Raw genomic sequence first — 288358 nt, forward strand, 5'->3', positions numbered from 1 at the left:
ACATGAAAAAAATGCTCAATAACCAGCCTGGACTATGATTGTTAATTTAGCAAAGACATTTTGAATAGGAATTTTAATCGCTTTAGTTTTAAGTAGTAGATGAGATGCTTGCCCTTACTAAGCCAGGATTTAAAGATTTGAGAAGTGGTAATGATTGGTTAAAACCTGGCTACTGGTGCAGAATATGAAGGAAATAAGCTCCAAATGTGAGGGACTAAGAACATAGAGAAAAACTGAGGATGCCATAAATCTATAACAAAGGCAGTATGCAAGGTTAAATAAAGCAAAAAAGCAGAATTGCTTTGGGAAATGAACAAATTTTCTTGGATTTTAAGGAAAAAGTACCACAGATGTTTAAATATTTTAATAAACAGAAAGACAGAAAATAATCAGTACTGATGACGGTATTTTATCCATCTCAGTGATTGAAATGAAATGCCCACACCATTTGAAGGTGCATTTTTTTGTGCAATGGTACAATTATAGCTCATTGTAACTCTGACCTCCTGGACTCCAGCCATCCTCCTGCCTCAGCCTCTTGATTAGTTGGGACTACAGGTCTGAGCAAGTACATCCCACCTAAGTGAGTTTTTATAAAGAGCCAGTATTATTAGCAGCAGCCTTTGAAAATGTCAGAAGTCTTCTTTGTAAATTTGATTTGATTTTTTAATTTTTAGTTTCTGTGGGTGCATAGTAGGTATACATATTTATGGGGTACATGAGATATTTTGATACAGGCATACAATGCATAATAATCACATCAGGGTAAATAGGGGATTCACAACATCAAGCACTTATTCTTTCTTTGTGTTACAAACAATCCAATTATACTCTTTTAGTTATTTTAAAATAGACAATAAATTATCGTTGACTGTAGTCACCTTTCTGTGCTATCAAATACTAGATCTTATCCATTCTATCTAGCTTTGTTTCAAGTTTCAAAAACCATATACTTTATTTTTTCATTTTCTATTTAAAATTTCTTTAAACTTCAGTTTCAAAGAAAATGAAAACTATATTTTATTTAGTTGTATTTTCACTTTATTTAATTACTAACACTGCAATATTTAAGCAATGTACTTTTTACCCTTAAAATTTATCATATTAGGTTTTGACCAATAGTTGTCACAAGATAAACTATTAACCATTTCTGCTGCTTCATTATTTTATTGAAAGTAAACATTTGAATAACCACATTATGGTTACATGTTTTCATATGAAACTACAAAGCCATTTTCAAAACTTTATCATGTTTATGTTCTCACTCATATGTGAGAGACTTAAAAGTTTATCTCATAGAGGTAGAGATTAGAATGCTGGATACCAGAGGCAAAGAAGAGAGGGGGTAGAAGGTGAAGAGAGGTTCATTAAGGGGTACAAACATATAGTTAGATAGAAGGAATAAATTCTAGTGTTTTATTGCCCACTAGGGTGACTCTACTTATCAATAATTTGCTGGACATTTCAAAATAGCTAGAAAAGAAGATTTGAAATATTCTCAACACAAATAAATGATCAATGTTTGAAGTGATGGATATCCCAATTGCTCTGATTTGATCATTACATATCAAAATCACCTGTAACCTATAAATATGTACAATTATTACCATAAATAAAAATAAACAAAAAGATTATCAAATGTTAATGTGAAAATATTTTGCAGTCTTAGGAAATGACTTGCAAATAAGAGCATGATCTTCCATAGGCTGAATTTTCTTTGCAATGCAGTGGCAAGTAGATTGTCAGTAACAAGATATTTTGGCATTTAGAAATACATAAAGTGACTTGAGGGCAAATTGACTAATTTTGTCATAAATTTGCTTTTTATTTCTGAATTAAAAGATTTAAAATATATCTTAAAAATACAAATATGAAAAAATTGGTAAAAAGCTAATTTTATAATGATGAAAAATTTAATATAAAAGTAGCTTATAACATATATTAGGGTGTCCATTTATTTTAGAATTAGCATAGGATAGGATAGCTTGCTATTTGTTTGAATATGAGACATTTATTATAAATACTACTTCATAGAAAGTATATTTGATAATATTTATTTATTTATTTATTTTGAGATGGGAGTCTCGCTCTGTCACCCAGGCTGGAGTGCACTAGTGTGATCTCGGCTCACTGCAACCTCTGCCTCCTGGGTTCAAGCGATTCTTCTGCCTTAGCCTCCCGAGTAGCTGGGATTACAGGCTCATATCACCATGCTCAGCTAATTTTTTTTTTTTTTGTATTTTTAGTAGAGACAGGGTTTCACCATATTGGCCAGGCTGGTCTCGAACTCCTGATCCTCTTGATCCGCCTGCCTTGGCCTCCCAAAGCACTGGCATTATAGGCGTGAGCCATCGTTCCCAGTCGATAATTTCTATTTAGACATAAAAATGATTAATAAAATGATAAAACAATCCTCTTTGTGAGATAAATTCAAATTTTTTTTTTTTTGTAAAGTAGTAATATATAACTTAATATCTACTTGGGGCTCTAAGTATGAATCAGGTGAAAACTAAACACTATTTGTTAGTGAGTCCTTAAATATAAAAGATATATTAGTGGGTAAGTTTAAATTAAGACCCATGTTGAAAAATAAAATAAGGTTAGAACCAAAGAAACTTTCAAACAACATTAATTTTCAGAAGTCATGATATTTGAATAACAATAATTTATTTATATACCAAGAAATCACATAAACACAAGGAAAATGTAAATATACAATTTTCAGTACGAAAGAAGTAATGATAGGACAGAACTGCAAAACTAATATGAGAACTGTAGGAAAAACATTAATTTTGAAATTATTTGCAGAGGAGTAAGAGTTTGTTCTGTGGCAAGGGACTAAGAGTTAACCAGGCAGAAGGGAGTGTGATGGGGCTATTCATTTTAAATATTTATATATTGTGATCAAAGATGCAGAGGAAGAAGTAGACATGTTTCATTGATTAAGGAAATATTTATACTATCAAAATGTTCATTGTCTAGTGGGTTAGAATATATAACAATTATAAGTCTGAATAATTCGTATATTGCATGTGTATAATAAGAAAACAAATCCAACAGAAGCAGATTCACCTATTCAATGCACATTTATTTATGTACTAGTTACTGTATTAGACCCTGTGGACACATCTGTCAGCCAAAAAGGCAGGGCTGCAGTCCTTGAAGAATGTATATCTATTCTTCAGTGTTTGCTTTTACCAATTTTATGACAAAAATATGGAATCTGTGACACGTCAAGCTGCTTTGTTGGAATCAGACAATAGTAGTTAAGAACAGTAAAAGTTCTGCACAGCAAAAGAAACTACCATCAGAGTGAACAGGCAATCTACAAAATGGGAGAAAATTTTCGCAACCTACTCATCTGACAAAGGGCTAACATCCAGAATCTACAATGAACTCAAACAAATTTACAAGAAAAAAACAAACAACCCCATCAAAAAGTGGGCGAAGGATATGAACAGACACTTCTCAAAAGAAGACATTTATGCAGCCAAAAGACACATGAAAAAATGCTCATCATCACTGGCCATCAGAGAAATGCAAATCAAAACCACAATGAGATACCATCTCACACCAGTTAAAATGGCGATCATTAAAAAGTCAGGAAACAACAGGTGCTGGAGAGGATGCGGAGAAATAGGAACACTTTTACACTGTTGGTGGGACTGTAAACTAGTTCAACCATTGTGGAAATCAGTGTGGCGATTTCTCAGGGATCTAGAACTAGAAATACCATTTGACCCAGCCATCCCATTACTGGGTATATACCCAAAGGACTATAAATCATGCTGCTATAAAGACACATGCACATGTATGTTTATTGCGGCACTATTCACGATAGCAAAGACTTGGAACCAACCCAAATGTCCAACAATGATAGACTGGATTAAGAAAATGTGGCACATATACACCATGGAATACTATGCAGCCATAAAAAATGATGAGTTCATGTCCTTTGTAGGGACATGGATGAAATTGGAAATCATCATTCTCAGTAAACTATCACAAGGACAAAAAACCAAACACCACATGTTCTCACTCATAGATGGGAATTGAACAATGAGAACACATGGACACAGGAAGGGGAACATCACACTCTGGGGACTGTTGTGGGGTGGGGGGAGGGGGGTGGGATAGCATTAGGAGATATACCTAATGCTAAATGGCAAGTTAATGGGTGCAGCACACCAGCATGGCACATGTATACATATGTAACTAACCTGCACATTGTCCACATGTAACCTAAAACTTAAAGTATAATAAAAAAGAAAAAGAACAGTAATTAAGATTTGGTGCACATCAGAAAAATGCAAAGCAACATCGCAATGAGCTATTACTTCACACCTGTTAGGATGGCTGTTGTCAAAAACAAAACACGTGTTGGAAAGGTTGGAGAAAAATTGGAATCTTTTACGCTTTTGGTAGAAGTAATTGTAAAATGGCACATGTAATACGGAAAACATGGAGAGTCTTCAAAAAATGGAAAATAGAACCAACATGTGATTCAGCAACCCTACTCCTGGTCATATATTAAAAAGATCTGATGTCAGGATCTCAGAGAGATATCTACACTCCTATGTTTATTGCAGCATTATTAACAATAGCCAAGATATGGAAATAACCCAAATGTCCAATGACAGATGAATGGGTAAAGAAAAGCGAAAATGTGAAATATACGTGCAATGGAATAAAATTCAGCCTGAAAAAAAGAAATCATAACATTTGTGACAACATACATGAGTCTGGATGACATTTTGTTAAGTGAAATGTCAGTGACAGAAGGACAAATGCTGAATGACTTCCTTTATATGGGATATCTAAAATGGCCAAGGTACAGAAAGGAAAAATAGCATGGTGACTACCAGGAGGTAGGAGGAGGACGCAATGGTTATTGTTGTTCAGTGGGTATAAAGTTACAGTTATACAAAATAAGTAAGTTCTTGATATGTGGTATACAGCATAATGTCTATAATTCAAAGTACATTTTGTGCACTTAAAAATTTGTTAAGAGGATAGAGCTCATGTTAAGTGTTCTTACAAAAAAAAAAAAAAAAAAAGGACACGGAAAAACCTTTGGAAGTGACGGATATGTTTACTGCCTTAACTGAGGTGATGGTATCATGGATGTACACTTATATCCAAACTCATCAAATTTTATATATTAAATATGTGTGGTTTTAAGATATATCACTTTTACATTCATAAATCTGTAAAATAATATGGTGTAAATTTTTTCTCTGCTCTTTAATTCTGAAGAATATATTACTATATGTAAAAGAATTCACAGAGAAGAATGAAAGGTTATATTTCTCATATGATGATTCCAGCTTAAATAAATAATAAGCCAATAGTGACTCTCCCATTCAGCAGTTCTAAAACTTTTTATAAATTATTTGGCCGCTTTGTGTTTCTTCATATGAAAACAAAAATAATATAGTTGTAAAGATTATAAAGTAAACATGTAAGCTTTTACAGCTATGCTTGGCACATAGATGTGTTGGTTATTATAGTATAAATAATTTGATAATAATTTCATTGTGGCTTACTTTGCATTTTCCTGATAAACAATGAGACTGAGCCTCTCTTCATATGTTTATTAGTCATTTGTTTATCTTATTTGAAATGCCCATTTATTTCTAGTTCATTTTGTTATTACATTTATCGCTTTTATATACTGAAATTTTTAATATATTTGATGTGTGAATCCATTGATCAGTATAAGTATTTCAACTATATTCTTTATGTCTGTGGTTTGCCTTTTCAATTTTTTAAAGTTTTTGATTAATAGAAGTTCACAATTATACTGTTTTCCAACTTTCAAATTTTATGGTTGTTTTTGCTTTTGTTTTCTTGTATTCATTTTAGAAAATCTTCGCATGCCTTCAGTTCATGATTACATGAATTGGCTTGTCTATGTTTGAGCCAGTACCATACTGTCCTAATTCCTGTGGGCCTAAAAGTCTTGGTATCAAGTAGGGCACTTCTCAGTTTCATTCTTCAGATGTTTTAGTTCCTGTTGGCCTCTTATTTACTTGTCCATATAAAATTAGAATTATTTTGTCAGTACACACACACATACACACACACATTCTCTCTCTCTCTCTTCTAATATTTTGTTTGGGATTTCCTTGAATGTGTAAACTAATTTGCAGAAAACTGACATTCTTACACTATTGAGTCTTCCAAACCACAAACATCAAATGCAATTTATATCTCTCTTTATTTAGGCCTGTTATGATTTTGCTCAGTTAAATTTAGTATTGTTTTATTCTTGCATAACTCTTCCTAGATTTATTCTAGATGCTTGACTGTTTATAATAATAATCTTTTAAATGATATATTCTGTTCGTTGGATGCTTTTATATGAAAATTGATATTTGACATTTGTGTGTCTGATAACCTTGCTAAAAGTTCTTATAGATTTCTATAATTTATAGTTTTTCTTGGGTTATTCATATAGACCATACTGTTGTATATGGATCAAGACGGACTTATTTCTTTCTCTCCAACGTCCTTTAATTTTTCTTTCTTACTTTATTACTAAGAGCTCCAGGCCAGTTATAAACAGAAATTATAATTCGTGGTCTCAGGGAAAGCATGCAGTAAGATCTTTTTTTTTTTTTTTTTCTTGAGACGGAATCTCGCTCTGTCGCCCAGGCTGGAGTGCAGTGGGACGATCTCGGCTCACTGCAAGCTCCGCCTCCTGGGTTCTCGGCATTCTCCCGCCTCAGCCTCCCGAGTAGCTGGGACTACAGGCGCCCGCAACCACGCCCGGCTGTTTTTTTTTTGTTTTTTTTTTTTGTATTTTTTAGTAGAGACGGGGTTTCACCATGTTAGCCAGGATGGTCTCGATCTCCTGACGTCGTGATCTGCCCCCCCTCGGCCTCCCAAAGTGCTGCTATTACAGGCGTGAGTAAGATCTATTGTTAATGACTACAGCACATATAGTGATGTCCCTTTTTCACCTCTGATATCGGTGTATCTTTCCGTTTAATTTTGGTGGAAATTTTTTACAATTATACATTTTCAAATAAGAAACATAAGAGTTTAGAAGATTTTGTACAATTTTAAATTTGATTTCAATATTTCAGTATGTTCTCAGTCTCATTTATGCTCTTGTATTTTATGCCTTTCTATTTTTAACACCTTGAGCTGGATAATTAGACTGTGTCAACCGTTCAATCTTTCAATTGCAAGAACTACAATTACATATTTTCCTCTACATAAGCTTTAGCTGCATAGCATAATTTACAAGATGTTGTATTTTTATCATCTTTAAGTAAGAACACTGACTAAATTTCAAACAGTTTGAGAATTTTCTAAGTTAATTATTGGTATTTAGCTGAATCTCCCTATGACATGGTAACACCTTCTGAAGGTTTATTCTTGAGGTTTCTTGAGACTTGTTTCTCATATTTTAAAATAAATTTTATGGCATGTTTTAAGACTCTATTTAACAAGCTCATAAGCCTATAGAGCATCTTTTTGAGTCTCATATTGCCTGGCAATCATTGATTCATTTTATATAATTTTGCTAGTCTCAAACCAGCCGTGGTTTAGTGTAGAATTTCTTTCTTTCATCTTGTACATTCTGTCTTCCAGTGTAAACTTTCTTCAACATCTGCCACTGACTGTATAATAAGAAATAACAATTTCTGGTAAGATAATTTTAAGATTAGTAGGTTACAAATAAAAGAGTTTATCTTATTCTTGACCATTTCCTTTTCACAACATATCCCTTTCCTTAGAAATGCAGCATTTTAGATCTAGACAAAGTATTTGACAAACTATAATTTATCTGTTTAAATGTGAAAGCATTTAAAAGTTTTAAATGAAAGTTACATAGAATCTTAGTACTTGATATGGAAAAACGTAAGTGCAGCCACTGTATGTGAAGTGAAGAGAGAGGGTCCAATATTCTGGATGCTGAACCTTCATATTGACCATCCTGAGGTGCCTTTAGAAGCACCTTCCAATAATCTCATTGGAAATCTAAGAAGCAGAGCTGAAAGCGCCCTCATACAGTTCATCTTCCTTTAGCAGAGGATGCAGCCCAGAGAAACTGTTTCCATTGTCTTCTACAGAGTTGGTTTGTGGACCACTTTCATCTAAACTTTATTCTCCTAAATAAGTTTATCAAATGTTCCACCATTGTCTAACTGTTTGCAAAGAAATAAGAACATATCATTGAAGAAGGAAAATAAGTAAATAAATATTGTAATCTGTTTTGTTAGAATGGCTTGCTGATCTGGATATAAAATTATCTCTCTTCTACCCCAAATTTCCTTTTCTGAAAAAGGTGACATTAGAGAAAAATGTACCTTTTGGAATAAGAAGGTTAAGCTATTTCTAGTAACACTTATGCGTTATGGCAAGGTAAATTGAAATTTTGTTAATTATACCATGTTTTTCCACTCTCTCTTTCTTTACCCAAATCTATTTTGTATTTCAAAGCAGTCAAGTGATGAGAGTGATGAGTAAAGACAAAGTCAGGCCAACTTCTAAGGCTGTACTACAATTAATCTAATATTAACTGAATACACAATGCAAATCTTATGCTTCCTGAAAATAAGTAATAGAATTTCATATATAGAAAATTACAGTCAATATAGTGACGCTAAATTATTAGCCAAAGCTTAATTAATTGAGTTCATTTGTAAACTCTTGTCGTTCATAATGGATTTTTCAAGTTTTGAAAGTAGTTGAAATGAAACACTGTGCATAGTTGTCACTTTGAATGTAATCTATTTATGCTTCTTCCATTTATTTACCATTATTGAATGTCAAAAAGAAAAGTGATAGCGCTTTGCTCAGCCAATTTTCGTGACAAATATAAGTGATTTGTCAGTAAGTTGTACTAAATTGCCTAATTATGCTTGCATTGACTCTGTTTTCCTGGGAGGGGAACAGAAGTGAAAAAAGGTTTAAAGTGTTCAATAGCCAAATCTGTTGGTATTTGGAAAATATTGAAGCTTTTTTTTCATATAAAGAGGCAGAAAAGGTAAGATAAAGTAAAAGTAAAGAAAAAAAGAGAAAGAATGAAGAGCATGAAAATAAAAAAGAAAGGAACAGATATTTTACTTAAAAATTAAATGATATCTAAGGGTATTTTTTATTTGTAGTAAAGCACAGAAGATAAATTAAATGTATGAATTATGCTACATTTATATACTAATTTATCTGTGATTTATTGAATAATTACTATGTTCCCAGCACTCTGCAGGTTGATAAGAATGAAAATAGCGCCAACGAGGAGTGCACCGTCTTTTGAGACACTGGCAAGTCGATTGGCAAACATGATATTGTGTAGTGAGGGTTTTAATAAAGGTAAAAGAGAGTACATAAGAGAGATATTCTTAGAGTTCTATAGGTTAGAAGTACTGTGTGGGTCGTAAAGGGATCTGCAGGGCTCTGTTTCTTTCTGGAAGCTCCTAGAAGAAAATCCATGTCTTTCCTCAACTGTATTATTGCCAGAATTCAATTCCTTGCAGCTATTGAACTAAGGTCTCTATGTTTCTCTGGTTGTAAATTGTGGACTATTCCCAACTTTTAGAGGCTGCCACATTCCTTGGCTCCTAGCCTACTTCCTTTCCCCCGAAACCAGCAAAGGTGGGTGCAGCCCTTCTCACACCAAATCTCTCTGACTCACTTTTCCAGCTTCCTCTTTAGCTTTTAAAGGCTCACATGATGCGATTGGCCCCACACAGGTAATATAAAATAATATTCCTAAATCGATGTCCTTTGCCTTAATTATATTTTCAATTCTTTTTGCAATTTTACATTACATATTTTCAGAGCTAGAGTTTGGGAAATCAGCATCTTTGAGTATGAGGGCGTTATTCTGCCTATCACAGATACTTAACAAAAAGTAGTGAGAGATGGGCAGACAAGGAAGCAGTGGATAGGTATCTATACATTAAAGAATAAATTGGTCCCAAGGAAAGAAAAAAAATGAGTTTAGCAAGAACATTTTTAAAAAGTGGTTTGTAATTCAGAGAAAAGGAAATGACAACTTTGGAAAAGTGTCTTTCCAAGTGATATCGATGTCATGAAAAGCTGAAGAGATTATTATCAGCTGGAATGAAGTGTCTCCTACGCCATGGTTGGGTATTTCAGTTTTATTTTAAATGTAGCAGAAAACCAGGGAAACATTTTAAAAGATAAAATGCCATTATATACTCATTGTCTAAAAATCACTGACAGCAGCGTGGGAAGGAATGGCAGGGGACGGTCAAAGCTGGAGAAATAAAGAAAAGTTAAGAGGATAATACTATAAATGAGAGGAGAAACAGCCCATCATGGGCAGTGACAGTAATGGCCTTGCAGAGGGGAAGGATTCTAACAATATTCAGGAAATATAAGTGAGAGAACCTGGCAGAAAATTGGATGTGGAGGAGAAAGTTAACAGGGAAGAACAATAATTTCAAGAATTCTAGCTTTGAAAGCTGCAGATGAGAAATCAGAGTGTCAACTCATGTGCTTTTTAATGTGTGCCTGAAGAATTGTCATAATTAACCCTGAAAAGACTGATGTATTCTGTGATGAACTGGGATTGGTTGTTCCTCAAGGAAACTTCCATTGAAGCTGCGAGTTCACATGCAGTAAAAAGATGTGGCTCAGTCCTTATAAAATCTAAACCATTGTTGTTCCCAATTAATATCATAACATCTATAAATCGAACTGACATAGACCTTCACTGTGCTGAGTCGAAAATCTGGAAGTTTAAAAGGTACAGAGGAGGTACTATCAATAAATGAGAACATCTTTGGCATCCATAACCCCTCACGTTGAAAGAAAGCTATAACTAGGGTAATAATGAAAAAATTAATTGGAAATCATGACTTACACAATACATATTTTTCTAACTCTATTATTCCTAATCATAACTTTATACTATACCTGTGCTTTTTTCCATGAAAAATTCTCGTGAAGGCCCATACAAAACAATCTAGATATTATTTTGTTTGTATTACTAATGTCTACTAAAAGTAACTAGGGCTACTTGAAGCACATTTGATTATCTGTCATGGGACAGGAAAAATAAAGGCTTGGGTCTGGAAACTCTTAAAACAGTTCAAATTTTAGGATAGTTTTGAGGTTTTCATAGGTATTAAAGCCATCTTAAAGGGACTATTACTCGGCAAGTGGTAATAATTAACTAGATAATGCAGTATTAAAATTATCAATATTTGGCCAAATATTAATGGCCATTTGAATCAGCTTACAATGATAAAAATCTACCTGTTCAAGAGTATAAAGTGCAAGACAATCTATGTACTTATAAAAGGAGAAAAAAAGATGACAATGTTAGAATAATTATATTTTTGAATTTCTTCATACAAAGTGACATTCTATACATATGCACTTGATTATGGAACATGTAATATATGTATATATATGTGTATATATATGCACACATATACAAAGGAAAAACATATAAGTACAACATATAAAGTAAAAGCATATAAGTACAAACACTAAAATTGACAGAAAAAACATCATCAAAAGCTGAAGAAATCCTGCAAGAAAACGGTTTACAGTGAGTGCAACTGTTGACTTTCACTGGTGGTCACACCAAAAGATCAGTTAATAAAATGGTCAAAAAGTCACTATTCCAAAAACATAAATGTCAAATGTGTCAAAGAATAGACTTGTGACTTGTGTCACACATCCCCTTACTCTAGAATTGAGAAAACTTCAAAATCACTTTATAAGTTTTTTTAAAAAACTGATGTTCCATAATAAATTTCCAATAATACTGAGAAACCATGTTAATATATCATTAAAACATGGCCTTATGCTAGCTCCTGGTCATGGCAAATGTAATTAATACATCATTTTAAGAAAAGATACCAAATTTCAAAATCTACCATTTATATCAAAGACAGAGACATAAAACCCATGATATAAAAACTAAAGCTTCATTGCATTAAGGAAAAAAGCTCAGGCTCTATTGAATGCTATAACTTGCAACAATCTCATTGGACTAAACATCTCTATCTTGGCTTCTATTTAAGGATCTTCCCTCTAGAAATCAAAATTTTATTATTTTGATATGGTATTATTTTATTGTGTCTTGAAAGACAACTAATGATAAATGTAAACATAACATACAGTAGAATAACTGAAACCCTAGGAATATGTAGAAATGGCAAATAAAAAAAGCTGTAAATATATGATACAATCAGGTTTATGTCGTAAGCACTTTATAACTTTGAGCTCCATCTCTGCCTCCTCAGTTCAGTAAGGCCATGATCTGCTCAGAATCCGCTTCTCTGCACTGCCATTTGGAAAGGGCCTTCAGGCACTGCCTGCATTTCAACATCCAAACTGTAGCGGTTGGCTAAGTCTAGTCTTAGTTATTTTATCACGTCCAATAGCAGGTGTTTTCTCCAAAACAATTTTGCCAAATTATCTAACAGTTCTAGTGCATAAGCTATACTCTTTAAAAGTGGGCCTTTTACTTGTCTGTCTGGATGACACTCTATTCTAGTTTTGTTACAAAGTTTGTAGCAAATAGGTCTTAAGGAGAATTTCATCCATGTGTGAGGCAAGGGCACAGATAATATTATTCATTAAAAAAAATACATTGGCAAGCTCCTTTTTTGTTTATCTACACATTGAGGGTGCAGGTTTTCTTTTTCTCTGCATTTACATACTGGGAGAGAATTCTCCATGTGTACCTTCCCTTTCTTTTTTTTTTTCTTTTTCTTTTCTTTTCTTTTTTTTTTTTTTTTTGAGATGGAGTATCACTGTGTCACCCAGGCTGGAGTGCAGTGGTGCAATCTCGGCTCACTGCAAGCTATGCCTCCCGGGTTCATGCCATTCTGCTGCCTCAGCCTCCCCAGTAGCTGGAACTACGGGCGCCCACCACCACACCTGGCTAATATTTTTGTATTTTTAGTAGAGACAGGGTTTCACTGTGTTAGCCAGGATGGTCTCAATCTCCTGACCTCGTGATCTGCCCACCTTGGCCTCCTAAAGTGCTGGGATGTGTACCCTCCCTTTCTACACATCTGCTAACCAGAGACACTGATTGCTTTTGTTTCAGACTACTTTGCTGTCTGCATAGCAAACAATCTTGGAAGATAGAGATAGTGTTTCCCTCCAGAGCAAGCAACAGGCATGATTCCCTGATTCCCATCCTGTAGAAGATGTGCATTTCCTAAGAAAAGAGTTTCTCCTTTGTAATTCAACCCATTGTGTGTAATTCTCTCTCTGCATCACACTGTAGAAATTTGAGCTTATGGAACAGAAGGCAAGAAGAACCTGCTCTTCTGACTACTGCTATCAGAGTGACCAACTAATTTACTTGCTTTCATCCAAGAGGGTCATGTCTTCTGACAGCATTCATGAAATTGTGAGGCTAATATTTCAGTTTGAAAATAGGGTAACATCTCAAACCATTCACATTTCTTGACAGTTTTGTCTATGAGATGGGGACACTGGCAGAAATATAGCTTTTGAGGAAAGGAAGAATGAGACCTTGTAGGCCAATTAAGAGAGTCTGAGAAAAGTCCCTGTGAATCTGTATTGTGAAGATAGAATAAATCTTGTGGTTATCCACATAATAAATGGTCCTTCACTTTGATGCCTGTTAATGAGGGGGAATTAAAAAGAGTAACGACGGGCTGAGTACTGGAAAGCAGATTCAAAGGCAGCTCCTTGAATGGTACCCTGGTTGTTGCTAACCTTCCTCTAAGTAACAAGGCTTTGTCGCAAATGTAGCAGTCAGCCCTATGGCTGCCTGGGTGGGCAGAAGTTTCTGATCCATTTTAGATAACAATTACAGAGAATACACCAACACTAACAATCAAAAGAGGAAATTTGCAACCATTATGTGTAAACCCAAGTCACTCAACAACTCCAAGGTCCAATAGGCATGGAGAAAGGAATGATACTTACAGATATTGAAATAGAGAGATGCATAGATATCATATTTATGCTATTAAAATATATTTTCAGGTCTTCCCTTAAAGTCTTTCTCACAAAGAAAAAAACTATAGTGTGGCTCCTCAAACTGTTGCAAGCTCCCAAGTTTTAACTGGCCACTCTTTTATTAACTGCCATTCTCTTTTATATGGATTTAGCCATAATTAAATCACCATTTTCCTTAATGTGAAACCGAAGTCTACCAGAAATCTCAGCAAATGTTCCCAGGTTCTGCTCCTCTCAGACAAATCAACTGTCTACACCTCAATATGTATGTCTATTTCTCTTTCATTTTCCATGGCTCATGGCTCCTGAATGGCATAGATCTTACTTGGGGTGCCCCATCAATTGTGAAGAAAATGTTTTATTCAGGGAGGTCATATTGGCTATACTCTTCTTGTATCCCTGACTGATGTAGGTTTCCTTTGAGACCCTGACAGTTGTAATATTTCAGTTGGAAAATCCAAAAATGTGGGAGTCATCAATGTCTCCTCTTTTACCTCACCAAAATAATCCAAGTTCTAGTAATTTAACCTTATTTACGACCTTAGCCCCTCATTTTATCAAAGCTGATGTAGTGTAGTGTCCACCATAGAATTGCCCTTCATGCTTCCAGACTTGTTGCCTAAAGTCTATCCTCCATCATATTAGTCTTTTCTCACAATGTTATAAAGAACCGCCCGAGAACGGGCAATCTATAAAGAAAGGAGGTCGAATTGACTTATAGTTCCACGTGGCTGGGGAGGCCTCAGGAAATTTACAATCACAGTGGAAGGGCAAGCAGCCACGTCTTAGATTGGGGCAGGCCAGAGAGAGAGTGTGTAAAGGAGAAACTGTGAAACGCTTATAATACTATCGGATTTCATGAGAACTCACTCACTATCACAAGAATAGCATGAGAGAAACTGCCCCCATGTTCCAATCACCTCCCACCAGGTCCCTCTTTTGACACGTGGGGTTATTGGGATTATAATTTGGGATGAGATTTGAATGGGGACAGAGAGCCAAACCATATCATCCATTCTCTACAAACAAAGCAAAATAAAACAAAAAATCCAAAATATAATGAAGCAAAGAAACAGATTTTCCTAACATAAAAATTATTTCTCAGCCTGATGCTTATTAAGAGCCCCAAACATCATAGGATATAAAGATCAAAATCTCTAGTGTGGTCAACAGCATCTCCCATGACCTGGTATTGATCTTCTTATCCAAGATTCCACTTATTACTCCCAACACCTTCTTTATAAATTCAAGCGCAGGCATATCATGCACTTTGCACTCACTCTTGTGGTTCCCTTGCTTTCTGTCTAGTTGTTCTCTCTGCCCAAAATTTTGTTTATTGAATAATCCATAATCTATCTTGCTTTATGGTGTTTATATTCTCTATGTCTCATTTGGGGTATGATTTCTGCTTGAACTCCTTCCTAGGAATTTGGTTGGTTGCTCACTGATGTGTTTCCATGATACACTATAAGTGCTTTTAACATGGTTGCTATCACTCTATATGGCATTATTCTATTTATTTGTTATACCTCTTAATGTGTGACAAGATCCATGCCGTCTGAATTTACCTTTGGAAAGCACCAACCAACACATTTCAAACTCAATGTAAATACTCAAAAAATGTTAATGACTTAATTAACAAACTATTGTATCTCACATTACTATTTCAATTATGTAGAATTATATGTTTATATGGTCAATTAAAAATAAATATAGTAAATAAATTGTCAGTTTTTGGTGAAGATCATTGAGTTTTGTATTTTATTTTATACTGCTCTTGCTTCAACATTACTTATGCAAAAATTACCTGTAAAAGCTTGACGCTAACCTTTTATGAGCATACGAATAATGAATACTTCTTTTACACACAGTTAGCAATTACATTTTTAGATTAGTTGGCTGTCATGTTGAAAAGAGCACAGATCTCAGATGATGGGATGCTAAGCAGATAAGAAGAAAGGTTGGGCAGATCTTCACAAAACATTACAGATCCAGTGGGTTGTACTGGAAACCTAACAGGAAGCAAAGAGAGAAAGAGAAAGGAAAAAAATAGGAGATTAAAAAATGGGTGACGGGAAACATTGTTTACTCTTCTATATCATCTAATTTTGCTCTGTGCTGTGGTGCTTCGGAGAAGACAATTGAAAAGTAATGGGGTGTGGAAGAGCTGCAGTACCCACTAACTGAAGGAGAAAGTCATAGCCTAAGGAAGTAGATGGCTTGGCAAAGAGATTGTTAGAAGAGGGTGAAAATGGAACAATTTTAAAAGCATTTTTAATTAGAAACTAAAGTTACAACATGTATGGATAAAGAGAAAATTCTGAAAATAAATTTAAAAATGTAACTCCATGCAACATTTGCTTTTAATGACTTAATTTTAAGTAATGAATTCACATGCCATTAAAATAGAACAGAGTAGTAATTTTAATGGATGATCCTAGGAAAAAAATAAAAGTGAGTATATCTCTCTGCAAGCAAATGTTAAAATTTCCCCTGAAAATGACAAAGAGAATAGAAAATATTCCCATTTGACCATTTTACATGTTTCTGATTCATTCCTTTGTTATGCTCTATTTTTACATTTACCCAATATGTTTTCTTTCTTTCACACTCTAACAATAAGATTAATGTTAAGGCTTTAGTTTATGCTGCAGTAGATTTTATACAAGTAACAATGAACACAACATATTTGAAGGATTTCCCAAACATTGTTTTCCATAATAATTTTCATCTAAGAACTATAATGTTAAAATTATGCTAAGAAATATAATCACTTTTAAAAACATTGTAAACTCACTCTTATTCTTTATTCACTGCTTTAGGCTGTTACTATGAATGTCTATAAATTATAAAATTTACCTTTTTAATTTGAAATTATAAGATTATTACATTAATAATCTCCCTTTTTCACATGTATCCTGATCATTATCTACTAGAACTGCAAGAGAAAGTTTGTCTATTTTTACTGTACTGCTTTTATTTTTAGTCATTGTATAATGTCAACCATTCTGAAATAGCTAATCTCCCTTCTAAATTTAAATATATTTTTTCTCTTTTATTTACTGATGACAGAATATGCATCTATGTCCTTCTCTCAATATTATCTAGATTTTTCAGTCTATCTCCCTCCAAATCTTCCACTTGGGCATTTTGTTATGAGCAACAGATTTAACTCGAGGACATTGACTAATACATGAGAGATGTGGATTTATTTAGTTGATATCCACTGACACCCCACACCCAAACTAAAACAACAACAAAAACAAAAATCAATAGATTGGGAGCACACAACAACGTGAGTTTATTGTATGATATAGATAAATTAATAATTGTCATTTATTGATTCATTCAACAAATATTTATCCAAAGTTTAGAATGGCTTTAAGGAGAATGGCATTACATAGAATAAATAAAATGGCATTATTCAGTTTATTAGTTATACCTCCAAAGACACGATAAGTTCCATGCAGTCTGAAGTTACCTTTGCAAAGCATCAGCCAATACATTTCAAACTCAATGTAAATACTCAGAAAAATGCTTAATGAATTAACTAACAAATTGTTGGATCTCACATTACTATTCAAATTATATATATTTGTATCTTTATATGGTCAATTATAAATAAATTAAAAATAGAAATAGTAAAAAACAAAGTTGATTGTACTTTTGTGTGGCATCCTTATGGGGCCAACACTGTTGCTAGGTGCAGAGCTAGCAACTGTGTTGTGCCTATGAGGATGTCAGTCAAAAGTAAAATGAACATTAGGATAGAGGAGGTGGGTAATACAAGGACCGTCCATAGAAGGGCCAGTATGCCTAGTTGTTGGATCGGAAAAAATTGAAAAGTCCTAGATTATGAGCAGTTGATGGATAGGTCAAATAGGGCGAGAAGAAAGAGAAATATTTTAACCAGAAAGAACACGATTGAAAGTGTAAAAATCAGAAAAAAGAAGTCACCCAGACCATATTTGTATGGTTGGCTTAGAAACAGTATGAGAGTAGTGAGTCTAGGTAGGCTAGTATTACATAATAACAATTTATAGGACTCATTAAACATTAAAGCTTCATCCTAAATTTCACAAGGGGCCAGTGAAGGAGGGCTGACAATTTATGTTTTGAAAAAATTCACCCAGGGTGCTCTCAGGTAAATGATTGCAGACTGTCACTCATGGAAATGAGACATAACAGTTGGCTGCACTATACCTGTGGGAACAAGGATGGTAGGAAGTGGAGGATCTGAGAATCTTTAAATGGTGGAGTCAAACTGACTCTAGTGATATTCTATTGTTTCAGAATGAGAGATGAATAGCTATGCCTTGATTTTGACATTAGCAGTTAGATTTACGGTGTTGCCAATTACTGTGAAAGGAAACTTAAGTGAGGAGTGAAATTTGCTAAGTAAGGCACTGCATTGAATTTATACAAGAAAGTAGTTTATTGGTATTTAAACTTTTCAAATTGCATTAACATTTTTGCTAATAAATGCCTGTCTAAAACATGTGATGTGACTTTCTCTGATGTCTTCATGACACTTGAGCATTAGAAGACAAAAGCTCTAAAAGTCACCATGGAAATGTAACAGCTTCTGGTTGGGGGGCGGGGACGGGAGGAGCGGCGAGACCCCTGGCGCCTGGGCTTTAGGCCCGGGCATGGCGGGGCCCCGGCGGCCTGGGGGTCTCCTGGGGCCCCCCCTCCATGGAGCCCGCCACCCCGGAGCTCCGTCCCAGATGACTGAACTGGGCACCAAGCGCTCCTGCTGTCCCTGGCAGTGGACTGACGCAGCAGGGGCGAGCTAGCCGGCTCCGAGCCTCTCCGCGGGATCCAGACGCCTCCTGGGGCTGCCGGCGGAGGGTCTGACGCGGCGTGGCCATGGCTCACCTCCGGGGACTTGCCAACGAGCACTCTCGCGTGGACCCTGAAGAGCTCTTCACCAAGCTCGACCGCACGGGCAAGGGCTCGTTTGGGGAAGTCTACAAGGGCATCGATAACCACACGAAGGAGGTGGTGGCCCTCAAGATCATCGACCTGGAGGAGGCCGAGGAGGAGACCGAGGACATCCAGCAGGAGATCACCGTCCTCAGCCAGTGCGACAGCCCCTACGTTACCCGCTACTTTGGCTCCTACCTAAAGAGCACCAAGCTATGGATCATCATGGAGTACCTGGGCGGCGGCTCAGCACTGGACTTGCTTAAACCAGGTCCCCTGGAGGAGACGTACATTGCCACGATCCTGCGGGAGATTCTGAAGGGCCTGGATTATCTGCATTCCCAACGCAAGATCCACCCAGACATCAAAGCTGCCAACGTGCCACTCTCGGAGCAGGGGGACGTGAAGCTGGCGGACTTTGGGGTAGCAGGGCAGCTCACAGACACGCAGATTAAGAGGAACACATTCGTGGGCACCCCCTTCTGGATGGCGCCTGAGGTCATCAAGCAGTCGGCCTACGACTTTAAGGCTGACATCTGGTCCCTGGGGATCACGGCCATCGAGCTGGCCAAGGGGGAGCCTCCATCTCTGACCTCCACCCCATGTGCGTCCTGTTCCTGATTCCCAAGAACAGCCCACCCACGCTGGAGGGCCAGCACAGCAAGCCCTTCAAGGAGTTCATGGGGGCCTCCCTCAACAAGGACGCCCGATTCCGGCCCACCGCCAAGGAGCTCCTGAAGCAAATTCATCACACGCTACATCACGAAGACCTCCTTCCTCACCGAGCTCATTGAGCGCTATAAGCGCTGGAAGTCAGAGGGGCATGGTGAGGAGTCCAGCTCTGAGGACTCTGACATTGATGGCGAGGGGGAGGACCGGGAGCAGGGCCCCATCTGGACGTTCCCCCCCCACCATCCGGCGGAGTCCACACAGCAAGCTTCACAAGTGGACAGCCCTGCATGGCTCACAGAAGCCTGTGGAGCCCGTCAAGAGGCAGCCAAGGTCCCAGTGCCTGTCCACGCTGGTCCGGCCCGTCTTCGGAGAGCTCAAAGAGAAGCACGAGCAGAGCGGCGGGAGCGTGGGTGCGCTGGAGGAGCTGGAGAACGCCTTCAGACAGGCGGAGGAGTCCTGCCCCGGCATCTCAGACAAGCTGATGGTGCACCTGGTGGAGCGAGTGCAGAGGTTTTCACACAACAGAAACCACCTGACATCCACCCGCTGAAGCGCGCTGCTGTTCAGATAGGAGACAGAAGGTCCTTTGTTTTTGCTCTGAGCTCCATAAGAACTGTGCTGACTTGGAAGGTGCCCTGTGCTGTGTCGTGACTGCAGGGACACGTCAGATCCTGTGGGCCTCACATGCCAGGTCACCGTCTCCTTCCACCCCTGCAGTGTGCTGTTCTGCAGGTCAGGGACATTCCCTATGCCCACTGCCCTCCTCCCTCTCCCGGCCCAGCAGTAGAGATCACGGAGGCTCCAGGAGCCGGTGTGGCCCTCATGAGCTACGCCTGGGTCTTCTGCAGACTCACGCAGCCCAATGGCCGCTCAGACCAAGGCGCAGAGCAACTATCAGGGCAGCTCTGTCTCATCCTCCATGAGGTGGGGAGAGGCAACAGGGCAGCCCCCAGAGGAGTGCCCTGGCCGCTGTCCTCCCGGGGCCCATGATGGCCATAGATTTGCCTTGTGGTGTTAGGATCAGGTACTGTGTCTGCTCATAAGTACTTGTGTATTCCAGAATGTTTTGTTTTTTAAGAAAATTGAATTTACTTGTTTCCTTAAATATTCTGAGGTTAATATGTTAGTTTTCATAGGACATTGAGAGGCCCCTGCCACTTTCAATAAAGACCTGACTTGGAAAAAAAAAAAAAAAAGAGTGTCTGGTTAATAAGACTTAAGGGGGATAGATTGGCCTACTTGGCAAATGACACAAAAATAATTTTATTCATCACATGGTGTGGCCTATAAAAAAAGTCAAACAATAAGTCCAAAATCTCCAAGAGTAAATATTTAAGTCAGATATAATTTCCAGAGTCAAGAACTAAAAGGCCTATCTCTGTTAACCCTAAATACATATATAGTAGTACATGGACACAACTTTAATCTTTAGATCTTTGGACAAAATATAGAGAAAATTAAAATCAGTAAATGAATTGCCTTTGCCCCATTCCAAAAATGGAATAACATTCTTGATGCAGGATTTTTCTCAGCCACTTTGCCAGCCAGGGACCTCCCCAGCTGTTGACAACCCTGCCCAGGCCTTGCTTGGCCCTGGGTTCACCACAGGAAGTGCACCTCCCACTCAGCCCACCAGGCCATGCTTGGCTTGTGCTCTGCATGGGTACCATGACCACCGTGATGGTGCACTCAGCCCCTGGTGGAGGGTGTGTCTGGATGAGTGAGTGCCAGGTCCGGCTGACCACTCCAAGTGCTGGCACAGGTGAACACTCCATGCAGGGCTTGTGACTGAACCAGATGTGCCACAAGTGACTCCTCCAGGGGACTGTGACATCCATACGAGGGTAAGATGATGGCACCCAAATGGGGAAGCTTGTGACCTCGAAGCCCCAGAGGAGGTGTTACAGCATACTAACAGCTCTTTTAGTGCCACCACAGCCTGCAGAATGGGGACGTGTTAACAGCCCTTTCAGTCCTGTTGCCACACTGTGCCCCACAGCTCCAGAGCTGGCCCAACCTCATCACTGCTTCCTATTGCATGGGGTGGCCACCAGGTGCCAACATGGGTCAGAGGGCTAAATAAAGTGTTACTGCCTTTTTTGTACCTGCATTTGGCAGCATCCCAAGTTCTTGTCCCACATCCAAGAAGAATGAGCTTATGCTGACAATTGAAGTTTGAAAGGCACAGAAGAGTTTTATTAAGCAATGGAACAGCTCTCAGGAGAGAGATGTGAGGGTGGTCTCTCTCTCAGCATGACTGGGTCTGGGAGTTTTATGGCCTCAGAATGGGGGAGTGCATGCTGATTACTTTGTGAGTATGCAAAAAAAAAAAAGGCTAAATCAAAGTCACCACTCAAAGGTGTGCGTGGCAGTTTAAAAAAAAAACAACAATTAGGGAAGGGTAGGTATATGTAAAATAGGTGAAGTGTGGGGACCAATCAGAGGAAAGCATGTCAAACAGGAAGACAGGTTCTCAATCCTGTTTATAGATTTTTTTGAGACTTGTAGCTTGGGTTTTAAACTGTCTTTGACTTGAAAGTGGGGTTTTACTGGGGACCCTCCCCTATTTGCCTAGGAATGTTTTTGCCTCCTGCGGCTATCATTCTAACAGTGTTATACATTCTGTTGAAAGAATGTTAACAGGTTATATAATAGAATTGTTTTCATTGGGAACAATACACTCATATTATTAATGTTTGTTCTGTATATACTAAACATGCTTCTGAACCACAAACATGTTTGATTACTCAGTAAGATTTTAAGAAGAAGTAACTACAGTGTCCTTTATTATCAGCAGAAAGCATTGGAAAATCTATATACTTCAATATAGACAAATGCCATTATCTCAAGAGTACAAAATTAGAAATTAACTTGTGACAAGTATAAACATATTTCCAAAGAGTTCCAGTGCAAAATACATTGGCACTATTTAAGTTTACCTTGGAGCTACTTCAAGGAGATTAAATATTTTATATTTAGATTCTAACTATTTAGTGAAAAGCTCCTAAATATTGTAAATAAATCAGCATATACACAAATGTTAGTGTTTACTGAAGCATACCTGTTGCTTAATCTTCATAACAGTTAAAAATATCTTATGAATATATGCCAAGACTTCCTTTAAAATACCTATTGCTTATTAAACTCTGGGGTCATTTATTTCAAGAACCAAAGTATGACACACATTTTAAATTTAGACAGACAAACTTCTAACAGACTGTATTTCATAAGAACAACTTCTGTCTCTCTCTGGATCTCTAGTCTACCCATCAGTGGTAAACTGAATAAAGAAAATGTGGTACATATATACCTGGAATACTATGCAGCTATGTAAAAAAATGAGATCATGTCCTTTGCAGGGTTATGGATGGAGCTGGAGGCCATTATTCTCAGCAAATTTTGTTTATAAGTGAGAACAAAATGCAGTATTTTGGGAGCTAAATGATGAGAACGCATGGTCACAGCAAGGGGAACAGCACACACTGGGGCCTATTGGAGGATGAAGGGTTGGGGGAGAGAGAGCATCAGAGAAAAGAGTTAATGAGTACTAGGCTTAATACCTGGGTGATGAAATAATCCGTACAACAAACTGCCATGACACACATTTACCTAGGTAACAAACCTGCACATGTACCCCTAAACCTAAAATAAAAGAATTAAAAAACTATTAAAAAAGTCTTAATGTTTTTCTACAGATGGATTAAAAAATAAATGCTGTTATAGATAGTGAGTCCTGTTTTTGGCTCTTTGATTAGAATACTTAACTAAAAATTTTCAAAAAACCTACATTTATTACAGTAGTATTTCCATGTAAATTTAAGTGTCAAGGAAACTTTCTCAGTTTCAAAAAGATACATTTTTTAAAAAGTAAGTCTTATTTAAAAAGACAAATAAGTCAGAAATGAAAGTGGAAACATAAAAGAGATACCTCAAAATAAAAAAGGATTATAGGGAATAATAATGAGCAAATATCTGCCAATAAATTAGATAACTTAGAAAAAATAAATTCCTAGAAAACCTTAAACCCACTAAGATTGAATCAGGAAGAAAGATGAAGCCTGAAAAGACCAATAACAAATAAAGAGATTGAAGTAGTAATTAAAAGCCTAAAGTATAATAATAATAATAATAATAAAAGAAAAAAAAATAAAAAAAAAAAAAAAAGCCTCTAAGCAAAGAAAACATCTGATAACTTCATTGCTGAAGTCTACCAAACGTTCAAGGAAGAATTAACATCAATCCTTCTTTTTTTTTCTTTTTTTTTTTTCTGAGGCCGTGTTTTGCTCTTGTCACCCATGCTGCAGTGCAATGGAGTGAACTCACCTCACTGCAACCTCCGCCTCCTGGGTTTAAGCTATTCTCCTGCCTCAGCCTCCCAAGTAGCCTGGATTACAGGTGCCCATCACCATGCCCAGCTAATTTTTGTAGTTTTAGTAGAGATGAGGTTTCACCATGTTGGCTGGGCTGGTCTTGAACTCCTGACCTCAGATGATCCACCCACCTCAGCCTCTCAAAGTAGCAAGACAACACACGTAAGCCACTGAGCCAGGCCAACACCAATCCTTCTTAAGCTCTTTCAAAAATAGAGGTAGAGGGAATACTTCCAAACCCATTTTATGAGGCCAATGTCACCCTGATAGCAAAGCCAGACAAAGACACCACAAGAAAGGAAAATTACAGGCTGATATCTCTGATGAACATAGATGCAGAAATGTTTAATAAATTATTAACAATACAAATTGAACAGCACATAAATAAGATTACATATCATGACCCAGTGGGATTTATCCCTGACATGCAAGGCTGAACTAACATACAAAAATAAATCAAAGCAATCCATCCTATTAACAGAATGAAGAATAAACCACAAATGATTTATGGCAGTTGATGCAGAAAAGCCATTTGACAAAATTTAACATTCTTTCATGATAATACTCAACAAATTAGATAAAGAAGGACATTTTCTCAGTGTAATAAAGGTCATTTATGAAAATCCCACAGCTAACACCATAATCAATGGAGAAGAACTAAAAACATTTCCTCTAAATTCCAATACTAGGCAAGGATATTCTCCCTGCCTACATTTAGTCAGTATAGTATTGGAAGTACTAGCAACAGCAATCAGACAAGAAAAAGAAATAAAAGGCACACAAAAGGAAAAAGAACAAGTAAAATTATCCTTCTTTGCAGACAATTACACAATCCTATATGTAGAAAAAACTAAAGAATAGACAAAATAATCTGTTAGTATTAATAAATGAATTCAACAAAGTTGCAGATATAAAATCAATATACAAAAATTAATTTTATTTCTGTACAACAATAACTGTCTATATGACACAGCAGTCCCTTTTCTGAGTATATACCTAAAGGAAATGAAATTACCACATTATAGAGATATCTGCACTTTCCTTTTCTTTTCTTTTTTTTTAATTATACTTTAAGTTCTAGGGTACATGTGCACTTTTTATGGCTGTATAATATCCATTATTTTTTCATCCATTCATCCACTGATAGTCATTTAGGTTGTTTCCATATCTTGGCTATTGTGAATAACTTATTTGTGGTATCTATAAAGTTTACACTCTAGAAGCAGAGAGTGGAAAGGTGGTTGCCAGGGGCTGGAAAGGGATAAGGAAAATGGAAAGACTGGTCAAAGGATACACATTTTCTGTTATAAAATTAATAAGTTCTGGAGATCTAATATAAATTGTGAATACAGTTAATAATACTGTATTGTGTACTTGAAGTTTGCTCTTTGATGATTTTATATACATACGTAATGTAATGTTACCAAAATCAAATTAATAGACCCTTCACTACACAGTTACTCTGTGTGTGTGTGTGTGTGTGTGTGTGTGTGTGGTGAGGACATTTAAGAGTTGCCCATTGTACTCCTTATATATGTACACTTTTGTATAAAAGACAGGGTCTCACTCTGTTGCCCAGGTTGGAGTGCAGTGACATGAGCATAGCTCACTTCAGCCTTGAACTCCTGGGCTCAAGTGATCCCTGCACCTCAGGGTCCAGAGTAGCTGGGATTACAGAAATGAGCTACTATGCTCAGCTAATTTTAAAAAAATAGAGATGGGGATCTCACTATGTTGCCCAGGCTGTTCTCAATCTCCTGGCCTCATGTGATCCTCTCGCTTCAACCTCTCAAGTGGTTATGATTACAGGTGTGAACTACCAATTACAACTCTATACAATTTTTATTTGTCAATTGTACTTCAATAAAGCTGGGAAAAAATAAAGGTAAAAAAAGTAAATGGGAATGTATAATATGTACATAATATGTAAACCACAGCTAGAGAAACAGACCACAAAATGCAGTAGTAGAAATGGCAACTATTCTTTCTTTGGCACACTAAAAGTTTCCACACTCAGTCTTGGCAGTTTCAGAGATGGGGTAGCAAATGAGAGATACCAAGTTGATTATTTAAAGGAATTTTTATAGCTTTTGAAATTAGTGCCCTACTTTTATGTGACAAGTAAAATTTTAGCCCAATGAAAGCAAAGATGAAATTCAAGTGTCCCAAAGAGGGGCATGAGAAACTATTTAAAAGAAAACCAGGTTGGCATCAGACTGCTCATTACTACCACTTGATTTTAGGACAAAAAAAATTGATAAAAACTTCAAACTGTTGTGGGAAAATATCATTAATCTAGAATTATTATTTCCAATAAAACTCTGTTAGGAGTGAGAGGAAGACTACAGATTTTTTTTTAATTCAGATTCCAAAATTCTTTGAATTCTTTGATTGAATATATTATCCTCCACTCCCTATAAAAACAGAAAATGTGTATATGTATATACATACACACACATACACATGGGTCTATTAATTTGATTTTGGTAATGTTACATTACATATGTATACACATACGTGTGTGTATGTATATATATGGTTTAGGAAAAAAATGAAGTTACAATGCACTGAGAGAAACATACTTAATAAGGTAATTAATTCCCTAAAATAAACTGTGTGATTATGAAATTGGTTTATTAATGCAAATGATAATATTTATTATATTTTATTTTTTCCTGGCCTAAACAGTATTATTCACTAAAATAAATTTTAGAACATGGTAATTCTAACGACAGGGCCCAGTAACAGCTGTCTTATGGCCTTTATTTGCTATCAAATATAATACCCAAACAATGTTTAAACACCATCTTCACTGTCTTAGATTTTCTGCTTGAGTCTAGACCCATTAGTAATGTGAATTGTTTGAGTCCTGATGAACATGATCTGTTCTTGAGAGCTAAGCCAGGCTCTGCTGACTCAACCAAATATTACCTATTCACAAAGAAAGATACATCTTGACTCTTAAAATTTGTTTAAGGAGTCTGAAAATGTGTCAAATGGGATATCCACTTAAACAACTTGTCCACCTATAATTCAAAGGGATCTGTTTATCTTCCATTCATTCATGGAGACCTAGACGTGGAGACATATAAAGAACACAAGATTCCCAAAAAATGCAAGTGTCATTTCAAATTAAGAGATGTTTGCCAATTTCCCTCGGTTTATTTATTTTTTTACATTTAAAATAATTTTTGATACCTTATATTTGCACATATTTATGGGGTAAGTGTGAAATTTTGTTACATGCATAGAATGTGCAATGATCCAGTCAGGATATTTAGGATTTCCATCATCTGAGTATGTATCACTTGTATGTGTTGGGTACATTTCAAGTCCTTTTTTCTGACTATTTTAAAAAATCCATATGTTTATTGCAGCACTATTCACAATAGCAAAGACTTGGAACCAACCCAAATGTCCATCAATGATAGACTGGATTAAGAAAATGTGGCACATATACACCATGGAATACTATGCAGCCATAAAAAAGGAAAAGTTCATGTCCTTTGTAGGGACATGGATCAAGCTGGAAACCATCACTCTAAGCAAACTATCGCAAGGACAAAAAACCAAACACTGCATGTTCTCACTCATAGGTGGGAATTGAACAATGAGAACACTTGGACACAGGGTGGGGAACATCACACACCAGGGGCTGCCATGGGGTGGGGGGAGGGCGGAGGGATAGCATTAGGAGATATACCTAATGTAAATGACAAGTTAATGGGTGCAGCACACCAACATGGCACATGTATACACATGTAACAAACCTGCACGTTGTGCACATGTACCCTAGAACTTAAAGTATTAAATATGTGTGCATATATATATATACATATATATATGTATATATATATATATATATATATAAAATAAGTCATGAGGGACAGAAAATACTCTTAAGTTACTTGGACTAACCCATGAAGTAGGATAGTATAATTTGAAAAAGGACTTGGATTAGTTGTAAATGTATAATGTAATATCCAGCACAGCCACTAAAAATGATTTTGAAAAAAGCAGTATAATCAATATACTAACAGAAGAAAAAGCAGAATCAGGCCAGACATGGTGACTCATGTCTGTAATCCCAGCACTTTGGGAGGCTGAGACAGGAAGATCACTTGAGCCCTGGAGTTCAAGTCTAGCCTGGCAACGAATAAGAGCCCATCTCTACCCCCAAAAAAAAGAAAAAGAAAAAGAAAGAAGAAAAAGCAGAATCTTTTTTTTTTTAGACAGAGTTTTCATCTTGTTGCCTGGGCTGGAGTGCAATGGCACGATTTCAGCTCACCACAAACTCCACCTCCCAGGTTCAAGCAATTCTCCTGCCTCAGCCTCCCGAGTAGCTGGGATTACAGGTGTGCGCCACCACGCCCGGCTAATTTTTTGTATGAAAAAGCAGAATCTTATACAATGCTCAATTAAAATCAGGGAGAGGAGAAAAAGAGTAGAAGACCAAAAAACTAACAAATTACAAGGTTGACAATTACTGAATATATTAATCTAAGTATATCAATAATCACTTTAGACATCGCTTAAAAGACAGAGATTGTCAATGGATTAAGAACAAGACCCAAATATACGTTGTCTATGAGAAATGTACTTTAAATAGCTGGGCATGGTGGTGTGCACCTGTAGTCCTTAGGAGGCCAAGGCGGAGTGTCACCTGAGCAGAGGATTTTGGGACTACAGTGAGCTATGATCATGCCACTGCACTCTAGCCTGGTTGACAGAATGAGACCTCATCTCTATAGAAAAAAGTAAGTAAATCTACTTTATAAAGGCACAAATATATTCACAGTAAAGGAATGGAGAAAGATATCACATGCTAACATTAATCAAAATAAAGTGAAATAGCCGTATTAATTTCAGACACAACCGACTTTAGAACAAGAAATATTATCAGAGATCAAAAGGGGCATTCCTTAATGATAAAGGGATCAGTTTTCTAAGAAGACATAACAATCCTTAATGTGTACGCACTGAACAACAGAGCATCAAAGTACATGAAGCTAAATCTGATAGAACTGCAAAGAGAAATAGATAAATTCACTCCTACAGTCGGAGGCATTGGCATCCCTCTATCAGAAATGCACAGGTTCAACAAGCAGAAAATCAGTAAGGGCATAACATGATCAATCATGATCAAAAACTTGATTCAACCAACTATATGTAACTGACATCTATGGACCACTTTACCCAACAACAGCAGATGACACATTTTCTCACACACACATGAAACATTCAGCAGAATAGACCACATTCTGGGCTAGAAAATGCACCTCAACAAATTTAAAAGAATAGAAATCATACGAAGTATGTTCTTAGACTACAATGGAATGAAAGTAAAAAAAATCACTAAAAAAAAAGATAGCTGAAAAACATGAAAATACTTGGAGGTTAAACAACAGACTCCGAAGTAACTGAAGGTGACAGAAATCTCAAGATAAATTTTTAAAATATTTCAAACTAAATGGAATTGAAAGCACAACTTATCAAAAATTTAGGAACACAACAAAGGCAGTGCCTACTGGGAAATTTATACCACTGAATGTACATTAAAAAGAACAAAGATCTAAATAAATAATCCTTCCCATTCGGAAGCTGGGGGAAAATTCAAATTAAATTCAAAGTAAGCAAGTAAAAGAAATAATAAAATACGAATACAATTCTGAGTGGCCTGATATCTGATTTCCGGAAGCTGAGTTTTATGCGGCTTTAGAAGTTTCATGTTATAAGTGTGAATTGGCAAGTGACCATGGCGATTGTTTCTGATATGGCCACCTCAATTACATAGAGAACGGATGATAAGTGGCATCATCCCAGTTCTGCATGACACCACGCCAGTGATTCTCTAAAGTCAAGAGACCTGTATATGTTGTCCTTCTTGTGTTTGGTGAATCTGTGGTCTATAGACTACATAATGGGCTATTTCTGGGGTACTGACCATTTTGCTCCATTATGCATGAGCCATATAACTACGGGAAATAATGTTTTCCTTTTTGACACCTGGCCTAGTCCTCTCTTCTTAGATAAGAGCAAAGGAAGAGCACCATTTGGCCTGCTGCACCCAGGGCAATTTATAGCATCCAGGTATCCAGCACTGAATATGTAGCAACTGTGATCCACCATAGAACATTCGTCTATCTCTGATAAGCATGCTAATATCTACGATTCTGCCTTTGTGGGGAGATGACTCCACAGATTAACCCCCTGGCTTGGGTCAATATTGAGATGTTATATTGTCTTCAACAGGGAAGATGACATAAAAATTATGTTCAATAGGATTATGTGGAGACTTAACATAAGTGACTAAACTGAGACAAGAAGTTAGAAATCCTTGTTTCTTTTAGATGAATAATTTTGGAGCTTGAGAAAACGACACCGTTGTGGCGAACTTGCTTTGCCAAACCCTGTGTATGCATTTCTGGGTAAACAACACATTTTCATCCTTTAAGCATTGTTTCCATTATTTATAATTCCTAATAGTATGAGACGTTTGGGACTCATTCCTTGGTTCTTCTTCTCTCATTGTATCTTTCATTGTATCTTTCGGTGCTGCAATTTCAGAATTGCAAATTCATCAATGAATTAATGAACAGAGTGACTGCCTTCGTCACACATACATTCGAAATAGACCACTGGGCTAGTGATGATTCACTCTTAAGGCTATTATGTTTACTCATTTAAAAAATCTGAATCTCAGTATGAATTTTCTTCTCAGTGAGTGACTGACCTATCTGATATGATGCTATGACAAAATCTTTACTTTTTACCTGAATTTGATGGGATTGAAAGTTGAGAACATTTTAATTTATTTTCTGTTTCACTTGATTAATAGTGCCCAATCTAACATGCAATGTTCACTTGGGTACATATATACGACTACATCAAATTTTTTCTTATATTACCTTAAAAATTTTAAGATATTGTAATGGTATGGCCAGTTTACTCACTGGTAAACTTTTCATAACAGAAATATCATGCCAGTGGATACAAATATGTAACATCAGTAATTTGCTTTGCCCATGAAACAGAGAACTGAATAAGTTGATGGGTAAACTAGTATCTGAATTATAAACTCCAAATATCAAGTGACTTCATCATTTTCAGTATAATGAAAATACAGGCTGTGAATGCTTCCAATTGGTCCTGAAGGGCCTTTGAGGTGAGTAGGTTCACCAAAGCGGCGACATATGTGTCCCAGTGTGCATTCTACTCCTCAGTAAGTGACTTGACATTCTTTATGGCTTCCTCATGATTAAAACAAGTCTTTTTATTGAAATTTTACTGAAATAATGATGAGACAATGTAATATTCTTTTCATCTACATATAAGAGTAGACACAGATTCACCTCCACATTTTTTTTTTTTTTGAGACGTAGTCTCGCTCGGTTGCCCAGGCTGGAGTGCAGTGGCACGATCTCAGCTCGTTGCAGCCTCTGCCTCACAGGTTCAAGAGATTCTCCTGCCTCAGCCTCCTGAGTAGCTGGGATTACAGGCACGTGCTACCATGCCTGGCTAATTTTTTTGTATTTTTAGTAGAGACGTGGTTTCACCATGTTGGTCAGGCTGTTCTTGAACTCCTGACCTTGTGATCTGCCCACCTCCGCCTCCCAAAGTGCTGGGATTACAGGCTTGAGCCCTCGCGCCTGGCCTTCACCTCTACCTATTATAATATTTTCATGTTATTCCATTTTGTGATGTTTGTGGGTTATTTGTTGAGGGTTCACAATATGAAAACTGGGCATTTTGGCCAAGATGCATGTAAATGAATACAACTCCATGTGCCCTGATAACTGATTTCTAGATCCTGAGATTCAAGTGGCTTCCAGCGTGTCTGTATTTTATGAAAGCTCATATACAGTAAACCATGCCAATTGTTACTGATACAGCTTCCTTGAATATATAAAGCGATGATCAATGGGATGCTTTGTTTCTGCATAAAACCACTGAAGTGCTTCTCCAAAGCCAAGTGACCTGTATGATTTGTCCTTATTATATTTTGTGAACCAGTGGACTAAAACCTTTATAATGGGTCTTTTTTCAGTATTGTCAATATTGCTCAATTAACAAAAACCATGCATGACTCATATACACAGGTGAGGTGTAGTTCTCCCTTTGACATTTGCTCTACATCTGCCCCTTAGATGATGATATGGAAGAAGAGCACTCTTTGGCCTGCTGCGACTGGGACAGTTGACAGCACCCAGGTGTCCTGTAGTGAAAATGCTCTTGACACCAATGCATCCTAGCGTCAGAGCTTCAGGAAGCCTTCTCAAGTGTGCATAGGGAGTACCATGTCTTTCATCAATAATGAAACCTTCTAATGTCTTGGTGAGAAATAATGCCTTAAAATTACACTCAATAGGATTATGCTAGGCTCAGCCTGCCTAGATGAAAATGCTGGAACAGATAACAGTGACTTCTTATTTGCCTTCAAGGGGAATTTTATTTTGAACTTGAAATAACAAAATCTTTATGGGTAACTTGTTTGCCCAACTGTATCAGTGCGCCTATAAATGAACAGAAAATTCTCAGCCTATAAGCTTGCAATTTCTAATAGTATCGTATATTCAGGTCTCATTCTTTGGCTTTTTCTCTTATTGTGTGTTTCAGTAAGACATGCTGCCAAGAGATGTGCCATTCTATTATAAAAGATTAGTAGCTTCCTTTACCGACGTGTATAGTCTATCTAGAATATTGAGCTACAGAAGACTCCCACCTAAGGGAATTAGTTTTACACCTTCAGGTAATCTGAATTTCAATATGAGTTTTCCTTTATGATATAATCCTCATGACAAAATCTTTACTTTTTATCTGAACTTCATACAATTCAATATTGAAGATTTTTTAAATTCACTGTTACCTAGTCCAATATTTAATATACATTTGGCTGTAGATACATGTTGACTAGACAAAATTTTTTTATATTATTATTGTGGGGCTCTAACAGTGTTTCACTGTAACTGTGAGACCATGGTAATGGAAGAGACCCTGGTAACGGAGAGGAGAATGTGAGAATCAGTATGTACTTTGCCTATGAAACTTAAATATTTAGTAATTTGATCACCAAATTGATACCCAAATTTCAGTTCCTATCATGTGTAAATCAAAAAGTATCTGAGATTTAGAAGTTTATTTAGAAGTTGATTTTGCCAAGGTTAAGGACATGCTCAGAAGAAATAAACCCAAAATCACAGAAACTGTCTGGGATCTATGTCTTTCTCCAAAGACGATTTTGAGGGCTTCATTGTTGAAAGGGGAAAAGTGGGCTGGAGGGGAAAAAGGGAGGGTATGATAATCCATATGTTCCAAGACAAAAGGAGCAGGTAGGGGAATGGTCAATAATGCATTCATCTCACGCTCAGTAAATCAGCACTTTACATAAGATAAGGTGAACACAGAGTAGCTACCTGTGGAGATCTTTAACCTTTAATCTGTAGCTATCTGCTTAAGAACAAAAGGAAATTCTTGCATGACTCAGCTTTCAGCTTATTTTTTTTTCTTTTGGCATAGTAAATTGGGGTCCCCAGTTTTTATTTTCCTTTCACACATGTGACCCCACTATTTTCAGAATAATGAAAGCACATGTTAGAAATGGTGACACTTATTCCTAATATGGACTTTGAAATGACTGGGTTCACAAATTTAGAATCATGGCTCTCACTGTGGGTTTTTATTTTCAATGAGTGACTGGCTTACTTGATGGAATTCTTTCAAAAAATGTTCACTTTTTACTGAAATTGTATTAAAATAATGTTGGAATATGTTCAGTCATGTTTACCATCTCTATAGTATGATATATGATAATATGGCAGATTACTCAGTGTCAAAAGCCTGGCATACCTTGTCCTTATGATGTTGATGAGTCAGTGGTCTAGAGCCTTAGTAATATGTCTTTTTGTGGTAGTATGGACCATATCTCTCCACCAAGAAATAGTCTGTGTAAGCCATATACACAGGAACAATTTATGTCTGATTTTGAACTATGGTCCCGTTCCTATGCCTGTAGATAAAGACTGCTGAGAAGAGCACCCTCTGGTGTTGCCACAGAGGCAAGTGCTACCACACAGGCATGGTGCAGTGAATTTAACTAATCCGTTGTTTAAGGATGCTATTCTGGTAAGGGTTTATAAGACAACGTAACTATATATATAAAGAGTATCTTCAGGAGACATAATAATGTAAAAATCATGTTCAATAGGATTAAGCTGAGGCTCAAAATAGTGCCAATCCTTGCAAGAAGGTGTGAGAAGTCATTAGATTTGGGGGATATGGGGTATTCCATTTTCAGCTTGGTAGGAAGAAACCCTTTGGGGAATCCTGCATCATTTGCCTCTATCTACTTCTAAAGGAACTTTTAAAATTCTTTTATCTTGTCTTTATTCTTAATACTCATACATTATTAGAGAGAATATCTTGGTTTATTTTTTCCTCATGGTGTGCTTCAGAATGTTCATCCAGCAAGAGGTGTGTCATTACATGGATTATATATATGAGTTCTGTCTTTTGTAATTAAAAAATTCCAAATGGACCATTTGAATATTAAACATCAGCCTTCAAAATGATTACATTTACCTGTTCATACAAAATTAGTGAGCAATGGTCCATTCTTTCCAATGAGTGACTGGTCTAATGGGGTCCTCATTAAAACTCCTTTTTTTTTTTACCTGAGCGTACTTTGATTTAAAGATGAGACATTTGGTAATTCATTGCAATCAAATCTTTAGTGATTGCACAAATAGACAATCCATTTCTATTATTTTATTTTTTGAGTTGCTGTATATGGTGTTATGATGTTTGTGGATCATTGAGGCACTACTCACAACTAAAAGACTGGCAATTTTAGGGAATGGCTTGAGATTCAGCTATAGGTTAACCTTGATTGAAATTGAATACAATACAGGTAGTCTGAAATCTCATTTCCTTATCCTGAGTCTCACTCAGGTGTCATTAGATTTGTTATAAAGAAATGCATACACTATGTATGATGCCAGTTGTTACTGATATGAAGAGGATAAGAAGCTTTTATTTCTGCAGGGAAATCATCCCTTACCAGGTCGTCAAAAGACATGATACCTATGTGCTCGGCCCTTACTATACACGGGGAATCAGTGGTCTACCACAGCTTAAGTAATGGGTCGTATTTGGAGTATCACACATCTCAGTCTTGTAGAAATTAGGAACAGCAATTAGGAGTCATGCACATATAAGAGATGTAATCCTACCCTTTGACTATAGCCTACTCTTGTCTTTTACAGAGAAGACTGTGGAGGAAGAAAACCTTTTACCCTGTTGTTCAGGGAGAAACTGACACCACTCAACTGCCTGGCACTGAAAATGTGGCATCCAGTCCACTTTACCACCAGTGTTTAAGGAAACCATCTCTGGTAAGCATATTTGATCTAAGTGTGCATAGGCATATGAGTGCCATGGGCTGGGTCAATGATGAGATGTTACCTTGAAGAGAAGTGATGACATAAAAATTAAGCTCAGTTGGATTATGCTGAGGCCCAGCCTAGGTAACAATTGTGAGACAAGAAGTTTGGATTTCTTAGTTTCCTTCCATTGGGGATTTTATTTTGGGATTCTGGCAATGGAATCTTTCTGTGAAACTTGTTTTGCACACTTCTATCTGTGTGCTTCTAAGTAAACTATAAATTCTGATTCTTTAAGTGCTATTTAAGTTTCCTACAATTCCTAATTTTCTTGAATATTTGGCACTAAGACCCTTGCTCTTTTTCTCTCACTGGATGATTTAGTAAGTCCTACTGGCACTATTTTATTGAGTGGAGGTGAGAGGCTGCCTTTGCTGACTGAAAAATTCCAAATAGATAATTGAACTAGTGAAGACTGAGCTCTATAATAATTAGATTATTCATTCAGACAACATGAATATCATGATAGGGTTTTCTTCTCAATGATTGACTGACACATGTGATGCAATCCTCATGAGAAAATCCTTACTTTTTTCCTATGATTGATTGTTTTCAGGGTTGAGAAATATGATACATTGGAATTTTGCTCAATGCGCTACAGTTATCATGGTCTAAATATACAGACAAAATTTCCTGTAATGTTAGTATAATATTTTAACAGTGCTAGGATATGTTTTGATCATTGATGAATCTTTATGACTGAAGGGTCCTTGCAATTGGGGTAAAAATGTGAGTTTCAATAATATGTGTTTGCCCATGAAACTTGAAATTAGATAAACTGATGAGCAATCTGGTGCCTGACTTTTCTTTCCCAAGTACATTTGGCTTCGTTTTCATTATGATGAAAGTGTGTGCTGTGAATAATGCCAATGGTAAATAAGAACTTTATGGACACTTATGTGAATGACAGTCAGGGCCATTCCTTCAGGCAACATGATTATTATTATGCATTTTTCTTCTCAATGAGTGACTAGCATACTTGACAGGATCTACAATAGGGAAACTTTATTTTTTACTAAAATTGCATTGATATAATGTTGACAAGTTTTGTGATTATTGGTATCATCTGTAAGATGTGATACTCATTTGGTCTAAATATAGAAGTTAACATATTAACCTGGGCAGCTCCCCAGGACCAAACCCTCTCGCCTGGGGCTCCCCAGGGAATTAGGCCAAACCCCGCTGTGCCCTTCACTCTGCACCCCTCGTGGGGATCATCACAGAGGCAGGAGCTGGCAACCGAGGTGACTGCCTTCGGGTGGAGGGAAACCGGGGCGGGACGTCGCCCGGCGGCTCCCACACGATGAGCGGAAAAGGCACTCCAGTCTGGGTGGCAGAGCGAGACTCCGTCTGAAAAAAAAAAACAAAAAAAGGCAATGTAGAAACGCAGCCCACCCAGGTTTTCCACGGCTGTTCATGGTTACGCTTCTGGAAGGACCCGTGTCCTCTCAGACGCAGCAGGATTCCGATGGGAGCCACCCCGGGTCCCACTCGCCCCCGGGACCTGCCATGGGAGCTTTCTTTCCTGGTGGGGTGCCTGACTCTGCCTGCATGCTCCCCCCGCTGTCTGTGGCACCACTTGAGGCCGGGGACCCCTGCCCCCCTGGCAAGACCAGGTCACCTTTGCCCCCGGGCCAGGGTGCAGGAACCAGAGCTGAGGCTGCTGAGGTGGAGCAGGGTTGCTGTGGGGGCCTGTGCGCCGTGGGGGCCTGGGTGGGGGTGTTCTCACTTCCCCCAGAGTCTCGAAGGCCGTCTTTGTGATGGATTTGATGCACATGTGTCCACTTTGCTTTTGTTGATGGCATCTGAGGCTCTGGAGTCCATGGCAGCCTTGCTTCCGTTTGCATAATCTGAATTTTGGGAAAATTGCCCTTATGTGAACTAGTTGCAGGGACAGTGCCCTCCGCCAAGGCTGCCGGTGGCGTTTGCCATGTGTGTCCGGTGCTGGGTGAGTGCCAGCTTTTCCCTGGTCAGTTCTGCCCGTGGCCCTCACCTGTGGTCTGTGCCATCACCAGGGCGAGGCTGACCTGTAGGACGGGGTCCCTGAGCAGCCTCGCCATCCCCCCATCCCCCCAACAGGGTCTGGTCCCAGCTACCATTGTGCAGCCTTGCCGCCTCCCCCCCAGTCAGGGTCCGGTCCTGGCCGCTGTGCCGCGTTCGCTCGTGGCCCTCCTGTGTTCTTTACCTGGATCCTTGCCTTTGCTGATGGCGACCTGTGACGGCTCAGCTGCGTTCTCGGAGGCCGGCTCTCCTCGTGGGCGTCTCTGGTGCAGTCAGCGTGGTGAGGCTGGCTTCTGCCGTGGACGGGGCCTTCTTGTGGTGATGACAGTCGCCCTTGGTCTGATGTCTGCAGTGCTCTGAGGACCGGCCCCGCCCGTCCCTGGCGTTCACTCCTCAGCTTCCTCCCATGGGGTGGGCGGCTTCCCTCCTCTCCCTGATTTGTGGGGTGTTTCTCTTTTGCACCTGATGCGTTAAACCCATTACCGGCCTATGTCAGCCTGAGGTTGGTTTGTCCCGGCCGCGGCAGCTCCTGCGCCCCTCCATTGTGGAGGGCGCCCTTCCGTCTGCCCTGCGTCACTGGGCTGGGCCTGGCCCCGCTCTGCTGTGGCCCTGGGACTGGAAGTATGTGCTGCCCTGGTGTCCGGGGGCTCGTGGGTCCTGGGGCACTGCAACCCCTCATTCTCTTTCCTTGGGGTGCAGATGAATCGCGGTGGCAGGGAACCGAGCCCACAGTGGCCAGCCCCTGCGGCCCCAGGTCGGAGGGCAGGGCCGGCCTGGACAGAGCTGCCCAGAAGGGTCTGCGGCTGGGTCCACATGAGTCTAGGTGCCTCTGAGGGCACTGGGACGGGAGTGGCCTGCACCTGCCCAGCCCAGTGAGGTCCCTGGCCTCCCTTCAGCTTTGCCCTGGGCTCTGGGCTGAGGGCTGTGTGGTGATGTCAGCCCAGGGACTGTGACATCACTCAGTGGAGACAGTCAGAGAAGGGGGCTCGCGGGGCCCTCCCCAGGGAACTGGCCCTGGGCCCAGACCAGATGGAGCACCCCGAGAAGAACAGGGCAGGTAGCGACCTGAGGCCAGGGCTGGGGAAGGGGATGGGAGCTGACGGGGAGAGAGCAGCCCCTTGTGGGGATGGCTGCAATCCCCTCGTTGGCTCCCGGGAGCCTCCTTGGCGTGTGACCCGGAGCCGGCACTCGCCCCTTGGGACGGAATCGTGGCTGCGTGGGTTGGGTGGAGGCTGGGTGGGGATCAGCATCCCTTCGTCCCTCCCTGGGATCGTTGCTTTTCGCTGTGGCCCTCAGGCGTGGCAGGGCAGGCCCCCAACCCCCAGGCCTGCGTGGGCATGGTGGGTGCCCAGCCTTCACGTCCCCTCTTCCTTCCAGGCCCCGGACTTGTCTGGCTTCCGTTGGGCACCCCCTGGGGTTCGGAGAGCCCCAGAAGAGGCCGGGCTCTTCCTCCTTGGTGATGGATGGGTGCTGGGCCCTGACCGAGTGGTGACCGCCTCCAGGGAGTGGTCTGCGCCCTCAGAAGCTGCTGAGTCTTGGGGTGGCGGCCCTTGTTTGTGGGGGCAGGGGGAGCTGGGCACCCGCCCTGTGCCCACGGAACACAGCCCAGGGTGGTGGCCCTGCCTGTCCTCTGACTGCACTCCTGCTGCTGCTGCTGCTGTGAGGGACTCAGGCGCAGGCGGTGACCGTCGGGGCCACTCCTGAGGTGGGGGACGTGGGCTGGCGGCCACCGTGGGCAGCAGGTGTGCAAGCAGCGCTCCCGTTTTCCACTGGGCTGCCCTCCACCGGCTGCGGGTCAGCGTCCCCCACTGAGGCTCAGGCTGAGGCGAGGCTCCGCAGGGCGGGGGCAGCGCCCAGGGCAGGGGCTTCTCCGTCCATGTCAGGCTTAGGGTGGGTGTGGCTGGGCCCTCCCTCTGCTGTCCGCCCACGACCCCCTCAGAGGGGCTGTCATGAGATGCTTGGAGGCGCGATCCAGCCCTGAGTGTGCAGGGAGTGCTCAGTGGACCCCCGTGCCACTGCTGTCACCAGAGGAGGCTGCTGCCCAGTCCCGGGCTCCATCTGCAAAGCTGGGTGTGCATCTGTGTGGCTCAGCTCTGCAGGGCACAGTGGGGTTTTCTCCCGGCCCTGAGGCCGGGCACAGGGAGGCCAGTGCTCATCCAGGGGGCCAGAGAGAAAGTAGCAGCCCCAGTCTGCCTGGGCCACAACACCCAAGACCACTGTATCAGAACAGACGCCAGTGGGGCAGCCTGCTCGGTGGCCAGGTGGAGCGGAGTCGGCACACAGCCCGGGCCGGCCTTCACCCCAGCTCCCAACAGCGTTGGGTCCCTGAGTGCAGGGCCTACCCCGTTCTCATCCTCCTGCCTCCAGGTCATGGGGCAAGGGTGCCGAGAGCCCCTGTGGGAGCCAGGACCTGAGAGGTGACGATCACCACCCAGACGAGGGGCTGGGGGTCGCACAGGGAGGCTTCCAGGGGGATGCCAGGAGCAGTGGGGCCCTAGACCCAGCAGTGGGTAGACCCAGCAGGGCAGCGCTCACATCACAGGTTCTAGGGGATGGGGCTTGTCATCTGTGCAGGTGCAGCCGGGATGGGGATTTGGTGCTTTTTGCTCTGCAAAAGCCGGAATGCACGTAGCTGAGCCAAGATCAGAAAGCATGGTGGCTCATGCCTGTGGTCCCAGCTACCTGGGAGGATGAGGCGGGAAAATTGCTTGAACTCGGGAGGCAGAGGTTGTAATGAGCCGAGATTGCGCCACTGCACTCCAGCCTGGGTGATGGAGCTAGATCCTGTTTCAAAAAACAGAAAGAAGACCACACGTCCTAGCCGGCGAGGCCACTCTGTACTCAGGCCCGGCAGCTGTGGCTGCAGCACAGGCGCTCACCCTGCGGCATTGGCCCCTTCAGTGGTTGGTGTTGACCCTCCACGGGGGGGCTGGGTGGGGTGTGTTCAGTCCCATCTGGGTGGACTGAGTATTGGGGATGGGAGAGTGTTTAAGGAGGTGGCTGTTACAGACTCCAGCATCGGGACACGGGGCCGTGGGTCATGCCCGCATCCGTGGGGGCTGTGAGACAGCCGTCCAGAAGCTTCTGCCTCCGGGCCAGGAGGACACCCCGGAGAGCCCCAGGAGGCTCGTTCTGGAATTTAGGGCTCAGCCTCGATGAACCTGACCAGGCGGCGGTTGATGGGTTAATTCATTTCATCAATCACACATCACTCATGGTTTCTTAGCAGAAGGAACTGACCAAGCCAATCAATGGCTCACCTGGAAGAGAGAAGGAGGGAGAAGGTGGGGATTCTGCAGAGGGAAGGCTGGTGGTGGCGCCCACCTTCGACGGTCGCGCCCTGATGCTGCATGGCTTAAACGGTGCCACCCGGAGATTGGTGGGTGGGATTGGGCCTCTGGGGGCCCCTGGCTGTGGAGAGGGCAAGGCAGGGACGCCTAGAAAGAAAAGCAACCTGGACGCAGGCCCCACCTCCCTCCAGGCAGCCCCACAGGCTAGAGGGCCACCGTGTCAGGAGGGATAGCCTAGATGGAGAGCAGGCGAGTGGCCCTGTGCCCAGGAGTGTGCCTTGCCCAGCCTGGAGGCCCGCAAGGATGAGAAGCAGTGTGTGCCCAGGATGTCACGTGGGCACCACAGACAGAAGTGGAGCCGGGGGAGAGAAGTCCCGGGATGCACCAGGCACTCGTGCAAACCAAGTGCTGAGCAGAGAGCAGCCTGGGAGAGAAGGGGGCTGCCCCGAGCGGCTTGGGTGGCCGGGCCTGTGGGAGACCTTGGGTTTGCTGTTAGGAGGAACAGTGAGTGCAGGCCTCTGTCTCCACTTCATGTTTGTCCTCACTGAGGGAGCCGAGCAGATGCCTTTGCCCCTGCAGGTCCCCCACGTCCCCTCGCCCAGGGCGCGCCCCACAGGCCAGGCCACTTTCACAGCTCACCACACAGGCAGAGACTGGAGGGTGCGCAGGACCCCGGGTGACTGCAGACGTGGGCACAGAGGGGGCTCTGAGGGTGTCTGGCCGCATCCGAGCAGCTGCCAGATCTCCCCTGGAAACACCGGGGTGTGTGCTCGGTGGGCGCTGTGTGTGTGGGGTGGGCGCTTGGCGGGCACTGTGTGTGTGGAATGTGTGCTCGGCAGGCGCCGTGTTTGTGGGGTGGGCGCTCGGCGGGCGCCGTGTGTGTGGGGTGGGCGCTTCGTGGGCACTGTGTGTGGCACGACCACTGCTTAGGGCCCCCTGGAGCTGCGGGGCACACGGCAGAGCCAGCCTCATGTCACCACGTGCTTCCCCCATGTGCAGGGAGGGGTTGGAGGTGTGCGCTTGTCTTGTCCGGAAGCCAGGTGTTGGGACGCGTCCTGACGACGGCGCTGCCCACATCCTAATGGGACACCTGAGGGACATCGGTGGCTGAGCAAGGGGTTCCTCCCGAGCAAGTGTTGGACGGCCATGCCTACATCCTAATGGGGCACCTGAGGGACGTCGGTGGCTGAGTAAGGGGCTTCTCCCGAGCGAGTGTTGGACGGCCATGCCCACATCCTAATGGGGCACCTGAGGGACGTCGGTGGCTGAGTAAGGGGCTTCTCCCGAGCGGGTCTGGAGGCCGTGGAAGCGCAGCGCAGCCTCATAGGGCACCTGCCTACCCTGCCTGGAATTGAGGGGCAATTGGGACTCCCACTGCCCCCACCAAAGCCTGTGCACCTGATGTCTGTTCAGAGCACGGCTTCCTCCTCGGTGGTCCGCAGAGGCCGCTGGGCCTCGCATGGTCCTTTTTGGGCACCGAGTGTGTATGTTGGGGGAACAGGAGCCCGGCAGGGCCGTCTTGCAGGGCTCAGCAGTGGGGGCCGTGGGGTTGGTGGACCAGGGCAGGAGAGCTGCCCGGCTCCTGCCAGGTGTCGAGAGGGCCTCAGCTCTCCCAGGCACTGTCCCCCATCCTCCTGTCCCCCCATCCAGGGCCGCAGCTGCTCAGCTCTCCCAGGCACCGTCCCCTGTCCCCCCGTCTCCCCCGTCCCCTCCGTCCCCCCATCTCCCCATCCCCCCGTCCAGGGCCGCAGCAGCTCAGCTCTCCCAGGCACTGTCTGCCGTCCCCCCGTCCAGGGCCGCAGCAGCTCAGCTCTCCCAGGCACTGTCCCCCGTCCCCCGTCCCCCCATCCAGGGCCGCAGCAGCCCAGCTCTCCCAGGCACTGTCCTCCGTTCCCCCGTCCAGGCACTGTCCCCCCATCCCCCGTCCCCCGTCCAGGCACTGTCCCCCGTCCCCCCCGCCCCTGTCCAGGGCCACAGCAGCTGGTATTGAGTGTGAGTATGAGCTTTGGCTCTGGGTCCTGAGCGTCCCCTCCCCAAGTTCCCCACGTGGCTTCCCGGTCTGCATCTCCCAGGGTGCGAGTTGGTTTTTGTATTAATAACTGAGGTGTGACACTCGGGCTGTACCCGCTAGCTGTGTAACTCATGCAGCTCAGTGCCTTTAGCTCATCGTGAGGCCGTGTCTCTGTCCGTGCCGTCTAATAGAGGATATTTTCACCCTCACGGCGAGAAGGGATGGATTTGTTTTCCTCGTGAAGTCGGTGACATTTGCTTTTCAGGTTCTGCTTGGTGGCCTCCAGCCTCTTGTCCTCAACGAGGGTTTTGGCAGCTCCCTCTCCGTGGCCTGTGAGTGTCCCCACTCCCTTGTGTGGAAAAGGGCCGGAGCTCTGGGGCTCACAGAGAGGGTGGGCGTGATGTCTTTTTCCTGACGTGGCATCGGGGTGTCTTACCTGCCTGGACACCTGGCTGCGCAGGGTAGCACGGACCCTACAGGCTGCGGCTCAGCCCCCAGCACCCGCCCCACCTTTAATGCTCGGCCCCCAGCACCGGCCCCACCTTTAGCGCCACCCTGGGTCCCCCAGCACCCGCCCCACCTTTAGCGCCACCCTGGGTCCCCACATCCCTGGCTACACACTGTGGCTCCCACAACCCCCTGTTTGGGTTCACGGTCCTCCCGCAGGACTCTCGGAACTGGGGAGTGAGAGTTTGTTCCCTGCTGTTGTAAAGGGCATAACCTGGGGGAAGCCAGGCGGGCAGAAGCCCCCACCCATGTCCAGGGCCCCATGTAGGGTCCGGAGCTTCCCTGCCCTCCCTGGTGCCAGTCCTGACCCTACCGTAGCCGAGTGTCTGCGTCGGCACAGGGGCGTGTAGGAAGAAAAGGCGTCCTACTGCTTAGGAGATAGGTACGTCCGGGACCCGGGGCCTTCTCCCCCTCAGTCCACAGGGAAGGTCCCCCGGATGGCGCCTGCCCCTTCCCCCTCCCTACCCAGCTTCTGCATGCACTCCCCGGAGATGGTCCACACGTCCTGCCGCTTTCTGGCAGGGGAGAGCTGAGGCCTGTGTCTCCAGGACGCTGCCTCTCGGGCAGTCTCCAGCCCTCGTGGAGAAAGGCAGGCAGTGTGGCGCGAGCAGGCTGGCCTCAGGCGGGGCCTCTGGGCAGTGTCCCCTCGGGATGTTTGCCGTGCTGGATCTCACACCTGGCTCTGACACGCTGCTGTGTCCCCCGTGTGCCTGCGCCTGGGGTCTCCGTGTGTGTGTCTGTGTACATGCATGTGGTTTTGCTTTCTTGTGGGATGGAAAATCTAACAGTAGTCAGGGCGTGGTCGCTCACACCTGTAATCCCAGCACTTTCGGAGGCTAAGGTAGGTGGATCACTTGAGGTCGGGAGTTTGAGACCAGCCTGGCCAACGTGGCGAAACCTTGTCCCTACCAGAAATATCAAAAATTAGCCGGGCATGGTGGCACATGCCTCTAATCACAGCTACCTGGGAGGCTGAGGTAGGAGAATCACTTGAACCCGGGAGGCGGAGGCTGCAGTAAGCCGAGATCGCGCCACTACACTCCAGCCTGGGTGACAGAGCGAGACTGTCTCAAAACAAAACAAAACAAAATGCAGGCACGGACATTTCAGCGCCCCCTTCCTGTGGATGCTGAGAGGGTTTCCAGAAGAAGGAGAATGTCCCCGTGCTGGTGGCTCATCCAGGTGTGCGGCGGGGCGTGGGCAGAGGAGAGGCGCCGGGCTCCAGTTTTCTCTCCTGTGGATGCGTCGCCCCCCCCACGGTGGTCCTCTGCGGAAGTCCCCCTGTCCGTCCCGTTGGCAGCCGCAGTGGAAGGACAGATGGATGGACGGGCTGTGACCGGGACAGCCCAGCGTGACTCCAGCCCCGGCCGTCGCGGTTGTGGCATTCTCGCTGTCGGGGGGCTGTTCCCGTGGCTCTCGTGGCTGTGGAGGGGCGTGCATGGGGCGGTCCCTGTGGCCAGAACCTGGCGGTGGCGGGTGGAGGACTCGAGCCCGGCTCAGCGGTCAGAGCTGCTGCTTGTTCCCCCACACAGAGGCGTTGGGTGGAGCTGCCTCAGGTATCCCTCCTGGCTGGGGTGCGTGCGTCACCCCGAGTCCAGCCCATGCTGAGGAGCCTCGCAGGCAGGGCCCAGCAGCCTATGCTCCAGGCCATTGCTGTCCGTTTCTCCAGAAGGCCCTGCTGGTGGGTGGTCCCAGGAGCGGGGCCTCAGTGGGGGATCCCAGGACAGTGGAGCCTGGGAGGGGCCCCAGTGTTGAGGCGTGGAGGTGCTGTCTGGAACTAGGGGGTGCCCGCGAAGCGGCACGGCGCCCAGTCCCTGTGCTGGAAGAGAGATGAGCTGCGGTGGGGGGTGGGGGACTACGTCTCACAGATCCCTCACCCAGGGCACATGAGGAGATTCCTCCCCCAAAACGCCCAGGAAGGAAGTTAAATTTTAATATGGGTCTGGTTTAGAGAAACTAGGTTAGCCATGCGTGGGTGTTTCTGGATGCTTGGGCAGTAAGGAGGGTCGGTAGCTCCAGAAATCCGCTGGCCGCTAAGCAGGGGTGAGGGGCACCGACTGCCGTCCCTTCTTCAGCCACGGCCACTCGGCCACATCAGTGTCTCCGGCCACCTCCCTCGTGTCCAGCATCAACACAGCACTGCACCCCTGACCCAGTCCAGTGGAGAAAACTCGCATCCAAAAATAAACCAGGAGTCAGCCAAAAAATGCGAATTAAAAGTACACCCCGGCCAGGCGCGGTGGCTCACGCCTGTAATCCCAACACTTTGGGAGGCCGAGGCAGGCGGATCACCTGGGGTCAGGAGTTCAAGACCATCCTGGCCAAGATGGTGAAACCCCGTGTCTGCTAAAAATACAAAAATTAGCCAGATGTGGTGGCGGGTGCCTGTAGTCCCAGCTACTCGGGAGGCTGAAGCAGAGAATTGCATGAACCTGGGAGGCAGAGGTTGCAGTGAGCCAAGATCATGCCACTGCACTCCGGCCGGGGCAAAAGAGTGAGACTCTGTCAACAACAACAACAAGAAAAGCACACCCCCAGCATGGCTGTGCCCAGAAACACAGAAATGGGGTCACCACAGCTCACACCTATAATCCCAGCACTTTGGGAGGCCGAGGAGGGAGGATTGTTTGAGCCCAGGAGTTTGAGGTCAGCCTAGGCAACATAGCAAGATCCCATCTCTACCAAAAAAAAAAAAAAAATTAGCCAGACATGGGAGTCTTCTGTGGTCCCAGCTACTCAGGAGGCTGGGGCAAGAGGATTGCTTGAGCCTGGGAGGTAAGTTACAGTGAGCTGAGATCGTACCACTGTGCTCCAGCCTGGGCGACAGAGCCAGACCCTGTCTCAAAACAAAAACAAAAGCTCACAGAAGCGCTGGGGTGGGTGTGTAGGAGTCAGACCCCTGGGAGCGGCAGGTGGAGGATGACTCGGTGCAGCCACTGTGGAGACGGCCTGGAGGCTCCTCAAAGACACACACAGAGCTCCCATCCGACCCAGCAAGACCACTCCCAGCTACATACCCAGGTGGAGTGGAAACCCACGGCCACGCAGAAGCCCGTGTGCAAACACAGCCGCAGACTCCAGCAGCCAGACGGTGGCTACAGCCCAGATGGCCGTCAGCAGAGGAGACGTAGCGCGGCCCTCCGTGCACTGGAACACAACCCAGCCACGAAAAGGAAGAAGCTCTGACTCAGGCCACGGCGTGGACGCACCTTGAGGACGCCAGGCTCAATGAGACACGCCAGACACAGAGGACATGCCGTGTGTGATCCCATTTCTATGAAATGTCCAGGGCACGCCCGACCACAGAGACAGGGAGTTACATGGTGGTTTATTAGACATTTTTCATGAAAATAAAATATACAATACTCAAAAAAAAAAGTTAACATATTAACTTCTAATTTATGTATGTCAGGTTGCTATGTTTTTACAATGTTTGTGGTTTATTGATGATGACTCACAACATAAAGACTATGGCATTATGGCTACATGTTCTAATTCTGATATATACATATCCCATCATTCATTAAATTAAATACAAGTATCAGTAGTATGATGTCTGTTTTCTAAAATCTGAGTTTCACCTGGCTCCAGTATGATCATTATATGATGGAGTGCAAGCAACATGTTCATGCCAATTGTTATTGATATGGCTTCCTTGAATATGTAAACAAGACTGATCAATTGAAGGTCTTATTTCTGCATTAAACTACCTGCGATATTCTCCAAATTCAAGAGACCTGTATAGTTAGTGTTTATTCTGTTTGATGAATAAATGGCCTGTAGCCTATCTAATGGATCACTTTTTCCAGTACTAATCATATCTCTTCGTTAAGAAATAGCATGCATAAGCCATACATACAGGAAGTAATATTTGTCATCTTGATCTACGGTCTTATCCTCCTCCCCTTAAATAAGGATGATTGAGGAAGAGTACTCTTTGGCTTGTTGGCACCAGCACAGCTGACACACCTAGGTATCTGTTTGGTCTCCTGTGAACTTTCAACCAAGATTTAAGGATGCCACTCTGGTAGGTGTTTTCAGACAAAGTGAATATATGATTGTGGAGTTCCATGGCTTGTTTCAACAATGAGACCTTATGTTGTCTTGAGGACGTGAGATGACATGAAAACTAGACTTGCTGGCCCATATCTTTTCTGGGGTATTCTAGTTTGAGCTTAAGATAAAGAAATATATTTGGGATATAGTGTCTCTCACCTGTTTCTATTAGCTTCTAGAAGACCACTTGTCAATTCTTTCCTCCTGATTTAGTGGAAAATATTTTGGCAGTTCCTCAAAAAGTTAAAGATAAAATGACCATATAACCCAACAATTCTGCCCCAAAGTACACACTCGAAGGAATTGAATACAAATGTTCAAATGAATACATGTACGTGAATGTTCATAGCAGCACTATTCACTGGCTGGAGTTCCAGACCAGCCTGGCCAACGTGGCGAGACCCTGTCTCTACTAAAAATAGAAAAATTAGCTGGGCATGGTTTCTCACACTTGTAGTCCCAGCTACTCAGGAGGCTGAGGCACAAGAATCACTTGAACCCAGGAAGCAGAGGCTGCAGTGAGCTGAGGTCACACCACTGCACTCCAGCAAGGGTGACAAAGTGAGATTCTGTCTCAAAAAAAAAAAAAAAAGTAAAGGAAGGTATGACGACAATGTCACACAAAACAGTGAATACCAATAAAAAGATAGAAATTATTAAAAAGAACCAAATGAAAATTCTGGAATTCAAAAGTACAATAACTAAAATTTTAAAATTTATTAGAAGGGCTCAATAGTAGATTTGAACTGGCAGAAGAAACAAGAAGTAAACTTGAAGATAGAACAATAGAGATTATGTTCAAAAGAACAGAAAACATAAAGAATAAAGAAAAACAAAGAGAGTCCCAGAGAATGTGGAACATCATTAAGCATACCAGCATACACATATGGGAGTACCAGACAGGCAGGGGAGATACAAACGATCAGAAAAAATATTCAAAGAAATAATGGCTGCAAACTTCCCATATTTGTGGAAAAACAATAACCTACATATCCAGGAAGCTCAATGAATTCCAATGAATAAATGCAGAGATTGACGAATGGAAACATCACAGTAAGATTTCTGAAAGTCAAAAACAAGAAGAAAGTCTTGAAAGCAGTGTGAGAAAAATGATTTGTTATTTACAAGGGAACCCCAGGAAGATTAACAGCTGACTTCAGCAGAAGCAATGGAGGCCAGAAGCAAAAGGATAACGTATTAAAAATGCTCAAAGAAAAAAGAACCTGTCATCTAAGAATTCTGTACCTGGCAAAGCTGTGTTTCAAAAATGAAGGCAAAATAAAGACTTCCTCAATTAAAAAAAAAAAAAAGTTGGAGAATCTACTGCTCTCAAAACCCCCTGAAAAGAGTTCTCTAAATACTTAAAGAAGTTATTCAAGCTGAAAGCAAGTGAGCCTAGGTAGTTATTCAAATCAATATAAAGAAGTAAAATGCTTGTAAAGGTAATTATATAAATATAAAAGACAGTAGAAATGTAATTTTCTCTTAAGTGATTTTAAAATAAATTCTATAAAATAATATGTATATAATGTATTTTGGGGTCTATAACATATAAAAGTGTAATATATTTGCCAAAGAAGATAGGTGGATGCAAAGCGATACAGGACTAAGGAAATGACTACAGATGGTAGATTAATATTTATTATAATGTCTTTCTTGGCTTATAGCATCAATAAAGGTAATATGTATAATAATACCACAATAGATGGCAAAAAGGGAATAGAGCTATATAGGTGTAACATTTCTGTATAAGACTGAAATTAAGCTAGTGTAAATTAGAAACTTATTTGGGTGAGTTAAGATATATGCAGTAAACCCTAGAGCAACCACTGAAAAAAATTCAAAAAACATAGTGAAAAAAATTATTAAGGAAATTTAAATGCTACATTATAAAATAATTACTTAATGAAAAAGAAAGAAGTAAAGAGGAATAGAGGAACAAAAACACATGAGACATACAGGAGAAGAAGAAGAATGACATAATAAACTCAACTATATCAATAATAAAATTACATGTGAATAGAGTAAATATGTAAATTAAAAGGCAGAGATTCCCAGGCTGGATAAAATCTCCAGGTTTAACATCTCTTTCCCCAAATAAAATGCAGCTTTTTTTTTCTATGACGTATTTGATCACTGTGCTGGTTTACAAAAGATTTCTAACCTTTCTGAAGTCTTTAAAATCAGTGGCGAAGTGTTCTATCTCATTTCACCCATATCAGAGACTCAAATCCTGAAAAATACCAAGTTGACCTGCCCATTCTTGAGTTCTACTGAATGGTGTATTCCCAGATCACTATGGATATTGCTGTTTACTTAACCAATTACTTTTAGTCAACAAGATTTGAACAATGCTTTTGATTCACACAGCGTGAGACCTAGACTTCCCTCATATTGAAATAGGGGCATTAGCATCCTGGATTCCTGCACCGGCTTTCAAACCTTATGATTCCTGCACTCCGAGAAGGCATGTTATCTGGGCATTGTCCTCTCTGTGATGGGAAAGAACAGTTTTTTCAACAAATGTTGCTAGGACAACTGGATATCTAGATACAAAAGATACTGCATTTATGTTACCAGTTTTCTGTGTCAGTCCATTTTGCTCTGATGTAACAGAATACTGCAGACTGGGTATTTGTAATGGTGGAAATTTATTGGCTCACATTTCTGGAGGCTGGAAAGATCAAGGGGCTGGCATATGATGAGGGCCTTCTCACTGTGTCATCCTATGGTAGAAGGGCAAAGAGAGGATATGGATGGGACAAATATCTTCTTTTATAGGAACCCACCCCTGAAATAACAGCATTAATCCATTGATGAGGGCAGAGCTCTCACAGCCTAATCACCTTTTAAATGTTGCTTTATTAAACACTGTTGCATTGAGGGTTACGTTTCCAACATAGGCTTTTGAAATGAAATGAAAAATTTGACCATTCCCAACTATAGCTTGAAATTTCAATGCTCCTTTCTTAGTACGTGATTGAACATGGATAAGATAATCAGTAACGGTGGATGTAAGAACACTATTAACCAACTTGACTCCACTGGCATATGTAGAACGCAACACCCAACAATAGCAGAATGCACATTATGTTCAAGTGCTTATGAAGCATTATTTTGTATATATGTGTTTTCTCCCTTTTTTGATAAAGTTAGCTAGTAGAGTGCCTATGTAGTTAATATTTTTTAAAAACCACAGGCTTCTCAATTATTAATTACATCTATGGTTTTTAAAATATTATCTTCATTAATTTCTGCTTTGATCCTTATTCCTTTCTTTCTTGTACTTTCTTTTATTTTTGCTCTTTCTTAGTGTTTTAAGATGAAAATTGAATTCTTTCATTCATCTACTTTTTCATTTTTAAAAATAACAAAAACATTTAGTGCAATGAATTTTCCTCTAGAACTGCCTTTAAATGCATATTACAGATTCTCATATGTTGTATATTTTAAAATATATGTAAATATATATTTGCATACAAAAACATATTTACATACAAAATATGTATTTACGTAAACATATGTATTTTCCGTTTATATTTTTCCTTTTACTCAGGAGTTAATAGGATATTTTTAAAATTTCTTGGTGAAAGAGCCTTTATGTTATTGTTAGTAAAGTCTATTTTTTTGCATTGTGATCAGATAGTGCAGTTTTGAATATTTCTTGAGTTACTAATTTTTCTTTCCAACCTAATATATAATCAGTTTTTCTGACTATGCCATGGGCACTTAAGAACAATACATATCTTCTATTATCTGTCAAGTTTAATATATAGCCATAAAATCTACACTATTTTTTTGTTGCCATTTTTGCCCACTTGATCTGTCTTTTTCTGATAATGGTGTATTATAGTTTTCTATTATGGGATCATCTATGTCTGGTCTCCTTACATCTCATACATCTCATGTAGTTTTTTATTCATAAAGGTGGTTATTATGTTATTTGGTATATAAGTCTCCATAAGGGTCAAATCTTCATGTGTATTATATCTTTTAGCATAAAAAACGTGGCCTTCTTTGTCTTGGTTAACACTGTGGGACTTGAATACATTGTGTAATATAAGAATCACTACTCTTGCATGTGATTGGCATGAAAAAAAAAGATTACCCCTATCTCTTTTTGTTTTCATATGCCTGATATACTTTCGCCCATCCCTTTATTTTCAGTCTTTTAGAATCCACTTGTTTAGATGCATCTCTCATAGAAAACATATTATGTTTTATTTTGTGAGCCTGCTGAAAATATTTTTCTTCTAGTGGGTGTGTGGAGTCCACTCACGTGTGTGTGTGTGTGTGTGTGTGTGTGTAGCCATGACTGATATTTATTTTGTTTGTATTTTCTTTATATTTGATACGCTGTTTTGTCACGTTGTAGTCTTTGCTTGCCTATTTATTTATTCATACTTAGGAGAGTTTTTATTTTTGTCGGAGTGTTTACTTTTGTACCTCTCTTAATTCTGTTAGTTCTGTGTTTTCCTAGTTAATCTTTAACTTATGATTTATCGGTTTAGGCGACGTTCTTCAACACTCCCCTATTGCTCATGCAACGTGCTTTCGGTTTTCCTGTTTTTCTTTCCTCCTCCTGTGTTTAGTTGTCTTATTTCTACTTTGTCACAATATAGTGACATTTGTATGCTAGTCTTCTACCCTGGATAAGGAATATACATCTGTCAGGTGGAAGGAATATCATGTTGTATGCTGCTGTCAAATAGATCCTAACATACTTTCATAATCTTTTAAATGATATAATCCAAGTTCACAGTTAACTCCTGACTTTTTATTTCTATCATATTCAGTAGATATATCAGCATTGGCAGCCATCCCACTGAAATATCACTTCACATTTTGCTTAGACCAAAGGGTTCTGAGAAGCTTCTGGAGCTGTCGTGAAAGCCAGTTTCACTAAAGTCAAGTCAGACATCTGCCTGTGCTGCTTTCTGCTATAAAGCTGAATGCAGGAGATACACTGTTAGGAGCATCAGTGTGGTGTGAGGAATGTTTACTCATTGGTAGTAGACTTGTCTGGATCAAGGATAAGCACAAGTATCTGAGATGCTGAGGTGTGGCTGAATGAATGGCCATCTGTTCTATTGCAACCGGATAAATAACACATTCAGAGCAGGCCCAACTGGTGGACTCCTCAATTATCTCACAGTACCACTATCATGTGTCTTTCATTTTTCACATCACAGTGTATTTTCATAAAATCTTTATTGATAGACCACAACTTTAGCATTTCCCATTCAAGACACAACTACTGTGTCACTTGGATGGCCTGGTAGAGAGGAAATTGGCTATTTTCAGAGTAAAGAATTCAAGGAGGAAACAAATTTATAAATGAAATGACGAAGGTGATGAGATCAAGCAATGCTGATGTTTGTAGCAAGGAGTAGAGGGCTGAGATGCCTGTATGATAAGAAATTATAGTGGAACCAATCCTGTGCTGTATTTTTTATTAATTTAGAGCATTCTCTGATCTGATTTATTTTCTATGTGATATTTTGCTGCAGGTTAAAAGCTGAAACAACTTCAAGGAAACTTCAGGGAAAAGAGGTGAGCAGCCGCTTCGGTACTTTTGAAATTCTTTGTGTGTTCTGTGGGCAGTGATGTCAGAACGTCAAGGACTGTGAGTTCATTATTTCGGAGGCTTAAAGGAGATTATTCTTTTGGTAGATATATTTCCCCATGGGTGTCCCTACCTTGTTCAAGGATTCCTTATTATTGTTTCTTCTCTTTGTTTAAATCTCTTTTTGAAATGACCTAAACAACTGTGGAGAATCATTGACATATTTCCTTTTTTCACTGTTCATGATGGGTGAAAATAATCTTGTAGTGAAATTCAGATGTTCTAATATTTTTTTTAAATCTTTATCTGGCACATTCATAACATAGATGTTTCTATACATATTAGTACTGTAATCATACCATATATTATTCTGTTACCTCACTTACTCCTTAAACTTTTAGTTGATTAAAGAGTTTTTATGAAGTTCCCCAATAGATTTTTTTCTTTTTGGAGACATAGTCTCACTCTGTTGCCCAGGCTGGAGTGCAGTGGTGTGATTTTGGCTCACTGCAACCTCCCCCTCCTGGGTTCAAGCAATTTTCCTGCCTCAGCCTCGGATTACAGTAGCTCGGATTACAGGTGCGTGCCACCACGCCCAGCTAATTTTTGTATTTTCAGTAGTGACGGGGTTTCACCATCTTGGCCAGGCTGGTCTTGAACTCCTGACCTCGTGATCCACCCGTTTTGGCCTCTCAAAGTGCTGGGATTACAGGCTTGAGCCACCGTGCCTGGCCAGATTTTAATCTAATTTTATTAGAGCAATTCAGTCATATGTTTTTTCATGCTATGTATATGAGAGTTCCATTATTCAGATACTAAACAAATGTCTACTGTACATTTACCGTTCTCACTGATGATGCATTAGATAACCATGCACAAAAGAAGCCTGGCTGGGGAAATGCTTATTTGTTGGGAGGGTTCATGTTTGGATCGATGATGAGAATAATTGTCTGAGGATGCTGAGGGACTCATTCCAGATGTCAATCTGAGGTCCAGATGTGCGGCCCTCCAGTAGGACAAATAAGACTCTCAGAGCCTGGCTCTATTTGGGAATCCCTCGGTGACAACATGGTACCCCTGTGAGCATGCCTTTTCCATCTCTCCGAAGAGGGCAGTAGCATCCTGTCTTATGAGTCAGTATGCCCTTTAGTATGCTTAGTGACTCAAGACTTGCTTTAATTGTAGATAGATACTTACATATAAGATATATTTCTTAAGTAACAAATGAAACACTTTAGAAGATTGAATTAAGGGTCAAGCAACTGTGATATGTCTGAAAATCTCATTAATGTTGTGCTGAAAGAAGGAAATATGGCATGCCTCTATTAAATAATGACAGTGGAACCAAGTTTAGTGCTTTGTTATTTTTACTGTGGAGTGTTTTCCAAGATTATGTTTGCTTTTTTTTTCTTTCATGTTTTGCTGTGATACAAGGCCTGGAATCTGATCCTGTGCTTCAGAGAATAGGGGTGAGTAGCTAAACCATTATCTTTTGAAATTCATATGTCATGTGCTGTTTGCTAGGTCTTTAGGTCGTTTTGTACATCTTTTCAGAAGCTTATTGGAGGACATTTTCATGATATGTCCTTTTCCTCATTGAGACCCTCACCATGTCACCTACACTATTGAATCCTTATCATTTCTCTTTTAATTTTAACTCTCTTTTGCTTTTATGGAAAAATGTAGAATTTAAGAGATTTCATATTGGAGCAATATGAAAGGCAATTTGAGAGGCAATATGAAAGGCAATTTCATATTGGAGCAGAATGTATTGTAGTGAAATCCAGGTGTGCCAAAATATTAACAGATTTTCCTCATCTGTTTCATTATTGGGGTTTCAGAATAGAGACTCCATGGTTCATAATATCTTTGTGGTCATACTACATTATATTTCTGCTTCTCATTTAATTATTAAATATTGACTTGAATTAGTCTTTTTCTCATTGTTGCAACAAGGTAAGTTATATAGGAAATTTTCTTCTCTTGATGGCATGTCTGAGATAATCATAGATATAAGATAACTGGCTGGTTTCTAGAATGCATATAATTTTTATTTCTTGATCTGTGTGTGAGTGCTTGCTGTGTTTGCATCATGCAAATACATGAGCTTTACAATTTTAGTGTATGCATTTTTCTACATGTATATTATTCTTCAATAGAAAGTAAAAAAACTTATCAAACTAGTCAAAATATTGGTTAATACATAAAAAAAGTCTCAAGTAGATTATGTATTACATGGTGCTTATTGATTGATGCCCTCATAATAGATCAAGTGGGTTCTCTCTTTAGCAGAGGGCTTTTTAGCAAATCATGTCATGAGTAGTTACTCAAGTATTTTTATTTTCACAGATTTATATTTTTTCTATGCATATTCTTAAATTCTCTTATACTTTTTTCTCTGTTATTAAAACATGCTGAACAATCTCAAGTCTTAAAGACTGTAGTATTGTTTCTACATATTCATGTATTTTGGTACTCAATTCTTTATACTTTCTTTGACAGATCACTTGAACTGGCACATGTCTCTTGTTTTGCAGAGAGGGAATTAATGTGATACCTTCATGCTTTTCTATTCTATGTGCTACATCATTGAATATACAAGCAAATATAGTTGTTAAGATTTAGTGTGATTATTTCTACACCACATGCAAAGAAGTTTCTCATAGATCTTAATAGAGGCCCACATGCATTGTACAGTTTAGAATTTGGGGAAATATTGATGAAGTTGGGTAAAGTTTAAAGCCAAAAGTCAGAACAGTGAACTCCTTGCTTAAGGATTTCCTTGGAGATTACTTAGTCAATACACAACTGATAAATTTAAGTGCTTTTCACCTTTTGAGTTCTTGACTACTAAAGCTAAAATGTGTTTCAACTTTTAATCCTGCTTCCCTAATTTTCCCTTTTTTAGTTTAAGATCAAATAGCTCCAGCCATAAATTACTGCCAAGAGTAACCACTTCATTTTAAGAAAGCTTCACAATATAGAAGAAAATAAAATTATTTATGACAGATGTATTTTAACCTTTTCCCCATGCTTTCCAGAGGAAATATGTTTAACCATCTGCCCTATATTAGAGAAAAACTTTCTATGCTAATACAGGTATCTATCAATCCATTTATCTTTCTATATAAGATGTATTGATCATAACCAATTAATTTTATTGTAAATGAGCTTTAGATTTGACATTTTGGTAGTAATATATGTTGTACAATCTCCTGAGGTCCTATAGGTCTTGAAGTCTCTATGTCAAAAACTATAGATGTGCCAGTGTCCTCAGTGAATGTGAAGGACACCACATTTTCCTTAGCCATTTCTTGTTTTCAGAATGATGGTTATCAACATTTTGCTACTGCAAGATACCATACACTTATAATCAGAATATGCCAGTTTGTATGCACTCATGCCTCTGTTTCTGTAGAGCATTCCTAGAATGAGTAATGCTGGAAAATTAGGTCCATGTAATTTCTTTAATGAGTTATAGTCAAATCATGAAATATTCAGGTTACCATTATTTCAGTAATGTATTAGAATGTCAAGGTAAAGTTATCTATATTGTATATATACACACAGCGTAGATATAATTTATACAACATCTATATTTATACAACAGATATATATTTATTTATATATTTATACAACATAAAATATATTTTATTAAACGAAATATATTTTATTGTTTAATATAGATTCTTAAGTGATAAATATGTTTAACATTATTAAAATAGGTTAAAATAAGTTATAGTTAATACAATGAAAATTGGCAGTCCTTTTACAAAACATATGCCATAACTATAACATTTATCACTGACAGTCATACCAGGATAGTCTTTTATTTCCAATCGCTTAAATATTCCTAATTGCAAAAAAAATTTGAAGACTAAAATTCAGAAGTTTTGAAAGAGCCATTGCCTGGGTAAATTATACAGGTTTCAGTTTTATTTATAATAATTTTGTATATATTTATAAATTAATGCATAATAAATTAATAACTTGTGATAGGCAATGCAAAGATGACAGTGAAAGGACAAAATTGATTAGATTGATAAAGTCCTGTTAACATGAAGAAATTGACCAGGATACCATCCACACTATAAAATTAGAGAAATTTATCAGGACAATTCTCTAAAATACTCTTCTCAATTTTAACATTGTAACAGGAATTTTTAAAATTTTGGTATTATGTGTGTTTCCTTCCAGATAATTTGAACAGATTCATATTTGCTATTTTTAAAGCCATATCTTTGTCCTTAGTGCTGGCAATGTATTCTTCAGAATGAACAAATAAGAAATATGTAAAAGCCATAAGTGAAGGTGTCAGGTTGAAGTAGTCAATCAGTTATGCAGAACACAAAGAATTTTATCTCGTATAATGTTTACATAGCTTTATAGAAGGGTGCTGAAAGGGCTATAAAACATGGACATTATTGTCTCATTGAAAGGTCCAATAGATACTAAAATTCATGCTGTTATTTTTAACCAACCACCCTATAAATGTTGTATGGTGTATTTAGAGGAGAGCCCAGGGGTGTGTGTGTGTGTATGTGTGTGTGTGTGTGTGTGTGTTGTGTTTGAACTTGACAGGGAAGCAAGAACATCAAGTTGCTAATACACTCTGTCTATGGTTAGAATCATGCTGAAAACATGGCTCCCCCAGTTCTGGAGTGAGCCCATAGATCAAGCATTCCCAGAAGACATAGCAGGCTCAAATCCCTGTGTACACAATATTTCATGATTATCTTATGTCAGTACTTTCAAAGTATACAGTTTGTGTGAAGACAAATCCAATGTCATTTTTCTTGGCTAGCCTATATGTGTGGTAAATCCATCATTTATTTATTTGCTTCCTGAAAATTACAATCAGATTAAGAAACTGCAGCAAAGCGGGTATGATGAGATAGAGATTGAAGTGTAAGCTTATGTTAATGATGTCCTTGGTTTGGATAAACACATCTAAGAGAAAAACGGAAAAACACACATGGCAGGGAAGCCTTGATGGAGCCAAAATATAGGACTGTATGTAGTAATGCAATCAATAGATGGGCATTTGGCAGTAATATTATTTTTCAAATATGGGTAAAAATTGCTTTGGAGAGTAAAGAGAGACAAAGTTGAAAGCAGGTTTATAGTAGGTATTGTTTTAGTGTTGATCCCTTTTTGCTGCAATAATCAAAGTGATAAATATTGAAAATTGATTCACGCAGCATTACTTACTCCATTCTAATTTTTATATATGTCAACAGTGTCATCTTCCAAACTGTGCTATCTCCTTCATGAGAAGTGACTCTGCTGAAGTTTATAAGGTTGACATATTGCCAGCTTCAATAACGTAAAGCTGAAGTGTATACTGAATTCTTAATGCAAATAACAACTCTATTGGAAAGTAACCCAGTTGTAGAAGTGCTAATTTGTCAGGAGCTGCCTTACCAAGATCACGATGAGTACAGTTATCTCAGGATTCTGAAAGATTGTTTTCAGATTTCAACTAGTCTAGCTGAATGTTCCTTAATAGAAAGAGAGGACTTTTAGAATTGGTTCAATATGATGACCTTCTGAATTATCTCACATAGCCCGTATGTACATGCCTTTCTTTTCTCTCAGAAAATGGCAGTATCATAATAGCTTTCTTATGCAGACTTCACCTTAGGGTTTTATATTAAGGGAGGGGTCTGGTGTTTCATTTATTTTGAACTATTTGTTGTTGATTGTGTATAGTGCTTGAGTAAAAAATTGAATATAGAAACATCTAGAATAAATTTTCTTAATGATCAGGTGTTTATAAAGTGAATTATTAGCGTCAATAATGTTGGAAAGTTTTAAGAGAATATAGAAAACTTGAACATCACACAATTACATTGGGACCAAATTGTGGGGTCTCATTACAGTTAATATTTATGCATTTTTTCCAATTGATTTGTGTGCTTTTTTTCTGCATGTTTTTGGCAGATAGAATGACTATAACAAGTAACAGCAGGTCAGGAAATAAAAATAAGCAGAGCCCTATTCCTTTAAAAATCTTCACTGATGGGAGGGCCACAAAATAAGTCTTAATACATTTAAAGAATTAAATTCATGTAAACCATGTTAATTTAATTCCACAATGATATTGAATTAGAAATAAGAGGAATATCTCTTGAAAATCTCCTAAATGTTTGGAAATTTAAATTAGCATTTCTGACCTATTTATTGGTTTAAAAAGATACAAAGAAAGTAAAATTGAAAAGTCTTTTGAACTGAATAAAAATAAAAATATAGAATCTAAAACCTTATGGGATACTGATAAAACAGGATATAGGGAGTAATTTACAGCACTGAAATGGCTGTATTAGAAAAGAAAAAAGGTTTTAAATCAGTAAATTTGTATTTTACCTTAAGAAACTTAGAAAAGAACAAATTAACCCAGAGTTAAGTAAAATAAAGGCACTGATAAAGATAAGAGCAGAAATCAATGAAATATAAAACAACAAAACACAGAGAAAAATTGAGATTATCCAATCTGAGCAACAGAGTGGGAAAAAATGAAGAAAATTGAGCAACAAAGAACTGTAGGACAGCGTCTCTCATACCAATGGATGCATACACTGGAGCCCTAGAAGGATGAAAACAGAAGGAAAGAAAACTTCCCAAATTTTATGAAAAACATTAATTTATATAGCCGACATGACCAATAAAATCCAAGTAAGATAATCTCAAAGAGATCAACACCTATACACATCATGGTTAACGTGTCAAAAGACACTGAGGTGATCAGCAAGGTGGAGTGGTTGGGAGAAGGTAAAAGCAGGAAGGAGAGATGGGGACTCACAGCAACCCACACTTGAAACTGCCATAGATCCTACCAGTTGCTTCATGGACTCCATCAGGAGCCCACCTATAAGCCACTTGGGATGCATCACTCCCATCTTGCCAACAAAACCCCAAATGTTCCAAATGCCTCACTCACTCTTTGGCAGGCTCCCCAAGTGCACTCCTGTGAAAAGCAAGTGAGAATCTCTGCAAATGGCTTGCAAGCACATATTGACAGTGGCGCCACTCTGTAGAACTGGAAGAAAGCTCACAAACATGGGAATTTCAGGACACTACCCTAAAAAAAATGAGACTTCAGCACCTGGCTTGGCTTTATGCAACCTAGAGAAGATAATATGGTTTGGCTCTGTGTCCCACCCAAATCTCATGTCAAATTGTAATCCCCACGTGTTGGAGGAGGGGACCTGCTGGGAGGTGATTGAATCATGGGGGTGGACTTCCCTTTTGCTGTTCTTGTGATTGAGTTCTCATGAATATCAAAACATAATAGTGTACATCTTAAATACATACAATTTTGATTTGTTAATCATACTTCAATGAAGCTAGAAAAAAGATATAATTTTTAAAACAATAATAATATAAATTAGGGGTGAAGGAATTGACCTATGTTGGAGAGAAGATTTTGTAAACTATTTAAATTAATTGGTATCCATTCAAGCTAGATTAAATTGTTAATTTAACTGTAATACTAAGGCAACCACTAAAAACGGCTTTAAAAAATATAGCACTTGAGGCTGGGCATGGTGGCTCACGCCTGTAATTTCAGCACTTTGGGAGGCCTAGGTGGGTGGATCACAAGGTCAGGAATTTGAGACAAGCCTGACCAACATGCTGAAACTCTGTCTGTACTAAGCATACAAAAATTAGCCGGGCGTGGTGGCACACACCTGTGATCCCAGCTACTCAGGAGACTGAGGCAGGAGAATCACTTGAACCTGGGAGGTGGAGGTTGTAGTGATCACACCATTGCACTCCAGCCTGGGCGACAGAGTGAGAATTCCATCTCAAAAAAAAAATAAAAAAGTATATCTATATCTATCTATATCTATATATAGCACTTGAGCCCAGAAGTTCAAGACCAGTCTGAGCAACATAGCTACACCTAATTTCTCCAAAAATGTGTATATATATAAAAATATATATATAATATATATAAAAATATATAATATATATAGTAGATGAACAACAATGGTATTTAAATGGTACACTAGAAAATATCTGTTTAACAAAAAGAAAGCAATAGTGGAGAAATAAAAGAACAAAACCACATAAGATTTATAGAAAATGAATAGCAAATTGGTTGACCTAAATCCTACTTTATAATAATTATATTAAACATAAATGAAATAAATACTACAATCAAATGGCAGAGATTTTCAGAATAGAGAAGAAAAATCCAAACCATAATTCAACCTTATGTTATCTGTATTTAGAATATTTAGAGTCAAGACACAAATAGACAGAGTTCCATTTGGGTGTGAAAATATTTACCATGCAAAAGATAATTAAAATAGAGCTGGAGCAGCTATACTAATATCTGACAAAATATACTTTAACAAAAATTGTTGCTAAAGACAAAAAAGAACATTTTATAATGATAAGATACAACAATTATGAACATATACATCAAACAACAGAGCCCAAAATATACAAAGCAAAAACTGCTAGAATCGAAGAAAGATAGGAAAATCAATTATTACAGTTGGAGGTGTCAATACCAAACTTTCAGTAATACATAGAACAACAAGTCAAGAGCAAAAAGGAAATAAAAAACTACACATTATCATACAACACCTTAATATGACACCCAACAATAGCAGAATACACATTATTCTGAAGTGCACATGGAATATTCTCCAGGATGACATATATTAGGCTATAAAACATATCTTAATAATTTAAAAGAATTGAAATAATACAGCACATGTTCTCTGACTGCAAAATATTATATTAAACCAATTACAGAAGAAAATGTGGGAAATTCACAATGGTATGGAGATTTAAAAATACTTCAAAGTAACCAATGGATCAAAGAACAAATCGCAAGAGAAATTAGAAAATATTTTAGATGAATAAAACTGAAGAAACAACATACTAAAATTTTGTGGTTGTCGCTAAAGCTGTGCTTCAAGGGAAATGTATAACAGTATATCCCTAAATTTTTTAAAAATCTCAAACCAATAACCTAATTTTTCACCTTAAGAAATGAGAGTGAAAGAGCAGACTTAACCCAAAGTAAACAGAAGGAAGAAATAATGAAGATAAGCATGGAGATAAGTAGTGAAAATAAAAACAATAGAGAAAATTAATAAACTTGAAAGTTGGTTCTTCTATCAGTAAAATTGACATATTATTAGTTTGACCGAGAAAGAACAAAAGAGAGAAGATTCAAGTTACTAAACGTAAATGAAAGTATAGATATCACCTTGCAGAAATTAAAAGAATTCTAACAGAATATTGTGAAAAAGTCAATGTCAAAAAATTAAATTATATGAGATACGCAAATTCCTCCAAAGGCACAAACTACGTAAGCTGGTATAAAAATATGAATACACCATTTACAGTTAAAAAGACTGAATAGGTAAAATTTGTAAGAAGAAATTGAATAAGTAATTTAATTTTCAAACTCTAATCCCAAGACCAGATGTCTTCATTGGTGAATTTTACCAAACTTTAAAAGAATTAATATCTATTTTTCACACACTCTTTCCAGAAAATAGAAAAGGAGGGAACACTTTATAACTCACTGTATGAGGTCCGTATTACCCTTATACCAAGACCAAAGACATCATAAGAAAAGAAGACTAAAGACTTACGGTTTCTGCTCTGATATGTTTGGAAGTCATCACTACTATTGTCACAAAAAAAATCTGAACAAACTAAACTCAACGATTTCTTAAAATAACCACAGAATTGAGGTAACGGGCAAAAACTGGAGATGTAGGCAAACACACAAAAAATCAGTTTATCAGGGGCAGAAACTGCTGAAACCAGCAACTCATATGAACACGTAAGTGGTAATTGACGAATTTCTGGAGACTGAATGTGGACTAGATTGAGAGTTAAAAACTGCTAAGGGCCCAGTTTTTGAAGACCCCACACACTTTTGTAAACTAGACTTCCAAGAGCCTCAGCAAGTTTCTCACAGTGAAGACTGCAGAAAAATCCCCTGATGCTTCAGATAGGAGGAAGGGAAAAGCAACCATTTTGAAATAAGCCCAGGGGACAAGTAGCTATTTCTAAACACTCTCAGAGCATTTTCTTTCACATGGCAGGGGGCTCCCTGCAAGGGAAGCTACTTTGCCTGAGCCTTGTCTGATCTAGGAGAAAAGCAGTTGGATGGCTCAAGCTCCATCTAGCCTTTCTGACTCATATAAGGGAAGCAAAAAATAGGTTAAGAAACTCTTCTGAAAGTCACAGCTCAGATTTATTTTATTTCATATTTGTTTATTTATTTATATTTTTTGAGACGGAGTCTCGCTGTGTTGCCCAGGCTGGAGTGCAGCGGCGCGATCTCGGCCCACTGCAAGCTCCAGCTCCCGGGTTCACGCCATTCTCCTGCGTCAGCCTCCCGAGTAGCTGGGACTACAGGCTCCTGGCTAATTTTTTTGTATTTTTAGTAGAGACGGGGTTTCACCGTGTTAGCCAGGATAGTCTCGATCTCCTGACCTCGTGATCTGCCCGCCTCTGCCTCCCAAAGTGCTGGGATTACAGGCGTGAGCCACCGCGCCTGGCCCCACAACTCACATTTAACCATGAGATTATAGAACACTTCTCCTCCCAACACCATATCACCACATCAACCAGGACTCCAGTGTACTAGCAGTGAATTACAACTGAAAGAGGTGAAAGACACTGATTGTATTTAAGAAGGATCTTCTAAGGCAATCCAAAAATAATAAGGGAGACCAAAACAAAGATACTAGAGGAAATTGAATATGTGACACCTATAGCTACAAAAAAATTAAACATAACATAGCCTTAACTATATAAACATAAAACCTCACACAAAGACCTATTATCTCAGATTCTGTTGCCTGATACATTGTGTTTTATTTCAATAAAAAAATAAGAGGGCATGTTAAAAAGCAGGAAAAGTTAGTCTAAAGAGACAAATTGAGCCTGAGAAGTAGGCTCAGATATGGCAGAGATTTGGTAATTATACCTAGAGTTTAATATAAATGATTAATATAATAAGTGTTCTAACAGAAAAAGGCAACATGCAACAACAGGTGGGTAATGTGATCAGCAAAAAGGAAACTCTAAGAAGTCAAAAGGAAATGCTAGGAATAAAAACCTCCAAGAAATAAAGAATGCCTGTGATGGGTTCCTCAGTAGATTGGACAAGGTCAAAGAATCAGTGGATTTGAAAATATGTTAACAAAAACTGCCCCACTGAAATACAAAAGAAAAATACAATTTTAAAAACATAACAGAATCTCCAAAACAGTGGGACAATTACCAAAGATGTAATGTGCATAATGCAAATGACAGTAGGAGTATAAAGGAACAAAGGAATAGAAGATCTGAAGTAACAATGGCAGAGAGTTTTCCAAAATTAATGCTAAACCACAGATACAGCAAGCCCAGAGAACACCGAGGAGGAAATTTAGTAAAGTGTCTGCAACCAAGTATGTCATATTCAGACTGACAAAACCAAAGGTGAAGAGAAAATATTGAAAGAAGACAAAAAGGAAAATAAATATCAAGAAAATACATACAAAATACATCATACATACATAAGAAATACATCAGACCATACAAGCAAGAAGAGAATGGAGTGAAATGTTTAAAGTGTTGAAAAAAAACTATCAATTTGCAATTCTGTATCCAGTGAGATTATCTTTCAAAAGTGAAGAGGGAAATGGCAGAGTAGTCATCTCCAAGACCTATGGTTTCCCTTCACAGAAACACTGAAAAATATGAACAAAAGTGGTCAGAATCAACTTTCTAAGAATTCTATAAAATGGTAAAATGTTTACACTGGTAAAGCACATGCTGAATTGAGAAGGCAACTTAAAAAGGTGAAGAAAACTTCGTATTATTTTTATGTGTCCTTGCCCCATGTCCTTCCCTACCTTATTCTTGAAGATGGCAGCCCACATTTCCAGTGTGGGACTCTGGCTCCTGTTTCCTGGTCCAAGAGGGAGAATAACAGACCTTACTTTTACTCATTATTGTTTCCTTCTTTCTGAATTCCTTGGGTTTATTTTGCTCTTCTTTCTACTTAATGAAATGAGAACTAAGATTACGATTTGAGACATATTTCTAATGTAAGCATTTAGTGCTATAAATTTCCATCTCAACACTGCTTTAGTCACATCCCACTAATTTTTATGTTGTAATTTCACTTTCATTTAGTTCTATTTTTAAATTTTTTCTTTTTGTACTTCCTCTGACTCACAGATTACTTAGAATTGTGTTGTTCAGTTTTCAAGGATATTGTAGATTTTCCTGTTTCTCTGTTGTCTAATAGTTCTGTTCCATTTTGTACAGATAGCCCATGCTGTATGATTTCAATTTTTAAAAAAATTGTTGTGCTTTGTTTTATGGCCCAGATATGGTCTGTGCTGTGAATATTCCATGTTATTATAAAGTATGCCTGTTATATTATATATATATTATATATATATAATTATAAAGTATGCCTGTTTTGTATTGTTAGCAGAGTATTCTAGAAATGTCAATGAGATCTTGTTGGTTGATGGTGCTCTTCAGTTCTATATCTTTGCTAATTTTTTTTTTTGCTTAGTAGCTATATGAGATTCTGAGAGAGGAAACTGAACTCTCCAACCATAATTGTGGATTTGTCTATTTCGCCTATCAATTCTATCAGTTTGTGCATCACATATTTGAGGCTCTGTTTGGTGCATACGCAAGTGGAATCGTTGTGCCTTTCTGGTGGCTTGATTATTTTGTGATGATATAGTGCCTGTCTTTGTGGTATTTTTATTTACTCTTAAATCTACTTTGTGTTATATTCATATACGCCTTCTTTTCTTAAAAAAAATTGTTTGCGTGATACATCTTTTCCATTCTTTTAATCTCAGCCTACCTGTGCCATTGAATTTGAAGTGAGTTTCCATATAGAGAACATACTATTGAATCATCATTTTAAAAATTCCTTTTGCCAATCTTTTTTATACTGAGGTAAAATTCACATAAAATTTATCATTTTAAGGTGTACAATACAGTGACATTTAGTAATACACATCTTATGCAACGTTAACTCTACCTGGCTCCTAGATGTTTTCATCATCCCCAAAAGGAAGCTTCATACTCATTAAGCAGTTAATTCTCATTCCTTCTCCAGGCCACTGGCAACCACAAACCTACTTTTCTGTCTCTATGAATTTACCTATTATGGATATTTTGTATAAATTGAATTATACGATAAGTGACCTTTATGTTTGGCTTCGTTCACTTAGCATACTATTTTTCGATATTCAACCATGTTGTAGTATGTATCAGTTTTATTTGAATAACTCGATTCTTTTTGTTGTATAGTTAAAAGTTGATTCCTAGGTCATAATGATAATTCTATGTTTAGTTTATTGAATAGCTGCCAAAGTTTTTCCACAGTGGCTCTGTCATTTTAAAATCCCACTAGCAATGGATGAGAGTTCCAATATCTCCACATCCTTACCAATACTTATTATTTTATGTTTTTATGATTATGGTTTTCCTAGTGGATACGCAGGTATCTCATTGTGTTTTTGGTTTGCCTTTCCCTAATGACTAACGATGTTGAGCATCTTATAATGTACTTGTTAGCTATTTGTGTTCTTTAGAGAAATGTCTATTCAAGTGCCTTGCCCATTTTAAAAATTGAGTTGTCTTGTTGACTTACGAGTTCTTTAATACAGTAAACTCTTATCAGATATGATTTATAAGTATTTTATCCCATTCCGTAGGTTACCTTTTCACTTATACCTTTTCACATAGACCATTATGCACAAAGGTTTTCATTTTGATAAATCCAATTTATCTGCTTTCCTTGTTGTTTTTGTTGTTTGTGCTTTTGCAAAACCCAGTGTCATGAGGTTTTTCTCATTATCTTTGGAGAATTTTATAGTTTGGGTCTATACATGTAGATTATTGATCTAATTTCCATTAATTTGTGTGTATGCTATGAGGTAGGGGTCCAAATTCAATTTTTGCATCGAATTGAAAATTCATATTTTCAATTTCAAATTTCAACTGCATATTCAGTTGTTGCAGCACAATTTGTTGAAGAGATTATTCTTTTCCACAGGGAATGATCTGGGACCCTTGTCAGAAATCAATTAATCATAGATGTATAGGATTCTTTCAGACTTTAGATCTTGTTCCATGAATATACCTATTTTTATGCCAGCACTGCAATGTTTTTATTACTGTAGCTTTATCATAAATTTTGAAATCAGGAAGTATGTATCCTCCAAGTGTGACTTTCATTTGTTAGACTGTTTTGAGTATTTGGGGTCTTCACAATTCCATATGAATTTCAGAATTGGCTTTTCATTTAAAAAAATGGTAGTTGAGATTTTCATAGGAATTATATTGAATCTACAGATCACTTTGGGTAGTATTGCCATTTTAACAATATTGTATTCCAATCCATGAACATGGATGTTTTGCCATTCATATCTTTTTCTTTTCTTTCAGCAACATTTAGTATGTGACACTTGTAACTCCTAGGTTGAATTTATTCCTAGGCATTTTATCCTTTCTGATGCTGTTTAAATGGAATTATTTTATTAATTTCTCTTTTAGATGGCTTGTTGTAGGTGTATAGAAATAGAACTGTTTTTTGTGCTTTTATTGAATTATCTGAAACTTTGCTGCATTTATATATTAACTCTAGTAGGGTTTTTCTTTTTCTTTAGAGTTGTCTATATATCTTGCTCTGTGAATAGACAATTTTACTTCTTGATCTCCAATATGGATACCTTTATTTCTTTTTCTTACCTAATTGCTGTAGCTAGAATTTTCAGTATAATGTATGATAGAAGTTGTTCACAACTATTCTTGTCTTCTTTCTGATCCTAGGGGTATAGCTTTCAGTCTTTCACCATTAAGCACAATGTTAGCTGTGGGGTTTTCTTAGATGCCATTTAATATATTAAGGAAGTGCTCTGCTATTTCTATTGGTTGAGTATTTTTATTATAAAATGGTGTTAGATTTTGACTTTATGTTCTGCATAATTGAGATTATCATGTGGTCTTTTCTTTTCATTTGATTAATGTGATATATTATATGATTTTCATATGTTGATCCACCTTTACATTCTTGGGGCAAATCCCACTGTGTACACAGGGATTTTTAGGGTCTAATTTTCTTCACTCTTTTCCTTTTCTCTCCCTGAGACTGAATAACGTTAACTGACCTATCTTCAAGTTTACTATTTTTTCTTCTGCTGCTCAAATCTGCTTGAACCTCCTTGTAGGTTGCTCAATTTTTGTTTTATAAATTTGATGCTATGTTATTTAAGCGCACATATTTTGATGTATATATTTTCCTGGTACCACACTGTTTTCGTGACTACGATCTTATAGTTTGAAATCAGGTAGTGTGATGCCTCCAGATTTGTTTTTTTGCTTAGTCTTGCTTTGGATATGTGGGCTCTTTTTTGGTTCCATATGAATTTTAGAATTGTTTTTTCTAACTCTGAAGAATGATGGTGGTGTTTTGATGACTCCATGGGGGTCATCCAAGTTGTAGGATATATAGCTATTTCATTCCTTCTATCAATAACTAATACTGTGTTATATTATACCACATTGTGTTTATATATTTATCAGCTGATGGGCATTTGGATTATTTCAGCTTTTTTACTATTATGAATAATGCTGCTATAAGAATTCATTGAGAATGTTTCAACTCTTAGGTACAAACTATTTTCTTAAGTATATACCTAAGAGTGGAATTGCTGGGTTATATGGTAACTCTATTTTTTATTCTTTAAGAACTGCCAACCTGTTTTTCAAACTGCCTCCACCATTTTGGTGGTTTAAGGCTCTATTTTTTGTGCTGATGGGCCTCCTGCTGGGAGGTGGCGCTTTCCAGAAAGCATCCGCTGTAGTAGTGTTGAGAGATGACAACATGCTAGCAGCCCTCCCTTGCTCTCAGCGCCTCCTTGGCCTCGGCGTCCACTCTGGTTGCACTCAAGGAGCCCTTCAGCCCGCTGCTGCACTGTGGGGGACCCTCTCTGGGGCTGCTCAAGGCCAGAGCCCGCTCCCTCTGCTCACGGTGTGCGGAGGGAGAGGTGATGGTGGGAGCCGGGGCTGTGTGTGGCACTTGTGGGCTGGCACGGTTTCTGGGTGGGCACGGGCTAGGTGTGCCCCACACTTGGGGTGGCTGGCTGGTGCCTGCTGGGCTTGACCGGGGGATGAGCTCTGTCTAGGCTGTTGGAGTGCCCAGGCTGGGTGCTGCAATGTCCTATCTGGAGAGTGCCATCAAGAGGTGAAGCTGGCTGGGCTTCTGGGCCGATGGGGACTTGGAGAACTTTTCTGTCTAGCTAAAGGATTGTAAACGCACCCATCAGCACTGTGTCTAGCTAAAAGTTTGTAAATGCACCAATCAGCACTCTGTGTCTAGCTAATCTGGTGGGGACTTGAAGAACTTTTGTGTCCAGCTAAAGGATTGTAAATGCACCAATCAGCACTCTGTGTCTAGCTAAAGGTTTGTAAATGCACCAGTCAGCGCTCTGTCAAAATGGACCAATCAGCTCTCTGTAAAATGGACCAATCAGCAGGATGTGGGTGGGGCCAGACAAGGGAATAAAAGCAGGCCACCGGAGCCCACCGCTCAACAGGCTTGGGTCCCCTTCCATGCTGTGGAAGGTTTGTTCTTTCGCTTGTTGCAATATAGCTTGCTGCTGCTCACTCTTTGGGTCTGCGCTGCCTTTAAGAGCTGTAACATGGCTGGGCCCGGTGGCTCATGCCTATAATCCCAGCACTTTGGGAGGCCGAGGCGGCGGATCAGGAGGTCAGGAGATCAAGACCATCCTGGCTAACATGGTGAAACCCCGTCTCTACTAAAATTACAAAAAGTTAGCCGGGTGAGGTGGCGGGCGCCTGTAGTCCCCGCTACTCTGGAGGCTGAGGTGGGAGAATGGTGTGAACCCCAGGGGGCGGAGGCTGCAGTGAGCCGAGATTGCGCCACTGCATCCAACCTGGGCGACAGCGAGACTCTGTCTCAAAAAAAAAAAAAAAAAAGCTGTACCACTCACTGCGAAGGTCTGCAACTTCACTTCTGAGGCCAGCGAGACCTTGAACCCACTGGGAGGAATGAGCAACTCTGGACACACCATCTTTAAGAACTGTTAACACTCACCAGGAGGGTCTGCGGCTTCATTCTTAAACTCAGCGAGACCAAGAACCCACCAATTCCGGACACTGTGGAGAGGGACCAGTGGTGGGCAGAGCTCTAGAACTCCAAAGATCATATGTTCTTTGTCTTCTGCTACCAGGGTGGATATGAAAGGACCATCAGGTAGGGGCAGAGCTAGGCGTGCCTGAGCTCAGACTCTCCTTGGGTGGGTCTTGCTTTGGCTGCTGTGGGGGATGGAGGTGAGATTCCCAGGTCACTGGAGTTGTGTACCTAGAAGGATTATTGCTGCCTCTGCTGAGTCATGCAGGTTGTCAGGGAAGTGGGGGAAAGCTAGTTTCCACGCACACTGAAAGGCTGGTCTCACTCCCACAATGCCCCTTGCAATAGCCCGGAGTCTGTTTCCAGGCCAAAGGCGAATCTGGCTTGAAAACTTACCTGAGGCTTTCTGCCTCCCAACTGACAAAGAAATGGGCTTCAGTTCTTACCCCGCCTGTGAAGTCTGGAAGCCGGATTCACGCCCTCCCCTGAGTTCTGGCCAGGAGGCTTCTCACCCCATTCAATTTTTTACAAAGTTCAGGTAGAGAAGTCCTTCTCGCTGTGAAGTTTTACCTCCTGCTCCTCTGGCCACCCTCCTGATGGATGCCTGTGGTGCCAGACAGGAATGGGCTACTTGGGGATCCAGCGGCCTTCCAGTGCCTTTCTGCTACTTCCTCTACTCCTGTATGTCACTCAGCTTGGCTCTCTAACTTGACTCAGCTCCAGGTAAAGTCAGGAACTTCTCCCACAAACAGACTTTCAGCTTCTCCAGTGGGCGTGTGTGTTCAGGAGATGAGGGTCTCCCTTTCCCATTTCCTTGGTTAGGGGACTTAAAGTATTTGGGGTGTCTCCCAGGTCCTGTAAGAGCAGTCTGCTTCCTTCGGAGGGTCTGTGGGTCCTGTTAGGATTGCTGGTCTGTTCTTGCAGTCCATCTAGAGCTAAAATTCACAATGCAAGCCTTAGCATGCTGCTCTGTCCAGAGCTGCAATCTAGTTCTGCCTCTTGTCTGTCATAATCCTTCATGACGCTTGAGCTTTTTTTTTTTCATATGATTGTTGGCAGCATGTATGTCTTCTTTTGAGAAGTGTCTGTTCATGTCTTTGCCTACTTTTTAAAGGTTTTATTTTTTTGTAAATTTGTTTAAGTTCCTTGTAGATGCTGTATATTGGATCTTTGTCGAATGCATAGCTTGCAAAAATTTTCTCCCATTCTGCAGGTTGTCTTTTTACTCTATTAATAGTTTCTTTTGCTGCCCAGAAGCTCTTTAGTTTAATTACATCCAATTCATCGATTTTTACTTTTGTCACAATTGCTTTTGGTGTCATTGTTATAAAATCTTCGCCCGTGCCTATGTCCTGAATGGTATTGCCTAGGTTGTCTTCCAGGGTTTTTATAGTTTTGTGTTTCACATTTAAGTCTTTAATCCATTTAATCCTGTATATGAAGACCGATCTTTATGTTTAGAAATTCTTTCATCTTCTTAATCTAGTCATCCAATTGACAATTTGAAGTTCTCAAATTGTATTATTTATTTTATTTATTGAATTATTCAATTTCAGCTGTTAAATTCCTTTTCACTCATTTTATGGATTTGTTTGATTGAAATCTGTTGCTGGAGAATTATTGTTTTTCCTTCAGAGATGCTATGTTTCCTTGCTCTTTAATGTTTCTCATGTCCTTACATTGATATTTGAATATCTGGTAAAACAGTTGCTTCTTCTAATTTTATAGATTGGCTTTGGTAGTATAAGACTGACTTCTGTAGCTGTATCGATACTGTTGAATCAGTAAGACACTTTGCCTTTAGTTCTGGGTTGGTTCAGTAGTTTAGACTTCTATGATTTCTTCAGCTATAATCAGCATCACTGACGTCTGTGAGCTCCTCAGTGTCTTAGCCTTCATTGTTAATGGAGGCTGTGGTGAGATTTTGCTGGGGAAAGACAGGCCAGGCAGTTTGGTCCTTGGGCACCAGTTGCATTGGTCTTTGAACTTGTGGGTGATTTACATGGGCACTAGTGGTTGAAATTTCAGGCAGGCCATCCTTGGGCTTTCAGGTGGCTTTTTTTTTTTTTTTTTGAGATGGAGTTTTGCTCTTGTTGCCCAGGCTGGACTGCAATGGCGTGATCTCAGCTCACTGCAACCTCTGCCTCACGGGTTCAAGCAATTCTCCTGCCTCAGCCTCCCGAGTAGCTGGGATTACAGGCATGTGCCTCCATGCCCGGCTAATTTTGTATTATTTTTTTTTTTTTAGTAGAGATGGAGTTTCTCCATGTTGGTCAGGCTGGTCTCGAACTCCTGACCTCGGGTGATCTGCCCCCCTCAGCTTTCCAAAGTGCTAGGATTACAGGCGTGAGTCTGGTGGCTTTCTCAAGTGCCAGTGGTGACAGTGGTGAGCTAGGTAGATAGGCATGCCCTAAAGCCCCTGGGAGGCATGTGTAGCATCAGCAATTGCAGTAGTCATAGCAGGTCAATGCTTGTGACCCCCGATGGCATGTGCAGATACCAACAGTCGTGGCAACATGATGGACAGAGTAGTCCTCAGGCTTTCACCTGGTGCAAATATGTGGGCAGTGGTGGCAGCGGTGATGGCAAGCTGGCAAGTCCTATCCTTAGGCTCTCAGGAGACACACAGGTACTTGATGGTGATAGGCATGGTGGATTAATCCCCAGGCTCCCAGACAATGTGCACAGGCACCGCCAGGCTGGGTGGGCTCATACTCAGGTCACAAGAAGGCATGTACAGGTGCCAATGACAGAGAGCAGTGTGGGTTGATCCCCAGCCTCCTGGACAACGAGCTTGGGTAGTGGTAGTGACAGCAATGGGTGGGATGGCCCTGTGCTCTGGCCCTGGAATAGTGCCCAGGCAGGCGAGTCCCCAGGTCCCCTGAGGATGCCTGCAGGTGTGCAGTGACCCTGCTCCTGGGGGTCAGGATTGCTGTCAGTGTCAGTGGCCCTGGGAAGGTGAGTCTCCACTTGTGAAGAGTGCCTGCTTCAGCTCCCTTTGTTCTGGGGGCAGCCTCCCTAATGAATGGCACTGCCAGTTCCCTGGAGTGTAGGACACTGTGTAGGCTAGAGTGATGGGGACCAGGCTACACTGGTGAGTTCAGCTGGTATTGTGACTCTGCAGCCCTCTGGATGGACATGAAGGAATGTCACTGGGGGTCCAGAGATGTGGAGATGCAGGGGCTGTTGGGCCCCAGGGCAGGATGTAGTCTGTTGGGGGCTGGGCTCTCAAAATGGCACTGTGCCACAGCTGCCTGTATCTGGGGATGGGTGCAAATGATCCAGTGCCAACTCCTTCTCTGGGACAATGACCATCCCATAGACTCCAGGCAGCTCCCTATAGTAGTCTCAGGGCCTGCAAGGGCCGAGGGACTGTCCCTTGGCTAGGATTGCAGTGTCCACGGTGGGAATATGGACCACTGGGGCTCTCTTTTTTACCTTTTCACCACACTGGAGAGCCTGTCCTGGGTTTAAGCTGATTCTGGCTGGGCTGCTCCTTCATTTTCCTTTCCTTCCATACCTCAGAGATTCCTTGTCACTTTGCTGCTGAATTCTAGTGCCCTCTTTCATGCCCTCTTCAAGGTATGATTATCTACTTGCTGTTTTGGTCTTTCTTTGGGAGGACACAGTGCCTGGTGCCTCTAGTGAGCCATCTTGAAGGCCGCCTCCTAGCAATGAGAGGATAATATTCTTTGTGAAGGCTTTAATATACGTGTCCAAACTGCTTCTTTTCTAGGGAAGCACTTACTCCAAGAAATAAATGTTATATAGTGCAAAAATATATTTAAGGGTCAGTTGGTGATGTAATTTCAAGAGTGGCACTGAGGAAAACTTGGCACTTCCACAGGGTTGAGTTGGTTGGAATATATCTCGGTCTCTGAGATTTTGAACCCAGTGTTTTGAACTTTTTGAGATTTCAAGTAGCCCATGTGACATAACTTAACATTCTTTCTTGGCCAAATCAGGCATGGTGAAAAATAAAATCCAGCTGATATACTTTTAAATATCTTCATTCTATACTCTTTCAATGACCACGGAGAGGCTCCCCACTACTTTACACAAAAAAGAAAACTCTATGAACGAGAATCTCTTCACACAAAGCAACTAAAGTTGTGTCTAAATGGAGCAAAATGGTGACAGGTGGTAAAAGCACTCAGTGGCTGTGGTAGGCAGATTAATGTCCCCTCTGTCTCCCACCAAAGCTATCCGCATCCTAACTCCTGGGTCCTGTGAATGCGCCACCTTGTGAGGCAAAGGGGAATTGAGGTTTCATGTGAAATTAAGGCTGTTAATCAGCTGACCTTAAAATAGGAAGATTATCTTAGATTATCCAGGTGGGCCCGATGTAATCATGAGTCCTAAAAAATGGAAGAGTGGGGAGAAGATGAATTCAGAATGATAGAATGTAAGGACTCGACGCTCCGTTGCTGGCTTTGAAAATGGATGAAGGAAGCTATGGTGCATGGGAGTAACCTGCCATTGCTAGGATAAAGGTGCAGGAAGAAAACTGCAGAGCTTCCAGAAGAAAGCTCAGCCCTGCTGACACCTTGATGTTGGCCCACTGAGATCCAACTGGAACCTGCAGCCTATAGAACTGTCAGATAATGCATTTGTGTTGCTTTAAGCCACAAGTTTGTTGTCATTTGTGATAGCAGCCATAGGAAGCCGATGCAGTATTTTAAAAGATGGAAGAAAATGCTGAATGATTATGCCCAGTGAAAGTTGGGAACTAAAGGAATTCCCTGGATCTTGGCCAGGCATACATGTACAGACCCAGGGAATTGCCTTTGAAAAGGGTGCTGAAGAAATTGCCTTTAATCTGAGTGCACCTCTTCTTATAATTTAGATTTCTGGTGAAGTCTGGTTGATGTGATTCTGCAATTTTCCCATGTGCTGCACCTTTATCAGGGAGAGACAGACCCCTGCAAGGCTGCATGGAATAGGATGGTGCATTTTCCCAGGAAAAAAGGGGAGTGGTCTTCCCATATGCAGGGTGAAGGGTTACAGTGCTAGACAAAAGCAACAGGTATGGTGAAAGTTCCCCCACCCTGCTGTAGGTCATTTTCAACTAAGAGCTCATCTAGATGGGATAGAAGGATACTGGAAACCAAACAGTAATCAAGTCATAACATGTAATATAGACTCCCTTCCTTCCTTCCTTCTTTCCTTTCTTTCTTTCTTTCTTTCTTTTTCTTTCTTTCTTTCTTTCTTTCTTTCTTCCCTTCTTTCTCTTTTTTGAGGCAGAGTCTTGCTCTGTCACCCAGGCTGGAGTGCAGTGTTGGGATCTCGGCTCACTGCAGCCTCCACCTCATGGGTTCAAGCAATTCTCCTGCTTCAGCCTCCTGAGTAGCTGGGATTACAGGTGCCCGCCACCATGCCTGGCTAAATTTTTGTATTTTTAAAAGAGACAGGGTTTCACCATGTTGGCCAGAATGGTCTTGATCTCCTGACCTCATGATCCACCCACCTTGGCCTCCCAAAGTGCTGGGATTACAGGCATGAGTCACCACACCCAGCCAGTAATATAAACTTTTAAAAGAGGTTTTGTGCTGGTTGGTTTTGCTTTATTCTTTTTTGACGATTCAATAAAAATCCCTGTGAGAAAAATGGAGAGAGGGAAAGGGAGACAGGGAGACAGGGAGAGGGAGAGAGAAAAAGAGAACCTAAAACCTCCAGAAAACAACAGGCTTCAGTCCTTTTTGGGTGTAGTGCTCTCAATTCTTGGTTGATGCCCCAGAGGCAGGCAGCAGGGTTGGCTATTTAAACATCTCCCAACATGGATTTCTGTTTTGAGGCAAAAGTCCCGACAGGAGCCATTTGGACGTTCACAGATCTCCTTGAATTTGCCCCTGGCTACATGCAGAAGAGGGTTATTGTAACCATTCATCAGTCTTTCTTTACTTTGTATTGAATTACATGGACATAGGGGGCAGTGCCTGAAAATAATCTTGTGTGGATTTTTGTGTGTGCATGTGTTATTTGATTTCTTTAACACTTAAAAATCTGCTGTCACACAAAAATTTGGATTTTTTGGTGTTCTTGAAAAATATGAAAATATTGGGTGCACCTACATGACAAAAGGCTGGAGGTGAGTAGCCCGCTCCCCTTTACAAGTTCTAGAGCATGCACGTTTCAGTTTATTTCTTCCTTATTATCTTCTAACACTGATGGGAGATTTCAGCCTTTTAAAAAAATATAATGTCTTGTACTATGGATTTTCCTGGAGTGAAAGAGAAGAAAATCTCTTTTGGCTCATCTCTTTTTATTTCTACACACACACAAACACACACACACACACTCTATATGATAGGTTATAATAGATGTGTTTTTCAAAACTAGAACTGAAATATTGACCTAAAATATAATATACTTTAATTGTTAGGATATTTTTCCTGTGGAAGGGAACAATATTCCTATGTGTTTAATACACAAATATATCTGTGCCAGTACTTGTTACACCCTGAGACTTCACTCACTACTTATATCTCTGGCACTGGTCTTTGAGGTTGCAATTTTTCTCTAGAAACCATTGCATATTTTAAGAGTGAAACGTTCAAGGTCTTCTTAAAGTCTCAAAAACTATACTTGTTGAAAACATTGCATAGTATTTCATTTATGTCCTAAGATATCACTGCTCTGGGGATAGGCCACACACATTGAGGTGTTTAGTTTGAAAAGTGTTTTAATTCTGAGCAGTCTTTGTATGTAACACAGAGCACCTTTTGCATGACAACTTCTTGGCAATAAGAGAGGTATAAAAACCAGCACTTTTTTTTTCTATTCTGGAACACAAAAGCCAATTCTAGAATAGCTTTCAATCAGTACAGCGATTTTAATAGGCATTCAATAAATGCCTATTTAATTGAACTGAAATCCAAATGCATTAAATTCAATTTAACTTTTCAATGGTCACAAAGCAATTAGTGGATTGACGTGAAGACCAAATATATGCAACATCATATTTATGTCTATAACGCAAATTGGGAAATAAAGGTCATGCTTTTTTGAAGACAATGATAATTCTAAATGTTGACCACTTGGTAGAAACAAGCTGAAATCTGAGATTTTGATCCCTGAGCTTTCCGTCTCTTCCTTTTATCTGTAAGTAGTCAGCTACTATGTATAGTAGTACCCGAGCCCACTGTCCTTGGGCTAAAATTGGCCCTTTGCAGCTGGAAAAGTCATAAGAGATTAGTATAGTGTAGAGGATGAACCACTGACCTGTCCTGTGATATGTGATAAATCACTCTTGAACATCCCTCTGTGGTAGTACTTCTTGCATTCTACTACGGGTGGTGTTTTCCCATCTGACCTCAATTCTTGATAATGAATTTCTTGAGGGCAGGAATTGTATCTTATTCTCCTCTGTATGTATATTCCAGAATCTGATTAAAGTCTTGGCTTATAATAGCTGTTCAGTAAATGATTGTGGAATAATTGATTAAAATACAGCTATTTTCTAACTTGCAATATGTTTGTGTGGAAATTTGTTATTACTCGCGGTTCACAAGTCTTTGAATCATGTGTACTATTTTACTATACCTGATTGTATTGAGCATTTTATTTTCAAACCACTTTTCAAGAAATTTAATACAGAACTACCATTTGACCCAGTAATCTCGTTACTGGGTGTGTATCCATAGGAAAATAAATCAGTCTTGTAAAAAGACCTAAATTTGTATGTTCATTACAGTGGTACTCACAGTAGCAAAGCTATGGAATCAAACTAGGTGTTCATCAACAGTGGACTGAATAAAGAAAATGTAGTACATATATGTCATGGAATACTATGCAGCCATAAGAAGAACAAAATTGTGCCCTTTTCAGCAACATGGATGCAGCTGGAGGACTTTATTCTAAGCAAATTAGCTCAGGAACAGGAAGCCAAATACCACATATTCTCAGTGATAAGTGGGAGCCGAGCAATGAGTGCACATGGACATAAAAATGGGAACAAGAGAGATTGGGTCTTACCAGGAGGGGAGGCAGAGGGAGTAAAGTCTGAAAAGCTACGCTTTGGGTACACCCTACCTGCGTGACAGAGTTATTCGTACCCCAAACCTCAATATCACACAATATACCCATGTAACAAATCTGCACGTGCACTCCCTGAATCTAAAATAAAGGTTGAAATTATTTTAAAAAATTGAAATTACAAAGGGCTTTTTAAAATTATGATGTACCATTGTTCATTTGCAAGAATTCAAGTAACATTAGGGATTTTAAAAATCTTTTGTTTTCATTTGTTCTTTGCTTGTAAACCTTGTGTATTGCATATTGTGGACACTATGTCTTTTCCAGCCATTTGCTTTAGGAACAAAAGCTAGAGTTATAATGAACATCATAGGCTGTCTTGTCTAGTCACTTACCTTAAGGATGAGGAAATAAGCTGACGGAAAGGAAGGAACTTGCCGGAGATTACCCAGTGATCGAGTGAGGCAGATGATAGGGACGGCACTAAGGCTTGATATTCTGAGCCTCATTCTATTTTCCACTCTTGCCCTCTCTCTGTGTCCTCCTCTCCTCTCTAGCCTTCTACAAAAAGTTTGCAGTTCTGCTTCAATGTCTACCTAAGGACATCAGAGGAGATGCCACCTTTCATTAGGCTGCATTCTTTAGCGCCATCCTGTGTTTTCTTCTCCAGTCTTGTTGCGTCCCATTTTTCACTGTCAGTAATGCTTCTGCCTGTGCTGTTCTATCCAATTAGTTTCTTCTATTTTGATTGAGTGACAGTGAAAACAACAAAAAAAATTTATTTATCCAAATTTGGAATTTTTAAACCTTGATTAAAAGCATTGATTTTATGGGGTTATAGATGTAAGACACATATTGTAAAATATTTTTTAACTGATTAAAAAAAATGAAACCCATGTATTTAGCCAGGGTGACTATTTAACAAGTACTAGTGAGACAGGACTTCAGTAATGCCACAAGGATAATAATCTTATGAGTCAGTCCCCGAAGTTGTGTGCTACCGAGTTAATATAATTGGATATGGTATCACCTTTTTTTTCAGGCCTTAGAAAGTCACACAAAGGAACAGCACAACAGAACTCTAGGGTGGGATATATAGGGAAAGCCAGGATATTAAAACAAAACATTGACTCTGACATTTACCCCACTGTTGGGAAAAGCAGTTCAGTTTCCAGGGCCTTAATTTTTTCCTCTATAAAACAGCAAAAATAGAGGCAATAAGTTGCTTATTCATCCTTGAATACACATGTTCAGGAGTCCCAGAAAATTTTCGGATCTACTTTGGGTGTCTGGTAACCACCTTGGGCAAATCCAAGAAGTCCTATACACACTTCTCCAAAGCATGTCTGTGCAAGGGGCCTTATACCTGTGATTAATGTTCACATGCTGAATGCAGTAGGCTATGCTCTGGTGTGGGGTCATCCCTGGTCCCTGTGTTTAAATTCTACATTACAAGACTAGATGCTGAGAAGGAAGAGGGAAAGCCAGGGATGGAGATGGAGCCTTAAGGGGAAAAGTCAAGCCCCAGGGACCAACAGTACTGGGGAGCAATAGGTTAAAGATTTCTTAGATTATAGTAATATTTTCAAAGAGACTTCTTCCACCAATCCCTTCTGTCTGAGCCTACCATGGCTTTGGCATAGCTCTTATGCCAGCGTCTTAGGATAACTAACTTTTGCTGAAAGAAACTAGAGGAGCTTTGGAGACCAAGATTTAGTAGAACAATGCCTGATTTTTAATTTTTGAGGTCTAGTAACTGCTAGTAAACTTGCTTAATTTAGAGATGGAATAAGAGGGTTTCAAAGACTTGAAACACCATTGACTTCATTTAAGTGAGTTGCTATGGAGAATTAACGAATTAGATGGCTGCAGGCCTCTCAGCCAATGTGTCTTCCAGATTTCCTATGAGACCCCCTTTTCTGGTCATAGGTGATGGTGATTTCTCTTTGAGTATTGAATCCCTGTAAGGTGTTAGGCACTCCACTCTTACCAAGTTTATTTTGTTACCTGGTAGAACTTGGCTCATAAAGAAGAAAATGGTGAAGAGGAGGACAGCAATCCTCACGGTTGAAGAAAGAAGAAAGTTTGGCTTCATTTCCAGGAGGCAGAGAAAACTTCCGTCTGTGGCTCTCTAGCACCAGTGGAATGTCTCTGGATAATAAGAGCCTTTCTGTACCTCATTAGGGATATTCCTAGATAGAGGTGTTCTACGCATGCAAAATTGCTTTTATGGGAAGACTGAGAGTCCTTTTTTTATTGGACAGCCAGTTCATTAGAATGAGGTGGGTGCACAGTTTTGGCCAGAAAACCTTGTTAAATGGGAACATAAGCTACAAACATTTTGGCAAAAGATGAAAGTTTATGAACAAACAACCATTTATATTGTTACAATAAATGAGACTCTGTTGAGAAACCAGTAGGTTTCGTTAATGACCAGACATTTTGTTAGTGAACACTTCCCAGACTTTACTAGCCCTGCTAAGAATTAATCACCCCACTTGCTCCTGGTCTGAAACTCCAAAGTGCTTTGTTTATGTTACAGTGCTTACTGCCTTGTATGTTAGATTAGTGAATGTATATTTGCCTCATCCACTACTGTATGAGCTTCTTTCTTGCTGGGACAAGGCTATATTCCTCAGAGCTGAGGAGGGAGTTGAATCACGTGGCTATTTATTCTCAAATCCTCTTCACCAAGTGGAACAAAACAACAGCGAAAGACCACCACGCATGGAAGCAGGAGGTCTGGATTTGGGTTCTAGATCTCTAGATCTATTACTAACTGGAGATATGGATATAGTCAGGAAAATTGTCTTCCTTAGGTGCTTCCTTGATAGCACCTATAGAGGTCGAGATCTGTTGGATCGAGATCAGGGGATTCTCAATCATGACTATTCAGGAAATCAACTGTGAGAGTTACTTTGCAATACAGATGCTTAGTTCCATCTCATGATATTTTTATTTTTTAAAAAAAATTGGTCAAGTATTTTTCATTAAATAATGTAAACTTTCTTAGTCTACATCTAATAAAACTCCCACCGGCATACAAATACATTGAATGATATTAGCAGCAGAATCTTTAGATAAAGTAACCATACACAACTATGAGGCCACTTTTTTCATTGCTTATTATTTCATGCTGTTTTTCACCATTGTCGTCATAATCAGCCTCATCCTACATTGTTGAACACCCATCATGGACCATACGGCATAAACATTTTTCCTACTCATAAAGGAGCATATGTTCCCTATATGTATATAAAATTAATGTCTGAACAAAGTGGCTTAAACAAGGCAGAAGTTTATTTCTCCCTCACTTAAATCTATAGTTATACCTACCATGGCTAGTACAGATACTTGCCAAATTCATTAGGGACGCAGGCCCCTTCCAGCTCTCTGTTCTGCTATACTTTAGAAGAGGCTCTAGTTTGGCTGCTAAATCCCCACCTATCATTTTTGAATTCCAGGCAGCAGGAAAGAAAAAAGCCAAGAGAGAAAAACAAGGGAACATCTACCCCTCCTTTTAAATTTTTTAACCAACCCCCTCTTGTTTTTTTTTAACCGACTTTGTTGAGCTATGATTACATTTAAAAAGCTGTACATATTTAAGGTGTACATCTCAGTGAGTTTGGGGATAAGTACACGCCATGAACACATCACTACCATCAAGATTATAAACATATCCCTCGCCTCCCAAAGTCCCCCCCCTTTATTATTATTTTTTTTTTTGGTAAGAAATTTTGGTAAGAATACAAAATCTACCCTTTTAGCAAATTTTAAGTATGCAATACAGTATTCTTAGCTATAAGCACTACACTGTAAACGAGACCTCCAGAACTTACTTATGTGGTATATCTGAGACTTTGTGCTCTAACCACATCTACCCATTTCCCCAGCACCACGGCCCCTGGCAACCACCATTCTACTCTGCTTTTGTGAGTTTGTCTATTTTAGATTTCAAATACAAGTGAAATCATATAGTAATTGTCATTCTGTGTTTGGCCTATTTCATATAACTAATGCCCTCCAAGTCCATCCGTGTTGTCACAAATGACAGGGTTTCATTATTATGTAACACTGAATAATATTCCATTGCATATATGTATTAGCCATTTATCCTGATACTCTCCCTCCACCTGCCTCCCAACAGGCCCCAGTGTGTGTTGTTCCCCTCCTAGTATCCATGTGTCCTCACTGTTCTGCTCCCACTTGTAAGTGAGAACATGCAGTGTTTGGTTTTCTGTTCCGGGGTTAGTTTGCTGAGGATAATGGCTTCCAGCTCCATCCATGTTCCTGCAAAGAACATGATCTCATTCCTTTTTATGGCTGCATTGTATTCCATGGTGTATATGTACCACATTTTCTTTATCCAGTCTGTCACTGATGGACATTTGGGTTGATTCCATGTCTTTGCTATTGTGAATAGTGCCTCAGTGAACATATGTGTGCATGTATCTTTATAATAGAATGATTTATATTCCTTTGGGTATATACCCAGTTATGGGATTGCTGGGTCAAGTGGTATTTCTCACTGTAGGTCTTTGAGGAATCACCATACTGTCTTCCACAATGGTTGAACTAATTTACATTCCCACCAACAGTGTAAGAGTGTTCCTATATCTCAACAGCCTCATCAGCAGGTAGTTTTATTTTAAAAATTTTTGAGAAACCTTCATACTATTATCTGAAATGGACATAGTAACGTGTATTTCCACCACAAGTATACAAGGGTTATCTTTTCTCCACATCCTCACTAATACTTGTTATACATCTTTTTGATAATAGGTATTCTAAGAGGTATCAGGTGATATTTCATGGTGGTTTTTATTTGCATCCCCCTGATGATTAGAGATGGTAAGAATTTTTTCACATATTTGTTGGCCATTTGTATCTGTTCTTCTGGGAAATGTATATTCAGATCTTTGCTCTTTTTTTTTTTTTTTTTTTGAGGTGGAGTCTCGCTCTGTCACCCAGGCTGGAGTGCCATGGTGTGATCTCGGCTCACTGCAAGCTCCGCTTCCCAGGTTCATGCCATTCTCCTGCCTCAGCCTCCTGAGTAGCTGGGACTACAGGCATCTGCCACCACGCCCAGCTAATTTTTTGTAATTTTTTTTTTTTTTTTTTTTTTTTTTAGTGGAGACAGGGTTTCACCATGTTAGCCAGATCTTTGCCCATTTAAAAAAAAATTCAACTTTTATTTTAGGTTCAGGGGATGCATGTGCAGGGTTTTACATTGACACATTGTGTGATGCTGAGGCTTGGAGTATGAATGATCTTGTAACCCAGATAGAAACCATAATACCCAATAGACAGTTTTTCAGGCCTTTGTCCCCACCTTCCCTTCCCCCTCTAGTAGTCCCTAGTATCTGTTGTTCCGATCTTTACGTCCATGTGTAACCAATGCTTTGTTCTCACTTATAACTAAGAACATATGGTATTTGGTTTTCTCTTCCTGCATTATTTTAGAATAATGGCCTCCAGCTGCATCCATGTTGGTGCAAAGGACATAATTTTTTCATGGTTGTGTAGTATTCCATGGTGTACATATACTGTATTTTCTCTATCCAGTCTAATATTGATGGGCATCTAGGTTGATTCCGTGTCTTTGCTATTGCAAATAATGCTATAATAAATATATGAGTGCACAAGTCTTTATGGTAGAACAATTTATTTTCTTTTGGATACAAAGGTCAGTCCCCGTGGCTGCTGTCAAGGTCCAGTGTTGAGTGCCTGCAGCTCTTCCAGGCTCAGGGTGCAAGCTGTCAGTGGATCTACCATTCTAGGGTCTGGAGGATGGTGGCTGCCTTCTCAGACCTCCACTAGGCAGTGCCCCAGTGTGGACTGTGTGGGGGCTCCAACCCCACATTTTCCCTCTGCACTGCTGTAGTAGACATTCGCAATGAAGTCTCCACCCCAGCAGACTTCTACTGGACACATAGGCATTTCCATACATCTTTAGAAAGCCAGGCGAAGGCTTCTGATATGGTTTGGCTCTGTGTCCCCGCCCCAATCTCACCTCAAATTGTACTCCCATAATTCCCACATGTTGTGGGGGGACCCAGTGGTGATAACTGAATCATGGGGCCAATTTCTCCCATACTGTTCTCATGGTAGTGAATAAGTCTCACGAGTTCTGATGATTTGATAAGGGGAAACCAGTTTTGCTTGGCTGTCATTCTCTCACTTGCCTGCTGTGATGTAAGACATGCCTTTTGCCTTCTGCCTCCCCCCAGCCATGTGGAACTGTAAGTCCAATTAAACCTCTTTCTTTTGTAAATTGCTCAGTCTCAGGTATATCTTTATCAGCAGTGTACTCCTGTACTTTGTGCACCTGCAGGTTTAATACCCCTCGGAAATTGCCAAGGCTTATGGCTTGCACCGTCTAAAGTAAGCCCTTTTAGCCATGGCTGGGGCCCTTTTAGCCATGGCTGGAGCTGGAGTGGCTGAGACCTAGAATGCTGTGAGCACTGTCCTGCACTTGCGCTGGGTGGTGTAGCCCTAGGCCAAGCCCACAAAACCATTCTTCCCTCCTAGGCCTCAGGCCTTTGAGGGGAGGGGCTGTCACCAGCCAAGTTCTCTGAAATGTCTTTGAGGCCCTCTCTTCATTGTCTTCTATTAGCATCTGCTTTCCTTTTAGTTACCCAAATTTCTGCAGGCTGCTTGAATTTCAGACAAGTCTTACAAGTACTACATGACCCCTAACACTTCCTGATTTCATTTCTGCAATATATTTTATTTTTTTACATCATCGTGAACATTGAAACTTTTTATATCTATTCACCTTCCATTTGTTTTCAAGTCCAGTTTACCTCCAAAGAATTTTGGAATATGGAGTCTCCATAAGACTCTAGTTTGTCTGGTTTCTTGCTGTATCCCTTGACTGCGAATGCTTTCTAGTACACATAATACACTCAAAAGCACTTATGAATAAAAAAAAGGAATAAATCTTCATATTTTTCCTTCAAAATAGCCTTAACTCTTTGGTTTCCAACTTTATGTGAGGGTTTTTAGTAGTTGTCTCAAAAATCCAATCAAATTGAACAGGGTGTGTCTCCAGAATGAAGTTTTTGATTAGGTTCAGTGTCTGTGCAATCAGGGCATGTCTCTTGGAATGTAGTGGTGATTAGGTTTATTAATTATTTTTTTCACATATAAGGGGAAGCCAATCAGAGGATGCATTTTCCCAGAGAAGGAGCATCTGAAGAGTTTAAGACCTTGGGGAAAGAGAGTCTTGCTGCTTGCTTGTGGGACTTGCCTTGGAAGGTAGATAAGTTCACTGCATCCTCCAACTTTTTATTTCTGGTGAGCTCTCCAAGCACTGAGATGTGAACTGGCCTCATTCCCTTACAATGATACTGTTACCAGTAGAAGAGATTGCAGTTACTGGCAGCATATCTGCATGGGTCCATAAGCAACTTCAGTCCTTGCCTCCTCAGAAGAAAGAATTCGACTGAGGGGCATACAGCGGAAAAACAGACTGAGGTAAGTTTCAGAGCAGTTTATTTAAAAAGGAAGTTTATTTAAAAAGGCTTTAGAACAGGAAGGAAAGGAAAATTCTCTTGGAAGAGACCCGAGTAAACGCCTGAAGGTCCAAGAGAGAAAAGAGAAGGGCCTTTAACCTTGATCCTGCCATGGGTTTGCCTCTTTCCCATGATTCTTCCTTTAGGGAGAGTTTCCAGCATGCACAGTGCTTTCCTTACCCTTTGAAATTGAGCATGCACGGTGTGTTTAGGGAGTTATATGCATGTCCATCTGAGGCTTTCTTTCCTTTTCCAGTGGAGTGTGCCCCCCGGAAGATTATACTTTGCCATTTTTGTCTCTTAACATGCATGCCCAAGAAGTTGCTTCTTCCTGGGGTCTGCATTTAATTAACATTTTTGATGTTAACAGGTGTAGACCATCAGGAAATGGCCTCTATCTGGTGCTGCCTAATTATCATTTTCAGAGAGGCAATGTGATAATTGACAGGCCATCACCTGACATTTCTAGTGGGTAGGGGAAGAGCCCTCTCTTGCCCTGCTCATGCTCTTCTACCTGTAACAAGACAAGCCTTGTATATCATTAGACATTTGTCCCATTAAGGCAGCATCTCATTATTAAATTTTATTGTGCGAATTCTTACTTCACATTCTCATGTTCTGTGTTCACTATTTGTGTGCTTTTTCCATTTTTGTTTTGACCATATCTCATTATTTTAACTGCCTCCTCTAAGATTCTAGATCTGCATTGGCCAATATAGTAACTACTAGTCACATGTGACTGTAAAGGGTAAATTAATTATAATTAAATAACTAAATGGCATATCCTTAGTAGTAATAGCCAAATTCATGGCCAGACTAGAAATTCTGTAACTACATATGTGCGGTAGTTAATTCATTGGACAATGCAGATATAGAGAATTTCTTTCATCACAGAAAATCCTGTTGGGCATGTTGGCTACCACTTATTTTTAAACTCTATTTGTGTGGTTTATAGTTAAATTATATTGTGCTTCTCTATATTCATTTCCTTTCATAGATTTTCTCAAGCAATTTTTAAATTTCATTCATTTACTTTCTTGAGGTAAGTACTTAGATTATTTTTTTTAAATAATGTACAGCAAATAATTTTTTCCATGGATATTGTTTTAGCTTTATTGTATTGGTACTTTTACGTACTATATTCAGGTATTATTATTTTTCATAACTTACATTAAAAATTGTGCCAAGTTTATTTAAAATAGATTTCTCCCTTGATTTTCAGATGTTAGATTCTGTCTTCCATTGCTGTATTTTAATTTAATTTAATTTTATTGTATGTAAATATGCTGCATATTCCTTTTTTTAAAATGTGTGATTTTTCCTCTCTCCTGTTACACAAACTTTGTATGCAGTGTTCATTATGCACTTTAAAAATAAATATTTTGTTTCAGGGCATGGTGCTTTCACACATAAAACCTTAGAATAATTTTAAATTCCATTCCACTTTCACCATTCCTGAACTGCTTTGAATATATTGAATGATGGAAGCCACAAGAGCCTTGCAATCCTGTCAAGATAATAGGATTTTCCATTTACACTGTAATCTGAGATATATTCGTTTTGGTTTCATACTTTAAAAAAACCTATTCTCTTTTACTCTTTGGTGATCTTTGCTTTTCTATTTGTGCATTGCTAGAATGTCAGCTGCTGTTTCCCTAGCACCTGAGATGTCACTCGACATTGTATAGCACTGGTGTTGAGAATTGAGAGAATCTACTAAATAATAGCACTTTTTGAGACTGCAGTTCGGAATTAAAAGGAAGGGAAAGGACAGGCAAAAGAATATAGACATCAGCTATTTTTATGGAAGATCTGTTGGAGAACATGGTTTTGTTGTCCAGGAACTTGAGACCTAATACTGCATTCCTAATACTTCACTAAGGTGTGTCTAAATAGCCGTGAAAGGGCTAGGAAGTCACAAGTCAGCCTCTTAATTGTTACGGGTGCCCTTAAAATATTAGGGTAATATTGAGGATGCAGAATGGCTCCTTCCTCATGACTTTTTAAGAGATATGGGCCGGGCACGGTGGCTCATGCCTGTAATCCCAACACTTTGAGAGGCGGAGGCTGGCGGATCACCTGAGGTCAGGAGTTCCAGACCAGCCCGACCAAAATGGAGAAACCCCGTCTCGACTAAAAATACAAAATTAGCCGAGCACGATGGCGCATGCCTGTCATCCCAGCTACTCAGGAGGCTGAGGCTAGAGAATTGCTTGAACCCGGGAGGTGGAGGTCACGGTGAGCCGAGATCATGCCACTGCACTCCAGCCTGGGCAACAAGAGCGAAACTCCGCCAAAAAAAAATAATAATAATAATAAAAAGAGAGAGAGAGAGAGAGACATCTGGAGGGAGATACTAAGCTGTGCAGGCTCTCATCTTGAAGTCACCAAATACATAAGTTGTTATTCCTGCTCTGGTGAAAAGTTTGTCAACACATTTTTTTCCATGAATTAATGAAAATTTGAGACCCATAACATAAGTTTTTAAAAGTTTCTCCTAAAGATTGCTTGTGTATGTATGTGTTTTAAAATATATTTAATCTCTACATCTTGAAATAGTTTTTATAGATTCCACACAAGAGTCCTTTATGAAATAAGTATGCTTTAACTTTCTTATAATATTTGTCCTTTTTTGTCCCTGGCACAGTCTGTATATGACCAGTTAAATTACTTTTAGTTCATGTTTGGGTTCTAATTACACACAAATATTCTCTAAAGCCCAAATCTTATTTTGATATTCGAGGAAGGGTTTACATGGTAATAATATTAAGGGTTACAGCTGGTTTCACTGAAGCTTTGTAGGCATTCTCTAATATCTTATTTTTTGAAGGAATTATAGACTTCAAAATTCTGCTTGAATTATAGTTCTGCTTGAATTTTAGACTACATAATACATGTACTGTCAGGTACATTCATGGAAGGGACAGGCAGATGGAGTCATATGTTACTGGAGTCTTGACGAACAGATGTAGAAAATAGTCCAAGGAATAAGAAAAAAGTTGATATTGAAAAGTGCTTGTTGAAGTCTGTAAATGTGCATTAAATGTGGCAGTAAAAATAGACACAATGATGTTTGGGAACTGGGGTCTAAATGCTGGAGTCCCCAGAATCATAGAGAACCTTGGTTAGGCGAGTAATTTTGTCAAAAAGCAAGAAGAGGCAGCGACAGGCAGAATATAATTAAAAGTACTGCTGGGTCTTTTTCTAATTTTGTAATTTTGTCATATTTTTCAAACTCTGTTGATCATTTATTAAATTGGTAAATAAACTATAATCAGCAGGGTTACGATGAGGGTTAAATAAGGAAATATATGTACATCTGTAAGCACAACGTCACAATTAATACAAAGTTACCCTTTTTATTTTTCCTGGACTTCATGTACAAATGGGTCAGTAAATTTTTTGTTTATGACACATAATTATCATTTGTACATAAAATATATTTAATTATTTTTATATTTTTAGCAGGGAAATAATACACGCATGTTTCCCCCTGTCTCAAACACATACATTCATATAAACATATGCACCTATATACCTACATATCTATGTATGAATATATACATGGACATCGGTATTTCTCAGCAAATATGTATCATGATAATCAGAGATATTGCAACTAACAAAGACTAATATAAACCATGATTGCAAGAATTTTAGATACCACGTTAGTAAAATATCAGATTGAGCTGCTAAATTTCTCCCACCCCTAAGTTATTTTGTATTTTCTGAGCATCCTAGAGGATTGTGACTGTATACACAGGACAGAAACACCATGACTCAGGGTACTCCTGCTAATTTCTGATGCAGGAGATTTTAAGGGCTAGATTAGCAGGATGGGAGTGTTGACCATCTAAGTGAAATAAATCCCTGAATTGATTATCCCCATCCTAAAACAGATTTTTTTTTTTTTTTGAGACAGAGTCTTGCTCTGTCGCCCTCGCTGGAGTGCAGTGGTGGGATCTCGGCTCACTGTAATCTCTGCCTCCCGGGTTCAAGCGATTCTCCTGCTTCAGCCTCCTGAGTAGCTGGGATTACAGGCAAGCACCACCGTACCCGGCTAATTTTTGTATTTTTAGTAGAGACGGGGTTTCACCATGTTGGCCAGGCTAGTCTCGAACCCTTGACCTCAGGTGATCCGCCTGCCTTAGCCTCCCAAAGTGCTGGGATTACAGGCATGAGCCACCGCACTCGACCCTAAAACAGATTCTTACTTGATTATTTCCAAGTTCCAAGGGGAAATACAAAAGTCAGAGTTGAGTGAAAGTAAAAGTGGAGTAAGGCTTCAGAAGGCTGTGGTGGGTGTTGGAGAAACATCGCTAGGGCGTAAAGCTAGGATAATAAAATCTGAGAAATCCCAGTGTTTATCTGTAGGTGGAAATCATATTCCACATGCGGATGGAGTCAGGGATCCCTGTGTTTTAAAATCAGTGAGGGAATTGAATATCTGGACTTGCGCCAATTAACATACAAAACTCAGTGCTTTTGACGTTCTCATTCACAAGATATCTGTGTTCCTTCTTTATTAGCAACCATAGTCATAGGCTTCCTAATTTTTTTTTTTTTTTTTTCGAGACGGAGTCTCGCTCTGTCGCCCAGGCTGGAGTGCAGTGGCGCGATCTCGGCTCACTGCAAGCCCCGCCTCCCGGGTTCAGGCCATTCTCCTGCCTCAGCCTCCCGAGTAGCTGGGACTACAGGCGCCCGCCACCACGCCCGGCTCATTTTTTGTGTTTTTAGTAGAGACGGGGTTTCACCGTGTTAGCCAGGATGGTCTCGATCTCCTGACCTCGTGATCCACCCGCCTCTGCCTCCCAAAGTGCTGGGATTCCAGGCGTGAGCCACCGCGCCCGGCCGGCTTCCTAATTGTGACCGCGGGAAAAGAGGAGAGGCCTCTGCGTGTTTGTGTCTGTCGGGTAGGCTGTGGTGCAGGTGATGTCACACTTCAGTGAAAGTCTGGCTTTTCATCACAGGTTGATCTGAAAATTGTGCACAAGACTGGTGTCTCACATGTTCTTTCTCCAACCTCAGCTTTTCTTAGTGCCTAAAGTGCCTGCAAGTGGAAATCCAGAGGGAGACAGAGAGAAACTGAGTTCCTGACAATGCATTCACTAGTGAGTAGGGGATGCCTCTTTCTACGGAAATTATACCCATATTGCTGGCAAATGGGCAGTTTTCTCCAATTTGCATGGGTGTTTCATTTTTATTCTTCTTTTTGTTTGTTTTTACGATGTAAAATCCACCCAGCCTGGGTGTTCCAAATGCAATCAGGAGGCTTTCAGGTATCTGGCCTCCAATTAGGTTTTCTCAGGAGTCTAGGTTGGGTATCGTGTGTCAAAGACTCCTAAATTATCAATATAATTTCTAATATTATACTACTTTATTCCAGCCCCTATTAAGGCTATTTACAAAAAAAGATATGAGAGGTTTCATTTATATATTTCTTTTTCTTCTATCCATCCTATAATCTCATGGGAAATAATTGACCCATTAACTGTACTGTTGGCTGAAATAGACTTAGGATTGTGATGAATGCAGGCAATAGAGATGAGTGAACAGCAGAACATCACAGCCCAACGGTGAGTCTGATGTTCTAGCAGCTGAGTTCAATAAATCCGGTGTGATAGGACTTGGGCAAGAGCTGTGTGGTGTTGAGGGAAAAGAAAAGTTTGATAAAATATAATTGAGCTTTTAAAAACTTTGCGAAAGGATAACTAAAGAAGTCATTATTATTCTTATCCCCATTCATTTTACCTTTTGGTAATTAACCTTTTTGCCTTCTGGTAACTGAAAGTAACGTATAAGAAATATAATTATTTAATTATGGTTGCACACTCAGAAGAAGGAATATAGTAGCTAGAGCACAATTTAGGGTTCTGTGGAAATGCTTTATAAGGGCTGGTTAGAAAAAAATCAATAAAGAGGCTTTTTTAATCCTTGAACAAGTGAAGTGACAAGGTAAATTTAAAAGAGAAACAATGATAACTGATGTTTGGATTGCCGAGAGAAAGTTGAGAACAGGAGGCTTCATATCACAGGAATCATCAGACTAAGATTTCCTCAGTATAGCAGCCTCAGGGGTCTTGTCTTGTGCTGCTAGACTGTCTTTAAGCCTTGTCATGAACACCTGAATTATATAACATTAGAGAGACTATATGTATGAATTGAATCCTATATTCTGCATAAAGCTTGTTCAGTTCTGAAGAATGCTGGAGTCTGGTTCATTACTTTCTAACTTTTTAATGAATAAGGGACCAATGACTTATATTTAATAAATATTTGCTAGATAGGAAACACGTTTTCTATTAGTTCATTAGATTATTCAAAACATAATAGGTCTTTTAACCATTTGATTGGTGAGAAACCTGTGGTTCATCTAGAGAAATAAATTATTTCATCACAATCGTGTTTAAAAAGTAGTAAATCATGGTTATTTGCCTTGTGACAAATCTGTAATTTACTTGAAATTCATGGTAAATTTCATTTTATTTATGAATGTTGAAGTGAAAATTTTATAATCAGTTATGTAGAGATGATTAATACATTACTGAAAAAATCTGGGTTATATTATGCCACACCTCATGCGATATTTCTTTATAGTAAAGTTTAATGGATTCAGAGTGGGTATATCTCTGTGAGTGAATCTGAAAGGCAGATACCAGCTTAGTACTGAGAATGAACTGGCTGGAACCCAAAACACTGAGTATTCTGCATACCCAGCTCCTAGCTATGTCATCGCAGCCTTCCTCTTCTGGACATTGAAAGGGATTTCTCTGTCTAAACTAAAATGTCTGTGATGTTTTAGAAGAAAGTGACTTTTGAAGATGTAGCTATTGACTTCACCCAGGAAGAGTGGGCCATGATGGACACATCCAAGAGAAAGCTGTACAGAGATGTGATGCTGGAAAATATCAGTCACCTGGTGTCCCTCGGTGAGTCCCTCAACATTCACATACATATGTAGACACACATTCGCTCATTCATTCAGTAAGTGTTAGAACAGCTTCCCCATATCTCACTCTAATCTCTTCTCTGATTCTCTCACAGATCTCATCTGAAAAAAGTTTGAACTCTCTAAATCTATCTGAAATAAGTATCTTTCTTTTTATTTTATTTTATTTAGTTTGTCACTCAATTAGAATGTAATCTTGACAAGGATTTCATGGTTTCTTTGGTACTCAGTCTCTAATACTCATAACAGACCTGGGAACTTAATGAATATTTTCAATGTATTAAATTAAATATTTTCTAAATAACTCTTCCGCTTTAGTGTATGCTTAGGCTGAGACCAATTAGTGAAAACAATAGCAATATCTTTTCCATATAGAACACCAATTATTTTTGTAAATCAAATGTTTTTTTTTGTTCTGCGTGAGAATAATAATAAACACACTGTGCAGATATTTAATTACTCTCTTTCTGAAAAGATTGTGTATTATGCATTGTGTCTTGGAACTTAGGCATGGACTCAGCATTCGTAGGTCCTGACTGTTTTGAATTTCCTTTTCCTGATGGACCTTTGGTTTGGATTTGTTTTCTAGTCTCAGGTTGGGTCAGAAAAATCCTGGGGAGTTTTCTGTGCTCTAGGTCTTGTGGCCTGAGCTGACTTTCACTGTTTTTATTCTTCCTTGATAGCCTGCCTTACACTCGGTGATAATGCACATTTATTGACAGCGAACTCAAAACACATGTATTCTTTCCACTAACAGGGTACCAGATAAGCAAATCCTGTATAACTTTGCAGCTGGAGCAAGGAAAAGAGCTGTGGCAGGAAGGAAGAGAATTTCTTCCAGACCAGAATCCAGGTAAGCAACAGTGTCCTGTGCTCTAATAGGAGGAGGTGCTTTGTCAATGAATAATATCACTTGAATATTAATGAGTGGTTTTATTAAATGAGTGATAATTTCTAAAATGTAGGTTAGGCTACTGGAGCAGAATTCCTTAGATGTGATTATCATTTTGTTCATGTGTCAGATGCTACTCTTGTGTCCTCTTGCCTTTTCTTTTACTTTTGGGAAAAGGATAATTCATGTACTTGTTGGGGTTAAACTTTCACATGCTGACTCTTTTCCTGATACCCCTGTGAAGATTATCCCTCTATTTACCTGCCTCATATCTCATCTCCATTTTAACTCTTTTCACATTTTAATTTTAAAAATCTTTTCTAATTGCTGACACTGTACAATCTATTTCTCCTATTCAAGTAGTTTCTTCATTTGACACACTTGCCACATCTAAGTGTCAATTTTTGAAAAAAAGTAAATGGGCCTTGGGGCTTTTCAAACAATTTTATTACCATAATACCAATGTAACAATTTCTTTTTCAATTATTTCAGACAGGGAAAGTGCCCTTAAGAAAAAACACATGATATCCATGCATCCTATCATCAGAAAAGACGCATCCACCAGTATGACAATGGTAAGTTTTATAGCTGTGTACACCAGTCATCTAAGTTAAAGACATGGTAATGGGTTAAGTTAGTAATGAAGCACAATCACCTGAGTGTAATTAGGCTGGCATTAAATGCTTTCTAAGCAAAAAAAAATTGGATACTTTGAATTTAGTGAATAAATTGAGCTGTGTTCCAAACCATAACATGAGATCTCTAAAACAGAACAAGTGCGTATACATTGCTCATGCCCAGACATTGAAAGATATTGATATCATCACAATTAATGCAATAAGTCTGCAGTTGGGATCTTACAGAACAGAACATATCTGTGTCTGTAGGAGATAATGTGTATGCCAATGTCAATCGAGAAAAATGACAAGACAAGTCTCAATCATTTTAGGAGATTTATTTGCCAAAGTTAAGGACATGCACCCAGGAGACAGGTGTATGCCTTTCTCCAAAGATGATTTTGAAGGCTCCAAATTTAAAGGGGAAAGGGTGGGATATTGAGAAGTACACAATTTTCATGTAAAAGATGGGTAGAAAAAATAGTCATTCATGCATTCTTCTGGCTCATTGAATCTGGATTTTTGAACATAAGATGACATAAACAAATGGGGCAGAGGAATAATGCAGGAAAGCTGCATTTTACATAAGACAACATAGGCAAAATTGGGCAGGGAAACAATCAGATATGTATTCGTGTCTGGTGAACTGGGGATGACTGCACCTGTAAAGACAAGCTATCAGTTTGCATTGCCATGGTGTAATTTTAACAGCTCATGAGGAATTTCCTTGTGGGCAAAATATGGGGGAGGTGTGTAGCTTTTCATCTTGTAGCCATATTATTTAGGATCCAGAAGAGGGAGGCAGGTTTGTGTGACCCAGTTCCCAGCTTGATTTTTCCCTTTGGTTAAATGAGTTTGGGGTCCCAAAATTTCATTTCCTTTCACACAAGTAACATTGGAAAGATTTCAACTGGGGTCTACCACTGAATGGTTGGTCTAGGATTCAAAGGTAGTGAAATGAATGTATAGATATATGTGGGTAAACCATTAAGAGCTTTTAATCTTTGTCCCCACAGGAGAACTCTCTCATTCTGGAGGATCCTTTTGAATGTAATGATTCAGGAGAAGATTGCACTCACAGTTCCACAATAACTCAGTGTTTGTTAACTCATAGTGGAAAGAAACCCTATGTCAGCAAACAGTATGGAAAATCCCTTAGTAATCAGTTGTCCCCTAAACCACATAAACAAATTCATACTAAAGGTAAATCATATCAATGTAATCTATGTGAAAAGGCCTATACTAATAGCTTTCACCTTAGACGGCACAAGATGACTCACACTGGAGAGAGGCCATATGCATGTGATCTATGTGGAAAAGCCTTCACTCAGTGTTCTCACCTTAGAAGACATGAGAAAACTCACACGGGAGAGAGACCGTATAAGTGTCATCAATGTGGGAAAGGCTTTATTCAATCCTTTAACCTTTGAAGACATGAGAGAACTCACCTTGGAAAAAAAGTGTTATGAATGTGATAAAAGTGGGAAAGCCTTTAGTGAAAGCTCTGGCTTTAGAGGAAACAAAATAATTCACACTGGAGAGAAACCACATGCTTGTCTTCTATGCGGGAAGGCCTTCAGTCTATCTTCCGACCTTAGACGACATGAGAGAACATGCACTGGAGAAAAGCCATATGAATGCCATTTATGCGGGAAAGCCTTCAGTCAATGTACTAATCTTAAATAGCATCAGGAAATTCACCCTGGAGAGAAAATTATAAACTTCTTCAGAACATATTCTGACTTTAGATGACATGGTGTTAGGAATGATGAATGTAAGGAATGTGCAAGAGACTTCAGCTGTAGTTGTAGCATCTAAACATACCAAAGGACTCACATTTTGAAGAAATGCTGTAATCAACATGGAAGATACTTCAGTTACCTTTATTCTTCAGTCCACATGAATAAATTCATATGGAAGAGAAATTGTATGACATGTGTGTACCAAAGACTTGTTAATGATCTGATCATAAATGACATGAGAGAGCTGAAACTGTCAACATAATAAACTAAAAGTCTTCAGCAACAGCTTTAACTTAAAACATGTGGGACTTTCAGGTGGAGAATCTCTAACTCTGCATTCAGTGTGAAAATGTTTTTATTTGCAATTTATTGTCAAATAACATAAGAAAACTTTACTTGGATGAACCCTTTATTTGTATTTTCTGTGAATAAACATTCAGCCAAGCACCAGGCTTGAGGTTCACAAGAAAACACAGTGATAAAATGCTGCTAAAATGGAAAACAAGAGAGGAAAGCCTTTATAAGCTAAATAAGAAGGGAAAGTCTTTCCAAGGGCAATGAATTCTCTTGGAATACCAAATACGTCTTACTGGAGAAGTTATGCAATGAGAAATCCTTTCTTCATAGAGCAACACTTGTGGCACATGTGAGATTTCACACTGGACAAAACATGGTTGGCATCTTGAAAGGAGAAAATTCTTTAGTGGTAATTCATTTCTTAGTTGACATTGTTTCTCACATTGAGGAGCTATCAAACTTGAAAATCACTGTGGAGAAACCTGATAGATTTCTCATCAGAAAAGTGAGTCAAGAAGGTGGACCTCTAGAAAAAACTCTTAACACATACTTTAGCAAAATAATTCAGAAATTTGAGAAAATGTCTATTCATAAAAATGTGGCATGTAAATGTATAATAGCAAAGTGATCAGGGAATAAATTGAATGCAGAATTATATAAGAAATTTCATTAAACTTTTCCAAAAGATCAATAGTTACAAATATTGAAAGAATACAATCGGTTGTTGAAAAAACTTAGTATGTTGGTGAAGTCCTTGTTTCATTTATGCAGCCCTAACAAATCGATTTGCATCTGCACTCCTTGGCTGAGATTATTGGTCGAGATTCTACCCCAACTTCTGAGTCTCCCCAGTCTTCAACAGCTCTTTCCTCACAGCTCACCTCCCTTTACTTCAACGTCCACTAAAACCACTTGTTTCCATCCAACCCTCGAGTTGACACACCAGGGATCTTCAGCCCCACTTGCCAGATTTCTCAGTGGGTCATTGCATAGATTTAGCAGGGAAATGGAGGCTGTGTCAAAGACACCTAGTATATGCATTTGGGTGTCCCCAGCCCTTGCCTCTGTCTCTGAGCAGTTACCTGGGATCAGAGAATAAGGCAGCTCTTCTCTTCTATCCCTCAGAAGGCTCTTGAAATTTTGTCCCTGGAGCCTCTCTAACTGGAGGTAGCAGTTCATCTCATGATGCCCCACATTTTATTCAGGTAAGTCCTAAGTTATTACACAGAGACAGACACAGCTGTGCTCCTTTTACTGCAGTCCAGAAGATAAAACACCAGCATGATAAAACAGCCGAACCTGTCAGCCACATTGCAAGCCTTTCCTATATTTGATTCAATGTACTTTTCCTGAAGCAAAATGAAAGTTCTCACAGAGGGGCCTCCTCTGCCTTGTCCTCAGAATTGGAAAATGTATTGTCCATTGAGGAGCCTCAGTACTGAACCTAAAACTCAAGAGAAAGTGTTTCCTGAATATGAAGTGGGATGACTTGAAATTTTGCCAAACAGGCACAATCTTAATACGATAGGCCTTACTAAGGCTAAATGGCCTTATCCATGGTTGAAATTGACACATCATTATATTAAAAAATCTCCACAAGTGATAGATTTTACTCCGCAGCCAGGGTTTATGTCAAGTGTGAGGATAATGAGCAAGAAATTCAAGCCCTTGGCAAACTGGTTGGAGAGGCAAGGAATATGTCCAGGCAGAGCTCATATCATTATTTATTGTTTAATCTATTTAATTAAATATGTAATTTACCCACAAACTGTGGCTGACATTATATGTACTCCTGAACCACATTAAGATGTACTATTTGTGCTGTGAAATTCTACAGGATTTGACAAATGCATGGTGGCAGATCTCCAGCCATTATTAAAGCATAACACAGAATGCTTCTCTTATTCAAGCTCTTCTTCCCTCCACATAGAGGGAATCAATCGACTTTTGTATACTGATTTTTGAATTTGCTTCTTTATTTCCATCTTCTTTAATTAAAGCACAGGATATCGTACTCAATTTCCATTTGATCTTCCAAAAGAAAAGTACTGAATAATCTACACCTGAATTTCAGTGAGTCAGGCTCAGGTCCACCACCAAGGCCAAACGTCCTGTGCTGCCAACTCATGGCCGGCAGAGGGCAATGAAACCCATCTTTCCGGCCATGCAGGGCGCATGCGTGATCTGCCTCCCGCGGCGGGCCGAGTCTCCAGGAAGGACCTGAGTTTTCTTTACCCAGGGTCAGGGAGGCGCCATCGCCCTGGCTTTGAGGCTGGGGCCTCCGGGCAGGTTCCGGTAGGGGCGTTGGAGAGGCCGCTCTTTTTGCAAGGCCCGAGATGGTGGGCCCTGCGCAGGCCGCCCTATTCCGCGCCCTCAGGGCGTCAGTATCCGCCTGAGGCCGGATGCCCCTGCTGGGCCCGGATGCCCCCGCTGGGCCTGCAGCATCCTCGGCGCTGCCCTCCCAGAGCCCCGCAGAGGCTGAGGTGGCGCGGGGTGGGGCCCCAGCTCCACCAGAAGCGGCGGCAGCGAGGGCTGGAGAACCTGGACTCCGGGGCTCCGGCCTGGGTGGGACTGAGTCCATCCAGGAACTTGGACTCCGGGGTTCTGGTGTGGGTGGATCCGGGGCAGGCTCAGGACCAAGTCCCTCTCCTTCCACCAAGAAGCGCCCAGAGGCCAGCGGGAGCTCCAGGTTCACCTCCTCCTCCTCCAGGTGTTTACTTTTCCTTTATTTCTGTGAGACCAGAAATTGGCGCCATCCTTCACATCGGTGAATCGGGACCCTAACACTCATTACCTCAGGTTTATTGCTATTGCCATTAACAGTGTTGGTGGCATTATCACTAAGATCATCATTGTTGTTATTATTGTCATTCATGATTATTAGCAGGTGTGTTCATCATTTTGTCTCACTATGCATTTTGTGTGTGTGTGTGTGTGTGTGATTGGTTTTGTATGACGTTGAATTGAGCTTCTTTAATCTTGACCAGTGTTGTCAGATTTCTGAAGAGCATTCCGGAGGACGACTCTTGCCTTTCAGTGCAACCACAGAATTTCGTGGGCACAGGAGAGCACCTAGAATATTCCCCTTTCATTGCACAGCAGCTTTGGGAAATAGTGGCTGCCTGGCTCTGAGATGAGGTAGAAAAGACTGGATACTGGGGCAAGTGATAGCCCCTCCACTGGTGTTTTTATGAAGCTAAGCGCACTGTCTCCCACGTAGACTTAGAATAAAATCTAAAGGGCCATGGCTGCCCTTCCTGGGACTTCCTGGGAACGTTTAAACCTTCTGTGGTTCCTGGAGTAGGTAGGTTGCCAAGTCTGTGCCTCATATGGTAGCACCAGTCTTTTCTGGGCCAACAAGGGCACTTAGAATGTTTCCAGAAGCTCAGGCATACTGTCTCTGTTCCTCCCTTCTGTTCAATGGCAATTCACAGGGTCCCTGGCTGACATAGAACATCCTGCAGAAGGTTGGGCTTGGGTGACTTTCTGGCCAGCCTTCCCAGGCAGTCATCTTTGAAAAATTTCCAGAGACTCACAGAGGTGGTTCACTGGTATTTCATGACTGCAAGTGGGGTTTCTGGATCCTTGAGTTTACTTAGAATATTTGAATGGCTCTGAATGGCCAAGAAACTCTCGCTGGTCTTAGAAGCTGCCAAAAGCTATCACTGGGCCTCTGAAAAGACTTTTAAATTTTTCCAAGTAAATTTGGGCATAGGAAACTTTTCCAGGTCTAGCCGAGCCAGCTCGGGTGGAGTCCCAAAAAACTGCTGGGTATTGGGGAATCTCATCTTATGAAAGAGCAATTGGTGGCAAAGCTGGGTCTCCAGGACAGCTGTGTGTGTATATGTCTGTAGAACATGACTTGTAGTCATCTTTGGTAAGGGTGCTTTCTGAAAGGAGAATAGTCAATGAAGTATAGTAATTAGCAGAGCGTATTTGTTTCCTTAATAAAAAAGGAGAGATCTGTGGAATCAAACAGACCTTCCAGCGATAACCTTTCCATGCTCAGCCTATTGATTGTGTATGCGAGTGAAATTACCTGCCAGTGGGGAACAAGACAAGTCTTTGCATGAAATGCTCTTGTGGAAGGTAGATTCCCAAATAATAAAGCATCAAATGGTAGAAACATGCCCTGAAGTTTGAAGAGATACTCAGTGCACAAAGTAGACTGTGAAAGACTTTCGGGAAATCATGCAATCACTGAGAGATTAACTGATGACATTCCCCAAATTTATGTTTAGCAGAAAAGAGAAATAGTCATGACACAGTATAGTCAGCTGTTTCTGACGTATGACGGCAGTTTAAGAAAACATGAAACAAAAAACTTGAGAAATCAGAAGGTATCCCAAGTAAAACCTTTGGTTTATTAAAGAAATGATGAAAATAAAAGCAACGTATCTCACAGTATGGGTGATAATATTTTCATACGTATGTGATAATGGATCAACATTTGATAGAGATGAAATAAAAAGTTCTAAATGTGACAAAAGCAAACAAGGAAAATTGTACCGTAGAAAAGCCCGGGTGACGGGAGTGAGGCCCTGTCTCAAGAAGAAACCATCAGAGAGATTTAAAAGCAGACAGTGAATCAGAGGATTGTATAACTTTGTTAATACTGGCCCTTGTTTCACTGGCAAAAGGCCAAAATAAGCCATGTATCTCATGGATTCTCGCATCATTTGTTCAGGATCTGAGATGTTGCCTCCATTTCCAGTTAGGCATTGTATGGTGGAATTGCAGTTAGCACATCTGGTGCAAAAATTTTAATGCTGCCGAAGGTGGACATGTTCCCTGAACTAAGAGAGTCACAATTTCGGTGTGTCTTCAGGCTCTCTGGCTCACCAGGAATGAAGATCCTGGCTCTAGGGATTTTCCCAAAATGTCTTAGACAGTAAGCAACAGGGCAGAATTGAGGCGCATCGCCAAGGCCTCGAGGTGTAAAGAAACAGCCCTGGCCTCAGGGCCCATGAAATTAGGATGATTTTAAGGAGGATGGTGGAATGAGAGGACTGTGACCTTTGGCCCCATTTCTTTTCTTTGTCTTTTCATGGGCCAGGTGTGCTCAATCAGAAGGCTTCCTGTGCCTGATGTCAGGTGTCCTGGGGGAAGAAAGGAGCACTGTTTAGAAAGATGCTCCACAGGGAGAAAGGAGCCACCATTTTCAGGAGAATGATCCCCAGAAGCATGAGCAATCCAGATGCCGTGGCTTCACACAAGACGCTGGAGGGTCTTATTCCTGGAGCCAGGACCTGGGCATCGGTGTCCTTTCATGCTCATAACTGATTTTGAGGGGAGCCCAATGGATAACCTGCCTGCAAGTCATGCTCATCACACTGTAGTTTTCACACACGTCACACAGAGACCCTGTTCGTATGCACACTTGGGTGCTTGAGCAGGGTTGCACCCAAGATTCTGCGGTTCTACGGAGCCCTGAGTTGTGCCCTGGACAACTTTCCTCAGGGGGTTGGTCAACTTTGATCACTGCACCTAACAAGAAAGGGACCATGAATTCTAATCAGCAAATACAGAAAAGGAAGGAGCCATATCCCACAATCATTTCCACTGAAACACCACGTCGGATAAAGAAGAAGTCTGATTGCAGGACAGGGACTGTGCTTCAGAGATGCACCTTTCGCAGCTGGACGAATGACCCGGAATCTCCCCAAATGCCATTTGTAAACACACCAGATGAGATTTATTTCAGGGCTTTTTGAATTTATTTTCGTTGAACATACACACTCCTGTGTGTGATTTCCTTTACTATCAATACGACTTACTTCCAAATGACTTACATGCCAGTGGGAAAATTTTCCATTTCAACTCATTGGAAGTGGACACCGTGAAACAGGCAAGTCAGTCTGTCTGTTTCTGGCGTTATGTGGGTTCCGCCAAGAGCACGAGTCCTAGGGCACCTGAGGTCCGTTCAAAAACCAATGTAAAAACGGCGAGCCAGGGTAAGAAAGGAGAGCACCGTTCCTATCTTCCAAATGCATTCCTGTTTCCATGATTCCAGGTGGTGAGAAGGATCCAGGGATGTCCCACATTAGCAAAATTTCACCTTCTCATGCCGACCAACAACTGATGAATGAAACACACCCCAGGAGAAAATAGTAAACCCAGTCCCCTGCAATAACCTCACACGCAAACCTACAGGTCAACAGGTCATATTCAGAAATACACACTGAATGTCATCTACCATGAACACAAACACACAGACAGTCCCTCCAGAGGTTCGGAAGACTCACGACCCCAAAACTTGATGTTTCCCATGTGTGGGCTCATCCTGAGACGCAGCCATCACTATCCAGTTGTCCGTGTTGTACAGACAGAAACTTGGGCTCCTCATTACTTTATGTAGGGTTGGCGGTGTTCGTGTTTGTGTGAGTGTGTGTGTGCATGTGTGCTTGTGGGTGTCTGTGTGTGTGTGTGTGCGTGCACCCCTACATGTGGGTCGGCACTTCCACTGAGATCACTGGCACAGAAGCAGAGCCCTCTTGCTGTGTTTGTTCTTCCCTTTGGATCTCCTGGTAATCCCCTGCAGAGAAGCGAGTGTGCCAGTGTTCATGGACTCCTGATCTGTCGGGTTCGTTGAAGAGAGGTTTAGCAGGAGCTTTGCTGTTCAGGATGGTAGTTTTTCATCCCACACTTGTATTTTGAGTGATGAATCACAAGTACGTCGGGAGGCAGGGTAGCTTCGACTTTTCTGACGTTGAACTCAGGCTTCGTTTTGTTTTGCTCTTGGAGGAATTTCCAGTGGTCTAAGGTGCTTTCCTGAGTGGCCGTTTCCACCAAGTGCTCGTCCAAGTCGGGTACCTGGAGGCCGGGGTCTCTCTTGAGCTCTCCTTGTGTTGCTCACCTGTCTGTGTCTTCAGTGCCAAGGGCTCTTGGTTCCCTGCCTCTTGATACTCTCTCACTGTGTCTTTCCCATTCCCTCTTCTGCATGTAAAAGAGGACACAGGCCTGTTGACTCAGGACAGAAGTGATGCCAGAGGCAGTGACCTCGGCATCATCCATTTTATACCACTGGCTTTCTTGAGCTTGACATAAGAGAAGTACTTGTCCGTTGTGACCCTCACAGGTCACATCATGAGCATAAAGTACCTGGCCAGACCACTGCCACAAGGTCCTGGGTGTCAGGTATACCAAAAAACTTATCAGTCAGGATGTTCCAAGGGCTCAGAGCTCAGCTCCTAGAAGAAGGACCAGTCCTGAAGGGACAGACCTTCCTTGGGAATTTGCAGGGTTTGAGCAACCCTGGCCTGCTATGTTAGCTCTTTACTGCCCAGGTGTATTATCATGTTGCTTATTTTTTATATTATATGCTGAGGAGATTTAGACCAAAAATTTTAAAAGAGATAAAATATAGGGAGGAAGTTCCACATATCACAGTGAATTCAATTGATTCGGTTACACACCAACAGAACTTCTGAACTAGACCAGGGTGGACAAGCCAGGAACTGTGGGCCAAATTCCACCTCTTGCTTGCTTTGTGTTGCCCATGGACTAAGACCTTTTTTTTTTTTCCAGTTTGAAATTGTTTTTTAAAAATTAAAAGAAGTATATTATTTTTGACACATGAAAATTACATGAAGCTAAAATTTTAGCACCATAAATAAAGTTTTACGGGAGCACAGCCACAACTATTGCTTTATCTGTGGTTACTTTTTGTGCTACAGCAGCAGAGTTGAGTATTTGCAACAGACTGCCTGGCCTGAAAGACTCAAATGTTCAGTCTCTGTCACTTGAGGAAGAGCTTGCTGGCTGCCGGGCTTCCCCTGCTTCGGGGCTTCTCCCCTCGTTGCACTCTCACTTTGTCTTTTTGTTTTGCCAGGGTGATCATTTCACTCTTGTTGTTGAGCATTGCAATTTATAATGTTGTTCAGATGTTTATTTGAATGAAATATTTGTCCTTCATGTACATCTAAGTATTTCTTAATTTAAAATTAATATTTAAGTATATGATTTTTATAGTGAATGATGTTTTAAAACACAGTTCCTAAGAAGCCAGAATCTACAGATGATGAAGAAAAAATTGGAAATGGAGTGATTTAGAAGAAGCTTGCGTTTTGCCTCACAGTCCAATAAATGTGGACGAGAGACCCATTGCAATTAAATCACCCAAGGTGCAGTATTTTCTGTGATTCTGAGGTTGGCTGAATAGAATCATAGCATGTAGCAAAGGAATCCACAGTCTCGTACCTCTGTACCTGAGCATCCAGAGGGAGGGATGGGCGATTGTTAGAAATACGGCCCCAGTGATGCTTCATGAACTTGACTTATGATGTCCTGGTCAGAGCTGTAGCTGGAGAAAGGTTTCCTTTTATTTTTGGCACTAGATTGTATCATTAATTATTCACCATTCATTCCTTAAATATATTCTTTGTTCCAGAAACAGTGCTGGGCCCTGTGGCCATTAATATGAACCATAACTTAACTTTGTATGCCAAGCTATCCTGTTCCAACATATATTAGTATAGAGATTATAAATTCACTTATATTTATAGCATAGTTTTAAAACCATGTATTAATGACTAAATTTAACATTTTAACCAATTTAAACCTATGAGCATTATTTATATTTTACTTGAATAACTTTTAGAGCACAGTTTAATATTAAATAGGGTAGACAAATGATGAAAATGGTTTTCCTTTGTTAGGACAAATGGCAGCCGCTGTTGAGTACTGTTACAGGTGTTCACAAATACAAGTGGTTGAAGCAGAATGTGCAGGGTCTTTATCCGCAGTCTCCACTCCTCAGTACAATTGCTGAATTTGCCCTTAAGGAAGAACCAGTGGATGTGGAAAAAATGAGAAACTGTCTACTAAAACAGGTAACATTTGATGAGAAATGCTTCTCTACATTGGGTAATATATATAACACTTAACTGTATGCATTGATATTTTGCAGTTGGAGAGAGCAGAGGTTCGCCTGGAAGGGATAGATACAATTTTAAAACTGGTGAGCAAGAATTTCTTACTTCCATCTGTGCAGTACGTGATGTTTTGTGGATGGCAAAGACTTATTCCTGAGGGAATCGATATAGGGTAAAACGTTAGCATATTTTTTTCTTAATTAAGGAAGCTGTGGCAACAAAATGTTGTTCTGTAGCAGTTAGAAGTCTGGCAGTGTCCCAAGTCAAATTCTTTATCTTTATTTGAAAGGGAACCTCTTACTGATTGTTTAAAGGATGTTGATTTGATCCCACCTTTTAATCGGATGCTGCTGGAAGTCACCTTTGGCAAGCTGTATGCTTGGACTGTTCAGAACATTCGAAATGTTTTGATGGATGCCAGTGCCAAATTTAAAGAGCTTGGTGAGTCAACAGTTGCATCAATGTTATTTTATAGTTTGCCTTTAATTATATATTGTGGAAACTTGCAGATGCCAATTTTTGCTTTTGAGAAGACTGTGTTTGTACTTTGTACTTGTATAATCTACGCTGCTGTCAGCTTTCTCAGATTTTAAACAAAACTAGCAGGAGACACAATGCTGAAGTACTCTAGTATAACATTTTTACATTTTTACATTTTACATTTTTATGTGTATCACCACATGTCTGTGTCCTATATTAATATTTATTTCCTGTATAGTTTGAGCATCTACAGAGAGTTGATTGGATTGGTTTTGTGGAGGAAAGGTGAGACATAACTTTTATATTTGAAATGGAAGGAATGGAATAGGGCACCAGTGTATTCAGAGAGCAACATGCTAAGTCCTGTAGACAGATGGAACGACCTGTGCATAGAATACAGGGGATAGACCCATCGTGCAGCATGACAGAGCTGCCCACTCTGTGGAAACCACTGAAAAATAGTCAGAAGTTTAGAGTAATCACCCGTGCTTTCTGCATTATGTTTATTCTTGTATCCACACACATGAAATGTCAGTGGGTGTCAATGCTTATTAGTCAGATGTTTAAAGTAATAGCCCGTGCTTTCTGCATCACGTTTATTCTTGTATCCATCACAAGAAATGTCAGTGGGTGTCAATGCTTATTAGGTATCCAGCCGGTTCCCCTGCAAACCATCACCAATGAGAACCTGTCAGGACCGAGCCTGGGGACCATCCCGCAAGCCCGCTTCCTCCTGGTGATGCTCAGCATGCTCACCCTGCAGCACGGCACAAACAACCTCGACCTCCTGCTCAATTCCAGCACGCTGGCCCTCGCTCAGACGGCACTGCGCCTGATTGGTGGGTCTGCACCGGCTTGAGAGCCTTTGGGAAAACGTGAAGATTTTGCTTTGATTTTTTTTTTAAGCTTTTTGTAAATTATGGTAAGACACAAATAGCAGAAAGTGTAGCGTTTTAACATCGCAATTCAGCGGTATTAAATATATTCACAATTTTCTAGAGTCATCACCACTGTCTAGTTGTAGAACTTTTTCATCACTATAAATACACCCCATTTAGCCATCAGTCCTGACTCACCCTGCTCTCCAGCCCCTGGTAGTCACAAATCTGCTTTCTCTGTCTATGGATTTGCATATCCTGGATATTTCATATAAATGGAATCATCCCATTTGTGGCCTTTGTGTCTGGGTTATTTCATTTGGTATATATCAGTACTTTATTTTTATGGCTGAAAAAGATTTCATTGTATGAATATATAACATTTTGTTTATTCATTTATCTGTTGATGGACATTTGGGTTGGTTTTGCCTTTTGACTTTTGTGAATAGTGCTGCTAGGAACATTTATATACAAATACTTGTTTGAACACTTGTTTCTAGTTCTTTTGATTATACACCTAGGACTGGAATTACAGGGTCATATGGTACAACTGTGTGTAACTTACTAAGAAACTACCAAACTTTTCCACAGTGCCATATCATTTTTACATTCCCACCACCAGTGGGCAGGATTGCAGGGTTCCAGTTTCTCTACTTCCCTGCCAACACTATTTTATGTGGTTTTCTTTTTTTGTTTGTTTTTTTGGATTAAGGCCATCCTAGTGGGTCTGAAGTGGCATCTCATTGTGATTTTGATTTGCATTTCACTAATGACGAATGACATTGAGCTTCTTTACATGTTTGTGCTTGTTGGCCATTTGTATATCTTCTTTGGAGAAGTGTCTATTCAAATCCCTTTCTCTTTATTTTTTATTTTATTTTTTTGAGACAGAGTCTCACTCTGTCGCCCAGGCTGAAGCACAGTGGCACGATCTCGGCTCACTGCAACCTCTGCCTCCTGGGTTCAAGTGCTCCTCATGTCTCAGCCTCCCGAGTAGCTGGGATTACAGTCACACACCGCCACACCTGGCTAATTTTTGTATTTTTGGTAGAGATGGGGTTTCGCCATGTTGGCCGGGCTGGTCTGGAACTTCTGACCTCAGGTGATCTGCCTGCCTTGGTCTCCCAAAGTGCTGGGATAACAGGCATGAGCCACTGCACCCAGCCCCTTTCTCCTTTTTAAATAGGGTTATTTGTCATCATCTTGTTGTTGTACCAATAAATGCACTATAGAAGTGTACCAAACATTTAAAGAAGAATTAACACCAGTCCTCAGACTCTTTAAAAATTTCATGTATACTAGACCTTCACAGATCTGTAGACCTTTATCAGATATATAATTTGAGGGTATTTTTTCCTGTTCTCTGGATTGTATTTCCTTTGATAGAGTTTTTTATTTTGATGAAGTTCAATTTATCTGTTTCTCTTTTGTCATCTATGCTTTTGATAACATATCCAAAAAGCCATTTCCAAATACAAGGTTGATGAAGATTATCTTCATATTTTCTTCTGTAAGTTTTATAGTTTTAGCTCTTATATTTAGATCTTTGGTCCATTTTTAGGTAATTTCTTTTACACAGTGTGAGGTAGGAGTCCAGCCTTTTTCTTTTGATTATCTGATTGTTTCAATACCACTTGTTGAGGACTGTTCTTTCCCTGAAGTTCTCGGTACCCTTGGCAAAAATCAGTTGGCTGTAGATATTTAGGTTTATTTCTGGACTCTCAATTACATTATCACATTCTATATGTTGATAATTATGCAGGTACCACACTGTTTTAAACATTGTAGTTTTGTACTGTTTTAAAATTGAGAAGTGTGTTTTCTTAAGATTATTTTGGCTACTTTGAGTCCCTTGCATTTTCACATGAACTTCAAGGCTGGCTTTTCCATATCTGCAAAAAAGACCATTGGGATTTTTGCTAGGGATTGAATCTGTAGATTGTTTTGGGGAATAGTGCCATCTTAACAATATTAACATCCATTCTCTGAATGTGGAATGTCTTTCCATTTATTTCTGTCCTCTTTAATTTCTTTCAGCAGTATTTTATTGTTTTACAGTTATCAGGGTAATAATGGCCTCATAGAATGAACTAGGTAGTGTTCCCATATATTCTGTTTTTAGAAGAGTTTGAGGATTGGTGTCAATTCTGCTTTAAATGTTTGTTAGAGTTGACCAGCTGAGCTTTTCTTTGTTGAAAGTTTTTTTTTTTTTTTTTGAGACGGAATCTCACACTGTTGGCCAGGCTGGACTGCAGTGGCGTGATCTCAGCTCACTGCAAGCTCCACCTCCCAGGTTCATGCCATTCTCCTGCCTCAGCCTCCCGAGTAGCTGGGACTACAGGCACCCACCACCACGCCCAGCCAATTTCTTGTATTTTTGGTAGAGATGGGGTTTCACCATGTTAGCCAGGATGGTCTCAATCTCCTGACCTCGTGATCCACCCACCTCAGCCTCCCAAAGTGCTGGGATTACAGGCATGAGCCACCGGGCCCAGCCAACTCATTTCTTCTTTTACTATTTATCATCTCTTCATCTTCATGGGTGCCTGAGCATAGGTCATTCCTAATAGCAGAGTGATTCAATGTCAATGGAAGATGGGGAAAGGGATTATTGGATAGGCAACTGATAATCCTTATGACAGTGTCTTGCTTTTCAAAATATTGACTTGGAATCTGAGGTCTCTGGATCATGTGTATTCCTACCTCATCCGGATATTGTTTTTCTGAAGAGAAGGAACATAGAAACTGCAAAGCAGCCCACATAGCTTTATCTGAGTTCATCTTCTCGCAGGACTTTGCTAAAAGTAGCAATAAGAGCCACTTATTACTGCATGTCATGTTTTCAACATTTTCTGCCATTTTCTTTAGTTTTACAGTCTCATTAGGCATATAGTTCATTTTTAAATATACATCAAATGATGGTTTAACCAAATGGTTATTATTTCTTAATGCCAGCTCTGTCTTGTACCATATGAAACTTATCCAACTGCTTTCTGACTACCTTGTTCAGCCACATTTTAGTTTGCATTACTATCAACACCTCACTTCTAAATGATGCCTCTTTCAAGAATTGTGTTTAGTAAACACATAAAAAAGTATAACCTTAAAACATATCTGGAGGAAGACAGTTCATGGCCGCTTCTGGTGGCTTCATACTCATTAAACAAATGATGATTGTCTTCCATTCTTAGGATACTAGAAATAGAAGATTGCTGGTTGGACTTCAGCCTACTCTTCCTCATTCTAAAGAAGTCAACAGAAGAATGGTTGACTTTTATCTCTTGATTTACTGCTTACAGACAATGAATCATGCCTATTCTCACTGGCCAAAGCTATTGCAAGAGTGGCTATGACAATTAGTTTTTTTTAGCTGGAAATATTGGCACACTTCAGTAATACAAGGATCATTCAATAATTAGGAAGGGGAGACAACATACTGAAAACACAACATGTTCCCATCACATACCCATGTGTACTCACACACTGTGCTTCATCTTCTGCTATTATGAATGAATGTTTAGGCTTCTATATTATGCTAAAACTTCCCCTTTTATACTATATCCCATACCCACATTCACATTTGGTCTACATGGATATAGCTCCTGTGATTCTGTCCTCTTTTGGATAATTCAGGTCTGCTTCTCCACTAGGTTATATAAATCAGCTTAAAAATAAACAACCATTATAGTACAAATCCTGCATCAAAACATGTTTATTATATAAATATCCTCTATCAGCTCATGTTTAATTTCTTTTTTATTTTGAGATGTCTAATAAGGTGGGCATTAGACATATGGCTGTTTATATTTAAATTAATTAAAGTAAATATAATTAAATATTCATTTTCTCAGTTGCACATTTTAAGTGCTCAGTAGCCACTAGTGACTATCATACTGGATAGTGCAGATTATGTAATATTTTCATTTTGTAGAAAAATCAATTATACGACCATATATAATGAAAATATGCAAGTTTCTTAACACCTGAAGATAATTAAATAGTACACATCAAGACGTGGGAGACACAACAAATGTTCAATGCAGAGGAAAAATTACAGCCTTAAAAGCATAAATTAGAAAAGAAGAAAGTTGAACTCTAATGAGTTTAGAAAATCAGCAAAAGAATAAACACAATGATTGTAGGTAAATAATAAGAAAATACATTCATAAAATGAAAACTAGGCCAACAAAGAGGATCACCAAAGCCAAAAATTGGTTTTCTAAAATTAGTGATAACATTTATCAACCTCTTCAGGCTTATCAAGGAACAACAAATGTTACACAGAAAATAAATATTAAGAATAAAAATGTGTTTAATGGCATACTTAGTGATTAGAAAGAAAACGAGGGCACACTATTAATTACTTTGAGTAAATTTAAAGCATAAGCAGAAATACACAACTATCTAGAAAAATATTACTTACCAGCATTTAATCAAGAATAAATAAACATCCTGAATAATCATTTAAGTATTAAGTAATTGGTGTAGTAGCAAATAAAAAAGCAAGTAGCACTAGCCGGTTTTATAGATTATAAAATTTTCAGTAAGATCATTCCAAAACTATAGAAAAGTAGATGACAGAGATGAAGAGTATTCTGCAAATCATTCTGCTAATTCATTAAACTTATTGCTATACCTGACAAGAGTACAAGAATATACAGAACAATAAACAAACATGAAAAAAATTTTTAAATATATTACAATTAGTATTAAATTATGTAGCACATAAAAGTGTAAATATGAACAAATCTAATTTGCCTTAAAAATACCAGGTTGATTAAACAATAGAAATATAATTTACCACAATAACAGATTAAAGGGAAAATTATATAAACATTTCTATTATGCATCATATAAGCTTTTAAACATAAACTTAAAACACAACACTTTTAAAACATAAACATTCAGTAACCGTAAAAACTATTCTTAGCATACTAAAAATGGAAGGTAACTCATTTAAATTAACATAGGGTATCTACAAAAATAACCCTACTTCAATAATAAAGGAGAAATATTTGAATCATTCTCTGTGAAGTCAGAAGTAAAATATGAGTATCTATTATTGCCATTTCTGTTCAATATTGAAATGGTAGTATGAACCAATGCATTAAGACTAAATAAATAAATAACAAAAGATTCTGTAAAAAGAATGCAGAAAAAACATTCATTATCAGCCAGGCACGGTGGCTCACGCCTGTAATCCTAGCACTTTGGGAGGCCGAGGCAGGCGGATCACGAGGTCAGATGATCAAGACCATCCTGGCTAACACGGTGAAACCCCGTCTCTACTAAAAATACAAAAAATTAGCCGGGCATGGTGGCAGGTGCCTGTAGTCCCAGCTACTTAGGAGGCTGGGCCAGGAGAATTGCTTGAACCCGGGAGGTGGAGGTGGCAGTGAGCTGAGATCACATCACTGCACTACAGCCTGAGTGACAAAGCGAGCCTCCATCTCAAAAACAAAACAAAACAAACAAAAAGCCCACAAAACATTTGTCGCATTGATTTGTGGTGCTATACCGTGTCCTTAAACTTGATCTGTTTCTGGACTTTTTTTCTTTTTTTCCATTTTAATAGGTCCATTTGTTTATTGCTGTGCCAATTCTCTATTCTTAATTGAAACAATTTTCCTCTCATTTTACTTATTTTAGAGTTCTTTTAATTGTGTTTAAAAAGCTTGTAACATGAGATCTACTGTTTTAATAAATTTTGAAGCATATAGTACAGTATTGGTAATTATAAGTACAGTGTTGAAAAGCGGATCTCTAGAACTTTTTAATTCTGCATGGTTGAAACTTTATACCCATTGGACAGTAACTCTTGATTTCCTCATCACCCCAGTTCCTGGCAACCACTATCGTACTTTCTGCTTCAATGAGTCGGTCTATGTTAGATAGCTCATATAGATGGAACCATGCAGTATTTGTCTTTTGTGACTGGCTTCTTTCACATAGCCTAATGTCCCCAAGATTCATCCATATTGTGGCGTGTGATAGGCTTTCCTTCTTTTTAACGGCTCCATAGCATTTCATTGTGTGTATACCACATGTTGTTTCTCCATTCATCTGTTGATGGACATTTAGGTCGCTTCCATGTCTTGGCTATTGCAAACAATAAGTGTGCAAATATCTCTTTGAGATCCTGATTTCAATTCTTTTGGATAAATACCAAGAAGTTGGATTGCTGGATCATACAGTAATTCTATCTTCCTTCACAATTTTTTAGCTATTTTTTTTTTGAGACAGTCTCGCTCTGTCACCCAGCCTGGAGTGCAGTGGCACGATCTCAGCTGTCACCTCTGTCTTCTGGGTTCAAGCAATGCTGGTGCCTCAGCTTCCCGAGTACCTGGGACTACAGGCATGTGACACCATGCCCAGCTAGTTTTTTGTATTTTAGTAGAGATGGGGTCTTGCCATGTTGCCCAGGCTGGTCTCGAACTCCTGAGCTCAGGAAATCTACCCACCTCGGCCTCCCAAAGTGCTAGGATTATAGACATGAGCCACCAAGCCCGGCCTCCCTTGGCTCTTATAGATATTTATGCCACTAGATGAACTTTAGAATCATTCGTTATGTTTCAAAAAATTTTTCTTTGGGAACTTTGATGGGACTTGCTGTAAACTTACAGATAAACTTGGAGAGAAGTAGCATTTTACTGTATTGAGTCTACTCATTCAGGACTACGGTTGTTTCTTCATTTATTCAAGTATATTTTAGACCCCTTAGTAAAGTTGTGTAACTTAATAATGAGCTTTATTTCTTTTCAGGTCTATACCTACATCTATCTATGTACTTTTTACTTGTAATTCCCCCTCTTCTCTATAATATTCTGAATTAAGTCAATGGTGGAAAGTCTAGGAAACCAGTTAAACCAAACTGTACTCATAATTGACTCTTCCCTATTTTCTTGGATTCAAAATCTTTATAACTTGGCCAACTATGTTCATATGACTTTGTTTTCTAGGAATGGAGATTCTCTCAGGAGGTTCCACAAATCCTGATGCAAGGTTTCTTAGGAGTTACCGCCAGTCTGCCTGACGCACAAGCAAGCAAGTCAGAATTTCACTCATGAGCACTTCTTTTTTTTTTTTTTTTTTTTTTTTTTTTTCCTGGGACAGAGTCTTGCTCTGTTGCCCAGGCTGGAGTGCAGTGACACAATCTTGGCTTACTTCAACCTCTGCCTCCCGGGTTCAAGTGATTCTCCTGCTTTAGCCTCATGAGTAGCTGGGATTACAGGCACGCACCATCACACCCGGCTAATTTTTGTATTTTTAGTAGACGGGGTTTAGGCTCAAGCAGGTTCCCTGCTATGTAAGTTAGAAAACAGAATAATATAATTGATATTTAGCCAGTTTATTTAAATTTAGGAATGATAAAATTTCAGATATGATGCTGAGCTTAAAAGCCATCTCGACAAAACCTTCTTAAGGTGGAAAGGCATGCGTGTGTCAACTGATTTTCATATAAACCTGTCTTTTTTTTATGCGGTCATTCCTAAGCAAAGCATTTTCGGGTAGCATTGGTCTTTGTGAAGACCTTAGATGACTCTGGATTTGGGAGCCCAAGGTGGGCAGATCACCTGAGGTTAGGAGTTCAAGACCAACCTGGCCAACATAGCAAAACCCTGTCTCTACTAAAAATACAAAAGTTAGTCAGGTGTGGTGGTGGGCACCTGTAATCCCAGCTACTCAGGAGGCTGAGGCAGGAGAATTGCTTGAACCCAGAAGGAGGAGGTTGCGGCAAGCTGAGATTGCGCCATTGCACTCCTGGGCAATAAGATCAAAACTCTGTCTCAATTAAAAAAAAAGGTGACTCTAGAGTAACTGGGGAAGCTTTGGGCTATTTCTACCACATTTGCTTATAATTTATTGTGTGTTTTTTTTTGTTTGTTTGCTTTTTAATATCTAGACCTCAAGAAACACTCATTCAGATGAAGACAAAGATGGCAACTGGGATGCTTGGGGCGACTGGAGTGACTGCTTCCAGACCTGTGAGGGAGGAGTGTCATATTCTCTGCGGAGATGTTTGACCAGAAGGTCAGTGGTGGCTTCACTTGCTCCTGCATGTGGAATGTGGCAGTGCCTCTGGATGGGTAGAGAGAAGAGATAACTTTATTTGGCTTTGGAATGTACTGTGATGATGGTGTAACATTTGCTTTGTCTAAATGTTAGTCAACCTAGGTTAACATATTTAAGCAGCAATGGTCCCGTTTTCGTGGGTGTCGCCATGTTGCACACAGGACCCAGGAGCACTGGACACTTTGGGCTTTGAGGAAAGGAAATCCTGGCACTTTAAGTCACTGGTTTAAAGTTGTCAAGAGTTGGGGCAAGAGGTCAAGTCTTCTGAGTTCTGCCCTTGGGTTGCTGCAATTTAATCCAGTTCTTGTTCATCTATTCTGAGCAACCCATTGATTAAGAACATGATACAAGTTCTGTTTTCACATTTTAGATATGTTTATGTTAAATAATATTTGCAAAAATGTAAAATCAGCTTATTTTTTAAAAATCTGTAAATTTGTAATAAGCCTGTGCTTATCACTGTTTTTGAGACACTTTAAGGTAATTCTTTATGGGACAGTTTAATTCCCAGTCAATGATTTTGCATCAGCTCCTAGGTAAGACAGAGCCCCAGATTGATGGAATCTGGCATGCTAGTCTTGTACAAAAGAAGATTCCAAGATTATGTCAGTCATCTTCAGATTTGGGATATTGTTAGGCAAAAGAATAAATTGGCCTTTGCCGATTAGCTTCAAGATATAGAGTAGAAATGCAGGGAGAGTACATTTTGGCTGGAGTTTGGATTTCGTTGAGGTCACTGTTCTACCATACATTAAACAGTGACCAAGTATGTCTTCCAGTTTCCTTGAGACAATGCAGAGCAGGGCAGATGAGAGATTGTACATGTGGCCTTTGAGAAGAAAGACTCACTGGTCTACTCCAGGAAGGCCTGGGAAGGTTGCTGGAGGTACTATAGTAGCATTCCCCCAGGGTGAGTTCTAACTCAGAGCATGGAAACTTCAGTAAAGCATTGGTGAACTAAATCCAGGGATTATTCTTGCAAAGAGAAAGTGTTATGCCTACTTCCCCATATTTCCACCTTGGTGAGCAGATATAGGCCCTGGTATTCTGTGTCATGCTGTGTGGAAGAATGATGGGGTATCATGCTGTATTGGGATATATTTCTTCTGCCAAGGAGGCTGCAATAGGAGAGCTACACCCTGTGGGCAAGGGGAGGAGGCTTTTTTTTTTTTTTGGAGACGGAGTCTCACTCTTTCCCAGACTAGGGTGCAGTGGCGGTATCTGGGCTCACTGAAACTTCCGCCTCCCAGGTTCATGCAATTCTCCTGCCTCAGCCTCCCAAGTAGCTGGGATTACAGGTGCCTGCCACCATGCCTGGCTAATTTTTGTATTTTTAATAGAGACGGGGTTTCACCATGTTGGCCAGGCTGGTCTTGAACTCCTGACCTGAATGATCCATCTGCCTCGGCCTCCCAAAGTGCTGGGATTACAGGCATGAGCCACCATGCCCGGCCAGGGGGCTTCTTATGTAAAGGGTGAGTTCTTTCCCACTGCTGGCCAGCCACATGGGAGAGGTTTCCAGTCTGGGAATGAGTAGGGAAGGGAGAACTTTGGCATCTCTTTCTAAACTTCAAGTCTGAGAAGTCTGAATAATTTGCAATTAGTGGTAGGGTTAGAGTGGGAAAGGAGTGGGATTTATTTGCATTGGTCTTTTTTTCTTTTTTCTAGTATGTACTTGCATTTGTTAAAAAGAATTTAGAGGAATATATTAAGGACCATGAATAACCCCTTTCATCCTATTGTCATACAACTAAAATGTTCACATATTTATTTATTATTTGGTTCATTTTTAAAATTTCTTTGATTTTGCTTGGAACATAATTTTGCCAGGTGATATATCTCCAGAAGGCTGAAGGTAGGGAAGGGCAGTTGCTCAACTTCTTCCATCTTTTCTACTCGTACTCAGAAGGGGAGACTTGGGCAAGAGGAGAGGAAAGGGAGGCAGGAGAGTTCTTGGCTTTATTGTTGAGAGCAGGTATTGGTGTTCTCTGTTTGGCAAGTGTCTTAAGCTGACTGTTGTGAGCACTTTGATGGATTTTCTGAGAAATTGCCTTTGCCCTCCCAAATTCCTTGGGATTTCTTGCCTCCAATTCCCTTGAAATGTGCTATTCACAACACTTTGGCTTGGTAATATTGCTCTTTCCTCAGCTCTGAGACTGCTAGACATGCCCCCAGCTTCTCCCTATTTACATGTGCTAACCCCTCTGTGGCCATCCTGGTAAGTTCTTAAGACAACCACATGCTGGAACTCATGCACATGCCCACATCTGGTTCACAGGAAACCCTCATGTAAACTTTGCTAAACAAACTCTTCAAGTCCAGGGAGCCAGTGCTGCAACACCTACTCTGCTTACATGGGCTGCTGTAGCTGTTCTCTCAGCCCTTAAATTTCTCAGGTGTGAATTAAACACCAACCAACTGTTGGTGACACATTGAACTCTTCAAGTGCTGTCCTTAAAATTTCTTCCTCTTGATTTGGGGCTAGCAGACTGAAACCCTCATCCCTTCTCCTTGATGGAGCAGAATGAGAGGTAGGCTCACAGCACACCTTTCTCAGTGAAATCCTCAGAAGTTCTTCCTGTAAGTCTCTGGCTCCAGATCCTTTTAATTCCCTTGATGTGAGTAAGGAGTTTAACTCCAGTGAATTAAGCTAACACATATCCTGCCTTCAAAGTTCTTACATCTAAGGAGACAAACAATAAACAAGTAAACAATCAAATTATATATAATTAAAAATTGTGTCACTGGCCAGGCGCAGTGGCTCACACCTGTAATCCCAGCACTTTGGGAGGCTGAGGCGGGTGGATCACCTGAGGTCAGGAGTTCAAGACCAGCCTGACCAACATGGAGAAAGCCCATCTCTACTAAAAATACAAAATTAGCTGGGCATGGTGGCACATGCCTGTAATTCCAGCTACTCAGGAGGCTGAGGCAGGAGAACTGCTTGAACTCGGGAGGTGGAGGTTTCAGTGAGCTGAGATTGCACCATTGCACTCCAGCCTGGGCAATAAGGGTGAAACTCCGTCTCAAAAAAAAAAAAATTGTGTTAAGAAAATCCATAAAATGGTCAGGGAAGCCCTCTGTCCTGGGGCATGTATATGCTGAGATATTACTGCTAAGAAGAAATCAATTATGTGATGGGAAGGGTTATGAGACCAAAAAATTTCAGATAGTGGGAGCAGCATATGTAAATATCCTTAAGCAGGAAATGAAAACAGACTTTTAGGCCTGGAGAGCAATTAGATGAGAGTAAGCAGAATGGGCAGTCCCCTGCTGACTGCCACTGCAGACAGAGCCTTGGTGGGCACAGAGTCAGCCAGCATCCCACCCTGGGCTAACACTGTGCAGAGAACAGTGGATCCTGCCCCACCCTGAGCAACCACTCCTACTTGTGGGGCACAGAGAAGGCACTCAGACCTGCACCTGCCAGTGCCCCACCCCTGAGCCAACACCACCTCCAGCATGACTGAACACACAGTCACCAACAGGGGCCTCCTGCCCACCCCCAGCTGCACTGCCTCTGCCACTGTGGTGAATGCCCACAGAGAGGCAGGACCCCCGGCACCTGCTAGCACTCCACCATAGCTACCACTACCACTGCTGCTGATATGTGCAAATGAGGATGGATCCCTCTGTCATCGTGCTATGAAATGCTTTGGCTGACATCAGCCATCAGAGTGTAATGACCGGCAGTCCAAAAGCATTTGGCCCCCACAGTGCAGTGGATTCCTAACATCAAGGATCCAGAGAACAAAGTTGGGGCCCAATACAAGTACCCCAGAATTAGAACATCCAGTCCAGGTATTGGGAGCTGAGTGTTGGCCCCCTAAAATCTTTCATAAATGAAGCCAGTTGGCTGGATCCACCTTATACTAGAATCAAGCCCTCAAGGTCATTTAAAAAATAGGATAAAAGAAACAAAATTATGCAAAAAGTCAGCAACCTCAAGGATTAAAGGAAGATAAGCCCACAAAGATAAGAAAGAATCAGCACAAGAACCCTGACAACTCAAAAAGCCAGAGCGCCTTCTTTCCAACAGATGACCACCTTGCCTCTCCAGCAAGGGTTCTGAACCAGGTTGAGATGGATGAAGTCACAGAAACAGAGTTCAGAATACGGACAGAAATGAAGATCCTTAGGCTATAGCAGTATGTTGAAACCCAGTCCACGGAAGCTAAAAACCATTATAAAACAATACTGGAACTGGCAGACCAAATAACCAGTATAGAAGAGTATATAACTGAACTGAGAGAGCTGAAAAACACCCTACAAGAATTTCATAATGCAATCACAAGTATTAATAGCAGAATAGACCAAGTGGAGGAAAGACTCTCAGAGCTTAAGACTGGCTTTCTGAAATGAGACAGTCAGACAAGAATAGAGAAGAAAGAATGAAAGGAATGAACAAAACCTCTGAGAAATATGAGATCATGTAAAGAGACCAAATCTACGACTTATTGGTGTCCCTGAAAAAGAGGGGAATAATGGAACCAACTTGGAAAACATATTTCGGGATATCATCCATGAGAACTTCATGGATGAACCCAACTAGCTATACAGGCCAACATTCAAATTCAGGAAATGCAGAGAATCCCAGCAAAATACTTCCCAAGAAGATCATCCCAAGAGACATAGCCATTAGATCCTCCAAGGTTGAAATGAGAGAAAAAATGTTAAAGACAGAAAGGTCAGGTCACCTACAAAGGGAAGTTCATTGACTAACAGCAGACTTCTCAGCTGAAACCTTACAAGCAAGAAGAGATTCTGGGCCAGTATTCAACATTCTTAAAATAAATTCCAACCCAGAATTTCATATCCAGCCAAATTAAACTTCATAAGTGAATAATAAATATGATCCTTTTCAGACAAGCAAATGCTGAGATAATTTGTTACCATCAGATCTGCCTTATAAGAGCTCCTGAAGGAAGCACTAAATATGGAAAGGAAAGACCATTACCAGCCACTACAAAAACATACTGAAGAACACAGACCAGTGACATTATAAAGCAACCACATAAACAAGTCTGCAAAATAACCAGCTAACATCATAATGACAGGATCAAATCCATACATATCAATACTAACCTTGAATGTAAGTGGGCTAAATGCCCTAATTAAAAGATACAGAGTAGCAAGCTGGATAAAGAACCAAGACCCACTGGTATGCTTGTCTTCAAGAGACCTATTTCACATTCAGTGACACATAGGCTCAAATAAATGGATGGAGAAAAATCTACCAGAAAAATGGAAAACAGAAAAAAAGCAGAGGTTGCAATCTTAGTTTCACACAAAACAGACTTTAAACCAGAAAAATTTAAAAAGATGAAGGGTATTACTTAATGGTAAAGTGTTCAATTCAACAGGAAGACTGAACTATCCTAAATATATAGGCACCCAACACAGCAGCACCCAGATTCATAAAGCAAGTTCTTAGAGACCTTCAAAGAGATTTAGACTCCCTCACGGTAATAATAAAAGACTCTAACACCCCACTGACAATACTAGACAGATCATCAGGACAGAAAATTAACAAAGATATTCAGTACCTGAACTCAGCACTGGATCAAATGAACCTGATAGACATCTACAGAACTCTCTACCCCAAAACAACAGAATATACATTCTTCTCATCACCACATGGCACTTACTCTAAAATTGATCACATAATTGAAAGTAAAACGCTCCTTAGCAGATGCAAAAGAACTGAAATCATAAAAAACAATCTCGGCTGGGCATGGTGGCTCATGCCTGTAATCCCAGCACTTTGGGAGGCCGAGGCAGGAGGATCACAAGGTCAGGAGATCGAGACCATCCTGGCTAACACAATGAAACCCCGTCTCTACTAAAAATACAAAAAATTAGCCAGGTGTGGTGGCGGGCGCCTGTAGTCCCAGCTACTTGGGAGGCTGAGGCAGGAGAATGGTGTGAACCCAGGAGGCAGAGCTTGCAGTGAGCCGAGATCGCACCACTGCACTCCAGCCTGGGCGACAGAGCGAGACTCCATCTCAAAAAAAAAAAAAAAAAAAAAAAAACTCTCAGACCACAGCACAATCAAATTAGAAAAAAAGATTAAAAAAATCACTTAAAACCATGCAATCACACGGAAATTGAATAACCTGCTTCTGAATGACTTTGGGGTAAATAATGAATTTAGGGTAGAAATCAAGAAGTTATTTGAAACTAATGAGAACAAAGATACAACATGCCAGAATTTCTGGGACACAGCTAAGGTGAATGTTAAGAGGGATATTTATAGCACTAAATGCCCACATCAAAAAGTTAGAAAGATCTCAATTTAACAACCTAACATCACAACTAAAAGAAGTAGAGAACCAAGAGCAAACCAATCCCAAAGCTAGCAGAAGACAAGAAATAACTCAGAGCTGAACTGAAGGAGATTGAGACCCAAAAAACCATTCAAAAGATCAGTGAGCCAGGTGTGGTGGCTCACGCCTGTAATCCTAGCACTTTGGGAGGCTGAGGTGGGTGGATCCCCTGAGGTCAGGAATTCAAGACCAGCCTGACCAACATGGTGAAACCATGTCTCTATTAAAAATAGAAAAATTAGCTGGGCATGGTGGCGGGCACCTGTAATCCCAGCTACTTGGGAGGCTGAGGCAGGAGAATCACTTGAACCCAGGAGACAGAGGTCGCAGTGAGCCGAGATCCTGCCATTGCACTGTAGCGTGGGCGACAAGAGTGAAACTCCATTTCAAAAAAAAAAAAAAACAAAACTTCTTAATGAAGTAGGTATTCAAGGAACATATATCAAAATAATAAGAGCCATCTATGACAAACCCACAGTCAACATCATACCGAATGGGTGAAAGCTGGAAGCATTCTCCTTGAAAACCAGCACAAGACAAGGATGCCATCTCTCACTACTCCTATTCAACATAGTGCTAGAAGTTTTGGATGAGGCAATCAGACAAGAAAAAGAAATAAAGAGCATTTAAATAGGAAGAGAGGAAGTTAAACTATCCCTGTTGGCAGATGACATATCCTATATCTGGAAAACCCCATAGTCTCAGGCCAAAAGCTCCCTAAGCTGATAACTTCAGCGAAGTCTCAGGATACAAAATAAATGTGCAAAAATCATTAACATTCTTATACACCAACAGTCAAGCCAAGAGCCAAATCAGGAACACAATCCCATTGACAGTTGTCACACACACAAAACAAAATACCTAGGAATACAGCTAACCAGGGAGGTAGAATATTTCTACAAGGATGACTACAAAACACCACTTGAAGAAATCAGATGACAGAAACAAATGGAAAAACATCCTATGCTCACGGATAGAAAGAATCAATATTGTTAAAATGGCCATACTGCCCAAAGCAATTTATAGATTCAATGCTATTTCTATTCAAGTCATTTAAATTCTTTACAGAACTAGAAAAAAAAAACTATTGTAACATCCATATGGAACCAAAAAACAGCCTGAATAGCCAAGGCAATCCTAAACAAAAAGAACGAAGCCAGAGGCATCATGCCACCTGACTTACAACTGTATTTCAGGGCTACCGTAACCAAAACATCATGATACTGGTGCAAAAATGGACACATAGACTAACGGAACAAAATAGAGAACCTAGAAATAAGGCCACACACCTACAACTTCTGATCTTGACAAACCTGACAAAAGCAATGGAGAACGGATTTCTTATTCAATAATGGGTGCCGAGATAAATGGGTAGCCATATGCAGAAGATTGAAAATGGATCAATTCTATACATGATATACAAAAATTAACTCAAGATGGATTAAAGGCTTAAATGTAAAACCCAATACTATACAAACCCTGGAAGACAACCTAGGCAATACCATTATGGACATTGGAATGGGCAAAGATTACATGATGAAGACACCAAAAGCAGTTGCAATAAAAGCAAAAATTCAAAAATGAGATCTAACTAAACTAGTAAGTTTCTGCACAGCAAAGGAAACCATCAGTAGAGTGAACAGACAGCCTACAGAATGGGAGAAAAATTTTGTAAACTATGTATCTGACAAAGGAACTTAAATTTACAAGAAAAAAACAAACAACTCCATTAAAAAGTGGGCAAAGGACATGAACAGACATTTTTCAAGAGAAGACATGTGGCCAAAAGTCACACGAACAAAAAGCTCATCATTGATCATTAGAGAAATAAAAATCAAAACCACAATGTGATAACATGTCACACCATTCAGACTGGCTGTTACTAAAAAGTCAGTAAGTAACAGATGCTGGTGAGATTGTGGAGAAAAAGGAACATTTATACACTGTTGGTGGGAGTGTAAATTAGTTCAATCTTTGTGGAAGACAGTGTGGTGACTGCTCAGAGACCTAAAAACAGAAATACCATTAGACCCAAAAATCCCATTACTGGGTATATATGCAAAGTAATATAAATTATTTGATTATAAAGACACTTGCATGTATGTGTTCACTGTAGCACTATTCACAATAGCAAAGACATGGAATCAACCTAAATTCCCATCACTTGTAGACTGGGGCCAGGCGTGGTGGCTCATGCCTGTAATCCCAGCATTTTGGGAGGCTGAGGCGGGTGGATCCCCTGAGGTCAGGAATTCAAGACCAGCCTGGCCAACATGGTGAAACCCCATCTCTACTAAAAATACAAAAATTAGCCGGGCATGGTGGCAGGTGCCTGTAATTCCAGCTACTCAGGAGGCTGAAGCAAGAGAATCTCTTGAACACAGGAGGTGGAGGTTGCAGTGAGTGGAGATCATGCCACTGTACTCCAGCCTTGGCGACAGAGTGAGACTCCTCCTCCTCAAAAAAAAAAAATTGTAAACTAGATAAAGAAAATGTGGTACATATGCACCATGGAATATTATGCAGCCATAAAAAGAATGAGCTCATGTCTTGTGCAGGAATGAAGCTGGAGGAAGCTTCATTCCTCCAGCTGGAGGCCATTATCTTTAGCAAACCAGTGCAGGAATGGAAAACCAAATACCACTTGTTATCACTTAAAAGTGGAAGCTAAACTATGAAAACACATGAACAAATACAGGGGAACAACATTGACTGGGACATATTGGAGGGTGGAAGGTGAGAGAAGGTAGAGGATCAGGAAAAATAACTAATGAGTACTAGACTTAATACTTGGGTGACAAAATAATCTGTCCAACAAACCCCCATGGCAAAAGTTTACCTATATAACAAAGCTGCACACATACCTCTGAACTTAAAATAAAAGTTAAATTATAAAAGAGCAATGGATAGCATGCATATATATATATATATACACACACACACACACACACACACTGTTTAGTGCAATAGTGTTTTCTGGAGTTTAAATATAAGTAGAAATTTTAAAAACATGGAAACAATAATATAAAATTCAGAAGAGAGTAAAATGAATTTAAAGTGTTCAAATGTCGTTGAATTCTTCAGAAAAATGTAAACATAGACAATTTACCTTCAACTTTTAAAAGTCTGGGATGCATGTTAAATTTCTAAGGTTGCCATTAAAAGCAAAATAAAAAAATGTGTAGCTATTCAGATATCACAAGGGCAAACAGAATCATGCTAAAATACTTGATTGATCCAAAAGGTTCAAGAAAGGAGAGAAAAAAGAACATAGTGCAATTGTGACAAATTGTAAAACGGTAGATTTGAACCCCAGAATATATATTTTACATTAGATGTAAATGGACTAATTACTTCGGTTAAAAGACAAAAGATTGTTAGACTATAAAACAAAATTTATGTGGTTTACTAGAGTCAAACCTTAAATACAAGGATACCGAAAGACTGAAAATAAAAGGATGGAAAAAAGCTATAATGTGAACCAAAATGAAAAGAAAATTGATGTACCTGTACTAATATCAGACAAAGTAGAATTTAAAGGAAGAAGCATTAGCAGAAATAGAGGAATCATGAAAATATAATATATTAAAACATGGGGATACATCTAAATTCACCCTTATACGGAAGTTTAATAGCCCTGAATACACATATTAGAAAAGAAAAATTGGTTGAAAAAAAAAACAGTGGTGCAAGCTGTCATTTAAGAAGTTAAAAAAAAAATGGAAGAGCAAATTTTAAAAGTATCTGCATATATACTCTGTGTGTGTGTGTGTGTGTGTGTGTGACCACATTCCTTTACTTCAAATACTGTGTGTGTGTATGTGTGTGTGTCCACATTCCTTTACTTCAAATATCAGGGATCTGGATTAGAGTCAAAGTTTGATCAAGTCCCTTGTTAATTCAGTTATGGCTGCCTGTGGGAAAAATGCCCTTCTTCTGCCTAAAGAGTTGCTGCTTTAGACCTGTTGCAGCTTTATGTTATTATGGCTGCTGCAGCTGAAGGCATTCACAAGAAGAAACATTGCCTTTGTGTCAGTGAATCTCGTTTTTTATTATTTTGTGGCTTTCCTTCATTTGGAGATAGTTTCTGGAGTGTCTGCATTTTATTTCATCGCTCCAGAATACCCTATCCCATGTAGGCACTGAGTGTTTTACAGGGGCCCTCACTGAGTGAGACCTTATGGGCCCTTACACTTTTGTCTTAGACTAACTGCCCCCATGCCATTGATTGGCAGGAATTGGCTATATCACCTGCCACTCTAATGTAGTGGGAATTGGTGGATTCTCTTGTAGATCTCTTCTTTACTTCAAAGGCAGACTTCTCCTTTATGTACAGTGAATAGTTTATGTGCTCTCTTTTAATTCGGTCTTACTTACCCTATGTATAGCAATAATCACCTAAAGTTTCTGCCTTGTGTATAACTTCTGTGAATTTCCAGGTATGATACAGAGTTATTCACTTATTAACATAGTCATTTCAATGGGAATTTGTAAGGGGGAAGTTCAATATATATGCTCCGATTACCATCTCTATTTAAAATCTTTCCTCCTCTCTTCATTTTCCCTAAAATTTTCCCTGAAATTTTACCTCTGCTAATTTGGAAATTATACACATATCTTGTTTTTATTTTACTGATGATTAAATATATACTTAAAAACCACATTTTAATAATTATTTTATAACTATCTCTGTCATTAGTAATTTCTTTTGATTTCTCCTTATGTAAAATGATGACTACTTAGGCTTTTTTTTCTTTATTCCCATTTCTTGAGTTTATTAGAATTTGGGATTTTATCTTCAGTTTATTGGCAGTTTTTTTCTTTATATCTTTTCTTTCATAGTAATACATCAAAGCATGGTTGAAACTTAATTGTGTGTGTGTACACATTATTTCAACACTCACTGTCTATCTTAATTGTGTGTGCATGCAGACAAGCAGCATTATTTCAATGCTGATTGTCAATTGCTGCTTTGAGTCCCCATTTCTTCCTTTGAGCATTCAGTTCTTCAGGTTGAATGATAGCTTTGTTGGCAGAGATATATTTTGAGCTTTGCTTCTGGAATTTTAGTGTGCATATGAATCACCTAGGGATCTTGTTAAAATCTAAACTTTGATTCAGTAGATCTGGAATGAGGCCCAAGAGCTTTCATTTCTAACAGATTCCCAGGTGATGTCAGTGCTGTCTGTCCATGGACCACACTTCAAGCAGCAAAATTTTATAGACTTTTTAATTTCAGGAAAAAGTTGTAGGTCTTATACTTTGAGTTCTTATATATCTGAAAATGACTTTTTCTTGCTTTCACACATAAACAGTGAATGGCTTATTTGAGTATAAAATTCCTAAGATACAACCTTTTCCTTTTAAGACTTGATAGTTCCTTTTCCATAAAGCTTGGTATATGGTGTTGCTTATAGACCTCCCAGGCCAGCTGGGTTTTTTGTAGATAACCTATTTTTTAGATAACCTGTCTGCCCATAGGAGTCTATTTTTTCCCTTAAGTTCAAGAGTTTTATAAGGCCATGTCTAGATGTCAGTGTCATATTATTTATTTTACCCTGGCACATGGTGACCAACTTTTTGGTACAGATTTAGATCCTTCTCTGTGGTAGGAAGATTTTTCTTCTATTATATTATTCACTGTTGGTTCTTACCCATTTGTTCTGGATTTTTCTTCATTAATACCAGTAACTTCTGTCTGTCTTCCACATTTATCATGTTCTCTTTAATTACTTTCCTCTTTTTTTTTTCTTTTTCTGTGCACGTAGGGGTGATTTTCAAGCTGTAACTTGAACTTTTTTCTTTTTTTTGAGACAGTCTCACTCTGTCACCCAGGCTTGAGTACAGTGGTGCGATCTCAGCTTACTGCAACCTCTGCCTCCTAGGTTCAAGTGATTCTTCTGCCTCAGCCTCCCACGTAACTGGAGTTACAGACATGTGCCACCACACCCAGCTAATTTTTGTATTTTTAGTAGAGATGGGGTTTCACCATGTTGGCCAGGCTGGTCTCAAACTCCTGACCTCAAGTGATTTGCCCGCCTCGGCCTCCCAGAGTGCTGAGAGTACAGGTGTGCACCACCACGCCCACCTAATTTTTGTATTTTTAGCAGAGATGGGGTTTCACTATGTTGACCAGGCTGGTCTCAAATTCCTGACCTCCAGTGATCCACAGTCCTTGGACTCCCGAAGTGTTGGGATTACAAGCGTGAGCCACCACGCCTGGCCTGAACTTTTTTTCTGGTCTATTAACTTCTAGTGGAGTTCTTTGTTTATTTTTATTTTTTATTTTGATGGGTACGTAGGTGTATATATTCATGCGGAATGTGAGATATTTTGATGCAGTAATACAATGCATAATAATCACAGCAAGGTAAATGGGGTATTCGTCCCTTTAAGGATTTATCATTTCTTTGTGTTATACACATTCCAATTATACTCTTTTAGTTATTTTAAAACATACAATAAATGGTTGTTGACTGTAATCACCCTATTGTGCTATCAAATACTAGATCTTATTCATTCTATTGAACTATATTTTTGTACCCAACCTAGTGACGTTTTAAATACTGCTATGGCATTATTTATTACCTAATATTCTTTCCTTCACTTCAAACCTGCCCCTTTTATGTGTCTGTTGTTTTAACCACCTGCATCTTATCCTGTATTTTTTTGTCTATTTTTATGTGATATCTGGCTAATTCTTACTTATTCTTCAAGGTCATGCTCTTTTAGGAAGCCTATCTTGACTGGTTAAACTTTGGTCTTCCTGTTTTGTGCTTCCTTGCATCCATTATAGTACTAAAATTGTTGGCAAATTCGGACCTCTTTTTGAGAAAGGAGGACTTCATCATTCCAAGATCTTACATAGTTTCTCACATGTGATGAGGACCCAAATAGCATTTATTGAAGGAGTAAATAAATGAGTGTGTGCTCACGATCGCCTTGCATCTTTTTTGCCAATGCTCTTCTTTCCGCCTAAATCATGCTTTTCTCCTTGTTCTGGTTGACACATGGTTGATCACAAAAATGCCTTTTGAGTCCTCATTTCTTCCTTTTGCATTCATTGGCAATTGTCACTCTTTACTAGGACAGGGGCGATTCTTCTAGTGTTTCTGTAGGATCTCATGAATACCGTTGTGAGAGTGTTTATTCCACTGTATTGTTTTATTTTTCTGTTTCCACAATTGAGACAAAATTTTAGGTGGCATAGATGGTGTCATTCATCTCTTTATGCTGCGCCCACATTATTATTGCTGTATGGTATAAATTGAATACACTTTATTCCATAAATTAATAGAGAAGTGAAGTAATGAATTTCTGGGTTGATAAAAAAAACTGCATGACTATAGTATGGGTCTGTGGGATAGGTAAGGATGGGTAATTCTATGAAGAATATTGAAAGCTATGTTGGGGAGTATGGACTTTTTTTTTTTTTTTTTTTTTTTTTATTTTTTTTTCTTTTATTATTATTATTATTATTATTATCATTATTATACTTTAGGTTTTATGGTACATGTGTGCAGTGTGCAGGTAAGTTACATATGTATACATGTGCCATGCTGGTGCGCTGCACCCACCAACTCGTCATCTAGCATTAGGTATATCTCCCAATGCTATCCCTCCCCCCTCCCCCCACCCCACAACAGTCCCCGAAGTGTGATGTTCCCCTTCCTGTGTCCATGTGTTCTCATTGTTCAATTCCCACCTATGAGTGAGAATATGCGGTGTTTGGTTTTTTGTTCATGCGATAGTTTACTGAGAATGATGATTTCCAGTTTCATCCATGTCCCTACAAAGGACGTGAACTCATCATTTTTTATGGCTGCATAGTATTCCATGGTGTATATGTGCCACATTTTCTTAATCCAGTCTATCATTGTTGGACATTTGGGTTGGTTCCAAGTCTTTGCTATTGTGAATAATGCGGCAATAAACATACGTGTGCATGTGTCTTTATAGCAGCATGATTTATAGTCCTTTGGGTATATACCCAGTAATGGGATGGCTGGGTCGAATGGAATTTCTAGTTCTAGATCCCTGAGGAATCGCCACACTGACTTCCACAAGGGTTGAACTAGTTTACAGTCCCACCAACAGTGTAAAAGTGTTCCTATTTCTCCACATCCTCTCCAGCACCTGTTGTTTCCTGACTTTTTAATGATTGCCATTCTAACTGGTGTGAGATGGTATCTCATTGTGGTTTTGATTTGCATTTCTCTGATGGCCAGTGATGGTGAGCATTTTTTCATGTAAGTGAAGGAGAAATAAAATACTTTACAGACAAGCAAATGCTGAGAGATTTTGTCACCACCAGGCCTGCCCTAAAAGAGCTCCTGAAGGAAGCGCTAAACATGGAAAGGCACAACCGGTACCAGCCACTGCAAAATCATACCGAAATGTAAAGACCATCGAGACTAGGAAGAGACTGCATCAACTAACGAGAAAAATATCCAGCTAACATCATAATGACAGGATCAGATTCACACATAACAATATTAACTTTAAATGTAAATGGACTAAATGCTCCAATTAAAAGACACAGACTGGCAAATTGGATAAAGACTCAAGACCCATCAGTGTGCTGTATTCAGGAAACCCATCTCACGTGCAGAGACACACATAGGCTCAAAATAAAAGGATGGAGGAAGATCTACCAAGCAAATGGAAAACAAAAAAAGGGAGTATGGACTTTTAACAAATATTTAAAAACATCATTTTTTTCAACAATGCACATGTATATAGTTTAAAGAGCCAAATGACTCATGTAGGCTTGAGGTGAAAAACAACAGCCTCATGATTCCCTTCCTCCCATTTCCTCACCCAGCCGGGGCAACTACTGTTAACAATTCTATCTGATTCTCTTGGTGTTTTATCTATATTTCTAAATAACATGTTTATATTACTGCTTCTTGATCTTTCAGTTGTAGGCACTACTCATTAGAGTCATACTATAGAAGATGAAGATTTAACAATTTTTCACACCTCCTGCTCCTTTCTCTTCCTTTCTCTCTCCCCCTCCCCCTCCTCTTTCTCCTTTCTCAACCTCTCCCTCCAGTCTGTCTTCCAGTCCCATACCCCAGAGTTTTATATAACTTTGACTGGGCCAAAATGCAGTGTTAAAATTATTATGAAGGCATATTATTATTAATGCCTTCATTAAACTATTATGAAGGTATATTATTATCATAAAGACATATTATTAAATTATGCCTCTATACTATTCACAGCTATGTCATGTAATATACTGCAATTATTTTTCCTTTCCTGAGTTTTTTTTCCACTAGAGTCAATAATTACGTTGCTTTTTTATTTGCTTGTTTTCTTAGTTTTTACATGCTTATCACTAATTCAGAAAAATGTCATCATTCTAATTTTCACTTAACTAATTTCATTCACTTTTCTGATTTTCATTCACTTTAATTTTCTTTTAGACCCTTCTTCTGGAGAATTCTTAACCTTTAGCTGAGCTACTTGCTGTCTAACAAGAAATTCAGGAGGCGTCTTGGAATCTCATTTTTCTGTCATCCTGGGAGGGTCATTTACCTCTTTCCTGTGTTAGATCTCCTGTTTCCTAATCACCTTCCTTCTTCCTCCTCATTTTTGTGGATACATTCTCCAGAAGCTTCCTGCTTTTCTGAAAAGATCTTTATTTTCTTCTCAAACTTGAATCATGATTTTTCCATGTAAATAGTTATGTAGAAATGATTTTCCCTCAGAAATTTGAAGACTTTGCTCCATATTCTAACATCAAGTAATGTTACTGAGAAATCTAAAGGCATCTGGATTTCCTGCTCTTTTTCCCTCCTCTCTGGATGCATGTAGAAACATACATTTTCCCCCAGTGTTCTGAAATTTCCTAACGTTATGCCTTGGTGTGGGTCTATTTTCATTTGTTGTATTTGACAGAGCGTCCTTCACTATAAAAACTCATTCTCTTCAGTCCTAAAATATTTCCTTGATGATTTCTTCTATTCATTTTCCTCTATTTTCTTTTCTTTCTTTCTTTTTGTTTTTTTGAGATGGAGTCTTGCTCTTGTCACCCACGTTGGAGTGCAGTGGCTTGATCTCGGCTCACTGCAGCCTCCGCCTCCTGGGTTGAAGCAACTCTCCTGCCTCAGCCTGCTAAGTAGCTGTGACTACAGGCACATGCCACCATGCCTGGCTAATTTTTGTATTTGTTAGTAGAGATGGAGTTTCACCATGTTGGCCAGGCTGGTCTCAAACTCCTGACCTCAGGTGATCTGCCAGCCTCAGCCTCCCAAAGTGTTGGTATTACAGGCATGAGCCACTGCACCCAGCCATGTTCCTCTATTTTCTCATGTTGAAACTCCCATTATTCAGGTATTAGATCTTCCAGTTTTCTCTTTGTTCATTTGCCCTGCCTTCCAGGAGATTTGTCTAAATTTATTTTTTCACTCTGTTTACTAAGTATTTTATTTCTTTCTATACATATATTTTTTTCCTGAGTTATTTTTTGTTCCTTGAATTTTTAGAAATAGAATTCTGTCCCTGATTCCCAGATGCAATATCTTCTGTTTCATCTCTGAGAGTATGAATAGACATTTGGGAGGAAAATTTTCTTCACCTTGCATAGTCTCAGTTCCTCCCAAATCGCTGTTTTCTTCTTTTTTTTTTTTTTTTTTTTTTAGTGACATATAACTTTTTATTGAAATCATAATACCATACATATTAGAGACTTTTCCAGGGCAAAAAATGGCTGGATAGGTCTTTCTTTTTTTTTAATTTATTATTATTATACTTTAGGTTTTAGGGTACACGTGCGCAATGTGCAGGTTAGTTACATATGTATACATGTGCCATGCTGGTGCGCTGCACCCACTAACTTGTCATCTAGCATTAGGTATATCTCCCAGTGCTATCCCTCCCCCCCTTCCCCCACCCCACAACAGTCCTTTTCTTAAAAAATTTTTTTTTTGTCACTGTATTTAAGGTTAGAGGTCTTTCTAAGATTTCTGGTGATCCTTGTTTGTTTATTCAAGTTTAACAAAATGAGCTATGAGCTTAACTGGAGGACGATGTGGCCAGTATATCTCATTGCCTGATGATGTCTTTAGGTGTTCTATTTTGAAATGCTTTGATTTCCCAGTGAAGGCCATTCTGAGTCCAATATTTTAGGAATGAAGTGAGGCAGAAAGCTGGGATATCAGCATTAAATACATTAATTTGTATTTAATCACTGTTTTCAGTATAGTACTCTTGCCCTTAATTGTACCCAGTTATCTCTTGCTCCAGAAAATTGCTGTTTTACCCTCTTTAGATAATAACATGCAGTCATGCCAAAGTAAGGGAGGTCAGCTGGAAATTTAATCTCTTTTTAAACAGACTCAATCAGTCATACTGTTTTGACCCCAACTTTATCCTGCTTTCAAAAGTATCTGATTTACCACCTCTGAAGCCTTTTGTGAGTTCTGCAGAGCTAATTGAGTTGCTTCTAGGAATTCTCTACTGCCATCTTAGGATTTACCTTTTTTGGGGGCTGAGAAATCAAAAGATATCCTTAATATGAAATAAGTAATTTAAATAACACCATAATTATTATGGAAAATTGAATTTATAATATAAAAACTCTCCCCTCAGTCTTAAGGCCTAGATGGTTTCACTGGCAAATTCTACCAAGCATTTAAAGGAGAATTTACACCAATTCCATATAATTTCTTCCAGAAAACAGAAGGGAAGGAATACTTTCCAATTCATTTTATGAATCTAGTATGACTTTGATACAAAACCATACAAAGACTATACAAAGAAGCAAACAACAAACCAATATATCTCATGAATATAGAAGTAAAAATTATTAATACAATCCTGTCAAAAGTATTAAGAAATATATAAAAGGAATTATACACCATAACCAAATGGGGTTTATTAGAGGAACGTAAGGCTGTTTCAGTATTTGAAAGTCAATCAATGTAATCCAGCTAATTAATAGACTAAGGAAGAAAAAATGTATAGGATCTTACCAATCGATACAGAAAAAATATTTGACAAAGTCACCAATTCATGAAGAGCTCTCAGAAAAATAGAAACAGATATCAAATTGATAAAAAATTTAAGAACCTTGAACTAATATTGTATATTATAATTGGCAGTGAAAGACTGAATGCTTTCCCCCTAAGGTATAGAATAAGGTGGGGGTGTCTGTCTCATCACTCTTACCATAGGAGAAGAAAAATAAAACTGTCTTTGTTTGCAGATGACATTTTTGTCCACGTAGAAAATTCCAAGGAATCTACAAGGTAACTTCTAAAACTAAAAAGTGAGTCTGGCAAGGTCCTGGATACAAAATAAAAATACAGAAATTGATTGTATTTCTCTTACTAGTGATGAGCACATAGATAACAAAATTTAAAAATACGATGCCATTAATAATCATTCAAAAAAGTTAAATGCTAAGGTGTAAATCTAACAGAACATGTATAGGACTTGTATGCCTAATACTGCAATGTGCTAATGAAAGAGAAACCCTAATAAAATACCTAGGAATACATTTAGCCAAGGAGGTGAAAGATCTCTACAATGAAAACTATAAAACACCGATGAAAGAAATGGAAGAAGACACAAATAAATGGAACGATATTCCATATTCATAGATTGGAAAAAACAATATTAAAATGTTGATACTACCCAAAGTGATCTACAGATTCAGTGTAATCTCTGTCAAAATCTCAATGACATTCTTCACAGAAATAGAAAAAACAATCCTGAAATTTGTATGGAACCATAAAAGACCCCAAATAAATTAAGCAATCTTGATCAAAAAGAACAAATCTGGAGGCATTATACTACCTGACTTCAAAATATGCTACAAAGCTGTAGTAAGCAAAACACAATGGCAATGGCATAAAAACAGACAAGTTGTCCGATGGAACAGAATACAGAGCTCCGAAATAAGTCTACACATTTACAGCCCACTGACTTTTTACAAAGCTGTCAAGAACACGGGGAAAAGACAGTCGTCTCTTCAATAAATGGTGTTGGGAAAACTAGATATCCACATGAAGAAGAATGAAATTATTTCATACCATATAGAAAAATCAACTAAGTCCAGGCGCAGTGGCTCACACCTGTAATCCCAACACTTTGGGAGGCCAAGGCGGCAGATCACGAGGTCAGGATATCGAGACCATCCTGGCTAACATGGTGAAACCCTGTCTCTAGTAAAAAAAATACAAAAAATTAGCTGGGCTTGGTAGCGGGCCCCTGTAGTCCTAGCTACTCGGGAGGCTGAGGCAGGAGAATGGCGCGAACCCGGGAGGCGGAGCTTACAGTGAGCCGAGATGCGCCACTGCACTCCAGCCTGGGTGACAGAGTGAGTGAGACACTCCGTCTCAAAAAAAAAAAAAAAAGGAAAAAAAAATCAACTAAAAATAGATTAAAGATTAAAATGTAAGAAATTTAACATCCAGAAGAAACGTAGGAGAAAAGCTCTATGACATTTGTCTGGGAAATGATTATTTTACACATGACCCCAAAAGCACAGAAAAATGTGGACAAATGGGATTACATCAAACTAAAATGCTTCTGTACAACAAAGGAAACAGTCAACAGAGTGAAGAGATAACCTACAGAATGGGAGAAAGTATTTGCAAGCTATGCATCTGCCATGGGGTTAATATCCAAAATATATGACAAACTCAGTAGCAAGAAAAAAATAACCTGATTAAAAAATGGGCAAAGGACCCAAACAGACATTTCTTAAAATATATACAATGGCCAAAAGATATATGAAAAAATGCTCAACATCAGTAATTATCAGGGAAATGCAACCTAAACCACAATGAGATATCATCTCACACCTGTTAAGATGGCTATTAAAAAGACAAAAGACAACAAGTATTGGCAAGGATGCAGAGAAAAGGGAACCCTTGCACCCTGTTGGCAAGAATGTAAATTGGTACAGCTGCTATGAAAAACAATATAAGGGTTCCTCAAGATATTAAAAATAGAGATATCAGCTGGGCTTATGCCTGTAATCCCAGCACTTTGGGAGGTCAAGACGGGTGGAGCAACTGAGGTCAGGAGTTCGAGACCAGCCTGGCTAACATGGCAAAACCCTGTCTCTACTAAAGATACAAAATTAGCCAGGTGAGGTGGCGCATGCCTGTAATCCCAGCTACTCAGAAGGCTGAGGCAGGAGAATCGCTTGAACCTGGGAGGCAGAGGTTGCAGTGAGTCGAGATTGTGCCACTGCACACCATGCACACCAGCCTGGGCAGTGGAGTGAGACTCTGTCTCAAAAAAAAAAAAAAAAGATACCATATGATCCAGCAGTCTCACTACTGGATATATATCCAAAGGAAATGAAATCAAGATATCAAAGAGATATCGCACTTCCATGTTTGTTGCAGTGTTTTCACAATAGCCAAGGTATGGAAACAACTAAGTGTCTATCAGTGAATGAATGGTTAAAGAAAATGGTATATATACACAATATAATACCATTCAGCCATGAAAAATGAAGGAAGTCCTATTATTCATGACAATGTGGATGAACATGGAAGACAGTATTTAAGTGATGTAAGTTAGGCACAGGAAGGCAAATACCACATAATCTCACTCATATATAGACGCTAAAATAGTTGATCTCATAGAAAAAGAGTAGAAAGGCAGTTGCTAGGGGTTAGGGTGATTGAGGAGGGGAGTTGGGGACGTGTTGGTGGAAGGATACAAAATTTCAGTTAGGGAAGAGGAGTAAGTTTAACAGATCTATTGTGCAACAGTGTCATTGTAGTTAATATATTGTATTATTGAAAATTGCTGAGACTGGATGTTAAGTATTATCACCACAAAAATAACTCTGTGAGATAATGGATACGTCAGTTTGATTTAGTCATTCCACAATGTATAGATACTTTAAAACATCACATATTATACACGATAAATACATACAATTTTATCTGTTGGTGTTTTGTTGTTGTTGTTTGAGACGAAGTCTCGCTTTGTTGCCCAGGCTGGGGTGCAGTGGTGCGATCTCTTCTCACTGCAACCTCTGCATCCCAGGTTCAAGGGATTCTCCTGCCTCTACCTCCCGAGTAGCTGGGATTACAGGCATGTGCCACTATGTCCGGCTAATTTTTGTACTTTTAGTAGAGACGGGGTTTCACCATGTTGGACGGACTGGTCTTGAATTCCTGACCTCAAGTGATCTGCCTGCCTCGGCCTCCCAAAGTGCTGGGATTATGGGTGTGTATCTGTTGATTTTTAAAAGACATTTTAAAAGAATAGAGTGGGAGGAATCAGCTTACTTAATATCAAGATTTACTATATGGCTGCAGTAATGAGAGCAGTGGTATTGGCAGAGGAATAAACAAATGAGATCAACAGGAGAAAATATTTGAAAATCACCTAACAAAGGACTAGTATCTCTATTAAGAACCCTCAAATATCAACAATTAAAAATCAAACATTCTAATTCGAAAATGAACAAAGGACACGAATGGATATTTTACCCAAGAGAATACATAGATGGCAAATAAGCACATAAAAATATGTTCAACACTACTGGCTATTAAGGAAATGCAAATTAAAACTGCAATAAGATATCATTACCTACCTATCAGAATAGCTTTCAAAAGGTCCCCAACATGAAATACTGGCAAGGATGCAGAGAAAGAATGTTACTCATACATTGGTTCTGAGAATGTAAAATCATATAGCCATCCTGGAAAATAGGCAGTTTCTTTTAAAAAATAAGCATGCAACTACCATACAACTGAGCAATTGCACTCCTGGGCATTTTTCTCAGATAAATGAAGACTTAGGTTCACAATAAAACCTGTACATGAATGTTTATGCCAGTTTTACTCACAGTGGCCAAAAGGTGGAAACAATCCCAATGCACTTTAGTGGGAGAATCATTAAACAAATGGTGTTACATCCATACCAGGTAATGCTACACAGCAGTAAATGGAAATGAACCATTGATAGACACAACAATCTGGGTGAATCTCCAGAGAATTACAATGAAGTTATAAAAATCCAGTCTCTAAAGCTTACATACTGTATTTAACTTATGTAATATTCTTGAAATGACAGAAAATATAGAAAAGGAGAACAGTAGTTGCTAGGTGTTAAGGACGGGAGGAGAGGAGATGCAGCTATAAAAGGCTACTTGCAGAATTCTTGTGATGATAGAAATGTTGTGTACATTACCTGTATTAATATCAGTCTCCTAGCTGTATTCTTGTAGTAGAGTTTTGCAAGATGTTACCTTGGAGGGATTCATGGGGTCTCTTTTTATTATTTTCCAACAAATGTATGTGATTTACAATTATTATTATTATTATTTGAGATGGAGTCTCGCTCTGTTGTCCAGGCTTGAGTGCAGTGGCACAATCTCGGCTCACTGCAACCTCTGCCTCCTGGATTCAAGCAATTCTCCCACCTCAGCCTCCCAAGTAGCTGGGATTACAGGCGCATGCCACCATGCCCGGCTAATTTTTTGTATTTTTACTGGAGACTGGGTCTCACCATGTTGGCCAGGCTGGACTTGAACTCCTGACCTCAAGTGATCCACCTGCCTTGTCCTCCCAAAGTGCTGGGATTACAGGCATGAACCACCGTGCCCAGCCGATTTGCAATTATTTTAAATAGAAGATTTAATTTAATTAAAAAAAAAAACTAGAAATGCCAGGCAAAATAGGACATACATTTAAAGCAACAACAACAACAACAAAACTAAAGTTGAACCTACAAGAAATTAAGGGAAATCCATGGGGCCAACAGCAAAGGGTAAACTGAATGCCAAACTAGTAAGAGCATAACTGATTCTGTGCCTGCCCTGGTATATATCCCAGAGAAATGTGTAAATATGCCTAACATGGTGGTGTAAGATTGCTCATTGCAGAACTGTGGGTGCAGTTTAAAATTTGAAACCAACTTCCAAATGAAGATTTGGAACAATCTTCATCAACATTTAGGAAAATTGATCAATGAAGAATAAAGAGAATTGATAAATAAATTTTGGTATATTTATAAAATGGAATTCCTACAGATCTCTAAAAGTGAATGAATTAGAGTTACATCTGTTAACATGGATACCCTCAAAAACAGTTTTCAGAGAAAGAGAAAAACTGCAGAAGATTTTTTGTACAATATGATTCCATGTACTCAGTTACCTCTCCTATTTCTGATGTAGTATTTGCTTAACTTTTTCATTTCTTAGGACTAATATAGCATTCTTTAGTCTATTTCTACACAAACCTTAGCCTACATTCTGAAATTTGCTTTTAGGCCTGAGAATCTCCAAATTTGCCTGCTCCCTGAGCTCATCTAATTTAAACAGGTATCTGAGGGTAGAAAACATCCTAAATCAAATGTGTATATATGTATTTGCATATATGTGCATAAATTGAGAGAATAATAGTTTCTGTGGTATTTCAGAAGTAAGATAAGTGTATGTCATTGCATGTGCTCTCCCAGCTTGGTTCCTGGCATGGGGTCAGACCTGTGGCACACCCACTTTTTCCGTGTCTAAGAAACAGGGACAGGCCGGGAGCGGTGGCTCATGCCTGTAATCCCAGCACTTTGGGAGGCTGAGGCAGGCGGATCACGAGGTCAGGAGTTCGAGACCATCCTGACCAACATAGTGAAACCCCGTCTCTACTAAAAATACAAAAATTAGCCGGGCGTGGTAGTGCGCGCCTGTAATCTCAGCTACTCAGGAGGCTAAGGCAGGAGAATCACTTGAACCTGGGAGGTGGAGTTTGCAGTGAGCCAAGATTGCGCCATTGCACTCCAGCCTGGGCGACAGAGTGGGACTCTGTTTCAAAAAATAAATAAATAAAAACAAAAAAGAAACAGGGACAATAACACCACTTTTTGGCTGTAGTGAAATTAGATTAATTCAAAAGCATGGTAGCAGGTTCTTTAATAATTCACTCATTCCTGCTCCCCACATTTTAGGCAGCTGCAAATCTTGATCATTCCTGACCCATTCCCATATTAAGAACTTTCACTGTCATTTTGGAAGTACTCTGAGATTTTTTAAGAAGGAAACCTACTTCCCTTGGAATGCTTATCAGGTCTCTTTATCCTTGAACTGCCTTAGAGACTATTAAGTCTTCATAAATATTGAATGCTTGTGGTCAGTCTTTCTTGGAAGAGGAATATGGAGGTGATTACATATAAAACCAAACTGAAAGCCATCCCAAAGCTTTAGAAAGCATTTTAGTGCCTTCCCTTTTCATCAGTGTGCTCCTTCAAATTCATGATTTAGGGTATTCATGATTTAGGAAAATAGCAAATGTAGCTATTTTCCTCATATATTTCTTGTGGATAAAGTTATTTCAGAATTTGATTACTTTAAATAATCAGTTCTTTTGCACTGCAAACCACAGGCCAGCCAGAATGTCTCTTTCTCTTGCAGAAGTGTGTAACTTGATATTCTAGTTAAGTGCCAATCATGGGAAACACAGGTTTAAGTTAACTACTATTTTAAAAATTAAAATATTTTTATTCTTCAAAACACATACTTCTCAGGCTTTATGACACCATTATTTGAGCCAATATACCATCAAATGAATATAATAAATTATAGTGCTATGAACTCCAGGGAAATTTTATTAATGTTTTTAATATATCCTCATGTGGAATCAACATGTTTTTTATATATTCATAAATTTATGACTTCAAAACTCTTCAATACAGGATGTTACGAATGTTGTAATGGATAGAAAATACATAATTGTGAAATGATGTTCTTGAATTTTCAAACACTCCTGATAATCATTAGCTCTTGCATATACTAATTACAATGAAATTAAAAACTTTGAAGTAATATTTCTGCAACTTAGTTGCTTTGGCCCAAAGGAATTATTCCAGAATAAGCTGGCAGGTTCCTGCTTGGGGAATTAGGATTCCAATGTCCTTAACTTTAAAATAACTTGCATTTCATTTAATGCCTGTTTCATAAAGTAGTCATTCATTTTCATACTAAATTGTAACCGAAGCAAGCCACATCAATAGAGGCCAGTCACTGGGTTTACTGTGTATTAGGTTGGACAAAGTAAAATAGAATGTTAAAAATGGTCACCAGGTGGTTGGGTTTAAAAATAAAAACCTTGCTACTGACTTACAAAGGAAACTGAGAAGTAATCTCCCTGAATCTTTACATCCATATCCTGGTACATAGTAGGTTCACCATAAGACATTGTTGAAGGAAGAATGAGTCCAAAATGGTGCATTATGTTTTGAAAATTCGTGACATAAAATGCTCTGTTTTTCATATCACCATGCTGCAATTGTGGTGGGATTTGTAGTAGAGTTGTACATACTTTTCAGGTTTATATTTTCAGGCTCAACACTCAAGATGCAAATTAGTGACTCCTGGAAACTCAGCTTACAATTAGGACACAGCAGGTGGTAATGGAGTGTAGACCATTGCCATACACATGGTCTACACTGAAGGCCTGAGACACAGCCATAAGACACCTTTCATATATTCTTTCCTTACCTTTTAGTTTTAAGTTTGTTTTTACAAGAACAGTTTTTAATATAAATAGCTAAAATTAAGCAGCTACTAAAAATGCATCTGAAAAATTATTTCTGAAAATGTTTAAAGAAAATGCCATTTTTATTGTTTCAACAATTTTTGTATTCCAGTATTCCCGTCAATTCAAATATATATTTTTTAACCTGTGACTCTCTAATTTGCTTGTTCCCTTGAAATTAGCATCAAAAGCTTTTTATAGCTGCAAGTCAGCATGGTACAAAAAGCTTTTTGGTTATCACTTCCCTAACCTGTTAGCAACTTCCCTCAACTGGGGCTTTTCCAAAATAAGAGAGTAATTTCAATTACTTCTTCACTTTTCCTATTATTTATTTTCTTCTTTTGTTCATACATAAAAAGCAAAATGAAGTAGGCCATGTAAGCGAATGACCTTTTCCATAGGCATAGCTGTTGTTTCCCAGTAGAATGGAGTCATTTCTCCTTGACCAAGAGAAAGACTTCTCCACACCAATATATTTTTTTCTACCAGCCTCCCAGTTTGATGTTGCTTGAATGTTTAAAATTTGATGTACTCTTAGCAAGATTTTAATACATTTAAGAATCAAATACCTATAACAAAATTTTAAAAACAGAAATATGCATTGTTACAAAATATTAAGACACAGCCAACCCATTGTGATAATCTGGGAAGATGTTCTGAACCACAAATCAAGAAAGCGCATCTACCTAAATACGATTTAACTACAAATTAGGTAACGTTTTTGGAGGCAGCTATAATGCTGTTCTTTTCACTCCAAAATGTCCTTCTCCCAAAGCCTTCTAAATCTAATTAGGGATTGAACCACCTCAAAAACACAAGATGTGAGGAGATAAGGGGTACAAGTTGCAGCTGGAACAGAAAGTTTCAGGTGAAGATGGTATGAAATGGAAATGGAGGAGGGAGAGTTTGAGAAAAACTGCAAAGGAAAAAGAGTGGAAGTTAATATTAAAAATGTACCGGACACAATAAAATACAGAATAAGCACTACAGAAAATTAAAATCAGTAGTGTGGAGGAATATCTGTAGAAGATTTCTTATAAGCACAAGAAAAGGTCAACGAAATGAGATATATATATTTATAAGAGGAAGTCATAGATGGACCAATGAAGAAATAATAGATGCAGAGAGAGGGAGCTCCAGCATCAGAATTACAGGCATTTATGGAACAAGAGCAGTAATCAAAATCATAATCTGAGAATAATCAGCAGCATTGTAAATAAAGACCTTGAGTATTCCATTCAAAAAGGCTCACCATTTTCGGTAAAGACTGGATACATCCTGATTATAACTTAAATTTTATATCAAATACTAACACAACAAAACCAAAGTACTATAAGCTTTCAGGCAGAAACATAAAACACACAAGCAAAGGAATAATCAGATTTCTCCTCTGCAGGTCTCAATGTCAAGGGTCAATGAAGTGTGTTTACAGCTTGGAGGAAAAAGAAGTAGTACCATATCATGCAGCATTGCCTTTCCTGTATGAAATGCAAAGATTGAATCATATGCCAGCCATGCATCCAACTAATAATACTTAGCCAGACAAGAGTTAAAAACTCATACATGAAAAATTGATATTATGAAAGGACTGGGATTTGTTTTAAAATACTTCTAAATATGTATTGTATGTGTGGACAAAAATGAAAACCTAAAGATGTTTAGCAAATAATTTTTATATCATATAAAAAAGAGCAGACTCAGAAATCCCACTTCTAGGTATTTACCCAAGAGAAATGAAAAACTTTGTTAACATAAATCCTGCATGTGAATGTTTATAGCATTTTTTCATACTTACCCAAAACTAAAAGCAACTCAAATATCTAGCTGGTGAATGAATAAACAAACAGTTGTACGTATGTGCAATAGAATGCCAGTCAGCAATTAAAAAGGTGCAAACTATAGATACCTGCAACCACAAGAATGATTTTCAAATATATTATGCTAAAAAGTCAGTCTCAAAAAGCTACATATGGTGTGATTCCATTTATGTAACATTTTGGAAATGGCAGATTGTAGGGACAAAACCAACCAGTGGTTGCCAGGAGCTGAGGGTGGGGGAAGAGGCTGACTATACAGGGGCAACCTGAGAGCATTTTTGGGGTGATGGAATTGTTCCAAATATTGGTTGTGGTAGTGGTTACACAACTGTATGGGTTTGTCAAAACTTAAAATTGTATACATCCCAAATAGAATTTTAATATATGTGAGTTTTTAAGTAGGGAAAAAGAGAAGCAGTGTAATCACGAAAGGTAATATCGACATAGCAATGTGAACATACTTAAACACTGAACCACACACTTCAAAGTGGTTAGGATGGTAAATTTTATGTTATGTGTATTTTGTCACAATTTTTAAAATTTTAAATTTAAAGCTACCAAAATAATGTTTGTATAATGGACTATGATGTAATCATTAAAGTAATTTTTCCAAAGAATTATCAGTGAAATGAGAAAATGCTTATAATATTAGATTAAAACAAATACTAGGGTGAATTAACAGTATGATTTTCAATCCTGTAAATGGCAGAAACAATGGAGGATTAAATGACAAAAGAATAAAGTTCTTGGTGACAGGATTTTGAGTGTCTACCTCTATACTTCTTGGCACATTACTGGTTTGCACTTATTCCTTTTGTAATCAAGAAAAATGGAAGCATCAGAAAGCATATGCAATGAGTGTTACATTGCTGACTCTATCAATCATTTCATATAGGCTCATATTTAAATCATACTGGCAAAAAAAATGACCTCCTATCCACTTTAAAATTATTTGTTCCCATAGAAATAAATATTTTAATAACAATTGAAATAGTATCTATTGACTTTTAATTCAAAATGATTAAGCCTGTGTTTAGCTCTCCTGGCTCCAAATTTGCCGTTGAATTCACCAGGAAATCATAAAGGGAAAAAATATGTAACTCCATTGAAAAACTGGGAAAAGTGCCATGAAGAGATCAGATATTTTTAAGGAGTTTATGTAAAATATAGAAGACAAGCACTGGACTGAGGAAAGTACCCGTTGGATGGAATTCCAGTCTCCCAAAGGAAAACTCTGCCTGGAAAATGAGTGGCAGGGTCCCAGAGCTAGTGGCTGTTGGGGAAGATAGGTTATGTGGTGGTCATCCCTGGAAAATTCTCAAACTTACCAGTATTAGCATCCCAAGAATGCTGTTCCAGTATGACTTTGTAGAATCCCATTTGGTAAGGTCAATGGTTGAAATAAAATAGGCTGGCTGCAGTAGCTCACGCCTGAAATCCCAGCACTTTGGGAGGCCGGGGCAGGTGGGTTGCTTGAGGCCAGGAGTTCGAAACCAGCCTAGCCAACATGATGTAACCCCATCTCTACTAAAAATACAAAAATTAGCTGGGCGTGGGGGTGTGCGCCTGCAATCCCAGCTACTCTGGAGGCTGAAGCTGGAGAATTGCTTGAACCTGGGAGACGGAGGTTGCAGTGAGCCGAGATCAAGCCATTGCACTCCAGCCTGGGTGACAGAGTGAGACTCTGTCTCAAAAAAAAAGGAAGCGTTACTTCAAGCAAATTTCTAACAGAGACTGTTGTACTAATTAAAGGAAGACAGCGAGTGCCCTGCTAACTTGAGTTGCTTCAGTAACGGAAGAGAAATGTCCTAGTGGAGACATGCTACACAAATGCTCCTACATGTACCTTTTCCCCTTTTCATTATAGAAAAGAATACATGTATTCACACATGAGACACACACGTATTGTACATTAATTGTAGTGGTTATATGGACCCTTGGGTAAGAATTGCATGTGAGTACTACTATTAACTAAAGAATTCATTCTTATTTAATATGACACTTCCACAAGACTTTTTGGCCCCCGAACCTTGAAAATTAGTTTCTTAGAATTAAACTTTGAATCTTTGGGGTAATGTGCACTAGTAAAAGTTTTACAGGGAACCAATGCCTTGTATTTGCTTTTTTTTTTTTAATGCTTGCCTCTTCTATGAAATCATTATTTCTTCTTTCTTTTTTCCTTTAGGAATTGTGAAGGGCAGAACATTCGGTACAAGACATGCAGCAATCATGTAAGTCCTAAAATAAAATTATTTTATCCAATACAATATGTTCTTAAGTTAAAATATTCCAATGTGTACTCTAAAACTAATGGTCTCTTAATACCCTTTGTGGAAAACTTAAGTATTTCTTTAATTGACAACAGATTTTGTATATCAAATATCTTCCATTTATACTACCTTTTTAGGCCATATCACATTCATGATCTAATTTGGTAAGTATTTAATAATTTCTGAAGTCATAGAAACAATATAATATCAGCAAGCTCCTTCAAAGTTCAGAATGCTTTTATGTTCATTATCTTACCTGACTTTCACCCTGTCTCTGGGCAGCTGAGGTGCGGCTATTTCTCTTTTGCGAGTGAGAGGACTGAGGCTGAGCGAGGTAAAATTATTTTTCGAAGGTCACATAGGAAGAGTAGACTTACTTGAACTGGTCTGTTGTTATTTCTACCTCAGTGTCATGGAATACTATAGGTGACCCATCAGCAAATCACACAGAAATATACAAAACCCTACTCTTATTTTACATCAGTCAACACTAAAAATAAAAATTCAAATATCTTGCTTTAGAAATTTGAAAATAAGGCCAGGCGCATTGGCTCATGCCTGTAATCCTAGCACTTTGGGAGGCTGAGGCAGGCGGATCACTTTAGGGTAAAAGTTCAAGACCAACCTGGCCAATGTAGTGAAACCCCATCTCTAGAAAAATACAAACTTAGCTGGGCTTGGTGATGCATACCTGTAGTCCCAGCTACTTTGGAGGCTGAGGCAGGAGAACTGCTTGAGTCGGAGGTTGCAATGAGCCAGGATCGCGCCACTGCACTCCAGCCTGGGTGACAGAGTGAGACTCTGTCTCAAAAAAAAAAAAAAAAAATGACAAAAAATAAACACTAGAAAGAATCCATTCTATTTTCCATTCAAAACATTTCCTAGTTATCAGTAAGAAGCTAACTAGAGGTACTTGGCACTTGCCTCCTCATACACAAAAAGACCAAAACAACAAATAAACAACTACAATTAGACTAGAGTGTCTGAGGGAGAGCACTGGAGTATAGCAAGGGAATAGCAGAATGCCTGTGGCACACAGTAACTCAAGATGGCAGCATAGGGAGGAGGGCGAAGTACTCTGCCTCTACTACTCCATCTCCCCTGTCGGGTAAGCAGGGAGCCCCCAGTAGCCCCTATTACCACTGCAGACACATGTAGTCCTTGCTACAGGAGAATGCGGCAGTCCTCACAGGCCCTGAGCCCAGTTTCAGGGAGCTGCCTGGAGTTCCCACAGCTGCATTGCTTCATAGTAGGAGCTCACATTGTGCACTGCCCACCTGCCATGACCCAGGCTGTTATGGCACAGTGCCACCCTGAAACTGGAGCCACTGCTAGAGTGTGCTCTACTCTGGGGAACCGTAACCACTGATCTTTCCATCCCTGAGGCTCCACTATCATTCTTACATGCTCACACAGATGACTGCAGCACCACAACCCCAGCTATTTAGAACCTAGGCCCAGTGAAATGGTGGTGACTCTTGCATCCAAGTCCACATGGCACCCTTCCCTGCAAAGAACAGGTGATCCTGCACAGTTGTGCATGTACCTCCAGCTTGAGAACCAGCCTAGTGACCCTTTCTCTGGCAAAGCTGCACCACTACTGCTCTAAACTCCTGCAGCCTAGGCCATTGAGGCGTTCACAGATATTACTACATGGATTACAGCTGATGAAACTGTATGGAGACCCAACTACTGTGTCCACCCAGAACCAATGTGAATTCACACTACTCAGCTGACACCCTAGGACACATTTTTAGGAAAAAGTCTTTCCTTATAAAAGCTACTCTGTAAAATTAGAAGCAAAAACAGATTCAGTAGATGCACGGATATCAAAGTAGATACACAAGGCTGGGTGTGGTGGCTCACGCCTGTAATCCCAGCACTTTGAGAGGCGGGGGCAGGCAGATAACTTGAAGTCAGGAGTTTAAGACAAGCCTGGCCAACATGGTGTAACCCTGTCTCTATGAAAATACAAAAATCAGCCAGGTGTGGTGGCACACACCTGTAATCCCAGCTACTTGGGAGGTGAGGCAGGAGAATCGCTTGAACCTGAGAAGTGGAGGTTGCAGTGAGCTGAGATCACACCACTGCACTCCAGCCTGGGTGACAGAACCAGATTCCATCTCAAACAAACAAGCAAAAAACAAAGCAAAGTAGATACACAAGAAACTTGAGAAAGCAAAGAAACATGACACCTTCAAAGGAATACAATTCTCCAGTAACCCCAAAGAAAAGGAAACTTACAAAATGCCTGAAAAAGAATTCAAAGTAGTGATCTTAGGGAAACTTGTGAGATACAGAAGAATACAGATAAAAAATTTAATGAAATCATTTGAATTTACAATAGCTATATTTACAATAGCTACCAAAAAGTAAGATACTCAGGAATAAATTTAACCAAGAAAGTAAAAGATCTTTACATTAAAAATTATAAAACATTAATGGCCGGGCATGGTGGCTCACGCCTGTAATCCCAGCACTTTGGGAGGCTGAGGCAGGTGGATCACGAGGTCAGGAATTCAAGACCAGCCTGGCCAACATACTGAAACCCCATCTCTACTAAAAATACAAAAAATTAGCTGGGTGTGGTGGCAGGCAATTGTAATCCCAGCTACTTGGGAGGCTGAGGCAGGAGAATCACTCGAACCCAGGAGGTGGGGTTTGCAGTGAGCTGAGATTGCGCCATTGCACTCCAGCCTGGGCGACAGTGCAAGACTCTGTCTCAATAAATAAATAAATTAATTAATTAAATAAAACAGTAATGAAATAAAGAGGGTGCAAAAAGAGGTTCTCATGGATTGGAAAAATTCATATTGTTAAAATGTCCTTACTATCCAAAGTGATACACAGATTTAATACAATCCCTGTTAAAATTCCAGTGACATTCTTCACAGAAAAAAAGAAACCGTAAAACTTGTATAGAATCACAAAAAGACTCTGAACACCCAAAGCAATCTTGATTAAAAACAAACAGACACTGGAGGCATCACATTACCTGACTTCAAAATATACCACAAAGTGATAGTAACTAAAACAGCACGACATTGGTGTAAAAATACACGTAGATCAATGGCACAGATTAGAGAGTCCAGAAATAAGTCCACATACCTACAGCCAACTGATTTTCAACAAGGGTGCCAAGAATACACACTGGGGAAGGGACAGTGTCTTCAATAAATGATGCTGGGAAAATTGGATGTCTATATGCAGAAGAATAAAACTGGACCCCTATCTCTCACCGTGTACAAAATCCAACTAAAAATAAAGACTTAAATGTAAGACTTGAAAATATGAAACTGATAGAAGAAAACAGAGAAAATACTTCATGACGTTGGACTGGGTAAGGATTTTTAAAATATGACCTCAAAAGCACAGACAATAAAAGCAAAAATAGACAAATGGGATTATATTAAACTAAAAAGCTTATGTACATCAAAGAGAACAATCAAGAGTAAAGAGACAACCTGTAGAATGGGAGAAAATATTTGCAAACTAGACAGCTGGACAAGGAAATAATATTTAGAATATATAAGGAATTCAAACAACTCAATAGCAAAAAAACCCAAAACAAGTAATTTGATTTAAAAATGGGCAAAAGGCCTTAATGGACATTTCTCAATAGAAGACATAAATACCAACCCAGGTGTATGAAAAAATGCTTAACATCACTAATCATCAGAGAAATACAAATCAAAACCACTATATCACCTAATTCCACTTAAAATGATTATTATCACAAAGACAAAAGACAAGTGTTTCTGAGGATGTGGAGAAAAGGGAACCCTTATATGTTATTAGTGAGAATGTAAATTAGTTCAGTGTTTGTGAAAAATAGTATGGAGTTCCTCAAAATTTTAAAAATAGAACTACCATATGATCCAGCAATCCCATGACTGATTATATATTCAGAGGAAATGAAATCAGTATATCACAGAGATATCCTCACTCACGTGTTTATTGTAGCACTATTCACAATAGCCAAGGTATGGAATCAACTTAAGTGTCCAACAATGAATGAATGGATAAAGAAAATGTGGTATATATACGCAATGAAATACTATGCAGCCATAAAAAGAAGGAAGTGCTGTTATTTGTGACATGGATGAATCTAGAGGATATTATGTTAAGTGAAATAATCCAGGCACAGAAAGACAAATATCACATAATCTCATTCATATATGGAATCCAAAAAAAAACTTGATATCATAAAAGTGGGCAATAGAACAGTGGTTACCAGAGACTGGGGAGGGCAGGGGGCAGGTAGAGATTGGGAGAGGTTAGTCAAGAAAGTTACAACTAGCAAGGAAGGATGATTTTTGGTGTCCTATTGCACAGTAGAGTAACTATAGTAAACAGCGAGACATTGTATATCTCAATTTAGCCAGAAGAGAGGATCTCGAATGTTCCCACTACAAAGAAATGATAAATTTTTGAGGTGGTGAACATGCTAATTACCCTAATTTGTTCATTATGTAATGTATACATGTATTGAAACATCACATTGTTCCCCATAAATATGTGCAATTTGTGGAGCCCTAAGGAGTTGAAAGAAAACTGAAAAAATGGGCTTAGCTGGCAGAAACAGAAATAGGGGGTAGAGAGGAACAAATGTTCTGAGAAGTAGGGTCAACTGCAAATGGCTCACTAGCACACAGGCATCCTGTTACAAGCATCCAAATCACAGCCCACCTGCACCACGCATCCTGTCGGCAAACATTAAGCCCAAGTAGCACGACCTAAAAAACTCCCCTCCAATCCCTGCCTCTTTGCAGACAGCAGACAGCCTTCCCTCTGCTGTATTGCCCATTGCTTGCTGGCAGTATATCTCCCCTTTTCTTTAAATAAATCTGCCTTTCCAGACTCATTACTGTCTTGGTAAATTCCTTTACTGACTATGTGTCGGCCCCAGGCAATCACTAACCATGACATTTTATGTGTTTATTAAAACTTTTAAAAACATTTCCCTCATTGGTGGTGTAGACCCAAATCGAAATGACAGGAATTAAAAGGAAATTCTGAAAATCTGGAGATCTCATTTCAAATGGGATTGATTTATTTTTATCCAATTTTCTCAATTGGCTGTAACTAATTTATTTTAAAAGATCAATTACTGGGGCTTTGTCTGTCTTTCTCCCTTCTCTGTCCCAAGCCAGTGTGAGACATCAGTCCTGGGTAAGGGTTTCTAATCTATGGATCAAGCTTTTTCTTGGTGAGTAGGCCCACAAGTTCTATGGGAGTAGAAAGCCAGCAGTCTTTAGCAACAGCTTTTGACTGAGAGCTCAAGCCATATTTGCAGTCCATTTCTACCAACGATGAAGCTGACATTTCTATCTGTGTCTCTCCACTGGTTCCAAACTTGAATGGGAAAAAATGGGTGCTTATTTACTGGGGCACTCAAACTCAAATATCACTTAGCCAGAAGTACCAGATTTTTATCAACCGAGTCCTTGGAGGGATTTTGGAGCACTACACAAATGTTTCACATCTCTGGTGATTTGAATTGAATCACACTTGATGTTGAGTGACACATCTGCTTGTGAATGCGAATTAACTGAGCTGAAAGTCCAGATGGGGCATGTAGAAGGGAGAGAGAGACCTGAACACAAAGGCAAGCATGTCAGTGCCAACGTAGTCTAGCCTTCCTTTTAAACAAGCATGTGGGTGCATTAGCAACCTCAGAGTTTTATCCATGAGGCTTTTAGATCTACCACCTTTTTCGTGGGTGCATTAGTTGTTTTTATTGCTGCAGTAACATGTTACTATAAATATAGTGGCTTAAAACAAGACAAATGTATAACCTTATGGTTCTGAAGGCCCAAAGTCTGACACAGGTCTTACTGGGCTAAAATTAACATATAGGCAGGGCTACATCATTCTGGAGGCCTAGGGAAAAATTAATTTCCTTTTTTTCCCAGCTTCTAGAGGCCACCCATATTCCTTGGCTTGTGATTCCTTCTTCAGTCTTCAAAGCCAGCAACGTTGCATCTGTTTGAACATTTTTCTTTTTCTTTTGAGACTGAGTCTCACTCTATCACCCAGGCTGGAGTGCAGTGGCATGATCTCGGCTCACTGCAACCTCTGCCTCCCAGGTTCAAGCGACTCTCCTGCCTCAGCCTCCTGAGTAGCTGGGATTACAGATGCTAACCAGAATGCCCAGCTAATTTTTGTATTTTTAGTAGAAACAGGGTTTCACCATATTGGCCAGGCTGGTCTCGAACTCCTGACCTCAAGTGATCCGCCTGCTTCGGCCTCCCAAAGTGCTGGGATTACAGGCATGAGCCACTGCACCCGGCCTGAACATTTTTCTGTAGTCATATCTTCCTGTGACTGCAGCTGGGCATTGTTCTTCCACCTAGATAATCCTAGATAATTTCTCTGTCTCAAGGTCTCTAACTTTAGTTATGTGTGCAAAGATCCTTTTGCCATGTAAGGTAACATAGTCGCAGGTTCCAGAGGTTAGGTCCTGGACATCTTGTGGGCCAAGGTGGTGCATTATTTTGCCCAACACAGTGGGATAGATAGCTAAAGTTTTCTTTGGTCTGACAATTTCCTTGTAGTCATTCAAGAACAAATTTCAAAACAGTATGATTTCCAGCAATAAGTTGTGAAACTATTTAAAACGATTTATTTTAAACCCCAGATCACGATGTTACATTTTAGGATCTCATTCTAGAGTTTCTCTGTGTGTGTATCACTCTGCTCTAGCTAATTCCAAAAAGGAATCTATTATCAACACAAGTGTTAGAGTATTGTGCCACATAGTACAGACATAAAATATAATCTGCTAAAATTATGCACATTAGGTGAAATGGTTAGGACTTTAGTGTACTTGAGTGAAGATATGATGCCCCTGAAGCTCTCTGGGCCTTGGGGGTTACCTGTGGTCTCTAATTTATGGTCCCTCTGGGAGAATGTGGCAGAAATCTTTCTAGGCTGGTAAGAAATAGATGCTTGGGGTAGGGTAGGAAGGAGGTGGAGAAGCAAGTGCTGCCCTTTTTAGTTCTCAGAGTTGGAATCCTTAGAGAGTCCTAAGAGAGGTTTCATAAGAATGTAGCATCAGTTGCTATGCTTGTCATTGCAAACTCAGAATTTCCAACAAAATTCCTTATTTGGGAAATAAGGGAAGGTTGTGACAGTGGAAGTGTCCAGAGTATCCCTTTGTCTCCACGTGCCACAGTATCTGCAGCTGTGCATGCCTAAGCTGTGTTGCAAACCAGAGGTGCATAAATGAAGCCTCAGCTTCAGCGCTGATAATCTGTAAGAGCCCATTCCTACACAGGAGAGATCATGCAAGTATATTTCTGAAAATACTATAGAAACATTGCAAACACGTTGAGTGCCATAAGTGGATGTAACCACAATGAGCTTGGAGTATGAATATGGTTACATCTTTTTTTTCCATGTAATTAATTGAACTGCTTCCTGCTTTATTAATTGGGGGCTCAAAATATCCACCTCACCATAGCAGGAGTGGGGACCAGTCTGCAACCCACCCCACCTCAAGTGGAGAGAGGACCAAGTTCTGATGAGCATCCCCCTGCTGTTACTTCTCACTGCCTTCTCACTGCCATGCAATGCCTTACTGAAGACTGGCCACACTAGTTCAGTGGTTAGTGGAGTTCATTTTACCTGGAAGTGGGGATGGTCATTCACTCTTCTGAAGGAAGTTGCCTTTAGTGATTCTAAGATGAGGAGTTCTTTTGAGGGAGACTTGCCCCCTGATTCAAACATGCCTACACCTATATTTCCAGGACCATAAAAGCCCTGTATTGAGGGACAGCAGGGTCTTTCAGTCCCATCCAAGAGATGTCATCATCAATGGCCAAACTCAGTCTCTATCAGAGTAGTCTGCTGTATGGAGAAGGAGGTGTTTCTGTCAGTGAGCCTTGGAGATCTAACACTGGATCATATTCCAGAGATTGCTAAAGGTTCTATTTCTCCATGGGAATGTCTGAAGACTCAGGCTCTCAGCCTTAAGACCATGGGCTATTGTCTATATGTGTTGACTTCCTCACACTTAACCGAAATAATAATAATAATAATAGCTCATACTTATTAAGTACTTCCTGAATGCTAGGCATTATTCTAAGTGCCATTTCATGAATAAATTAATGTAATCCTCACACTAACCCTGAGAAGTATGTGCTATTTTTATTTCCACATTTACAAAGGAGATTTAAGTAACCTGCCCAAGGTCACAGAACCGAATTTAACCTCAGACAGTCAGGTTTCGGTGAGTGCACTCCTAACCACTCTACTACACTGTACAAGAGTATGGAAAGGCTGTAAGCTTTGTCAGATAATAAAATGATGCTGCAGACAGCAGTAGCTAAAGCATGGTAGCTTTTGGCAACACATAAGCACAAGAATTGCTGTGGTATTGGAGGGACATTATACTTCCAGATACCATTGTAGAAAATCTAACTCTGGAACTGTAGGGCAAACCTTCTAAATAATCTTAGTTGGCAAGGGTCAGAGATCAGGGAAGAGCAGGGAATTAATTGAAAGAAACACAACTGAAGGGAGTCAGAGAAAGGAAATCCTCCATGGCTATTGGTTTTCTACTACTCCAGCAGCCTGGGTTGGATCCCTAGCATAGGAGAGGATCCGGCTTAACGAGGACAGACTCTGACAGTTGCATTTCAGAATTCTGCCCACCTCAGCAGAAGACACTAAAGAAAAAAAATTCAGGCACCCAAGAAAAGATAAAATGTTCTTTTGTTATGAAGCCTAGTTGTAACAGGGACATGCCTTCACAGCACATAGATGAAGAGGAAGAAATTCCACCCCTGGTGTGCAGGAGATCATGCCTCAAATGGCAGGAGTGGAAGGCATATCCAGGTCATGAGGACCACACCACCCTCCCTGAGAATTCAGACTTTGGTTCAGTGGCTCTCCTTGGGTTCATTCTGTCAGGGGAGATGGAGATTTGGGCTTTGGGCCTGCAAGATTATGGAACAGAACATGCCTGGGTACGTACGTGCCATGGCTCCTGGGTGACTGCTGTCTTCACACATAACCCACTGATCAGCACTTAACATATATCCTTATAACCAGAGACTGGCCCCTGAGTCCTAGATAAAGAATTATCCTTATCGGGGTATTTTGGAGCAAATGGAGAATTTCTAAGAGAAGTCATGCATCTCAGCAGGGAGGTCTGATACCTGAATTCACTGATGAGTCATGTTTTCATAGCAGGATTTATGGGATGAAAGGCAATGATGGAAGAGGCAAAGGGAAAATAATTTTAAGATAAGTATATCATCGTTTGGTAAGGATGTTTTTGTAGCATGAACACATTTTTCTATGAGCACAGAGGGAGGCCTGGTGTACTTGCAGAGGGGGCTCCCAGGGCTCCTTCTTGACTTTACAGAAGGGACATTTGATGTGACCCTTGAAGGATCCCTCATACCATGGATCCTATGAATGGCTGGAATCTGACAATTTTCCATTCAGTATTTCTCTTGAAGGTGTTCTTTTTTTTTTCCTTGTCATTACTCCTACTCTGGGCAAGAGTCACCCCCTCTCATGTCTGTCTCCAGAGCTTCAGGCCATCTTGCGATTCTACTGTTCCTAAAATGCCATCTTTTATATTTTAGTCCCCTCCGTGGATCCTTATTGCTTTTAAATCTCCTCACGTGCATTCAAGGACCTTCTTATCTTCAGGTAAGATTTATCTCTTATTTAAACTCCCAACTTTCACCCTTTCTGGACAAGGCTGCACACTGCTCCTTATAGATAACGAACTTATTTCTGCTGTTTCTCTTTTGTTATGTCGTTTCCCAAATCTTGTCCTGTTTACATCACACCATCCTTTAAATCCATCTGAGATTTCACCTTTCCACAATTCCTTATTTGCCAACTCTAGCTTATAGTGGCCACCAACAATTTATTTTTATGCTAGAAATGTTGTCATTTGTTATATAAAAGAATCACAAAATTTAGCTCATAGTACAACTTGGATATGAAGTTAAAATAAAATTTTAAAATTTGCTTGTAGCAACAATATTATTTCTCCTGAGTCCCTACTTGCTGGTTATTGGGAGAGGGGATTGGGAGGGGGATTGCCTAAATGTCCGATCCACATGAAAGCTTGGTCCAGTTCTACTATATAAATAATCTCAGGTAATGGCTTGTCTGTCCTGCATAAAAATACTCAGTTTATTAGATAATCTTTCATTCCTGGCTTCTATACAGAAGTTGCCCCCAGGTTTTACAAATCCCCATGGTTTTAGGAGGGGAAGGAGACCTTGTTTTCAAGATGGTTTGGGAAATGGGTGCCTTTTGTCATTTGTTGGCTGTGGCAGCCACCTCCTCTTCCTTTCTCTTCCCTTCTCCTCCTCTCCATCCTCCCCTTCTCTCTTCCTCCTATCCTTCTTCTCCTCTTTCTTCTTTTCTGAGCTTTCCAGACTGGCTACCTGCACTGACTGACACTTCCTTTTTATTACTTCTATCAGGTTAGAGTCAAGTCTTGCTGATATGGAATCTATTCTTATTAACTTCATCTAATCAATTGTACAATTTAACTCTTGGATAACAATTCTATGTCCTTCATTGCATTCCTACTTTAAGTCTACAAATACCAGTGATAACACTTGTTCAGTGTGTTTCATGTGTATAGAAGCTACATCTCCAATAAGATAACAAGCTCATTGAATGACAGTGGTGGATTATATTTTTTTGTGTGTGTTCTCTCTAGCATGTGACCTAGGGCAAAGCCCATCAAGTATATTTCATAAATAAGTGTTGTTTTCAACTTAACTGATATGAAAAAAATGCTTCTCAGGGAAAGGAAAGCAGAAGAATGTTTGGCATTTTGCTCCCTAAATGTCAAATAGACTGTTTAAGACACAAGAATCCCTAGCTTGTCTTGAGCTGGGATGTGGGACCTAGCTGAGCCAGATTAGGCAAGCTTAGTGTTGACACTGGAAGAATGTGAAGTGAATGAAAGCATTTAATATAAGCAGTCAGTGTCTCCCACATTTACTAGAAAGCAGTATTCTGTAATAGAGTGCTTTTTACTTTGAGAATCAGTCTTGGCTTTGTCATATCCTAGTGTGTGTCTTTGGACTAGTGGCTAAAAACTTTCTAGGTCACAGTTTTCTCCATTTGTAGAGTGAGGGTAACAATCCTGACCTACCTAGTTCAAAGGGTGGTGGTAAAAAGAGAATGTCAGTGATTATCCCTGGGAAACTAAAAAGCATGATCCGGATATCAGGCTGCCTTAATCAGATAGCATCATGTGCTAAGAACAGAAGTCCACTTAGATTAGCTCAGGACAAAGGGGATTCACTGGATGGATATGTGGGTTTTAAGGGAATTTAAGCATAAGCAGACCTTAAGGGCCTGGAGCCAGAAATCAGAAAATGAGGAACACAGGTTACTTATTCCTATTTAAATGCATAGTTTACTGTCTTTCTTCCTGCTTTCTTACCGAATTCATTCTTCTGTGCTGTGGGAACTGGCTTGCTTTGCTTCAACATGAATCTTATAAAAGAAATGGCCAGTCCAACCCCAGATTGATATGAGTTCTTAGCTCTCTTAGCTCCAGCTCTTTTGTTGCAATTCCAAATTTCTGGGAAAGATTGACCTGGTGTGGACCAGATGTTTGCCTCTGGATAGTCAGCTGGGGCCAAGGGGGCTGGTCACATGTACAAATCTGGTCACCCTGAGGCTGACATCCTAAGGTGTCTTCCGCTAATTAACTCTTGTTAATTTTGTGAAACTTCATTGGTTTATGGAATTTAAGGGAGTTGAGAGTTAGCTAGCCGGCACATTCAGTCCCTAGAGAATGCTTGCCATTGAGCCTAATGCAAAGAAGTTGCTTGCATCCTGCTCTCTTAGACACTTTCCTTTGGTTGGTTTCAAAGAGTGAGATATAGAGAAAACTAGCCGTGGCTGGAGGAAGATGAGGTGATGTAATTTTATAACTGATGATCCTTCCTATGGCCAGATGGAGGATACAGTCCTCATTTCAACAGAGAAAAGTCATCGGGCCTGGCACGGTGGTTCATGCCTGTAATCCCAGTACTTTGGGAGGCCAAGGCAGGCAGATTGCCTGAGCCCAGGAGTTTGAGACCAGCATGGGCAACATGGCAAAACTGTCTCTACAAAAAATTAGCTGGGTGTAGTGGCGCGTGCCTGTAGTCCTAGCTACCTGGGAGGCTGAGGTGGGAGGATCACCTGAGCTCTGGAGGTCGAGGCTGCAGTGAGCTGTGATCATGCCACTGCGCTCCATCCTAGGTGACAGAGTAAGACCCTGACTAAAGAAAAAGTCATCCAGTTTTAGTCTTCTTCAGTTTGACTTGCTTCTATGAGTGTAATCTGGTTTAATTTTGCTAAGACAACAAAAATGTGGATGCAATATAGGATTTTGGAATGTTTCACAGCAAAGTAATACAACTAATCTCAGAAGAATGTTAGTTAATTAATTAATTAATTCTATGTATTCCCTATCTACTTCCAAAAGGGATTTAAGGAAGTTTATAAAGGCCAAAAGTGTAAACAATAAAAGACAAACATCAAGTAGCAAAAAGAGGAAAATTGTATTTAAAAATCCTGGCTGATAATTTATAAATATCTATTTGTGGAAAAAAATAAAGCTAGATTTCTGACTTAAACCATTCATCTAAATAAATTCCAAATATAACAAATAGTTAAATATGACTGCTAATCTAGAAAGGAACTAGGAAAATACATTTAAGTATTTATCTGTTCTCAGAGCAGAGTGGGAAAGCATTTCTAAGCCCATTAATAAAGAAAGAAACCTTAAGGGGAAATATTAATAGAGCTGACTACATGAAAATGTAAAACTTTTTGACTTTACAAAGTACCAAAAAAAAAATGAAATGGGGAAAATATTTCCAACAGAAATGACAAAGAGTTGATAATTTCACTATGAAGTTTAATAGTTTCATCTGCTGAAAATAATAAAAAGACAAAAATGCCAATGGATAAAGGCTATAAAACAAATTTTTGAAGAATTAATACAAAAAGCAAACATACATGAAAATATATTAAACAATAAAAAGAAAAATGCAAGCTGGGCACGGTGGCTCACACCTGTAATCCCAACACTTTGGGAGGCTGAGGTGGGTGAATCACTTGAGGTCAGAAGTTTGAGACCAGCCTGGCCAACATTGTGAAACCCCATCTCTATGAAAAATACAAAAGAAATTAGCCGGGCATGGTGGCAGGCACCTATAATCCCAGCTACTTGAGAGGCTGAGACAGGAGAATCACTTGAACCTGGGAGGTCCAGCCTAGGTGACAAAGCAAGACTCTATTTCAGAAAGAAAATGCAAATGAAAACAATGAAGTTATATTTTATACTTTGGATTGGAAAAAAAACTAGAAAATTATAATGGAGGGCAATTTTGCAATATTTTGAATAGTCTATAAAATGTGCATAACCTTGGACTCAGAAATTTTATTTCCAGAAAGAAGTCCTTGGTAAATAATCAAGATTTGTGTGAATATTTAGATACAAAAGATCTATGTTATTTATTCTTTTGTTGAGTAGAAACTATTTTCCAAAGTTTTTAGAATGAATATTTATTACTTTCATAATACAAAAAAGAATACTTTATGGTGTTTTTTTTTTTTTTTTTTTTTTTTTTTTTTGCGATAGAGTCTCGCTCTGTCACTCAGGCTGGAGTGCAGTGGCACAATCTTGGCTCACTGCAGCCTCCACCTCCTGGGTTCAAGCAATTCTCCTGCCTCAGCCTCATGAATAGCTGGGACTACAGGCATACGCCACCACACCCAGCTAATTCTTGTATTTTTCATAGAGACGGGATTTCACCATTTTGGCCAGGCTGGTCTGGAACTCCTGACCTCAGGTGATCTGCCCGCCTCAGCCACCCAAAGTGCTGGGATTACAGATGTGAGCCACGGCGCCTGGGGGCTATATTGCTTTTTCGTATCTGTTTTCTTTAATTATGAAGTTTGCATATCAAAAGTAGATTTTTGATGAGTAAAGTAACACTTTTCTCAACTAGTATCTTGCTTTGGAAATATCTGGTGGGCAGAATCAGTAATTTAGTAGAAAGACCAATGAGTCATCAATATTTGTACAAAAATGTTTTATTATGAGAGCAACTGAAGGCATTTACTTTGAATTTATTTGCTTTTGTTGTAGACAGAATTTGAACAAGCTATGTTTTCTGTCATCCATCCTACAGCCAGTTGAAGGCAGGTACTTGGTACCAGTGAAGATATGGGAGGGAGCCTGACAGGGGAGGAAAGACAGATGAATTAAAAACAACCACAACAGGCTGGGCACTGTGGCTCATGCCTTTAATCCCAGCACTTTGGGAGGCCGACACAGGTGGATCTTGAGGTCAGGAGATCCAGAACATCCTGGCCAATGTGGTGAAACCCCGTCTCTACTAAAAGTACAAAAATGAGCTGGGTGTGGTGATGTGCAGGGGGTACTGAGGCAGGAGAATCGCTTGAACCCGGGAGGCAGAGGTTGCAGTGAGCCGAGCCACTGCACTCCAGCCTGGCGACAGAGCGACACTCCTTCTCAAAAAAAAAAAAAAAAAAAAATCAGTGACAAAGAAACAACAACAAGTGCTCACAGAGCACAGCAGTTTGGGGCTAATAATCCTTTACATTGAAATGGCTCCTGAAGGCATGGATAACAATTAAATTTTGATGAAGAATTTGAATCCTTGAATCACCTGGAAAAATTAAAAGCATTTGGTTTCCCTTGTTTTAAAAGGAAGGAGATTAGATAATGCATTTGAAAATTTATATTCAAGATGGTTAAAATAGGGCAAAGTTTGGCATCTAAGTCTTGTAATCTCTAATTATCTGGAAAAAATAGCTGGGTGGATGAGTGATCAGAATAATGAGATAATCTCCTGTATAAATAATTATTGCCGCGATCTCTGTAGAATTTCATAGCATACATTCAACTTTGAATCAAAAAAAAAAAGGGGGAATTAGGTGACTCCCAGAGAGAGGCAAGTGGAGTGTGGTCTCATGAGATTCTGGTGAACTGATTTCATCTTCTGTTGGCCTCTCTCACTGGGTGATGTGCCTGTGGCCTTTTCCCCCTGCCCCCAGGACTGCCCTCCAGATGCAGAAGCTTTCAGAGCCTGGCAGTGCTCAGCCTACAATGATGTCCAGTATCGGGGCGTTACTATGAATGGCTTCCATGATATAATGATCCTGCTGCTCCGTGTGCACTCAAGTGTCATGCATGAGGACAAAATTTGGTGGTGGAGCTGGCACCTAAGGTACTGGATGGAACTCGTTGCAACACGGACTCCTTGGACATGTGTATCAGTGGCATCTGTCAGGTAAGCACACTTGCCTCCCAAGCCCCTGCTTCGTGGATGTGCCACACCTGCTGTCAATAAACCGAACCATTTTCTTCTGTACTTTTGTTCATGCAGATGAAAATATTGCTATTGGCCAGGTACGGTGGTTTACACCTATAATCCCACTTTTGTATTTTTGTACACCAAATACAAATAAAAATTGTATTTGTATTCCAATTTTGTATTTTTAGTACAGATGAGGTTTCATCGTGTTGGTCAGGCTGATCTCAAACTCCTGACCTCAGGTGATTCACCTGCCTCAGCGTCTCAAAGTGCTGGGATTACAGGCATGAGCCACCGTGCCCGGCCATAGATTAGTGATTCTCTAACTTGAACAAGCATCAGAGTCACCTGGAGGGCTTGTGATAACAGAGTGTTGGGCTCATCTCCCGGAGTTTCTGATTCAGTAGGTAAGGGATGGGGCCCAAAGATTTGCATTTCTAACAAGTTCCCTGGAGACCCTGAATCTGTGGGTCTGGGAAATACACTTTGAGAACCACTGTTTTGGAAGAGTAATACTGGAGAGTCTCTTATTAAATTAAGCTTTCTTATTCAAATTAATTCATTGTTTTGGATCTTTGGGCACAATGATTTATTTACTGAAAACTAACATGAATGCATTCCAACAGATTTTTCAGAGTGGTCTCTGCAGAGTTGTGACGAGTGTGACTGAGACATAAACCCCAGTGGCTTTTAATGAGTGTAAGGATTCAAGACACTTTAGGCCGGGTATAGTGGCTCACCCTGTAATCCCAGCACTTCGGGAGGCCGAGGTGGGTGGATCACTTGAGGTCAGGAGATCAAGACCAGCCTGGCAACATGGTGAAACCCCATCTCCACTAAAAATACAAAAATTAGCTGGGTATGATGGTGTGTGCCTGTAATTCCAACTACTAGGGAGGCTGAGGCAGGAGAATCACTTGAACGCAGGAGGTGGAGGTTGTGGTGAGCCAAGATCATGCCACTGTACTCCAGCCTGGGTGACAGAGCGAGACTGTCTCAAAAAGAAAAAAAAAAATTAAAAAGACACTGTGACAGGTTGTGAGACAGGGATGGCAGGGAAATTATAGGATTCTGCATCTATTCTTTTGACTTCTGAAAAATATTTTTAAAAAATAATGAATGTGTCTAGTATTTCACCTACCCTATTCTGCTCATAACAAAAACAGTAGTAACAACAGCAGACGAGCAACCTGACCACCTACTAAGTGTGAGGCACTACCAGGAGCTTCAGACTTAAAGTGCTCAAAGGTGAACCTTCATCCTGCTTTTCAAACTAGCTTCAACTTTGTTCATCCCTTTATCTAGAAAATGGCTTCTAGTTGCTTATCCCAAAACTTTGACATCATTCTTGCTTTTCTTTCAACCCACACATTTGATCCATTGCTACATCCTGTCAATTTTCCCTCCAAAGATTACTTTTAATTTAGCACGTCTTTCCATCTTTACTGCCTTTCTTGTAGCCTAAGTCCTTAATAGCTAATCTAAACTGCATTAACATCTTTCTGTTCTGTTCTCCCAGCTCCCACCATGATTCCCTCCAGTCTGTTCTTCAAGCAGCAGCCAAAGTGATTATGTTAAAAGGTAATTCAGAGACTGTCATTCTTGCATTCCCCAAAGCCCTTCAATGGCTTGTCCTTGCGTTAATGATGAAATTGAGGATTCTTGTTTGTCTCCTTTAGGCTCTTCCTACACTGTCCATCTCCCTGCCCTTTTAAAACAGACTAATTTCTTTCTTCTTTTTTTTTTTTTTAAAGAGACAGGGTCTCATCTGTCACCCAGGCTGGGATACAGCAACATGATCATGCCTCATTGCAGACTCATCCTCCTGGGCTCAAGCGATCCTCCTGCCTCAGCCTCCCATGTAGCTGGGACTGCAGACATGTGCCATCATGCTCAGCCAGTTTTTTTTTTATTTTTGTAGAGAAGGGGGTCTCGCTATGTTGCTCAGGCTGGCCTTGAGCCTCCCAAAATACTGGCATTACAGGCATGAGCCACCATACCTGGCCTGACTCCATTTTTTAGAGCAATTTTAGATTCACAGCAAAATTTAGTGGAAGGTGGAATTTTCCCATAGGCCCCCCCGCTTCCTTAAATGCACAACCTCCCCTACTATCAACATTCCCCACTAAAGTGATACAGTTATTACAGTCGATGAACCTACGTTGACACATTATAATCACCCAAAGTTCATAGTTTACATTAGGGCTCACTCTTGGTGTTGTAAATTCTATGAGTTTGGACAAATGTATAATGACATGTATCCACTCCTATAGTATAATGCAGAGCAGTTTCACTGACCTAAAAATCCTCTATGCTTTGCTCTTTCATCCCTCTCTCCTCACTAACCCCTGGCAACCATGGATCTTTTTACTGTCTCCATAGTTTTGCCTTTTCCGGAATGTCATAGAGTTGGAATCATATACTATATAGCCTTTTCGGATTGGCTTCTTTCATGTAGTAATATATTATACATTTAAGTTTCCTCAGTGTCTTTTCATGGCTTGGTAGCTCATTTCCTTTTTTTTTAATTTAAAAAATTTAAGATAAAAAAATTAAATTAATGGAATGTTTCACAAATTTGCATGTCATCCTGGCACAGGGGCCATGCTAATCATCTCTATCATTCCAATTTTAGTATATGTGCTGCGGAAGCGAGCACAATAGCTCATTTCCTTTTAACACTGAATAATATTCCATTGTCTGGATGTACCACAGTTTATTTATCCATTCACCTACTGAAGGACACTATGGTTGCTTTCTACTTTTGGTAACCAAAAGTAGACTTTTGACAAAAGGTCAAAGCTTACCATGTAATTGTTCCATTTTATAAACCGTCTATTTTTCCCCTTTATTGCCATCAGTTAAGTTTTGGGCTCTTTGACCAAATGATAATAGTAATCCTTCTCAGTGGGATTATGCTTTTGTTTTCCAAGTTCTTGACAATGATCATGCATTGCTTTTCTAATTAAAATGAATTGTTATTAAAAGCAAGTTAGGTTGGGTGCATTGGCTTCTGCCTATAATCACAACACTTTGGGAGGCCAAGACAGGAGGATTCCTTAAGCCTAGAAGTTCAAGACCAGCCTGGGCAACATGGGAAAACCTCATTTCTACAAGAACTTTTTAAAAATTAGCTGGGTGTGTTGGCGCAAGCCTATGGTCCTGGCTGCTTGCTACTCAGGAACCTGAGGCAAGAGACTCGCCTGAGTCCAGGTGCTCGAGGCTGCACTGAGCTATGATTGTACCACTGTACTCCAGCCTATGATAGGGCGAGACCCTGTTTCTAAAAAATAAAAATATAAATAAATAAAAGAAATTTAGTCTGGCCTCAAGGAGCGCACTCTGGATAAGGTGATGTTTGGATACTGAGGTTTTGAAAAGTTGAGTAAAAGTTAGATAAACCAAGGTGAGGAAGAGAATGACAAGCAGAAGGGACAGGAATGTAACAGCAGGTGCAGATGTGTTTAAGGGTCCAGGAGTGCATTCTGTAGAGTTGAGGTGAGAATACCCATGGAATAGTGCTAGGAGATGAGGCTGCCAGTGGAGGTGAGAAACCAATCATTAACTTATTCTGAAAGTTGAAAGAGGAGCTGTTTCATAATTTCATAAAGAATTTGGGCTTGTCTTTAGAAAGGTCATTTCAGTGGCAAAGTGGCAGATTATTTGCAGAGGACAGGATGTAGCCAAACAGTAGAAGGTCAAGTATGGGATAACAAGAGCTTAAAATAAGGCAAGAGGCAGGATGAATTAAATGGAGACAAATTCTAAAGATTAAGGGTGCATTTTTTTTTGAGACAGGGTCTTGCTTTGTTGTCCAGGCTGGAGTGTAATGGTGTGGTTACAGCTCACTATAGCCTTGAGCTCCTGGGCTCAAGTAATCCTCCCAACTTAGTCTGCACTCCATCCCCCAAGTAGCTGGGACTACAGGAATGTTTCACCATGCTAGGATAATTTTTATTGTTTACATTTTTTGTAGACATCAGGTCTCACTATGTTGCCCAGGCTGATCTCCAACTCCTGGCTTCAAGCAACCTTCGTACCTTGGCCCCCCACAACACTGGGGTTATAGGCATGAGCCACTGAGCCTGGCCCTAGAAACAGATCTTTTTTTTCTTTTTTAATCAAACCATGCTTTATAACATAGGTACAATTTTTTATTTCTTTTTTAATAGTACTTTTTAAAAAATTATGCTTTAAGTTCTAGGGTACATGTGCACAACGTGCAGGTTTGTTACATATGTATACATGCACCATGTTGGCATGCTACACCCATTAACTCGTCATTTACATTAGGTATCTCTCCCAATGCTATCCCTCCCCGCTTCCCCCACCCCACAACCAGCCCCAGTGTGTGATGTTCCCCTTCCTGTGTCCAAGTGTTCTCATTGTTCAATTCCCACCTATGAGTGAGAACATGCAGTGTTTGGTTTTTTGTCCTTGCGATAGTTTGCTGAGAATGATGGTTTCCGGCTTCATGTAGCATGTACCAGCTTCATGTAGCACGTAGACTGTATTGCGAAGGAATGTCCATACAAAGGACATGAACTCATCTTTTTTATGGCTGCATAGTATTCCATGCTGTATATGTGCCACATTTTCTTAATCCAGTCTATCATTGATGGGCATTTGGGTTGGTTCCAAGTCTTTGCTATTGTGAATAGTGCCGCAATAAACATACATGTGCATGTGTCGTTATAGCAGCATGATTTATAATCCTTTGGGTATATACCCAGTAATAGGATGGCTGGGTCAAATGGTATTTCTAGTTCTAGATCCTTGAGGAATCGCTACTCTGTCTTCCACAATGGTTAAACCAGTTTACAGTCCCACCAACAGTGTAAAAGTGTTCCTGTCTCTCCACATCCCCTCCAGCACCTGCTGTTTCCTGACTTTTTACTGATCACCATTCTAACTGGTGTGAGATGGTATCTCATTGTGGTTTTGATTTGCATTTCTCTGATGGCCAGTGATGATGAGCATTTTTTCATGTGTCTGTTGGCTACATAAATGTCTTCTTTTGAGAAGTGTCTGTTCATATCCTTTGCCGACTTTTTGATTGGATTGTTTGTTTTTTTCTTGTAAATTTGTTTGAGTTCTTTGTAGATTCTGGGTATTAGCCCTTTGTCAGATGAGTAGATTGCAAAAATTTTCTCCCATTCTGTAGGTTGCCTGTTCACTCTGATGGTAGTTTATTTTGCTGTGCAGAAGCTCTTCAGTTTAATTAGATCCCATTTGTCAATTTTGGCTTTTGTTGCCATTGCTTTTGGTGTTTTAGACATGAAGTCCTTGCCCATGCCTAGGTCCTGAATGGTACTGCCTAGGTTTTCTTCTAGGGTTTTTATGGTTTTAGGTCTAACGTTTAAGTCTTTAATCCATCTTGAATTAATTTTTGTATAAGTTATAAGGCAGGAATCCAGTTTCAGCTTTCTCCATATGGCTAGCCAGTTTTCTCAGCACCATTTCTTAAATAGGGAATCCTTTCCCCATTTCTTGTTTTTGTCAGGTTTTTCAAAGATCAGATGGTTGTAGATGTGTGGTATTATTTCTGAGGGCTCTGTTCTGTTCCATTGGTCTATATCTCTGTTTTGGTACCAGTACCATGGTGTTCTGGTTACTGTAGCCTTGTAGTATAGTTTGAAGTCAGGTAGCGTGATGCCTCCAGCTTTGTTCTTTTGGCTTAGGATTGCCTTGGCAATGCGGGCTCTTTTTTGGTTCCATATGAACTTTAAAGTAGTTTTTTCCAGTTCTGTGAAGAAAGTCATAGGTAGCTTGATGGGGTGGCATTGAATCTATAAATTGCCTTGGGCAGTACAGCCATTTTCACAATATTGATTCTTCCTATCCATGAGCATGGAATGTTCTTCCATTTGTTTGTGTCCTCTTTTATTTCATTGAGCAGTGGTTTGTAGTTCTCCTTGAAGAGGTCCTTCACATCCCTGGTAAGTTGGATTCCTAGGTATTTTATTCTCTTTGAAGCAATTGTGAATGGGAGTTCACTCATGATTTGGCTCTCAGTCTGTTATTGGTGTGTAAGAATGCTTGTGATTTTTGCACATTGATTTTGTATCCTGAGACTTTGCTGAAGTTGCTTATCAGCTTAAGGAGATTTTGGGCTGAGACGATGGGGTTTTCTAAATATGCAATCATGTCATCTGCAAACAGGGACGATTTGACTTCCTCTTTTCCTGTTTCAATACCCTTTATTTCTTTCTCCTACATGATTGCCCTGGCCAGAACTTCCAACACTATGTTGAATAGGAGTGGTGAGAGAGGGCATCCCTGTCTTGTGCCAGTTTTCAAAGGGAATGCTTCCAGTTTTTGCCCATTCAGTATGATATTGGCTGTGGGTTTTTCATAAATAGCTCTTATTATTTTGAGATGCGTTCCATCAATACCTAATTTATTGAGAGTTTTTTAGCATGAAAGGCTGTTGAATTTTGTCAAAGGCCTTTTCTGCATCTATTGAGATAATCATGTGCTTTTTCTCTTTGGTTCTGTTTATATGCTGGATTACATTTATTGATTTGTGTATATTGAACCAGCCTTGCATCCCAGGGATGAAGCCCACTTGATCATGGTGGATAAGCTTTTTGATGTGCTGCTGGATTCAGTTTGCCAGTATTTTACTGAGGATTTTTGCGTCGATGTTCAACAGGGATATTGGTCTAAAATTCTTTTCTTTTTGTTGTTGTGTCTCTGCCAGTCTTTGGTATCAGGATGATGCTGGCCTCATAAAATGAGTTAGGGAAGATTCCCTCTTTTTCTATTGATTGGAATAGTTTCAGAAGGAATGGTACCAGCTCCTCCTTGTACCTCTGGTAGAATTCGGCTGTGAATCCATCTGGTCCTGGACTTTTTTTGGTTGGTAAGCTATTAATTATTGCCTCAATTTCAGAGCCCATTATTGGTCTATTCAGGGATTCACCTTGTTCCTGGTTTAGTCTTGGGAGGATGTATGTGTCGAGGAATTTATCCATTTCTTCTAGATTTTCTAGTTTATTTGCATAGAGGTATTTATAGTAGTCTCTGATGGTAGTTTGTATTTCTGTGGGATCAGTGGTGATATCCCGTTTATCATTTTTTATTGCGCCTATTTGATTATTCTGTCTTTTCTTCTTTATTAGTCTTGCTAGCAGTCTATCAATTTTGTTGATCTTTTCAAAAAACCAGCTCCTGGATTCATTGATTTTTTTGAAGGGTTTTTTGTGTCTCTATCTCCTTCAGTTCCACTCTGATCTTAGTTATTTCTTGCCTTCTGCTAGCTTTTGAATGTGTTTGCTCTTGCTTCTCTAGTTCTTTTAATTGTGATGTTAGGGTGTCAGTTTTAGATCTTTCCTGCTTTCTTTTGTGGGCATTTAATGCTGTAAATTTCCCTCTACACACTGTTTTAAATGTGTCCCAGAGATTCTGGTGTGTTGTATCTTTGTTCTCATTGGTTTCAAAGAACATCTTTATTTCTGCCTTCATTTCTTTATGTACCCAGTAGTCATTCAGGAGCAGGTTGTTCAGTTTCCATGTAGTTGAGTGGTTTTGAGTGAGTTTCTTAATCTTGAGTTGTAGTTTGATTGCACTATGATCTGAGAGACAGTTTGTTATAATTTCTGTTCTTTGCCATTTGCTGAGAACTGCTTTACTTCCAACCATGTGGTCAATTTTGGAATAAGTGCAATATGGTGCTGAGAAGAATGTATATTCTGTTGATTTGGGGTGGAGAGGAAACAGATCTTTTAGGGCTGAATATTTAGTTGGATGTGGGGAGCGAGAGAATGATATCTAGATTTCTGATATCATGATTAAGTAGATAGACAGTGAGACCATTCGTCAAGACAAAATATTGGGTGAGAACCAGGGGCATGGGGCAAAGGTGATGAGCTGAGTGTGCCTGTGAATATCTGAGTTGATGTATGAATTTAGAGCTTAGGAGAGAAATCTAGACTAGAAATATAGATCTGGGGCTGTCACATGGTTAAATCTAATGATCTAATGTCCTTGGGGACTGAGTAAGGAGGACAGGTTGTGCTCTCAAGTACAGAGTCCTGGTGCCCATAATTGAAGGAACAAGCACAGGGAGAGGTGCCCCTGATGGGGACTGAACAGAATAGCCTCCTATATAGTAGAGAAACCATGAAAAACAGAAGATAAGGGTGGGTGAGCATTTAAGAAGGCAGGTCAGCAGTGGCACATACTTCAGAGAAGTCAAGAAGAACTGAAATCCACCCACTTCATTTTGACTAAAGATCACTGACAACAGCTGGTGCAGCCTCAGTGCTGGAGTTGGACTAGGCACTGGCAGGGGATGCAGGATGCATTAGTTTCCTGTGGCAGCTGTGACAAATTACCACAAATTTGGTGGCTTAAAACAACAGTAGTTTATTCTCTCACACTTCTAGAGGCCAGAAGTTCAAAATCAGGGTATCAGCAGGGTTGGTTCTTGGCTGGAGGCTCTGAGGGAGAATCCATTCCTTGCCTCTCTTCTAGCTTCTGGTGCTGGAATTTGGGCTTGTCTTTAGAAAGAGCCCATTTGCAGGAGCCCAGACTGGGAGCAGCAGGTGGGCAGGATGGAGGGAAAGGAGGAGGGTGGGTGACTCTAAAATTTAAGCTTCATTAACTTTATGGTAAGTCCATGAATGAACAACAATATATGTTGCCAAGTGGGTGGGTGGGTGGAGTATTGATTTAGATGTAGGAATATACAACTAATGAAGTAAAGTTTGGGCTAATCAAAAGAGTTGATAGGCAGAAACAAAGGGGACAGATTTTTGTGCCAATGATTTTTTGTGTTCCTTGCTTGTGGAAGCATCACTCTAATCTCTGCCTTCATCTGCACCTTACCTCCTCTTGTCTATCTCTATGTTTTCCCCTCCTTTCATAAGGACACCTTCATATGATTTCATCTCAACATCCTTAATTACATTTGCAAAGATATTTTTCCACATATGGTCACATTCACAGGTTCTGGGTGCCATGTCTTTTTTTGGGGGGAGTGCACAATTCAACCCACTGCACATGGTAAGGAATGAATAGGCTGAAATGAGTAGGGATGATGAGCATAAACCCGCCTTTCAAAAAGCATAAATCAGAAGAATAGAGGGAAAGCTACAACTACAGCCAGAGGGGATGTCAGGTCCAGGAAGAATGTCTTCAAGATCAGAGATACTTGGAAAAGCACTGGAGCAGATGCAGCTTTTAGGGTACCTGAAGCATATATAATTAGAAGGGCCCTCTTCATTTATTAATTTTTGAGACAAAGTCTTTCTCACCCAGGCTGGAGTTCAGCCTTGTGAGGCTGGTGCTATCACGGCTCATTGCAGCCTTGTCCTCCTGGGCTCAAGTGATTCTCCCATCTCAACCTCTCGAGTAGCTGGGACCACAGGTGTGCACCATTGGCTAATTCATGGCAGATTCTTACATAGAAATCCTTCCCAGTTGCAGCCCAGCTTCCCTTCCCCACATCAAATACTTCAATTCCCCGCAACTTTAAGCATTTGTGGGAGTCCAGACTGGGAGCAGCAGGTGGGCAAGACAGAGGGAAAAGGAGAGAGTGGTTGACCCTGAAACTTAAGCTTCATTAACTTCATGATAAATCCATGAATGAGCAAGGATATATGTTGCCAGGCAGGTGGGTGAGTGGAGTATTGACTGAGAGGTAGAAATATACAACGAATGCAGTGAAGTTCCTGGGCTCTTCAAAGGAGTTGATAACAGAAACAAAGGAGACAGATTGCTCGTGGACAAGGAGGAGGGACACCTTTTCCCTTGAGGAAGGTAGGAAGGGGGAAATATGGGCCACTGAACAGTTTGTATGGGAATGGACAGGAAGGTGAAATATTGTTTGATGGCCTCAACTGAGTGAAATATAAAGCAAAGGCATCTAATCAGAATGAGGGGGCAGGATTTTGAGGAGGAATGAGAAATTTGAAGATGCTCTGAGGAAAATAGAGATGACAAAATATGGTTAGAGAACAGTGCCTTATGCAACTAGAGGGAGTAGAAAACCATTGCCGTTGGCACAGTTGGTGTGTGAAGCTAAGGTCACTTTGCCCTTGGGTCAAGGTCATGGACCTGCTTGGTGGCTTCCTGTGATGGATAGGTGTGATCAGGACTGTGTAGACTTCAGATTTAGAAAGAACTGCATTCAGATTTGATTTCTGCAACTAATTAACTGAAGACCACTTGGCAAGTCCCTTACCATCTTTGAACCTTGGCTTTTTCATCAGGTAAAAAGGAGGTATTATCCTCCTTGTAGGTCCTGTTTTCAATTCATTCTTCCACAAACCAACATGCTAAGTGCCCAGCACAATAGCTGACACACAAGAGGCCTGCAGTCAACATGAACTCCCCTTCCCGCGTTTACCCTTCTGCTCACTACTCACCACCCCCTGTTCTTATTAATGGTCTAAGTCCAGTTGCTTAGTTGGCTCCAGGAGTTTCCAGGGTTTAAAGGGGCTTGCAGGATAAAGGTGGTTTCAGTATGAATTAGTGCATTTTAAATGAGTGCTTCTAATCACGTTTTTGTGATTCTAATGAGTAAGCCAGTTCTTTGGGTGATGAGGAGTGATACCCTGGTTGCTGAAAGCTGGATGCTCTTTTGGCTAGGTGATTTGAATCAAATAATTATATGTTCTTCCTCAGAAGTGACTTAGACACTTCTTGGTAGAATTCAGTATCTTTCCTTCAACAGGATAATGTTCACATAAATGTCCTGTCTTGTGCCATGTGGCCATGGGCATCAGTTAGGCAGATTCAGTGTCTGGTGCTGGCCTACTTCCTGCTTCCTGGTGATTCTTTCTGCTTGCCCCAGGATCACTGATGTGAGCCATAATGACTACTTGGCATAGACTACACGTAAGTCTTGTAAATGTCTGTATAGTTTTCTCATTTAAATGAACATGTCACAATGCTCTTGGGAACAACTTTCCATTAACCTGAGTACAGCAGACAGCCTGAGACAGTGGTGCTCACTGAATTAAATTTGCTTCTGCTTTGGAGGTCTGATTTTTATTAGAGGCATGACCTGGTTGGTACCAGCTCTGCAGACCAAGTTTGATTTGTCATTCATGTTTATTGAATTCCCTGATAGCTGTGCAGATGAAGAAACCACTTAGAATTTAGAATAAAAATAAAAATAATAGCAACTAACACTGGGTGCTTAGCCCAGGTATCAGGCATTGTGGAAGCCCTTTACTGTTAGCTCATCATAATCCTATCAAGTAGGTACAGTATTTATTCCCCATTTTGTTGATAAAGAAACTGGAAATTGAAGAGGCTAAGTAAATTGCCCAAGTTGTACAGTATAGTATCTTAGTCAGTTTGGGCAGCTATCACTAGCTACCATAGATTGGGTGGCATATTAACAACAGAAATTTATTTTTTACATTTCTAGAGGCTGGGAAGTCCAAAATTAAAGTGCTGGCAGATTCAGTGTCTGGTGAGGGTCTGCTTCCTGCCTCCTGGTTCATAGAGGCTGTGTCCTCACATGGCAGAAGGGATGAGGGAGGTATCCAGGGTATCCTTTATAAGGGTACTAATCCTATTCATGAGGGCTGCACCCTCATGACCAATCACCCCCCAAATGTTTCACCTCCTAATACCATCAACTCGAGGGTTAGGTCTCTGCATATGAATTTTGGGTGCAGACACATTCAGTCTATCGCACATAGCTAGGAAGTGGTAGAGCTGGAATTTGAACCCAGACAACCTAATTCCAGAATCCAATTTCTTAATTATTGGGCCATATTGATGATACTTTCTGTATTGGTACAAGTGTAGCTGAAGTTTGTAACTGAAAATGAGATATAATTCGGTAAAGAACAGTCAGTTCAACAGATGATTCATGCTTAGATGGCTTAGTACAGGGATTAAAACTCAAATGTCTACATACTGCCCCAGAGAGAAACTGCCCAGATGTAGTCACATTGGCTGGTGACTATAGTGGTGAACTGGGGGATACATGCTCATTGTGAAGGGAGCAACTATGTATAAACATGTCGGAAGTTTTGTTTCATTTTTGTTTTTGTCAAGAGAAGTGGGAAAACTGGATTTTAATGTGAAACTTGCAATTTTAAAAATCGTCTTCCTGTTAATAACCGTGCTTTATCAATTAATGGTTATATTATAGTCCTGTATAGTGTAGGCTAGGTTTTCCTGCAGTAACCAACAACCCCCAAAGCTCAGTAGCTTAAAACAATTAAAGGTTACTTCTTGCTGATGCCACTTGTCCAACAGTGGTCAACAGGAGCCTCAGCTCTTAGAACGTCTTGGATACTCAGGCTGAGGTAGGCTTTATTTGGACATATTTTTTACATAATAACTGCAATAGTGCAAGGGGAACATGAGACTCAGACACAGACCCTTAAATCTTCTTATAGAAGTGACACAGATCAATCACTTAGACTCATATTTCATTGGCCAAAGTTAGTTAATGACCATACCTAACTTCAAAGGGGATGGAGAAGTGCAGACCTTCTGTGGGCTGAAAGAAACAAAATGTTTTTGAGTATTCCTACTGACTAGCACAGCTCCATATACTCTGATTTTTAAGGCAGAAATGTCAGATTTTTTCCCCCAAGTTAGATTCCAATTTGCAGAGATTTCAAACAGTTGATTTAAAAAAAAAATGTTTTGTTCTTGAATGATTAAATTTGACTGCTCTGAAAAATTCATATTTTGCTTCATTTGGACTAGTGACACTTATTTAAGTATTATCTTTTAGCTGATCAGGAAATCATATGCAGGAACTGTGAAAAAATTTTTAGCTGAAGTGATGATTTATAGATGAATATTTATTCCAAAAAGCACTACTCATATATTTTAAATATTTGTTTATGTCATCCACTATCTTGTGTAACTTGTCTCATTAACTACACTGTAAGGTAAGAATCTTATGTTATTAATTTATACTCTGTAGTTTCTGGCAGTATAGAAAATGGTTATTTAATAGATGTTAATAAATTTTACTGATATATCCATCAATTAGTAGTTAATAAATCACTATAATTAGAGATCATGACTTCAGATGATGTCATAGAAGTTGGAAACACTTCAGGCAATTTTTAAGAAGTTGCTTATTGTTGGGCTGGGCGCGGTGGCTCACGCCTGTAATCCTAGCACCTTGGGAGGCTGGGGCGGGCAGATCGCAAGGTCAGGAGATTGAGACCACCCTGGCTAACACGGTGAAACCCTGTCTCTACTAAAAATACAAAAACTTAGCTGGGCGTGGTGGCGGGCGCCTGTAGTCCCAGCTACTCGGGAGGCTGAGGCAGGAGAATGGCGTGAACCCAGGAGGCGGAGCTTGCAATGAGCTGAGATCGTGCCACTGCATTCCAGCCTGGGCGACACAGCGAGACTCTGTCTCAAAAAAAAAGAAAAAAAAAAAAGTTGCTTATTGTTGATTATGATGGGATATGAAAGCCAAAATTCAGTAGCCCCTCAATTTCAAAGGCATTTCTGGCTTATTCCTTATGAATCACAAGGCAAGACTTTCTTTTCAAATATCATTTTTCTGTGATGTTTTCACATGCTTTATCTTGCTATAACATTTGGATGAATTGTAACTTAAAAAAAATTATAAGTGCTCAGGGAGGTATTCAATTGCCCGAGATCTTGCAAGGCCTTAAACACTCTTCAAAACAAGCCCCTCCTAGCTCCTAAGCCCACATCCTTCCTCGATGACCAGATAGAGAGTGATTCTCAGTCTCATGAAATGCAGAGTGCTCAGGGACATGAATGTGTGAGGACAGAGTCTGGCCCAGGAGCAGTGTTTCTATAATTTAATAGTGGTATTACTCCCCTTGGAGAAAGTTACATGAACACAAATTACTCATTGATTGAATCTTGACCATGCAAGTGTGTTTCCAAAATCATTCACTCTTAAGTTGTTCCACATGTACTGGTAAATATTAATTTAATGGCATGTGTAACTGGGCTTTTGTTGTTGTTGTCTATCTGCTGATACTTAAGGTAGAGGAAGTTGTAATGTAGTGTTAAGATTCTGAGTCAGATAACTTGGGTTTTAAAACCATTACCAACACTATATACTAGCTGTGTAATATTGGCAAATCATTTGCTCAGTAATGTTTAGATTCCTTATTTATAAAATAGAGTTAAAGGTATCACCTGCATCATAAAATTGCTCTGAAGATTAAATAATGTGTACAATATTCGTGGCATAATGCCAGGTACATGCTAAGCATTCAATACAAATCAGCAATTATTAATATTGTATTACTATCTTTATAAAATCATATAATCAGGATTAAAGGATCTCAAAAGTCATTGGATTAAGCAACTCATCCAATAATTTAATCCCCCCTACAATTTTTCCACCAAGACATCTCCTAGACTATGATTGAATACTTATTATTAGATATCTCTGACTTTTCAAACTTTCTCATATTGAACCAAATTATGCTTAAACCTGTAGCTTTCACCATTTGGAAATACACAGAACAAAAGTAGACCCTTTCCTCATGATAGCTCTTCGTGAATTTGGAAATATCTCTAATCATAAGCTATTCTCTAAACTTCCTTGAAACTTACTACCTCTCCCTGAAATTTTCACTTGATCTTTCTCTTTCCCTTCAGCACCAAAACGTTGGAAAGAATAGTGTGTAAATCGTTGTCTCAGCTTCCTCTAGTTTCCTTTCTTCTTCAACAGCTTGGATGTAGAGTCTGATTCAACACCAAAATGTTGGAAAGAATAGTGTGTAAATCATTGTCTCAGCTTCCTCTAGTTTCCTTTCTTCTTCAACAGCTTGGATGTAGAGTCTGATTCAACACCAAAATGTTGGAAAGAATAGTGTGTAAATCATTGTCTCAGCTTCCTCTAGTTTCCTTTCTTCTTCAACAGCTTGAATGTAGAGCCTGATTCAACACCTCCAAGCTGAAGCATGAGGGCTACCCGGGAGTCAAAATCAGATGAAAAACAGAGAGAAATAATAACATTGGCCCTCTTTTATTGAATCCTTTATAGTGTTTGGATCATTATACTAAGAATTTTGCATATATTTTCTCATTGAATCCTCACTAGGCCCTATGTGAAGTATATGTTGGTATTATTATCTCTATTTTACTGTTGAGGAAAACGAGTCTCTGAGAGTTTGAATTTTTCAACATCCTGCCCCTTAAAAGGTTGGTGGGTGGATCCAGGTTTGTACGTGGGTGTTTTCTTCCTCCAAAGTCCCTGCACTTAAACACCAGGTTTATAAATAAAGTTAGATGAATATGGGAAGGAAGAAAGAGATAAACCACCAAATCAGTTGATATTATTGTCATTTACACATTATGTAAAATATACGCTTAAGAAAAAAAAAACATAAGACATGATCTTTTTTCTCATATAAGGAATCTTACAATCTAGCAAATACACATATGTACACATGAAAAATGACAGAAGGAAAGATAGCAGTATAAACACATATTTTATATGAGACATCTCTCCTTTTAATTATTTTTTATATTTTAAAAATTGTTTATAAATAAATAGATATAATGACAGAGGTAGAGATACATAGGCATAGGTACAGCTAATGATAAAGACAAGGAGATATAAAGATATAGATAAAGACTATAGACAGCTATTAATATAGGGATATAGGGATTTAGAGATAGAAGTAAAAATAGAAAAACAGATATTTAAAGTAAAACTATGAACCAGAAGGTTAGACATCAAATTTAGGACAGTGGTTGTTTTGGGGAGGAAATGAGAGAATAGGACAAGTGTAGGGCTGGGGAGAGAGGAAACGTCTGTAATGTTCTGTTTATTTTATATGCATAAAAATACCTGGGCTGGGCAGTGTGGTACATGCCTGTAATCCCTGCATTTTGGGAGGCCAAGGCAGGAGGATCACTTGATCCCAGGAATTCAAGACCTGCCTGGGCAACATAGGGAGACCCTGTCTTTACATCAAATTTTAAAAAGCTAGGTGTTGGGGCGCAGGCCTGTGACTCAACCTCCCAGGCTGAAGTGATCTCAGCTACTTGGGAGGCTGAGGTGGGAGGATCACTTGAGCCCAGGAGGTTGAGGCTGCAGTGAGCCACAATCCCACTATTGCACTCCAACCTGGGCAACAGAGTGAGATCTTGTCTTGAAAAATAAAGCACAGAAATCTGAATAAAAATATAAATAGAAAAGAGAGGGGATATGGAGGGACAGCTTCAAATCTTAATATTAATATTTCAGCCTTGCATTAGCATCGTATAAATGATACTATCCTGTAAGACATTATATTATTTACATTTATAAAACTATGTTCTCATAAAAGAGAGCCAAACTGTACATTTAAGAATTACATCACAACTAAGCTTCCTGAAATGAAGGGAGCTCCCCCTCCCCTGGCTTTGGGCACCACTGACCACCATGCTTCTGTTGGCAGGCAGTGGGCTGCGATTGGCAACTGGGAAGCAATGCCAAGGAGGACAACTGTGGAGTCTGTGCCGGCGATGGCTTCACCTGCAGGCTCGTACGGGGACAATCGAAGTCACACGTTTCTCCTGAGAAAAGTAGGTTTTAAACCCAACACGTTATTACCATCATACAAGATGTATTTTAGACCATCTATTGCTAGAATAACATTTTCTTTTTTTCTTTTTTTTAAATTTTATTATTATTATACTTTAAGTTTTAGGGTACATGTGCACAACGTGCAGGTTTGTTACATATGTATACATGTGCCATGTTGGTGTGCTACACCCATTAACTCGTCACTTAGCATTAGGTATATCTCTTAATGCCATCCCTCCCTCCTCCCCCCACCCCACAACAGTCCCCGGGGTGTGATGTTCCCCTTCCTGTGTCCATGTGTTCTCATTGTTCAATTCCCACCTATGAGTGAGAACATGCGGTGTTTGGTTTTTTGTCCTTGTGATAGTTTGCTGAGAATAATGGTTTCCAGTTTCATCCATGTCCCTACAAAGGACATGAACTCATCCTTTTTTACAGCTGCATAGTATTCCATGGTGTATTTGTGCCACATTTTCTTAATCCAGTCTATTGTTGTTGGACATTTAGATTGGTTCCAAGTCTTTGCTATTGTGAATAGTGCTGCAATAAACATACGTGTGCATGTGTCTTTATAGCAGCATGATTTATAATCCTTTGGGTATATACCCAGTAATGGGATGGCTGGGTCAAAGGGTATTTCTAGTTCTAGATCCCTGAGGAGTCGCCACACTGACTTTCACAATGGTTGAACTAGTTTACAGTCCCACCAACAGTGTAAAAGTGTTCCTGTTTCTCCACATCCCCTCCAGCACCTGTTGTTTCCTGACTTTTTAATGATCGCCATTCTAACTGGTGTGAGATGGTATCTCATTGTGGTTTTGATTTGCATTTCTCTGATGGCCAGTGATGATGAGCATTTTTTCATGTGTCTTTTGGTTGCATAAATGTCTTCTTTTGAGAAGTGTCTGTTCATGTCCTTCGCCCACTTTTTGATTGGGTTGTTTGTTTTTTTCTTGTAAATTTGTTTGAGTTCATTGTAGATTCTGGATATTAGCCCTTTGTCAGATGAGTAGGTTGCAAAAATTTTCTCCCATTGTGTAGGTTGTCTGTTCACTCTGATGGTAGTTTCTTTTGCAGTGCAAAAGCTCTTTAGTTTAATCAGATCCCATTTGTCAATTATATGAATAACATTTTCTGAATGCTAAGCTTTTTTAGTTGGAAGTAGCTTTTGTACCAACTTTCTAAAAGTGAAATTTCTTCCAAAAAGTGTGTATCAAACTTTTGTTCCCATTATATCTTTGAAGAGGACCTGTTTCTTTGAACCTTTGCCAATGCAGGGTATTACTGTTTTAAAAATATGTATTTACCAATTTTTCAGGTAAATCGTGAAATAATAATTTCCTTTATTTGTCTTCCTTTGACTGCTAACAAGCTAGAAAATATTGTTGTGTATCTATTGACCATTTATAGTTTGTAATTTCTCAGTTAGCTATTGAAGCCATTTATCAATTTTCCTATTTGGATGTAGATCTTTTCTTCATTGTTGAGAGCTTTTAATATATCACCAATACTAACATTTTTTCTGTCATACCTATTTCAAATATGGTTCCAGTTTGTTCATTGACTTTCAATTTTGTATAATTAGAGTTCTAAGTTTCTAAGTATTATGTATTTGGAAATTTCCATCTTTTCATTTTAATAATGTCTGTCTTTTAAAACATCCTTTAGTTTGGGGAATCAGTAAACTTTTTCTGTAAAGGGATAGATAATAAATATTTTAGGCTTTGCTGGCCATATAGTCTCAACTACTCAACACAGCTGTTGCAGTGTAAAAGCACACAGAGACACCTGTAAATAGATCAGCATGGCTACATTCCAATGAAACTTTATTTACAAAAATAGCCTGAAGGCTGAATTTGGCCCTCAGGTTTGTTAACCACTCCCTTAAAGGAAACAAAAATCATTCATGTATGTTTTCTGCCGGTACTTTTATGGTTTTGTTTTTCTTTATAATAATTCTTTCTGAATACCCCCTTGTTGGTGGTATTCAGTTATAAATGTAGGTGAGTTCAGCCAAAGATTTGATTTTAAATCTTTTATTCATTTGAATTTAGTTTGATGTAACTTGTAAAGTCGGCATCTTACTTATTTTCCCAAATGGGGAAAGCATTACAGGAGGGTGGAGGGTTTTCCAGGCAGAGGAAACACAAAGTTCATGGCGTGACACTGGAGAAGAGCCTGGGTTTTTTGAGGAACTCCTAATATGTTGTTCAGGCCTGACTGTACATTGAATAGGGTAGAAGATAAGACAGAATGGCATTCGGAGTCAAAGCCTTCATTATTGTGTTTTATTTTTCAGATTAAGTGGAGCCATCAAAGCGATTTAGGCAGTGGAGTGATATGGTTAGGTTAGTGTTTTAGTAAAATAATTCTGGTGGCGTATGGAGGCTGGATTACCTGTCAGATGAGCTTGGAAGCAGGGAGTCCAAATAGGAAATGTCTTTCAAACTACTCAAGAGTGTTTAAAATAATGAGGCCTTGATCTAGGGTAGCGTGGCAGGAAACATAGAGGAAGGCACAGCTGGAGAGATCTTTAGCATGTAGAATGAACAGAGTTTGGTAATTCTTTGAATGACAGCTATAAGAGAAAAGAAGCAGCTAGAATGGCCCAAATTTTCCACCTTGTGCAGCTGGGTGGACATGTTTGCTATTCATTTGGGTAAGGAATTCATGAAGAGGAGACACATAACAGAGGTGAGCGTCTACCTCCCTGAATTTTATTCTCTCCAGAATTTTCACCCCGTAAGTATCCAATGCCCAAGTATCTTTCTGACGCCTGCAAACAGATGTGATTATATTTTGTTTATGGTTGGAGGGTTTATCTGAAACGTGCTAGTTTATCATGGCTGATAGCAAAACCCCTTGTTGGTGGTATTCAGTTATAAATGTAGGTGAGTTCATCCAAAGAGAGTATATAGAATATAAGAGGAAGCCAATAATTGCATCCTGAGGAAAAGCTGAAGTCAAAGCATTTAGCCAGGGAAGACGTTTAAGGGAATCCAACTGAGAAGGAATGAATAGAGTAAGTAGGTAAATGCAGAACTTAGCAAGAGCAGTACCATGACCCCAAAGGAATAAGTAATTCCAAAAATGAGGTGGGGGTGGCCAGCAATGTTAAATGCTCTTATGAGTTCAACTGGAATAAGGGCCCAAAAGTTTGTCTTTGGCAATTTGAAGGTCATTTGTGATGTGAACAAGAGTGATTTTGATGAACTTCAGGCTGAAATCAAAGCTTGATTGCAATGGGTTGATGAGTAAAGAGAATGTATAGAGGGAAGGATTTGCTCAGGACAAGAGGAGAGGAACAGACCAATACCCTGTCAACAACTACATAGCTCTACAGGGTTGGTTGGAGAACACCGTGAGGTGTTCCAGCCTATTGTCTTTATTTGGCTCTTCATTAGGAGATAGAGTTGGCCACTAGGAGTGAGGGCTCAGAGACCTGAGCCTGTTCCCATGAAGGAAAGAAGAAGGAGCCATCAACAACAGTACAAAGATAGAAGAGTAGCTGTACGGGCCTAGCTGAGATTGGAAACCATGAATTCATGGAGGTTCCAATTTCTGGACTTCATGAAGGAGGTGGCTTTGAATGGTGGTATACCAATGAGAAATGTATTCTACTGGAAATCACAGAAAACTCAACTTAGAAGCATTGGAGTTTATAAATCTTTTCTAATAAAAAGCCTGGAGTAGGCAGCTAAGGCTGGGGATGCTGTTTTACCGTGTCCTTCAGGAACCAGGCACCTTTCTCTCTTCTTCACACCCTTAGAGGGTGGCTTTTGCCTCCGTGGCTGCAAAGTCATTATTGGACATTGAGATGTTACATCCACATCCCAGATAATAAGGAAGAACATAGTGTGAAAAGCATTTTTTTAAATACTGTGTTCTTTATCCAGGAAAGGATATTCTCCCCAGGGCATTTTGCTTCATTGACCAGAATTATGGTGTGTGACACCCTGGCTTCCAAGGAGGCAGGAAACCAAGTAGTTAGCATTCTATCCATTCTGCTATTACTAATGTTGATCACATGCTTTGTAATTCCCAAAGTTCTCTTCAGACTTATCATTTAATTCTACCAGCATTCTTACATTATAATTTGGATAATGTCCTGCCTGTTTTACAGATGAGGAAACTAAGGATGAGAAATGTTAAGAAACATCTCCCATAATTAATTATGAAGGAAATATTGGGAAATAGTTAAGAAATTGGGGTCTGGAGCCAGCCTTCCAGGGTTAAGTCCTGGGTCTGTTGCTTATGAGCTGTGCAGAGTTATTTAATTTATTTCACTTCCATGGGTATCTTGGATCTCTAATTTTAAACTGGGAATAACAACAGTACTGCCTTTGTAGAGCTGTTGTCAGGATTTAAAAGATCAACCCATGTTGAGAACTCCAAATAGCACAGTAACTAGAGAGTACTCAGTAAATGCTAGCTGCGTTTTTGTTAAAACTATTACTCATTGGGATACCAAAGGATGTCACACTGATATGGGATGGCGGCAGGAAATTGAAGGGCCTGGGTGAGGACAGGGACTCTGTTTTCACACCCAAATGTTGCATTTTCAAAGACCACTCTGGCCTGCCATGCCCCCCATTCTGTGCCTATAAAAACCCCAAGACCCTAGCAGTCACACACACGAGTGACTGGGTGTTGAGAGGAACACATTGGCAGAAAAACACACAGACACCGACAGGCTGTTGACAGTGGAACGACACAGACGCAGAGGGAAATTTGGCTGAGGGTGGACAGACGAGAGCCCAGCTGCTAAGGGACACCAGGGGAAGACTACCTTCCCACTTCATCCCTCTTCCCCTCCCCATCCATCTGCTGAGAGCTACCTCCACCATTGAATAAAACCTTGCACTCATTCTCCAAGCCCATGGTACTGGAAGAAATGAATCACACATGGGCTTGGAGAATGTGTGCAAAGGTTTGTTGAACGGTGGAGGTAGCTCTCAGCAGATGGATGGGGAGGCAGAAGGGGGATGGAGTGGCAAGGGATACAGAAAGCCCTGGGATACAGAAAGCCCTCTGTCCTTGAGATAAGGCAGAGGTTCTAACTGAGCTGATTAACACAAGCCACCTGCGGACAGCTAAGCTGAAAGAGCACACTGTAACACACGCTGGAACTTTGGGAGCTGTAAACACTCAACTCTAGTTGCTGCCTTGGGGTTGGAGCCCCAACCTCCCCATAACCTGCCCGTCTGCATGCTCCCCCTAGGGGCTTGAGCTGCTGGGCACAGAAGAAGCGAGCCATTCCTCCTGTTGCATGCCCTGGGAGGGGGATAAGGGAACTTTGCCCCTTTCAATACCTCTTATATACTTTAAATGTAAATGTGGGTATTCGTAAACATATTTGAAAGTCAACAATCAGTCCATCTGGGGATTGATTTCAAGAGAGCTACTGCTTGGTATGGAGGACAACATTGAAAGTGTGAAAACAGAGTGAATTGTAGGACAAACCAAAGTTTTAGGACTCAGATCAGTGAACACAGTTTGAAGAGACAGGCTATACTGAGAAGTGTTCCTTCAGGAAGGCATGTGGATGAGGGGAGTAAGGGAGAAAGACAGTAGCCAGATCAGGCTGTAATGGAAGTGTGTAGAGTTAGTATTGCTCTTAGAAAGTTTGGAAATCTCATCAGAAAATACCTCGTTTTCTCAGGGTCCAAGAAAGATTAGAACTTGAGATAATTCTAATTGAACCAGGATAAATGCCAAATGAAGTTGTGCCAAAAAGGGCAGTCTTATTTGGAGAAGTGTGCAGAAGAGGTACTGAAATGCAAGGTAGTTCATTATTCTCTCTCTCTCTCTCTTGATTTTCAGCTTTTGGATTACATATGCTTTTGAGAATCTATTAAAAGTTATGCATTTTCTTTCCAGGAAAATATATGTGTACTTATAAGCCCCACATTTGCCATTCTGATTTTTTGTGAGGTTCTCAGACCCCTGATGCCTGTTAGGACATTCCAGGTTAAGAACCCCTAAAATGTCCTTTTTTTTTAAATCAATTTCTACATAGAAAGGGGAACTGGAGGGCACAGATCCTTCAGTGCAGGGCATGAGTGACATGGTATAAGCCAGGAAGATCCCACAGGATGCTGGCATTTTATCAGGTTCCGTATGCATGTGCTTGAGCTAAGGCTAAAGGTAGCAAAGATTCCTGCCTGCGAGAAAACACAGTCCTTCACCATCTTGATTCTAATTATGGCCCCGTCACGTCTGTTACAGCGTGGAAACTGACCAGCTGAAGCTGTTTTTGGCTGGGATTTTTCCCTAGGCCATATGGAAGCAGTTCCCTAGAATCATGCTTTGTGTGAAAGAAATGTGGGAAATGAAGCCATGTCTCCCCCTGAGTGTGCATCACTGCAGCCTGCAGAATCCACGCAGCTCCTACATCCACACCTTGCCAAGAATTCATTCCAATCTTCCCTGGGACTCACCCTGAGTCAGGACATGGCAATGATATGCTGTTGGCACAGCCCTGCACTGGAGCAAGTGCACAAGGCTGCATACAGGATATCATTTCCATCACGCGGTGAGGCAGACACAAGGTGTAAGAGCCTGGAGCCAAAACCTTTGCTATGAAAAAAATCAGAAATTTATCCAGATACAACACACAGATTTCCTGTTCAGAGGGAGAAGGAGAGAGACGGAACTGACAACCAACATAAACAGCTTTGGATGTTGGAAAAGAAAACTAGAGGCCACTCAGGTATTAAAGAGAGAAAGCTCTAAAAACAACAACAAACATATCTGTTTAGAGAGTCTTGACTTGGCATTTAGAAACTTAGTTGTATTTCCAAATTTGTTCCTTATTTTGGTCTTGTCCACATCAGGGCACACATGTGTGAGGCAAATAAACAAGATCTGCTTGTCTATTCTAAGCTTTTTGTCCATTTTTACATGGTGGCAGCCAAGCCTATTGATACAGTGATACCTAAGGCCAACTGGGAACACCAGCATTTTGCTCAAGTTTTGACAGTATGAAGATAAACACACTCTTCTAATGGATTCCTTGACACAAATAGAATCCTGGGCTAGGTGGATCGTAGGGCTGCCTCACAGGGTAATTCTTAAGAGTTTTTCCCTTCATCCACTGTTCATGTCTCCTTTGACTGTCACTCCCAAAAACCATTTACAAATTTAACTTATTCCATAACAAGGAAGATTGTATAGGATATAAAGGGTCTGCTAACATGGTAACATGGATTGGTTTTCATTCTCCTGTCTTCCCACATCATCTCTTTCTACCTCCACATTCGTCTTTCTAGGGTGAGATTCTGGCTGGTCATACTCTTCTATCAGAACTGTGGCTGAGAAAGGAATATTCAAACCAAAGACCCTGTTCCTTTTAATGGAATTAAAAGTTGCCCCCTCCTCCATTTAATTCAGCAAGGGAGAGTGTGGCCTGGAAGGAAGACCCTGTGTCTAGAAATAAAGACTCCTGAGTTCTAGTCCTTGCCTAGCTCTTTTACATGTTTTTGTGTGTCTTCTGGCCCCGTGCATGAAGAGAGATAATGGAAAAATAGCATGTAGACTGTGTTGCGAAGGAATGTCATAGATTGTATTTTACATGGAGAAGCAGACAGACTGTGAAGAACTCCCTGGCCTCTTCATGAGTCGCCTTACACCTATGATAAAATCCGCATCCCTCTCCAAAGCCTTTAAAGCCTGTATCATCTGGCCCCTGTGTTACATCATGTGCTGCCATCTGCTCCTCATTCCCTAATCTCCAGTTACACTGGCTTTCTGGGAGATTCCAGAATGTCAGGTGCCCATTCTCCCCGTGGGCCTTTGCACCAACCCATCCCCGAACCTGGAACATGTGTCTCCCTGCTCTTCAACGTAGTTACCTCTTTCTCAACCTTGAGCACAAGTGTCGCCTCCTCAGAGAGGCTTTCTTTGACCACTCTACGTAAAGTAGGCCCTTCTCTTTTCTGTTTAGTTCTTGCTTAGCCTTGAGGGAAAGAAGTGGTTATTTCATTTATTTGTTTAATTTGCCTCTCCCACTAGTAAGCTTTGCAAGAGCAGGCACCATGTCTGTGGTGTTCACCATTTTATTCCTAGTGCTAGTGCAGTACTGAACACATCCTAGGAGCTCAGTTAATGTTGAACAAATGAATACATGGCCTTCACTGGAGATGATTCTGCTTCCTGTTATGATTTCAGTGGGACTAAATGATATTGTGCAATAGAACTGGACTGGAAGCCAAAGACTGGGGAAATAACCTCAGTTTGACCTCTAACAATCTATCTTCTTAGGCAAGATGCTTCATTTACTGGTGCCTCAACTTTTTCATCTGCACAGTGAGCATGGACAATTTATATGACCTCTTCTAGCTCTGAAAATCTATTAAGTGTATGTGTAAGTTGTTCGTTGTTTTTAAAAAAAATAGATATTAGGATTGAATGGAGTTTAGAGAAACAAGTCCCAGGAACTTATATGAAGCAATTTTCCAAACTTTTAATGAAAGGCTTGACAGTGATGGCTTGTCTTTATTCTTAAAGGACCCAGGAAATTTTAGATATACCACAAGAATGAGTTGGTGTGAAGTTTCCTCTTATCTCCCATGAACTGCTACTTGGTTGCCTTTTAACATGTTACTGTCACAGCCTGCAAGAGGGAGGTTTAGTTTGTGCATTGACCCCCTCATTGGTATGTGAGCTCCTCAAGAACCTCATGCACCTGGCCCAGTACCTGGCACCCAATATGTTTCCAGTAAAGGTGTGTTGACTTGACCTACACAGAATTGAAGAGCCCACTTAGACCAGCATCCCTATGGCAGCAGTCCTTGAGGAATGTGAATTAAAATCAGAAGCAGCTTATTGGTAGCCAAGCACTGCAACACCCGGGGTCACCCAGGAGACCTGACACCTGCTGACCAGCTGAGAGCACTGGGATTATTAGTAAAAATACTTATTGGGAAAATGATAATAATAGTGGCCCCCAGAGTTTGTATGCTTACACTGTGCTATGTATTTGTCATGTATGACATTATTTATTCTTAACATAACCCTACAAGGTAGGTACTACTATACCCCTCCACCCCCCATTTAACAAATGGAGAAATAGGCTCAGTGAAATTAAGCACCTTGGTCAAGGTCTCACAAATGGCGAGTGGTCAAGATGGTTCTGACCTCAGAGTTCATGTGCTTAACCACTCTCCCAAAGTGTCTTCCAAGGACAGCTTGATGAGCATGAGGCGAGAGGCGCACCGAGGCTTAGAGTGATGGGACAGGGAACAAAGGTAGCACAGAAATGGAGCCAGAGGGGAGCAAAGACTGCCTCAGCCAACCTACCCCTTGTTTCCCTTTGGCAGAGCCCAGCCAGCTCCATGGTTCCTAACCCAGGGTGCACATCAGGAGCACTTGGGGAACTTGTCCCACATTCTAATCCTCAGGCCCCACCCTAGAATTTTGAGGGGTAAATCTGGGCAATTGTAGGCTACCAAACTCCCCAGGTGGCCGCTGGCCCATGCCTGTGGTTAACGCCTCTGCTTTTCAGTGTCCGATGTCCCACTACAGAGTCAGAAGGCAGATGACTGTTTTATCCTCACCAGCCTCCTGATTTCTTAGAGGCAGTATAAAGGGCAGAAAATGGGAGTTACACTATGATGCTCGAGAACATCTGGACAGATATTTGTTATTAGATGCTGTGTGACATAGTCCCATCTCCTGCGTGCTGTTCCAAAGCTAGCCCTGCCAATGAGCACAGAAGCACACATTATTTGTCAGTCGGCCTGTTACCATGGTCTTTTGAGGTAAAGGCAATTTAGGCCAGTAAATAAACATACCTCAGGTTGGGAACAGAGGTTTCTGCATAGGAGCTAAGGGCTGAAGATACTCATTTGCAGATTCAGCAATCAGAGACTTTAGTAATGTGGCCTAACAGCTCAAGGCATGCGAGTCAGTTTTGAGTTTGCAGCCGATTGTTCTCAACAAGGCAAAGCTCTGCTGTGTTCCTGCCTTCCTTTGTAAAAAATTTGCATTAATTTCCTACATTTGCTTTTTCTACTTTTGCTTACCGGCATACTGCGTTTTTCTCACCCCCATTTGCAAAGTAGTGTATAGACAGTCCTCCAGCTGCAGAATCAGTGTTGCTACCCATTGACTTTTCCTTTTTTTGCCTTCCAAAATCCCTCACTGCTCCTACAGAATGACAGATGAACTTGAAGCAAACCTTACTATCCTACTTTTGAAAAATTGTGCAGACCCTGTTCTGTACAGTGCCACGCTAGGTAACTCTTTTTTTTTGTTTGTTTGAGATGGAGTTTTGCTCTTGTTGCCCAGGCTGGAGTGCAATGGTGCAATCTCAGTGCAATGGTGCAGCCTCCACCTCCCGGGTTCAAGTGATTCTCCTGCCTCAGCCTTCTGAATAGCTGGGATTACAGTCACGTGCCACCATGCCTGGCTAATTTTGTATTTTTAGTAGAGATGGAGTTTCACCATGTTGGTCAGGCTGGTCTTGAACTCCTGACCTCAGGTGATCCACTTGCATCAGCCTCCCAAAGTGCTGGGATTATGGGCGTGAGCCACCGTGCCCTGCCTCGGTGACTCTTTTTAGTCTAAGTGATGACAGATAGTTATGGGTGTGTGAGGGCATTAACAAACACTTTTTTTTTTTTCAGTTTACAAAATGTTTTCACAACATTATCTCATTTTAAAAAATGAATTCCTTAAAAATAAAACCTTTTTTTTGCAATTTTCTATAGTGTTCAAATTATTAGTATTAGCATGTATTTAAAAACTTTTCTTATTTTTTTTAAAAAACTACTTTATGCCTTGGGAATGGGGGTGTGTGTGTGTGTGTGTGTGTGTGTGTGTTTGAATCTAAATAGCAGAAGGAGAAATAAATGCAGGTTCTAGAAATGTAACATGAAAAATACTCGACAGAAAATTTTGTTCAGAAAAAAAAACCCAACCAACTAAAAAAACACACACCAAAAAAATAAAAAAATAAAAAACAAAACAAAAATAGAAAAGTGGGGGTGAGGTTGTCAAAGTGAAAGTCACTAACACATCCTTTTCCTTGTTTTACCTTGGAATGTATATATTTAGGTTGATGTAGTTCTGGTTGAACTTTATAGTGAAAATAAATGATCTGATATAAATTACAGTGCTTTTGGGCTGAAACTGATGTTTATTGATTAGTTAATATTGTTTGGACAATTTATTTCCTGTACATCTTGCTACTTAGCAAAGCTGTGATATCCAGCAGGAAATGAGACATAGAAAAAATACGATGGAACACCTGGACTTCAGCATTTACGTGTGGGAGGGAAAGTCAGTGAATCTTAGGTCAGTCCAGTGATTGCAAAATCAAACAAGTGAAACTCATAAAATGAAACTCTGTGTGATGAGTGAATTTGAGTTTATACAGCATCACCTGGTCTCATAGTAGAAGGATTTAAAAGCATAGTTTTGGGTCCTTACCCTGGTTCTAATGCTTAGGAACACTGTGATCTTGGGCAAGTCACTTTAACCTTGTAAAATTTTAATTGTCTTAATTGTAGAAATGAGTTTTCATTAGAATGAATGAGGTAATTTATCTCAAGTTCCTTAGCATGTTGCCTGGTGGCAGAGTAAGTGCTCAACATGGTTTTAATAATAATTTATACTTACCCAACCCCTAATTGGCACCAGGTTCTTTTCTAAGCCCTTTGCATATATTACCTCATTGAACACTCATAACAACCCCTTGGAACAGGTATTCTATTATCCTCATTTCACAGATGTAACTGAGGCACAGAGAGGGTAAGTAACTTGCCCAAGGTCACACAGCAAGTGGCGGTGCTGGTATTCCAACCCAGGTTGTCTGGCTCCAGAATCTGTGATCATAACCACTATACCATATTGCCTCTCTCAGTAGTTTATAGAGTAAAAATAATGCAAATGGCATTTAAAGAGGGACGGGAAGGAGCTCTGGTGGATGGCACAGTGAGTAGCAGTATCGAGAATCTCTTATCACCAAATTTCAATGAGACAGTTTTGGAATAATTCCAAACAATGAACGTGATCGGCAGGAACCAGTTACCACCATCAACAACAAATCTAGGTGTCCCAGACATGAACCTACTGTTAGCGACACCATAGGATGGGATGGAGAGGAAGCCTTTTCTCTCCATCTTATATGTTTTCTTTTTTAAATTAGACATAGTCGCCTAGGCTGAATGCAATAGCATAATCATGGCTCACTGCAGCCTCGACCTCCTGGGTTCAAGGGATCCTCCTGCCTCAGCCTCTTAACTAGCTGGCACTACAGGCATGTACCACCACACCTGGCTAATTTTTAAATTTTTTGTTGAGACAAGGTCTCACTATGTTGCCCAGGCTGATCTCAAACTGCTAACCTCAAGTGATCTACCTTAACCTCCCAAAGTCCTGGGATTACAGGCATGAGCCACCATGCCCAGCCACCATCCGATATGTTTTCAATAATTGGCTTATAGATCATTAGAAAGTATAGGATTTCAAAGCAGGCTTAGAATCAGACCTGCTTGGCAATACCATCTGCCTTCTTCTGACAGGAGGTTTCAGGCAGTCTATACTGAGCTTGTGCTGAACCACAAGCAGCAGTCTGCTCTTTCTTACTGTACTTACAATTGCTTCCTCTCTTTATCATCGCCTCCAGCCCCAGGTCTACCTCCAGACCAAGGGAGGTCTTTACAGGAGGCCATTTGTCTGCGATTTATGAATGGCCCATTCTGAAGGGCAAGATAAAGCAAGCGTGGGTAATAGTCTTTGTATCAGTACAAGTAGAATTTCAAGCAAAAATACAAAATGAGTACTTTGTTGGTAATCAAAAACAAATCGTTTAAAGAATTTGTGAACCAAATGCCATTACATCAAAATATGTAAAGAAAAATCTCCTGTAGTTACATAAGATGAAATTGAAATCAGTAAAACTTCCGAGAGACTTTAATACATTGAAGTGAGTGAAAATTACACAAAGAATCTGTGCAGTATAATTACTAATGTTACATTAATAGGTAACAGAGCATTGCATGGTGAGGAAATATACCTTCTTTTCAAACATTTATGCACCGTAATACAAAAACTGATTCTATGCAAGGCTCCAAGGAAGACTGGAAAAAAAAAATCCGAGTCAAACAGAAACAATCAAAAGAGACCTTGCCCTACAGCAGCACCCATCCATTCCCTGCTTCCTCCCGCTACAGAGGCACAAATGTCTGTCTTCTTTTCCAAGACTAATTAATCCCTCCATCTGTGTTCTGCATTCCAGCTCCTCTGTGTCCTCAGAGAACTCACTCCACCCATCATCCCCTCTCTTTCCTTTATCTTCTTTCACTCTCTCTTTCCTATCAGGGTTAATATGACCAGCGGGTCTCTTCCCATCTTAAATGAAAGTATAATTTTAAAAAATGTCTATGTATATACGTGTGTATACATATGTGTGTATATACATGTGTATTTATATATGTGTATGTATATGGGTGTATAATATTTATATATAAAAATATTTTTAAATTATATGTATATAGAACACTCTTTTAAACATAATCACATCTCCAGCTACCACTCTAATCTTTCACCTACTCTTTACTGCCACATCTTGAAAAAACTGTTTACACTTGCTGTCTCTAATTTTTCGTCATCATGTATTCCTCAGATCACAGCTTCCTGTGCCAGCTACTTGATTGAAACCGCTTTGGCAAAGCACATTAACAGTCTCTTTACTGCTCATCCAAAAGGCACTTTTAAGCCCTCATCTGCAGAGCACTTGGTACTCCTGGCTCCTGCCTCCTTAAAATCCTCTGCCTCACAGGATTCTCACTTCATTTCTGGTCATACCAAGAACTGGGCCATCTCTTGCAGAACAGTGAAGAAATGCTGAAAAGTTTGTGACTATGGACCAGTCCTCCCTTTCTGCCCTTTATGACTTGAGTTCTCCCTCTCTATATCCTGCACCCGTGCTGCTCAAAATGTGGCTCACAGTCCAGTGGTATCAGCATCACCTGGGAGGCTGCTGGTCGGGCACATTCTTGGGCTCCACCCTAAACTGCTGGATCTGAATTTCTATGGATGGAGCAGGTGTCTGTGTTTTAACAAGTTTTCTAGATGATTCATATTTAGGTAAAATGTTTGGGAGGTACTGCCCTATCAACGTATCACAGAGACTTCTACAAATGTATCAAACTTTAGTGGAGGGTTACAGATATGAAAGGGAATTCCAGTTTAGGAGATGATCCTTATAGGGTGCTCCTTGTTCCTAGCTTTGCCTAGGTGCTCTGCAGTGTGCTTTCTCTCCAAGAGTTAAATAGTAGGCAGCTCCACCCAGAAGAACATTTTCCTCAAGTTTGAGCCTTTTTGGCTAAAATCAACTGCAAGGGAGTTTCATTTGCAAGGTTTCACTAAAGTGTGTAATTATCAATGGGACAATGGTTGGAATATACACATATATGCACACACACCCCTAGACAAATGCTTCCCCAAGATACCGCAGCCTACATTCACAAAGATTTTGCAAGAGAGCTCAACCAATCTGCCCAAATAGGTTTTCTTCAGTTCAGTAAAGCTTTCTAATTTATATGTATTTTCAAAATAATTTTTATTACATATATAATATGCTGTATATTTGTTGTAAAAAATCCAGAATATCCAGGCAAGGAAATTGACAAACATGTCATGTATCCAATCACACTGCCAAGAGATTACACCTGTTATCATATTAGTGTGTATCCTTCCTGGGGTGAGGTGAAGTGGTTGAGGATGAATAATATATATAGATAATTTATATTGTAAAATTAAGACATACTTTTTATAAAACTTTATAAGTTTAAAAGTTTTATAAAACTTATAAAAACTTCAAATGGCACAGAAGGATATAAAATGGAAAGTAAAAGTCACCTTCTACCATCCGCAAACTCCTAACCAGTTCCACTTTTTAGAGATCTAAATGGTATGAACGGTTGCTTCTATTAAGATATTTCCTATGGATGTGTATGTGTGCACCTTTCCATACAAACATGTATGCTTTTGAGAAGTATACAGAATTGATCATTAGGTATAAATTATTTTACAATTTCTTTTTATTCACTGAGGTTTTTTTGCCTATCAGTTCTCATAATTTGGCTTGTTTTTTTGTTTTTGAGATGGAGTCTCACTCTGTCACCCAGGCTGGTGTTCAGTGGTATGGTCTCGGCTCACTGCAACCCCTGCCTCCCGGGTTCAAGCAATTCTCGTGCCTCAGCCTCCCGAGTAGCTGGGAATAAGGTGCCAGCCACCATGCCCGAATAATTTTTGTATTTTTTAGTAGAGACAGGGTTTCACCATGTTGGCCAGGCTGATCTTGAACGCCTGACCTCAAGTGATCCACCCGCCTCAGCCTCTCAAAGTGCTGGGATTACAGGTGTGAGCCACTGCACCCAGCTGGCTTGTTTTTTAACTGGTGATATAAGAGGACATTTCATAATTTATTTAACCAGACTCATATCAATGAGCATTTAGATTTTCTCTCAGTGTTACAACATCTTTGTACCTTTGTACAAGCACGTCTTTATGTGCTTTTAGTTCTCAAAGATACTGTAATTTCTCTTCTCTCTTTTCATAATCTTCTTGACATTTTGATTTTTCTGTGAATTAGTTTTTCAAGGGTCTGACCAATTTTCCTGCTAATTCGTGTTTCTTTCTTACTGATTTGTAAATACTCTGGATATTAAGAAAACAGTCTTTGCCTATAATTATAATTTTTCCTTCTTTGACATTTAATTTTGCTTAATTTTTATTTCACATGAATTAATATTTTCCTTCGATTTTCTCAAGGCATTTTTTAATGTCTTAAGAGAGAGATTTAAATGTTGTTTTTGTAGGTTGTGCCCATTTTTGGGGGGTAGAAATGGAGTCTCACTCTGTCACCCAGGCTGGAATGCAGTGGCACAATCTTGGCTCACTGCAACCTCTGCCTCCTGGGTTCAAGTGATTCTCCAGCCTCAGCATCCCTAGTAGCTGGGATTACAGGCGCCCACCACACCCAGCTAAATTTTGTATTTTTTAGTAGAGATGGGATTTCGCCATGTTGGCCAGGCTGGTCTTGAACTCCTGATCTCAGGTGATCCGCTTGCCTCAGCCTCCCAAAGTGCTAGGATTACAGGCATGAGCCACCGTGCACAGCGGGTTGTGCCCATTTTTTAAAAGTTCATTCCAACATATTCCATCTTTTTTCTAGCCATTGCAAATGGGGCATTTTCTTCCATTATTTTTCCAAATGATTATTCTTGGTATTTCTAAAATCTAATAATTTTTTAATATTAATTTCTTCTTGATTTCTAATGCTTAGACTATTTTTTCTTGCCTAATTACCTTGGCTAATCTTTTAAAAACTCTTAAGTCATATGGTGCTAACTGGTATCCCATCATTTTCCCAATTAAACAGCAGTGTTTCTGACATTTAAGCATTAAGCATATTAATCATAACTTGCATTTGTAAATGGCGTTACAAACATTTACTTTATTTTATATACAGAATTTTTATCAGGAATAATGATTGAATTTTACTAAATGCTGGAAACTTATTTGAGGTAATCAAACTTTTCTACTTTGTCTATTAATATGGTAAATTACATTAGTAGGTTTCCTAAATTTGAGCAACACTAGCATTTGTTGGGTAAACTTCATTTGTATATAGTGTGTACTTCAAATTTATGATTAAATTTTCTTTTCAAATATTTTATTTAGGAATTTGGTGTCAAATAGATGTTAGTGACATTGGAATGTGGTTTTATCCCCAAAATTGTACTGTGTAAAATTTTCAAGCATGCATTAAAGTTGATAAAATAACACAATTAACTACTGTACGTTTTTTCAACTAGATTCAATAATCACTTATATTTTGCTACATTGGTTCATTATCCCTATCTATCACTCTCTATCTATCTATCTCTCTATCTCTCTATCTATCTATCTATCTAATTCCTCCATCCAACTAGCTAGCTGACCCTTGTTAATTTACAGACATCACAACACTTACTTCTAAGTATTAATACTTTAGCATGACTCTTCTAAAAATAAGGATCTTCTTTATAACATCATCTCACTAGTACACCTAAAAAATTATAATTTCTAAATATTATCTAATATCCGATCTATGTTAAAATTTCTCCTTTTATAGTTGTTTTTCCCCTTGAACTGGTCAAGGCTCACTCATTGCATTTAGTTTTTCTATCTCTTTAGTTTCTTTTTTTTTAGTGCACTTATTTTTTCATGGTATTGACTTTGTAAAGAGTTCATTCCAGTTGTATTGTAGCATGTCCCATATTCTGGATTTGTCTGATCGTTTTCCATTTAATTTGTTGATCTCCCTCACGTAATTCCTGTGAATTGATCAGTAAGGTCTTAGGTTTAATTAGAATTGGATTGAACATTTGTGGCAGCAGCACATCAAAAGTGATGCGTGATTTATGTTGCATCATATCAGGAAGTTGATGATGTCAGCTTGATCCAGTATTACTCACACAGGTGGTGAACTACACATACTCTGTTGTGTAGATCCACGTTTCCCTGTAAGAAATCTGCAGAGTGATGCCTTGACAAGGTGTAAATATTCTGTCTGGCAACAATCTTTCATACCGTGGCTTTAGTGTACATTGATGATCCTTGTCTGAAACAGTATCTAACATGAAGAGTTACAAATTGTTATTTTCTAATTCTGTCATTCCTTCTTCACTCATTCTTCTGTTTTTAAAAAAAGATTTCTGTTTTTTAATTTCTCACTCCATATTCAGAGATTTTTATTTATTTAATGTTTTTTATATTACTGACAATATTCTTTTTGGGTTTCAAATTGTCCAAAATGTAGCCAGTGGGAGCACTTTAAACTGTCTTCTTTTGTCATAATTCCATTGAATTTTAGACATTGCCTTGGTTTCTAGAGCAACAGGTGTTCCAAGCCCACCTTGAATTTTCTCTACTCCAGACCTGGCATTACCAGGTTTTTCATGGAGAGTTGGTTATTTTTAGTGGGCTTTGTGTGTGTGTGTGTGTGCATATGTGTCTGTGTTGGGTTACACCTTCAACACTCAGCCAAGGTAGTTGACAACTTTGTTCTAGCCTTTACTTCCTGCTTCCTCAGAGTCTATAGGTTAGCCATAGATGACAGCTTAGGACCTTCTCAGGTTGTTTCTGGGCATGCACAAAGCTCTGGCATATGCAGAGCCCCACATAGACATGCAGTCTTCTAGATTTTCAGGAATATGTTGGAGTTTTTCAAAGCCACCTGTGGACATCTCATTCCCAGCTTTTTGGTTAGCTTATTATTTTCCCCAATTGTTATTCACCACCTCATGCAGCCTCAATGTTAAACAAGTATCTCTGATTGTTTTGGTCAAATGCCTCCTGGGGAAAAGCTGTTTACACTGGGCAAACTCCCAGTTAGGTAAACCAAAGACAGCTTTGTGAGTGAAGTCTTCCAGGGAACCACTACACAGGTCAAATAATAATCGAGAATTGGGCATTGAAGGAGCTCCAAACCCATTCTACCCCTGCAGAGTCTGCCAGGCTGCTGGTTTGCACTGTGATTATGGGCTGTTGTTTTCGAGGTTACCATGGAGGTGGAGAATGGGGAGAGATGGAAATAGGCAGCTTAGCAGCCACAAAGCTCACTGTTCTTTCTGAGCACTTTTCTTTGATAATTACTGCTAAGATTGTTGCAAGCCTTTGGTTAATTTCCAGAGTTTTAAAAATGTTGGTTCTGACCATTTTTGCTGGTGTTTTTACTGATTTTATGGAGGAGAGGATTTTTCAGAAGTCTTTATCACTTTTGCTTGTTTGTTCAAATTAGTCTCTACAAGAAATTCAAAAATTAGCCAGGCATGCTGGCACACAACTGTAGCCCCAGCTACTCAGGAGGCTGAGTTGGGAGGATCGCTTGAGCCCAGGAGGTAGAGGCTGCAGTGAGCCTAGATCAGCCACTGCACTCCAGCCTGGGTGACAGAGTGAGACCCTGTCTCCAAAAACAAAACAAAACAAAGGAAAGACAACAAAGCATGATGAATGCATTAATCTTTTCTTTACTTACCAGTTTTCAAAACGATGAGCTGTTTGCTAGGATCCTTAAAATGACTGATGTTGTAGTATGCGTCATTTTCTTTCCTTTTTTTTTTTTTTTTTCCCAAGACAAGCTCTCACTGTGTTACCCAGGCTGGAGTGCAATGGGTTGATCATAGTTCACTGCAGCCTCAACCTCCTGGGCTCAAGTGATCCTCCCACCCCAGACTCCCAAGTAGCTGGGATTACAGGCACACACCACCATACCCACATTAAAAAAAATTATAAAATTTTTTGGTAGTGACTGGGTTTCCCTATGTTGCCTAGACTGGTCTCGAACTCCTGGACTCAAGCCATCCTCTTACCTTGGTCTCCCAAACTGCTAAGACTACAGATGTGAGCCACCATGCCTGGCCCCCTCCTTTTTTTAAAAAAAAAGCTAAATAATAATCCATTGTAGATATATACCAAAAAACATCTGTGAGAACCATGATTTCCAGTAGGTAATTCTCTAGGCCAAGGATCACGAATTTTTTCTGTGAAAGGCCAGATAGCACAGTAAATATTTTAGGTTTATTAAGCTATATGGTCTTCATTACCATGACTCAATTCTGCCTTTGTAGAGCAAAAACAGCCTTAGATAGATATCCATAGATAGATACTTAGGTTGTTTCTTCCTTTTGGCTACTGGGAATAATGCTGCCGTGATCGTGAATGTACCAATATCTGTTTGTGTCCCTGCTTTCAATTCTTTTGGGTATATTCCTAGAAGTGGAGTTGCTGGATCATATGGTAATTCTATGTTTAATATCTTGAGGACTTGCCATACTATTTTCCATGGTAGTTGTACCATTTAACATTTTCACCACCAATTAACAAGGGTTCTTCTCACCACATCCTCACCAATACTTGTTATTTTCTGCTTGTTTTTTTTTTTTTTTGTATAATTCTCATCCTAATGGGTGTGAAGTGGTACCTGATTGTGGTTTTGATTTTCAATTCCCTAATAATTATTGATATTGAGCATTTTCATGTGCTTATTGGCCATTTGTATAGCTGTTCTGGAGAAATCCAAGTCCTTTTGTCCTTTTTATTGACTGGGTTGTTTTTTGTTGTTGTTGAGTTACAAGTATTCTTTATATATTCTAGATAATAACCCCTTTCCAAGATGTGATTTGCAAATGTTTCTGCCCATTCTGTGGGTTGCCTCTTCACTCCGTTCATAGTGTCCTTTTGTGCACAAAGGTTTGATTTTGATTTGGTCAAATTTAGTCTTTTTTCATGTGTTTCCTGTGCCTTTAGTGTCATATCCAAGATACCACTGTCTTATTTTTTAACCTTCCTTTTTTAAAGTCTTCAATGTATATATTGGCAGGCTTTCCACATCAGGTCATATAGCTTCTTATCATTACTTTTATCAGTTGTAGAGTATTCCTTAGTATGGATGTTCTTGTTTATGTAATCGTTCCCCTATTGATGGACATTTAGGTATGGTTCAGTCTTTCCTTTTACATGTATACATGTTAAAAACAAACAAAATATCTGGAATGGACATTCGTCAAAGTGTTAGAAGTGATTATCTCTGGGCAATAGGATTAGAAAAAGATTTATTTTGTATTTTTGTTTATCTGCATTTTCTAATTTTTAATAATAAACAGGTATCTCTATTTAATAAAAACTTGCAAACTAGTCAATCAATATATTGATATCCTGTGCTTCACTAATTTCACTCTGGAGAGTTTATCCAAAAAAAATTGTTTTGCGTAAGTTAGACAAAAACATCTGCTTGAAGTAATTCATATCATTGATAATGTTCTAGTTTCATTTAGAAACAGACAATGTTCAGATAGGGGACTAGTGAGATAAAATATCATATATGAGCTTAGATTATTATGTGAACACAAAAATTAAATTATCAGAGTATGTAGCAGTGTGAAAAAACATCTATGAGGACCAGGATTTCCAGTAGGTAATTGTCTAGGCCAAGATCATGAAATTTTTCTGTGAAAAGTCAGATAGTACAGTAAATATTTTAGCCTTATTGAGCCATATGGTCTTCATTACTACAGCTCAATTCTACCTTGATGAGCATAAACAGCCTTAATGAATGAATGAGGAGGTGTGGCTAGATTTGGCCCAGGGGCCACGGTTTGCAGACCCTCATCAAAGCACGTGGATTGGTCCACGAGAGTAAAGGCAATTGAGGTAGGCAGTGCATTTACTTTAAACGTTTCTTTAATGTTATTTAAGGGTGTATTTAAATGAAATTATGTAATATTCATCTGCTTTACACATAGTTGGTGATTTCCAAAGATTTATTTATTTTTTTCTTGAGACAGAGTCTCACTCTGTTGCCCAGGCTGGAGTCCAGTGGCACGTTCTCAGCTCATTGCAGACTCCACCTCCTGGGTTCCAGCAATTCTCCTGCCTCAGCCTCCTGGGTAGTTGGGACTACAGGCACACGCCATCACACCTGGTTAATTTTTGTATTTTTAGTAGAGATGGGGTTTCACCATCTTGGCCAGGCTAGTCTCAAACTCCTGACCTCAAGTGATCTGCCCACCTTGGCCTCCCAAAGTGCTAGGATTACAGAAATGAAATATAGTTAAGAATGTTTTGCAGACACCCCCAGTTTTGATTGACTTGCTCATTTTCATGGGCCTTTAGTATACTGGTTTTATTACAGTTGTGTTCTATTCTTTCCCAGGAGAAGAAAATGTAATTGCTGTTCCTTTGGGAAGTCGAAGTGTGAGAATTACAGTGAAAGGACCTGCCCACCTCTATAAGTAGAATTTAATCTTAACATTTTTTAATATCCTGAAGGTTTAGTTAGCCAAAAAAAAGAAACCAACAAGCAAAAAAACTTTCTCTAAGTTAATGGGTAATGTTACCAAACTTGCGTCCACTTACTTGGCACAGCAAAGCTAAACTCTGACATTAGGATTTGCAGCCAGAGACAGTGAAGCATTTATTGCAGAGCACCAAGCAAGGAGAATCAAACAGCTCATGCTTAAGACCTGAAATCCCTGATGTCTTACATGTAAGGATTTTTAAAGATAGGAGATAGAAGTTACAGGCAAAGTCACAAATTAATACATGGAGGCTATGCACTGGTTTGACCTGAAAAGGTGGAATATCTTGAAGTGGGGGCTTACAGACCATAGGTAGATTCAAATATTTTCTGATTTGCAATTGGTTAAGAAAGGGAAGTTTTGCCTAAAGACTTGGAGTCAGCAGAAAAGAATGTTAGATCTGGCCCTTGGGCGTGATCTCCACGTGCCTCAGAGAGAAATGTAGGATGAAGAAAGGCAGTGAGAGTTCAGCCTCAGTTCCCTCTTACCGGAGGTCTCTGTGCCAGTGGATCTATTTGGTGGGGATCTAGATTTCCTGAAAAACTATTCAGGGACATATGTTAAAATGTTATCTTTAGTTTCTATAGGGAACCATACATCCTGTGACTCTAACTTTTTCTGGCTATTGTTTTAATCCACTATTACCTTGTTGCTTGTGAAGTTGCTCATTACTTCTCAAGGCTAGCTAGGTGCCTGGAATTTCTCTTGAAGGAATTCAAGATTTTCCTTTATTTCCATTCTTGGGGTGGTGGTACTCTGTTGGGTACCCCCAAGTATTCTGTAGTGGGCAAAATAGCCTATATAACCAGGGAAATTATCTGTGTTGTACCCTGAATTTTTCTGTTCTCATACCCCAATGGGAAATTTACCTGTTTAAGATTAATCCCCTCATGGGAGAATAAAAACCAAATTTTATGTCAAATAAACTAGTTTTGTATAGGATGGCTGGGTGTGGTGACTCATGCCTGTAATGCCAGCTCTTTGAGAGGCTGTGGCAGGAGGATCACTTGAGTCTAGGAGTTTGAGACAAGCCTGGGCAGCACAGGAAGACCCCATCTCTACAAAAAATTTAAAAAAAATTAGCTAGGCATAGTGGCGCATGCCTGTAGTCCAAGCTACTCAAGAGGCTGAGGTAGTCCAAGGAGTAGCTTGGCTACTGCAGGCGTGTAGTCCAAGATCCTCCTTGAGCCTAGGAGTTCAAGGTTGCAGTGAGCTCTAATTGCACCACTGCAATCTGCCACTCCAGCCTGAGTGACACAGGAAGACCATGTCTCTAAAATAATAATAATACATGGAGAGTAAATTAAGATTTGGGAGTGTTCTGGAGATTTCAGCAAAGTGGGACAAAAAAACCAAAACAAAACAAACTTTAAAATACAAAACCTTATCAGTGAATATGGCTGATCAGAACAAGCCTTGCTGCTAGCACATCACAACTTCCCATCTAGGGGTCCCTGAAGGCCGACACTGGTTTCCCAGAATACTGCGAGTTTGAAACAATAAATAGATGATGGTGATGGTTTCACTCTGGGAATACACTGAAACCATTAAATTATGCATTTTAACAGGGCAAAGTTTATGGCATGCAAATTATACATGGAAAAGATGCTTAAAAATGCAGTAAATGGTCTTGATATTCTCATGATATTAAAGGCCATTCCCCAAAATTCAGCTCCAAAAATAGTTTTATAAATTGTAAAAACAAAATAAGTAAACAGTAAACAGAATAAGTAAAGGTGAACACTTTGAGGCAAAAATTCGTTTATGTGTATATGTTCTGGCATATTCAACATAACTTTATATTCAAGACTGGCGCTCGTCCAAGAACAGGGCTCAAAAGTGTTCCCATTTCTCCAAGAGTGACAAATCTGTTGCTTGGACTATTTTCCTTTCTGAACAATCTCACAATTGGCAGTAGAAGTATTTCTGAAAGTTATCCTTCTTTGCTGATGAATAGAACTGGCTTCATTTACAAAGGACTTAGTTAACATTTCTGAATATCTAAATATAGAAGTGGTTTTATTTCCTGGATTTATACAACTTTTTTCTTAATTTTTATTTGTAAAAGAGATATTTCTGAAATGAAGATTATTTTGCAGTAATAAATCATTCTTTTAACATCCACATTAACTATAACTATCCAAAAGACTGCATTACTAAGAACTGAAAATACCTAGCAACATTAATATCAGTCTCTTTGCTGTGGAGTGAATTTTCATTACAGAATATCCATCTGACATACTGCCTAGAGGTGTTTGTTCAGATCCTGAATTTCCAGTCCTGTCCCAAGCCTGGCCACAGCATTATGGGGAGCACACAGCCCCAAATTTTCCAGGAGTGCATCCCTTCAAAAATGGAAGCAATAAGCAGATCCCTGCAAAACAGGTTTTATTGTAGCAAAACCTTAGCATTAAATGTGTTTGACTAGCAATAAACTTCAGAAGCCAAGAGGTCATAAACCAAAAACCTCCAATTCGATTGGAAGAATATTTTCCCTTTAAGTCCTATCTAAGGACCATATATAGAGATGTATAAATATAAGCATGGATACAGTACCTAATGACCAATCAAAGGAAATTGACATGAATTAAATTAGCATATACTATATAAATACAGCTCTACTGTACATATAAGTTTGATGTATTTATAACTATGTTAGCCATGCTAAACACTCATTCCACGTTTACCTGACAGTACTTTCGTGGCCTTTAGAATTTAGGAAGACCTCTTGGGGATGGTTACCATGACCCTGCCTTTTTTGAAAGAAGCCTGAACTGATACTTCTCAATGCAAATCCTTCAACTAGAAGCAATTAGAAGCATTCATCATTTTCTAGGCATAATTTCTTTTACAAATAACTAGTAGTGGATTAAAATATTTAAAGGCATCACTAGAGACCTGAGTTGTGAAGATTTGGGGATACAAGAAAGTCTTGATTTCTAATTTTTACTCTTTTTGAGACTACCTATCATATCTTCCTCAACACTTCCCTCCCTCCCCTCAATATTAAGTCTGGAGAGGAGAAAGAAGTTGGGCCGTGGGCAGCAGGAAAGAAGGCTCACACTCTCTTCCCTTAATTCTGGTGGGGATGTTTATAAGCTTCCTGGGGTCTCCTACACACTAACCACCTTGCTGCGGAAACCACAGAGGGTCAGTGAAACCTCTGAGAACCAAAGGGCTTGTGCATGCAGCTCTCACTAGCCATGAATCACACATTGTGAACAACATGGGGCTGCAGTAAATATAGGGAAATGGTGGAAATTAATAAAAACTTAAAGGTATCCATAAGTCAATACATCATCTGAATTGTTGATTGAAACACCACAAACTCCTTTTTTTGTCATTTAAGAGGCACCAGCACAAAGGAGAAGCAAGTTTGCCACCAATAAAAATGACAATTTTAAAGAACTGCATCGGCCTCCACCTTGCCGTGGATTTGGCACAATGGCTTTGTTAATCCAGATTATCAGAATTGTTTGCGTCCATAAACTCTACATTCACCAAATCAGTTTACCAGTCTTTCTTCACCCACCTTTGACTCTGCTTACCCATTTACACAATTGAGGTCAAAACACCTGCTTTCTGCCTCCTAGATAGGCAACCAGTGTTTGTGCTTTAGATAACCAGAAGCCTTTTGAAATACTCAAATTAAAAATATTTTACAATAAGCGTACCATTTAGTGGAAAGCAGAGTGGTTTGGGTAATTTATGTGAACTTGAAAATTGTTTTTGCTACTTGTGTTTTTATATCCGTGTCACTGAGACTCTTAGACACTGTTAAAATAGTGGCTAGATTCTGTATTAAAAACAAAATATCAAAACCAAGTTAACAAAAATGCTGGCCTTTGGTTTAGGGAATGGATATCATAGCAACTGGTCCTCCCTTCCTCCCAGATTACCTTCCCAGATTTTTACACCCCCTGCCCCAACTCTGTATCCCGATCTGCAACTCGGAACACTGTGGTCCAGAAGGTTAGCACAGTGGGAAAGCAATTACTACCCCAACACAGCCGCGAATCCATTGCATGCTACTTGAATTTAATCAAGTCATTTCAGGCTAAATCAGTGTCTAGAAACTTGTATTTTGCATGCCTTCTGTGAGGATGCGTTATGTCCCACTTCATTTTGCGTCTTGATATTGCCTTAATGCTCTTAATGCTCATCGTTTTGTTTTTCTCATTGACTTTAGAGACATCCACCGTAGGTCCCACTTACTATCTCCAGTTCCCCATTTCATTTTTACTGACAACTCACTTTGTAACACTCAGTTTTATGTCTTCATTGGAACTAGGAAATGAATTTAATCTCACACTTTCCAAAAATCTATTGCGGTCATGGAGATCAGGGCCAAAGTGGTTGGGGTTTTGTGTGCCTAAAAGTAGCCAGCATTATTCTTCGACCGCTAGTGACTCCTCCAGATCAAGTAGCTCATGTCCAGCCTTTGAATTTTCCCAGAAAAGTTCCCAGCCTGCCTGTCAGGGATGATCAGGGATGTCTCCTAATGCCTGTTACGCAGTCTGCCCAGGGCACTTGAATTCCTGCAGCTGCTCCAGTGACAGAGAAAAATCCAGCAAATGAAAACAATCAAAGCCCAGCAGGCTATGGATGGAAGCTCCCTAATGCCAGACTATTTTGTCGCATTTTATCAGCTTTCCATTTTTGACCCTCAACGGAGTTTTGGTTCTTCTGTGTTCTTTGTTTGAGATTGTTAAAGACTGGTATGATATCACTGAATCAAGTGTGGGTTTTAGAATAGAGTTGGACCTGAGAGATTGTCTGCTCTGACTCCTCATTTTAGATATGAGGCAATGAAAACCCAAGGCAGAAAGTTAGAGAAAAATACAGGGCCAGAAACGCAGGTGCCCCAGAACCTAGCTGTATATACATTTTTTACTGCCTCTGTCAACATGAAACCAGATCTACTAAGTATGGTGACACTTAGAAAATAAAAGAAAGAAAAGAAAGAGGGAGGAAAGACAGAAATTTAAATGAAGTAGAAATGCTTTTTTGTTTAAACTGTGATAAGCCAACATTTTTTTCTGTAGGAAATCTTAAAAGCACTTTTGTTCATGTGAAAGCAAATTCGAATAAAGGGGTTTCATGCACAAGGGAGGTCTTTGTGGCAATGCAGTGGTTCTGTATTTTGACTGTGGTGGTGGGTGATAAAATGGCATTGAACTCTATGCACATATTGTACCAGTGTCAATTTCCTGGTTTTGATATTCAACTATGCTTTTGTAACATGTAAACATTAGACAAAAGGGAATGAAGTTTACAAAGGACCTCTCTATACTATTTTTGCAACTTCCTGTTAATCTAGAATTATTTCAAAATGAAAAGTTTTGTTTGATAAAAAGCAAATTTGAAATTTGCTGTGATTTTTGTCTAAAAGAGTAGGCATAAGATCTTTTGAACAAGAAATAAAATGAGTGAACATAGCTTTACTTTGAGTATTAGCTAAATCATGAAAACATATAAAGAAAGAAAAGTTTTCTCTTTCCCCTTATGCTAGAAATGGCTCCAAAGAATTAAGTAGAACTATTTGGGCCTGCCACCCTTGTTAGCTCCTTTTTTATGGGCAATTAAAAATCTGGTATATCTATTCCACCAATATCAATTAATGTTTGTAAACTGAGTGGCTATTTTGACATTGTTTTGATATCATATACTGACATTGTGCTTGCTAAAATGTCTTTTGTAATAAAATGCCTTTAAGATTGTTTCTTATTTGAATCGTATATTTTAATTTTAGTTATTGAATCAAAAACACTTCAAGGAAGCAAAGGAGAACACAGCTTTAACAGCCCCGGAGTCTTTGTCATAGCAAACACAACAGTGGAATTTCAGAGGGCTCCGAAAGGCAAACTTTTAAGATTCCAGGACCTCTGATGGCTGATTTCATCTTCAAGGTAGGATGATCTTCTTCATAAACTTCATGTACCTGAATCCCAGAACATCTTGATTTTTAAAACAATAAGTTTGTTTAGCAAGAGGTCATCAATCATTGTTTTTTATACAGAGCATGTGTCATCAATATTTCCATATTGGCAGTCCATTCTTAAAAATTGTTCAGCACTCTTAAATTTCTGCTCCTAACCCTGACAGTTAAAGAACAAACTTCACTTTTATGGGGGAAGGATTGATTCTGTATTTATAATCTCTGGTTGCTTTGTTCAGTTTGTTTGCTGGTTTAAGAAACAGGGTCTCCCTGTGTTGCTCAGGCTGGTGCAGTGGCTGCAATCATAGCCTTGAACTCTTGGGCCCAAGTGATCCTTCTGCCTCAACCTCCCGAGTAGCTGTGTTCAGTTTCAGATAGAGTTTGGTGAAAATGGCCGATGGTTAAATGCACCATATCCTAAACCAGTATTGTGCCGCTGCATGTCTTCTTGCAAAGGAGAGCAGAGACAACAGGGGCTCATTTCTTACCTTCCTTTAAGATGGTTATCCTTAAGGCATCTTTACTTCAACCTTCAGCCCTTAGAACATGCAGTCTTGCAGTGGGCTGATTCAAGATCAGGATTTGCTTCCCCAGATGTTCTATGACAGATACTTGTCACAAGATACCTTCAGAAGAACTCTTCTTCTCTGGAACCATGAGCCTATGTCCCCTTTCTGGATGCTGCTGGGGCATCTTCCCTCATTCAGAGGACATGAAGTATAGTGGCCAATATATTTCCAAGGTGACACAGTTAGATACTCTTCTGATAAATTTGAAAATGCCTAAGAAATGAAAAAGATAGTTCAGTGTGTGGTTTTGCCTTATCCTGTTTCAGAAACCCATTCCAAAATGTAAATGGAAGCTAAAAAATAGCCCCAATTACCAGTTATAGTTTTCTGTATGAAAAAAACCCTTTAGCTTTAAAAAGCTGTCTGTGTTCTACATATTAATTTGTCACAGAATGTTTCACTGAGACATCAGTTGTGTCATCAGAGGAGCATGCACGGAGGTAGATGAGAGTTGCTAACTCATCCCAATCCCTGAGATACAAATTCAGCCTGCAGTGGGACCTGCCAAGTGTTGGCCTGCACAGTGTATTGTTTTGTTTCTGAAACTTTGGATTTTGAATAATCAACACTTAAAAATTGAGAGATTTTTACATCAGAAGATCAGGCTTTTTTTTTTTTTTTCTTCTGCTTCTCTGTAAAAATGGGAAGAGCTTGCATTTTACAATAGCAATAAGTGACTGTAACTGGGGAACAGCTGCCTTCCAGTCTCGGGTCTGCCGTGGTCCACACCACTATGTATTGTGTCCCTAACACTAAAGGCGTAAGTGGTTGGTTGCCATTCATCCTGATCTGGGCATTTATATCATCTGCCTAGCCGCCACAGACAGTTATGTTTCTGACTTCTGTGTCACATCCTTAAAGCATTGATCCAGTAGTCTTCTTAGGCAGTCATATTATGAAAGGTTTTGGGGAAGCCATAATTACCTTTTTTTTTTAAAGTCTCTCTGGTCTATTGTTATGGCATAAATTCTATTTTCTTGCCCTCCTTAGGGCCTTCCTATGTGATTCTCAAGTAGAAAATATACACCACACACACACACACACACACACAGACACACACACACACACACACACAGACACACACACACACACACACACAGACACACACACACACTTTTTGTTCTCTTTTAATTACTACTCAGAGAATCTGTATTCTTCTCAAGTCAACTTGGAGGTCCTTGACTGAATAGGAGATATTAATACAATGATGAAATGATGAAAGTACCCACAAAGATTAGTATTTCAAGATACTGTTTGGTTACAGTATCAGCATCAGTAGATCTTAATATATTGTTTATTGATACCATTTATAAAAACACATGTAAACTGCATATTTCTATGAGTTTGTATGTACACACACATATATGTATATGTATATTTTTAAAAATAATTTGGAAGGATACATTTCAAAATGGAAACACTAAAAAAAACAGTGACTATTTTAGAGGAGATAACATTTTATAATATCTAATTCTTAAAATAATGTTTAAAAGGAAGAATGTGGCTGGGTGTGGTGGTTCATGCCTATAATCCCAGCACTTAGGGAGGCCAAGGCGGGTGGATCACCTGAGGTCAGGAGTTCGAGACCAGCCTGTCCAACATGACGAAACCCTGTCTCTACTAAAAATACAAAAATAGCCGGGTGTGGTGGTGTGCACCTGTAATCCTAGCTACTCGGGGGGCTGAGGCAGGAGAATCACTTGAACCCAGGAGGCGGAGGTTGCAGTGAGCCAAGATCGCACCACTGCATTCCAGCCTGGGCAGCAGAGCAAGATTCCGTCTCAAAAAAAAATAATTAAAAAATAAATAATAAAAAGTAAATGGAAGAATGAATTCACATATCACGTGCATAATTAAAAATTACTTTACACCTTCTTGCCCGAATTATGTATTCACCTTTTAATAGAGTACATTTAAAAGAAAATGTGTGTGTGTGTGTGTGTGTGTGTGTGTGTGTGTGATGGAGTCTCACTCTGTCACCCAGGATGGAGTGCAGTGGCACGATCTCAGCTCACTGCAGCCTCCTCCTGAGTAGCTGGGATTACAGGCATGCACCACCATACCTGGCTAATTTTTTTTTTTTAATTTTTAGTAGGGATGGGGTTTCACCATGTTGGTCAGGCTGGTCTCCAACTCCTGATCTCAAATGATCCACCTGCCTTGGTCTCCCAAAGAGCTGGGATTACAGACGTGAGTTACCGCGCCCAGCCAATAGAGTACATTTTAACAGCATGTTCGGTGTACACTGTCTGCATTCATATTCAGTCCTCTATGTTCCTGTCTCTGAGTTCTGACTCTCTCAGATTTAATAAACAGTTCTGGACTTTGACTTCAACTCCTGGAAAGCTTTTGATCTCTCCAGACTGAAAAGGTGTTTTGAAAAATACGTTTATCAAAGAGGGTGTTACATACAACTGTCTGACTCATGCATAAATGGAGCCTCATTTTCATACCTACGGCAATTGTCCCTCATGGATGTGGTGTACTTAGTGGGGGAGAATGTGGCAAAATTGGAGACGCTTATGATGAAGTCAGAATGGCTCTGATGTTGTTTTTTTCCTGACTTGGGAGCTTGTCCAAATAATGTGGGTTTCTAGGAAGTATCCTTTTCCATCAGTTCCTTTGTTTTTTTTTTTTTTTTTTGGTTCCAAACATTGTAGTATTTCCCAGCCTGTGTTGTTGCTAAGATAAGGAACTCTTTGCTTCCATTCATCTCCTCCTGGCCCGTCACACAATCAAGTTATGGCTGTACTTTGAGTGGGAGGTTAAAAGTGCCTGTGAGGTCACTGATGACAGTCAGCCCTATGTCCCTGTGTTTCATTGTATCTCTTTCCATTCCAGTCAACCAACAGAAGCTAGTCTATAAACGGAAGACCTGGCTTCCGCCTGAGAGAGGATGAGGCGGTGACTACCAGCCCTGCATATTCAGTGCTCATTTAGCACAGCTGTGGGTGCACTGAGCCAGGTGGAGGCACACGCTTTGCTACAGTTCATGTAGTAGACCTACTTCATGGGCTTTTGATAACTGTACTGTTGAACACTGCTGTATTCTTACATAAAGAGTGACATATGTAGACATCAATGGGATGTTAGGTGGTCTTATAGGTATTGTTGCTCAGATTTTGCAGCTTAGCATCTCACTGTACCAATGAGAAAAAAATTTCTTTTTTCTACTCTTTAAGAAGCTATATTTTCATGGTTGGACCATTCTTGAAAATTGCACATCTCCTTCTTCCAGTGGATTTCTCATTGTATATGCTTGTTTTCCTGAAAAACCTGTTTCCCTTTTTTCATTTTTTTTTTATTTGTATGTAGCTACAGGGCCTCACTATATTGCCCAGTCTGGTTTTGAACTCGTGACCTCAAGCAATCCTCCTGCCTCAGCCTCCCAAATTGCTGGGATTACAGGTGTGAGCCACCATGCCCAGCCCTCAATGACCTGTTTTTCATGGATGACCCTTGTTATAGCACTAAGGGGTATTTTGCATTAGGGCCCTGCTTCTTCAATATGCGCATGTTGCCACCAGGTAGCAGTAGTGAGTCTCGGCTAAGTACAGTAGCTGATGCCATGTGCTTCATTGATTGACAGCGAGATAGACGCTATTCATTCAGTGAGAATTTACTGAATATTTGCATCTACGAGTAGATGTTTGTGAATATCAATTTTAAGTATATTCCCATGAGGATATCTAAAAAAATAAAATTAAATTACTTGGATAAAGACATCTTTCCATGGTTAATTTTTAACTACTATTGGTAGCTTTTCTCATCTTTTAAAATATATATATATCTTCAGGGAGAAGAAAACGTTTCTCTTCTTTGGGCTCTGAAATCTTCCTTTTTCAGCCAGTTGTCTTCTTAGGGATTCATGTTTTTTCCACTCTCATATTTTGTGTTTCTTCAGGAAAATGTTTTCTGATTGCTTTTCTACTAGTCCCCAGTTGTACAATCTCTGTCTTCAGTTTCCTCAGCTCTAGATATCTTTTATGCTGTCAACTCATTAGCCTCTTTTCTTTGTGGGGAGTTATGATAGTATATTTACCTTATGTGGGGATAGAGGATTTGAAACTGCCTGTCTTCGTTCTCTCAAAGAACACATTGGAGGCTTGCAATGCAGTGCAGATCGAGGCTACATTTACACATTCACAGGTGTTTCAAAACTCTGCAAGACACGGTTTTAGAGTCAGTGCCTGTATTAGCTTCACAAGACTGTTGTTAGTGAGTACCACAGCTGAGTGGCCTAAACAGCCGAATTTATTGTCCCACAGTTCTGGAGCCCGAAAGTCCAAAATCAGGGTGTTGGCAGGATCAGTTTCTTCTGAGGGCTGTGAGGGAGAAGCTGTCTTACGCCTCTCACCTCAATTCTTAGACTTCAGGCATCATCTTCCCTCTGTGCGTGTCTGGCTCTGGGTCCAAATTTCTCGATTTCTCCCATGCCCTTTTTTTTTTTTTTTTTTTGAGACAGAGACTCACTATGTCACCTAGGCTGAAGCGCAGTGGCACAATCTCGGCTCACTGTAACCTCTGCTTCCTGGGTTCAAGCACCTCTTCTGCCTCAGCCTCCTTAGTAGCTGAGACTACATGCACACGCCACCCTGCTGGGCTAATTTTTATATTTTTAGCAGAGATGGGGTTTCGCCATGTTGGCCAGGCTGGTCTTGAACTCCTAGGCTCAAGCTATCCACCCATCTCTGCCTCCCAAAGTACTGGAGTTACAGGCATGAGCCACCACACCTGGCCAGTCCAAATTTCCCCTTTTTATAAGGACACCACTCATAATGGATTAAGTCCTCCCAGTTACCTTACCCTAACTACATTGGCAAAGACAGTATTTCCAAATAAGATAGTATTCTGAGATACTGTGGGCTACGGTGGGCTAGGCTTTCAACATGTTGTTTTGGGGGCACACAATTCAACCCATAACAGTGCCAGCAGAAAAGAAAATTTACCTATTTCCTCATGCCTTACAATCATTGGGATTCTGTCTCATCCTAAGCATTTGTCGTCCATTCCAAAGGCAGAAACTTTTAGAATATTGCATATTTTACTGTAATGTGGTCTGTTGAAGGAAATTTCTTGGTTAAAGCAATTCATATACTGCTTTAGTAATTACCAGCCTTCACAGCTAAGATACATGTATAAATGTAGACATACTATGAATAGTTTTATATAAAAATCTATTTCATAAATTTTGGAAATTCTTTTGAAGTGGCCAAGTCAAGTAGTTGAATTTGAATACCATTGACCTTTTTTGTTTGTTTGTTTTTGAGATAGGGTCTTGCTCTGTCACCCAGGCCAAGTACAGGCTGCAAGTAATCCTCTGGCCTCAGCCTCCCAACTACCTGGGACTACAGGCACACAACCCCACAGCCAGCTAATTTTTAATTTTTTTGTAGAGACAGAGTCTCACTATGTTACCTAGGCTGGCCTTGAACTCCTGAGCTCAAGAACCCTCCCACCTCAGCCTCCTAAAGAGCTGGATTAGAGGTGTGAGCCACCATGCCTGGCCACATACTTTTATTATAAAACTCATTTTCCTCATCAAACAGTGCTAATACACTTTTGCAAATGTCAATGTGCATTTCACTTTTGCCATTCTCTGTACTTCACCATCTCCTTTGTCAGCAGAGCTGTTTGCCCTGCGGACTTGACAGCAGTGGTATGGCAGGTGAGTAATTAGCTGGAGTGCAGGAGAAAGCATTCATGTTCATCTTTTCATGATTAAAGTAGGGTTATTATTATTTTTAGCTTAGTCTTTTGTTTTGAAAGCCACCCTTAGTGGAGAGAGATGAAGATTTTCCAAATTGATTTAGTCTCCACAACATTTCCAGGGCCAAGCCTGGGGTCCTAACCCATAGCACATCTTCTGTAACATGGAGAGGTTGCTCCTTTCTCCAGCAAGGCTGCGCCTCAGTCTAGTGTCCTCAGGAGGATGTGCACACAGGGCATGTCCAGCCAGGATGTGGAAAGCCTTCTCCCTCTCCTGGTGCCAGGACAAAGGAAGCGGGCAGCGAGCCATGTTTCATGATGGTGGTCGCTCTCCAGGGCAGGGATGCTTTCAGGGAAAGCCAAAAGCAGAAAAGGAGCTTTTGCTCCCTTCCCAGGCAGAGCTCCCAGAGGAAAGCACCTCACAGAAATCCCACCTCCATCAGCAACCCAGAGAAGCCGCATGAGAGTGAAGGTGGAATTAGTGCCCTGAAATGTTCAGTCATAGGTTGAGTCTGGGTTTAGCTCCCCGGAGTCTCCTTCAGTTCCTGAGTGGTAATGGAAGACATCTAGAAAATTTAATGTACTCTTGACTGGCCAGGGGGTGACAAGGTGGTGGCAAAATGACCCTTCAGCAGAGAGGTGTAGGTAGAGAGACTATGGGTTCTATTTTGTTCAGAAAAGGCCCAGTTTGTGCCTGTGACCCCAGCTGAATTGTTAGTAGCTCCTCCTTTCACTCTCAGAGCCATCCTGGCATGAACAATAAAGCCGATGGTCTCCCTAGTGCAGAGCTCTAAGCCAGCCAAGGATTGGATGGGGTCCCAGCCACACCACCGAGAACGTGCAGCAAGACAACAATGGCAGTGTTGAGGGACTAGGGGAAAGAGAGTGTGCCCACTGGCAGCAATTAGGGCCCATTTGAGGATATCGTGCATGGATTTGAGTCAGTTGCTGTATATTTGCCCTGCACTGGAAGTAAAAGGCACTGATCCAGGTGTCACATGTGGACAAGATGATGTGATCCCCGGAAGCCCAGTAGGCCGTTTTCTTTCTTGTGGACCTTCTCAGCGAGGAAACCTCAGAAACTCCACAGTAGACCTTTTACCACCTCTCATCGACAAGAATTGGGTCACGTGCCCACTCTATACCATCCACTGCTGTGTTCATCTGTGTCCTCTAAGAATCAAATGCAAGGCAGGATGAGAAGTGCAAGAAACTTATTTAGGAAATGCCTGTGAGAAAAAAGAGGGAGAGAAAGCAGGGTGATGCTGAGAGAGCCATCAGATTGCACTGAAAATCTGACCATGAGTGAAGGAGAGAGGGAAGGAAGGAAGGTTGGATGCAAGCATCTTAAATGCAGTAGGTTCTAGGAGAATTCAGCAAAGCTGGAGAGGAAACCCTGAGCCAATGTCATTCATCATAGGCCTCCAGTGTCTCCCAAGAATGGCTCTGCCTTCAATACCCTTGCTGTGCTTAGTCACTGGCTAGGAGAATCCCATGGGAAGCTTGACCCAGAACTGGGGCTGTTGGCCAGTGACACCCTTTGCAGTTGTGTATCTGAGCAGAACACTCATTGGTCCTGCCACTAGCAAGGTAAATGTGAGCATGGTGATTCACTTAGAACAATCAGGATGTGCGGTGGCTCACGCCTGTAATCCCAGCACTTTGGGAGGCTGAGGCAGGCAGATCCCGAGATCAGGAGAACGAGACCATCCTGGCCAACATGGTGAAACCCCGTCTCTACTAATATACAAAAATTAGCTGGGCATGGTGGCAGGCGCCTGTAATCCCAGCTACTTGGGAGGCTGAGGCAGGAGAATCACTTGAACCCAGGAGGCGGAGGTTGCAGTGAGCCGAGATTGCACAACTGCACTCTGGCTGGGTGACAGAGCGAGACTCCATCTCAAAAAAAAAAAAAAAAAAAAAAAAAACAATCAGGATGTACATGTAAGACACAGGAGGGAGGAATGAACATGAACAAAATTGAGTGTCTGTAGAATGGAAAGGAGAAATGGATGCTGGTAGGGAATGGAATGTGTCTACTATGCTTGGGATTTCTCTTTCTGTAACACATCTAGCTTAATGCCTTTTCTCTTTCTTTTTTTTTTCTTTTCTTATTTTTCTTTTCGGTGGTAATGGAGAAGACTTAGAAACCATTTATGTTTCTCTTAGGCTTATTATTTTAGCCAATTTTGAAATTTACATTTTTCTAGAGAAGTATCCAATTCATCTCATTTTTCAAACTTAGCTCTTCAAATGTAATCATGGTATTCCCTTATTGTTAAAAACAGTCTCCTCTTTACCTATAACAATGTCTCTTTCATTCCTAAACTCGTTTATTGGTTCCTTGCATAGTTGTTGTTTTGTTCAGACCATCCAAACATTGTCTCTGAGACATCTAACGACTAGATTTTTGTTTTGTTCATTAATGCAGAGGTTTTTTTACATTTCTATTTATATAAGTTTTTATTTCTTTTATCTTTGTCTGGATTTATTTTGGTGTTATATTTTCAGCTGCTAGAGCTGAATTCTTAATTCATTCTATTTCCATTTTTTTCTCCATTGAATGTATTTAGGGCTATCAGTTTCCCTATACAGAAGTTCTGAATTTTACTGTAGTGTAGTTTATCAGTCTTTAACATTTTACTTAGTGCTATTTGTATTCTGGTTGAGAAATCTGCCTCATCCAGAATTATGAAGAAATTCTTCTTTTTGTTTTTGTTTGTTCGTGGTTTTTTTTTGTTTTGTTTTTTTTTTTGAGATGCGGTCTTGCTGTGTTGCCCAGGCTGGGGTTCAGTAGCACAATCATGACTTACTGCAGCTTTGACCTCCTGGGCTCAAGTGATTCTCTCACCTCAGCCTTCCAAGTAGTTGGGACTACATGTGCACGCCACCATGCCTGGATATTTATTTATTTATTTATTTATTTGAGTCTCGCTCTGTCGCCCAGACTGGAGTGCAGTGGCACGATCTCACCTCACTGCAACCTCCACCTCCTGGGTTCAAGCTATTCTCCTGCCTCAGCCTCTTGTGTAACTGGGATTACAGGTGTATGCCACCACACCCAGCAAGTGTTTTGTATTTTTAGTAGAGACAGGGTTTCACCCTTTTGGCCAGGCTGGTCTTGAACTCCTGACCTCAAGTGATCCACCCACCTCAGCCTCCCAAACTGCTGGGATTACAGGTGTGAGCCACTGTACCTGGCCAAATTTAAAAAAAAAAAATTTTTTTTTTGTAGTAACAGGATCCAGCTGTGTTGCCCAGGCTGGTCTCAAACTTCTGAGCTCAAGCGTTTCTCCCACCTTGGTCTCCCAAAGTCCTGGGAATACATGCCCAGCCCTTCAGATATTCTTCTATGTTTGTGTTTGGAAGCCTTAATGTTTTTCCTTTCACACCAAAGGCTATAATCCATCTAGAAATTATTTTGTATACATTGTGAGGTATAATAGAATCAATATTTTTTCTATATGACTGTTTAATTGACCTAGAGCTATTAGGTGAAGAATGATCTGTTGCCTATTTCTCTGAAGTCTGGTAATAACAATGTATTTATGGACCCTACTTTGTTTCATTGATCTGTTTGTTTATTTGTGCCAAAACCATTGTGATATATCTACTGTAGCATTAAAATAAGTCTTGATATCTGGAAGTGTAAGTTTCAGCTTTGTTCTTGCAGATTATCTTTGCTTTCCTTGACACTGCATTCTTATATCGTTGAAATCAGCTTGTCTGTTTTTAAAAATCTGCTGGATTTTGATTGGAACTGCATTGGATCTGTATGTCAATTTAAGGAAAATTGACATTTTCCAATACTAAGTCTTTCAATTCATCAATATGGCATATCCATACATTTTTTAGTTTTTTTAAAATTTCTCTCAGTAATGTTCATAATTTTTACTCTATGTCTTTAATATCTTTTATTAAATTTATTTTCAGGTGTTGGTTATTTTGGTGTTACTATAAATGGTATTTTTTTCAGTTTCTATTTGTTTCTGGGGTGTGGAAATATTGATTTTTGTGTATTGACATTATATTCTTACTATATTCATGTATTAATACTAATAGTTTGTGAATTCTTTTGGATTGTATACATACACAATTGTGACATCTGCAAATAATGAAGATGGCAGCTGTCCTTGTTATGCATTTCACTTCAGGAGAAAAGTTCCCTATAATTCACCATTATATATGGTTTTTACTATAACATTTTTTATAGATATTTTATTTGGTGAAAGAATATTTTTCTTTTTCTAGTTTGCTTCATTATGTACAAGCACAGAGCTTTATCAAATGCATTTTCTGCATCTTTAGAGATGATCACATGGTTTTCTCCTTTTTCATTTTTAATGTAATAAATGACATTGATTTTTCAAATGTTAAACCAACTGTTTCTTCCTGTGATAAACCTACCTAGTCATTATTCTTTTCGATTAGAATTTATTGTTAGTTGCCAGGCGTGGTGGCTCACCCCGGTAATCCCAGCACTTTTGGAGGCTGAGGCAGGCGGATCATGAGGTCAGGAGATCGAGACCAGCCTGGCTAACACAGTCAAACTCTGTCTGTACTAAAATACAAAAAATTAGCCAGGTGTAGTGGCATGCGCCTGTAGTCCCAGCCACTTGGGAGGCTGAGGCAGGAGAATCGCTTCAACCTGAAAGGTGGAGGTTGCAGTGGGCCAAGATTGCGCCACTGCACTCCAGCCTGGGTGACAGAGCGAGACTCCATTAAAAAAAAAAAAAAGAATTTATTGTTAATATTAATTATTTTATTGTTTGTTAAAAGGTGTATCCTTTTATATATCACTGGATGTGATTTTAAATTATTTCACTTAAGGTTTTTGTTGTCGTTTTGGTACCTACGTGCAGGAAAGGGTTTGCTTGTTTGTTTTCTTGGAATGCCTTTTTCAGGTCTTGGCATTTTATTCTGCTTTTATAAAACAAGTTTAGAAGTGTTTCCTCTTATTCTCTGCAATAGTTTGCAAACGATTGGTGCCATTTTTTTTTTCTTTAAATGTTTGGCAGTGTGCACCAGGAAATATTTAGAATTATGCATTTAATGTCTTTGAAAGATGCAGATTCTTTAGATTTTCTTATTTCTTATGTCCATTTAGTTTCAATGAATTTGCCTATTTCAAATAACTTTTAAAAGTTATTGGCATACTTTTCATAGCATCCTCTTATTGTTCATTCACTTTCTGAACAACCTGTAGTATGTCCTCTTTCTCATTCCTGATATTGACTATTTGTGCCTACTCTTCTACGTGCTCAGTCACATCAGAGGGTTATCAATTTTATTAGACATTTCACAGAAACAACTTTTGGGTTCATAACTGTTTTACTCTAGTTTTCTTTCCTTATCATTAATGTCTGCTCCTATCTTTATTATGTCCACTCTTACCTCTTTAGATCCCATAGGCTGTTTTTTTCCTAAACTTCTTGAGATGGATTATGAAATCATTAATTTTCATCTTTTCTCCCTAAAACATATACATTTAAGTCTAAAAATTTCTCTCAATGCATACCTTATATTTAATTTAATAATTTTGATATGAAATGTTTTCCTTCATCATTCAGTTAAATTACTTTGTAAGTTTTGTAATTACATATTCTTTGACTTGTGGATTATTTGGAAGTATAACATCCAACCATGAGGGAATTTTCCAGTAATCTTTTTAAAATTTATTTTTATAGCTTAATTCTACTGTGGTCAAAGAACATACTCCATATTATTTCAATATTTCAAAATTTATAAAACTTGGTTTGTGGCTCAGAATATAACAAAGTTTGGGAGAATGTGATGTGTAGTCTTCTGTTGTTGGATACAATGTTCTATGTATGTCAATTAGGTCATGTTTAGTAATTGTGTTATTCCAAATTATAGCCTTCCTGATTTTTGTCTGCTTATTCTATCATGAGAGATGTGCTAAAACTACCCCGTGACTGTGCATTGTGCCTTATCTATTTGGAGGCTAGGTTGTTAGGTATGTTCACATTTAGAATCATCGCATCTTCCTAGTGAATTGACCCTTCTGTGATTATAAAATGTTTCTTTCAGCACTTTGAGGATATCTCCCTATTGTCTTCTGACTTCAGTTTATTCTGTGGAGAAGTCAGCTATCAGCCTTCTTTTTGTTCCTTAGAAGGTAATTTGTCCTTTTTCTTCATCTGCTTTTAAGTGCGTTCCCTTTGTTTTGAGTTTTCATCAATTGGGCTATGGTGTAATTAGTGCCTTTCTTCAGCTTGAAGTCCAGGTGTCTCATGAATCTGTGGCTTGAGATCCACCATCACTTTTGACAGATTCTCATTTATTATCTCTTCAGATTAACTTCTCTCCCAAGCTCTTTGTTATGTATTTCTGGGACTGTAAGGACTGTAATTATACCTTTACCTGTATCCAATTTGTCTAATTTCCACTTTCTTTTTACTGTCATTTTACTGATCCTCTGCTCAGGTGTGTCTAATTCAGGGATCAGCAGATTACGACCAGCAGGCCATCATTGTTTTTGTAAATAAAGTTTTATCAGAACAGCCACCTCTATCTGTTTACACATTGTCAATGGCTACTTTTGCACTATACTAGCAGAATTGAATAGTTGCAACAGAAACCATGTAGCCTGAAAACCTAAAATATTTACTATCTGGCTCTTTATAAAATACTTGCCAAAGTCTATTTTAATCCACTTTTAAGTTCGTCCATTGAGATATTGATTTAAATCGTTGCATCTTTTATTCCTAGAATTTCCATTTTAGTTATAGCTTGTTTCCAGTGAAATTCCCCATCTTATAATTTGATTTCTTGAACATTTTAATCTTGTTCCAAGTTCTCTGAAAAACAGTGCCTGAGGCAAAGTGTTCCAATACTTGTGTTATAATCATAGGAATAGCATAAGGTGTTGCTAGGCCCCTCCTGCGGGGAAACAAGACTGAAGCCAAGGCCAGGGTTGTAGGAGGTAATAATGGTGTACTTAAGTTTTTATATTTTCATCAGTTAATACCAATATCTGGATTTCCTGTCATTATGTTTATAATGTCTATTTTTTTCACTTTTTTGGGTTGTCATTAAATTTTGTTTTTTCTATTCTTAGTTACTTTTAAAGTTTGTGCTGTATATTATGGAAGAAAGGTTGTGGATATAATTTGAGATTGTAGCAGATTTATTGATACTCTTTGTTAAAATCCCCTTTAAAAATTATTATTGGATAATTTTTGCTTCTAGATCTTCAGTGTAACACTCTTCCAACTGGATGATTTTAGCTGTCTTATTTTTGCTTCTGGAAGACAGCTAGGTTAGCAACAGGTGATCTTTATCTAACAAGGAATTGAAATAACTTGAACCAGGGCTTTATACCCTTTGAAGGTTGTCCTGTTTCCAGTTTACTTTTTCCTATGATAGAACTTTCTAGGGTCCTGGGTTGGGAACAGAAACAAAGCTCCTTTTAGCAGTGTATCCTATCTCTGTAATACCTGTGCTGTCCCCACTCCATTACCATAACCCTGCCTCCCCTTCCCTACACACACATCTTGTGTCTGGAGTTTTTATGTCATTTTGTAATTAAATACATAAAACCACTATTTTGAAATCAATCCTTGTTTAGATTCTCTTGTAAGCTTTACTGATTTATTTAATCATTATTGCTTCTTGCATCTCACTACTTCTGTATTTATATTAGTTCTTAGGTACATTCTTTAGTAGTTTTTTTTCTTTTTTTCCAGTGAATATCTCTAAGTGTTAAAGTTTCAGAATCATTTTGTGTCGGAAAATATATTTATTTCATTGATTAATGATTGGTCATTTGATTATAGGAGGATAACTGATAACTGATTACTGATTAATAACTTGGTTATAGAATTCCAGATTCAATATTCTTCTCCCTCATCACTTTGAGGACTTGACTTTGTTTTCTTGAATCCAATATTTCTTGTGAGAAATGTGATGTTAATCTGATTTTTCAAATTTTTCTACGTAGTCATATTTTTGTTTATGATAACTTTTAGGATTTTTCTTTATGCTTTTTGTTTTATTTTTTAAAATGTCTAGAACTCAATGAGCATTTTGAAACAGAGACTTCTGTCTTTCTTAAAATCTAGGAAATTCTAAGCAATTATATCATTAAATATTGTCTCTTCATCATTCTATTTGTCTATTATCTATTTTTTAAAGAAATATTATAGCAGATTTATTGATACTTTATTAAAATTCCCTTTAAACTGTATTATTTTGATAAGCTGTTTCTTCCACTAAATGTAGCATTTCTCATATGAAATACCTTTTATAATACTACTTTTATTTTATTTTATTTTTTTTGTTTTATTTTATTTTTTGAGATGCAGTCTCACTCTGTTGCCCAGGCTGGAGTGCAATGGTGTAATCTCGGTCATTGCAACCTCCGCCTCCCGGGTTCAAGCGATTCTCCTGCCTCAGCTTCCCGAGTAGCTTGCATTACAGGCATGTGCCACCACACCCAGCTAATTTTTGTATTTTTAGTGGAGCCAGCATTTCACCATGTTGGCCAGGCTGGTCTTGAGCTCCTGACCTCAAGGGACCTGCCTGCCTCAGCTTCCCAAAGTGCTGGGATTACAGGCATCAGACACCACGCCGAACCCACTGTATTAATTTTTATTGTTAAAATTTTTTATCCCAATTGTATTTCTTGTTGTTTTTTTTTTCCAATTGCATTTTTTAGAGATTTTTCTTTTTCATTTTCATGTTTTTTTGAGACAGAGTCTTGCTTTGTTTCCTAGACTTGAGTGCAGTGGTGTGATCATGGTTCACTGTAGCCTCAAATTCCTGCACTCGAGGTGTCCTCCTGCCTCAGCATCCCCAATAGCTATAGCTGGGACTACAGGTGCATGCCACCACACCTGGCTAATTTTAAACTTTTTCTTTTGGAGAGATAGGATCTCGCTATGTTGACCAGACTGATTTCAAACTTGTGGCCTCAAGTGATCCTCCTGCCTTGAACTCCCAAAGTGCTAGGATTACAGGCTGAGCCACTGTGCCTGGCCTGGTTTTTCTAACACATTAATTTTTTCTTTTACTTTTTTTTTCTTTTAGATGGAGTTTCCTTCTTGTTGCCCAGGCTGGAGTGCAATGGTGCGATCTCAGCTCACTGCAACCTCTGCCTTGCGGGTTTGAGCTATTCTCCTGCCTGAGCCTCCTGAGTAGCTGGGACTACAGGCACATGCCACCACACCCAGCTAATTTTTGTATTTTTTAGCAGAGACCAGGTTTTGCCATGTTGGCCAGGCTGGTCTCAAACTCCTGACCTCAGATGATCTACCCACCTCGGCCTCCCAAAGTGCTGGGATTATAGGCATGAGCCACTGTGCCTGGCCACATTAATCTTTTCCTAGCATTTTTAATTGACAAAAATGGTATATATTTATAGTGTATAACATGATGTTTTGAAATATGTATATATTGTGGAATGGCCAAATGGAACTAATTAACATATATATTACCTCATTGGTGCCCTATTTCTTTTTTTTTTTTTTTTTTGAGACAGTGGTTCAAGAAATTCTCCCACCTTAGCCTCCTGAGTAGCTGGGACTACAGGCATGTGGCACCATGCTGGGCTAATTTTTGTATTTTTAATAGAGATGGGGTTTCACCATGTTGGCAAGGCTGGTCTTGAACTCCTGACCTCAAGTGATCTACCTGCCTTGGCCTCCCAAAGTGCTGAGATTACAGGTGTGAGCCACCATGCCTGCCCCCCATTTCCTTTTAATTAGATACTAGACTGTTTAAACACCATATATTTGTACACTTAAGTTGAGTTCTTGCAGTTGTGCTTCTAGAAGAATTTTTCAAAAGGATGTGCTTAAATATATTATTATTAAAAATAATGGTTCAGTTCTTTTACCAGCCCATCAGTCATCAGTGGAGACAAACTGACTTCTTTCCCTGCACTGTGAGGTGTGGAGGAGGTGAGGTCCAGGCTTTGTTCATGAATATTTAGAGCTCAGAGTTAGACAAATTTCACATTTACATTTTTGAAGCTGATTTTAAAATTGGTGTGGTGATTAGAGATGTCTCATCACATAGCACCTTACTCAGCAGCCTGAATGCAATGGTGTTAATGAAGAAGATGCATTTGCCTTTATTCTTGAAGACAGTGCAAAATGGATTTGGAAAACACCTTTTACTTTTAGCCAAAGGAAAAAAAACCGTAAACAAACTTGTTTGCCTGTGTTACTGCATTTCTCTTCTTGGTTGCCCTTAATGTATGTATTATTTTTAATTTTCTATGAAAAATCGGAAAAGCAGAAAGAAGGAGTGACTTGCCCAGCCAGGTTGAGTCAATGGGTGTGTTGGTTCTAACGTTAGATTTACAACTTTTCTCTCCTCAGGTGCAAGAGTATAAGCTTATTAAAAAGAGAAAGGGTCCCTACTAAGTGGTAAAGGGGAAAGCCCTGCTTATTGTCTGCTTAGTTCAAGGTCTTTTTTTTTTTTTTGAGACAGAGTCTCATTCTGTCACCCAGGCTGGAGTGCCGTAGCCAAATCTTGGCTCACTGCAACCTCCACCTCCCAGGTTTAAGCGATTCTTGTGCCTCCGCCTCCTAAGTAGCTGGAATTACAGGTGCCTGCTACCATGCCTGGCTAATTTTTGTATTTTTAGTAAAGACAGGGTTTCTCCATGTTGGCTGGGCTGGTCTCGAACTCCCAACCTCAGATGGTCTACCTACCTTGGCCTCCCAAAGTGCTGGGATTACAGGCGTGAGCCACCGTGCTTGGCCTTGTTCAAGGTTTTCATAGTCAGTTGAGGAAGGTTTGGGGACAAGTGTAATCCAGGGCTCTACACACATGCCAGAAAAGCAGCATCTTTCATGCTCCGGTGGAAGATTACTGTCCATTTGATATGGAGAACTGGCAACTCTCAGGAGCAAATGAGAAGGCAACCAGAGCTACTGTCAAAATAATTCTCTTTTTCTGAACTGACCTTTTAAATCAAAGAATAAATGCATGCAACCCAGGAACCATGATTTACTAGAATAGGGATTTATGTTGAAGCTTCCCCTTAGAGTACCAGGCAGTGGTACTAGGTGTTTACCATGTGTCAAACCATGGGTTAGATGCTCATAATCACATTTATTCTTCAAGAAAACCCTAAGGAAGGTCTCTTATTCCTGTCTTATGCATGAACAAACTGACCCTTAGAAAGTGTAAAGAGCATACAGTAGTATGTTGTTCAGCTAGTAAACAGTGCAGCTAGGATCTGGTGCCAGGTCTGCTTGATATCAGAGTCATGCTCTAAATGACTTTGCCCTTTGCCTCCCCTAAACCTCCTACTATACCTGGGACCAGATCAGGGTATGCAGTCTCAGGTATGGTCTTGTTTGAAGAGCTAGAATAAATCCTTCTCCAGCCCAGCCTAGCTCCACATCTCAATCCTTGAAGCCTATGGCATATCAATTTACTTAGAGTCAGAAACTGGCCTTTCTCCTTTAAACTACAGGTATATGAAGGAGGGCTCTTCAGTCAGTGCCAGGTTGCTGTGAATATGCAGGCAGATGTCTCTCTTCTGGAATTTAGGCTCCCCCTGAAACAACAGGGCAGGCACTTTTATGGGAAGCCCTGGGCAGCCCAGGCCCAAGAAGAAGTTTATGTCCCTGGAAATGGAGAGAAGACTGAATAGTGCCACAGAAAGAAAGTACAAGTGAATCTCCCCAGTTCGCCAGCTAGTTCCTCCCAGGGCCAGGGTTGAGGCAAAAGACCACATGATGATGATCCTGCAGCAGGTGATTCTCACAGTGGGCTTCCTGGACCTGCAGCATCAGCATCTCCTGGGAACTAACTAGAGATACAGATTCTCAGGCTCCACCGCAGACCTACTGAGTCAGAAACCCCAGGGTGTGGCTCATCCTCCAGGAGATGATGGTACGCACTCCACTTTGAGAACCATCACCTCTTTAAGCCGGTGTCTTTGGATAGCAGCTGGAGCCATATTGCCATCACTATTCTTGCCATATCTGTGTTATTCCTGCACTGTTATTTACTAAAGGATTTTTCTTTAAGGGGGCATTTACTCAACTTAAATAAACATATTCACAAAAAGAATTTAATAACTACCGTAAGTGGAAATCTATCCCTTGTCACAAATAGAGCACAATCACAAAATTCATACAGTGAGAACAAACCAGTGGAGTAAGTCACTTCAAGTTTCTACCAGCTCTGACATTCGTTCAGTTTATTTTCAATTCCCTCTGAATTTTCTTGAATGTTATAAGCATTTTTATAAGGCAAAGTTTCCTTTACATCTTTGAGTCACTTATGACCCTTTGGGTACTCTTACTCTGCAGAAAAACAAACATATCTCTCTCTTTTTTATTTGTTTGTTTGTTTTAGAGGCAGGTCTCACTAAGTTGCCCAGGCTAGACTCAAACTCCTGGGCTCAAGCGATCCTCCAACCTCAGCTTCCCAAGTAGCTGGAACTACAGGCATATGCCACCATGCCTGGCTAATTTTTAAAATATTTTGTAGAGATGGCATCTCACTATGTTGCCCAGGCTGGTCTCCAACTGGTGGGCCCAAGCCATCCTCCCACCCCAGCCTCTGGAGTAGCTGGGAGTGCAAGCATGTGCCACCATGCCTGGCTCAAACATCTATTTTTTAAAAAATTTTATTTCTTTGTTCTTACACACAGTCATTCAGAGAGACGTTCACATTTGGATCCGTAAGATAAAAGACACTTTTTACTCCAGAGGAGACACTTTATAATGGGATTCAGCTTAATCCAGTTGACTAAATTCTTGGGAAGCAAATAGGTGTTTCTCATACTCGGGTGCCCATGGAAAGATGTAGTCCTGCAGGAACTGTAAATGTGCATGAGCACTTAGCAGTGAGATTGTCTTACAATCTTTGTAAGAACAGAAGGGAGATTTTAGGCTGCTTTTGGGGAGCCTGCCATTTTCTGTACACTGGCAGAATTTCAGTACATTTGCTCAAGATACAGAAAGGCACTCTGCCTCATTTCTTTTGCTTTTTGCTATCTCTAAACTGTGATAAAACAGAAGAGGAAAATTAATTGTCTCTCCCCAAATTATAAAAACCTGTATATGCCCTGTTTTCATTTAGAAGTCTATTTCTATTTAGAACAAAGATTTTTTTTTTTTCTGACTCAAGGAGCTGTAATCTCATTTTGTACTTGTTTTGGGGAAAATAAAATACACACATAAAACCCACAAGGAAAGCATTACCAAAATTTAATTATATTAGTCATCAAATCTGTGTGATGTGTGTGAATGGATTTTAAAGTGTTTTGGATAATCAAGAAAATTAGTCCATTGGTCTCTAAGGTACCAGGGGTGCTTGGATGGACTTTCCTAGTCCCATCTGTAATCGTCAATGTGAGACACTTGGGATCAATCTGGAGCAAGTACCTAGATTGCCATTGCCATCTGATATCATTGACTTTCTGGCAGATATTGGCACCCAAGTAACATTTTATTGACTCCATTTGGATTTTCATTCTTGCGGTTTCGACCTTGCTTTTTATAATGCTTACCAGTCCGTCCTTCTGCACTCAGCTTACATCCAAGCCGTGTCTTATAGAAAGCTGTCTAGTGGTTTATAAAATCAGATTCCTCTCGACAATCAGGACTTTAAATGTATTTTCAGACCTTTAGACCAACTGGCAGACGCAGAGCGCTTGGCTTTGGCCATTTTTTTCTTTCGTAAAGAGCTCATTCTAGTTTTGAAAAATTACCTTTTTTTAAAAAAGTTTAACTTAACAGACACTTATGTAGTGACAGGAAACTTGGAATCAGATCTTTCAGGAAATAGAAGCATCATTTTGTGACTTGCTTTTTAAATTTATAGCACTCATCTATTTGCAATGTTCACTTTCCTCAGAAACTCTACAAATTAGATGTAGTAGAATCAAGAATAAGTCTTCATTCCTTCTGTTTGAAGGCTTGTGAGACGAGGGCTGGGGAGTGACATAGGGGGATGGATTTTGTTCCTTTTTGTATTGACAATGCTTAATTCCCCATTTGGAAAGCTTATTGGTATTGCAGGTGCCTGCGGCATCCCAGGGGAGAAGAGTAAAATGTGGTACTGTGTATGCAAATCACAAAATGTTATGAAAGAAATATTCAACCCAGCAACCACCCAGCACAAGGGTAGTTCTCAAAAACATGATGTTGAGTGAAAAAAGTGGAAAACAGAACAAGATTTAAAACACATTATCATTCATTAAGCTAAAAACAGATACACAAAAAAACAACATTACATAAGATGGTTGCATATTTAAGGACATGTCAACAACAAATCAAAATAGGTGTGTTGCGGGGATTGGAATGGGAGCGTCAATAAGGGAAGAAGAGAGATTATATGGAAATGAGAGAAGGGCCTTGCACAGTGCTGTGGTGACAATGAGGAGAAAAGACAATGAACCGAGGAGAATGAATAACTCACCTGCACCTGGGCTGGAAACAGTTCTTAAGAGGAGACTATTGTCATTTTTTAGTTAGAAGTGCTGAGAGTACCACAGTTGGTACTAATTGTCATTCTCAATTTTGGCCACGCATTTTAGTCATCTGAGAAGAACCTGAGGATCTTTTTTAAAAGGTGCTGTTTTCCTGGATCCCGGCCACAGGACTTCTGACTTAATTGGACCATGAAGGAACCTGGGCATTAGAGTGTATTAAAAGCTCCCATGTGGTTCTGCTATACAGCCAGGGTTGAGAGCCACTGAGTTAAGTTTCTTAAAGAGGAAAAAAAAAGTGTGTGGCAAGTGGTAACTCTGCCAAGTAAAAATGAATGCAATATTCAGACTTTCCTTTTCTAACACTTTAGGTTATCAGCTCAATTCTGCTGAATGTGTGGATATCCGCTTGAAGAGGGTAGTTCCTGACCATTATTGTCACTACTACCCTGAAAATGTAAAACCAAAACCAAAACTGAAGGAATGCAGCATGGATCCCTGCCCATCAAGGTTTGTGTCATTGTCCACACCATTTTTACTTCAAAAAGAAACAAATCAGCTTCACCTGAGACTGATCAATCTTTGCAGGGCAATACATTTCCATTTCGTGACTTTGTCTCCTGGCGGCAGGTGCCTACGTTCACATTTGTAACTATGGTGCATAGAAGTTAGGACACATTCATTAGGAATGAAAGTCTAGCTTTCTCTTGTCGTGGGCTATGTGTTCCTAAGTTTTTATAATGAACCTTTTTGAACATCTCCTGCTCTCTTCATCCAAGTAATACGTCTAGTCCATCTGCCAATCATAAATATCTTTCACTCACCATTTTAGCTTTTAAACTGGGTCACCCATTATCATGTTTTGGCTTTTGAAGTATTCCTATTAAATTCAGTATAAATAATGCATTGTGCAAGGAAGTAAAATTTTAATGCCAAAGCAAAAAAGCTATGCATAAACTATCCTATTGCATAATTTAGTACTGCTGACTTGGATTGCCTGGGGAAGTTTCCTGGCTTACTACAATACCTTAAAATAACAGAACAATATCAAGTCCCATAATCCTCCAGATATCTGCCAGCTGGCTTAGGAAGAAGTGTGCAAGTGGAAAAGGAAGCGTTCTCAGTGGATTTCATTTCCTGTTACTAAACTGCCCATTTCCTGTAAGCCTGGTTGAACGTAATTATGAATAGAGACCTTTCAGAGGACAAATTCTGTGAAATAAAGTGGTTTTCTGAAGATCCTACTAATACGACAGTGTGTTAATATCACTAATATATTAAGAGAGTAATTATTATAAAAAGGAATAAATTTATTGAAATTGCAAGATACTTTTTTCCTTTGATTAATATACTGCTAGTTTAGTTTTCTGTATTTTCAAATAGAACTGGGGAATTTGTGTCGTAGATATTCTTGACAATTAAAGAGATGGTGGCTGAATTTTTGGGAATGGTTGATAACACTTGATATTTTTAGTTTCCAATTTGGAAGAGCTCTGTCTTTTGGGATGTCAAATATTATATTCATCAATTAATGAATGTGTGAATTTATTATAGAAATGATATTCTCACAATGATTTCATTTGTAGTGATGGATTTAAAGAGATAATGCCCTATGACCACTTCCAACCTCTTCCTCAGCGAGTGATATGTTTCCTTTTCCTTTTTGCAGTTTAAGTAGTTTGCAAGGAACTGTAGCATCTGTAGCAATAGCCTAAAATGTATGAGGGTTAGATATTAGACACTTTATAAAGCTAAGGGAAAACAGACTTCAACTCAATAATAGGAAAAATCTTTCTAAGAATTAGATGGAATAGGCTGCCTCAAAAGATGATGTTTCCCATCGCTGGAGCTGTCAAGCGTATCTTGGACAACTGAGTATTACAGCAGGAGCTCAAGTGTTGCAATTAATCAGAAATTTTAATCCCCTTTTATCCCGAAAAGAGTAATATGGTCCTTCCTGACTCTGAGGTTCTGTGATTCTCTAATAATATTGTCCATTAGTATTTTACAGTTTAGAGGCAGTTTGAAGATGCAGCCACACTGTATATTTTAATTGATTTAATTTTCACAATGGTCTGATGAAGGGTAAATAGGGAAGGTATATTATTCCCAGTTGACAAAACCCCCAGATGTGAGGAGCTAAGTACCTTGTGACTAAAATTTGTGTGTGGCAGTTAAGAATAAAGTCTTGGCTGGGCGTGGTGGCACATGCCTGTAATCCCAGCACTTTGGGAGGCTAAGGCGGGTGGATCACTTGAGGTCAGGAGTTCAAGACCAGCCTGGCCAACATGGCGAAACCCCATCTCTACTAAAATGTATGAAAATTAGCCGAGCGTGGTGGCAGGTGCCTGTAATCCCAGCTACTTGGGAGGCTGAAGCAGGAGAATAGCTTGAACCCAGGAGGCAGAGGTTGCAGTGAGCCAAGATCTTGCCACTGCACTCCAGCCTGGGTGACAGAAAGAGACTCCATCTTTAAAAAAAAATTAATTAAAATTAAAAAAAAGGCCAGGCATGGTGGCTCATGCCTGTAATCCCAGCACTTTGGGAGGCTGAGGCAGGCGGATCACGAGGTCAGGAGTTCTAGATTAGCTTGGCCAACATGGTGAAACCCTGTCTATACTAAAAATACAAAAATTAGCCTGGCATGGTGGTGCATGCCTGTAATCCCAGCTAGTAGGGAGGCTGAGGCAGAATTGCCTGAACCCGGGAGGCAGAGGTTGCAGTGAGCCAAGATTGCACCATTGCACTCCAGCATGGGTTACAGAGCGAGACTCTGTCTCAAAAAAAAAAAAAAAAAAAAATTGTAAAGTCTTATGACTCCCAGTCCCAGGCTCATTCAGCTGAACCACACCTGATACCTTAAGGCCATACTTTTTGCCACCATCTTTGCAAACTTCAAACAAACAACAAATAAATAATATAATTTTGTTTGCTTTTGAGCTGGGAGCATAATCCTTGGACTGCATGTTCCGTGTCCTGTTTAGGAGGAATTCGGAGACGGAGCTTTGTGTGTGTGGAGGAATCCATGCATGGAGAGATATTGCAGGCAGAAGAATGGAAGTGCATGTACGCACCCAAACCCAAGGTTATGCAAACTTGTAATCTGTTTGATTGCCCCAAGTGGATTGCTATGGAGGGGTCTCAGGTAAGATTTGAGTATGCCACTTTTAATTAATTCTCATATTTTAAGGGATATTTTCTATATGCCCACCATGGTGCTAGACAGCACGCAGACAAAAAAAAGTGGTAAAAGAGCATGGTTCCTACTCCAAAGAGCTTAGGAAGACAGTTGGAGGACAAGGTAAGAAAGACCAGAAGCATCAAGGTACGCAGGAATAATTAATATTAAGGACATTAATAATAATATTTCCATGTAATTATCAGCATAATTAATATTAAGTACTGTAAAGAACAAATCTGTAAAGAACAAATGTTGAAGCAGGGTCAATCAGGAAGTATTTGTTGCCCTTGTGTTGCCTAATCCATCTTTGAATAATTTAAACAAGCAAGAATTAAAATTTAAATTGTTTAAATTCTTTGAAGAATGTAAACAAGTGAGAACCTGAGAAACATCACTGGGTTAGGGTTAGTGTTAGGGAGATGGCCAAACAGAGATGGCTGAGCAAAGGCAGTAATGACAAGAAGTGACTCAAAGTTGAAGATTTGAAGAGATGACCCATGTTACTAAGAACTGAGAGATGAAGTTGGAAATGCTGACACGACATGAAAGTGTGTGTCCTTGATCCAGTAGCTACTAAGAACCTTCACAATTTTTGTGGAGACATAATATATTTTAAGTAATTGAGGCAAGATAGCCTAACATTGGGAAAGACCAGAGGTGGGCAGCCTATTTAGAAATCATCCATGGGGTCAAGTTGTATGAAAAAAGAAAAGAGAAGAAGGAAAACACCCCAGAGGTATAACAAGGTTCATGTCAAATTAGCGTAGTTTTCACTTTCTAAAGAGATGACTGAGTAAGCCTCCAGAACAAATAAAATGCAGCTGGATTAGTCAAAGATGAAAAATGCAGACATTGATATTTAATAATTTAATCTTAATCCTTTAATTTTCTAGAGAGTGAGGTGTAGTTGACTCAAGTTTCTCCAGCTTTCTTAAGTGATTTCCACACTTAAGTTCAACATATACATGCATTAATATATCTATTCATGTATTTATTCAATGCGTCAGCTACCGTGCTAAGAAGTAAATACAACTTGCTCCTACCACCCAAAAGCTTAGAATCTAGTTGCACAGACATGCATGCAAACAACGTTGTGATACAGTATTGTATTGTGCATGAGTAGCGTCATATGCCTAGTACTTCAGAGACACAAGGTGGAATGATTCACTCCACCTGAAGGTGTCAGGCAAGCTTCAAAAGGAGGTAGCACTTGAACTTGAAGGACAAGTGAGTGTCAGGTGAAGACCATATCAATCTTTTTCTCATATCCCCAGATTAAACATCATCACCCTGTAGAACTTTATTCAAACTTGCTAGGGAAGAAGTTATCAATTAATTTTTGGTCACATACTCCCTAAAAAGAAGATTAGAGAGTTATGCATTTCTTCACATATATTTAGGTTGACATTTGAAATTTCCTATCACAAGTTTAAATAATTACAAAGAATATGATTTCAACATGTTGTGAATGTTGACATTTTAAAATAAGAGTGTTGCAGCATTCAAAAAAATCTGTCTAGTGGAATTTAAATGCCATGATAATTTCTGTCTTTGCCATCTTTCATTTAAAAAATACAGGGGTGACCTCTTCTTTAACAATTTGGATGTTGTGCATATTTCTCCCTTTGAACTCACATTTACAATCAACTCTCCCCACAGAATTTTATTCTAATATAACGTATTTTTATGCTTTAAAGTCTTTTTTTATTACACTATTCTACTTCTCTCCAAGAAAATATATATGATCATTGAAATTAATTTATTTTACTTTCCTGTGGCCATAAGGCCCTAAGTATTTAAAATATTCCTCTGAATTGAGTAAATTTTAATACACAGTCAAAATAACGTATATATATATATATTTCAAAGTTCGGTAAATAAGAATAACACATAAAAATTGCATTTCCTTTGAATACACACTTAGTTCATCATGTACATGCACTAATATATCTTGATAGAAGATAAGTGGAGCTTAAAAACTAGTCCATATATTCATCATCAGAATGAGCCATGTGTTCAGCAATGATTTTATTGTTAATTTTTACTATTGGTTTCTTATTTTGTTTTGTTTGGCTTTGTATGTGTACACTGGGAAAGCTTGTTCACATAAATCAATAGACCGGGATGGAAGGATTTTATTTTAGCAAGGTCGTTTTGTTCTTTGAACTCCTGAGTTATGTGCCAAAATTCATGTGATGGTCTGGCATCAAAAATTATTTTTAAGGATCTTTCTGCTGGCAATTTAAGTCCTCTTTCTATTTTGTTGAAAGCAAAAAATATCATCTCAGCTGCAAAAGGATTTGTTATCGAGACATTAGGGACTTTCACTTTTTCAGCCCCCAATCAACATTATTTCTACAACTGCAGAGCTTGTTTTCAGCTCTCTGAAGTCCTAGCCATATGTTTTATGTTGGCTTTAGAGCTTTTATATCACCCTCCATCCCCATAAATACCATGACTTCATCATTATGCATATTATCAGAGTAGAGGATGTTAACTAGCTCTTCTCATTCACCATACTTCACCCTTAATACTTTTCACTTTTTTCAAAAATCAAATATATTCTCAGTGATGTGGATTTTCCATTATCGAGGACATATGCAGCTCCGCAGAGGAGTTCTGGAACCGTTGTAAACACTGACAGTGCCATTGGGGAAGTGTCCAGCTTCCCAGAAGTGTGGTTTAAAAGGAGAGGATACTCCTTTGGATTAACCAGTTGTAGTAATATCTTGTACTGTTTTCTTTCTCTTTGGGTGAATTTTTTTTCTTTCATGGCTAAAACAGCCACTCAAGATTATATATATCTCAAATTGATAAACTTGGGGGTAGGTGAGTCAATTTTCCAAAAACGGTAATCTCAAGCTTCACTGAACTCATTAAAGTATTTGTTCAGTGGTTTCAAGAGTGGCATCATGAACTAGAGAGATTTCCCAATATTCTGCCTGATGTGCATACACTGAGAAAAGTCTCCATATCCTTGAAACATATCTTTGAAACTTGTCCCTAGCAATACACAGGTACAAAGTGCTTAGAGGGTCAGAAAATACTTTTCAAGCTTCTTAAAGCAGTGGCTTGGCCATGGCTTTGGCAATAGATGGCTCTGGGAGGGAATTCCACTCTGCCTGTTAGGAACTGTGTGACCTTGAGCAAGATCCTTAGATGGTGGGCCGTTTGCTTATCTGTTCAATAAGCCTGAAGCTACTGACCTGGAAGTGGGTCAGGAGGATTCATGAGATAACAAATGAAGGAGGTGCCTGTCCCATAGCAGGTAACCAAAGGCAACCAAGAACTCTCAGCCCCTCCCTGGGGTGGATCCAGAATGGGTGGGGTCTGAAGTTTGTACAGATTGGAGGGGACTCCTCAAAAACAAGAATATAAAACACAAATATTGAGTATTGAAGGGAATGTTTATTTAGAATCAGAAAGGAAATTATAAGAAATTACGAATTTTAGAAAGATGACAACAACCACATTGTGAACTCTGGACTTAATATTAATATTTAATAATGATATATTAAATGATGTATTAGTTATGTTAATGATGTATTAATACGGGTTCATCAGTTGTAACAATGGCACCACACTAAGGCAAGATGTTAATAATAGGGAAAATCATAGGGGGAAAAGGGGGTGAAGGGGAATATTGGGGCTCTCTGTACTGTCTGCTCAATATTTCTGTAAACACAATATGGTCCTCAAAAAATATAGTCTATCAATTTTTTTAAATGCATACATATATATACTCCCCAACATGCAGATTATATTAGCCCATTCTCACACTGCTATAAAGATACTACCAGAGACTGGTTAATTTATAAATGAAAGAGGTTTAATTGACTCACAGTTCCACATGTCTGGGGAGGCCTCAGGAAACTTACAATGATGGTGGAGGGTGAAATAGAAGCAAGTACCTTCTTCACAAGGCAGTAGGAGAGGGAGAGAGAGCATGAAGGGGGAAGAGCCCTTTATAAAACCATCAGATCTTAGGAGAACTCACTCACTATCATGAGACCAGGATGGGGAAAACTGCCCCCATGATCCAATCACCCTCTACCAGGCCCCTCCCATGACAAGTGGGGATTATGGGGATTACAATTCAAGATGAGATTTGGGTGGGGACACAGAGCCAAACCATAACACAGATAAATTTGAAAAGCTATTCTAGATTTTTATATGACATGAAAACATTCCACTCATAGGCAAGAGTAACTTTCAAATCATAAACAAATAATCCAAGAAAAAAATGCTGACAACACAAACTTCACAAAAATTCAGGAAAAAATAGCATAATGTTTTTATTAACTTTAACTGTGGCAGTTATAGATGTATCGGAATACATCGATAGTATTTTTTTCTGTAGTGTTTGGCTGAATACTCTTTGACGGCCTCGTTATATGACAGCAGTTTTGCAAGACTGACTTTTATAGACGGAATAGAAAAATAATCCTCTGGCATAATTCATCAGAATTGTATTATATTTTTATTGACAGTTCAGAAAGGTTTCATTTATCTTCAAAAATTATTTTGGGTAGGGTCATGTAAACTTTTAATCAAACTTGAGAAAACTTCTAACAAGTTTCTTTGATATTTGAGCAGTAAGATTTCAAGGCATTTGTAATTTTCTCGAATTACGATCTCACCTTAAATACTTTTTGAATTGAGAAGTGGAACAAGGTTGTACAAAAGAGGGGCCCTGAAATACAAGCATCACAGAAAATTAGCCTCTGTACCCTTCCTTACATAATATTTGTCTAAAAGTCTTTTGTGTTTAATATTTATGTAGTTCATGGCTCTCCTTTGCATATGATACAATAATGCCTTTGTGGTTGTCTTAAAAGAAATGCATTGGCTTCTCTTTTCTTCTTTGAAGTGCATGGTGACTTGTGGCCGAGGGTTACGGTACCAGGTTGTTGTGTGTATTAACCACCATGGAGAGCATGTTGGGGGCTGCGATCCACAACTGAAGTTACACGTCAAAGAAGAATGTGTCATTTCCATCCCGTGTTATAAACCAAAAGGTAAGTCTGTGGTGCATTGTAAATTCAAATCAAATGGTATTTCCAGCTCCCATTCCAATATTGTAGCATTTCCCTTTCAACTTACTACTTTCTTATAAAAACTGTTTTATTGACAGATTGCAATAGACCTTCCCATCTAGATAAAGAAGTTAGATATATGTGAATTATTCATCTGGAGGGAAAACTGAGCTCCTGTTGATTCAGTACAGATGGAGTAGCTCCTATTTAGTTTTATACTAACATTTCTTGGTGGACATATTAAATGCAGTCCCTCCCTTGAAGAAAAAGAAGAATGGCGGGGGGGGGAGATTGAAAAAGGAGGGGAAGGAAAAGTAGAAGGAGGAAAAGACAGAAGAGCAAGAAAAGGAGGAAGAAGTAGAGGAGGAGGAGGAAATTATTCTTTTCCCAAGATTCTCATTCTTCTTTATAGCTACCTTTCCACTGGAGTGTAAGATTTTTGAGGGAGGAATGATGTCATCTTTATCATGTGTACTAATGCGTGGAATGAATGAAAACTTCCAGTTCCCAGTGGGGATCTATGGATGCATTTATAATCTCTCCAGTAGTTCACATTTGTTCCACATGAAAGAGCAGAAATGGGTAGCATCCATGGATAGGAGGATTTGGCACCATCTCTCTGATATATGATCTTCTCTGTACATAATTATTTCCATGTTATTTAATGTTAACCATCCTCATGAAAAGTATCTTCCATCTTGAAATGGGAGAAAAGATTATTCCCAACTATTAGTAAGAAGGACTCCTCCTTAGTACTTGAGAGAGGATGGTAAAACTCTCTTGTTATTTCTGGGTTCATTATTCATACAAATAGCCTCTTAGTCATTCAACAAATATTTTTGAGTATGTCTATCTTGCAGAAAAATCACTAGTTGCCATGACAGGTACAAACATTGACTACGTAACTCCATCAGTGAAGTCTTTTTTCCTTCCTTCTGCATTTATGATACTTTCATAGCCACTTTCATAGTGTCCATAGTTTCCTTGAAGCACCCTAAAGTTATTTTTATTTCTCACTTCATAGATAGATTATTCCCTTCTTCACATCAAGGAGGCTTCAAAGGACAGAAAGGGGCAACAGTTTGTTCCTCCATGCCAGATGTAATTGGTAATCATCTGCCTCAACAACTACAACAATAGTAAAAGTTTGAGTAAACTATAACACAGATTCTTTCATCCCCCCCAACTTTCTTAACTTTCATGTTATTTGCCTTTCTCTATTAATTTTTGCATTCCATGGGCAAAAATAAAATGTGACCAAAGATAGCAAGCTGATATGGTTGAAGTAAGAGCTTCAAAGTATGAACAACAGAAATTGGTATTGATTTATAAAAGGCATTTTTATGTTAACTTTGACAGCAGATTCAACTGTATCGTGTGATCATTTTGGTTGCATTTTAATAATGTACTAATTTTTAAAAAATACAGCAGAAATGTTTAATTCATTCCAGCAGCCACCTAATGTATTGTACTAAGGAACTCAACTTGCATTTGAAAAATATGACCTCTTTATAAATGAAATTTTCAGCCAATATGATCATCTATCCAACTCCTTAATGATTAATAGTAATTTAGCTCATTCTTTATGTTCTCTTTTTCTTAGAAAAAAAGTCCAGTGGAAGCGAAATTGCCTTGGCTGAAACAAGCACAAGAACTAGAAGAGACCAGAATAGCAACAGAAGAACCAACGTTCTTCCGGGACCTTTTGTGGGAGTAATCAGGGCATAGCCAGTTAACATGATATATGTAATTTTTGTACTCATTGGAGTACAGTGATACATTTAATATCCAAATGACCTGTATTTACAGACTCTAGAGAGCTTGAGCTGGCTAGAATTTTTCTTTATTTCACAATTCAGCAGTCCTCCTTTGGCAGTTTCTCTGAGCAGCACAGAAAAGACAGTGTTACTTAACTCAAAGCAGATCCAGTGGTCTGCTACCCTTAAGAGATTGGGGATAATTTCTAGGTTTTAACACATGTGATTTGACCATGAACCGTCATAGTATCATACAAATAAACCAATCATTCCATGGGTAAGTCATGGTCAGTCTCTATAAAATCAGTTAAGTTGAAATGCATTAGTCACCTGAGTGATCATAGGGAAATGGAAAGAACAAGGTACTAAGAGTATTGGAGCTTAGAACCACCCCTGCTAACTACATGACCTTAGACAAGTCTAATTTTTCTGTGTCTTATTCTCCTTACCTATAAAAGGAGCAGGTTGGGCTTGATCTCTCCAGGGTTCATTCCAACTTAAAAATCCAATAACTACCATCTGCATGTGATTTGATGGATCTGGATTGTAACAGTGCCAGTGGAAATTAAAAATCAAGAGGAAATCAAAGAAGCATTCTGGAGGTAGTTATATAGGGACAAAAAGAGAGCAAGAAATCAAAGGTGCTCTGAGATTTCTAGTCCAGGAATCTGTAAGAACAACAGCACCAATGATAGACTCAAGTAATTGAACAGAACGGCTGGTTCTATGTCAAACATGTTAAGTCTTTCGTGCTGACAGGCTATCTATGAAGAGAGCAATTCCCAGAGCATCAGGGGAAAAGGGGTCTCAGCAGTAATCTGGCCACTTTCCCTCTCGGAGCAGGCATTTCTTCAACACCTTCAGCAATGAGCAGAGTTCACTGCATTAAGAGACACCTCATTCTTGTGTTGAGCAACACAAGTTATTTGCAAGATCTTTTTCTTCTGATGAGACAGAATAGACCTCCCAATTTGTGTTCTCTGAAGCAGAAAAAAATACATCTATGCCCCATCCCATGTGACAAATTTTCACAAATATGAAGAAAGCTGCCATGGATCCCGAGAGCTTTGTCTTTCCCAAGTTCATCATTCTTAGCCTTTTCAGCAGTCTTCATGCACTGTTGTTTTTAGATCCCTTCACAACCTCCTGTGCTTTTCAGAACCCGCTCTCATTTGTCAATCTTCCTTTTAACTGTGGTCCAGCCCAGTGGTGAGCCCCAGGGCAGTGTGGGTTACTTCTCTTTGAGAAGGCACATGTGGCAAAGTGATGTGGGCCAACATAGCTGACACATCACACTCATGACAGGCACAGACTTCTCCACGTGGACCACTGTCAGTGCCGGCTATAACCACAGAAGAAACTATGGACCATGTGAGGGTGAATGGCTTCACAGTATTTGAGTAAAAAGAGAAGAGTGTTGGGCTCCTGACAGAAGCTTGGAGATTTAGAGGAAGAGGGGGAATCAAAAGAGGAAGATGGTGAGGAAATAAAGTAGTGAAGAGAGGGAGGAGTATGATCCAGGGAAGCTTATTATTCCAGAGACCAAAGGAGGAAGGAGTTTAAGGAGGCAAGCAGCAGATAGGATTCAAATCTCACAGAAAGACAAGGAAAATCCATGAGGAAAGAGAAAAGTCTGCTTTGATTAACAAGAAAGACTTTTTCAGTGAATTTTAGAGTAGTAGCATTCAAAGGGTAGAGAATAAAACATTGTGGATATTTCAGAAATAAATTTCCAAAAAAGAAGGAAATGGAGCAATGGGTATTTGAGTACTAAAGAAGGAGCAAAGATTGGTAGTCAAGCTGATGGAAAAGTGTATATGTATGTGTTTGTTGTTTTTCATTTTGAAGTTAGGGCAGTCTTAAACAAATTAAAAAGATAGGGTTTTGCACAAGTCAGTTAGTATCTGTAGACCTTCCAACTGTACAAGGAAAGCATGAGGCTAAATGCTGCTGGAACCTTCTCACATCTCTGATCACCTACAATCCTGTAAGGGAAGGAGTCTATAGAAAGAAAAGGGTTTGAGACACTTGAGAGAGAGTGTGTGTAGTTGTCACAGAAGGCAGGTCACAGAGTCCTCTGACTAGAATGATGGGTCCTACCAAGATCTTTTGTTTTCAAAACACAGTTAGATGACAGTTGATAGTCCTTCTAATATGTCCTTTTTCCGTTAATAGGATTGCAGTCCATCCAGTTCCCCAGACTAGAAGCGTGGAGTCTTTCTTGGCTCATTCTCATTCTTCTCTGATGTGTAATTAGCCACTGAGTTGTGCCCACTATATTTACTAAAATCTTTCTTGGTTCCAGCTCCTCCTCTCCATCCAAACTACCATCCTTGTACAGGTCCTGAAATCAATTCCTAGGACACCTACAACAGCTTTCTAATTTGCTCCTGAATTGCTTCCCTCAAATCCACCCCTACACAACACAGCCACCAGAGCAGTCTATCTAGGTAGGGCACAAGTCTAATTCTTTTTGTTTTTTTTTGAAACAGAGTCTCACTCTGTTGCCCAGGCTGGAGTGCAGTGGTGCGATCTCTGCTCACTGCAACCTCCACCTTCTGGGTTCAAGCGATTCTCCTGCCTCAGCCTCCTGAGTAGCTGGATTACAGGCATGTGCCACCACGTCAGGCTAATTTTTTGTATTTTTAGTAGAGACAGGGTTTCACCATGTTAGCCAGGATGGTCTCGATCTCCTGAGCTCGTGATCCACCCACTTCGGCCCCACAAAGTGCTGGGATTACAGGTGTGAGCCACCGCACCTGGCCAAGTCTAATTCTTTCTTTGCAATGTTCAGAATATCCAAATGTCTCCCCATCACTCAAAGATTTATGTGGGTTCATACGTCCAATGGGACTTGGCAGGGTATTACTTTTCCTGGTCCCCAGCCTCAGTCTGGCCACCTCCTTTTTTTTTTTTTGCCTTGAGTGGGATGCTCCAGGCACACTGACTTTCAGGCTGTTTCTTGCCCACAGCAAGCTGCCTCTTGCTTCCTCTTTAATCACACTCCCCTCTTAATTGGGAGTGGCCCCACCTGTTAAGTCTTTTTCTGTAACTTTATTTTTAATCATAGAAAATTGCAAACTATTTAAAAGAGGAGAAAACAGTGTAATGAACCCCCATGTCATGTCCATAATCCAGTATCAACAATTATCAACCCAGGGCCACTCTTGTTTCATTGAAACCATCACCACTGCCACTACCCCCTGAGCATTTTTGAAGCAAACACAGACAGCACATCATTTCATTCATAATTATGTATCTCTAAAAGAAGTCTTTAAAAAAATAATCAAAATACCATTTTTGAAATGCTATCCTGAATAATTCTATGCTATTCTAATACTTCTATCCTGAAGTGTTTGATCATCATCTTTTGTCTTTGTAATAAAACCCTCTAACTTAATGACAGGAACCACAGTTTTCTCCACATAGTAATTTTTCCCTTTTATTACAGTGGTTTCTGTGTAACAACCCATCATGTCCCTCTTCCAGCCCCTCCCCTTTTTGCCCTGCTTCTAGAATGTACAGAACTGAGTGTAGTGTTTAGTTGCAGTAATGAACTGAGCAGAGGTCTGAAGTGTGTTTCTCTAGTCCTCTGTAGCACTCATTTATCACCATACCTGTGGCACCCTGGCATTTGCGTGGGTGCAGCCCAGGTGTTTGCTGCCCCTCCTGGTTTTCAGTGTTATTTCTGTTCTGATCAGTGCTGTGGGGTGTGGCCTCGTGTATGTCTTAGGCTGTCGAGGTGTCCCAGCATATGGTTTTGCATTTGCCTCTCCGGGGTCCTGAGGGTTCTGTAGGTTTCACAGACTCTAGGTGAGTTTTGGTGGTCATTTCCTGACCTGTGATATCTATACCTAGATGAGTGGTGTGCTTTTGATTTCACTTCTACTCCCAGGGCAAGGCCGGGTCTCTGATTTCTCGTGGGGCCTCTTGCTACCCAGAGCCTGGGACGGGCCGTGTGTTGCCCCCTGGCTGTGGTTGGCTGGCAGGCAGGTGATCCTGAGTGGCTCCCAGCCTTCTGCAGGAAGCTCGGGTTCAGTGGGTCGTTGTGTGCCTTCCCGTGTGGGAGGTTGTGCTGAAGCCTGGCAGCTTGGCTCTGCTTTCAGAGCCCAGAACCTCTTGATTCCTGCTGTGTGTGCCCATGTGAATTTCAGTTTTGCACTTGAGGAGTGTCCTTGTGTACTCTCAGCTCCACAATCTAATTTTTAGCAGCTTTTTTTTTTTTTTAAGACAGGGTGTCACTTTGTCACCCTATCTGGAATGCAGTGGTGCAGTCTTGGCCTGCCAGGTTCAAGTGATTCTCCTGTCTCAGCCTCCCAAGTAGCTGGGACTACAGGTGTGTACCATCACACTTGGCTGATTTTTTCATAGAGATGGGGTTTCATCATGTTGGCCAGGCTGGTCTTGAACTCCTGATCTCAAGTAATCTTTCCACCTTGGCCTCCCAAAGTGCTGGGATTACAGGCATGAGCCACCGCCTGTGGCAGCTTTTGTGGTTACATTGTAGCCATTATTTGTGTTTGGTGCAGATGGTTGGGGTGGGGTGGAGGTTGCTGTTGCTAGTTGTTTAGCTCTTCTGCTGATCTTGAGCTTTTCCATATATGTGTTCATAGTGGGGTTACAAAAATTCCTCTAGAAAATACTTCAACTACTGTGGGTAAGAGTTTTTTTAGTCCAGTTTTTAAAAATACATAAGCTGAGAAGTTATTTTGTCTATTTAAATAATACTTCAAATTGAGTTTTATTTGGTGTTTAATAAGACTTTGAAATTCACTCATTTTTAGGGGTTCTAAGTGAAAATTGTTTTTCTCCTTTCAGTTGCATGCTGCCATTAGTCACCAGGTTGACCCGGAATTCCTTGGTTTAGGTCTGGGCAGCGTCCTCCTGAACAGCCTGAAGCAGACGATGGTGACCCTGGCCAGCAGCACAGGCGTGCTGAGCACCGTGCATTCAGCCTCCCAGGCCACGCTGCAGAGCGGCCGGTCCGTGCTGCTGCCCACCGCCGAGAAGCAGGCCTGGGCGCTCTCTGCTCTCCTGCCCTGCGCAGGTGGGCTCGGGGAAGGAACAGGAGACGGCATGGGTCAGGGTGCTGGGAGGGGATGGCGTTTCACTCAAATTGGCACACACTTTCTAGTTCAGTTTCAGGCAATGAAGTGAACATAAGTCCAGGTCGTCGATTCATGATTGATCTTCTGGTGGGCAGCTTGATGGCTGATGGAGGGTTGGAGTCAGCCTTACACGCAGCCATTACTGCAGAGATCCAGGTATGGCCTTGGAGGCACACGTGACCTGGTGGTGCGCTGAGATCGGAAATACCACACTCACACATGTGAAGAATAACTGAAAACAGTAAAATACTCAACTTTTATCATATCCAAGTATTTTCTTAAATTAAAATTCTTTTATGTGCTAATTTTAAAAATTATTGAGATGATTTAATTGTGACAAAATACTGCATGTTGCCTGTTTCAGTGAAGTTAACAGATAACCTGTTACTCAGGTAGACCATTCCCGTCACCCAGAAATATCCCTGTGCCCTTGGCACTTGCAGCCAGGATACTCCCCTGCCCTCAGATGAGATGCATTTCGCCTGCTCTGAGTGTCGCAGCAATATAACTGTATAGTATGCACTCGTTCCTGCCTGGCCTTGGAGAATGATTTTCAGATTCACTCACTGATGTGTCTATTGTGACTTCGTTTTTATTATTGGGAAGTTTTCCATTTTATGGGTGTAGTACTCTTTGTTAGTTCATTCTCCTATTGAAGGACATTACATTGTTTTTGGTTTTTGTTTTCTTTTTTTTTTTTTGAGACAGGGTCTTGCTCTGTCACCCAGGCTGTATACAGTGACCTGATCTTGGCTCACTGCAGCCTTGTCCTCCTAGGCTCACAGGATCCTCCCACCTCAGCCTCCTGTGTTGCAGGGACCACAGGCATGTCACCATGCCGGGCTAGTTTTTTGATTTTTTTTTGTAGAGACAAGGTGTTACTGTGTTGCACAGGCTGGTCTCCAACTCCTGGGCTCGTGATCCCCCCACCTTGGCCTCCCAAAGTGTTGGGATTACCAGCGTGAGCCACCACGCCCAGGCTTTCTTGTTTTTGGCCGTGTAGAGCTGCCACGATTGTGCTGTGAACAAGTACTTTAGTGGACATATGTCCTCCCTTTGGGTAAACACTTGGAGTGGAATTTGTTAGGTTCTGGGGTCAGTGTGTGTTCATAGTTTCCCAAAGTGGCTCTGCCATTTACATTTGAACCAGGACTTTTGTGTGTGAGAATTCCAGCTTCTTCTTGTCCTTACAAAGCAGCTGGATGCTGCATATGTGGGGCAGATCACATTGGGTTTTGTGAGAGCCTGTAGCAGGGTTAAGGATTTTAGGGACTTCACAGAAGGAGGCTGGAGAGCATCAGCAGAGGCAGCCTGGACCTTGGATCTGTAAACAGAAGACACTGTTTGAAACTGCACAACTGAGTTGGGGTTTCCAACAGGGCAGGTGGGGGCCTGTGGGTAGGTGTGTGCGGCAGCCACAGAGGCTGGGATAGCTTGGCACTGGGGTCAGGGCTCAGCCAGCCTGTGTGTCTTCACACCTGGTAATGAGATCACTTGTAAACAATTTCCGTTTATGAATTACAGGATATTGAAGCCAAAAAAGAAGCACAGAAGGAAAAAGAAATTGATGAACAGGAAGCAAATGCCTCAGCATTTCATAGAAGCAGGACTCCATTGGATAAAGACCTTATTAACACGGGGATCTGTGAGTCTTCTGGCAAACAGTGTTTGCCTCTGGTTCAGCTCATACAACAGCGTCTTAGGTAAATCGTATTAGCTGTATTGTATTGTGTTTTATTTATTTACTTTTTTTTGTATTTTTGAGACAGAGTTTCGCTCTTGTTGCCCAGGCCGGAGTGTGGTGGCGCGATCTTGACTCACCGCAACCTCCACCTCCCAGGTTCAAGTAATTCTCCTGCCTCAGCCTCTCGAGCAGCTGGGATTACTGGCGTGCGCCACCACGCCCCACTAATTTTGTAGTTTTAGTAGAGATGGGGTTTCTTCATGTTGGTCAGGCTGGTCTTGAACTCCCGACCTCAGGAGATCCACCCACCTTGGCCTCCCAAAATGTTCAGATTACAGGCATTAGCCACCATGCCTGGCCTATTTATTTTACTTACTAGCGTTTTTTTTTTTTTTTTTTTTGTGATGGAGTCTCTCTCTATCGTCCAGGCTGGAGTGCAGTGTCAACGATCTTGGCTCACTGCAACTTCCATCTCCTGGGTTCAAGCTATTCTCCTGCCTCAGCCTCCCGAGTAGCTGGGACTAGAGGTGTCTGCAACCACACCTGACCGATTTTTGTGTTTTTAGTAGAGATGGGGTTTTACCATATTGGTCAGGCTGGTCTCAAACTCCTGACCTCAGGTGATCCACCTGCCTTGGCCTCTCCAAATGTTGGGATTACAGGCGTTAGCCACTGTGCCTGGCCTGTATTGAATTTTAATAGGTGATTATTGGTTTTCATATTAAGATAGTGAAATCCAGCATGAGGATCTCAAAACTTTGTTTGGTGATTGAAGGAATATTCTGAAAATTACCTAGTATAGATTTTAGGGTAAAGAGCAGACCCTTTTAAATATAGGTGAGAGGAGAAGTTGGAGGGCGAGGGCATGATGGTGTTCAAAAGTTTTTCCAGAAGAGAAATTGGGTGTGCAGTAAACCTGTAAAAAGATTCTTGCTAATAAGCAGGTGGATGTAAATGAAAATCATCATGGAAGGTTATTTTTAAAACTGGTTGTATCATTGCCTCACTTCATATATTACAGAGTTGTACATACTACTTTGTAACATAACTTTTCTTTTCAAAACCAAAGTCAATGTGAAAGAATGGTGAGCATTGTTTTGGAAGGCCCGACTAGGAGGAGGTGGGAAGAATCAGACTCAGCCTGTGAACAGAGACTAACTTTGGCAGAAGCCAAAACAGTCAGACAGTGTTGTCTAAAAATGATCATTCAAGAAGAGTGAAAAAACAAGGTGATTTGTGAGAGAGATTTATTAGAAAATGAAACACATTTGTACCTCTGTTTAATAAAAATCTGCTTTTTGTCACATCATGCTCCTGGTTTTTTGTTTCTACACATAGAGAAAGCAGAGCCCTGGCAGGTTGGATCAGGCAGCTGAGCACAGAGCAGGGAGCCCTGGGCAGTGGCCGCAGCTCTCAGCTGGCCTGTTCATGGGGGGCATGGTGCATCTGCGGCGTGTGGTGGGCCTGCGGCGTGGGATGCGTCTGCGGCGTGGGGTGGGCCTGTGTCATGGGGTGGGCCTGTGTCGTGGGGTGGGCCTGTGTCGTGGGGTGGGCCTGTGGCATGGGGTGGGCCTGCGGCGTGCGGTGGGCCTGTGTCATGGGGTGCGTCTGTGGCGTGCGGTGGGCCTGTGGCATGCGGTGGGCCTGCTGTCCACAGCCAGAAAAACTAACTTAGTGGACACACAGGGAAATTTTGAAACAGGAAGTTTTAGAGCTAGTTTCTATCATAGAATTTAGCAAATGCTATTTTGCAAAATATTTTTCTGATGTTTGTTTTGTTTTTCTAATCTGATAATGCATATTTCACACATTCTGGCCTTTAAGCAATGGAAATTAGAGAACTAAACTTAATACAGTTTGTGTTAATGGAAAGAGCTGGAGATTTGTTCTCAGAAAATTTCAGTTGCAACAGCTTGTTCACATAGGTGAACTTCCGACACAGTAACTATAGGAGTAAGAATAAAAGCTGTGTTTACTTTCACAGAGTTCAGAAGACATGAGAAAATGGATGTTAAAAACCTTGTAATTAAAATGTAAAGTTACGTGCAAAGTTTTAAAGTGAGCATTTTCCAGGAAGAGGTGATTTTCTAAGTTCTTGAATGCCTCTCCCTTTTGTGAGGAGGCTGCGTCGTGGGCTGTTGGTGTCTTTGGCAGGGGGTGAGTGCAGGGTTCCTGTTGTGGGTCCTTTGTTCTCACGAGGGCAGCGCCTGTTTCCCCATCTCCTGCTTGCCCAGACTGTTCCCGTGCGCAGAGAGACTGGCCTGTTTCAGCTGCAGCGGTGTAGCCTGCGTTGGCTAGTCTGGCCGGCACTCACACCGTTTGCTGATCAGCACTTGAAGTGTGTCCGTCGTAGCTGAGACACTGAATATTTCATCTAATTTTTATTAATTAAAATGCAGGTTTAAAAACTTGATTCCGTTATTAGAAAGCATTTAAGAATGTCACTTGGCCACATGAGTCTACTTTGTCAACTATATATTTTATGAGTCTAAGTGCAGATCAGATATTTTCAATGCAAATTTCACTGCAAATTGAAATGTGCTACATATGTAAGCTATGCTGATGGTTTTTGAGGACTTAATGTGAAATAACCTATGTAAAATATCTCAATCATTTTTCTTATATTTCATGTTGAAATGGTAATATTTTCAATCTGTTGGGATAAGTATGATACATTATTAAAATTATTTTTTATTTTTGAGATGGAGTCTTGCTCTGTTGCCCAGGCCAGAGTGCAGTGGTGCAATCTTGGCTCACTGCAACCTCCACCTCTTGGGTTCAAGTAATTCTTCTTCAGCCTCCCGAGCAGCTGGGACTATGGATGTACACCACCACACCTGGCTGATTTTTATATTTTTGTAGAGACAAGAGTTTCACCACGTTGGCCAGGCTGGTGTCGAACTCCTGATCTCAAGTAATCTGCCCACCTTGGCCTCCCAAAGTGCTGGGATTACAGGCATGAGCCACTGCACCCGGCCATTATTACAATTAATTTTATGTGTGTGTGTGTGTGTGTGTGTGTGTGTGTGTGTGTGTTTACTTTTATTAATGTGACTAAGAACAATTTTTTTTCCCCCTGAGATGGAGACTCACTCTGTTGCCTGGACTGGAGTGCAGTGGCACAATCTCAGCTCACTGCAGCCTCTGCCCCCTGGGTTCAAATGATTCTTCTGCCTCAACCTCCTGAGTGGCTGGGACTACAGATGCATGCCACCATACCTGGCTAATTTGTGTATTTTTAGTAGTACTCTTACTGATGTAAGAGTTACTTTCCCTCGGCCTCCCAAAGTGCTGGTATTACAGGCATTAGCCACTGCGCCTGGCCAACATCCTTTCAAGTACTGGGGTACACCCAAGCTCCCAGCTTCTAGCTAGGAGTCATTTGGTCCCTCTTTATCCCAAAGGACCTGCCACCATCATTGGTTCCCAAAGCCCAGCGGGGTCCAGGCTCTTCAGCCTCCAATCACTTTGCATTTCTTTTCTGCTTTTCGTTCATGGAGATAAAGATTAACTTATTTTTCAGCCTGGGCATGTCTTTTTTATGTACTTTATTTTTTATTTTTATTTTTTGAGATGGAGTCTCACTCTGTCACCCAGGCTGGAATGCAGTGGCAGGATCTCGTTTCACTGCAACCTCCGCCTCGCGGGTTCAAGTGATTCTCCTGCCTCAGCCTCCTGAGTAGCTGGGACTACAGGTGTGCACCACTATGCCCAGCTAATTTTTATATTTTTAGTAGAGACAGGGTGTTGCCATATTGGCCAGGCTGGTCTCAAACTCCTGGCTTCAAGTGATCCTCCTACCTCAGCCTCCCAGAGTGCTGGGATTACAGGATTACAGGCGTGACCACCGCGTGCGGCCTTTATTTACTTTGTATATCTCATCTATTACTGCTGCAGTTTGCAGAAGAGAGGATGCCCTCAAACCTAACTTCTCCAGACCATCCCAAATGGGAAGTCTGCTCCACGTCAACAGTGTTGTTGCTTTTAAAGACTATACGTCAACATGCCAGATTATAGCAAAAGGATGTCGAGGGCGCAATAGGAAAGCAAGCCTGAGAGTCCTGGAGAGAAGGTGGCAGAGCTGCGTTTTGAAGGTGGTTCCTTCTTCAGACCCTGCCCTTCCCCTTGTTCCTCCAGTTGCGAGATTTGCTGTTGGAGCTCCTCCACGGGTGAAGAGGTGAGGCTGGACTGAGAGGGAGATGGAGAAGCTGCCAGAAGTTCTTTTGGATCTAGAATTGAGACAGCAGTTCCAGCCAGGTCTGGAGGAGGGTGCTGTCACCCAGCCCCCAAGGGAATGGTACTGATTGAAGAATGTGGCAAGAACTCCCTGGCCGGGAGAGGGAGGTGCTCGCTCCTTTGAATCACCTGAGCCCAGGCTGGAAGGCCCAAGGGGGAGGACAAGGCCAGCTCACTCCAGCTCCATCCCCTCCCTTTAACCCTGAGCTAGTCACCCTCCCAGACTCCAGTCCCTTTTCCTAAGTGCCCTCCCTGCAAAGTCTGCACGGAGCAGCGCTCCCTCGCGCCAGCTGGCCCCGCACTTTCTTGTCTTTCAGCAACCCCATGGGTTTGAACCTGAGATGATTCATGTTCCTAAAAGCCTCTTTGGGCTGAGGGAAGGCGTGGGTGGCTCTGCCAGTTTTGGAGTGGGGGCCGCCTCTTCTCAGAGCCGCTGCGAGGGCCAGGGCCACCCTCCCAGGTGGGTGTCTCTGGGCTGGGCAGCAGCTTTGTAGGCAGCCCCGGCCATCCCCACTGGTCTGGGAGGCTGGGGGTGCACCGGCTCCTGCTCCCGATAGAGCCAAGGTACCTTCCTTACCTGAGAGCTGACTTTCTTGAAGAGCAGGCACAGAGGAGCCGGCAACGTGGGTGGTGTAGGCACCCAGGAGAAAATCTGCAGCTCAGTCTCAGGGAGAAGTCTCCACCAGCACAGCTGTTGTAGAGGTGGGGAAACTGGGCTGAGAGGGAAGGGGGCTTGCCCAACTCACCAGCCCTGGAATGTTTTGAGCTTTGGGGGTGGATCTCCCAGGAAATGTGTTTTATGGCACCACCGCCTCTGGTCACCCACCCTGAGGTGTGGCGGGCCTGGACAGCCAGCTTGACTGAGGGCCAGGCTGGTGAAGTCAAACGTACCACTCAGGAAGGAGACCCAGCCCTTCTCCAGACAGAGTTCAAATGTGAGGACTGCCTTCTTTGGGCCTCAAATTCCCCACATGAATTCCAAGGACCCTTCTAGCTCCTACACTCTGGGCCAAGGTTTCCTCTGAGCCCCAGTCAGCCTAGAGGACCTAGGATACATCTTCCTTGGACAGAGACCCACCATATGGGCAGCAGGAGGTAGGGGTGGGGGTAGGCAAGGTTCCTGTGGGGAGGTGGAGCTGTCATCAGAGATGGTGCCTGCAGACAGTGGGTGTATCGTGGCTCTGCTACTACTTGCTGGGTGGCCCCATGATGTTTCTTTCCCCACTCTGGACCTCAGTTTCCCTATCTGTTCTGTGGAGATAAGATGCCTGCCTGCATATTTGTGAACTGGGATGTGTGGGGGCCAGTTGCAGTGTTTCTTGGTGTGGTCCTGGGGCAGCCTGCACCACCCCATAGAGATTTCTGGGCCCCACCCTAGGCTCACAGGACCAGAATCTCTGGGAATGAAGCCTGGGAATTTGCATTTCCACAGGCATCTGGCTGATTCTGACATGATTGAAAAGCACTAATAGTATATAGCAAGCTCTTTATAAAAGGTAAATTCATAGCTGCCTTTTACTAAATATAAATCTCACCTTCCCTTCCTCAGTTAAGGACACACACCGCAGTTGAAAATCACTGTGCCTTTCCAGATGCAGAATCTGACCTTTCCGATGAGATTCTGTTAACTGTTGCTTTCTGTAGTTTGTATTCCAAAACAAGGGGAATATCTTTCCATTTTTTCAATATAAATGTTTAGGTCAGATACGCTTTTTCAAACTGGACACACACACTCACACAGTTTAGGATTTCAGCTATGGCTTCCTCTCAAATTATTAGCCTCTTTCTGCCAGGGAGCAGTTTTTCCCAGACAAGACCCTGGACACAGGCTGGTGGGGCCTCTCCTCATCAGAATCACTAGATCACGACTGACTCCTAGAGGTGGCTTTTTCTGCTTAAGTGTCAGCCCATGGGCTGGGATGTGACCCCCAAAGTTGCAGCAGAAGCTTCCACCCATCTTGGGCACCCCCCTGCCATCTATGGGGAAAGGCCTGTCCCTTGTCTTCTGGGCCCAGCTGGCCTCACAGGCATTCAGCAGATTGGAAAGTCGAAGCATGTGCTGTGCTTGGCTGGGCTCTCCTGCACCCCTTTTTGGGGTGAGGTGGAGTGCATCCAGCCCCCAGAATCCCTGCCATTTATTCCCCCCCTCATCCCCACCCCCATACACACTCACAAGTACAAACACAGGCGCAGTCACTGTCGCACACCACTCTGGACAGCACCATTTCCAGCCTCAGGGGGGCAGTTTCCTTACAGGGAAGTTAATGAGGCACTAAAGAAGGCTCGGGGACAGGGAGAAAATCTATCGAGAAGAGGCTCCTAGACCTGGTTCTGCCTCTGAATTGCTGGGGGTCCTTGAGAAAGTTGCTTTCCCTCTCTGGTCTCAGTTTCCTCAGGTGAGAAATGGGGGGCCGGCCAAATGGTCTAAGGTTCTGGGAACCTCTAAGTCAGAGCCTGTAGCTGGTGGTCAAGATGAGGGAGAGGCCCTCAGGCTCAGCCGAATGCCTGAGAGTCAGGACAGGCCCAAAGGTGAGCAACCTGAGCACATCAGGTGGGTTCAAAGCTGATGCATGAGCCCCACAGCCTGCAGAGCAGCTCTGCACTCGGGAGCCCGCTCGCACCAGCCCAGTGGGACTTCAGAGATGTGGGGTCCAGCCTCTCCTACTGTTGCAGGGCTGGGGGCCGGGAGCTGCAGATTCTGACCCCACAGCTGCCTTAGACATGCCAGATAGGCTGGGGCAAGACACACCCCTCTCTATGAACTGAGCAGTCAGTCCAAATAGATACACTAAAGAAGGGCCGTGGGATGGACCCAGCTGTAGCCTGGGGCTACAGACTAGCTTCCAGGGTACTCAAGCAGCTGGCCTCTGGGGTAGCAGCCCCGGGTATGAGAGGCAGGACTCAGAATCTAGGCCAAGCCTCTACAGGAATCCCCTCTGGAGAGCCCGGGCACTCTGCAGGAGGGGCAGCAGGCAGCAGGTGCACCAGGAGCATGTTTCACAAGGTGCCCAATATTGCATCTGCTCAGATAGGCAGCGAGTTGGAAAGTGGTTGCAGTAGGCAGGGTGGTGGCTGCTCCCCAGAGCCAGGAGTCCAGCCCAGCACCCACCTGAGTCCGCCTCAGTCCTGCTCAACTGGGTTATCTGTGCTCTTGGCCCTCTGGTCCCACCCACAGAGAGAGGGCTTTGGGGCGACTAGGTGAGCTGGTCCTTGTGGGAGGATGTAACTGACTCCTGAGCCTGGCGAGCCAGGCAGCCCCTCACCAGCATCCCCACCCCCATGTCTCCAGCCCCCCTCATTCCCTGATCCTCCCATCTGCTCCCCTGACCCAGCGGTTTCCTCTGCTCACTCTCTTTTCCTGCTCCCAGGCTCGCCTGGTCACGTGTCCTTCACTCTCCTCTGAGTCTCCCTCTTTCCAAGCCGCCTCCACTCTACTTGACACACTCTCCCTTAAGACACCAGAGTACACAAGTGCAAGTCCCCGCACCTCACCTTTACTCCCAGACATGGGAGGGAGATGACATGAAGACCCAAACGCCCCTTGGCAAGAGATCTGGGGTATGCAGAGGGGCAGATCTGAGGCTGTGGAAGCTCCAGGGGCTCCCTGCGGGAGGCTGCATGTAAGCTGGCTATTGAATTTGGCTCTGAGATGAGACCCCTCCTTGAAGCTCCAGACCAGGAGCCAGCTGCTAGCTCGACCCCTCCATTTGGTGCCTCAGAGAAACCTTGCACTCTGTAGGTCTAACTCTGAACCCAGAAAATCCCCCCATGTCGGCCCTGTCTCTTCATAGGGAAAGCACCACCTCAGACCCAGTTCTGCACAAAACCCACATTTGAGTCATGGGGCTCCTGCCCTGCACTGTGAGCACTCTGGATAAGCCAGTGCCGAGGGGGAAAGAGCTCTGAATGCCAAGCCAGAACATGAGATTCAACTCCACCTCCAGCTCTGAGAGCTGTGGGTGGGGAAGGGCCCTAGTCCAGCTTGCTGTAGAAAGACCAGTCTGCCACTGTACGGCACACGGATGGCAGGGGCAGAGTGCAGGTGGAGAGAATAGAAGGTGGGCAGGGCAGGGGAGGCAGGGACATGGCTTTAGCCGTGGAGATGGGAGGACAGACGGGACTTGGGGGCTACTTGGATGAACCAAGGGAGGAGTCAGGAAGAGACACCCAGTTTTGTATCAGATGTGTAGAGCGTGGGATGCTGTTCATTGATCGAGGGAGGGGGAGGAGGAAGAGGTATGGCATGGGGAGGAGGTAGCTGAGCTCTGTCATTAATGTCATTTGAAGTCCCCAGGGAAAGAAAGGCCCACCAGGGCCTTCACTGCTTCAGCCAGCTCTCAGGGTGTCTGTGCTCCCTGGCCCTCTCAGCTCCTGCTTCATAGCTGTCAGCTGCAGTGGGGGACAGCTGCACAAGGGCCCAGCATGTCTGTGTGTTTACCCAGGGGACTGCCGCGTGGCCCATGCCGAGCAGAAACTGATGGACGACCTTCTGAACAAAACCCGTTACCACAACCTGATCCACCCAGCCACCAGCTCCTCACAGCTCATCTCCATCGAGACGGAGCTCTCCCTGGCCCAGTGCATCAGCGTGGTAGGTGCAGAGGGTACCTGTGGCTCAGGCTCAGGTGAAGAGGCAGCTCATGCCCAAGCCCCAAGCAGTCAATGTCCAGAGGAATGAAATGACTAGAGTTGACTTAGACTGACCAGTACACGGTGGGGAGGCTGGGGGAGGGTCCATGAGGTTTATAGGTGTCCAGTATTTAATGAGGTCATGGTTTTGTTAACAAAGAAGAAATGAGGGTGGGGGCGGGATCACCACTGGCTAGGCAGCCAAGGGGCCTGCAGAGACTCTGCTCAGCTTAGTCTCCAGCATGACCATGAGCTTCTCCTCCTCATCCTCCCAGCCCCACCCTACTCTCTCCCCCAGCTTGCTCAACAGGTGACCTTACAGGCTCCCTACTTGTTGGGGAAAATAAGAACCAGACTGGGGGAACTGACGGGTACAGAGGCCCAGGTGTAGGCGCAGGACCACAGGCAGTGCAGTGTCTACTGAGCCAGGCGGGTGAGGGTCTGGAGAGTGGACATGGCTGCTGCAGGCATGGAAAGGAGGCGCAGATGGTGGCACTCCCAGGGCCCATTGTCAGGGTCTCCATATGTGGATGTGTGCAGAGGTGGGGGTGCTGAGGGAGGAGGGGCCAGGGAATTTCTCATCTTCTCTCTACTGCCTCTGAGTTGGAGATGTCAGAGGGAGCCATGGCCCACTGTAAAGTGACACAATGTCCCCACCCACAGGGTTAGAACCCCTCCCCTGGAAGCAGCTCTGAGGGGAACAGTCACATGTAGAGAGTGCAGTACGCTGTGTCCAGCCGGGGGAAGGAGGTCAACAAGGGGGTTGACCCTCCTCTGGCCAGGTGGCTGCCTTCTGACACACCAGCCTCTCTCTCTAGCACGGTGGGCTCCACACACCCAGCCTGTGAAACCTACAGCCCTCAAGAAGGCTTTGGCCAAATTAATGAGCGGCTCCCTCTCCCAGGAGGAAGCACAGCTGAAGGATGCGGAGGGCAGTAGAGTTGTGTATGCTCCGCCCCCTCTCTCCAGAGTGGGACGGAAAGAAGGGGGCTTTCAGCCAGGCTGGCCCAGGCTGGGGTCTGAGTGTCACTGTCCAGCTATTGGCTTCTGGCTTAATGGGTGAGCCCAGCTGCTCCTGTGCAGCTGCCGAGCTAGTGAGGGTGAACCGGCAGGCGAGTTCCATTTCTGAAAGCCTGGGAATACAGTCAATATTAGGCTATGGGCTGCTGGGCCAGGAAGGGGAGTTTATTTTTCAGGGTTTGTTTATCTATTGAGTTGATGAGGGAGGGTTATAGGTACAACCAGCTTAAAGATGGAAATTTTGAGAGAGCAGGCAGGGATTTAGTGCTGGGTAAGCCTCATCAAAGCAGCTCTTTTGGGGCAGCCAGAATCCAGTACCAATGTCCTCAGCATGTTCATCAGCTGCTGGGGGAGTGCCGGACAGGATGAAAGCACAGGAACACTTTCTGGATGATAGAAATACTCTGTATCTTCAAAGGAGGTAGGTTCCATGGGTAATGTTAAATGAGTTAAAACTCATCAAAATGTAAACCAGATCTGTGCATTTCACTGAATATAAATTATACCTCCAATTAAAAACATTTTTTTAAAAGACAGATGGGCTGGACGCAGTGGCTCACACTTGTAATCCCAGCACTTTGGGAGGCTGAGGCAGGTAGATCACCTGAGTCAGGAGCTCGAGACCAGCCTGGAAAACATGGTGAAATCCTGTCTCTATTAAAGGTATACAAAAAAATTAGCCAGGCATGGTGGCACACGCCTGTAATCCCAGCTACTCGGGAAGCTGAGGCAGGAGAATGGCTTGAACCCAGGAGGCAGAAGTTACAGTGAGCAGAGATCGTGCCACCGCACTAGCGCCTGGGCAACAGAGCGAGACTCCATCTCAAAAACAACAAAAAAAGGACAGATGAAGGTTTTCAACTTTCACTAAAGGCAGAGGAGCTTGTGACAGATTCGCCTCCCCACAAGAGCAGTTAGAAAAACTGGACAAAAGTGTGCCCTGCCCCCAATCAAAAACAATTGTTGGAAGGTAACTGAAAACCTCAGCCAGAACTTGAGTGACCAGGCCTAGGAGGTGACCCTGACAGTCTGTGGTGCTTTTCCCACATTTGGTGATTGGTCAACAGTAGAGGGCTAAGAGGCTAAGAAACTGAGTATGAAGTAGTACTTAAGGGGCTGGAGAGCCTACCTGAATGTTTGGCACTCTCACAGGGCTGAAATGATCTAATGAGAATTTGGGTCCCAGGAAGGAGATGGGACTTCGGTGGGGACCCTGGAAGGGCCACCCCTGGGAGTCCAAATGAATAAAACATAGACCAGCCATCATAAAACCTAAAACTTGCTTTGAACCAGCTTAGTCCCAAACTAGATGAAGGCGATGTGCCCTTACTCAAGTTGTGTGCCATAAAGTCAAAGTCAATACTCTCTGGAGACAGAACAAAGTTTATTAGGAATGCCATAAGACAACACAAGACTAAACGAGAAAGACCAAGAAAAAACACAATAGAAACATACATGTAAGGAAGAAACTTTTTTTTTTTTTGAGACGGAGTCTCGCTCTGTCACCCAGGCTTGAGTGCAGTGGCACGATCTCAGCTCACTGCAACCTCTGCCTCGCAGGTTCAAGGGATTCTCCTGCCTCAGCCTCCCAAGTAGCTGGGATTACAGGCAAGCGCCATCATGCCCGGCTAATTTTTGTATTGGCCAGGCTGGTCTTGAACCCCTGACCTCAGGTCATCCATTCACCTCGGTCTCCCAAGTTGCTGGGATTACAGGTGTGAGCCACCGCGCCTGGCCAGCATTTTGCCACAGTTTAAAATAAATAAATGGTTTTTTTCAGGGTTGTGCTCAGACTCTATTCTAAACAGTCACGTGGCGGCTTACTCTTCTCCAGGCCTTGCTGCCGGCTTTTACATGTTTATTGTTTTTGCGTTCTTGTCATCTGCTCGGTAGATGGCAGCTTCCAGGTGCTCCTAAGGGACCGGGAAAGAGAGTGAGAAGGCACGGAGGTTGCCAGGTCATCCCGCTTGGGGCCCTGCCCTCATCACCTCCCTCAACCGGGTCTCCTGCAACTCTTGGTGGGCCACCTCGGCCACCGCTTCGCCCTGAGCTTCCTGCTGCTGCAGCTGGGCAGTGCCTCCTTCTCAGAGGCCAGCTGCTGATAGGTGGCCACACACTGCTGCAGGTGACCCAGGTAATGGTCTCGCTGCTGCTGCAGACTCTGAGCCTCTTGGCTCTTCAGCTCCACCTGCAGGATAGGCGTCAGGGTAGGTAGTGGCTGGCTTCCAGATTCTGGGCCCATAAACAGGGTGGCGAGGGCACTGCGGGGCTCTGTCACCTGCCCAGGCCCCTTGCCCTGGCCCCTTCCTCCAGGCCTAAATGACTGCCTCCCTTGCCTAGAGGCCCATGCCTCCCTCCCCAGCCTCAAATCTCACACCCTTCTTCCCACCATTTAAACTGTAGGCCACAGACTGGTGGAAAAGCAGAGGGAGCCAACCACCATCTGCTAAGATGTGGTGAGGTCATTCTGTATGATCTCCAGGGTTTCCACGCACCTTCGTCTGCTCCCCCCAGAGCTCGGCCTTCCACCCCAACTCCCCCAGCCTCTCCTCCAGCTCCTGCAGCCTCACCTCCAGTTCCTGCATCTTCTCCTCCTGGTGCCGCAGCCTCACTTCCTGCTCCCACATCTTCTCCTCCTGCCTCCGCATCTTCTCCTCCTGTTCCTGCTTCTTCTCTTCCTGCTCCCCCATCTTCTCCTCCTGCTCCCCCATCTTCTCTTCCTGTTCCTGCATCATCTCCTCCTGCTCACGTATCTTCTCCTCCTGCTCCCGCATCATATCTTTCTGCTTCCGCACCTTCTCCTCCTGCCTCCACATCTTCTCCTCCTGCTCCCGTATCTTTTCCTCCTGCTCGTGCATCTTCTCTTCCTGCTCCTTTATCTTCTCCTCCTGCCTCCACATCTTCTCCTCCTGCTCCCGTATCTTTTCCTCCTGCTCGCGCATCTTCTCCTTCTGCCTCCACATCTTCTCCTGCTCCCGTATCTTCTCCTCCTGCCTCCATATCTTCTCCTCCTGCTCCTGCCTCTTCTCCTCCTCCCGTATCTTCTCCTGCTCGTGCATCTTCTCCTCCTGCCTCCACATCTTCTCCTCCTGCTCGTGCATCTTCTCCTCCTGCTCCTGTATCTTCTCCTCCTGCCTCCCCATCTTCTCCTCCTGCTCCCATATCTTCTCCTCCTGCCTCCCCATCTTCTTCTCCTGCTCCCGTATCTTCTCCTCCTGCCTCCACATCTTCTCCTCCTGCTCCCATATCTTCTCCTCCTGCCTCCCCATCTTCTTCTCCTGCTCCCGTATCTTCTCCTCCTGCCTCCACATCTTCTCCTCCTGCTCCCGTATCTTCTCCTCCTGCTGGTGCATCTTCTCCTTCTGCCTCCACATCTCCTCCTGCTCCCGTATCTTCTCCTCCTGCCTCCACATCTTCTCCTCCTGCTCCTGCCTCTTCTCCTCCTCCCGTATCTTCTCCTGCTCGTGCATCTTCTCCTCCTGCCTCCACATCTTCTCCTCCTGCTCCCGTATCTTCTCCTCCTGCTTGTGTATCTTCTCCTCCTGCCTCCACATCTTCTCCTCCTGCTCCTGCCTCTTCTCCTGCTCACGTATCTTCTCCTGCTCCTGCCTCTTCTCCTCCTCCTCCCGTATCTTTTCCTGCTCGTGTATCTTCTCCTCCAGCTCCCGTATCTTCTCCTCCTTCTCTCGCATCATCTCCTCCTGCCTCCGCATCTTCTCCTCCTGCTCCCGTATCTTCTCCTCCTGCTCTTGTATCTTCTCCTCCTGCTCCCGTATCTTCTCCTCCCTCTCCCGTATCTTCTCCTCCTGGCTCCACATCTTCTCCTCCTGTTGCTGGTTCAGGCGGTTCCACAACTCGTTCTCTTCCACCTGGGCTTGGAGCTTTGCTGATACACTCTGCAGCTCCTTACCCAGGTGGTCAGCCTCCGCCTGCAGCTGCTGCTGGAATAGTGAAAGTGTTGGTTTGAACCTCAGAAGGAAACAGACTCATGAGCTAGCCATATAAATGTAATCTATAGGACAGGCACGGGGGCTCACGCCTGTAATCCCAGCACTTTGGGAGGCCGAGGTGGGCGGATCACGAGGTCAGGAGATGGAGACCATCCTGATTAACACGGTGAAACCCTGTCTCTACTAAAAATACAAAAAATTAGCCGGGTGTGGTGGCGGGCCCCTGTAGTCCCAGCTACTTGGGAGGCTGAGGCAGGAGAATGGCATGAACCCGGGGGACGGAGCTTGCAGTGAGCCAAGATTGCACCACTGCACTCTGGCCTGGGCGAAAGAGTGAGACTCCAACTCAAAATAAATAAATAAATAAATAAATAAATAAATAAATAAATAAATGTAATCTATAAAATAATGGTTTTCATCCAGTATCCTTTAAAAAAATATTTTAAGCACTAACTCTGAGATTCTGATTCCCCAGGCAGGGCCCCAATTTGTACATTTTTAGCACACTCTAGAGGATTCTATGGTGGGACCAGAACAGGGACCCAAATTTTCCAGCTCTTGGCTGGAGCCTCCCCATACCCTGCATGATCCCTAGACCAGCTGGGTGGGGCTGGTCCCACCCCCACCCCCGGTCCCAGCTGGGTGGGGCTCCCACAACCCCCAGGGCTGCAGCCGCACACCTGTGGCAGCAGGAGCTTGGCCCTCTCCAGCTTTCTTTTTAGCTCCTTTACGTTGAGCTGGATCTCAGACTTTTCAGATTCTACAAGTCGAAGTTTTTCTTGTAGTTCGGCATTTTTCTCCTTCAGCTCCTCATCGGTTATGCTATGGCCAGAGGCAGTAGAGAAAGGAATGAATGAAGAACAGAAAGGACCGCTTTGGTGATCAACCCTCTACTTTCAACCCACAACCACAGAACCGTGGCATTGGTAGGGACCCCAGGAATTAAAAGTCCCACGTGGCAGGCCAGAGAGAAGACATGAGTTGCCTGAGGCTACCCCATGAGTCAGTGGCACAGCCTGAACTAGAGCTTCCCTGTGCACACATGAAAACCTGTAGGAGCCTCTCCCCATGCTCACCTGTACCCCCCACCTCCCAGCACACCACCCACGCTAAGGGCCCCCAGACCTCCCATTCCACCTTCCCCCATCCTACGTGTTCCTGTACAGCTCCAGACTCAGGGTGTCCCTCTCCTTTGTTAACTCCTCGATGTACTGCAAATAGAGAAAGGTTAAGTCAAGACAGAGCAGGCAGAGGAGTAGCTGGATGACCAGGAACAACAGCTACTGTGACTACTCCACAGTAACACTCCCTCACTCTCAATCACACCTGACATGTTCTCAAGGCATTTCCAAGCCCATGGTCTCATTTGTTTTTTGTTTGTTTGTTTGTTTGTTTGTTTTGGCAGAGTTTCATTCTTGCTACCCTGACTGGAGTGCAATGGCGTAATCTCGGCTCACCACAACCTCCCCCTCCTGGGTCCAAGTGATTCTCCTGCCTCAGCTTCTCGAGTAGCTGGGATTACAGGCGTGTGCCACCACACCCGGCTAATTTTGTATTTTTAGTAGAGATGGAGTTTCTTCATGTTGGTCAGTCTAGTCTTGAACTCCTGACCTCAGGTGACCCACCCACCTCGGCCTCCCAAAGTGCTGGCATTACAGGCATGAGTGAGAGCACCCGGCCCTCATTTGTTTTTCAAAGAACTCAGTGAAGGTGGAAGGGACAGGGAAAGAGACTGAATTTAGGGCTGGCTAACAGGGGCCCAGAGAGATCAGGGCTATTGTTATTATTCTTATTACTACCACTGTTGGAACCTTTATTGAGTGCTTCACCAGGCACTATGCTAATAATCCTATTTAATCCTCATAACCTCCATAGGAGATGGTTACCATTATTATCTCTATTGTGTAGATGAAAAACATGTGGTATTAAAGGTTAAGTGCTGCCTAAGATCACCTACAGCTGGGATTTCAACACCCAGGTATATCTGAATCTCTAAGCCCATTCTTTCGCTGGAGGTAGGGGCACAGTTAAGAAGGAGGAAATTAATCCTTTGTTGAATTTTTGAAAGGATGATATGTTCGCATAGTCCAAAACTCAGAAAGTCCAGAAGGGAAATATCTCCCCCCCACACTGTGCCTTTATCCTGAGTTTTTTTAATGAATCCTTACAAACATGTTTTATGTATATTACCATAATACATACACACACACACATATATACCTGCTCCCTCTGTCCACACAAATAATAACATACTCAAGATACTCTTCTGCACCTTTATGGTACAAGTACCCTAACCGCCACTTAGGACTTGGCCAAGGCCACAGCCAAGGATGGGCAGGGCGGGCACTTGGCCTCTGAGCTCTACGTCCAGTGCTCGCTCCCCACAGTGCTCCCCAACTCATCCGCAGCAGCCCACTCAGCCCCAGTCTGCCTCTAACAACCACACACAAAAGCAGCAAGAAATGGCAATGCTGCCTTCTGGGCAGGACACTCCATCCTACAGAAGGGAACTTTAGGCTCACTCCTCCATCTGCGAAGCTGGGCTCCCAGGGTATGGGGCAGTGGTTGGACTCACCTTATCCGCCTTCTCCTTCTGTGTAGTGACGGCAGAGAGAGCCTGCTCTAACTCTCCTGCAAACTTCCATGAATCATGCAGGCGGCCGATCAGATCCCTGGCCTCTCCTGGAATGAGAGACATTCAGATGTGGCCCAAAGGACTCCCCCTAAAGGCCTGTCAAAGTGCCAGGTTCAAGGATGACGGGGTGCCAGATTCCCACCTTCCAACTGCTTGACAGCTTGCTGGCTGTAATAGAGTGCCGTCTGAAGCTCGGTTTTCTGACATGTAAGGATTCGTATGGTATGAACCTGGGCCTTTGGGAGAAAAGACAAGCAAATGCTGAAAGAGAAGCAAAGAAACATTCCCCAGAGGACAGGAGGGAACTTCACACCCTCCACTCACCTCTAGCTCCCTCCTTAGAGCTTCCTGATGTTGGTGGTTTGCCTTCTTTTCCTATAGAAAGAGGAAGACAGAGCTCTTGCTAGGAGGAGGCAGAGATGGCACAGCAAGAGACATGCCCCCAGAATGGCACCACTGCCCCAGGACAGGCCCACCCATGGGACCAGTTTATCAGGGACCCTGTGGGGATGGGGTGGAATAAGGGGGGTGAGCCTTCTTCCCCAGGCTAGGAGTGGGGGAGATGAGACTGGGGCCTCTACATCTGAGTGCCCCCAAACCCAGCGGTCATGTCGTGAGCAAACAAAGAAATCGCGTTACTTCTTCCAGCTGAGCTCGGTTCTGTTGTTTCTGTGGGGAGAGTCAAAGGAAGGTGACTGAGGGTGGCCCCCTTGACTCTATTCCCCAGGCCAGGAAGCGGTAGGCAGGGGTCAGGAATGGATTTAAAAGGCACAGTTCTCAGACCCAATGGGAACACAAACTGGTAAACTCTCCTCAACTCCCAAAGAAGAAGGATTTGGGTCTTTGTTGGTTTTTGCCCACAGCCATGGAACTCAAAGTCTGAAACTAGATTCTCTTGAAAAGACAGTAACAGAAACCTTCAGAGATGGAGTGTGAGAAAAGCCCACCCTTCTGCCAGCTTGTGATTTAGAAAGGTGCATTCATTCAGCAAACGTTGAGCACATACGGGCCAGGGACCGTTCCTCACAGTGGGGATAGAGGTCAGAAAAGGCAGACAGGAGTCCTTGGCCCTGAGGTTTCCATTCTAGTGGGCCTTTAACTGTCGGGCTCTCAGAGCTAACAGAAACCTCTGATACTCTCTAACTCTACCTCAGGAAATGCATGCCCAAGAAGGAGAGTTTACAGCAGGCCCTGGACTAGGGATTAACATAAAAACACAATGACAAATCTCATTTAAACTTCACAAATACAAGTAAAACAATACCACTCCTGTTTTACAGATGTGAAAAGAGAGGCCCAAAGAGCTCAAGCAATTTGTCCTAAATCATATCCCTAGCAGATGGAGAGGTAGGATTCAAATCCAGAATTCTTAACCAGTACCTGGCAGTTCTTCCACAATCTTAACAATTACCCTCTACCACCCCTTGGGCCCTCTGTCCCCAGGAGCCTGGCCAGCCAAGACTCACATCCTCAGGTGAGTGGTAACCATCAGAAGTGGTTGTCTCAGGGTTAGTGCCATTATTTATTTTCTTCTTTTTGGCGTCGCTTGCTCCTGCACCAACACTAGGGTTGGTCTGGGCATGATGGTCTCTCAACTGTGGAAAGGAAGAGCAGTGATACTCATGAGAACTACAAGCTCCTACAGTCACATCCTGCTTTACAGTTTATACTAAATACTCTTATAGACCATCTGATTTAATGCCACCAACTGTAGGAAATGTTGTCACAATCACTTAGTGACTGAGAGAGATTGATACCATGGCTGAAAAAAAAGGCAGTAATGGAACTTAAACTCAGTTTTCTGACTCTGAGCTCTGGGATTTTGCCACAAATCAGCAGCTGCCAGGGACCAAAACCAGAGACAGAGGTAGAAAAGCAAATATTAAGTAGGCAGGAACTGTACACCCTCACACGTCTGTTAGTGTTAAGAAGTACACCAGTACCTCTCAAACCTTTACATCAATGTATCCTCATGGCAGAAGGCAGCCTTTCTGTTAAATCTGGGAATTTAGCAGAAAGAGGACAACCCAAGCCTCATTTCAGAGAGAAGTCTTGTATACTCTTATAAATCTATGTAACTTTCATCCCTAAGTACATTAATGTTTCATCTCTCAATAGAATCAAGGGAAACTGATGCTTCAGAAAGATGCCCCATATTTATCCTGTGGTACTCAAAGTACCCCAGGTTGAGATGAGATGAGGAAGACTCAAGCTGTCAAGTCCAGTTTCCCAAGATCTGTTCCACAGAAGATAAGCAGATCTCACTCCAGAAACCAGTGACTGAGGGGCACTCTGGTCCCAGAACAATGGAGAATTCAAATCTGAGGTGCAGAACTCAGAAAAAATGTTAAAGTCTCTCCGGAGAGTAGAAGCCTGGGAGAAAACCAAACCCAACCCGTTCTCCCATTGCCACCCAGAGACACTGTCAACATGTGGAGCTCATGGGGGAGGTGTAGGCTTTTCACACTGTCAACGTCTGTGGTAAGGAAGTCAGGCAGCCTGAAACCTCTCTCTTCTAGGTCCCACGGTCCCCATTCCCCTTCCAGCTGGAAACCTGTGCTGCAACCAGAGGAAACAGAAGTGGGCAAGAACACTTAGGGGACTGGGTACTAAGACCAAAGGCCGGTCTCGTGGTAGTAATGACAGTTTGTAGAGGGACTGTGACATCACTACATTCCACTCCTCGGTGGAGTGGCGGGGGTAGGGGGGACACATGAGTGCAATGCCCAAGTTGCCGCTTTGAGACTGGGGAGGGGGTCACAAAATTGGGACCCATGTCCTTGGAGACGTGACCCCAAAGAGCCCTGGGAGGTCAGGCTTGGGGCAGCAGGAGGTGAGGGTCAAGTAAGGAGCAAGGAGCCCCAGGAGTCACATCCCCAAAGTCACCCTGTGGCAACTGGTGAGGGCAGGTTCTGGGGCACCCAGGTCCTTGGAGATGTGAGCCCAAAGAGCCCAGGGAGGTCGGGTTTGGGGTAGCAGGAGGTAAGGGCAGAGTATGGAGTTGGAAGCCCCGGGAGTCACCTGCTCAAAGTCACCCTGGGGTGCCGGGCAGGGCAGGGGCAGGACTCATGTGGGGGTTGGGCTGACTGACAAGATTTTGGTGTGGGGATCCCAGAGGTACTGGGGGGGCCCAGCCCGGTGTGCCTCAGGAGTGACACAGACTGGCAGCAGTTCAGCTGTCAGAGGGGGCCTCAACTTGGGTTGGGGTGCTGGTGCGTTTACCTTTTCCTTGGCCTCGGCCAATTTGTTCTGTCGGGTTTCTTTGTACATCGTGGGTTGGGTAGGGAGGTGGGGTTGGGTAGGGAGGTGGGGTTGGGTAGGGGGGCGGGGATGGGTAGGGAGGTGGGGGTGGGTAGGGAGGTGGGGGTGCGTAGGGAGGTGGGGGTGCGTAGGGAGGTGGGGGTGGGTAGGGAGGTGGGGGTGTGTAGGGAGGTGGGGGTGTGTAGGGAGGTGGGGGTGTGTAGGGAGGTGGGGGTGTGTAGGGAGGTGGGGGTGTGTAGGGAGGTGGGGGTGTGTAGGGAGGTGGGGGTGTGTAGGGAGGTGGGGGTGGGTAGGGAGGTGGGGGTGTGTAGGGAGGTGGGGGTGTGTAGGGAGGTGGGGGTGTGTAGTGAGGTGGGGGTGTGTAGGGAGGTGGGGGTGGGTAGGGAGGTGGGGGTGGGTAGGGAGGTGGGGGTGGGTAGGGAGGTGGGGATGGGTAGGGAGGTGGAGATTGTCAGGGATGTGGGGTTGGGGCCACATCAGCATGATCCAGGTGAGGACAACTATACACCTCCAGTCACCTCTATGTCGCTGTGTGACTGAGCCAGAGGAGGCGTAACCAGGGCTGCACTAGAATGCAGAATAGGGGCGTGGCCTCAATGCTTGAAGCCCATTGGCCAATGAGAAAGATGAAAGGAAAAAGAGGCGTGGCCAGACAGCAGCGTGTCATGAAGGACCTGTGTTGTCACAAGGAAAGCTGCCCTTGCAACTGCTGTCCCCGCCCACTCCAGGAGAGGGGCGGGGCTGGCTTTCACTTGAAAAACTTTAAAACTTTATTACCTCAATTGAGGTACAAATCCTATTAAAATGGAAATTTTATAGTGTGCTTGATGACTGATAAAGCAGACTTTAGTATCCAACATTCCAATAAGATAAAGTAATCACAATGTTTTCTCTTTTTCAGAAAAACTTTCTCTTATTCTCCTACATTAGTGTTAAGTTTAAAAAAAAAAAAAAAACAAGAAACATGTCTAATATCTTTAAAAACACAAAGCTTTTGAGCCAGGCGTGACGGCTCATGCCTGTAATCCCAGCACTTTGGGAGGCTGGGGTGGGTGGATCACCCGAATTCAGGAGTTCAAGACCAGACTGGCCAACCTGATGAAACCCTGTCTCTACTAAAAATACAAAAGTAGCTGGGCATGGTGGCAGGTGCCTGTAATCCCAGCTACTTGGGAGGCTGAGGCAGGAGAATCCCTTGAACCTGTGAGGCAGAGGTTGCAGTGAGCCAAAATCATGCCACTGCACTTCAGCCTGGGCTACAGAATGAGACTCTGTCTCTAAATATATACATACACACACACACACACACACACACACACACACACAGCTTTCTGTTTAATAAGCACTCAAAGTTCTTTACAGGGTTAAAGCAAATACAGGACCCTTCTAATGTAAGGCTAAATGGTAAGTGATGGGGGAGAGAAAAAGGACATAAATAACTCCCACTCTCATGAGGTTAATCACTAAATCCTATTTTTCTAGAATCACCTGGCCTCTAAGCCCTGAAAATGAAACTGAATTTCTCACTAGATGCTTGGCTATGACTTGCAATCATGAAAACCAAGAATTGTGTTATGTCACTGTGTATTATTTGTTACCTGGGATCAAGGGTTGACTTTTTCATGATTTGCTCCATTACCTGTGTGCTTCTTATCTCAGACCAAACTAAGCTTTTTTATAGAGTTCTACAATTTACAGTTAGTATGTAAGAGTGGCTCTCAAACATATAGTCTCTGGACCAGGAGCACCTGGGAACTTCTTATAAATGTAAATTCTCAGGCCCCACCCTAGACCTGATGAATCAGAAACTCTGGAGTAGGGCCCAGCAATCCGTGCTGCAATAAGCTGTCCAGGTGTTCAGGAACCTCTGCCATACAGCAGGTAGAAAAATGTGTTTCCTTCTATAGGTCCAAAGCCAGGGATACTATATGTTCTGTCTCGATATGAAACAATGACATGCAATTAAAAGACATAAATCTCCTTCCTATTTCCACCCTCCAGCCAGTGTGTTTTATTTTTATGAGTTCAATAAGAAAACGTGTGGCAATCAGAGATTTCATCTAAAAAATATATTTACAGGTATCAGTTCTCATCCAGCCTGATCTCATCCAATATCATTTCTAGCCTCTTACATCTAAAGTTTTAGAAAAGGATCTTCACAATATAAGACTCTGGCGCACTAGGAATTCTATGATAAAAGACAACGTAGATCTGAATGTCCAAACTTACTAGAGAAGAAAAGTGGAGTCACTGGCTATATTTTCAAATTGCATTCAACAGGAAATTAAAGTTTTGAATTTTTTTCACCTTCATCCTTCCAAGTTAATAGAATTAAACCAGAATACTCCATTCTTCCACAGCCTGTAGCCAGGCATACCTTTACTGTGTTACTTCTTGCTTTTCAATGGATATAAAGCAAAGTCCTGGTAGGCACATTTTGTATACTTGCAAAGGTGCAAAACTAAACAGTTCCTTCTATTCAACATTAAAACAAAAGTCCTGTAAACCTCAGATGGTGAGTGTAATACTTCAGCACTAGCACGAAAGCCTCAAATATAAAAAGATACCAAGAATCTCACTAGCAAACACAAGTAAGCTCTTGGCTGGGAGCAGTAGTTCACGCCTCTACTCCCAGCATATTGGCAAGCCAAGGTGGGGTAAGTCAGGAGTTCAAGACCAGCCTGGGCAGCATAGTGAATTCATATCTCTACAAAGGAAATTTAAAAATTAGCTGGGCTTGGTGGCACACACCTGTAGTCCTAGAGCTACTTGGGCGGCTGAGGTGGGAAAATCACTTGAGCCCAGAAGTTTGAGGCTGCAGTAGCTATGATCATGCTACTGCACTCCAGTTAGGGTGACAGAGCAAGATCTAGTTATTACATTCTGTCCTGCTCCTGTTTCCACTAAAATCACTAAGTTAAAATGTGTTCATTCAGCAGGATAAAAATTAAGTGAAATTTGACTTTGGTGCTTTGCTAGCAAAAAATAAATAAATAAAGTGAAATGACAAATTACTTACTGGGAGAAGGTCTTTGTAACCTCAATGACAGATTAAAGGTTTGTATCCTTAGCCTATAAAGAAATCTTTAAAATTACTCAGAAAAAAAAATGAATGATTTCCAGCAGAAAATGGACAATGGAGAAACCGGCACCTCCCACAAGAATAAAGATGGCCAGTAAGCAAATGAAAAAGATTCAAAAGTGCTAGAAATCAAAGAAAGGTAATGAAAACAATGAGATTTTCTGCTTAAAGACCAGTGAAGATGACAAATGGAAGGGGGAACCTGGAGCTCTGTCCCTGCTGGTGGGAGTCTAAACCCAACCAATTTTCCTATAGGATGATTTCAACATTTCTTTTAAAAATCCTAAAACTGTTTTATATTATTTTCCTCTAGAAATTCTACTTCTATGAATTCAGTGTAAAAATCCTCACTCGAGTCCATTAAAATATATAGAGAAGGAAATTCACCTCTGGGGTGGCGATCATTCACTTACCTTACACCCAGCGATTAAAAGTGATGATGCCAGGATATATTTCTCCCATAGAAACGTGCTTAAAATATAGTAAGTGACAAAAGACCATGTACTATGATTCTACTTTTTAAAATGTTTATAGCATAAAAATTGTGAAAAGCAACAAACCGGAATGTTTTGAGTGGCAAAATTAAAGATTTTTCTTTATATTTTGTCATCCAAATTATTACAAAAACAATGTGATTTCCTTTATAATCATGGAGAAGTGTTATTTTCATTTATTTATATTTACATTTCTTTTCTTTTTCTTCTTTTTTCTCCTGTATGTATCCCATGTAGGCTACAGAGCTTAAATCCCTGCCTCTTGAGAGAAATCAGCCCATTTTTGGGACATGCAGTACACAAAGCTGCCCCATCTTCCCTTTATTTTTATTTTTATCTTATTTATTTATTTTGAGATGGAGTCTCACTCTGTTGCCCAGGTTGGAGTGCAGTGGCGCATCTCAGCTCACTGCAACCTCCATGTCCCGAGTTCAAGCGATTCCCCTGCCTCAGCCTCCTGAGTACCTGGGACTATAGGCATGCACCACCATGCCCAGCTAATTTTTGTATTTTTAGTAGAGAGGGAGTTTTACCATCTTGGACAGGCTGGTCTTGAACTCCTGACCTCAAGTGATCCATCTGTCTTGGCATCTCAAATTGCTGGGATTACAGGCATGAGCCACTGTGTCTGGCCTGTCATATTATTTCTAAACTTTTGAGTGACATTTCAATTAAGTTAAATTTAATTCTTACTGACCTGATCTCTTATCCTCTGTTTAATGATATCTTCCAGTTGAAAGGTGTTTCCTCTGTAATCACAGGTGCAAAAGGAAATATAACATGTATTCATTAGGTGGATATCCACTAAACCACGGGTTCACGCATTGTATTCCTTAGACCCTCAGCATCAGCAACATGTGGGAACTTGTTAGACATGCAAATTCCTGGGCCAGCCCCACACCTCCTGAATCAGACAGTGGGGAAGGACAGCTATCTGTGCTTTAATAAGCCTTGAGATGCTCCCTGAAGTTTGAAAACTACAGAACTAGAATACATATGGTAGTAAGTGCTCATACTTTATCCAAGGTACTAGGGACTCTTCCCCTCTTTTCCATTCTCTTTTCTGTAGAAATAAAATGAGAGCTCCTTTGGATTTAATGGGTATAAGAAAGAAGGCAATGAGATGACCAGGGTTTCAAGTTAGAGTTCAAAATTTAATCGGTGGACAGTGACAGGATGCAAGCCTTCTAAACAGATTACTGCCAGAAAGCTGATTATAATCCATACATTAGATATCATTAGTGTATTGAAGTTAAAATTTTTGGGTGGATTAATGGCATTGTGATTATATAGGAGAATGTCCTGGTTCTTAGACGATATCTGCAAAAGTACTTAACAGTGAAATGCTCTGATACTGCCAACTTACTTTGAAATCATTCAGGGGGAAGAAGGGCACATATACAATCTTCCATACATGGAAGAGAGAAAACAAATATGACAAAACGTTAACTAGTGAATCCAGTTGAATAGCATACATATGTTCACTGCATGATTTTATCAACTTTTCTGTGTTTGCAAGTTTTTAAAATAAAAAGTTGAGGGAAAGAAACATCACCCCAAATCTTTCTATGAAATGGGACCACAGAAAAAGCAGAGAAGTGAACACTCTGCAGAAGAGTGCACCACACCCATCCGGACAGCATGGTCAAAGCGCAGCTCTCCTCCAGGAGGCTCTTCTCTGGTCTCTTCTGTGTTGTCACTTCCCCCACACGCAGCCAAGGCTTTTTTCTAACAACTCTTTTTCTAAAGATGTAATTTTTGTCATTCATCTAAGAAAGAGAAAAAAGAATTAGTATTCATTTAGAAAACAAAATTACACTTACATTTGTGAAAAAGCAAAAAATACTTTGAAAAATGGGGAAGCAAGAAACGTACTGTTCTACAATTCTGTTCTGTTCTTACTGTCTTTTTATTCTGCCAATGACTTCCTATTCCTGCTGCCTATGGTGGGGTGAGCTGCAAATGATTTCTTTTCCTCATTGGTTTAAAATGTCATGTTTATAATATACTACACTCCCCCAGAAGCATTTGGGTTTATTTCTGGGTTCTCTTCTATTCAAGTGATTTATCTCTTCACAAGCCACTATCAATTCTGATTATTAGAGCATCCTAAAGTTAAGTAATTGTTGTTTTTGTTTTTGTTTTAGTTTTTGAGGTACAGTCTCTCACTCTGTCGCCCAGGCTGGAGTGCAGTGGCGTGATCTCGGCTCACTGCAAGCTCCATCTCCTGGGTTCATGCCATTCTCCTGCCTCAGCCTCCTGAGTAGCTGGGACTACAGGCACCCGCCACCACGCCTGGCTAATTTTTAGTATTTTTAGTAGAGATGGGGTTTCACCGTGTTAGCCAGGATGGTCTCGATCTCCTGACCTTGTGATCTGCCTGCCTCAGCCTCCCAAAGGGCTGGGATTACAGGCATGAGCCATCACGTCTGCCTAAGTAATTCTTTGATTAGAATATTAGTATTTGATGGAGGTTGACCCTTTTGACTCTAAACTCAAATTCTTATTATCTCTAACTTCTAAAAGACAACAATTATGACTTCAGTGTATAAATACCAGCTTTTTCAGCTATCTTACAGAATGCTCTTATTTTCCTAATGTCAATTCAGTTTATCCATTCAGTTTTCTCTCCAAACACTAATGTTTTCATTTTAGTATCCTTAATCATTTTTTTTTTTTTTTGAGACAGAGTCTCACTCTGTTGCCCAGGTTGGAGTACAGCTGCACAATCTCAGCTCATTGCAACATCTGCCTCCCAGGCTCAAGCAGTCTCTCACCTCAGACTCCCAAGTAGCTGGGACCACAGGCACATGTAACACACCTAGATAATTTTGTATTTTTTTTACAGAGATGAGGTCTCACTATGTTGCCCAGGCTGGTCTCAAACTCCTGAGCTCAAGTGCTGGGAGCTCCTGAGCTCCCAAAGTGCTGGGATTACAGGTGAGAACCACTGCTCCCAGCAGTTTTCCTAATCTCTTATCTTTATCTTTTGTAGCTGCACTGGCTTATTTGGTTATTAACTGTTAATGTTAATTAACAGCGGTAACAGTAATACTGGACATTTTGTCTTATTCCTGATCTTAAAGGGATGTTTTTAGAATTTCACCCATCATGCATGATGGCAGCTTTTGGATAGATGTATTTATAATCCACTAGGAGTAAAAAAAATTAGAAATAAATATTGAATTTTATCAAAGGTCTTTCTAACACATATGGATGGAACCGTGTATTCTCTCCTTAACATCTTGCCAGCAGGAATCATACCAGATCTTCTAATAGTGATTCAAGAGAATAAGGCTCATGTGGTTGTGTGGCATAATTTTCCCACTGTGCTACGTTTGCATCACTAGTCATGAATGAGAGAGTGTGTGTGTTTTAATGCTCTGTTTGTCAGGTACCTTTGTCAGGTTTGGGTTTTCATGCTCTAACGGTTTCAAAAGAAAAAAGTTTGAAAGTTCTACTTTATTCTTTATATGTGGAAATTGCAATAAATTACTTGTGATTTACTGAAAACTTCACTTGAAGCTCTGATATAATTTCATAGCGAAACCAAACCTTTCTTTCTTTTTTGTGGGGGAGGGTGGGAGAAGCAGGATGGGAGGACACTATCTCACTGATACTTTATGTTTCTTTTTCTCCTTTAGAATTTATCTTCCAGGGACAATCTGACAATGATGAATTTAACTTAGATTCACAGATTTTAAAAATAATTCTTTTGATATTCTTGGTATCGTTTATTTGCTTATTCTCCAGCTCTGTTGCCCAGGCTGGAGTGCCATAGTCCAATCATAGCTCAGTGCAGCCTTGAACTCCTGGACTCAAGTGATCATCCCCTATCAGCCTCTCGAGTGGCAGAGACTATAGGCTCACGCTACCACACCCAGCTAATTTTTTACATTTTTAGTGGAGATGGGGTTTCACCATGTTGTCCAGGCTGGTCTCGAACTCCTGGGCTCAAGCAATCCTCCCTCCTCAGCCTCCCAAAGTGCTGGAATTACAAGTGTGAGCTACTGTGCCTGGCGTGATTCTCATTTTTATTATAATAAAATTTTAAGATTGGATAAATAATATAGCCCAATTATTGGAGCCGGACTACATCTACTAAAATTAAATGAAATTTCACTTGTCTGAAATCATGACATACTTTGCAAGATATATTTTTCATGGTATTAATTAAAATTATGACTATTTGGAACTCATCAAAATCTGTGGAGCACCTTAAAGACGTAGGCGGCATCCTCCGGAGCAGTCAAAACAGTTACAAGAAGAGGTTCTCAGGACAGCTTTGTCAGGAGAGATATGCTATGCATATAAAGACATAAGGGAGACAGAAAAGAAACAATCATTTTACACACAGGCCCCAAGTTGAAAGCTATGGGCTGGGTAATGCGGGCACTGATTTTTGCAAATCACATGCTTTCCATATGGCAACTCTATATACTGTGCTTTTGCATTAGAGAGTAGCAGCAAGATTTTCAGTTTTCTGTTTCTTTGTTTGTTTGAAGACAGGATCTTGCTCCACCACCCAGGCTGGAGAGAGTGATGTGATCATAGCTCACTGCAGCACTGAACTCCTGGGCTGAAGTGATCCTCCTGCCTCAGCTACCTGAGTAGCTGGACTACAGGCATACACCACTGTGTCCCACTAATTTTTGTATTTTTTGTAGAGACAAGGTCTCACTATGTTGCCCAGGCTGGTCTTGAACTCCTGAGCTCAAGCGATCCTCCTGCTTCAGACTACCAAAATGCTAGGATTACAGGTGTAAGCCACCACACCTGGCCAACATATTTATTTTCAAAGGATGGTTACTAGTTCCCACAAGAAAAATAGGGAAGGCTGGGGCACAGTGGCTCACACCTGTATCCTCAGCACTTTGGGAGGCCAAGGCAGGAGGATCACCTGAGGTCAGGAGTTCGAGACCAGCCTGGCCAACACGGTGAAACCCCTTGTCTTCTAAAAATACAAAAATTAGCCAGGCATGGTGGCATGCACCTCTAATCTCAGCTACTCAAGAGGCTGAAGGAGAATCACTTGAAATCAGGAGGCGGAGGCTGCAGTGAGCCAAGATCGTGCCATTGCACTCCAGCCTGGGTGATAGAGCAAGACTCCATCTCAAAAAAAAAAAAAAAAGAAAAATAGAGAAGATTTGTTAGTAGTCTGTGAGTTCCACAATCATGTCAAGCATATTAAAAATTCCTCAAATTCCTACCTTTTCCTGTCTTTTTTGAAAAGAGGATTTATCTTCATCAGAATTTTTCTTTACATTTAAAACACCTGCATCTTCAGTTGCCTCATCATCCGGTGAAGCAAAGGTCACTCTTTTCAAGCTTTCTTTACCTTGTTTACTGTCTTCACTTTCTTCCAGGTCATCGTCTCCATCCCTGCACTACCAAAACTCTTACAAAAAAAAAAATATACTGCTTTCCATTAGAAAAACAAAAGGAAACATATTTTCCCTTAATAAAGTTCTTCTTTTATATGCCTAATGCCACCAAATGCTCAGAACTTCCAAAATCATTCAGGTATGGAGGAAGAGAAGGTATCATTTAAGTGACATGCTATGTAAGAAACAGAACAAAAAGTGTCCAATATATAGAAAATAAATTATTCATCAATCTATAATACAAACCTCCTATCTCACAAAAATAACAGGATATTTTGGGCACAAAACCAAATCAAAGTTCCTGGTAAGAAAGGTTTGATTGCTACTGCCAGTAATATTTTTCTTCATTAAATGATCTCTAATGTCCCTTTAAATCCAGACTTTCCTCTGGCTATCTTGAGAATATCTGATAGGAGAGTATCTAACTTCTTAAAACAAACATATGTGAAAACCACAAGTACCAATACATGATTGGGCAATTCCAGCTAACAATGTAAAGGATGGTTCAAAATACATTTCAGAAATGCTTAGTTCTTCTGCTGCTTCTTCAGCAATTTCATCATCTTGTTTGAACCAGATCATCATCGTGATCACTTGCTATATCTTCATCACTTTCAACTGGATCAAAAAAATCTTTCTACTTCATATTTCTGGAACTTTTATCTGACAAAAATAAAAAGTTTTTAAAACTATTAACTAGGAATAGAAAAATACATCATTAACACATGCACATATATTTGTGTGTGTATACTGTATGTCTACATTACTTTCTAACTTAATAACACTACAAACCAAAAATAGTTATTAGGTGAAATTGGCAACTAAAAACATTACCATAAAACTGTTATAAGAACAACTGGAACACAAACTGAATGGAAGTACAGATTCATTTATAACTGATAAGATAGAGCACAACATTTCTTAGCTTCAAATCTTCTAACCACAATTACATCTCTCCTAGAAAAACAGAACAAAAGCTAATTTGAGGAGGAGGAAAGTGCTCTCTCCTCTCTCAAAACTTTACCTGAAGTTTTTTACTTCCAAACAGTCCCCCTTCATCTTCATCAGAATCAGTATCTTCAGAAAAATCAGTATCTGCCACCTCATCATCATCTTTTCGTTCCTCTTCTTTTTCTCTGTTTTCTAAACAGGCCTCCATTTCAGAGAGTTGGAAGAATTTCTCATCTACTATGGACTTTTCTCTTGGTTTTCCATGTCCTTTGCTTTGCACCTTGCTCTGCTGTTCCAATTTGTTGATATCAAAGTCAAGATCAGAATCCTCATCACTGAGAACTGGGCTTTTCCTCAGATCGAATTTGCTTGAGTTTTTTGTTTTGTTTGGTTTTTTCGAGACAGAGTCTTGCTCTGTCACTCAGGCTGGAGTGCAGTGGCGTGATCTCGGCTCACTGTAAGCTCTGCCTCCTGGGTTCACGCCATTCTCCTGTCTCAGCCTCCCAATTAGCTGCGACTACAGGTGCCCACCACCACGCCAGGCTAAATTTTTTTTTGTATTTTTAGTAAAGATGGGGTTTCACCATGTTAGCCAGGATGGTCTCGATCTCCTGACCTCATGATCCACCCGACTCAGCCTCCCAAAGTGCTGGGATTACAGGTGTGAGCCACTGCACCTGGCCTCAGTTTCACCTTCTTTAACACGTAAGGGCATAAATAAATGTGAATGCCTAATCCAAATTCATTCCTCTCCAAAAAGCATCCAACTCTGGCCGGGCGTTGTGGCTCATGCCTGTAATCCCAGTACTTTGGAAGGCTGAGGCGGGCAGATCATCTGAGGTAAGGAGTTCGAGACCAGCCTGACCAACATGGTGAAACCCCATCTCTACTAAAAATAAAAAATTAGCCAGGCGTGGTGGTGTGTCTGTAATCCCAGCTACTCAGGAGGCTGAGGAAGGAGAATCACTTGAACCCAGCAGGCAGAGGTTGCAGTGAGCCTAGATCTCACCATTGCACTGCAGCCTGGGCAACAGAGCAAAACTCCATCTCAAAAAGAAAAAGCATCCAACTCTCTGAAAGTTGGTTTTGAAGGAGGCTTCTCTCCTACTCATACCCAGACCCTGCCCCTGAGGACCCCTCATCCCTAAAAGGTGAGGCGTCCAATCATCTGGGAGGAAAAACAGCTTCAATTGCTGCCCAGCCCTACAACCCAGTTCTTTTGTTAACTCTTTGTTCTGTGATCTTTGTCACTCCATCTCTTTAAAAGCTGTGTGCTGTGGGGTTTTTTTCTTTGTTTTGATTTTTGTTTTTGTTTATGACAGCGTCTCACTCTGCCACCCAGGCTGGAGTGCAGTTGTGTGATCTAGCTCACTGCAACCTCTGCCTCCTGGGCTCAAGCAATCTTCCCACCTCGGCCTCCTGAGTAGCTGGGACTATACGTGCATGCCACCACACCCAGCTAATTTTTGTATTTTTTATTGTAGAGATGGGGTCTCGCATGTTATCCAGGTTGGTCTCAAACTCCCGGGCTCAAGCAATCCTCCTGCCTTGGCCTCCCAAAGTGCTGCGATTATAGGCGGGGATTATGGCTGGCAATAGCTGTGATCTTTATGGGTTGGGAAGAACATGAAGAAAATAGAGGCTTGCTTGGCTGGCTAGATCTTGGGAGATTTTGTTGCCATCCTAGGTCTTGGGCCTCTCTTACCTGGAGCTGCTGCAGATATTTCAGTCACAGCTCACAATCCTGATTTCAGCTCTCCCCTCCCCCATCACAAGACAACCGGGAGCTTTATTAGAAAGCCTAAGCCTGACATTGTGATCTGTACCCCGTGCCTCCCCTGGGAGCCTCCACCCTCCACTGGCCTCTGTTTGTGACATTCACCTTGATGTCTGAGTGCCAAGTTCCTCCCTTTTGGTGTCCCGCAGCAACAAATCAGATGAATACCAAAAATTACATAATTCCTAGGAGCCAACCAGGGGAAAAGTGAAGGCCAACCATCCAAGGAAAAAGGGTATAGATTATCTATCACCCCTGGTTCAAGTTAATTAAAGAAATGCAGGCTGATCATGGACTCAAATACAGCCTGATCCAGAAGTGTGGGGGAAAAAATGCCAGCTCCAGCAGCTTTGTCCTTAGACCCTGAGGTGGAAGCAAAGTTCACACCTACTGTCTCCATTCTGATGGAGGCCACCTGTGGTCGGCGGGTGCATTGGTTCGCTCTGTGCATGCATGAATACAGCCTCAAGATCTTCCCAGGCTTCCCACCCATCCTTCCTGCAGAGGTCACTATATGTTTGGATAGATTCCAGGGTGTCGTGGGGCCACGTTTGCCAATGGGTGGGGTGGGGGGACACCACCATGAAAAGGCTCTGCACTTGGGGCCCTCAGGGGTACCCCTGTCTCCATGAGCCTGCTTTGGCAGGACAGGCTGATCCTGCTGTGCTAAGCCTGGTCATCTCACTTCCACTCCTATTCTGGGCCAAGCACTTCTGATGCCTCAGGCTCCTGCCCTGTGCCTGCCTGTGGGTGGTACGATTCTGAGGTCCACGTTGGGTTAGAGCAGTAGATCTCAGCCAGGAGACACTGTCACAACTAGGGAGAAGGTGCTGCTGGTATCTAGTGGGTCGAGACCAGAGATGCTACTAAACATGCTCCAGTGCATGGGACAGCCCTCAGAACAAAGGTCTATCTAGTCCCAAACGTCAAAGAGAAGCCCTGGCTTAGGGGAAGGGGTGTCCTCCCGAGAGCACGGCTTTAGGCTTTCAGCCCCTCTAAGAATGAGGGTTCTTGCTTTTTTTCTCCATCTCTCATCGGCCCAGACGTAGGGGAGGGAAGAGTTACACCAGGGTAGGATCCAAGTACTCCTGAACCTCTAAGCCAAATGTGGTTCTCCAAATAGCACAATTTCCCCTAAAAATGCAGTCTGAAATGGAATGGGTGAGAAACATGCTTCCTTCCATCTTCTAGTACGTTGGCTCTAAAACTCATCTTAAAAATATGACAAGGCATTCATTGTAGCACTGTTCATAACTGAAAAAGATTTTTTAAAACCCTAAATGTCCACTTATAAGGGCCAGATAAATTATGATGCATTCATGCAATGAAATTATATGCAGTTGTTGAAAGACTGAGGTAGCTCTAAATATAATGATATGAAACAATCTCCAAGACATATTATTAAGAATACCAAGGCCAGGCATGGTGGCTCACACCTGTAATCCCAGCACTTTGGGAGGCCCGGGTGAGAAGATGGCTTAAGCTCAGGAGTGTGAGACCAGCCTGGGCAACATAGTGAGATCACATCTCTACAAAAATAAAAAATGTAGCCAGACATGACGGTGCACACCTATGGTCTCTGCTACTTGGGAGGCTGAGGTGGGAGGATCATTTGGGTCCGTGAGGTCGAGGCTGCAGTGAGCTATGATTGTGCCACTGTTCTCCAGCTTGGGTGACAGAGCAAGACCCTGTCTCAAGAAAGAAAGAGGATGTGCCGGGCACGGTGACTCACGCCTGTAATCCCAGCACTTTGGGATTAGCCAGGTGTGGTGGTGGGTGCCTGTAATCCCAGCTACTCGGGAGGCTGAGGCAAGAGAATTGCTTGAACCTGGGAGGCAAAGGTTGCAGTTAGCCGAGATCGTGCCATTGCACTCCAGCCTGGGCAATGAGTGAAACTCTATCTCAAAACAAAACAAAAACAAAAACAAAACAACAATGACAACAGCAACAAAAAAAGATTGTGTGTTTTAAAAAAAGAAAATAAAAGAAAAAGAGTATCCATAATATATTATTACAGAAAAAAAATGAAGCTGAAAAAAATAAAAATAAAGAAAGTTGCAGAACAATGTGATTTGGGGGAAAATTTGCACGCAAATAAATTTGCAAAGAAAGAAGACTAGAAGGATACACGCAAAAGCATTCATACTGGCTACATCTGAAGGGAGGAAGTAGAGGTGGGAGCGGGAGTGCACTTTTGCTTTATGCAAGTCTATAATGCTTGATTTCTCTTTCAACAAATGTGTGTATTCCTTTTGTCATAAAAAGAAATTAATCGGCCAGGCACAGTGGCTCATGCCTGTAAACTCAGCACTTTGGGAGGCCGAGGTAGGAAGGTCACCTGAGGTCAGGAGTTTGAAATCCGCCTTGCCAACATGGTGAAACCCCGTCTCTACTAAAAATACAAAATTAGCTGGGCATGGTGGCATGTGCCTGTAGTCCCAGCTACTCGGGAGGCTGAGGCAAGAGAATCATTTGAACCAGGGAGGTGGAGGTTGCAGTGAGCCGGGATTGTACCATTGCACTCCAGCCTGGGCAAAAAGAGCAAAACTCTCTCTCTCAAAAAAAAAAAAAAAAAAAAGGAAAGAAAGAAAGAAAACAATTAATAACAACTGCAACCTTAAAGCATGAGAAACCAGAGCAGGAACCACTAGGTCAGTTAGTCTTGCAGGACAACGATATACATTAAACACAGTGTTGGAGGGCCACTGTGGTGAGACGTGAGAATAATGAACAAATAGTGCCTGCGGCACTAAAGGCTCTGGCTGATTTAGAAGGAAATGGGATAAACTGAGTCAAACACAAAGCAGAAAAGAGGGAACTCCCTTCCATATGCAATTGATCTCAGGACATCATTGAGTCTACAGCCTGGCTGGAAGTCACCCCCATTGGGATAGACGTCAATGTGGCCCCTGGGCATGTAAATACCAGTGCTCAAGCTGAAGGAATGCATGTAGGTGTGGGGGACATCCATAAAATCTGCATCATCAGGGGAGAGCCTCTTGTGGAAGTCTGTCCCTTCAGAAAATTAGCCTGGGGTAGTGGTGGGCACCTGTATTCCCAGCTACTCGGGAGGCTGAGGCAGGAGAATGGCGTGAACCCAGCGGGCGGAGATTGCAGAGAGCCGAGATCTCGCCACTGCACTCCAGCCTGGGTGAAAGAGTGAGACTCCGTCTCAAAAAAAAAAAAAAAAATTCCTTCAGAGATAAAAATAATTTCTTATGTTTTTACCAGATTGTTGCAGCCTAGTCAAGCTGCTGTAACAAAATACATCAGCTGGGTGACTGGGTGGCTTATAAACGACAGAAAAGTATTTCTCACAGTCCTGGGAGCTGGGAAATCCAAAATCAAGGCGCAGGCATGTGCAGCATCTGGTGAGGGCCCATTTTCTCACAGATAATGCCTTCTCCCTGCGTCCTCATGAGGTGGAAGAAACAAAGGAGCTTTCCTGGGCCTGTTTTATAAGTGCACTAATTACGTAAGAGGTTCTTTCACCTCCCAAAGACCTCACCTCCTAATACCATATCTATATGAGTTTTAGTACCTAATTTACACTTAATATGAAATTTGAGGGAGCACAAACATTCAGGCCATAGTATATATATCAATATCATTTTTTGTATCTTCTCTATTTAATATTTATAAGCAGTATTGAACATCACAATGTCTCTCATTTCCATTTTCTTCTGTCTCAAATCTTCTTTATTGTGACATTTTTGATCATTTGTATTTGATTTTTTACTTCTCTTCAAATAATCCTATTTTCTTATATAAAAAGTTGGTTGCTCCATTCTCCCCTCATTAATTTTGTTTGTAACATACTAACCTTACTCAGTGCTGTAAGTTAAACACAGCTTTCTTAACTGGACCATCAAATAGGCTACCTCTTGTAAATAACTATAAAGCTGTTCATACAAGGTCTAAAACATAATTCAATTTGAAAAAATTAAAAATAGGTATTAAATATCTATCCAAAAAAGAAAAGTATAACCTAATATTTTTATGAATTTTGAATCTAAAATTAAATGCTGGTCAATAATGAATTTTTTTATTGTGAAACAAAATATTTAATGAAGGTGTTTTACTGTGATATATATTATTTATAATTTGATAGCCCTTACTCTAGTAAAATGCACAGTGGATTAATAGTTCAGAAACTGAGGGATGTTTTCAGTTTCTGCTATTATTCAGCTATTTCACTTTGGGAGTCACCTACATCTCCAGGTCTAGTGCTTTTCCAGTGGCTTGAGTAGGAAGACAGCCTGGATTATGTCTTGGCACCCTCAAAAGCAATGAGACAATGAAGACTGTCAATGCAAATATAATATTTATCTGTTTATGGAATCCCTTTGTTATTTGCTTTTATATTTGGATATCTCACTTATACTAGAAATCAATAAAATAATGAACTGCCACTCTGAAGATTCAGAAATCAATCTTCTTTCTGACAAGTATAAAACTACTCCATGTAATCCATTTTGTGCTTCATTTTCTTTGTTTGCTTTTCAAATAATTACAAAGCTTTCTACTAAGAAATGTTCTCTTTCACATCCCCTTGAAACGGAGATGTTGAGTAAGTCTTTGAGATACCCAGGACTCTAATGGAATGGCAGCTGTTCGATATATTGTAGGGTTGGTTGAGTAATTAAATAAAACATTAATTTTTTTTTACATTTTATTTTACCTAGTACTGTTGCAGAAGTAGGGGGTGGTTATACAAAGAGACTTATGAGCCGGCCTCCTGCCTTTTAATCACTCACATTCTAATAGAAAGAACCCACAGATATTTAAGCATGCTTGAAAAATCATGGAAGACTCTGTGTAGAAGGCAATGTGTGAGTTATCAAAAAGCCAATTAGCATATAATCCATTTAAGACAGAATGGCCATTTCAGGAAGAGGCTATAATGTAAGCATTGCACAAATGACTCAGGTGAGAATAACACCAGAAGACATATAAATAGCTTTGCATGTCAGGGGCATGGGGATAAGTAGGAGATATGATGAGAGGAGATGGAGGGAACAAATCATTAATGACATTTTATATCTTGCTAAAGTTATTGAATTTTATCCTGGGGATTTTAGGTGGAGAAGTGACCCTACCAGGAGTATGTCTGAAAAACATTCTTGTATCAGCAGCATGAAGGATAGATCCGACAGGAATCTGAAGCAGGATGAATATTTAATAGATGAGAGAGATGCATAGAGCAGCAAAGACAGTGCACATTAGTGAGCCTTCAAAAATGTTTATTGAGTTGAAATGAATGGAAGACGTTTGTTGAAACTTTCCTTTCTCACGTCTTATTTTTAGAAAATGTCAATAATAGCTCTTCATTGGGTTGCTTCAAAGTTACTCAGCTGAACCCCAGTGAGGGTGTGAGATAGTTGGAGTCTGGGTGAATGACCCACGTCATCACAGGTGCTTCAAAAATGTCATCAAACATTCACCTACAGATGGCCCCGTTGTTCTGCATGGTCTTTACAGGTCCTGAGTCTTATGCTGCAGTCTGATGCACAAAATAGTATTCTGCTTTTTGCAATGAAATCAATATGCACCTTAATTATTCCCTTCATGTTTGGACAAAGGACATGTCAGCAGGGATTGCGCTGACTTTGGTTGTCATGCACACTCCTTGGTTGCTAACTCTGTTTAAAGATTTTGTTTATTTTTGCGTCTGTGTCATTTTCAGAAAGTTTTGCCAATAAAATAAATCATTTAGAAGTTTCCTCAATAATTCTCAAAGGTAGGATATACCAAAGAAGAAGCTGCTTTCTGATAATTAAAAGCTGACTGCAACATTTTAATTTTTAAAACATTTTCACATTTTTATAAATGTGTCATCATAACACTGTCATATAAATAAAAAGAAATATAATTTTTCCCATGTTGGAAATGAATGGTTTAAAGATTGACTTTGGAGGAGTGGGTAAAAAAGTGCTTGGTTCGAAAGGAAAAAAAAATCTCACCACTAAATATCACTATTTCAATATCCATAGTACATTTATTGGTGGTAATATTTTGTTAGTTTGGCTTTGGCAATAAAAAATATTATACACATAAAATATTTTATCTTTTATATCCATATGTTTCCAAGCCTCATATTCTAAAAAGCCTAAAAACAATGACAAGCCCAGTAACACTGATGACCTTGGCAAGCAGAGTGTAGCCTCTTATGTAGCATTTTACATTAAAACAAATCAGGGACCCCAAATAAATGATTAAATCTGGATACGGTGCAAAAAATGTACAGAATTGGTCTGAAGCAACTTATTATCCTAAAAATGTAACGAAGATTTCAAAAACTTCATATCAAAAACTCTCATGGTACAATTGGAAGAGGATTCTATTGTTAGCATGAGGCAATTTTAGTAGCAAAACAAGTGGAAGTTACTGAAAAATTGATTGACCTTAATTAGTGATAAAAAGTGATAATTTTTTTACTTAATAAAAATTCCTTAATCACATTTGGTGAATACTAGGTAACCAATGCATTCTGTAAACTGAGAAAGAAAGGGAAGAACTCTAGCATTCATCCTAATATTCTTATACAACTGCAACTAAATAATTGATGAAATATTTTTTAAATTAAGAATTCCAGCTGATAAAGAAAAAAAGATTAATAGAATTGTAGTATCAACATATTGCACCACGAATGAAATTGTAGACACAAAAAATTATTATCAATGGCTGCCCAAAATTATGAGAAATGCTGCAGAAGATTAGGCTAACACTTGAACCCACTGTCAATATTAGCATTTTTAAAAAATGGAAAGGAAAGTGTACACAGTATTTACATTATAGGAAATACAAATATTTCACTATAAATCCTATAAAATAATTCAATATATTTCTTTAATAATAAGAGAAGCAAGAAGTAGCAAGAGGGAGTTTGCTACCTGGGAAGGGAAGGTGTTAAACGACATGGGAAGTGAGGTGTGGTATGTCAACCAGCTGACAAACTTCAAGACCCAAATATGTCAGAAGGCTCTAGGTAGCAACAATGGATAAAAGGCTGTTCCATGAATAGGACATAGACTGAGACTAAGCATACATTTTGTGTGTGTATGTGTGCTCTGGGTTGTGATGGAGAAGTCTGGAAGTTCAAGATTTCGGCAGCATAGTTACTGAGGGAATAGATGAGCTATGGAGGCTGCCTACCTGAGATGTGTTAGGCCACATACATCCAAAAGCATAGAGATCTCAATCAAAATTAAAGCAATTTGACTAAATTGGGGAGAAAAATAAGATTAGGTAATTGCCTCATAACTGTATATTTCAAGAGCAAAGTTTTGGAATCAGTTATATAGAATCAGTTTATATATATATATTTTTTATACATATATTTTATATATATATATATATATACACACACAAACACACACATACATATACATATAGTGGAGATATGTGTCTATAGAGGTATCTATCTATCTACCTATATTCAAGTTTGAAGATCTATATGTCCAAGTTCTAACATTATATAGCAGTATGTTCTTGGATTATTTACTTCATTTCACTGAGGATATTTCTCAGCTGTTTAAGGAGAACAAACTGTATATATCACAGTAGAGTTGTGATGGTTAAATAAGATATTATATAAAAATGAATATTAAAATATGTCATATTTTAGATACTCAATATTTTCAATAGAGAATAGAAAGCTACTTATTTGCTTGTGCCAGGGAAAAATAAGAGGAAGAAAAATAGGGAAAACATACACTCTGAGAAATGATAGGGAAGACTTGAAAGGAATAACTTCAGTGTTACAGGAATGAAATTGGAGGCTCTTGGTTTATGGTTATCACTCCTTGGTTTATGGCAATAAAGGAACAATGTTGGAAACCAGAAATCCACATTGGATAACATAGATTTGGGGTCCGGGAAAGATACAACAACATGTGTATTGATACAGAGTTTTCCAAATATATTGAGGGCAACTGGGACGATGATTGTGCCCAGTGTTTCCCAATCTTCTTTTGTTATCACTCCTCTCCCTACCAGGATCCCTTTTAGATGCTTTTACAAAATCACCACCATTCTGTCATGAAATTAAATTTTAACAATGAAGATCTTGTCCTATAGTGTTAAACTGCGGAGACCCAAAGTGTTGTAATTTTTTTTGTTGTTGTTGAGACAGAGTCTCAATCTGTCACCCAGGCTGGAGTGCAGTGGCATCATCTCCGCTCACTGCAAGCTCCACCTCCCAGGTTCATGCCATTCTCCTGCCTCAGCCTCCCGAGTAGCTGGGACTACAGGTGCCCGCCACCACGACCGGCTAATTTTTTGTATTTTTAGTCGAGATGGGTTTTCACCGTGTTAGCCAGGATGGTCTCCATCTCCTGACCTCGTGACTCGCCCGCCTTGGCCTCCCAAAGCGCTAGGATTACAGGCGTGAGCCACCGCGCCCGGCCCAAACTATTGTAATTCTAAAGAATATTTTCCCCCTCAAGAGCCAATCATAACCGCATTGTGGACAATAATATCCTTTTGAGAATGCCTGACTCAGTCTAGCAAGATTTTAACCACGTAGGGTTCTTGAGAAGGAATGAAGACTGAGGAGATTAGAGAAGTAAGAAGTATCCAGATGTTAGGAAAACTGATGAGTTAATATATATGAAGGGTTTGGGGTCTCCGTGGGTAAAGACTCAGTGTTAGAAGTGGAGGCATTTTCAGGAAATAGAGAGTAACTTAGTTTAAAAACAAAGGAAGGCAGAAGCTCAAGATAGGGGGAAAAGTGTGAGAAGGCACCTTTACTATACTATGGAAGATATGAATATAAGAGGGTAATATAAATTAATTTCTAGGAAGGGAAGGATGCTTTTGAATTGTTCATATTAATCTTACATTCTAGCTGTATAAATTCACATAGGATGTATATTTAGGTAATGATAATGCTGATGTGTTCATTTTCAAGATTTTCAAGGACTGCGTGGAATAGGATGCTGATATGGGCTGCCACATCGTAAACAAGCTGGATTATTCCTCCTTGCCAGTTTAAAACAACCCACTGGGTTTTCAGGGAACACAGTCAAATCTTAGGAAACAAAAAAATACATTTCTCTCCATGTGTACATTCATGAATATTTACTGTTTTATTCCACTGTCTTGATTCAGGTCATATAAATATAATTTAATTTTTAGCTTTTACCCGAAAATCATGAGAATTATTTGCATGTCAATCATTTTATAATCATAAAATATTTCAGAAATAGACTTAGCAAACAATCATAAACGACATTTATTTTTCTCATTGTAGCAGCAGTTACTTCCTGATCCTTTATTTTATATATTTTATAATGGCGTTATGATAGATTTTGATTTCTAGGCACATTTCCAGACTTTGTCAGTTCCTGATATTAACGAACAACTCATTGCACATGCTTTAGTATATTCCGAAATGACAATCTACTGAAGATAACGACTTAGATTGCATGTCTTTCCTTTTCACTAGACAATTTTAGACTTTGGAATTTCTGAAAATGCAGCAGAAGTACTTAGATCCACAGGACAAAACCATACCTGGGCCTAGTTTTTACCCACTGCTAGAGGCCAAGGCTGTACAAATAAGCAATGTTTGGGGCTGGACCAATGTGACATGTTTACTGTGCAACGATGATGAATGCATGTTGTTTCAGTCAGGAGACAGAGATGCTCTCTAATCTTTTTTTTCTTAGCTTAAAAAAACTAAAGATGAAATTTGCTGAGGGATATGCGGAACGTAGGAGAGAAACCTCAAGAAGTTTCTCTTTTGATTATCAGATTTCATTCCATTCTAACAGTGGGGAGCAATTAGTCATAAAGAAAAAGACACAAGGGTGGTAATGACAGTTGAAAAGAGTAGCAACAATTAAAATTATCCATATGCAATAACTCTGTGTGTGTGCATGAATGGTTGTGCGTGTGTGTGTGTGTGCACGTCTGTGTGAGGGATAAAGAGTAATATGCTTATATGTGCTAATTGCATTATTGTGCATGTATGCATATTTTATAATTAATTATCAATCTCCAATGGGGTGGAGTGGGTAAAACAACCCGGTATCTACATTTTATTTCAGGAATATGACTGCTATTTCATAAAGAAGATTTATTTCTTACATAATTTTACAAGAACGTTTAGTAGTCATAACAAATTCTGAGTGAAACATGTCAGTTTGATTTAAATTGGAGCTAATGGAAGTTCTGTGTTTGTTACATAAGATAGCGATTGTTATTGCAGCAGGTTTCTGTCAAGAATTTATCCTTTTAAATTTTAACGATTATTTTTCTACATAGTGGTCATTTATTTGCTGCCACCAATTTAATATTTCTAAAACAAATTTCAAAATTATATATATATTAATAATTTCAAATCAGTTACTACTAAACCTATTAGAGTAAAAGCATGTATCATCTATTGTAATGAATTAATTATAGCAGATATAGAAACATTTGGCTGTAGTCCTGTTCCCTTTAGTCCTCCTTTCTGGTCTAATTTGCCCTTAACGTTTTCTCTGTTTTTCCTTTCTGCCTTGATCCTCCACTTGCATCTATTTATCCTTCTTTTTCATCATCCTCTCGCCTCTTCAGTATTCACTACTATGCTTCTTTCCTTTTTCTTCTCATCACTGTTGTTATTTCTTGCTTTGTGTACACTTTCTATTCCTCATACTTTTTTCCACTTCTATGTCACTTTTATTCAACACTGTCCGCTCTTCTTTCTCCATTCTTGATGTTATTCCCTCATAAAATGGAAAGACCTTAGGCAAAGACAATGACTTTTAAAATTTGCATTTCCCATACTTTACAAAATGTTTGGGGCATACATACTGGTAAATATTGACTAACATTTTCTAATAATGTATTGCTAAATTTGGGAGTAGGAAGTTTTAATATCTAATTCACGCCAGCACTGTGCAAGATACTAAGAAATTTATTATCATAAAACTGTAACATCATTTTGCTAACCACAAATTTATTCACTGTATATCATATCTCCATAGTTTGAACACATTCCTGCTGCCAGATTTATTCATTACAAATGTATGTCTCCCTAGTTCAATTCAGCTGTTCTCTGAAAATTAATTCAGAAAAAAATTGGTTAGAATCTTGGCCTCTGATACATTCTTCTATCAAAAATATCAATCCCACTACTAGTAACTGCTACTTTTATATCTGCATTTTGACTTTGTACTTGCTGAGTGTCATTACTATCAGTCACAGAGCTGTGTTCTGTATATAGCAGTCTTGCTAAAGATTACTTTGTTTTGGGTTTATGCACCAAATAGGATTCATCTCCTACAAGGTTCTCAAACAAGAGCATATCGAGATAAAGAACAAAAATTTTAGACCAAGAGCAAAGCTGAAGTAAAAGCTTGATTGAAAAATATGCCTTAGGGTAATTTACACCTGTAATCCCACCATTTTGGAAGGTGGAGTGGGCAGATTACTTGAACCTAGGAGTACGAGACTAACCATGGCAAATGGTGAAACCCCATCTCTACAAAAAACACAAAAAATAATCAGGCATGGTGACACTAGCCTGTGGTCCCAGCCACTTGGGAGGCTGAGGTAAGAGGAGCACTTGAGCCCAGAAGATTGAGGCTTCAGTGAGCCTGAGCCATAATCCACCACTGCACTCCAGCCTGGGCAATGGAGTCAGAGCCTGTCTCAAAAATGAAAAAGTAAAATATGCCTTGGTAACAAAGTTAACACTAATATCCTACCTCCTAATGCAAAATGTAGACCTTTGAACTCACACATCCAGTTTTATCTGAAAAAAATAAGATAGCCATTTCTAGATCTTCATAGAAGTCCACAACCCTCATCCAGTTACTCAATTACAAAAAAAACAAAAACAAAAAACAAACAAAAAACCACAAATAAAATAACACAGTGAAAGTCAAGATATGAGCAAGCACATGGTCACACTTCCTCTGCATGACAAATACTGGAGTAGCATAGTAGATAAAATCAGTCATCTCTAAGTTAGCCTTTTGATAGATTTCAAGAATGGCATCTGAAAAAGAAATTACTCCAAACATAACATATCCCAGAGAGGATATTTTAAAATCTGCATTCCAGCAGCTATAACTGCCTGCTAAAACCAGAAGCTATAACTGAGCCTGTACTAATTAAGGAGAATTTGGCAGAAAAAAAAATATGTACTCTTTTTGAACCTGACCTAATCATTGAGATATGACATGCATGGGGACTTATGGGAAATTTGAATTAATCAGTAAGCTCATGGCATTTACTTGGTGGTATCAAGCAGGTTATTCCAGCAAGACATCAGTGATTTGATATCAAGGGCAGGAAATGGCTGGAGTTATATAGAAAAAAATAATGGAGACTAGTGAGGCTGATGACTCTGAATTGTAGAAACACAGAATTATAAAGATGTACTCTCTGATAACAGTGAGAAACTATCGAACGTTTCTGTGCCAACATCCATTTAAGGTTCTAGTTAGAAGGCAAAATCATGCAAGGGACACATTATCCAAACAGAAACATAGAGAACCAGAGCAAAGAAGAAACCTAGTTTTATAAAAAAATTGAAACTTGAGGTCAGAATGTAGGTATCAGGATAAAAAAAAAATGAAATGGGATGCACAATCACAACTGTGATAATAATTTTAATAATCTTTAAAATACTGGATTAGAATTACAAAAACACACCATGCTTAACGTTATTATAAACCAAAGAAATCAAATTTAACTGCTTATACATAGTAGCTAAATAATGTTCTTGTTGTGCAGAAAAGCAAAACTATAAAAGATTAATTCTGTCTTGAACAAAACAATCTGCTCTTTCCACAAGCCTACTGTATAACCTCTGTAGGGATCTACTGTCCATCGGCTTCCTTCCCCGTATGTTCCCTAGAGTGTAGGAGTATGTTTGATGTGGTTACCCAGGGGATTTTATTTTTCATGTGGTCACATGAATCACCACACCTGCTTTAAACCCATTGCTACAATTTAAATGATCATGGTAGGAATGACACCTTCAGCTATCGTTTTTCTGTCACAACAGTCTGCCTTAACTTCCCTATATTGTGTCTTCCAGTCTTCTGGTCATCCACCTAAATCTACCCAAATTCCACTATGTCATCTGTTGCCTCCTTGACTGCTTTCTATGCTCTACATCCAGCTATTGTCTGTCATGATATTTTCTGGGTGTCATATTTCAGTGCTCATCCAGCTATTCAAATATTTTTTATTGCTGGTTCCACTGCCACATGGACCTTATTTTGGATTTTATTATGACCTCACAAAAAGGAGTCACTAATGAAAACACAATATATTTTCAATTTAATAAAATATTAATTTCTCAGAAAAAGCGTGTTTCCCTGGTTAGTATTTTTGAGTATTGGATTACTATGTATATAATATATATATTTATATGTGTTATGTATTACAGTTGACCCTTGAACAATGTGGGGATTAGGGGTGCTGATTTCCCACAAAGGCAAAAATCTGTGTATAATTTTTGTCTCCTGAAAAACTTAACTAATAGCCTACTGTTTACCAGAAGCCTTACCAGTAACATAAGCATTTGATGAACATATCTTTTAAATGTTATATGCATTATGTACTGTATTCTAACAGTAAATTAAGCTAAAAATATAAAATTATTATTATAAGAAAGATAAAATATATTTACTATTTATGAAGTTGGTCACCATAATTTATTAATTCTTATTTTCTCATTGAGTAGGCTGAGGTGGAGGAAGGGGAGTGGTTGGTCTTGCTATCTCATGGGTAGCACAGGCAGATTTGTGGAGGCTATAGAAGGGAAGTCACGAGAAGCAGGCAAAGTTGGCCCAACTTTGTGAAAATACATAATAATTTCTGACTTTTTTGCTTTTTAATTTCTCTAAAAATGTTCCTATATGGTAAAAATCTGTCTTCCATCATGTTTCAGTCCCATATCAAAGAAGGTTCCTTATAGTAAGAGAAGTCAAAAGCAGTCTTGAATAATTGGAAACCTTTTGACCGATTGTCAAAAGTCAACTTGTTTTCTGGCATTGCTTATTTTACATCTTCCCCATCATCATTATCTGGCACTAGTTTAGAAACACTCATCTCTATCAAGTAATCTTCTGTTAATTCCTCTTGTGTGGTGTCTGTTAACTTTTGAATTTCTCCAAGACTCATATCTTGAAACCATTCATACTTCACCTTTTTTTGCTATATCCACAATCTCTTTTATTATGTCCTAGATTGGCTCTGCCAGAAATCCTGTGAAGTCAAGCACCGTTTTCTGGATACGGTTTTCTCCAGCAGCAATTTATTGTTTCAACCTTGATGGTTTTCATTGCTTTTCTGTAACAATGATGGCAAATTTAACAGTGTAATTCTTCCAGATGTTCTATCAGGGTTCTCTTCCATAGAGTTGAAAATTATTTCCATAGAGTGCCATGCATAATGAGCCTTAAAAGTCCTTATGACCTTTCACCTGCATTAAAAACCTGTTCAGGCAGATACCTTTTCTTTTCAATTATTTTTTATGGCATCTGGGTACTCATCTGCTGCCTTTTGGTTGATAGGAGCTGCTTCTCCTGTTATGTAGACATTTTTAGGCCAAACTTTTTTTTCTAAAATTATCAAACCATCCTTTGCTGGCAATAAATTTTCCAGCTTTGATACTTCATCTTCCTTTTGATTTAAGTTCCATATAATGGTTAGTTTTTTCTTGAATTATATTAGAGTCTATTGGTATGTTTTCCTTATAACAATCCTATGCTAACATAAGAGTTGCATTTTTCTATACTAGCATAAGGGTATGAGATAAAAAATGTATTTCATGAAAAGTGCAAGGTTTCTGTACCTGCTAGCATAGCTGCAGCAGTTTTTTTTCTTACATTGACAATGGTGCTTACACTAGTTTCATTTATTTGAAATGATGGGCAACTGTAGCTGCAGACCTCAATCTTTGGTATGTACCAAGCAATTTGACTTTTTCTTGTAATGCCATGGCTTTTCCATGCTTCTGTGGAGCACTTCTAGCATCAATGGCGGCACTGCCTATAGGTTCCCTGTGTTATTCAAAGTCTATGATATTGCACTAAACACAGTGAAAAATAACAGAAGAACTGTGAGAGAAAACTTTTTACTTGAATACACAATTTACTGAAGAGATGAACTGTTCACTTGAAGTTGACTAGAGCCACACCATGTTTTTAGTGGATGCCTGCAACACAAACTCACCAAAATAGCAACAGGAGGTGGCTACAAAATCATTACAGTAGTACAAAATGTACTATAATTTTAGGCAATTATGTTTTAATACCGGATTTTTATGTTTGTTTTCGTTTCTCTTCATTGTGAATGGTGCCATGTATGGTCTGTAAGTTTTGTATAAATTTTGACATTTTATAATAAATTTGTGTGTATTTCATGATAGTAAATAATAAAATTGACTAGCATCCACATATATTTTATGCATTCATGAGCTACCTAACTTTTCATAAGTTGTATTGATAAATTATATTTTGTGCAGTTTGTCTGCAATTTTTTTCAAAATGTTGCAAATTTTCAAAACATTGTCCAGTATATTTATTGAAAAAATATGTATGTATAAGTGAAACTGTGCAGCTCAAACCCATGTTGTTCAAGGGTCAACTGTATTTATATATATTATGTATTTCCAATATATGTGTTTACATACATAAAACAATCAGGAATGTAAATATGATATCAGCATGCTTAATGTTTACTGACATT

At 40.5% G+C, this 288358-nt stretch overlaps 4 protein-coding genes, 1 long non-coding RNA gene, 4 other non-coding genes and 7 pseudogenes across 9 annotated transcripts; 11 read left to right on the forward strand and 5 right to left on the reverse strand.

Moving 5' to 3' along the window:
* Positions 1 to 18717: 18717 nt before the first annotated feature.
* Positions 18718 to 20732, forward strand: LOC129053816 (serine/threonine-protein kinase 25-like; annotated as a pseudogene).
* Positions 20733 to 30123: 9391 nt separating this feature from the next.
* LOC129050622 (small nucleolar RNA SNORD115) lies at positions 30124 to 30204 on the forward strand. The gene has a single exon (XR_008514297.1). It is a non-coding gene; the product is annotated as a small nucleolar RNA SNORD115 (small nucleolar RNA).
* Positions 30205 to 32215: 2011 nt separating this feature from the next.
* On the forward strand, positions 32216 to 32283 carry LOC129050626 (small nucleolar RNA SNORD115; annotated as a pseudogene).
* Positions 32284 to 34048: 1765 nt separating this feature from the next.
* On the forward strand, positions 34049 to 34126 carry LOC129050634 (small nucleolar RNA SNORD115). Its single transcript, XR_008514304.1, has one exon. It is a non-coding gene; the product is annotated as a small nucleolar RNA SNORD115 (small nucleolar RNA).
* Positions 34127 to 35345: 1219 nt separating this feature from the next.
* On the forward strand, positions 35346 to 35421 carry LOC129050620 (small nucleolar RNA SNORD115; annotated as a pseudogene).
* Positions 35422 to 36272: 851 nt separating this feature from the next.
* Positions 36273 to 38160, reverse strand: LOC129053764 (uncharacterized). Its single transcript, XM_063716337.1, has 4 exons — positions 37923 to 38160; positions 37530 to 37807; positions 36966 to 37194; positions 36273 to 36694 (listed from the first exon to the last, which is right to left on the reverse strand). The coding sequence occupies exons 1-4, from the start codon at positions 38158 to 38160 to the stop codon at positions 36360 to 36362; spliced, it is 1080 nt and encodes a 359-aa protein (XP_063572407.1). The 3' UTR covers positions 36273 to 36359.
* Positions 38161 to 38249: 89 nt separating this feature from the next.
* LOC100432405 (zinc finger protein 705A) lies at positions 38250 to 95568 on the forward strand. Its single transcript, XM_054545795.2, is given in 9 exon segments — positions 38250 to 38402; positions 52720 to 52762; positions 54210 to 54244; positions 90453 to 90535; positions 92227 to 92353; positions 93131 to 93226; positions 93758 to 93840; positions 94899 to 95336; positions 95338 to 95568. Coding segments are annotated over 6 exon segments (987 nt in total). The 5' UTR covers positions 38250 to 38402; positions 52720 to 52762; positions 54210 to 54244; positions 90453 to 90523.
* On the forward strand, positions 53703 to 53769 carry LOC129050635 (small nucleolar RNA SNORD109A). The gene has a single exon (XR_008514305.1). It is a non-coding gene; the product is annotated as a small nucleolar RNA SNORD109A (small nucleolar RNA).
* On the reverse strand, positions 75623 to 80016 carry LOC129050562 (beta-defensin 108B-like). The gene is made up of 2 exons (XM_054532972.2): positions 79915 to 80016; positions 75623 to 75786 (listed from the first exon to the last, which is right to left on the reverse strand). Exons 1-2 carry the CDS (start codon positions 80000 to 80002, stop codon positions 75623 to 75625), a joined length of 252 nt encoding a protein of 83 aa, XP_054388947.1. The 5' UTR covers positions 80003 to 80016.
* Positions 95569 to 98096: 2528 nt separating the features above from the next.
* On the forward strand, positions 98097 to 98705 carry LOC129050564 (uncharacterized; annotated as a pseudogene).
* Positions 98706 to 99539: 834 nt separating this feature from the next.
* Positions 99540 to 107028, forward strand: LOC129050565 (putative HERC2-like protein 3; annotated as a pseudogene).
* Positions 107029 to 108841: 1813 nt separating this feature from the next.
* LOC129050566 (ADAMTS-like protein 3) lies at positions 108842 to 226215 on the forward strand (annotated as a pseudogene).
* Positions 162036 to 162140, reverse strand: LOC129050596 (U6 spliceosomal RNA). Its single transcript, XR_008514275.1, has one exon. It is a non-coding gene; the product is annotated as a U6 spliceosomal RNA (small nuclear RNA).
* A 13226-nt stretch (positions 226216 to 239441) lies between the features above and the next one.
* LOC129050567 (uncharacterized) lies at positions 239442 to 249100 on the forward strand (annotated as a pseudogene).
* Positions 249101 to 252902: 3802 nt separating this feature from the next.
* On the reverse strand, positions 252903 to 261503 carry LOC129050306 (golgin subfamily A member 6-like protein 26). Its single transcript, XM_063716522.1, has 9 exons — positions 260933 to 261503; positions 259177 to 259305; positions 258035 to 258085; positions 257853 to 257946; positions 257651 to 257757; positions 256228 to 256286; positions 255756 to 255897; positions 253696 to 255066; positions 252903 to 253038 (listed from the first exon to the last, which is right to left on the reverse strand). The coding sequence occupies exons 1-9, from the start codon at positions 261452 to 261454 to the stop codon at positions 252976 to 252978; spliced, it is 2538 nt and encodes an 845-aa protein (XP_063572592.1). The 5' UTR covers positions 261455 to 261503; the 3' UTR covers positions 252903 to 252975.
* Positions 261504 to 265256: 3753 nt separating this feature from the next.
* On the reverse strand, positions 265257 to 269143 carry LOC129050397 (uncharacterized). Its single transcript, XR_008513985.2, has 3 exons — positions 268765 to 269143; positions 266171 to 266316; positions 265257 to 265296 (listed from the first exon to the last, which is right to left on the reverse strand). It is a non-coding gene; the product is annotated as an uncharacterized LOC129050397 (long non-coding RNA).
* Positions 269144 to 288358: the final 19215 nt, after the last annotated feature.

This window comes from Pongo abelii, chromosome 16 (genome assembly GCF_028885655.2).
Source record: "Pongo abelii isolate AG06213 chromosome 16, NHGRI_mPonAbe1-v2.0_pri, whole genome shotgun sequence".
In the NCBI taxonomy this organism is placed as follows: Eukaryota; Metazoa; Chordata; class Mammalia; order Primates; family Hominidae; genus Pongo; species Pongo abelii.

Bases quoted from the DNA above. Each gene is read 5' to 3' on its own strand.
- LOC129050562 (XM_054532972.2), bottom strand. From the start codon at position 80,002: ATGAAGCCAAACTTTCTTCTTTCTTCAACCGTGAGGATTGCTGTCCTC. The intron at 75,787-79,914 runs GTAACAAAATAA...TTCTGCATGTAG, and splicing joins TATGAGCCAAGTTCTACCAG to CCAGGGGCAAATTCAAGGAG.
- LOC129050306 (XM_063716522.1), bottom strand. From the start codon at position 261,454: ATGCTGATGTGGCCCCAACCCCACATCCCTGACAATCTCCACCTCCCT. The intron at 259,306-260,932 runs GTAAACGCACCA...TCCTTTCCACAG, and splicing joins TGGCCGAGGCCAAGGAAAAG to TTGAGAGACCATCATGCCCA. The intron at 255,898-256,227 runs GTAGGATGGGGG...CTCTGGCCATAG, and splicing joins CTGGAGCTGTACAGGAACAC to CATAACCGATGAGGAGCTGA.
- LOC129053764 (XM_063716337.1), bottom strand. From the start codon at position 38,160: ATGTGGACCCAGCCGCAGACCCTTCTGGGCAGCTCTGTCCAGGCCGGC. The intron at 37,808-37,922 runs GTGACGCAGGGC...TTAACGCATCAG, and splicing joins GCGGGGCCAGGCCCAGCCCA to GTGCAAAAGAGAAACACCCC. The intron at 36,695-36,965 runs GTGACCTGGTCT...TTTTTTTTTCAG, and splicing joins ACCCTGGCCCGGGGGCAAAG to ACGGAGTCTCGCTCTGCCAC.